Genomic DNA, 222500 nt, shown 5'->3' with positions numbered 1-222500 from the left:
GCTTTTTTTTTTGTGAGGCAGATTTTAGAAAGCCCTCTTTAGAGGCTGGACAGAGGCATACAATCAGCTTAATGCCTGCGTGCCGGCCCTTGATGAATGCCTCTGTGTGTGTCCAGCCCACAGAGGGAGCACAGAGGGTCCGAGCTAAGGGTCTCCATGACTGTCACTTTTAATTTAGAGTCAGATTTTTTTATTAAAGTTTTTGTGGGCCTCTGTCCTTTTTTTCTACATGGGAGCACGATGTTTATGTGAGAAGGTTGCACGTGTTTGTGTTGATGTTGATGTTGATGTGTTCAGCCCTAAGCGTGCCTCTCCTGCTGTTTCAGAGAAAGGACCTGGAGCCATAGTGTCCCGTGCAAGCACATGCCAGCGATGGACTATAGCCGGACAGACGCTACCCTGGGTTTCCCTGCAAAGCTGTCACCTTAAACCAGACCAGGTCCGCAGAATGCTGAGTCCCATTGTCCCATATAGTAAGTCCAAGCATGCTTCATACTTTAATGCCAATTCCATGTGCTGTGCACTGAGTAAACCTTTTAACCAGTGCTGCTGCTCCTCTGTCCATGTGGAAAACATCTCAACACTAGTAGTGTTACTGCTGTGCTGAATGTGAAAGTGAAGTAATTGACCTCTCCATGCTCTGCCCACAAATGCCTTCTTTCCTTGATACTGTCGTGAGGTTGGAAAAGCATTACAGAGTCGCAGGGCTATGTATGAGCAAGACCTTGACAATATGTATACAGGGGTTACGATTCACTGTACTGCGATATATTGCGATATTGTAAGCAAAGCGATACATTGCAATATTTTAAAATTACATTTTAGAAAAATTAAATAGTAAAAACACATTATTATCTGCATAAAAGACTGTTTATCCAATCAGAACAGTGAAATCTGAAGACTGAGTACAACACTGTCCTCTAGTGGTTGAGGTTTAAACACAACACAAAATGAACCACTGTCTCCCACCAATCTTAACCTTTAAATGATTAATAATAACAATAATGTGTTTTTGAGAATTGATACAGCATTGCAAAACATATCATGATACTTTGATATATCAATATTTTCTTACACCCCTACATAATATAGATAAACTGCTGTTCTAGTAACAGTTTACACTATCAACATATCAGTGTTCTTTCAACAAAGATAGCGTCATACTTAAACTAGAAGGTTGCTCCAGATGTATCACACTGTTACACGACTGTTACAAGGTAACAGCAGTAATCTTTAGTAATGTCTTATTAACTTTAATTCATTTTTTGCCACTTTTTGTACTCATGAGGTCAAAATTTCTACTGTTACGATTGAAAAACATACCCCTGCAATACCACAGTGAACCTGCAGGGTACAATGAATCCTTTGGTTGGCATATCCTAAGCTACAAAATAAAAGACATAGCTTGAGAGCACAGCATGTTAAACTGAGAACTCAACTTTACGCTTTACTTTCAAGCTAGTTTGATATTTTGATTAAGCTGGAAACTCAACTTTACACTTTACTTTACACAATGCTAGTTTAATAGCATAGCACAGTGTTTAGACCTGGAGACTGAACTTTACACTGTACTAGCAACAAGCAAGCTAACCTGATTGCATAGCATAGTGTTTTGAGCTGGAAACTCAACTTTACACTATACTAGCAAGCAAGTTCGATAGCCTGATAGCATGATGTTTAAACTGGAAACTCAACTTTACGCTTTACGTTGTTGCTAGTTTGATATTTTCATAGCATAGTGTTTGAGCTGGAAACTCAACTTCCAAGTTTAATAGTGAACTATAAGCCTATGATTTATTAAATTACTTCATAATTGATAAACTTTAAAATCATTCATTTAAACAACAAGCCTGCAGTTAAAGAGGCTGAACCCCTGAGTTGGCCGAGACCTCTGCGCCAAACTGTGCATGTTTCATGTCCGGGACGGAGGGAAAAAGGAAGGAGAGGGTGGGGAGTGAAGGGGGTTGATGGCTTTAGCAGTAGAATCCCTGTTGTTCTGACAGTGTCATCTCTGAAACCCTGCTCAGCTTAGCAGTACTCGACTCTCTACTCACTCACTACCCCCTCCACACACACACACATACTACTTCTTCTAGGTTGCCCTAATAACTGATGTGTCCAGTTTTAGCCCCCCTCCCAACTCCCCCCCCCTGCTAGGCTTCATTTGAGCCCTCTCCAAAACAGCATTGTTTGTCAGCCAGCATGGGGTTTTTCTCTCTGGCAGAGCGGCCTGAAGAGCTACTTTAGCCACTCTCTTCAGCTCGCCTCCTCTCCACATTATCGGCGTGACAGCTACATGAAAAGGGAGAAAAATCAAACCCCTCCGCCAAGTCTGATCAATTTGAGATGTAATTATATAATAATGAATGGCACGGAGGCCTTTTTTTCATGCTTGGCTGGAATGTGGTCCAGCATGTACACTAATGCTCAGAAGTCTGGAGGCACAGCCAGTAATAATGTAAAGCTAGTTTGGTTTCAGTGAAATTAGTTGGAGAAATTCAGGAGAGAAGAGTTGCAGAGATGTGTCCAGAAATGTAAAAACGACTGGCCGAAAGCTGTAGAATATCGAGAATGAAGTTCTAATAAAATGGAGATCTGGAATCTGAAAAGTGATGATCAAAGTTTTAAAAAGATTAATTTCATGGTTAAATTGTTTACATATCGTTGCTGTCGTGCAAAAACGCAATGGAAGTGAGGCGTCCAGGTTCAGCTGCAGCAAAGCATCCCCAAACCATCATTCTACCACCACCATGCTTCACAGTTGCCGTAAAGTTCTTACGATGAAAAGTAGTGTTAGGTTTTTGTCAGACATAACTGTACTTTTGGAATGACGAAGGCCCGACCTAAATGCTGCTACGTTCACACAAGGAGATTGGGTGTTGAATATTTTTTCTTAATAACGATGTAAAACCTCTATTGCATTGCTGTATAGTTGTTGCCCCTGTGTGCCTTATTTGAAGATTTTATACTATTTTATACTATAGATTTTATACTATACTACTATACTATTTAGATATATATACTATATACTTAGTCTCTGCTTTATATATATATATATATATATATATATATATATATATATATATATATATTATCATTGTTATGCAAATAATTCTATATTTGAAACAGCAACTTTACAGGAGAAGGAAAAAAAACCTTTCAAAGGAAGTCAATGTAAAATTATTTGATTTGATTATTTGAGTCATTTTGTAGTTTTGTTGTTCTGTTTGGACACAATATAAAAAACAACTGCCAGATTCACATTTTGTCAAAACATGATATACAGAAGACCTCATTTTTTATGGTTCTTTTTATAGTAGTTCAAAATTGTACAAAAAAGTGTGTGTTATGAGTCAGATGATCCCTTTTCAGTTCTATACAGAACGCTTTTTGCTTACAGTACAGGTGTAAATAACTGTATATAACTGATATACAATATTAAACAGCAGCTCTAAAATACTTCGGTTTTTAGTTCGTAATATTATTTCTTTTGCATTCATATAAAACAGATATGACTCATTTTCAACTTTTGGACTGTAAATTTACTGTAAAGTTACTTAAGGTACTGAATGCACTGGGTTACAGCTGGCTTCAGTTCAGTTTTAAAGGACTGGTTGAAAAAGAAATGTTTTTTTTTACCAGAACCAAAGGTGTAACACCACAGCGCTGGGACATGTTGCTAAAGCCTCTGTCTCCCCGAAAGCCCCTTAGCATTCTCGTGTTGTGTTGTGTTGTGTAATCCATCTAAACAAAAGATTCACTTTCTCTGTTTTTTATGAAGCTCAGCATTCTGGGCTGACGTGTAACTAGCCAGACTTTATCAGCGCCGGTGATCTGGCTGCTGTTAAACAGATAGCAGGACTGCAGTCGCTCAGAGCATCTTCTGCACTGGAATTCGCTCGGTGGCTTAAGTCTGGACATGTCAATTAGTCAGATCTTTGCCCAACAGTTCTTGACAAGCCGCATTTTTTTGTCTTACCTAAAGTGACATGAGCGTAAGGGAGGCTTAGCCTCATTTCACCCTGGATCTATATAATGAAGCTCACAACCCTGATAGTCAGCTATAAGATGATGCATACTGACCTGTATTTACAAGCAGAGTAACCCTTCCCTTTAGGTTCTTGAGACCCTCTCTGTGTGTGTTTCTGTTTTGTGCTATATTGGAGCATTTTAGCTGCCTGGCCGGAGAGTATGCAGAGGACAGACGCTGGACAGAGCCTGTTCGTCCAGTGTTACAGCACTGGGTGGCTTTGAAGGAACTGGTCTGGTGCCGGTTGGGGAGAGCTAGTGTGGTCTGATGAGAACAGGCTGTTTGTGTATGTGTGTATGTGTGTCTTCCTGAGTGTGTAGAGTTAGGTTAGGACTGCACACGCGGGTGTTAGATATCCCTCATGTTTACTCTCTAAGCACTTAAACACAGGCAAATTCCTCCCCCTCTCCGCCCCTCGCTAGCTCTCACCACTCCTAATATATTGACACTGTTGTAAGAAAACCTGCCAGATGGGAACTTTATAAGAGAAGGAACCCTCTAGAACCTTAACGCCTGTTGATGGAAGATGGAGGGTTTTACTCCACATCATTTTGGAACATTTTGTATTAGTCCGCTTGCTCCAACTGTGCAGCATTTCTATTGGTCCAACATAATTATTACAAATGAAACCCAAAACATTGAAGAAACTTGAGGGTCTTGAGGGGCATGATGAAGTTCTGCTCGCTCTCTGCTGCTCATGTTTCCTCAGGGTCTGAGTCATCTGAACATGGGCCTGTGTGGTATACATGTGAATAGTGTCACGTCCATGCTGGAATGTTCTTTGTGGAAAGAGCCAGCATTCCCAGCACTTGCATCCACCTCTGCCCATAGAGCTCAAGAACCGGTGTTTTCCATACAAACACACACACACACACACACACACACACACACACACATTCTCATAGAAGCTCGTACATATATTACAAGAAGATACACACTTTACTTACTCATAGGGTCTCATGCACACATTCTGGCAGATGCACACAGTTGTATAGTCTTACAGGGTTTCATGCACACTTCCATGTAGATACATGTATTGCCATAGGGTCTTGTACACCAGTGCATGGAGATACACCTTTTCTAATGGGGTCTTAGACACATTCAAGAGACATACACTTTCTAATAGGATTTCACACCCTTTCTAATAGGTCTTGCACGTCTTGCACGCTTTTATGCAAATACATGCTTTCTAATTGGATATCACATATATTCATCCAGATATACCTTTTTTTACAGGGTATCACGCACTTTTACACAGATACACACTTTCTCTCATAGGGGCTTGAGATACACACTTCCTTATGGGCTCTTATACACACATTCATGCAGATATACACTTTCTTATAGGGTGTCATACGCACGTTAACGCAGATTGATGGAATAGGGTCTTGTTTGCAAAGGTTTCTAGTATGGACTCACCTATTCACCTATTCTTATCAGGGTTCTTACATTCTGTACAGTCATCCAGATACATGTTTTGTCATAGTGGCTCGTCCACATATGCAGCTTCTAGGGCCTAGAAATAACAGCTACTGCTTTAAAGGGGCTAAAAGTTCGAAACTACCCCCACATTGTCCAGTGTTATCAGCCAACAGATATGTTGGTCAGGCCCCAGCAGATGCACATACACATATGCCCACACATACGTACACACTGCTCTGTCAGTTTACTCTCTTACACATACATTTATATAACAATCAGGCTGTCTTCTCGCACCTCCTACGTGCGTTACCTCTTCACAGACCTTTCAACCAGCGGTCCTAGGTGGACCTGGAGGAAATCTGAGAGAGATTCCTGGGGCCATGGATACTCCTGCAGGGATTTGGTGCAAAGAATCTGTAATCTGCACTTCAAACACACTCCTAAATCAGTCCCAGGCCAGCCGCCCACGAGTGCCCTAACTCTTGTTGCTCAGAGGCCCGCTCCGCTCCTCCTCATATATATATATATATATATATATATATATATATATATATATATATATATATATATACATACACACATAAAATCCTTCCTATTTTTTTTCTTTCTTTTTCCTTTTTATTATTATTTTTTGAAGAGTGAAACATATACAGCCAGGCCCTTCTTTCTCTCAATGACCTCATTCCTTCCCCGCCTCACCAAATAAAGAGAAGGGGGAAAAAAAGAAAAAGAAGCCCCGGCCTGCTGAAGCGCTCTGATTACATCTGTTAAGTCATTAAGGCTTTTGAGGGCGCTCTGAGGGAAAGGGGCATGCTGGGTGTTTCTGGAGCGGCGTAACGAAGAGCCTCCGACACATCCACCTTAATGAGAGTGGCGGGCTGAATGCAGCTCTGGAGGGGTGCGGGGGGCCCTTGAGTAAACAGGCAGTGTGCTGGAGTGTCTGTGTGAATGAGTGAGGGGGTCATTAGCGGCGGTGTGAATGGGCTTTAATTAGGCCTCGGTGTGCTGTGTGGGATGGAGGAATAACAGGGCCGTAGAAAAGAAGGGGTTAGAGATGCGCTCTCCTCTGTGTCCACAGCTCCCCCCTGCCTCATCCTCTGCGACTCATCGTCGTGGAGGCCGGCTCATTAGGCCCCCTGCAATTACACTCCCAATTAAAGTGCTAGTTTGGTCAGAAATCAAACGTACACGGCTTTCTCCTTAACCTGAATGTAGTCGATCAGCCAAGACATGCTATGAGGCTAATGCAGCTGACACAAAGTACAGTACTGTGCAAATTATTGAGGCACCTAAACACATTATTTAAACCATGTCTCTCAGTAATAAGAGTGTTTTTACTGTAAAAACTCCAGATCTCATTAGAACAGATGCAGGTAAACATAAATCCAGTGATAAGGAACAAGAACTTCTGAAGAACAAAGCTTGGTTCCTCCAGGTTTCTCCTGGACGCTCCCCAGTCCAGCCAGCACAGCGTGGATGTGCTCAGTTCCATCACCAGCAGCTCTCCTGATTGACCATCATTAAGCACTGATTTACCAAACCAGGTGTTGGAGGAGCTGGGGATGCTTTTGTGAACACAATGCCAGAAACAATTGATGGATAAATAGATAGATAAATGAGCTCTGTCCTGATTGGCTGCCATGTACTGTGCTACACTGAACTACTGTAAGCTGTTACTACTGTTTTGCATCGTGACCATTTAACAGTGTTTACCCAATCCATCATGCCTACAGTGCATACAGTGTCACACACAACATGAGCCAGTCTATCTGAAATGACGTAACGCTTAACTTGCTGAGGTTTGATGTATACTGTGTGCTGTGCTAGCTGGTGGGATGTAGAGTTCTATGTAGACTTGTTAGCTATATTAACCTCGCAGCTCTAATGCTAAACTAAAGCAGCAAACTTCAGGAACCAAACATGTCTGAGCTGTTGGGCTTCTCCAAACTATCACTTTAAGCCCCAAGCCTGTTCAGTCTTCACTCCTGCTCTTCGCTTGCTGCTCATCATGCAGCTGACTGGCTAAAAGGAATCTGAAAGCCGCGGGTCCCTCTGCGATGCTCTCCATAGCTCCCCTAATTAAGGCCTTGCTGAGGTGAATTATGAAAATAGACACAGCCCTTGTCTTGATCCACTTTTTTGCACAATGGCTGTGAAACACCTCACAGCTAACCACCTTCACTCCAGCCATGAGCCGCAGTTCGCACATTCACTCGTGAGTGCGCAAACAGAGAAATCCTGAGCTGCTTGTAGAGTCAATAAATAAACAAAGAGAGAGAGACAGAGGGAGAGAGAGAGAGAGAGAGAGAGAGAGAGAGAGAGAGAGAGAGAGAGAGAGAGAGGGGTTAGGGGATTTGGTGGAGGGGAATGCAGCACGCACGGTGAGACTGGGAGGGGGGGGCGGGGAGGGAAGGAAGGAGGGAAAGCGATATAGAGAGAGAGCGAGGGAGAGAGAAGGATAGGATGGAGGGGAAAAGGGGGAGATGAGCGAGAGAATTGGGTGAGGGAGACAGATGGAGGGGGTGATTGGTCATCACAGAGCCTTAGGACAGCTGTTCTTTGATATATTAGTGGACACAATGACCTAAACCCAGCCTGCAGCCACAGAAAATAGGGACCCTGTTTTTCTTAAAGGGGAGGGGGTGATTGTGTGTGTGTGTGTGTGTTTGGGGTGGGGGGGGGGGGGGATGAGCTTTCAGCCATTTGTGGACATGAATTAACAGACTGGAGGGGGGGTGTTGTTTCTAAAATTATGAGCATCTAGCCATGCATCTTGCCACATTCTGTGCAGCTGACCACTGTGACCACTGCAGGCCTTGCCTATAGAAGGGGTGCAGTGATGGAGGTGATGCACTGAAATGACTTGATTTAGAAGTGTGCATCTTTACACAGTAATAAAATAATAAACAATAATAAAAAGAATTATATTCATGCAGGTTCTGCCGAAAGGATATGCATTGAAAATTAGCTTGATGGACAATATATTAGCCTTCATTTTTGCAGTTTTTGGTATACTGTAAATCTGAAAGTTGCTCGTTACATTGTGTCCAAATTCTATGATGAATGAACCAATAGAAATGCTCCAAAATTGAATAAAATCCTCTTGCATTGACTTCTATTAAAAAAGTTAAGAAGGTTTTTTCCTCCTCCTGTAAAGCTGCAGTTGCAGAGATAGCTACAATATCTTGCTTGTGTGGAAATGATGCACTATTGATGCATCATTTGAATGAAGTACAGAGAGAGTACATCACTCACAGTCACCCAAACAAATGAGATTTGTTAAGACTATTATGTCCTTTTCCTGCAACTGACCACTCTTGGCTGTGGAAAGGCTTTTGGGGGCTTGTTAAAATGGTCTGTAATCACTAGTGAAAATGCTTCTATTGCATTCCTTTTATTCCTTTGCTTCTTCTAACCAGCATTTTCAATTTAAGTGAAAAGTGGACTCCACAAGTTGAGATAAATGCCTCTGATATGCAGATCAGATCCAGATTCAGAGCTGTCTGAACAGGCGTTCTAATGGAAGATGACCTGACCTTTCTGTACTATGGCCTGATGTACATGATCAATATCAGAAATCTGCTTAAACTGTAATGTTAACCTAAAAATGGTGCAGAATATTAATTCTTTGTTTTATTTTTTGAAAATTAAAAAAAAAAAATCTGCTGTTTATTTTCAGGGCTAAATTTAGTTGAAGGGGCTAAATGTGCGTTTAAAATGTATTGGAAGCTTTTTTGTTATTTTTATTTTTTTTTATTATGGGAGTAAACATTATATGATTATAAAAGAAAATGTATTTTTATTATTTATGTTTTTATATAATAGCATGAACAGAAAACAGCAGCACTATAAATATGTTAATGCTATAATATTTACTATTTATTATAAAAGTGTGATTCATACTAACATGCATTCTTTAAAAACTGATGTGCACACAGCAGTGATCCATATATACACAACACACACACACACACGCACCCTTTTCCTTCCTTTCCCACAGCTCACTTATCATTCTTTATTCCTCTCAGTGTAAACAGCGTACAGCCTGTAATCAGGACAGATCAGGACTGATCTAACACGGCTGGCTGCACTTACAGTGGGGAACGTGTGGAGGAGCATTAATGCCTTCAAAGCTTAAAGATTACAGAGAGCTGCGGAAAGAGAGAAAGAGATAGAAAGTAGAAGAGATCCTTCACTGCCACTCCAGTATCTTGCGTGGCCTGTGTGAATAGAGGCCACTGGGCAGCAGGTGTGAAAACTCGTAAGAGCCCTCCAACTCTTCTGTTATTACCTCTTTTTAGGGCCATGAAAGAGGGAGCAGATGAGCTCCAGAGAGTTGGGGAGCGAGCGCAGCACTGGGGTTGGGTTTCTTTTGATTGATCGCATCGCTGTGACTAATGCATAGATTTATAATAATTTTCTCAGCAAAGCCCCATTATGCACGGCTTATAAATAACAACAGCCCGTTGTCCGGTGCAGGGGCATTATCTGAGGCTAACGACAGCACAGTGCAGGGCTTCAGCTCTTCTGCTGGGACCTCACACCTGCTTGGAGAATTCTTTTTCTCCCGTACTTTCCTTTGCTCTGCTATCGCGGATACTCTGTTCAGGCAGCAAATACTGTGCATACTTTACACGTGTACTGGAGATAGTAGTGTTCACCATATGCCAAAGGATGTTGGCCCATACAGTCAGAATACCGTACCTGACACTGAAGCAACTGAAAGCTGCTTTCGGATCAGTACTGAGGCCCATAGTTCCCTCTTACACACTCCTTTAGACTGGAGAAGTGACTGTGTTTAGAATCCTCTGCTCAAGCTCTAGTTTGTACACTATTTGTCCAAATGTTTGTGGACACCCCTTCTAATGAATGCATTCAGCTACTTTAAGTTTCCTCTATTGCTGACGGAGATGTGCAAATGTTCATAAACACACAGCTTGTCTAGTCCCTGTAGAGAAGTACTGCCAAAAGAATAGGACTCTCTGGAGCAGATACACATGAACATTTTGGCACCATAGGTGTGGGTTAGATGTATATAAAGCCCTCCAGAATTGAGCTGTGGAGCAGTAGAACTGTGCTCTCTGGAATGATGGTTTGTGTTCCATCCAGTACTATGGTGGGTTAGGGAGTTGGGGATGAGGTGGGATGGTGATCATCTTGCAACATCCTGACCTCACTAAAGCTTTTCCCACTGAATGCAATCAAATCCTTACAGCAATGCTCCTAAATGTAGCAGAAAGCCTTCCCTAGAGAGTAGAGACAGTTACTCCAACAAAAGCAGGACAACGTTTTTTTAATACCCTTGAATTTAGCAGTGAAAGTGTCCCAATACTTTTGTCCATACAACATATGATTAACCTGGAAGTTGTTCCAAATACGTTATTATGTATTATTATAATACATTATTTGCCAAATGTTATGAGAGTCTCAGAGAGCACAATTGGCCTTGCTCTCTCTGAATGAGCAAGGTGGCCCTGTCCTTGTCTCCCCATCATTTAGCACGATGCTAGTCAACCCCAGTATCTGTTATTTGATGCAACAGGACTGGCAGTTAGTGTTCTCCTCCAAGCATCTTGAGCTGACCATAGTTTAAACAGATGCAGTTGTCTGGCTTCATGTTGTACCCTTCACCCTTCCAGCAGGGAGGGGGAGGGAGTCTTCATAAGTCGCTCTGAAATCAAAAAGGGTGTCGATCAAATGCCATATGAGCGAGCTTCAATCCTTAACAATCCTAGTCTTCTATGATGAAGGCTGTTGGTTTCAAGATGTTGTGTTTCAGCCAGGATACAGACTTGTGCTGTTGCTGACTGCACTCATTCCAGTCCACAAACCTGCTGAAAGTGTCTTCTACAGTTTTGTAAACCTTTCCTCCTAAATCATTGATCCACTGATGTTTGAGCTGAATACAAATCAGCTAATGATTGGAGCGCTGGGTCTTGTCTTATCTTCCGAGCAGTGACATGATTAATTCATGCAAACAAACCTCTTTCTCTTTCTTCCCCCCACTTTGTTTCCCTCTTTCTTTCCTTCTGTCTTTTTCTCCTGTTCCTCCTCTTTCTGTTTCCTTTTCCCTCCATTCTTCTCTTTGTCTCTTCCTGTGCCTGTGTCTGTATTCTCCCTGGAAAAGCTTTCCTTTTGTGGCATCACATGTCAGCACTCTGGCTTAACTTCGTTCTCTCATGTTCAGCTGTGCTCTTTTTCTTAAAGGGCCCAAATCATGGAAAATCATAGTAAATCATCATGGAAAAATCACTTTTTTTTTAAGAGTTAAATATACTGCCTCTAGGCTATACGTGTCCTATATGAGAACTGTGTGCAATCTAAACAACCCAATGAGAATGAACTGTTTATAACGTATATTTCCATATAAGCACATATTCATCCTACAGCATTCATCCTATAGCCCCATAGCCATTCACGTTTTAGCCCAGTATGCTGCTTTTTTGAACAGGACAGCCAATTAAAGGCACAGTACCAAAAAGAGCCTTTTTAATTTTGACGATTTAAGAGAGGCTGGAGCTTCCTTAGTTAAACAACAATGGTTATTTAATGGCAGCCCTCCAAAGAACCCCTTTTGGCACCATTATTAGTGCACGTTCAGACAGAATTTTAAGAAGACAAATTTGCTGACTTATATAACACTTATAATAAAGGATCCTAAATGATGTTCAGCTAAAACCCTCTAATTAGTGTAGAACCTTTACATTATGTGGTGGGTCTTCACACTTAACCATCTCATTATAAAAATGGCCCTTTAATGAACCATCCCTCGAGAGGTTCTTTAGGGCAACAACAGCAGTTCTTCCATGGCATCACTCCAAAGAACCCTTTTGGCACCTTTATTAGTGTATATTTGGCCTCGTCTTTCAAAGCAAAGCAAGAGAACTTTTTAAACTCAATTTAATGGTATGGGTGAGGGGTAAAGGCTCTCCATCTTTATTGTCTCCGTCTTTAGGCTAGTTTACAGGGCCGTGTGTGGAGGTAGGGGTCTGGGTGTTTGCTGGTCTGATTGGATTGATTCCTTCTGCTCGTGTTCAGCACCTCCCGCTTTCTCCACGCTCTATGCTTGGCCTGCGGTAATGGCCGCCTGTCCCAGAAGGCATGTTGCATCCGAGTGGGTTTTGTTTCTCAGGACAGGAAAACAAAAGTGGGGTGGATGGAGAGAGAGAGCGAAAGAGAGAAAGCTTGTGGACCCCAGGGGAGCTGTGAAACTGCAGTGGGTTCCAGTCTGTGCCTCTCATGTTACAGAAACTCTGGACTCCACAGCCCAGGCCTGACGCTCCTGCAGGAAAATGAACTGCACTAGTCAGATTTGTTTTCGTATCAGAAACCAGTAGCTTAGCTTACCATTAGATAATTACACCTCGTGTGTTGCCAGCTGTGCAGTTTTACACCCATAAAACGTGAGCTAGGAATATATTCCTATACTTCTATAAACCATTGTTAGCCTAGGTATGAGCTCCAACTTGGTGGAGGCACAGCAATAGCAAGTAAGGAAAGTAAAGAAAATTGCATTATGGTTAATTTCATTTGCATTGGGATTCTAGTTACCGTACTGGCACTTTTAGTGATGACAGCCCTTCCTTCTGGCAGGGACCCCTTCTGTTTAAATAAAAACGTTCTGGTGTTAACAAAATCTGAAGATGCCTAGCAGGTGGTTTGACCCTGATACACACATCCCCTCCCTGCCTTCTGTGCTAGATGAAGTCCTTTGTGAAGATCAGTGACCTGGTAAAAAATGATCTCTGGACTTAGCTTCATGGTAGATGTTTTCACAGCACACAGTATGTATCACAGTATTTTCTATTATATAATATTTTTGTAATTATTTGGATGTTGGAATAAAATGAATGTCCCGGCAAAACAGCAGTGCCACCTTCAATTACAAAAAAAATAAAAATAAAAAATCAACCAATCAACCAATAAAAGTTAATAAAATAGGAGTCATAATGGGCCAACATCCAATCAGCTGCTAGTTTCTGTTTTGCAGCACTGATTGATTTGCAGGTTATCCATCTTTGGTATAATTGTTTTTTGTCCTTTAGAGTGTTCTCAACCTGATATCACTGTTGATACACTTAGAAAAGTATACCATGACAGTTTATCGTGGTAATGATAACTTATCATCATATCACACACCCGTAGTCTATTGGTGTCAAACCCAAAACAAGCCTAAACACAGAAAAAAGAGAGTGAGAAAATAAAGGATGCAACACAAACAACACAGGCAAACTCCCTCCATAAATCCCAGGGTAGCACAAAAGCTGTCAGCGGACCACCGCTGAATAGATTAATAAGATTTCCATAATTAGGCAGGCCACTGACAATAGGATCCCTCTCCTTTGTCTCAGAACCAACAGGATTGTCAGACTAAAGGGACGTCTGCTGGACTGGCCGTCCCCAACAATAGCCGCAGAGACAGTAAGGCGGTCGGTGGAAACATCTGTCTCCCCTGCCATCCTTAAACCTGTGTGGAACTGCCTACCACAAGTCCGCTGCCTCACACAAAGCAGTGGCCAGGAGCCCCCGTGTGGATAATGGGCCGGCCTGGTGGAGAGCGGCCTTCTTTTCTTAATCCGGAGGCTGTGCCTCTGTTTACTTAACCGCCTTCCCATGTTGATTATGCCTGTGGAGTGGGCGACGTGTGACCCAGGCTGGTCTTGTGGCTATCTGGGAGTGTTTGGAGAGGCATATGTGGAGCTTAAGTCGAGAGAGTGATAGAGAGGGAGGTAAAGCCTGGTATATACGAGGCTTGCTTGATCTTTATGAGTCCAGCTTTTGTGCTGTCAGAGGGACTGCAGTATAAACGAACCTATCATTGCTTTCATGCTTAAAAACCTTGCATCTTTATTTTTGCTGTTTTTTACTTTTTGGCGTAATGTGAATGAAGCAGTTGCTCTTTACATTGTGTCCAGACGATGATGAATGGACCAATAGAAATGGTTTTAGTGTAGGTTCTGGTGGTTGACATTGAAAACGCTGTAATACTCTTTTAATAGTGCTACAGAAGAAATCCCATGTAATAGTAGAGCTCATATTTGCCATTGAATGGCTCACACTGTGTGCTAGGGATGAACTCATATGTCAGTTCTCAATATTGTCCTAATGGTATTTGCGCTCCCTTTTTGATTGAGCAATAATTCAGCGCTTTACAACCCACCCGCAATCCCCGTTCCTCTTCCTCTCCCCTTTCTAATCTCACTATTTGTTCCCCAGGGCTAGAATAAATGAATGTGTGGAAGGGCTGTGATTTAATCAGGAGTGTGGATTAAACCCTGGCCAGATTACTGTGAAATGCTGTTGCTGGGGTGTTTTAAAACCCCCGGTCTCAAAGAAAGGCCTGGACGTAACTGCACGTCCATAGTTTGTGTCCGGTCCATTTAATGCTGGACAGGAGAGCATTTAGCGAGGTTAGAGGACAAAAGGGAGCCGTGAGGTTCTGTAGATGAAGGTCAGAATGTGGAAAAAGGCCTGCTCTTCATCTTCATGTGGGCAAAGATATCTCCTCCCATCCCAAATGGCTCATCCATGCCGGTTAGAAATGGGAGGGGGGGAGAACAGCAGCCACTCTGTTTGTGTGTATGTGTGTGTGTATTGTTTCACGTAACACAAAAATGGGAATTTGGACAATTGGGACATAATGTGAATATGGCAGTTGCTCTTTACAGTGTGTCAAATATGTTTCCATTGACTTCCATGAAAAGTTAAGAAGGTTTTTCCTGCCTCCTGTGAAGTTGCCATTTTGGAGATACGAGTGTTTGTGTGACAGCAACCTAAATAAACCTGTGCGTGTGTGTCTGTGTGTGTGTGTGCTCACATGCACGTTCATGACTCCATGTATATTGACGGACTCTACAGCAGGCACTGTGTGCAAGGCTCCTTGTATATTGATGAAGTGGACAGCAGTTTGGCCGCCTGGCTGAGTTCCTTAATGTCAGGCCCTGTCCACACACACACACACACACACACACACATACGCATGTACATGCACACACTGGCCAGAGCGTCTGCTGTCCACTCTCTCCCCTCCCCTCCCTTCTGCAGGTTTTATGAGCTCCCCTGGGCTGCCATCCATCTCTGTCATGCACTGGCCCCATTATTGGGCTCCACAGCCCCTGCTCTGACCACAGCCTGCAGATGGGAATGGCCTGCAGGACGTCTACTGTTTCTGCAGCCTGGACAATGACCCACGACCCAAAGCTCAAATCTGCTGCAGCCATGCGCTTCATACACGCTTCTTTTAGAAGAATTTCAAATATTAAATATATTAATCCAACACTAATGCATATATATTTTTTTTTTATTTTATTAAATGATGTATTTTAACCTTGTGTTGTTTTTACACTCTTAAAAACAAAGGTTCTTTGACTTGGACTTGACGTTCTAGGGTGAAGCTTTAGTAGGTGTAGAACCTCCACTTCTTTGTGTAGGTTCCTTAAACTTCTTCCCTAAGCTTCTTTACAAACATCTCATTCAGAAAAAAATGATTATTTAAAGAACCATCCATTAAAAAGTGGCTCTTCTATGACACTGCTCCAAAGAACCCTAAAAAGGCTGGCTTTATTTCCATGAGATTTGTTTGGATATGGAAAATTTGGAGCCCTTGGTTTAAATAAGAAGGACATGTGTCCAGTGGCCATCTGGAGCGAGAGAGCAAGAGGGCTAGTGAGTAAGAGAGCGAGTGGGAGTGGGGGAGGGCAAAGTTTAGGGGGAAGATTGAAGGAGAACGCAGTATATAAGCCTGACTTTTGATTTAAATGGCAATAAAGCAGCAGCACCCCCCTCCCCCATCAACCCCACCCGCGCACACTAGCAGAAGTATGAATAATGAATCATCACTTTCTCCTCTAAAGGCAAAGATGTGCTGCCTGTAATGAAGACTTGAGGATTTTTTATTCCTTTACCTCTACATTTTCCCTCTCTCTCACCTCAGGCTGGATTGTGACAGTTCAATAATGCCAAGCTATGCCAGGAATTTCAAGCTAATGGCTCTGCAAAGAGGAACTCACACACCTTCAAGATATGTCTGCTTTTAGAGTCCTTTCCAACACAAAGGAGGCCTTCAGAAGAAGTTCTCCTCTCTAATTGGTAGAGGAAGATTCACCTTAGCATACACCCATTCAAATCCAGCCCCAGAGTAGGTCATAGTCATAGTATGTCCAGCACTGGTCCTAGTAAAATGGTTCAGTATGTGGAATTGGACCTCGCCCATGTTTTCTATCTCTGCATAGAAGAAGCTCTGCCCTTATTGTTGGATGCGCTGTGATGTGCGAGGAATTCCAAGCTAATGGCTTTGGGAAGAAAAAGCCAAACACTTTCATGATATGGCTGCTTTTAGTGTCCATCGCGAAAGAGGCCTTCAAAAGAAGTTCTCCTCTTTAATTGGTAGATGTTGATTCCCCCTAGCTTTTAACTGTTTAGCCCATCCAAACCAGCCCCAGACTAGGTAGACTGGGTAGCTTGTCCAGCATTGGTCATAGTAAAATGGGTCAGCATGTGCAGTTGGAGCTGGACTGTGTTTCCTATCACTGTATAGAAGACGCCCTTAAATATGCTGTCCTTACTGTTGGATCGGCTCAGTGAAGAAGAAGCCAAACCTTCGTGATGTGGCTGATTTTAGTGTCCTTCCCATCACAAAGGAGGCCTTCAGAAGAAGTTTTGCTCTGTAAATGACTACCCCCCAGAGTATGTCCACATTGGTCACAGTAAAATGGGTCAGCATGTGGAACTGGAGCTTTCTATGTGCTGCCATGTTTTCTATAACCGTAGAGAAGAACTGTAGATGCTGTCCTTATTGTTGGATGCACTGTGGTAGTTTTTGAGCGAGTAAGTGAGCATTTTCCTCAAGCCCCTGTAACGTTTCTCTCCAAGGAAACAGACCTGTTCTCACATGACTCTCCTGCGTCACTCCAGCCAAACGGAATTAAGCGAGAGGATTTGGGAGGAAGGAGGCAGGGAGAGAGATGTCTGTTTTGTTTTTTTCTGCTGGTCATTACTCAATTAGTCCCTCTTTCAACCCTTCAGCATTAAGCCAGCATAATGAATCACAGGGTATAAAGGCCCAGATAGCCAGAGGAAAAGAGTTTCATGAGAAGCAGCCAATGAGTAGCACAACTATTCTGTTCTACAAACCCATCCCCCTTTTTTCACTCCACCACTGACCCCCCCTTCTATCCCAACCCCACCCCACCCTTCTGTGCCCTGGCTGCAGAGGGCTTTAAGAGAATTGCTTTGTGGACAGGCTGAGGTGGTGGTGGGGAGGTGTTCAGTGAAACATGCGCTGGGTGATAACAATAGCTCCTCTGGGAAGGCTGCAGATGCTCGCACATGGCAGGGATGTGCTCTAACTGGGAAAGAACAAATCCACCCCTTTTTTACTCACAGGGGAATACACAGATACTCTTTTTGTGTGTGTGTGTGTGTGTGCTCCAGGAATTGTCAGTAAACAAGGGAGCTAGCAAGCAGTCTTCAGTCGGGCTGGGACGTGTACACATTCACCATGACTGTGTTTGCTGCTATAATATTAAAGAGGAAGTTGTTTTTTCACATAATTTGCATAATTAAATCATTAAGATGTAAACAAACTCAGTCCAAGAAGGTCTGGTGTAAAATGTCCCATTTAGGAGACACTAACTGAATTCAGAATTGTTCACAGTGGTGGTAAATGGAACCGGAAATCAGAGATTAAGGCCTCTAAAAATCTGAATTTAATTAAAATTCTAATTCAAGGTCCAGTTAGAGAAGATTTCCTCAAGCCAAAGTCTGGAACATCTTAACATCAAACTGGCATTCAGTGCCCATGTCCAGTATATTCAACAGCCTAGTAGTTTTATCAACAAATTACAGTATAGTATATTTCAGCAATATTGATTATCAGATTTCAGATTGTCAGAAATAAATGTACATCTCTTGTCAACTCGTCTCAGGGTGCTGCTTCACATTACCGCTTTTAATAATCGCCACAGTCTTGAGACATGTGAGACATACTGGTTTAGAACTGCCCGTGGGGAGAATCTGTTCTGAGTAGCATCACATGTGATATTTACAATACGTGCAATTGGTCTATGAGTTTCCTGGGCCGCAAACCATTGTCTGATTATTAATGCTGCACGGCAGTATACAGGCTTTAACCTACAAAATCACCTAAGTGAAATGAGTATAATTTAGATAATTGATGTAATTTCATAGAAAGGAAATAAGCGTTCTCAGAAATTACAGTATCCCCAAGATTTACCCCCACTCCATCCAACACGCTGAGTGTATTAGATCTAAATCTTTCCCCCCTCAGTGTTTCCTGTTGTAACATGACGTGTGTTTGTGTGTGTTTCCAGCAGGCCTGTTGAAGATGCACTGGAACCCGGAGCATGCCCAGCCCTTGAGCCAATGGCCGGAGCAACATTTGGACGTGTCCTCCACGACCTCCTCCCCGGCCCACAAGTCCGAGCTTTACCCTCACCGTGGCCGTGGCTCATACAGCTACGCCTGGGCCAATGACGACATTTCTGCCCTGACCGCCTCCAACCTGCTCAAACGGTACGCCGAGAAATACTCGGGTGTTTTGGACTCGCCCTACGAGCGCCCAGCTGTGGGCGCCTACCCTGAGCCTGGGGCCTTTGGAGCCCTCAACGGGAGCCAGAAGAGCGAACTAGAGCCCTGGCCTCTGACACACAGCACTGATGGAGCTTACCCTTTAGTACCTCCCTCGTCCCATGACACCCTGAGTGGCCCCAAGGTGGTGGCCACGTCTGCTGGACCGCCTGTCTCAGCGGTCAGCAGCAACTTGTCGGACTCAGGCTACAGCGGGAGCAGCTCCTGCAGTGGTCCAAACTCCAGCGAGTATCCCCCCAGCTATAATGGCACCTATCTCTCCTCAGGCTACTGCCCTCAAGCTGGCTCAGCACTTCCCACCGCCCCTCTGCATGCTCTGCAGCCCGCTCCTACCCTTGTGCCTAGCTATACACCCTCTGCTCCTGTGTACAACTACCCCCCTAGCACCTACCCACACCAGACCAGCCTCCCTCCAACCTACAGCCACCCCACAGCCCCTTACTTGCCGACGGGCATAGCCGCACCTACCCCTATCACTTCGAGACCTACAGTGGTGGGGGGCAGCTATGGCTACCAGAACAGTGGCCTGGGCAGCTCAGAGTCTGGCGGGTCCCTCAAAAGGAAAGCGTTTGAGATGAGCCTGGATGAGGAAGATGCGGACGCTTCGCGGTACAGAAAGTACAGTTATGACTCCTTGAAAAATGGTGGAGATTCAACATATGGTGTAGGTGACAAAGCAGAATGTCGTGGAAATGGCTTTGTAGACCCACAAGCCTTCAAGCCTAGCAAACCCTCGTCCCAGTCAGGCTTGGGGGGTGACGAGGTGGGCAAGTACAGCGGCCTGAAGCCCCTTCTTTCCCCACCTTACGGAGCAGCAGGTGATTACAGTCCCCCTGCGGCAATGACAGGAGAAAATGGAGGAGTGGAACACAACTTCCCCCACAAACGTCCTGAGCAACTGAAGAGCATAGACCAGCGCCTCCTGGAGGTGGTGAACACTGAGCTGCAGGACTGCACCCCTGCCCCGCTGTGGTCCGACCTGGCTGGCCACGATCGCGTCAAAGAGGCTCTGGAGGAGGACCTCCTTTGGCCTGTGCTGCGCCCCGATCCAGCTGTGCGCCCACCCAGAACCGTCCTGCTGTTCGGCCCACGCGGCGGTGGCAAGACCACGCTGGCCCGTTGTGTCGCATCCCAGCTGGGGGCCGCCTTCTACAGGCTCAGCGGTGCCACGCTAGTGTCCAAATGGAAGGGCGAGGCAGAGCAGCTGCTAGCAACCGTGTTCTCTGTCGCCGCAGCCCGTCAGCCGGCCGTGCTGCTGCTGAGCGAGGTGGAAGCCGTGGCGGAGGAGGAAGGGCTCAGGCAGCAGCTGCAGGCACACCTGGAGAAGACCCAGCGCGGCCAGGCCGGCCCGCTGCTGCTGGTGTGCTCCACGAGGCGGCCAGACCTGCTGAAGGAGTCGCTCCTGCGCTGCATGTCCAAACGCTACCACGTGGGCCTGCCGGACCTGGGAGCACGGCGGCAGGTGCTGCTGCAGGCGCTGGCGCCCCAGGGCTGCGGCCTGAGCGAGAGGGAGCTGGCCGTGGTGCTGCAGCGGGCAGAGAACTTCTCCATGTTGGAGCTGCAGCAGCTCTGCCAGCAGGCCCTGGCGTCAGCCGCCTCGGGCCCCGGCCAAATGCACGGCCTCGCCGGCCCCCTCTCCTCCTCGCCTGCCTTCAAAGACTTTGAGAACGCCTTCTGCAAGGTGCGGCCGCACGGCACCCCCAAAGAACCTGACACTTGTATGGAATGGAGCAAGGTATACAGCCACTGAGAGAGAGGTCAGCCACTGGATTGGGACTGCTAACATCTTGTTTTCGGTGTTGAGGCTTAAAAAAGCCTCATAAATGTTTCGTTTTGGGTTTTTTTTCCTTTTCCTTTTTTGTAGCTTCTTACTTGCAGCCAAAAAAGTGGGGGGTTTGTTGGGAGATCATGTTTTATTGGTGCGGAAGCATTTTGGATTGAATGCAATTTTTTTTGTTTTTCTTGGAAACATGCCGTGGTGTGTTATTTTTTCTATAAATATACATATACTTTATTTTTTTTCCCCAAAGAAATTAATATTAGGCATTTCTTGGAGAGGGGGCAATTGTTAGTTGCTTGCTTTCGTGATAGGAAATCTGAAATATATTCTGGAGTTTCACTAGAATTCCAACTAGCCTTGATCCTGGATCGAACCTGGATAGTTTTGTTGTTTATTTTGGAGAAATACCCCGTTAACTGCAATTGTCAAAATCATATTTATTGCCAGTCCACTCCAATGGCATTATAGTGTTTATTATTTTTGATTGACTCTAAAGTGATCATTTGGTGATAAAGGGCTCGGGGTATATCGGAGGAAATGTATTACGTTTTTGACCAAAAATGATCAAAGAAGCACCACAACACGTTTGGTTTTAAATAATCTGCCCTTTCAACTCTATCAACAGCGACTTACCAAAAGGCAACCACTGTTATGCAACCTGGTGGAAACAAACAGTATTCTGAGAAAGAATGAGAAGGTCAGCGTTAGACCACGGCCGTATCGTGTGCACTTTGTCCAAGCGCAGTCTTCTTAAGAACAGTGTATGCATTACTACCCAAATAGTATTAAGATATCGGAGGTAAGACGAGAGAGGGAGTGAGAGAAAGAGTTAGATAGAGAGAGAGAGAGAGAGAGAGAGAGAGAGGGACTGGCCCTTCCTGTCTGCACAATCTTCTCGGTACACTGTCCAAAAACAAGCAAACCAACAGGCTAATACACTACTTGCAGCAGAGAGCAGAGAGTGTGTTCTAGGGGTATTAAACCCATACGCTTCAGGCGCAAGTTCCTGCAGTTCATTTCACATTCCTCATCCAATTTTCAGACCTCCTGAAACAGTTGCTTCAGATAACACAACAACGAGAAGAATGGGTTCCTCAGACGTCTAGCGTTCTCTTCTGCTTACTCTTCTGTTTTGTTTTGTTTTGTTTCTTAGTAAATGTAGTCTTGTTTGAAATACTCAGGAAGAATTTCTTTACCTCAGAAATGATAAAGAATGTATGTAACCTTAGGGTCTTAGTAGTGCGAAATGAGGTGTTTTTCAGAGGTGAGAGACAAACCCGTCACAGACCTGTACACACACTGCAGCTGTGCTATTACCTCATAGGAGAAACTTGAAAATGCTACAAAGACTAACATTGAATGTAATTCAGGTATTTCAGAGGATATCTGATGCCATTAAATCCACATTGTTTTGTAATTCTATATAAATACATATTTCCCCTCATCCTTTCCCCTTTATTTCTGATGTAGACTTCGATGGAGTGATGATTGTCTTCATGAAATGTTATTGTAGATGAACAGACCATGATGCTGGGTTTTGTTGGACAAACTGTTTTATATCTTCACATGTTCACATCCTTCTTCTTCCCCGCTGTGAGCTGAATCTGTCTGCAATGAATACAGATGCTTTAGTGCACCTTTACAAACATGTGGATTGTGCACAAATCATAAGCCAGTACTGTCACTTTTGAGATAGAACAGTAATAGTAAACAACCCAAAGATGAATCAGAACACATTGTGATGCAACTGGCAGCTAATCATGTGTAATAATCGATTGTAAATGTGTCGCACGTACGCGTACTGCGGGTACGCTCAACATGTAGACAATCCAGAGGGAGCAGCTTCTACCAATGTTAAGGTTTCTCTGTATTCTGGCGTTTACTGCAGTGCCACAGATTCAGCATTTCAATTAGTTGCATAGACATATATATGGACAAAAATATTGGGACACCTGCTCATTTATCATTTCTTCCGAAATCAAGGGTGTTAAAAAAAAGGCTTTATCCTGCTTTTGTTGGAGTAACTGTCTCTACTGTACAGGGAAGAAGGCTTTCTACTAGATTTTGGAGGAGCATTGCTGTGAGGATTGTATTGTGTTCAACAACAAGAGCTTTAGTGAGGTCAGGATGTTGATAGATCACCACCCTGTCTCATCATTCCCTACTCCCTCAATCTCATCTCAAAAGTATTAGATAGAGCACCATCCATCATCCCAGACAACACAGTTCCACTGCTCCACTCTTCAATGCTGGGGGGTGCTTGATACCTCTCTAGCCCACGCCTGGCATTAGGGATGGTGCCAAAGAGTTCATGTCATTAGAAGGGGTGTCCACAAACATTTGGACATATAGTGTATATACACAGACTGAAAGTCAAAATCAACTACTATGTTTTTTGACGTTTTGTAATGATCACTGATACACACCTAAAAACAACACAACACTTTAATTTGACATCGGTTCATATATTTTACAGCTTTTTCAAATCTAGTGGCTCATTTGGACAATAGTATTGGGACACACCTATTAATTATTGACTTTGTGTGTTTTATTCAGTCACATTGCCAAATGTGGAAACGTTTAGGAACCACAGAGAGCAACTCAGCCACCAAGTGTCAGACCACGTAAAGTTACAGAGCAGGGTCAGGGCAGAGTGCTGAGCATAGCAAAGCATAGTGCAGAAAAGTCTCCAAGGCTCTGCTGACTCGATAAATACAGAGCTCCAAACCTGCCGCTGTTAGATCTGCAAAAGGGGAACCAGCTCCATATTAATGCCTATGGGTTTAGAATGGGGTGTCAGAAAAGATCCTTAAAAGCTTCTTACACATGTATAGGTGTCCCAATACTTTTGTCCATATGGTATATCTTACATATTCTCCTAATGAGAATTCAAGATATATAATATTGATAATATAATATTGATGTGGAAAACATCTGAATCCAGTAAATGAAACACAGGGTGTTGCCGTAGGGTGTGTATGGGCTTGTTTGGGTAAGGCTGTGTGTTGGCTTGTTTGAATGGCCAGTAGTGTGATGTAATAGCTCCCCACCCCCACCCCAGGCCTTGCCCCGTGTGGCCATGTGGCTAGCTGTGCTCCCTTCCCCCAACTCCTCCACATCACCACAGCCTTTTGGAGTAGCCGTATTCTCCCTGATGTCCAGTAACCCTATAGCACCATATGACCCTGGAAGCCCAGTTGGTGGCTTCTGTCATTACCGTAGAGGCGGGTCAATAGGACTGATCCTTGCAGAGTGTATTGATTGACTGTGCTGGAGTAAAGAAAAACTACAAAGCCCAGCAGACCTGTGCTCTCACCCTATACCTGTAAACACACTGACCTGGCACAACCACTAGGTAACACTAAATAAGGGTCTAACGCCTGCAGCGGACACTGGCAGTCAAAAAGAACTGTGCAAATGCTGTTAATGTCACTGATACACCCCAAAGGTGGTTTAATGGAAAGTAAATGTGTGCCCAAATATTGTAGGACCTCCTCTGGTCTTGATAATCTACGCCTCACATAGCTTTGTCGTTCTTGTGTTCTTAAAATTATCCGAATGTACTACTTTCCACACACCCTTCACTGCTGTCCTCACATATTACACTGGGTTGTGGGCAGATCAAGTCAAAAAAAAAAAAAAAGCGAGGCAGATCCTTTCAAACACCTCCAACACAGCTGCTAAACTCTGCGTATGGCCTGTGTACAGTTCTTTTTGACTGCTGGGGTATACAGGCCGAACTAATGAACAGTTTGCTCAACAAATCCGGCATTTCCTAGCTGTTTTTAATCCATTAGTACAGTAACTTTGTTCTTGGTTCTTGTTCTTGTACATTTTTCTGTAACCATTTCTACCTCATTTTTTGTGACATATTGTACATGAAAGTATTTATTTCATGTCTTTTTTGATGTCTGTTTTAAAAAAAATGATAATGTTCTTGAACTGTAATGGTCTACCTCAGAAAAGACTGTATTTTAAGAGAAAAGTATCAATATTAAAGAGAATATGTCAACATGTGGACTCGGCTTTACTTCTCACGCTCTTTGAGGCTGACTGTGCTCCTGTTGGCAGGCGACCAAGATAAACTGCCTAACCTCACTCTCCACTCATATCCTCTCCTGACCTTGGTGTATGGGGCAGCCAGGTCACCTAGATTCATTAGCAGATGATTAATTGAAGCAAAACTGGAACAGGATTCAGGACCTCCGGTGATCTAGTTGGGTTATTAGTAAAGGAAAAACAAACTTTGTAATGATGCTGATGGGAGGAACTATATTGTTATTTGCACAACCTTAAGGCTATATCACTTACTCTATGCTTAATGTGAATATGCCAATTAATTAATCATTAATTCAACATAATAAATATGTATTCCAGGTAGTTAGAGTCTTCACATCTTGGTGGATTTTTTACATCATTTTGCAGAGTTTTAAAGGACAATGTCAAGGAACATTCAAATCAAATTCGGTTATCGATAATAAGTTACTGTATTATTATATCACCCATCACCTCTTACGCATCCTTATATGGAAAAAAAAGTTTATTTGTGTCTCAAGAATCAACTCATTTACATACAGTATATCCACATATTGTAAAACTGTTAATATGAGGACTCCATATTGTAATTTGCTCAACCAGGTTATATCACTTACTCTATGATTAATGTGAATAGACCAATGATTTCATTATTTAGTAAATATGTATTCTGTTTAGTAGACTCTTATAAAAAGGTCACATCTTCGAGAAACATAATTTACATAATTTTACATAGTTTTAAAGGACTATGTCATGGAAAACTGAACATTCCAATGAAATTCCAGTTATTGTTACAGGTTATTGTAGTTATTATTATATTTCCCATTACCTTCTCAATCTCTACACATCCTTATATGGAAACAAAGCTGCAAATATTTATGTGATGTCACAAAAATCAACTCATTTACATACAATATATCCACCTACTGTAGTATTGCAAATGTAAGGACTCTATATTGCAATTTGAGCAACCATATGGCCATATCACTTACTCTATGCTTAACGTGACTAGGACCAATTCATTCTTAGTTTATGTATTAATAAATATGTATTCCTGTTAGTAGAGTCTTGTAAAATTGGTCACATGATTTTACATTATTTTGCATAGTTTTAAAAGGCCATTACACAAAAAACTGGTGTCACAAAAATGTACTCATTTACATACAGTCTACCCACCTCTTGTGGTACTGCTAATGGGAGGGCTCCATATTGTAGTTCAGGTACAACTGTATGGCTATATACTCAATCTTTGCTCACTGTAATTAGAGTCAATGAAATAATTAATCATTTGGTCACTAATATGCTTGTATTACTGTTAGTAGAGTCAGCAACAGTCAACAGTAAGAGAAGCAGTAGTGTTATACAGGTTATCAGAGCTTCTATCTATTTGTGTATCATTAAATCAGTCGTACACACAGGACTGTCCAACTTCTATCTGTGGACGAGCTTCCATGGTGTTTGGATCCGTAAAATACTGTATAATGCATTAATATCAAATGGTATCGCTAACAATGCTAACCTGGGGCATAAACATTGCCCATAAAACACTGGTAAAGGATTGTGAAATCAGTTGTGGTGAACTCTGAAGTCTTTAGCTAACTGAGATTGGTTTTGAAATGGTGCACAATTATAGGTTTTCAGGTTTTCCTGCAACTTGGTCAGCTCAGGCGTGAGCTCCTTTCCAGCTCCAACATCTAACTGCGGGGGTAAATGGATCCCAGCATTAGTGCTGGTGTTCTACATTCACATTTTCGGCATTTAGCAGATGCTCTTCTCCAGAACGACTCACAAACGTGCTTCATTGTTTACTCAGAAAAACAGCTTTAGCTAGTTTGTATAGACCAGGATCCAGAGATCTAAGCCTCTAAGCTTAGATACTACTACTAAACACAGAAGTCCACATGGAGACCACAATACTCAACACTACACTTCGCCCAAGTACTGTCAGAAGAGGAGGGTCTTCAGTTGGTGTTTGAAGACAGTGAGCAACTCTGTCGTTCGGACACCCAGGGAAGTTTGGTCAAAAAAAAAATGGACCAAAAAAAGCCTGGATGCTTGTCTTCTGTGGATCTTAAGGGATGGCCGGTCAAGTTGAGCCGTACTTGAAGCTGGAAGGGCTCTTGGTACTGACTGGCCTTTGACCACTGTCATCAAGTATGGAGGGGCTGGACCATTCTTGGCTTTGTAGGCCAGCGTCAGGGTTCTGAATCTGAAGCCAGATTTAGCCATCAGCCATTGGTTATACTGCTTTCCACCACAGCTGATTAGCCACAGTCTAAAACCTTAAACACTACTGTAAATAAACACAAATTAGTTTATAGATATAAAAATTAGATTTTATATGATTTATATTATGATATTTCTTTTATTTCACTGATATGTTGATTCACTGACATGTTTTTTTTTTTTTTACATTGGCACGGCAATAAAAATGCTATGTAACAGGGTGGTAAAACTAGAACTGTTAAAACTATTGTTTTACTTGTGAGACATTCAAGTTGAAATGAAATGAAATTATGTGGCAATTTAGGTTATCAAGCCTATTTATTAATGTTGGTACATAAGTAAATGTTCATGTATTAATGTTCATTATTATAACCGCATGATTTTAGAGATATTCAACTCCCTCGTACCCTTCGCACACACATCACCACAGTCCTACGACTTAGACTAAATTGAAGTACCCCAGCCACAACATCCCAACCACGTCAGACGTGTCCCCAACGTCCTCTTTTTTAATAAACAAAACATGGTCACCTGTAAAAGGAGAAAAGACTGAGACTAAAGCTGAGACTTTCCTTTCACACAGAGCTTGCAGAGAGGCAATGCTTAGAGAGGCGAGCTCTTACAGAGCTCAACCTAACCGCAGAACAGTGTGGTTTATAGATAGATAGACAGCTCTGCTGCTCTGTACAGTATTCTCTAAAAGACTATACAGCCTTTCAGGTTGGTGTGAAGTACAGTGCAGCCGTCTGAGCATCCTGTCTGTAACTGTAGTAAGTGATTACGCCCATGCTAAACCCTGGCTAGACACTGCCAAGCTATTTTCTCTTCGTGTCCAGTAGCTAGGCCTCTCACGGGTCAGAGATTTAGAGAGCATAGCTTCCAGTAGATTCAAGTATGTCGATGTCCATAAACGTATTTGGTGGATGGTTTTCAGTGACTTATGTTAGCTTAATGCTAGCAATACTGCTAAATCAGAGCTTGGCAAAATTGGAATACTTATACGCACATGAATGAACTGTGTTACAGAAATATTCGCCTCAGCTGGTTCCCAAAAAACATCTGGGTGAATGAGCACAATCAGAATCACTTAATCAGCTAAGTACATTTGCATGAACGTCTTAAGAGTCTGTCTTGGTAGAATTGGTGATGCATAAATGTACAACACATCACAGACATGTTGACAAAAGTATTGGGACACCTGCTCGTTCATTGTTTTTCCTGAGCTCAAGGGTATTAATATAGTCCTGCTTCTGTTGGAGTAACTGTCTCTACTGTGCAGGGAAGAAGGCTTTCTACTAGATTTTGGAGAAGTATTGCTGTTACGATTTGATTGCATTCAGGGACAAGAGCGTTAGTGAGGTCAGGATGTTGTCCAAAAGTATTGGATGGAGCACCAACCATCAGTTGAGTGTTCTCTGGAATGATGGATTTAGAAATTAGGCACGGTGCCAATAGGTTCATGTTCATCTGCTCTAGATAGTCTTATTCTACTGGAAATATGTCTTTCCAGGGACTAGACAATATGTGTGTGTATGTGTGTGTGTGTGTGCATTTGTACATCTGTGTATGCAATGGGTGCGACCTAACTGTAACGTAAAAGTAGCTGAATGCATTCAGTAGAAGAAGTGTCCACAAACATTTGGACATTGAGTGTATATATAAGGACATTTGAGATTCCACAGAATGGTCAGCTAATCCTGGGACATTTTCATGTCGACCTGAATGCAAAACACAGGCGGCTTTCTTGCAGTATCTCTCATAACGCTTAACCACTAACATTTGCATTCTTTGATCCTAGCGCTAGCTTTTGGCTAACACAGTATTTTCATTTTAAAGACTTCAGAGCTGTAGACAAGTTCTACCAGGGTAAAAAGAGCTCAGAAAGGCTCGAGTAAAGAAAGCCTTGAGTGTCCTAGAGGCCTTTTGCTATGATCCAAACCAGGGACGCCACATTCACTTCAACTCTGCCTTTAGCACCTACAGTCCTGCATAGCCAAGAACCGATCTTTGTCCGCACCTCTGCGTATAGGTGCTCTTGTCTCTGGCTCTCCATTGTCCTGTCCAGCCTTGATACTGACAAGGTTGACATCAGAGGAGAGCCCTGACACCGGGTGAGTTAGGGCTGCCAGCTGGTAGCAATCAAGTCTATTTTGAAGTCAGGGACACATGGACCCCCAGGGCCAAAGCCGTAACTAGCCCAACCTGTAGCCCCCTCTCCCCCAAAACCTCTAGTTACCCAGTCTTGTGGTATTGATTCCAGATGTGCAAAGCCCTCAGCAAAGGGACTTTACCTAAGAGGACCCTGAAATAATCACAGCCTCACAAGCTCTGATGAAGAGGCCAAAGAATGCAGTGGAACAAACTTCTGCAACATAAATAAGCTTACTTCTGCCCACTCCACCGGACGGATAGGGGATACTAAAGGGTCAGTTACCCTCGGTGCACAACGTTAAACCTAACGTTCATCTTAGTTTTCAGTAAAAACAATCTTTAATGTTAGGTCATAGAACTGATTTTTACTTATGTAAACTGTTCGTTTGTAAACAACTGAATTCTGTATTTTAGGATCAAACATTCAAATTTTAAAGCTAAAATATTTCATTTATTTATTTTGATTTATTTACTTTTCTGAAAACCAAAAAAATATCTTTCAGTATTATCAACAAGTAAGTGTACTTAAAACTTTGTTTTCAGTAAATTAACTTATTAGCTAATCACTAATACACATCTGTAAAATATCTTCTATAATAATATAAGTACCTATGTTATTATAATTTTTTCAGCATTATCAGCAAGTTAAAGTGCTGATTGTAAAGTGCTTAAAACTTTTTTTCTGTAATTAATCTGATTACTTAAATATGAGGTTGTAAAATATATGTGCTTCAAATTGTTTGTAATAAATTAACAATTAATAATAATAACAATTAATAATAAATTAAATAATAATTTCAATTTTAGGTAATAAAATTGATTAAATTTAACTTAAGTAAATTGTTCATTTGTAGTAACATTGTAAAACTTGAAAAATTCTGTACTTCAGACTAAATGTTCATTAAATATTTAAGAATGAAGAGCTACAAATTTGAGATTTAGTTCACTTATTTTCTGATAAAATACAAAATAAATGGAAAATAAGAAAACTATCATTATTGTTTACCGTGTAGCTATAAGTAGTAAAAAAAAACGTATATTGAGATTTATTACGTTATTTTAGGCCACTTTTATTGGTCCGTTCACGCTAATCACTTTCACTGCTCATGTGATAAAATATGAAGTTCAATATTTACATTAATGAGCATTCCTAGGTATATTTATCATCTAAGCTTGCCATTTTCCAACTGCCTACTGATGCCATAATTAATAATCAGCAGTAGGCCATGATATAAAAGCCTAAACTGAATACATGTTCTTATCTAGTCATTTAGTTCAAACTCGAAACATTGACCAACAGAATCATTTTATCTGGGGCTGCCTGTCAAACTCTATCAGTGGGAGATTGATCAGGTAAACCACTGGTTTTGTTTAGGTTTGAGTGGGACATGAAAACAATCCCTTGAAGCTCACACTGAATTCTGCTGACCTATCGCAACAGTCCATTCACGCAGTCCAAACTCATCACAGTGGTGTCAGGAAATGGGCTGTGATATGAGGAATGCCCTCACACGGACCCCTTCAACCTGCCACCCCTCACACCCTCCCCAGCCCGCCTGCACATGAAATGTTGCTCGCCCGGATTTCTGACAAGAAAGCTTGATTTTCTAAACATGACACCAGATGGCAAGACAGGCATCCATACATTTGACTCTATTTAACTAAGGCTTATGGCACAGCTGCTGACCTCTAGTGCTAGATATGTTCTCCGAGGTTCTCAGCTCATGCATAGGATGTGACTTATAGCGCTTAGTAGAAGCTGTGTTTACGCTGTGTTCTTATCTGTGAATGAAACAGACTGTCTCTGAGCCCACCCGACACCTTTAGATCACGACTGGATCAACTGCAGTACGAACATCTCCAGGGAGATCTTGCGTCCCACTGCTCATCCCTAAGACGTGGTTAGCTGTTGCCCTCTTTTGGCAATGCCAGATTATTGCAGCTCCTCCATGACACACCCAGCTGCCCTGTGTGAGTGAGCTTCCTTTGCACTGAGGGCTGAGGAAGGCAGTATACTGATGACCAGTGCCAGTTCTAATGTAACACACAGGGCCGTCTGAGCGTGCACTCTGTCAGAAGGGGCCTTTTTGCAGCCTTTTCTTTGCAAAGACCAGAGGTCTTCAAATCTGGACCTTGAATCCAGTTTCCAGTCCTGGGTTTTGTTCTAGCTGGAAGTTGGTGGAACAGTTAAGGTAAGCGATTGGCTACATAGTGTCACACCTACCAAGGATTGCAAAGTCCAGGACCTGTAACTGGATCACTGGGATCTTCTTATAAAGAGGAAGATGCTTTTAATACACTCCCTCCATCAAAAGGAAATGACTTTCAACTCCCTCCACCCACAAATATAGCCCCCAACACGTCCTCTAATAATTCACACAGAGAGAGAGAAAGAGAGACAGAGAGAGAGAGAGAGAACTTGAAAGAAAGTGCAGAAAAACAGGACGAGCGAGATCAAAAAAGACAGGGAGAAGGAGAGAGAGAGAAGGGGGAGGTGAGAGGTGAGAAAAAGGGAGTGAGTAAGAACATGAGTAAGAAAAGGGAAGGCCGGGGAAGAGAGGAAATGAAAAGGAGAGAGAGAGAGAGAGAGAGAGAGAGAGAGAGAGAGAGAGAGACCTAGAGAGACCCGGAAGAGTTTCGAAACCAGCCCTTTTACTGGAAATGGTGCCAGTGAGAGCCGAAATGACGCTCAGAGTCTCCACCCACTGAACACACACACACACACACTCAAACACACACACACATACACACACACACACACACTCAAACACACACACACATACACACACAGGTCAGCTCTGCACTGCACTCTTACACTACAGCATTAAACACAGCAGCAGCAGCAGCAGCAGCACTGCAAACTGTCCTCATCACATTTACTACAGCTTCAGACTGACCTGCCCCTCAGACAGAGCTTCACTCAGACATCTGAGGATCTCTTACTGAGTGACTCTGAGTGGAGCTTTACTACAAACATCAATCATCAAACCATCAGAATCTTCAACATTCAACATCAGTCCTCTGGACAGCTCCCCCCCCCCCCGTGGAACACCTCAGAAACACATCCATTCACCTTATTCACTACTAACATCGAACTGACCTTGCAGTAGCTTGGTGCTAAAGCACGCACGTTTTCTGAACGTTGCGACTTTGGTTTCTTGAACGTTTAATGAGTTTCCTGGACGTTTCTAGGAAATATAAGGACGTTCCTATGACTTTTAATTCCTGGGAGGTCCAACCTGTTAAGATGTCTGGACGTTCCTAAACGTTATTTAACGTTTTTTTGTGTGTGTGTATTATGATAACGTTTATTTTTTTATTCATGAAATTCATGAAAATCAATTATTATTTTTTATATCTGATTTTTCAGTGCCCCAGTTATCTCGTTTAGAAAAGATTGCTGTTGTTTATTGGTCAATATTAAAGAAATAGTTTAACATAAACGATAAATATTCCCAAAAACAAAACAATAAAATAAAAAATAAACTTTAAAAATGATATATTGATACACAACCACACAGATATCATGCATGATATTTTATAATTGTGGCATAAATATATTTTTATTTTCATTTTATTGTTTTATTTTTTAGAAACGTTAGCTATATTAAACGTTCCCATGACGTTAGTTGTGTGTATAACTGGGAAAGCTGTATGAGAGACGTTCTAATAACACTTAATGTTATTCATGTAGGATTACGGGTTAACCTTCCTGGAACCCATAAAAAAACGCAGCTGAACGTTTTTCTAACGTTCTCGGTTAAGATGGGTTAATAAACAGCTGAAGGTGCAGCCTGTAGGACCTGCGGGCTCCTCTGCTGAGCTTCACCACCACTGAACGCTTGAAGGTGCTGCTGATCGCTGCTCAGCTCAGAAAAGTGAAAGTACAGCCGTGTTGGGAAGGGGAAGAAAACACACTCAAAAACACACACACACACACACACACACACAGAATTACACGCACACGCACACGCACACCAACGCACACACGGAAGGCGGATAAGCTTATTTCTCCTTACATGTGTAAAAGAACTGGCGTCGACGAGAGGTAGGTCTTTCTAATGTCTTCTTCACACTTTTCCGCTCTTTTGCTCTCGTAATGGCCACCTAGCTGTTGCCAGTCGTTGTTTACGGCGTTAAAACTAGGCTTTGGCAGCGACAAGAGAAGAAGTTGGTGGACTAGGCCACTGAACTGACGTACTTATGCAACATGCGCTTTTAGCTCGCCAATATCCACGCGTAAAAGCGCACAGGGCTGGTCAAAGTGTGGCCAAAGTGTGCTCTGCTGTGTAAGGACAGTGTAATAGTCATTTTCCATTGTAGCAGGAGTTTTGTGAGGAGTGATTTACGCCAATGTCGACTGTTCCAACGACGTTTAAAGAAAGATAGGGCCTACCAGACTCGCCAGGACTAATCTAAACATCAGCCAAGAGTGAAACCCCCACTCAGACGTGTGTAGTTTAATGGCACGTTGTGTTGTAAATGCTGTAAAACTGTGGTCAGGCTACTCTGCTATAAATGTCATACTTCAAGGCCCAGTGTTGAACCAATATACTACTGGCATATATTTATTTACAAAGTCTAGGCCCTTCTTCACACTTCTTCACACCTTCACACACTAGGGGTTATGCTGTGTGATATCCTATTAGAGAAACAAATCATTTTTGAAGAAGCTGCTTTCCTAAACTCAGGCCATTGCTAGTTTCTGTTCCCCTTAGATATCTATGTGCTGCCTGTTTCTCTAGGCTATGGCTTTCTCGGCTAGGCCTACACCAGCTGCACCAGAGGCAGAAAAGCTGTAGGCCAGCAAGAAAGCAGCTAGTTTACATTTACAGTACTTACTAAACCACTACTGCTGACCGTATGATCTCGAACCATCTTGAATACGTAGATGTCAGTGTGGGAATCTGTAGTACGTCTTGTAAATGTGTTAGAGGAGAGTAGGATGTGAGCTAGTTTGAGGTCAAATGTACGTTTTGAAGTAGTTTCACAGTTTCGAGTGGACGTCACACTTCTGTTAGTTAAACCATCTTTATGATAACTGTAATACAGCATTATGTGGAAGCAGGTAAACAACTCATGGGGAAAGCTAGCCAGACTAAAGCTAAGGAGCCTCTAACAGCAGAGCCTCTAACTGACATTAGGAAGACGAGAGTGTAAAATAGACTGTAAATAATAACAAATAATATCCATTGAATTCAGGAGTAAAACATCTGGAAGCCTTAGTTTCACAAATCAGACTTATTTCCATGTATTTTTTATTCTGAATGAACAGGCCTGTCCGATTGTTGGCTACTGTTTCAGCTCTACTGTTACAGCTTGTCCATGTCTCTTGCATTTAACCCCACCTATAGGGTAGGTTGTAACATTTTGACTCACATCACTTTCAGTGCTTCACTTCTGAGAGCGTACTAGAGGGTTGCACGTCGCTTGTGTTCAGAAGTTATTAATAAACTGCTTTTTAACGATGTAGGGAAAAAATCCCCCAAATGTTGAGGTCGTGCCCAGCTCTGTCTCACATGACTGACTCACATGTGCTGTAATGAGTCCTTAGCTCTAAGTATGGGTAAAACAGGAGTCACTGGAGGTTTCTATGGCCTTTTGTGTGTTACTTTGTGTTCTGTCTGTCCTGGTTTTCTTCACCTGCAATGACACTTGAAAGTGTGTATGTTTTAGGGTGTTATGGTCATTTTGATTCCAACAAATATGTTATGGCTGGGAATTGGAATACAACAACTTAATGACTCTGATCAATACTACTAATACTAATTTCATTGAGTTCTACACTCAAAATCAAATTTGAATACCTGAGTAGTCAGCCTTAAGTCCTGTGTCACTAACCCAGTAATAAGAATCCTTGTTTCAAAATCTAGACAGCTGATAGGCTGTTGAAATGAAATTGTCAATGCACGTTATTAACGTCCAGGTCTGCGGTCTGCTGTGGTCAGTAAATATACTCACTTTCAGCACTACTCATTTCTGGCGTCTAGTCTTAGTGGCACCGTAAAATCATTTTACTGGTAGAACCTTCAATTCTACCACGGCAGCTACTACTACAGCTTTACCATCAGATCACTTCAGCTGTAGCTATAGATTATATTAACGCTGTGAAATTATTAAGATACATATGCCAAATAAGGCCTGGCCACGTCATTTTATCACCTATTTTTCTCTTCTGACTTGTTTTGTTAGCTTTTGCATAATTTTGAAGTAATTGAACTAAGATTCGGGCGTGTGTTTACTAAGAAGATAACGGTGACAGTTGAGGTCCAGTGTTTTCTAGCGTCGTTAGCCTAGCACTTCCTGTTGTAAAGTAAAGAATCGCACCTCAGATACCAAACACGTTTTGGTTGATCGACTGCATCTGGGGTCAGTGATAAATGATGTTATCTGATTTTTCACCAAACTAGTCCTTTAACGTACATTGGTAGAGTTGTTTTTTTTTTTATTTTGTAGTACACAGCTGTTTGAACCCTGTTTGAAGACCAAGACTGGACTTAATTACTTACTTTCAATGACAGACTGATGCACTAGGTAGCCGGGTAAGGTAGGGGCCTTTTTTTTTTTTTTCTTTGTTGAGCTATAAAATGGAAATGGTTAAATTTGACAGTTTTATTTCCTCATTTTCATGATTATATTTCAACTTTAATAAATGGTTCAGTTTCTGACTGGAAATGCTAGTTTCCCCTGCTGGTCAACGGGGGGGAGATCAAGTTCTTTTGCACTTGTTACATTTTGAGCTGTGAATCCCTTTTTGAGAAAGATTCAGAGAATTTGCTTGTTGTTTTCTTACATTCTTCATCAGTTTGTTTATTATTTGCTATATTTGGTAATTTTGGGGAAGCTCCTGGTCCATTAAGTGACTGTGGGTCTGAGGGAATTGTGTCCTGGACCAGTGACCTCAGAACTTCTCCTCTCTGTGTTTTTCTTATAGTACAGTCTACAACAAAGCAGGCCGGGTTTGTCACTTTCATTATTAGTACTTCTTTTGAACACAGACGATGTGTTGATGCTTGCTGGTGTCAAAATCAAGGATGTTTGCTGTGATTCATGTACAGTACAGACAGAAATGTAAAAAAAAGAAAGAAAAGGAAAGAAATAGAGATTACTGTACCTTCTCACTCTGAAGGTTGGAACTCCCCAGCCGAGTTGAGCCTGTTAAGGCTTTTCTTCGTGACTCACAGAGACACACCCTTTAGTGTTTTGGCTTTAATGGGCTGCAGGCATTAGTGCCGTGTCACAGAGCCGATGTAGATCAGAGCTATGTGCCAAACTAGAGCTTCCTGGCTTTAGACAAGTGTGTCTCTTTGATATTAAAGCTATTAAAGGGCTGATATTTCAGGTGCACAGGTGCTGTCTGATTGTATTTGCTTCTAGATTGTTCTGGAACACGGTTGTACCTACATCAAGCCTACACCAGCACTGTTGCAGTTAAAGGCCCATATTTTACACTTCCTTCTATATTCTTGTTTTGTCTGAGGTTCATTAACGTCAGTTCCATGTTTTTATGCATTAGGATTAGGATCCATAACCCTTAAGACTGATATATATAAATATATATATATATATATATATATATATATATATATACGCTACATGTCCAAGTTTTTTGACATCCCTTCAAATGCATGTGTTCAGTTAATTTAAGTCACACCCATTGCTGACACAGATGTGCAAATGCACACACACACACACACACACACACACACACAGCATGTCTAGTCAATGTAGAGAAGTATAGCCAATAAAGTAGCACCATCTGGAGCAGATAAACATGAACCTATTGGCTCCATGCTGTCTAATGCCAGGCGTGGACTAGAGGGGTATGAAGCACAAAGCATTGAGCTGTGGAGCAGTGGAAGAACTGTGTTCTCTGGAATAATGGTGGTTCTCCATCCAATACTTTTAAGAATAGGTCGGGCTCTTCTCTGAACAGTAGAGACCGTTACTCCAGCAAAAGCAGAATAAACTCTTTTTTAATCAGAAATTTTTAGAAATAATGAATGAGCAGGTGTCCCAACACTTTTGTCCAAAACAGTGAATTTAAAGCTTATTGTCCGTGTTTGGATTAAAATTGTTTCCCTGTTTTAGAACCACATCAATTTTTTTTAATTCCAAATTTTAGTTTTTCAGGTTTGGGTGAAGTTGGTCCTTTAAACGTTTGACGCTCTTTAGCTGAATCTTTCCTAAAGAAAATTTGACAGAAATTTCAGTTTCGCATTTTGCGACTCACTATCAAATGGTTAAATGATAACTCCAGTCCATCCTGCTGAAAAAATAAAATCCTGAGATATAAAAGAATAATATAAATAATGATATATAATCCTGTTTGAGATGTGTGTTTTTCAGCCCGGCAAGCCTAATCTCACACTAGCCAGTTAGCCAAGCGCGTTGCTGTTGCTGTGTGTTTGGCTCTTTACACCACAACTGCACGGTTCATTTAAAAACTGTCAAGATGCAGCATCTATTATATACTGTGTGCGCGGTCTCCTTATGTTAGCGGGAGATAAAGCTGACAGGATGTACTGGGTACTCTCTTTTCTCACCCCAAACAAAAGCCAGACCACCCCCTCACTTGTTCCTGTTCTTAAACAGCAAATGAAAGTGGAGAGACCACTCACTCTGCCGACTCAGCCCGAAACCCTGAACTTGTGTCTGAATTACTGTCAGCCTCCAAAAACTCCCTTTCTGAACAGGGACAAAGATATCAAGTGTAATATTAGTCCTGTTCTTTTTTTAGTCCAGTCTTTATATACGGCCAACACTTCTTGTAAATGTTGACGTTTTTATGCCCCTTTTATTGTCAAATGGCCACACAGTGTAAATGACAGCTGACCATTAAAAATCAATAAATAAAATCAATAAACATAAAATTATGAAGGTTGTTATCTAACAGCAAATACTGTTGCTAAGGTTCTGTAGTAGCAATAAAGCAATGAAAACATACATATATTATTATTAAGAATAATAATAATAATATTAATAATTATTATTATTATTATAAAATGTATATTCATTTATTTGCAGTAGTCGTTATGACAGAAAACTCTATCAACCTATCAAATCTATTTTTCTTCTTTTTCTTGCTCTCTCTCTCTTCTCTTTTCTCTGTCTCTCTATCTTTCCTCTTCCCCTCTCTGTCATTCTCTCGCTCTCTCTCTCTCTGTCTCTCTCTCGGTATTTTCATAATCATTTTCAAACACCTCTTAATCCATTACTGTAAAAACCTGCTGTTTTTGTTACCGTGCCTTTAAGGCTGGTATATGTAAATGAACTGATTCTGATTGGCTGCTCTGTGTTTTGTTTAAAAAGCATGGCTGAGGTGCTCCTTACAGCATGAATAGGTGGGCCTAAACTGCTGTAGGCCGAATAAGCGGACCTAAAAATACACTGGCTTTGTGAAATCACAACACTGTCAGTTTGTTTTTATAGCTAAGTTGCTGATTTAGGCTGTATGGATTAAGGATGTGTTTTGGAGATCATTTTTGCATGCTGCAGTCCCTTTAAAGCCTTACTCGGTTGGCCGGTACTCTTATGCAGAGCTCGGTTATTTTTTAATAAAACAGTCTGTGTGGACACTAAGATAAAAAAACAACTGCCACAAGAACCAACTATTTTACAGATCTCTGCCAATTCAGCCTTCCACAGTTTAGCCCCACCCATTTATATTGCTGCTCTGGTCACTGTTATCCATCTGAGGGCTTTTTGATTGAGGTGCAGTGCAGGACAGCCAATCAGAACCGAGCTCATTTATCTCCTATCCTTAACTCTTAAAGGCGCAGTTACAGAAACAGCTAGTTTAATAGATAGGTGGGAAAATGGTTATGTAAAATTGGATTCTGACTCTTATGACATTGATCAAATACATTTAAAAAAATGTAGGACATAAGTCCTTAACCATGGAAATAAGCAGTGGCCCCCATGACACACCCCTGTTAAACCTCAGTCTCTTTTTCAAGTACACACACCGCATTAGTGTGCAGGTTTGAGGCCTCTTTGTCTTACAGTAGGGTGTTGTGGGAAAGGCAGTACAGATTGTGGACATTACTCTTGGCTGTAAGTGCAGAATTTGCAGACGTCTGTGGGTCGGTAAAGCAGGGTTAGTGGCAGTCAGCTCTAGGGGTGTAAGGAAACATTGATACGCTTGAGTGTTGCAATACTGTTTTGCAATATTGTATCGATTCTCAGAAACGCAGTATTGATTTTTAATAGAGATGCACCCGTTACCATGTTTGTGGTTTATTCAACACAACATAAGCAATTAAGTCATTCAGCTTTCCTCCTTTTGACAGCAGCAGTGTTGATGTAGTACATTTAACTGTAATTAGTTTTAGAGCATATTCAGAGTTTTCACTTTTCACAGTACATTCTACTCGATGTAAAGCTTCTTTACCAATTTTAATGTTCTTTACACTCATATGACAGCATGTGCTTCTTGTATGGCATCGCTCAAAGAGCCATTTGTAGCACCTTTATTTTTAAGAGTGTAAGAAAGCTGTAGAACATCAAGAATGAGGACATAACTAAAACTAATTCATATTTACCAATAAAATGAATCCCCAGAATGTCTTTTGTTACCAAAATGTGGATCAAATCTAAAGGGAGAAATGGATTGAAAAGTTTTATTATGATTATGAGAGTATATTGTTTATTATAGATGGCCTGATCTGTGGTTTTGAGGCTGATGCTGATCGCTGATCCTTTTTTGGCATGCTTGCAATAGCTGATACGGACTGAGGGGGAGGCTGGATGCTACATTAACCTGTCCAGCCCAACTTGGTATTGCACCATCATGCAGGGCTTCTCTAATGTTTCTGCAATCATCTCTGAAGATGAAATGTTCTCTGCTTTTTGGAGTCAACCACATTTAAAATGCTGTCGAACTCCAGACACTCGCTGCAAATTCCTGTGACTCTGTGAATTCCTGTGCATGTAGAACTGCACTGTGTAGGTGTTTGCTAGCTCACCTGATACTCGCTGTAGTGGACCAGAGATGCTATAAATGGTTAAAATATGAATGTAACGCTCAACAAAAAGAGCAAATCAGCTTGCAGGTTCTTCCACAAGTGGAGGAGGGTCAATGATATTGTGCCCTCCCCCCAGTCGATGTGGCGATCTGCATTACAGTGCTGACAAACGCTATGAACTGTTAATGAGGTTTTTGTCAGTTTCCAGTATTTTGGTCTCTCTCCATTCATAGAAATGGGAGTCTGGTCTTGTGTGACTGGAAATAACTGTCTGGTGGCGTTGTAAGAATGGCCGCCAAGTGAATAGACTTCCATCTAAGGTCTTTGACTGGGGTCAGTGACATTGGGGCTCTATCTCACACCCTGCGCAAGGCTTGTGGTGATGCTCATTGCTGTCTTACACCCTGCCAACAGTCTATTTTCACACCTTCCGCCTGCCACCGTTGAAACAGCAACAGTGCTTGTGAATATATCTACGCTGATGGGTGTGGTGGTCTCGAAATGAGGTGTGTTCAGATCAGTTTTTGCCGTATTGCTATTTTGGAAATGGAAAACACAGGAGCTCCACTGACTGAAAACAACCTAGGCAGACGTCAGCAGTCAGACGTTCGATGCTATCTTGGCAGTGAATTGTTAACACAGGCGCATGCAGCCCGACACTCGTACGCCCCCTGCTTTACACCCCTGAATTAGCAATCCGGCAAAGTCAGACTGCACCTGGTTCTTAAAGGGAACGGCGAGCGACACGCTGACGGTTTATTGCACGTTACGCCCAAAACACACCCATGATTAATTAAGAGACTTAGTACATGACTTTTGTGCGCTTTGGGCCACACAGTGCGAACTTTTCCCGTTGTTACCATAGCAAAGACACACTGACACGCCCTAAATCAAGCTGCGCAGTCTGTGGTTGGCAGCTCGCTAAAATAGAGCCCCTACTCTCAGTGTGGTATTTGTTAGTGGTGCTAAAAGTCTTTAGTATTGACACCTTGTGGTTGAATGAGGAACTGCAGCAAATCACAAAATATGGATCAGATGATCTAACCAGCTCTAAAGATCGGCTAAATTCTCAGCCAATCACCGGTCACATATTTGGGCTGGAAATTGCCCGATACCGATACATGGCAGATTGATCATTCCATCCATGTTATTTATTATTTTATAAGTTTGTATGGTTTCCAGAATAGCTTCAGCTTTGTTTGATATATTGCAATCTGTAATGTATTATTAATCAACAGAAAATGATGTGTGATCATTTCTCTCAGTGCCTCCAGCCATGCCGGCAGGAGCTTGTTTCTCAGTGCAGCTCTGTAATCTGTATGTTTTTTTCTGTGGTCGTTTCAGCTTTGCCTTGCCATGGCGCTGTGGATGCAAATTTCCCAGCAGCTTCCAAATCTGTCCAACCAGACGCTGAACGAGCTCTACCCGGACGCGTTCCCCATTGACGTCAGGCACTACCTGGCCAACTGGATCGAGGATCAGAGATGGTACAGTAACATCAGTTATTATATAACCATAAACAGCCGTAGTAAATATGAACTGTTTTTAACCATGAGCATCAGACTCCCAAGTGGCACAGCCGTCTAAGCATCGGCTCTGTCATCGGGACATTGCAGGTTTGAACTGAACGGTGATGCCATGTCATAGTCTTTTATGGCTTGGAGTTCCAGAGATGGCACTCCCTTTATCCCACATCAGTCAGTGTGATGCTAGCCAGCTCTAATGTCTGTCAGCTGATGTAACTGTACTGGCATATAGTGTTCTCCTCAAAGTGTGTTCAGCTGTCCATTAGCTGCAGTTGATGGAGGAAACACATGTTAGCCTTCACCCTTCCAGTAATGGTAGTCCCAATGGAAGTCAATAAATTGGGCAGAACAGAAACCTGTAAGAGTCAAATATGGCTGAGTTCTGAAGTGGAATTCAACACTGGATTTAACGGGGTTCTGTAGCTGTGAGTGATGTCTGTATTGCCATCTTGTGGTTGAAGCACTGTCACTATGATCAGAGGATTGCTGGTTCGATTCCCGGTCATGCTGCTAGCCATCTGCAGCCGAGGCCCCAAGAGAGCACAATTGGCCTTGCTCTCTCCTGGGTGGGTAGATGGCACTCTCCCCCACATCGCTTTGCTGCAGTGCTGGCCGTCACTGGCGCCTGCAGGCTGGTGCGTTAGAGCCAGGTATGCGGCGATTCCCTCTGGGAGTACAGTTTGAAAATGTAAAAAAAAAAAATCTAAATTAATTGAACTGAATTTGGTGAATTATTATTGAATGTGTAGTTTTAGATCATGTTACTTTTGGTGGGTTTCTTGGTGCCATCCAATTTTTGCAAAATCAGAGAAACAAGATCTTATGAAATGTGTTGTGTATCGTGAAAAACGATCATGTCTTCAGGTACCAGGTATTGTATTTTTGTTATATCGCCCACCCCATATGTCATCCTCATTCTTTATCTTCTTTATAAGTACCGTTACTGTTCTCACAAAAGCTTGTATCTCTGAAATGATCATTTATAAGAGAAGAAAGAACACATTATTAACATTAAAAGGATAAGGTTAACAATTACGCATATTCATAACATATTAGTCTGTTGTAAAAATGTCTCAAAGTATAGTAGTATTGCACTGTGTTGCAGTCTGACTTAGAATGAGTGTGTCTGTATGTGTGTGTTTTGGTCTCAGGGAGGATTTTAATGTGGACAGTGTGGAGCAGGGCCCCATGGCCCAGCGGCTGCTGGAGCAGATGCTGGAGCTCCTACACGAAGTGGCCTTCCGCAACCCCAACGTGGTGGAGAGGGTCAAACTCCAGCACATTAGCAAGAAAATGGTACTCGTCCTGGACCTGCAGGAGAATTCCAACATTTCTGCGGGGTTCAATCACTGATATGGAAACATATGGAGTCATTCAGAGAGGGTTTGGTGTGAATCACTGTTAAGAAACTTACTGACACTGATTTATTTACAGTGGTGGTCATAGGAAGCAGGAGTCACCATGACCTCAGCGCAGATGTACTATGTAATGTCTATGGTGGTCAAGTAGTGGTAAATCTGAAAAGAAAAATGATGAGCCATAACATTATAACCACTCACAGTTAAAGTGGAATAACATTGGTTATATCTTTATAATGGCACCTGTTCAGCAGTAGGGTGTAGTGGGATGGTAGACAGCAAATGAACAGTCAGTTCTTGAAGTTATTGATGTGCTATCTATGTTATCTGAGTGGCTAGACGGCGAATCCAGCAAGCTCCAAAACAGCAGGTCTTGTGAGGCCTTCCCCGTATCCAAGAAAGAACAAATGGTGAACTGGCGACAGGGTCATGGGCACCTAAGGCTCACTGAAGCAAGTCATAACTTACAGGACTTTAAGGATCTGCTGCTAATGATTTGGTGCCAGATACCACAGGGCACCTTCAGAGGTGCTCTTTAGAGCTGTTTTGGTAGCTCTTAGGGGACCTACACCATATTAGGCAGGTGGTTTTAATGTTATGGCTGATTGCAGTCTTGAACTAGTGCGTGAACTGGTTTTAAAACATGTTTTAGGCCAAAAAACGTCTGAAAACTATCATGAATCTCTGTCTCAGGCAGCAGGTGGTGTGTTTCTGAACCGTTTTATGTAATAATGTTTTGTGAGGCAGCTTCTAGCTTTTAACTCTTTGGACTGTGAACGTCTCTGAATTGGTAAGTTTCTCTAGAACAGAGTATTTCTCACCAAACCCCTCTTGGACTTTACAGTGTGAACAGATTAGGGTACTGATGTGAATCATTTGCATTGCTTATGTTAATAAACAAACACATGCTGTTGAAAAAAGACATTTTTACTAAATGGACCTTAATAATAATATTATAATTATAATAAAATCCTTTGCTCATACACGGGCACTGTGCTATTGTAGACCTTTACACAATGTTTAGACATAAGAAGCAACCAGTGATTTCTACATTAGCCTGTAGTACACATAGGACCACTGTTGTGCTAAAGCGTAGCTAATTACTGTCATAAACCTATTCATTTTATTGCAAATACTTCTGATTGCTTACTGTTTAGTGCCTCATATGATATGTATTTTAATGACGTCTGAAGAGCTCCAAACCACTTGATGAATATCCATCGCTAAGTCCAACCAGGCTATGTTTACTGTGCCATTAAATATTGTACCAAAGGTGCAGGCTAACCTGCTGAACTGCTTTGCAGAACATGTTCCAGGCCCAGCCTATGCAACTGGTGAGGACAGTGCGTGATATTCTGAGGAGGGAGAGACTCCTGCTTAGTCAGGCGGTAAGCCAGTCACGTCTCCTTCAGGAAGCACCTGGAACGCTTATCAGTTTGTACCAGGTGTGTCTTTGTTCCACTTCTGACCTCACAGCAGATTCCCACGTTTTCTCCACAGCCAATGCAGCAATTCCAGCAGATGCCGGTCCCTATTAACGGCTCCATGCAGCCGACCAGAGAAGCTAGCAACCATGATGTGGACAATCTGGGAATGAAGGTGCTGGAGATTCAAACCTGCCGTCAACAAATTCACCAGCTCCAGGAGGAGCTTAACTGGGAGAAGCAGGAAGTCGAGCCCATGCAAGGTAAGCACCCACGCACTCAGCGCTCCACCTTTTACTATTATAGAGCAATTTGTGCCTATAAATAGTTTATAGGCAGTCATCAAGCAAACAGTAAAACTGTTTACTTCCACTTTACGTATGGAGGAGAACTCAAGACATTTGGGCTGGAGTTCTGGGGGGCTTCGAGCTGATAGGACCCGAAGCCAGACCCCCCTTGCCAGGTAGAGGTTGAGTATGATTGGATGATCAGGAGGAGCAGGGGAGGTGGTGGGGTGTAAGTTTTCATCATGAGAACGAGAAGGGAGAGGAGCGGTTTTATAGTGTGTAGAAATGGAGGGGAGGAGTTTAGGCGTGGTCCTTCTCCCAAACTTTCAGTTATTACATAACTCCATATAAATTCTGTATTGTGGGATGATGTTTTGTTTGTGGATGGATTCATCTGTAGAGGTTTAGAGATATCAGGTAGCTTGTTTTTAAATTAGTTACATAATTTTGCTGTTAATTCAATTCATATTTGATTTACATTCCAAATGGACAGAAAGTCAGAATCTGTAAGTTTGACCATTTTCATCATGTTTTTTTATTTTTTTAATCACAAAAACGTGGCGAAAATGTAAAGAAGGGCTGCACATCACCATACATAACAATTTGGGTCTGTTTTGGTATACATTAAACTGCCTTAAAAACTGCCTTAAACCTAGTAAAAACAGTAAGCCTATCTTTGTAGGGTATAAATGTCTTATTTTACTACAGATAAGCATATTGCCACTGTGACGCAAAAACCTTGTATCTCAATTTTTGCCATGTTTCACTTTTTGACATACTTTGAAAATGCCAGTTGTTCTTTGCACTGTGTCAGAATTTCATAAAGGACCAATAGAAATGCTCCAAAATTAAAGTATGTATGAAATATGTTTATTGTGCAAAATAGAAAAGCAAAACAATTATTAGGCAACCTTTTCCTACTGCCTTCTTTTTGAAAGTTTCTAAACACTGAACTGTAAAGAAGTTTCTAACCCCTTAACGAAGAAAGGCTTATTACACCCTAAGGTGTATTATTCACTATTATTACCACAGGGACTTCTGTACAAACTGGTGGGGGTTTTCTTTAGTAATAGAATTAGCCCACCAGCAGGGCAGAGCCTGTTTCAGGGGTTAAAGTTCCGTTTTATCCTCAGAAAGCCTTTGGCTTTTAAAGAGTATTGTAGCATGTTCATAAAATGTTTGGGGAACCCCACCCCGGGTTTGTGTGTGTGTATGTGGTGTGCATGTGCGTAAAGATTGAAAGTGAGACATGAGCATCTTGAGTTGTTAGAAAATCATGCAAAAACTGTTTGGGGTCCTTGTGTTGTGAGTGAGTGCGTGTGTGCTAGGTCGCTGTCACTAGCAGCACATTATGGCTAAGCATTTGAGCTGTTTGTGATGCATATTAATTTTCACAGCACTAAATTTACTTCTGCACTTTTTTGTTGCATGCAGGTATTACGGTAATGAAGAACCTCATTCTTTAGGGTGAATGTAAACTGATAAACCAGGTGCTAAATTTACTTCTGCACTTTTTTGTTGCAGACAGGTATTACCATAATTAAGACAATCATACTTTTAGGGCGAATTTAAACTGGTAAACCACTTTTTTGTTGCATACAGATGTAACGGTAATTAGGAATCTCATACCGGAGGAAGGTTTGAACCGGTATTCGTCCAGCACACTACTACTCTACACACAATAACATTTCATCTAAATGAAATCACAGTAAAAATGTATTTCTTCTACATATAAACACACATTTGCGGTTGATTGAAAGTGTCAGAATCAGCACTCCTAAAGAATTGTTACTGTGACCTTTGAGTGAATGATGCTGCGTAGGTGTTAGGTACATACTGAGTTACAGCTTTGGCCATCTGGAATGTTTTAAAATGGTTTGGATTACACAGTGTACAGTCAAGCTGGGTAGTGTTTGTTAGGTTGTAGAGTATTCTACAGTAGATTAAGTTCATTCATTGCCTCAAACGTCTACGAACATCTACACACAATCACCGAACTAAAAACAAGTATTTAGGAAATATGCAATTTCATTTTACTGACAAAAATAGGTTGCACACCCTTAGACTACAACTTGGTTGATGCACCTTTGGCAGCAGTTGCAACTTTAAGGTGTCTTGGGTAAGAAGCTATGTGCTTGGCACTCTTGTTTCTGGACATTTTTGCCCTTGCCTCTTGGCACATCCTTGCAAGCTTTGTTAGGTTGGTTGGGAAGCGTTGTTCCTGCTCACTTCCCTGGCCAAGGCCTGTCTTAGCTGATTGCTCAGTTTGGCCGGGCGACCAGGCCTGGGAAGATTCTTGGTATTTCCAGACGTCTTCCATTTACAAATGATGGTGGCCAGCAATTTTTCTGTATGCATCTCCAGATTTGTGCTTTGACACAGTCTGAGGTTCTGAGGTCTGCAGATCATTCTGGCTTGGAGTTTGCTCTGACATGCACTGTCAGCTGTGGGACCTGTATAGGCAGGTGTTGGCAATCCCCAGTCCTATCAGTTGAATTTACCACAGGTGGACTTCACTTAAATTGTAGAAAGATCTCATTTAGTATCAGTGGCAACAAAATGCACCTCAGCTCACTTTTGGGTGTCAAATGTCAAGTGTCGAAATATGTACACTTGTGTACATACAATATTTAACTCTTTGAGTGATAGGTGAAGGGGGTGTGCAGACTTTCCCGGCTTGACTGTACGTATTCTATGTCAGGACTTCAGTGCATTCTTAGCGTGTGGTATCAAAGTCTTGGATGCCAGGCCTCAGTGTTTTAGTGGACAGAGCAGTGCCCTCATTTCAGGCAGTGTCTGAAATACAAATGTACTTAGTAGACAGAATGTAGATAGCTCTGTGCTACACTGCATGTAGACACATGTGCATGGGGTTAGAACTGGGCATAGCTCTTACTTCTGAGTGTGTTGGTGATTCAGCACAAGTTTGCATATTGAATTGGTTAGCCTTCATCTTCAGTCTGATTCAGGGAGGTGCAACACATACATGCATATGTGTGTCTTACTTTATCAGTATTATCTGAATAAGGTGGACAGTTGTAGGGCAATGACACCCATGCTTTTGTGTAGTATTGCACGTCCCAGTGAGTCATCAGATTGTTTTGTCTGAACCATTTCTGGAAAGAAACAGAACATTAGAGCTTTTAAGAGACAAAGGAATAGCATCTGTTATAGTATTTGAGGTTGTCCGTTGCTGTATAAACAGTAAGTAAGTGACTTTAGTTTGTGCACAAATGTTCAGAAGCCTGTTTACAACCCTGTTATTTTACCTCAGAATGAAACACAGTTATTAAGATGAATGTTTTTGGGCATGTGTTGCTCTACATACTGCTGTAGACCTTTCAATATGGCTCTGTTGGCATTCTGTTGTGTACACTGATCAGCCATAACATTAGGACAGGTGCAGTGAAAAAACATTATGATTATCTTCATCTACAGTGGCATCATGCAGCTAGTGAACATTCAGGCGTTGAAGGTGATGGTGGTGTTAAAAGCAGGAAAAATGAATGGGCATAAGAATCTGAGCCACTTTGACAAGATCCAGATTGTCTAGACGGCTAGACGACTGGGTCAGAGCATCCCCAGGACTTACAGGATCTGCTGCTAATGTCTCGGTGCCAGATACCACAGGACAATCTTTGGTGGTCTGGTGGAGTTCATGCCTCAAATTATCAAAGCTGTTGTGGCAGCACAAAGGGCAGGCGGTGAATTCTGGTGCACTGAATTCATTCATTAGAACGGGTGTCTGAATACATTTGGACATGTACATAGTGCATAGTGTCAATATATGTATATCCGTACATATAATAACTAAACCCTGTTTTGGATGAGTTCCAGTAGTGAGGGTTTTCTGTGAGGGACTGTGGTTGTGATAACAGAAGTTAAGCTTGTACACTTTTGTCCTGAAACCATGTGGATTAACTGGGTGAGCGAGCTGTTCTCTGGAAGAGCGTAAGCACTGTAATAGACAGGGTAAACTGCTTCTTTAACAGCATGTTGTTCATTTACGGTGTACAGGATCTGAGCAAGGTCATGTTACTACGTGTCTGAGCACACACTAAAACCAAGGCTGAGCCTTTGTGGAAAATATGCAGAAGAGATCAGGCAATAAAACTGGTCTGAGAGTGTGGATTGCTCACCAACACAAGAATTCATTCAAGCCTCTGGAATTTCATGGCACTGGCATTTCTTAACAGGGCTGAACTTTACCTGAAGCTTCATATCGAAACTAGTAAAACATGCAAGAATTTGACTGAATGAAGTCATTTCTTTAGATTGAACAAACGAAATACGCACATCAGCCATAACATTAGTACCACCTAGTGCCTAATATGGAGTAGGTACCCCTTTTGTGCCTCCAAAACAAATCTGGCCAATTGAGTGGTATGGACTCCACAAGACCTCTGAAGGCATTTGTGGTATCTGGCCAAATGTTTGTGGACACCCTTTCTAATGAATGCATTCTTTGAGTTGCACTTATTGCTATAAAAGATGTGCAAATGCACACCTAGACATATTACAAATAAAATAGGACTCTCTGGAGCAGGTAAACATGAACCTGTTGGCACCATGCCTAATGCCAGGCGTGGGCTAGAGGGGTATAAAGCCCCCCATTGGAACCGTGTTCTATGGTGCATGGTTTTTTAATTCCCTTGGGTCGTCTAGTTGAATTTAACAGCCCTACTTGGGTGTTAACTCACAAACTTGGAGCTTGGGTCTCATTGGCACTTCCAACAGGAGGGTCAAATGATTTTACTTCACTTTAATTCCCAAGATTTTACTTCACTTAGTTTGTGTAAAGGTGTTTAGAGGTAGATTTTCGTTAGGCCAGTGTAAACAACAGTGTGTCTGATTTACATGAAATTTGTAAACATAGAGCCGTGTTGCGTTCCTGTCCGGTTCATGATTAATGCTGCTGTCTGCAGTGTTGATGTGGTTTGGCAGCCGATTCGCATTCTTCTCTCGCCATGTAGTGCTGCTGGTCTCATAAGCACTAAACCAGTCAATAACCACTTCTGTTGCCCTGGTTTGTTCATGGTTTGTATAGCGCTTTTTACAGCTGTTGTCATCACAAAGCAGCTTTACATTAATTAGTAATTAGTAAAAGACAGAGACAAAAAAGTAATAACGTAAGAAGACATAAGGATCCAAGACCCCCAGTGAGCAAGCCAACGGCGACATATAACATCTGAGATGATTGAAGAGATCTAACCATTGTTCTGCAATCTGGCTACAGCTCAGCTTAGAGAAATCTGGCAAAATGAAAGAAAATACTGTCTCAACTCAGGAGCTGGGTGATGTTTCTGTCTCTCGCCCTCCATCTCTCTCACACACTTAACGCCGGGTGTCGCATTACATAACATGTTTTTCCTTTGATTCCTCCACAGCACAGAACGAGATGGATACCAAACATCCGGATCCTGTGACCAAGCAGAATCGTATAGCACAGCTGGAGAACAACTATCAAGTCTGTGCGAAGGTAAGGGCCTGAAACCTTGGCTTGCCAGGCTCTTGTAGTTAACACTAATCAATAAATGACAATAAGAAATGAATAAATATATTGTATAATAAGATATTGTATAATAAGAAGATAAGAATATTTAGTATTTCACGTGTGTCTGAAAATATGGATGAGCTAGACGGCCAAGTGAGGTAGTGGGTTGCTAGCAATAAGAGGTATGCATTGGAACATAGCACAGACTGGTTATATAAAGCAGTGCTAGTTCTGGTATGTGAATAATGTGGTTTGGTTTGTTGAGACTTGTGTCTGCTGTCTCTATGGTCCCTAATTGGTTGAAATTATTCAGTAATAACTGTGTCACTTGGATCAGCGCTGTTGGATAAAAACGTTGTAACCTTTTTTGAAGAAAAGCACCTCATGGCCCTGGGCTGTAACTCACCTACTTTGAAATTAGGTTTATTAGCAAAAAGTAACCAGTCAAAGACAAGACCAATTGAAAAAGCTCAACACAACTAATAGAACAAGTGCTTTTCTCCAAATTCAACACCAAATACCCCTTTTAATGACAGTGCAGTCTCAGAATTACTTAACCCCTTCGTGATCTTCGGCATCTTTAGTACTTAGTACAGCCCCTTTCTGCTGTTATGACCTGCTGCAAACATGATGCACAGCCAGACACCAGCTTCTGGCAGCGTTCCTGAGCTGTCTTATCCCATTCCTCATGAGCAGTAGCCTCCAGTTCACTAAAATTCCTGGGTTTACTGCTGCGGCCGTCTTCTTCAAATCCCTCCATAGACTTCCTATGGGGTTCAAGTCAGGCGACTGTGACAGCCACTCCAGGACTTCTTTTGGAACCAAGCCTTGGTGGTTTTTGTGGTATGCTTGAGATCAAGAAAAGCAGGTTTTTTTTTTATCAGTGGTGTGTCTGTAACCAAGAAATCCAACTAATTCTTTTGGAATGGCCTGACCTCAAATATGTCACATATTTCAAATATTAAAACAACAAATTTAATTGAATGAATTCTGTCAAAAAAGAGTGATCAGACATCCAACCAGAATTCTGCCAGCTTATTGATGGCTAATAAAAGCATATTGTCGCTGTCCAATGAAAAACATGTATCTCCAAAATGGTGACTTTACAGGAGAAGACTGAAAAATGGTCTCAACTTTGAAAGAAGGTCAGTGTAAAACAGGAGTTTATTAAAAGCAATTTAGAGCATTTGTATTGGTCCATTCATTCAGAATTATTTACACACTGTACAGAGCAGCTACAGGGAGAAAACTAAAACGAGATGCATGAAAAATGGAGATACATGGTTTTCATTGGACAGCAGCACTGTATTATATATTTCATTCTAATGATTGCATTCAACGCTCAATGCTGACACACATGTGCCAATGCACACACATGCCAATGTCTAGTCTTTGTAGAGCAGTACTGCCAATAGAATAGTGAGAGCACATGAACATGACCCTGTCAGGCATGGGAACTTACAGAGGAGGGAGCGAGAGGAGATCCACAAGAGGACCACATTATTTTCAGTGGATGAAAACTTCAATCTTAATCGATTTCCTACATGTAGCTGCAGCTGTAACTAAATTTACAGCTGTACACAAAATCAAGCTTTATAATCTAGGCCATTTGAAGACCCCCTTTACCTAGGGGCCCTGGGAAGTTGTTGCCACAGTGTGTGACCTTTTTGTGTGTGTGTCTATGCAGATGCGTGTGCAGCTGCTGCAGGAGGCAGTGCGTAACCTGGAACAGTGCCAGACTGGACTCATCCAGCGTATCAAGTCTTGGCGGTGGGAGCAGCTCCGCTCCACCATCGGCCTCCCCTTCGATGACAACCTGGTGCCTCTGCAGACATGGTGAGCTTCTCGCACACTTCTTGCACACTGCTACCATCCTACACTTCCTTTACCTTTAGTGTGTCAACTCTCTTCAGGAAGAAGTCAGTTACAATGAAAACGTCTTAGTCACACAAATGATGACAGAACGCTGCAGACGTGCTGAGATAAGAGCAGTTAAAGGGCCCATCTCACGGAAAACCAGGTTTTTTACATTTCCTTTTTTAAAGAAGAGTTTAGCATGTAAACAATAATAAAGTTTACACTTTACTTTACCATTTTCTTCAACGTAAAAAGTACTGTTCACTTCCCAGACACTACGCAAAAACTACTGAATTCATTGTTTTTGTGACAACAAAACCTTTTATGACAGATGTACAAACATCCGCATATTCAACTTATATCAGTTTGGCCCCACCCACTGAGGGTGACATTATTGGGAGTGTTTCACCTGGGACTATTTTTTGAATAAGGCGTATATTATTTACATAAATCAGTCTTAAATGCACAGTAGGGTGACTTTAATTGAGGACTCTTTTTGACCATCTTAAGTTTTCAAAAAGTAAAATGAATAAAAAACAATAATTTAGTGTTAATAAAGTTGATAAATTGCTAAAGTAAACAGGATAAATCAGGAAAAGGGAGAGGAAAATAATAATAATTTTGTGTTAATAAATAAGTGAAAGATCATGGATTTCCTGACACTGTTCAACAGCGACTATATGATACACTTCAGATATATAAACTATATAAAAAATAAATAATGTTTTATTTCTTTAATAATATCTATATCGTCATGTCCAGAGAGGAACATGTATCTAAAAAATAGCAACTTTACAGGAAGAGAAAAAAAACATACCAACGTCGATGGAAGTCAACAGTGAATTTGGAGCATTTCTATTGCTCCATTCATCCAGATTTATTCACACAGGGTACAGGTGCAGCTACAGTGTTAAAAGGACAGAGAAAACTAAAAGGTGACAGAAATGAAGAGATATGTCTTTTCATATATCTGTAATGGTATTGGCATGTGGTAATGGCACTAAATAAATCTACACCATGATCAGAAGGAATACATGATTAAATCACTCACTTCTCTGCTCCTCTCTGAAGGCTTGCGGGCGTATGCTCCCCTATCAGTCTTCAGCAGCATTTCAAAGCCTAGCCTGCAGCTGAGGTAGGGCGGGTCTGTAGTAGAACTGTCCTATGAAGACTCCTCCTTAGTAGCCTATTGGTCACACAAGTGGAACAGCCTACTGAGGCTGCATGCTGACGTCACCAGAAAGGCTCCGCCTGTTGCAAGTGCAGCACAAAACTTTCCAGGAAATAATTATAATTATGAAATATGGCAGCATTACTTGCCAGACTGCACAGTACACACAAATGTTTGAGGGCAGACCAAAATTGCTAAAGAATGTTGTTTCTGCACGTCCTATAAGAGTAAACAGTAAACAGGTTAATTAGGGATAGGGAGGGAGAGGGAAAAATCTGATTATTTAAATGGACCGTGAGCATTGCTTTTTGTTTACTTGAGTGTTTGGTCATGTTGCACGAAGGCCCCCAACTGCCCCTTGACACAGAAAGAGCAGTTGCTGTAATTCTATAGTGCCATTATAGCGTTTATTATAAAGTCACACTCACTTTGGGCAGTAATTGTGTGTAAGTGTAATATTTGAGTTAGGGGTGGGCGATATTATATTTTATTGTATTGTGATAAATTGTTATTATGCATTTCCACATGAAGAACCCCAGCTGTGGGTCGGTTTAACGTAGAGTAGTGACTTGAGCTGACATTGATATTGTGTCCCTCTGGAGTCTGTGAATGTGACTGTGATGTTTCTATTAATAGATTTGTGATTATTACAGAGCAGAAATACAGTTTAGACTTTTCCAGACTCTGGATAGTTCACCCATTCCATTGCCAATTGTACATGACTCACACCTGCAGTTATGAGGCCATGGGGACGAGTTGTCTAACAGGTGGATTTGTGCATCCATCACCTGCTGCTCATCTGTAATTGCTGGATAGTATGTCTATTTGTGTTTTGTGAAACTGACCAGTGAACACTCAGAAACGGGTCTTCTGCCTCTCGCCATTTATACAATGTTATTCCGATATTCCACTGCTTTTGTGAAGCTGAGACTCTGGTGAACCCATTTCAAGCACCAGAGCAATTTGTCCACATGTTTAAAGACATTATTTCATAAGAAATATGAAGAATTTCTCAAATCAGGCTTCAATTTTACTGAGAATCTCTTCACACAGGGCTCTAGGTAATGCTATAGAGAGGGCTGAGCTTGTTTTGAACATTTTTTATATAAAGCATGTGGGAATTATCTTCTATTCAAGTGTCTTTAAATTGAAGAAGCTATGCAAACATTGAGAAAATGCCCTTCCAGAGGGTTAAGTAGCCAAAATCCAACGTCTTCCGAACGTCACATGCCAATGTCATATTGACATTAAATACATTTAGTTGGGATGAAAAATCCAACGTCTGCTTAACCTTATAATGTCATTGTCCACATAAAACGAGAAATTCTGAGGTTGTTAGATATGTTGTTGGTCGTGAGCCTGGGTGTTAAGTAACAGAACTTCAACATCTGTCTATGTTGGACCTTAATGTCAACTCAGTGTTGGTTTTTGATGGATGTGTGACTTTGATTAGCAACCTTTAAATTAACGTCTTTAGAATGTTGGGGTTTGACATCAACCAGATGTCTCAACATTTTTCAAACCTTCAGACAGTTTTCTCTTTGAGTCAGCTGACTCTGGGCAATAATTGTGTGTAAGTGTAATATTTGAGTTAGGGGTGGGCGATATGACAATTTTTTTTCGTATTGTGATAAACTGTTATCTTGATACACAATAAACTTAAAAGTATATCATGGAAATCCTCAGTGCTTAAAGAACACTGCACATTTGTGTGTGTAATTAGTGCTGTTTAATTGGATGATGTGCAGCATATTTTGAATACTAATCACTGTATTAAGTATAGAAGAATCTTTGAATAGCCGTTTTGCTGCTAATGCTGCATAAAGGCTACATGTCAACATATTGTGATTAATACTGTGTATCATGAAATTGTCTTTAACTATTGTAATATAATATTTTTGCTATTATCAATACTTTATAATTGGCTCTTATCCCTATATGACTACAAGTTCATCACTTTTTTCCAGTCTATAATTACATGGTTTAAAAATGTCTGTGTATTTATTTCTGCATTTAAATTTCAGATTTCTCTCCAATAGAATACAGATTGTTTAAGTAAATAAACGCTCAGTTGTAAATAGTTTTTTGCATATTATGCAACTGTGCAAATATGTGTATCTGCTGAGTTATGTGCTTTGCAGATGGTTGATGAATGAGTCATGGAATGATTAGACATGTGCTAATATGGAAACTCAGGGGTAGTATTTTTCATGCTTGTACAGCGTACAGAATTGGGACACCTGCTCGTGTATTGTTTACTCCTAAATCACGGGATTTAAAACAGGGAGTAACTGTCTCTACTATCCAGGGAATAAGGCTTTCTGCTAGATTTTGGAGCCTTGCTGTGAGGAATTGATTTCTTAACAAGAGCGTTAGTGAGGTCATCCCCAACTCCCCAGCTCATCCCAGAAGTACTGGATGGAGCACCAACCATCATTCCAGAGAACACAGTTCATTCCCACTGCTCCACAGCTCAATGCTGGGGGGTTTATACCCCTGACATTAGGCAGCATGGTGCCAATAGGTTCATGTTTATCTGCGCCAAAGAGTCTTATTCTATTGGAAGTACTTCTGTACAAGGTCCCCCATGTGCCACCATGACAGATCTGACCATTTAAAGCATGGACTCTACAAGACCTCTGAAGGTGTCCTGTGTAATCTGGCACCAATAGGTTTGCAACAGATCCTTTCCACAGTCCTGAAAATTGTGCAGCGGGGCCTCCACGGATCGTATCAATGAACCCTAGGTGCCCCATAGCTGATCCACCGTGTGTCCTTTGTTGGTTGGCTTTTGGTAGGTCATAGACAAGCTGAGATATACAGAACCAGGTTCTAAGGGTAAAGAAGCACATGTACCAAGGCGGTGTCAGCAATGGGTGCAGATTAAAGTATCTGAATGCATTTATTAGAAGGGGTGTCCACAAACATTTGGACATATGGTGTATCTGTCCATGCCAGTGATGATGCTGATACATGTGTACACAGTGTGGAAATGGGGACAAAATGTTAAAATTAAATTTACTAAGCCCACTTTCCAGTCTGACTCCGTGTCATAATTAATTAATACATTAATTAATTTTGCATTGACAGGTCATTATATTTGGGGGGGTTGTTTGGTGTTTTTTTTAGGTGTTGTTGTTAAATTGTACACAGTGCATCTGGTTCTGGTATATAACTATATCTTGCTGTATTGTTCATGACAAATAATTAAATAACAATAATAATAATGCAGTGTTTCAGCCTTGTCAAGCATTCTTTAGAATAATGTTCATTTTCTAAGATAACGTTAACAGTGTGTATTAATCACCCCTATTCTCTCGTGTTCCCTGTCTGTCTGCCAGGTGTGAGCAGTTACTGGGGGTGAACAGTAACTTGAGACAGGAGGTGATGCTGTTGAAGAGGGACCACGGAACTGCTGAGCAGTTCCACCAGCTGGAAGACAACCTTGATCATCTTCTGCAGACGCTCATCAAGAGGTAAAGCAATACCGCCACGCCTTTTTGACAGCCTAGAATGTATATGTTTCATCACTCTCTTCATTATTTTAATGTTTTTGTTTTAGAATTGTCCTTTTTGAAGTATTTTAGGAACAGAAAAGCCTTCTTTGTGTTGTGTTTGGTCTTTTTGTCCATCTGCCCACTGCAGACACAACCTTTCTCAAAAGAACAAATTGTTTAGGCACTACTGAGATACTTCTTTACCTTTCAGTACAGGATCTAGGTCAAAAGACCATGCTGCAGTTCCGCTCTGTTGAGAAATACCATACTGCAGTTACATTGCTACATATTGCGACAGGTTGCGACATGCCTTCGGATACAGTACATGTGCCATAGAAAGTCTTTATTATTGTCCAATGAGCAGTTCTCTCTGCACATTTCTTCAAGATGGTCTTTCAAATATCAGCTTGACCTCTGCTGATTCTGTAACCTGACACCATCATAGCCTTCTCCTGCTTTGTGGGTATTAATTGGAGCCCCCTGCTGCTGATTGGTGGAAGCAGGCAATGCATTGACATGACTTCAAATATGATTCAAATATGTGCATCTAGTGGGAGAGGAGACCGTATGTTATGGTTGAGCGTCTGGGAAGCCTCTACTTTATGCCATAAGGCAGAATATCCACCTGTTTGATGGAAAGATATAGGACTGAGAAACTGGAAGGTGACAGAGTGCAAGAGAACTTTGTCACAAGGAACAGGAGAACAGAAGGTGGGGTAGAATAATTATAGGAAGTAGGACTGGAGAAAGGAGAAGCTTCAGGCATGACGCTCCTCCCAACAATTGGTGTCATTTTTTCTTATTAACACAGTTACTGCCAAACGTAAGTAACCTGAATAAGGAAACCGTGTTGATGAAGCTCAGGACATGGGGATCAGAAAACACTTTGACAGCAGTGTGTTGAAATTTACAATCGCTGAATGTACTCCGCCCGAAACTGAAATGTGTACAGCAGTCACTGTTTCAAGCTAAAGAATGTCGCCAATTGTCTTTATGTTCCTACCAACTTTCCGCAGCTCACTGGTGGTGGAGAAGCAGCCCCCGCAGGTGATTAAGACCCAGTCCAAGTTTTCCAGTACTGTGCGCTACCTGCTGGGTGAGAAAATGGCTCCAGGGAAGCCAGTCGTCCTGAAGGCCCAGATCATCACTGAGTCACAGGCCAGGAATTTAGGACAAGGGGTTATACCCACGTAAGTAGCACGCAGCGGACAGCAGGGCACCAGCAAACACACACACACCACACACATTTGTTTTTAATATATATATATATATATATATATATATATATATATATATATACACACACACACATGGTATATGGACAAAAGTATTTGGACACAGGCTCATTTATTGTTTCTTATGAAATCAAGGGCATTAAAAACCTTGTCCTGCTTCTGTTGGAGTAACTGTCTCTACTGTCCAGAGAAGAAGGCTTTCTACTAGATTTTAGAGGAGCACTGCTGTGAGGATTTGATTGCATTCAGCAGCAATAAAAAGTGTCACATTCCTAATATGACTCAAGTATGGGCTGTTTTGGTGGTACACAGAGGATCAGCTGCCTATTAGTCAGGTGGTCACATCCTGTGAGCAACTAATGTTAGTGAGCTATGTGGATTATTTACTTTGCTGTGAGCAACAACTGATATTTTGTTGACTGAGCAGCAGTACTCACTGTCTTACTTTCTGCTGACTTACTCTTCCAAGGCTCTCAGATTTATGGAATTGCAGGTTTATTTAGATGGACTTGGCGGCATCACAGTAGACTGTTTATGGATGCAAATTCCATTCATTTTTTTGCTGGGCATTTTTTATTTTTATTATATATATATATATATATATATATATATATATATATATATATATATATATATATACACCTTAGGAAGATTAGCCTGTAAATTAATAAAACCAAACAGACAATCACAAACACTGTAACATGCTAAACAGATTCAGACGCTTGCAGAGATGAAGGGTAAAAGAGGCTTTACTAACAGAGTTGTTATCCAAGTTCGTAGTCACAACACAGGCAAGGATCAGTCCCAGAGCTCAGAGAAGTATAAACATCACAGCCAAATAAACCAAAAGGGGTGAGGCAAAAACGTGGTGAAAAACACAGACAGCAGGTCCAAATCCAAAATCCAAAATGCAGGTCAAAGCTTATACATGTGCATATAGATCAGGATAAACTCTCAGTAGAGATACAATACTTTGCAAAGACCTAAAGTTCTAAAGCCGGGGCTTATATACTAGTCTAATCAGTCATGATTTAAACAACACAGGTGAAAATGCTTAGAACTCTGGAGACTGTGAATGCGGATGGAGGCTTGTCATACCATTCATATGATCAGTCATGTGATCTCCCAGACCCTTATCTGCAATGGTATTACATAAAATACAACTCACCCATCCCCAAACTCTGAAACTTAGTCATGACCTGAAAGCTTTATAATGTAATTAAACTACTTACGTGCCAAACTTCCCCAGAATGTCCATAACCTGATTCATCACTGGCCTTGTGTTCTCACAGGACTAAATCATGTTTCACACACATACACTTTACTGTTCTTGTGCAATTGACAGGTTAGCTTGCAAACACAAACACACACCCACACAGATGGGCGCCTAAAGCCTGAGTGCACACTACACACACCTATACACAAGAACACTTCAATCTTGAACACACACACACACACAGACACACACAAACATAAACAGCTAAACTATAGGCTGTAGATGAACTAAAGATGCCATGAACACACAGAATTACACAACCCCCCCCCCCCCACACACACACACACACATACATGTTGTAATAACTCATTACTTTATCTGATTCCACACAGAAAAACCAGAAAGTCTCACCAGCCTACATGTACCCACATTTTCTGAATGCATGGCATACTTCTACAGTAGCGTGTTTGACCTTTCAACACATGACTGCTGTAAGCAAACAGCCTTGTAACACAGATAGACGAGGTACAGTGTGCTTACTAAAACAACCAAGGGTACTTGGATTAAAGATTAATAAAGATTATTTATGTATAAACTACAAACCTACATTGGATATTTAAATGTTGAGGTATTGTATGCCATAAATGATATACGTTACTTATTTTCGTTCACATTTAGTGAAGTTATCTGGTAAATATGAGGCATTCTATATATTATATGAATTATAGTTATATAGAAACTTCATTCTTAATATTATACATCTTTCTTAATCATTTTATCTTTAATTTTATACACTTACTTACCTTCACAATACAAAATTGATTCCCAATTTTTGAACAGCGATCTTAAGCGTACACAAGAACAGAAAACTAACAGAAATATGTACACAATAAAAAAACAACAACTTGCATTTCTATCCTGAATGTATGTCAAGCAGACAGAATGTGCTACTATGCCAACCTCAGAGGTCACATGACCGTTTTGTCATCACCGTGCTTCCTGTTGCAGTCTACCCACAAAAGCTGACACAGCTCAAAAGTGAATACCTCATAGGCTGGAGGGAGTCATTCCGGGAAACAGAGTTGCCGTGAAGGTGTGGATGCGCTGTTCCTGCCCTCATGCCCTGATTTGGAGCTCTGAGCATATTTCTCACAGGCAGCACTTTTACTTCTGATGGTACTGGAAACATTCATGGGTCTGCTGTGAAACGTTTCTGTTCATACTGAAACTGAAAACTCAGCCTGTAGCTGTTTGATGATTCATTGCGTCAAAGTGACGACTATATAAAGCCGACTGACGCGCTGCACCGACCCAGGGCCTGTAGGTGTTAGAATATTGCGCGCTGTATGTTGGTGTATTTTGGTCATTTTGAATTTGAGGAAATGTGAACATAGCTCTTCCTCGAACACTTCGGTTCAACCAAAATGTTGACATAACCATGCTATTAACGATGTCTTGTTACCGTTACCAGTAACTGCCAGGACAGCTTTTGTCTTATGTGCTGGTTTAAAGTGCTGAACATTAAAATATCTGTCATGACTGTAAAGACTGTTATCATGATACTGATGTTACTGGAAAGTTAGTCCTTACATGTTTAGGACATAGTTGTGTCGGTGTTATGTAGCCAGGTCCACATAAAGTGTTACCATCGTTTAAAATTTTGAATACAAATTGTGTGTGTATATATATATAAGAAAATATATAATTTTATTTATTTTATTTCTTACTCACCCTTATGTCATGTATCTCTGTTTTTGCTAAATTTGACTTTTTTACATAATTTGAATCTGCCAGTTTTAACACTCTAAGCCTTCTTACACACCAAGGTGTATTACTCAGTAATTACAGGGATGTCTGCACTGAACTGGTGGGACTATTCTCTGGTAATGGCAGTTTGTAATAACACCCCAAAATTAAATGGAATATTATTTTTATATATAATTTTAGTTGTAGAGTCTTTCTTTTGTCATTTTGGAGATACAAGGTTTTTGCATGACATCGACTGTATGTTATTTTGCGCATACTGACATAGAGCACTGTGCAAATGTCCTAGCAATTATTTCAACATAAACGATATGTTCGTAAAAGATGAACTAGGTGTTGGATGGAAACTGTACTAAGAGTAGGAAGAGTTTCCCTTTGGAAATAACAAACACACACACACACACACACATATGTACAGTACACAACACTGTACTGTATTGTTTATGGATTATTTATTTGTAAAATATTTTTTCTATTTATTTTTTTACTTACAATTATGAAATATTGCTCTTGGATGCTTAAAGCATGTCATATTTTGGATATAAGAAATTATGCACATATTTTCTTTACTTGGGAGTTTGGTGTTAGCACATTGCATATATTGACATTTTAAATGTGGAAAAAATATGTACATAAACTTAATTTTGAGTTTAAAGTTTAAGACAAAGTTTAATTTCTGTATTAAAAACTGGATCTAAATCTATTGACACTTTATATTGTATAATATGTAAATATTTTGGTGTTTGGTCATTGCTTATATTGACATTTTGTCCATATTTTGTGTATTTTTCTTTGTATGAGTCTATGGTGCTGACATTAGATATACTGATATGTACATCAGTACATTAAGTGTATTTAGAATTTGAGGAAAAATGCACATCTTTTTTTTTGTTTGTAATTTTATTGATTAAATATTACATTTATTGACATTACACAACCTTTAAATATAAGGAAATATATGTACATATATTTTTCTTCTTCTGTAAGGGCCTAGACAGGTCCCATAACAAAAAAAAAACACACTATCCACAACTTCCACTGCAGCTTTACCACTGTAGTACTCGCATAGATATCAGGAAAATCCTGCTGCAGATTTAAAGTGCATTCAAAAGTAAAACCTACAGTCTTTCCTATGTTTTTCCTTTCCTCAGTGAGAATGTGGGGGAGCTGATCAATAGCACGGCCATTTTAGAACACAACACTGCCAGCAAGAGCACGTGTGCGACTTTCAGGAACATGGTCTGTATGACTTTTTACCACCTGCTTGCAGTTTGTTTGACTTGGAAAATTGGACTCGTTTCTATCATGTTTTTACAGCATGTTGAAACACCTGTAATCAGTGTAATCAGTGTTTGTAATCAGCACTTATTTCTCTTCTGCAGTCCATCAGGAAAATCAAGCGAGCTGACAGGAAAGGCTCTGAGTCGGTAACAGAGGAGAAGTTTGCTCTCCTTTTCACAGCAGAGATAACCATCACAGGCTGCGAAAGCCCTTACAGTGTCCAGGTAGGGCTTCATTTTTCACTATTTGTCAATTCAGCTCTTCATTTTCAAATCAAATGTTTGGTGTGGTGCAAAAGATAACACCACTACCTTCCAGTGAGCTACCACACCATGTGGGAGGCTGGGGTTCGATTCCCGGTTTAGGTGACTATGCTGCACTACACCAATAAGACTCCTAACACTGACCCAACGCTGTAATATGAGGAACCTTGTAAGTTGCTTTGGATAAGAGCGTCAGCTAAATGCCATAATGTAAATCAGACTGCAGTACGTTTAGCTGGCCTCTTAAAAGCCTGTAGATTAGAAATGGCAGCTTTATAGGAGAAGGGGAAAATCTTAACGTTAATGTAGCGTTAATGTAGCCTCATCATAAATGCATTAATTTACAAAGATGTGTTTTCAAATATGTAAAATTTGACTTTTTGAGGCTTTTATATGTCTTTAATAGGCATATACATGCAAAATGTTCTGACCACAGCAGTGGTCTTTAACCCTGCTCCTGAAGAGCTTCCTCCCTGCAGGTCTCAACTCCAACCCAAAACCTAACACCCCATTCAGCTAATCAAGGAGGTCTGAAGGCAGTGATTAGTTGGGTCAGGAGCGGTGGATTAGGGTTGGATTTAAAGTCAGCAGAAAGGTAGCTAGCTCTCCACAAGCAGGGTTAGAGACCACTGCTCTACAGAGTACACACTACTGCACATCCTTAAGATGATATATATATTTTCTTGCTTAATTTAACCCCTTAAACCCTCTCAACTACTTACATGTCCCATTAAGCGTTACAAACTTCTATTAACGAAGAATAGCCCCACCAGTTTGTAACCAGAAGTTACTGAGTAGTTACTGAATATGGGGCAGCGGTTAGAGATCCGGGCTATTGATGACAGGGTTGTGGGTTCAATACCTGGGCTTGGCAAGCTGCCACTGTTGGGCCCTTGAGCAAGGCCCTTCACCCTCTTTACTCCCTGGGCGCTGCAGCAATGGCTGCCCACTGCTCTGGGCATGTGTGCTCACTGTCCACTGTGTGTGTTTCACTGGTGGGTATGTGTGTTTTCACAAATTCCATCTGTCACAAATGGTCAATGTGGTTGTTTAAAAAGAAAAAAAAAAGATTTACACCATACAGTGTAATATGCCTTGGAGTGTTAGGGAGTTAACAAACTGCAAAAAATAACAGTAAAATGTGGCATGTGCAAAATTCCTGGCACATTAAATTTTTTATGATTTTCAGAATGTAAAATTCAGAAAATAAAAAGCTGCTGTAAAAAAAGGATTTGTGCTGTAAAACAGGCAAAAACTGTTATATCTGTAGAGAATTTGTTAACTTATTTTCACTCCCTAGCCACTTGTCACTTGATCTAGCCATGTGTGTTTATGCGACCCGTGTAGATGCATGCTAATGATGAGGAAGCGTGTTTGTGTGTTTGCTACTGATGCTGCGTTCACCTCAAGCACCTCACGTTCAAGAGCTTTGTTGTCAAAACATCATGAAAAATGGCAGCTAATGTAAGGTTAATAACTTGTGCCGCACTAGCGGAGTAGCCACTTTGCTATGAATAAAAGGATAAATAGCATTGTTCTATATTAACTTTAATATACAAAGGTTCCAGATCAAAATAATGTGCACAAACAACCATCAACAGCAGCTATATGTACCATCCAGTACTTCTTCTTCGCCATCCCTCCGACTTCCAAGTCGGGAAGTATTTAGCATCAGTAAACTAAATAGTCTCTTAGTAAAAATAGTAGCACAACATTAATGAGGAAGTAGATTACTATTCTGTTGCAGCCTAAGTCTTTAAAACGCAATATCAGAGTGCAACCTATCAGAGTAAAGTGGGTGGGGTGGGGACGGGACTTATGTTGTGCACATGCTCACTCTCATAAAACCAACCATTTTTTAAGTTTAGTAGAAGGTGGACATTAATTTATCTGCGCCAAACTAGTTTGTGTAGAACATAATAAACTTTTCTGCAACATTTAAAATACTGAATCCTGACCTCAGAATGTCAAAACTTAACCCCCAGAACCTAATGTTTATTATTCAGTTCTTAATTCTAATGCAGAATTCATACAGATTTTTTTATTATTTCATTATTTGTAAATGTTAAACATAGCTTATGGAGTCCCACAGGGCTCTATTTTGGGTCCTATGAAATTGTTGTAAATTGTTGTTGTTTTACAGTAATGTTGTTATGAGAGTGATGAAGTGGGCCTACACAGAGGGTCTAAAGGGGTAAGGCCTAGTGTGCCTGCATGGTAGCTGCGCACATGGTGCAGTCATTATCATATTAACTGTACATTTCGGATATGAACATAAACCCCATATTAAGGCACGCTGTTCATTTTTGCTGCATAGATTTTGTATTGCTGTATTTGCTGTATTGAATCAAGACACCACCATATCACAGAATATGTTTCTGCACACTGCAAGGGTGTTTTTACTGTAGTTAGCACAAATATACATGCATGGTTGTCCATGTGTGGTATCCCAAATTGGGAGTCCCAAGTCCGTATGCAATAAGTGCTCTAAAGGTTGGGTCTATCAGTTTTCTCCATCAGAGAATAGAAGCACAAGTGTGTCAGTGTGGAGAGAACAGCTCTGCAAGGGATATCCCCAGCATGTGCCTTGTTGGCAGATTACTTTCAGCAATTCGTCTTTGCCTGACCGAACATCTAGAATGAAATCGCTTGCAGCCAGTCAGATTCTAGGCGAGCTAGAACAAGGAATGGGGAGTTGACTTGTACAATGATTTTGTAGATAGGACTGCCATGCTGTCTGGCAAAAGGTTGTCTGAGGTAAAAACAAATCTATTCAAATTGTGTGTCAGTTGTGTGGTTGCCTTGTGGTCAGCGTGCAAGACCAACCAATGTCCTGTAAAAAGCTCTCAGCGAAAGCCAGTGATGCAAGACTGTGTCGACAGCGCTTTGACTGCTGTGAATGCTAGGGAGAGGAATAATGCTGATGGAAAGAGCACAGTCATTATTAGCACAGAATGCATATTGCAGTTCAATTGCTTCGGCTTTCATATATCAGTTGTAGAACACCTTGTAATATATAATAAAATACACTGGGGAGGCTATAATATGGCATGAATACATATAGGTCTGCATTATTTTGACCAGAAAAATGATACACTGTACAGTGCAGCATCCAAACACCCACAAAAACACTGATGTGGAACTGTGATTTGTCACAGTGCAGTGGAGCACACAGCAAGCAACACTGGTTGCAGGGCATATTTGAATATTATAGGCTTCCAGTCGCCCCACCATAACAATTAACTAACAGAGCAATGGAGTTGTTTTACTAGGGGTGGAACAGTGCTTGGTGTGCTTGATGGTTGGTGAGGTACAGTGCCTTGTAGGAGACTGGGGTTCGATCCCTGGTATGGATGACTAGGCTGCACTACACCAGTAAGACTTTTCTGCAGATCCCTCCATTAATAATACACATTGTGGACAAAAGTATTAGGACACCTGCTCATTCACTGTTTTTTTTCTAAATGAAGGGTATTAAAAAGAATTCATCATGATTTTGTTGGAGGAACTGTCTCTACTGTGAAGGTTTTCTACTAGATTTTGGAGGAGCATTGCTGTGAGGATTTGATTGCATTCTGTAACAAGAGTGTTAGTAAGATCAGGATGTTGGATGATCACCACCCCACCTCAACCCCAACTCCGTCCCAAACGTATTGTATAGAGCACCATCCATCTTTCCAGACAACATAGTTCTTTGTGCCACTCTAGCCCAATTTAAGTCTTAACAGGTCGGTGTTTTAAAACCTAAAACATGGATTAGCAGCTAAAAACCTTGTCTTTCCTGCTTTGTTAAGCAAGTAATCTAGGAAAGATGAGGAGATTAGACCAACAGGAGACTTCAGTGACTACCTGTGCCAACTTGACAAGCATTCAGAGTGGCTTACGAAAGCAGTTTGGGTCCTGAGCCGTGGCAAACATTCTTTTCCTCATTAATGAGGTGAGGATGGATTAACACTCAAAACAGGCAGAAGCTCGTTGAGGTTGTACCACCTGGCGCCACCTGCAGGGGGGGTGGATCTAAACACAGTATAACACAGAGGTCTAAAGCTAACTTTACCTCCAATCCTAATCAACCCCACCTGATCCACCTAATTGGTGTTGCCTTGATTGTACACTAATTTGACAAAAGTATTGGGACATGTGTTCATTCATTGTTTCTTCTGAAATCAAAGGTATTACAGAGTTTCTAATGTCCAAAGTAGGCTTTCTGCTAGATTTTGGAGGAACATTGCTGTGAAGATTTGTTTGCATTTAGCGACTATAGCATTAGTGAGATCATGATGTTGGATGATCGCCACCCCACCTCATCATCCCTATCCCCCCATCTCATCCCAAAAGGATTGGATGGAGCACCAACCCTCATTCCAGAGAACACAGTCCCACTGCTCCACAGCTCAATGCTGGGGGGCTTTACACCCCTCTAGCCCATACCTGGCATTAAGCATGGTGCCAATAGGTTCATGATTATCTGCACCAGAGAGTTCTATTCTGTTTGGACTGTATTTTTTTACAGGGACTAGTAAGCTTGTGTGTGTGTGTGTGCATTTGCATGTTTGTGTGAGAAATGGGTGCAACTTAAAGTAGCTGAATGCATTCATTAGAAGGGGTGTCCACAAACATTTGCAAAAAAATGCAACATTTTGGCCACATTATTGTGCTATTAGAGCTGCTGTGTTAAATATTACCCTAATCGGTTATGATCTAATACATTCCCCTTAACCAGATACTTACTTACACTCTTCCAATCCAGTGGATAATCTTGCTGAATTGAGTTGTGTTATGAATGTACTTCTCTTCTTCTTCTTCTTCTTCTAGATGATCTCCCTTCCTGTGGTTGTAATTGTACATGGCAGTCAGGAGAACAACGCTATGGCTACAATCATATGGGACTGTGCATTCTCTGAACCTGTGAGTTGCATTAACTTTATACACTTTATTAAACAAAACATTAAGCATTTATTCTAATACAATTCTAATTGTGCTTTCTGCCTTGGTGACCTCAGAATAGGATCCCTTTTGTGGTGCCGGAGCGCGTGCCCTGGAGCCAGATGTGTGAAGCTTTGAGCAGTAAGTTTATGTCAGAGGTGCAGACCAACCGTGGTTTGGACAGATACAACCTACACTGCCTCGCTCAGAAAATCTTTGACAAAGATGTCTCGGGAGACTTCAGCAACATGCCAGTATCTTGGGCCCAGTTCAACAAGGTATGGTTTTTAATGTCGTGGTGCAGTCATATTCTGCAGCAAACACACTTACTCTATACTATATACTATAGCAGATTATTAAACCCTGGCGCTCAATTCAGGCCATAATTGTATGGCCTATAAATACATAAAACTTCAACAGTAATGCTGTTTTAGATAAAGCGTGTAAAAGATATTCCAAATTGTTTTGTTTGAAGTTTGTAACAAATGTTAACATATTCTCACCATCTCGCAAAAAATTAACATTTATTGGAAGAAAGTGCAAAAAATATTTTTACTTAAGAGTTACTTTGGAGCATTTCTATTGGTCCATTCATGATTTAATTTTGACACGACATAAAAAAACTATTTCCAGATTTTAATATTATCTCAAAAAGTCAAAAAGTGACCCTTTTTTAAAAAAGAGCCCCCATACAGAGCTGCCACTACTGTTCTCCATTTCTAGCAGCTGACTGAATCCTGGTAAGGCTACCACTGGGTTTCACAAACACAGTAGTAACTTCCAGAAAGCTGAGAGTGATGACTTTTTATAAAATAGGTCCCACCCTCTGCATGACTGGCTGATTTCACCATCAAATTCAATTTAAGACCCTCAGTGCAGCTTCTGAAGGCATAACCAATGGGAAAGCTTGCCTAGCTAAAATCTGACTGGACAGTTTTTAAGATTTTACCCGTTTTGTTTACGACCAAAACTTGGTGGTATTAACGCAATACTGGAATCATAGAATTAGTTTAAATGCACTATATGAGCAAAAGTATTGGGACACCTGCTCATTCATTATTTTTTCTGAAATCAAGGGCATTAACAAGCGTTTGTCTTGCTTTTCTTGGAGTAAATGTCCCTACAGTCCAGGGAAGAAAGCTTTCTACTAGATTTAGAATTTGATTGCATTTAGTGACAGGAGCATTAGTGTGGTCAGGATATTGGATGATTGCCATCCCATCTCATCCCCAACTCCCCAACTCTTCCCATCATTCATCATTTAAAAAAAACACTGTTCCACTGCTCCACAGCTCAATGCTCAAAGTAGCTGAATGCATTTATTAGAAGGGGCGTCCACAAACATTTGGACATACTGTGTACAACAAATACTATGATTATTTTCACTGTATCACTGTATATAATTTTTATATCTTTCTTTACTGAAAACTAACTATATTTTTCTATCACCACTCCAGAGATTATTTGAAGTCATTTTAATGTTTGTTTGTGGTACAGGAAGTTCTACCTGGACGGAATTTCACCTTCTGGCAGTGGTTTGAGGGAGTGATTGACCTGACCAAAAAGTGCCTGAAATCCTACTGGAGTGAAGGGTATGGAAGCCTCATTGGTCATATTAAGCATGGATTATCATATCATGTAAAAAACGAAATTCTTGCCCCCTCCTTTTATCCACTTCATTGGAAAAACTTCATAAAATGGGGGAAAATTATATTAACCAATGATATCACTCTTCACTTCCTCCTTCCACGTTCCCCACAGTACAGGCTAATGAGTTTGTGATTCATGTGACCAGTAGGTTTTGTGCTTTGGGGACTATAATGTTGTAGTAATGTAGTAACTGGGAATGTTTGCATTAATATAATAAGATAAAATTTTCAGTCATTTAGGCCACTTCTGTTAGTCTGTTCATCATGACATGTATCACACAGTGTAAACGGAAGCTGGTGTTCTCAGATGAGGGTTTTATATGACAGCGATGATATATGTTTAGAGTCCTGACTAAAGGCCTGAGGAAGAGCCATTCATCCATGTTTAATTGTCCACTGCAGGCTGATCTTTGGCTTTATCGGGAAGCAGCACCTCCATGTCATTTTGCAGAACAAACCCAACGGCACCTTCCTGTTGCGCTTCAGTGACTCAGAAATCGGAGGCATCACCATCGCCTATGTGGGCCCCAGTGAAAGTATGTGTTATAAAAAAAGCCATTTTATCCTTTTTGTGTTCTCCCATATGGACAGAAGTATTCATTTATTGTTTATTCTGAAGTCAAGGGTATTGAAAATAGATTATGCTGTTTTTGTTGGTGTAACTGTCTCTGTTCTAAAGGGGAAAAAGACTTGAGACTTCAGAGCATTGCTGTGAGAATTTGATTGCATTTAGCAGGTCAGGGTGTTTGATGATCACCATCCTATCTCATCCCCAACTCCCCAACTCATCTCAAAGGTATTGGCTGGAGCACAAACCATTACTCCAGAGAACAGTCCCACTGCTCCACAGCTCAATGCTGGGGGGCTTAATATCCCTCTAGCCCACACCTGGCATTAGACACAGTGCCAATAGGTTCATGTGTATCTGCTCCAGAGCGTCCTGTTCTATTAGAAACTTACACTGGGTCAGCAATGGGTGCAGCTTGAAGTAGCTGAAAGCATTCATTAGAAGGGATGTCCACAAATATTTGGACATATAGTGTATCTGACTTTATATGTATCAAGCGGTGCTGCAAGTTTCTGACCTCAGGTCAGCACCTTTGCTTTTAAAACTGATGTGCTCCGTCATGCTCTCTTTTTCTCTTTCTGAATGCCATGTCTGTCTCTCTCCAGGTGGAGGCAGGAAAATTCAGAACATCCAGCCTTTCACCAAGAAGGACCTGGACTCTTCTGGCCTTGGCGACCGAATCCGGGACATCAACTGCATCAGTCACGTGTATCCAGACATGCCAAAGGATGAAGTATTTAAGAAGTTTTATACAGGCAAGTACGCGCAGGGCTCAGCCTGGAACTCTTTCATGTAGGCATAGAACATGAGAGGCCAGGCAGTGTGTTAGCGAGATTTTGGAGCATTGCTCTGAGGATTTGATTGCATTCAGCATTAGTGAGGTCAGGATGTTGGATGATGATCAACATCCCACCTCATCATTCCCTACCCCCCAAGCCATCCCAGAGGTGTGGGATGGAGTATCATCATTCCAGAGAACACAGTTGCACTGGTCCATTGATCATTTTAAGGCTGAATATATATCTGATGTTCATGTTTTCCTAACTGTTTGCACATAATGGGCCTTTTTCACCAGTCGTTCTTAAGAGGAATTTCTTGCTGGTTTTTGCAAAGACTCTCACATTCGCCAGTGTTTTCTTATGTGGAATTTGTTCAATTTACGAGGACAGTGGGATCTGGGCTATTGATGACAGGGTTGTGGGTTCGATACCCGGGCCCTTGAGCAAACCCCTTTACCCTCTCTGCTCCCTGGGCATTGGAGTTGGCTGCCCACCACTCTGGGTGAATGTGTGCTTCCTGCCCCTAGTTCACTAGTGTGTGTGTGTGTGTGTGTGTGTGTGTGTGTGTGTGTACATGTGTTCACTACCACAGATGGGATGGAGGACACATTTCGCTGTACATAGTGCAGTGACAAATATGTGCACCTTTACTTTTGTGCTTTACAAACATGAAGGTGACGCAGACTTTTTTATTAGTACTTTCTTTAATTCTTATGGAGATATTGGTGAATCAGGCTCAGTATAATTTATCAGACCAATAAAGGAAATAGGACGCCCCTAAGTTGATAGCACTGCCTGCATTAGTGTGAATCAGAGTGCTATCAAATCTGACAATCTGATCCCCTACCAGGTTGTGCCAGTGGAACTGACTGTTGCAATTAAATATGTTTATCATGAGGCTTTCCAGTTTGTAAACTGATACCATGGTAGCCTCCTATTAGAAAAGCCTAAGGTTTAGTGTCAGTAATTGCTCTGAGGTTGACAGCGTACACTGAAAACCGTCAGTGGAGCGTTAGAACATTACCCTATCCACATTTATCTCAAACAGTCCGGCCAGTTTTCGCCTGGACCACATTTTCAACACACTAGGTCTGGGTTGAGAAAACCTGTGTTACACCCTGCTGTTTATCATATCTTGGTTAGACTAGCAGTCTTGGTTCTTGTTGAGCAAATGGTACGTTTAAACACCATAGCCGATGCGGCCTGATGTGGCCATCAGCGTGTTTTCAGTGCTGTTTCTGCTTCCCCATTTCTTTCGGACTTGTCTCTGCTGCTGTTGTGTTTATTCACCAGAGCAGCTGTCTTGTTTATTCACCCTATTTAACTTAAACTTTTCTTTGGAAGGGACAACAGCTGAGATTAACTTAGATGGAAATCTTCTTGCTTGGCCTTTCACTCTGATACCACTGGGGACACTATAGCAGTTAGCCAGAGAAGCAACGTAGCCATCTACGGCATAAACGCACCACTGTTTTGAGAGTGGGTTTCCTTTGCTACTGAAGGTTTTGCTTCCAGAATATGTTCCTCTTCCTGATAACACAGACTAAACATCTTAAAGGTTGATGTTTGAAACATCTGAAATTGCATGATGGATTTTTCCTGTTTAGTCTGTGTTTTTTGAATCTGTTCCAGCAGATCTGTTCCTTTCTGCTATTGTCCAATCTGATTTAGAGAGAACATTCAAGAACAGTGTGAGAACCGCATAAATGGTGCAGAAAATTCTAGAAGAGACCATTCAAGAACGGTGTATAGAGGCAGAATGTTCCAGAACAGTGTGGAGGAGGAGAACATTCTAGAATTGCGTGAACACATGAGCACCTTCTAGAACAGTAAAAGGTAGAACATTCTGGAACATTGTGAATGAAGGGGACATTCTAGAATGGTGTGAACGCATGAGCACTTTCTAGAACAGTGTGATTTAGAAGAACATTCTAGAAGAGTGGGAATGATAGCATTCTAGAACAGTGTAACTGGAGGGGAACATTCTAGCATTATATGCATTGTGAGAGCATTCTAGAACAGTGTAAATGGAGGGGAACATTCTAGCATTATATGCATTGTGAGAGCATTCTAGAACAGTGTAAATGGAGGGGAACATTCTAGCATTATATGCATTGTGAGAGCATTCTAGAACAGTGTAAATAGAGGGGAACGTTCTAGAATTATGTGCATTGTGAGAGCATTCTAGAACAGTGGATTTTGAGGAGGATGACCTAGCCAACATTGTGAATGGGAAGAAAATATTCTAGAACTGTATAAATGGGGGATGTACTAGGACAGGGTAAATAGAGGAGGATGTTCTAGAACACTGGGAGCAGGAGAACATTGTGAATGGGAGAACATTCTAGAACATTGTGAATGGGAAGAAAACCTTCTAGAACAGTCTAAATGAAGGGGAACATTCTAGAACATTGTGAATGGGAGGGAAATATTCTAGAACAGTATAAATTGAGGATGTACTAGAACAGTGTAAATAGAGGTTGTACTAGAACAGTGTATATTGAGGGAGACATTCTAGAAGAGTGTGAGTGGTGTTAGCATTCTAAAACAGTGTAGAGGAGGATGTTCTAGAACACTGGGAATGGGAGAACATTCTAGAACATTGTGGAAAGTGGAGAATGTTCTGGCACAATATGAATGAGAGACAATTCTAGAACGGTGTGAATAGGACAGTAACGTTGTAGAACAGAATAAATGGGGGAGAACACTGGGAATGGGAGCTCCTTATAGAGAAGTGTGAATGAGAGGAACATTGTGAAATGGTGTGAATGGGAGGAGAACATTCTAGAACATTAGGAAGTGGAGAACATTCTAGAACATTAGGAAGGGGAGAACATTCTAGAATATTATGAACTAAAAATCACACTCCACAGCAATGTGGCTAAGCGGGAAGATTCTAAATGGTGATGAATTGAGCTTGAGGTGAAGTGAATTGGCGAGGTTGTAAATTGGTGAGGCTGTAAATTGGCGAGGTTGTAAATTGGTGAGGCTGTGAGGAAGCTCAGAGGCTGATTTTGAGCTTTGTGGGTGGTTGTCTTATGAACACAATCACAGATCACTTCTGATCAATAAACAGAGCCAAACCTTGACTTCAGCCCTACTGAGCAAATAGGAAACTGTGCTTGGAAATGTGTGAAGACGTAAAATACAGCCACTATAGGAGCAGTGTGGACAGCAGTGAAGAATGTGAGATGTGTGGGAAGCATTTCATTCAGGTCAACATTATAGAAATATGACTAGGCTGTGTAAGGCCACCATCTAGACCAGAAAAGAACCTTTAGAGGACTTTTATTAGTGATCGTTACATAGAACAACAGCTAAGCAATAGAGGTTATGCATGTGACGTCACAGGTGGTGGGAGTCACTGCAGCCATGGACATGCGTGGCAAAAAGACTCAGTGGCAGCGTTAGTGTAAAGGCCACTAAAACACTGTAGATGCCAATTTGGGGACATGCTAAGTCCAAGTAAGAGGGAAACAAGCTAACCTGGATGAGTCAGTCTGCTAAATGAGCCTGAAAACAGTGGAAAACACTAACAGGAGCATTCACTCAACTTAACACTCTGATATGAGGCTTTATCCTCTAAATGGTGGGATGTGAGCCACAGTTAGCTGGACGTTCCTGGCTAGACATTGACGTCCATGGACCATTGGTTCTTTGGTATTTTGGATGGATCGTCGTGGAGTTCAGCTGCCTTTAACTTTCATTCTCGGTTTGGCCGTTTCACTAATTAACACTGCAGCTGTGTTGCAGAAGGTTTTGCCACTCAATCCGAATATACGTGTCATGTTCCAGCAGGAATGTGACGGCAGTGCATACCCTCTATTCTTGTTGACTGGCAGTGTATACAGCATTATTTTTATGTATACACATCAGTTACTTTACATCATCATACAATAACCCCCTTTTCTGTATGAAAACACAAACATGGTAGAATCTGCAGCACATCCCCCTGCTGGTTTCAGTGAGCTAGGCGTGAAAAATTATTCTGATAAAATCTATATAATGTGGAGCCTAAAACTGCTAAAGTTCTGATCAGTGGAATTTAATGAAGCTGTGTATTTTTCCACAGTTCTGTCTCCTCCACATGCAGATGGATACCTGCCATTCAAACTCACCATGGTTGTGGACCCGTAAGTAACATCCATACAGCACATTTTCTGTACAAAAGCAAATACAGCCATCAAATCAACCAAATGAACCATGGCTGGGGACCTTTTAGAATGTTTTAAATGAGAGAACACACTGGAGAACCCAGGTCTTCAAATCTGGACCTGGATTCCAGTTCACAGTCCTGGATTTTGTCATTCTTGCTGTAGAACATTGTGAACAGGGGAGAACATTCCAGGAGAGGGTTAGTATTTAAGAACAGTGTCTTTTAAAAAATGGAGGACGTTTTTGAACAATATGAATAGGGATGATGTTCTCCATTTTTCGTAATGTTCTAGAATGTTCTTACCTACTGACCTTCTTCCAGAATGTTCTCTCCCATTCGCAATGTTCTAGAGCATGTTTTCTCATTCACAACATTGTAGAATGTCCTCAACCATGGTTCATTTGGTTCTTTAGAGTTTTTAATTCATTGTGAAAGGGAAAGAACATCTTAGAAGAAAATTCTAGAACATTCTAGAACATTCTGACAAAAGGTAGAATGTTTACCATGTTTACAATGTTCTAGATGTTCTAGAATTTTCTTCTAAGATGTTCTTTGTACTGCCCGAGAACATTCTACCAGTGTAAATGCAGGAGAACACAGTGAATTGGTGAGGAAAGAGGTTGAATGTTCTAGACAAATTATAAATGAGAGAGAACCTCCTAGAACAGTATGGATAGAAGAATAACATCCAGACCAGTGTAAATGGGGGAGAACATTGTAGAATGGTGTTATAGAACGGATTAACGCCTACTAAAACAGTATGAATGAGAATGTTCTAGAACAGTGTACAAAGAGAATATTCTAGAAGAGTGTGAATGGGGAGAACATGCTAGAACAGTAACAATTAGCGAGCATGTTCTAGAACAGTGTAAATGAGGAGAACATTTTAGAACAGTATAAATGCGAGAGAATGTTCTAGAGTGGTGTGATTGGGAGGAGAACGTTTTAGAAGATTGTGAAGATGAGAGCATGTTGTAGAAAGCATTTTAGATAAAGGTGAATGAGTGAGAACATTTGATAGCATTGTGATGGGGGCAACAATTCTAGAACAGTGTAAATAGGGGAACCGTATTCTAGAACAGTTTAAATAGGTGAGAACCTTCCACAGTCTCCTAGCAATCATTAGGTATGTGAGAACCTAGTGTTTGGGTTTGTTGGTGTTTGTGGGGGCAGATCTGTCCTTTCCACAAATTTCCATTATATGTCCAAAAGTTTGTAGACACCTTCTCACTATTGTCACCAGTAGGTGCAATATATAATAAAGTAGCTAAATTCACAGATGAGAAGAGAAAAGGTGTCTGGATATATTCAAACATGTCTTGTGTTGTGCAGTTTGGATGCTCCTGCCTTTACATTAGGAACACACATTCATTTTTCGCAATACATTCCTAGGTTTTGCTAAAGCTGTTAATTCCCCAGTGTTTACGGAAAATGCAGATATTGAAAGCACGTCCCTGGTTTCACTGACTGTTGCTTCTGCAGCGCTGCATCTGTGAATTCAGCTCTGGTTTAGCACAGTTCAGTGATTTCCTGCCTAACCACCTGATCCAATTCAGACCCTTAACAGTTACTTATGAGGTCTAGAAGTGTGTGTTTGTGCAGGACTGCGCTGGAAACCAGCCCTCCGAAATTCAATCATGTAATTGTAGCATATAATGGAGTTGACATGGTGATGTGATCAGGCTCTGAGGCAGACGTGGCACGGATGTATTTGTTGTATTTACTGTGTTCTTGCGTGATTGGATTTGTGGCGTATATTACATTAGCGTTTGTGTGTTATTGACTCTGCTCTCTGGTGTGTTTCAGCACTTCCACCCCGAGCAGCACGCCACAGTCTGAACTACCAGTGGATTTCTGCCTGTGAATATCTTTCACACACACACACACTTCCACACAGATATGCCATACATATTGTCACTGTCATGCAAAAACCTTGTGTCTCCAAAATAGCAACTTTACAGGAGAAGGTAAAACCTTCTTAACTTTCAGTGAAAGTCAATGGCAAAACAAAATATTCATTCATAGTCATTTTAAAACGTTTCTATTGGTCCGTTCATCATGACACAATAGAAAGACCAAATACCAGAATCAAAGTATCCAGAAAAAGTGAAGAATTGGGATTCAGAAATTCAAATACATTTACTCACTCTAAAGGCATGGTCGTGCTGGTCATGTTCTGTTGACTAAACAGAAATCTCCACAAAACTCTGGAGAATTGTGACCAGCTGGAGAGCTGTAAACGCTTCTAATGCTGCCTCCATCAGGTCACATGGTTCAATGACTCACGAGGCAAATGTTAATTCTGCAGAATATACGGATGTACACTTTTGTTAGTGTATCCAGGCCACAAAAGCACACACACACATCTTCCTATAGTGTTTATAGCTACTGTACTGTTTTAAAATATATAAAAATGATATTTAAAAATATTTTACCTTTTCCCATCAGGCCCCAGGAACCAGCCTCAGCCCCACCATTCCAAATGTAAGCATTACTTTTTACTACAACTGCTACCAAGCCTAAAACTGGAAGGACAGCCTAAAGACAGCTAGTCTCTCGTTTCTGTGATTCTAAAGGCCGTTATAAAACAAGCATGATGACTTTAATAAACTAACCTCAAACACCAAGCTCTAGCTTATGGTCAGTTTCCACAGCACCATAAGCTCACTGGTCAAATCACAGCGGTCTCTGGTATTGAAATGGTGACACCAAGATGACCTGTCATTTGTGTCCCAGCAGCTACAATGCCTTTATTCACCTGACCCCACCTCAATTGATGACGAAATAGTGAGAATTTGCCCCTCTATCACATAGCAGCGAGCGGCACCATGGCGTCTCTGACTGGCTGCTTTCTACCCTGCCCACTTCTTTTTAAGCCCCTCCTGCTTGTTATTGACCCCTAAATGTGCATTTAAAAAAATAAAATAATTGTAGTACACCCTGCAATTACCCTGCTGATATACTCTTTAAACAACACAATGGTACAGTAGTAACCCAAATGTCGTTAGGGGGCCCCCTGGTGGCCGTAAGCAGCTGATCACCAGACAAACCCAGGTGTAATTCGAGCCGTGGTCATTACATATGTGCTTCTTTTTTGTACAGTCCTGCTTCTCTTCCTGGACCCTCGTTTTCGCCCTCATTTCCCGATCCCTCCGTGCCAGGAATCTACCCTCATTTCTACAATGAAACCATGTGAGTCTCCGCATGCCCACACACAACATGCACACAAGCTCTCACTATTAACCTAAACTTGATTTCTCTTTTGTTGCTACACTTTGCATGCTATCTTATCCCGTTCTATCTCATCTCATTCAGGGATTTTATTTACCATCAGTAAATAACAGCTGCAAATATCAGATTTGGTAAGTTAGCCCCCACCTGCCTTTGTGTTATCAGGAGACCAGATCCACAAGACCAAATGGAGCTGGAGGAGATTCTGTCAACATTCAGCACTTAATTATAATACTATCAGAGACTGCAGCCGCCTTCTGCTACAGGAGCCCCCTTCCCCGCCCAGAAACACAAAAGTACTATGTGGATCATACAGAAGCAAAGCATTACGCTCAACACACAGACGCTAACACTCGCCACTCTTTCTGTGGGGCGCATAACAATTCCGTAAGCTCTGTGTGGATCGGAAACCTCGGCTTTTCTTCATCGCATCAAGGATATCAAACGGCCAGGTACACTAAGGACACGCAGAACAGCACACATGCTTTTGCCTGAGCTATTGGATTGATTGGTCACAAGCGGGCATGCGGGCAGGACTTAAAAGTACACTAAGCTGATTGTTTCATTAAGACCTGATGAAACAGGGAGTGAGCGTCATTGTGAATATTACTCAACAGTACAGTAGGTGCGAAGCCTTGTGTTGGCTTCTTTTGTGTTGTGCAGCGATTCTGTGGAACTGGTTCTTGTGTCCAGTTTCTGTGTTATGCCCAAGTCATGTGAGCAAGTATTGTGTGACTTACAAATAATTAAAAAAAAGAGTGCTTAGTGTACCTTTAAGCCTGCAAAAGAGGTGGAGAAAGATATTCACAGTGTAATGGTAAAAGACAAGAAAGCTGAGAACACCATGTGAGTCATACACTATATGGCCAAAAGTTTGTAGAAACCTGCTCATTCAGTAAGGAGATTGTCTTCCTTTCGCTGCAGTAACAACCTCTACTATGGAACAGCTTTGCAGTAGATGTTGCAACAATTGTGTGAAAATTTGCTTGCTTACAGGCAAAGTCAAATACCAGTGTTGGGGAATGAGCCCATAGGTATCATCCCATAGGTATTCCCACTCCAGAGAATGCAGTTCCACCGCCCCCACCATTTATTCTACTGCAAGCAGATTTTACAAGCTGTATCAGCAATCGCTGACTGATTAGAAGGGGTGTCTGGATACTTTTGGACATATAATGTATTATGCTGTTCCTGCCTTTACATTTACATTATTACACATTCACATATGCTTAAAGGCCACTGTGAGGACTTTGTAATGCCATTATTTTGTTTACTTCACAATACATTACCGTCATGGGTTGCCAAAGCTGTTGCTCCAGTGTTTACAAATGATTAGAACATCTAGAATGCAGGTTCTTGATCTCGTCTGCCACGGGGTTTTCCAGTGCTGTATGTGGGAAGTGTGGAATTTCACTGTTCGTGGTGTAAAACAGGCATTTTTCATTCCTCTTCATGATAGTGTGGCTTGGATGTACCATATTGTACAAAACACAAAAATGTCAATATGTTGTCCTTGAAGGCCTTGAAAGATTATAAGATCAGCATCTACATTGTAGTGTTTATGTTAGAATATCCATAAAGAGATCTGTCTAGTGTGTTTGTAATTAAAAGAGTTCAAATTAGGGATGCACCAATATAAGAAATGGGGGCTCATTCCAGTGTGATCAGATTTTTTCATGTACATGAACTTACACTATCTAATATATAGGGACATATATCTGGATTAGCCTTACAGAGAAATCTTACATTTGTTTCTGTACGGTTACAAATGCAGGAAAACAAATAAAAAGGGGAGATTTTTAGTTCAGTTCAGTAAATAAATGCATTATCAGATTATCAGTTTAAAAATCGATCTAAAAATGATATAATCTGTTCAATGGCGATCATTTTTTGAAGTAATACCGATATGATTTCAGTACCGTTGTGCATCCCTAATTTCAATGATAGAGAGTTTCTTCCATCTTGCATTTACTCCTGTACCTCCTTGTACGCCTTGTTGCTTCTGTATATGCCCTAGCTTCACATTTAACGTTCCTGTGAGGACTAAAAGCACCGCAAATCTGGGACAAGCCCTCGTCCTTAGGAAATGCTATTTAAAATAGGATCCTGAGTGGCTAAAGCATATGAATGGTGCTCAGTTGTGATTCTCAGTTTGTAGATAGATGTCAACCCCGAGGTCTTAGTCTGGGATGCCTTCACGCTGTTTGAGTTCACCTGAACAAACCAGTCCGCTCACATAGCACTCCCATTTACTTGTACAATGAGATTGTATTGTTTCGAGATAGCCGTGTAGGACGTCTTTCGCCTTTCTTTCTGTGCATACTTTTACTTCTGTGAACATTTGCTTGATTCATTACTCTATAGAATTGATACTCAGTATTCACAGCCGAAAATGTGCTGCCCTGTGATTTGTCTTCATATAACGAACGCAACAGCTAAGTCTTTTTACTCGTATCTCTTTCCACATCTATAGTAAGCTGGTCTTTATGAAAGATTTTCTCTGGGAGGACTGTAAACTAGCTCGGAGGTTTACAGGTCAGTTCTTCTAAGGCTAGCCTCTTTACCAACTTGTATCTCTACGGTGCGTCTTTAAGTTTTACACATGCAAACACACATGCGCACAGATTTGTTTGGTTTCAGTGGAAATAAGGTTAACTCCGTATCATAATGCAGTGTTTTCTGTGTGGCCTTTAGTTTTCCAACCTTTTGTTTTCTTTATTCTTTGTAATATAAGTTCTTCGGTATGTTCCTCAAGCTATGGACAATGATGTTGCCTTGTAATAATACTGTTTTTTTATCTTGTAAAATACCTTTCTTTTGTGCTGTGAGTGCTTTGTTGGGGGAAATAGACAGTCAAATAAATAAAGAAACAAAGAAATGAACTGGACTCGAATTCTTCTCAGTGTCTGAAGATGGAGGTCATTTGTTTCAGTGAAGCAAGTGAACAAGTGGAGCACATAAACCACCAGCTTGATTAGAGGCCCTGGTTTGGAATGAACTCGTCCCATTTTATCAGCTCCACTTTCCATAAGTTCTGTAATTACCTACTCTGTTGACCTCCTTTCACCCAGTTCTTCAATGACCTGGACCCCACAGGACCACCGCAAAGCAGGTCGTATTTGGGTGGTGGGTCATTCTCAGCACAGCAGTGCTGCTGGAGTGTTTAAACGCTGTGTCCGCTCACTGTCCACTCTCTATTAGACACTCCCACCTAGTTGATCCACCTTGTAGATGTAAAGTCAGAGACAGAAGCTTGTATCTGTTGCTGCACAGTTTGTGATGGTCATCCTCTAGTCCTTCATCAGTGCTTACAGGACGCTAATGCCCACAGGACGCTGTTGGCTGGATATTTCTGGTTGGAGGACTATCTTCAGTCCAGTAGTGACACTGAGGTGTTTAAAAACTGTCTGATCCACTCGTACCACCACCACACACACACCCCACCACCATGTCAGTGGTACTGCAGTGCTGAGAATGACCCACCACCCGAATATTAAAGCTGATAGAATGGGACAAGTTCATTTCAAACCAGGGTTGCTCATGATATTCTGATATTCTGACTGAATAAGAAAGTATAATATTGCTGTAGTGCTTTTTAATATGTCTATAATAATAATACCTAAAGAAAGGTTGTACTGTCTTGCAGTAGCATACAGTACCTGTGTACTGTGCTGTTATTATCCCACACAAGTTTAATAAGCTATTTCATGACATTTTATTGACCTGCCTGTAACTAAAGCTATTGCTAGAACACTGGGGTCAGTCTTTGCTGTGAGATTACGGGCAAGGCTGTGTGGATGTTCTACCATTACATTATTATACACATATGCTTAAAGCCACTATCAGGACTTTGAAAAGCCACTGTTCACTTCATTATTCATAATAGATTCCCATCATGGGCTGCTGAAGCTGATTTTATTTTATATAAGTGATTGAACATCTAGAACAGGTCTGCCATTGGGTTTTCTAGTGCTGTATGTGTAAAGTGTGCAATTGTCAGTTTCAAATTCCTGATTGTGGCTTAAAACAGGTGTTTGTTTGTTTTTTTATTCCTCTTCATGATCGAGTGGCTTGGATGTACCATATTGTACAAAAATACAAAACAATAAAGATGTCCATGAAAGATTATAAGATCAACATCTACATCACATTTATGTTACCCATGATGGGACTGAATCTGGACGGTACTACCTAGTGCGATTGTAGAGACGCACCAATATAAAAAAACAAGGCTTTTACCATCTGATTTTTTTATGTACATATCTGACAATACTTGTGTGCTATTTTTGTTTTTCCATAAATAAAGCATATGTCTTTGCTGTGCCAGACAAGTTCACGACACCTCACCACAATACAATACAGTCCCTGGGCAAGACTCCAAACACTACATTCAGCTACTGAACATGACTGAATTGTAAGTTGCGGTAGATAAGAGCTTACACTCAGTGGCATGGATTGTGAATGAGTGGTCATCAACCCTGAAACTCCTGGATTAATAGCACTAGCTAGCTCATTAGGTGGAGCTGGTGTGGAGATTGGTTGGAGCTGGACTCCACTGAAAGTTGGATGTCCAGAGCCGGGGTTGACCACTGTGGTGAAATGAAATACAGACAGATTTCCAGTTGTCTGCAATGAAGAAAAATAGCATTTTACTAATGTTAGTCTAATAAGTTAGCACTAGCTAACCTAGCTAGCTGGCCAGCTAGCTACTGAAATGTGGTTTTTAGCTAATGTCGGTTGGCTAGCTGGTGTTATCTTAGTTTTTTAAGGATAATTTATACATTTTAGTCATCACAAAAATAGCAGCCGTTAGTTCTTGTCTAGTTCATTACCTTTACTTTCACATTTAGTGCTAGCTAGCTGGTAACAGTGTTTTCTAATGTGCTAGCTAGCTAGCAAAAATAGACTATGTTAGCTAACTGCTCAGCTAGCTACCAAAATGTAGCTGGCTATTTAATTTGGCTATTGAATAATTAATGTTCTACAATTAACTAGTTATTGCTTATTTTTTGGAGATAATTAATATATCTAAGTCATCAAAAATGAGTAACTGTGAATAAACGACAGACCCTACATTTGGCTTCAATATTTCTGCAGAAAATTAGGCGCCCATAATCCTGACTAAATTTTACAGGTTTTCTTTCTTGTATTTCTTGTTGATTTAGTTTAGGTTTATCTCAGATATCATAAAACAAACGTTTCTCCACCCAGGTCAGGACAAAAAAGAAAATGAGATGAAGGTCAGTGTTACAGAAAAGTCATGGAAAATTCATGGATGCAACTGAGGATCAAGTCTGGAAATGCTGCTGCTTTCCTCACTCTCATATTACCACAAAAGAGACATTCAGTGACTTGAAATGATCATTTATGTATATTTATCTAGTTTAAACAATCATTGAAATTTAAAAAAGGAAATCTTTACACTGTACATAACATCTTGAGCACAGAATGGTGTCTAGTTCTCATGTAAACATTGAAGAATCTATGTAGAAAGTCCAACTTTTTGATTGAGTGTCTTAGAAAAGGCTGTGGTGAGGAGGAATCTACTGCCCTACAGCACTGGCTGGGTTTCTGATCCTATTTGGGTGATTTTCTGTTCTCCCACATCGCTCCATCCCCTCCCGGGCCCATCTGCATTCAATGAGCTTAAATCAGAGCGGGGCCTGCTTTGAGGAAGAGGAAGAAGAGATGACGTGCCAGGATGAAACCACTCCTTCATATTTATAGCACTGAACTATGAGAACACAGATGCATGTGTACTACCCAGGACAACAGACAGCAAGGAAACCTCATCAGTGTTTCCTATCCCCTTAGCTTGGATAGGAAAAGCTGACGGTTACACACTCTCCAAGAGGGAAGTCCAAGAGGGAAAATACATTTAAAAAGTCCCTCTCTGATCATGTAAGAAGAAAAGAAGATAGAAATCACTGCATCTTCATGCACTCACATTTGCTCAACTTAAAATACTTAAAATAGTCATTTTATCACAATGAAAACAAACAGGCTGGTGTCCATAACAGAAAACTAAGGTTACCTAAAACTGCAACTTAACACAGGATATTGCCAATCCCAACTAATCTAAAGAACAAAGCTGTATGGCAATCAGTGTTTTAGAATCACTAGGAAATGTATGCCAGGAAAAAGCTCAATCGGAACAGTCTCAAACACTGGACATAATGTAAACCCTAAAACTTTGGAGTTACTCAACAAGTTGATTTCAGACAGAAACAGGATCATCAACATAATTTCAAAATGACAAAAGGAAAGAAATAACTTAGCAGATATAAAAGCTAGGATAAGAAAAGACCAGCTCTGTTTTGTATTTCTGTTTATTTAAGAAAATAATATGAAAAAGACTTCACTTTGAAATTTCCAAATGTTTCCAAAGGTTTATAGATTGCTATGGGTAAGTGGCGAGATTTCTTTTACTGCGAATCAAGACATGAAAATGAATGCTTCTTTCATTTTGGAAGAACAAGGTCTGATACAAACACAGTATGGTGGGAATAGAAAAGCCAAAATAAAAACTGTCACGCACACACACACACACACACAACTGAAAGTATTGCTGAATATGTTGCTGTGAAATGCCAATAATATTGTACATGTCTGAAATTTCAAGAGAAAAAACAAAATGAGAAGAGGAAAAAAACCCTAAAACAATAGTGAGAGCGCAAACTGAGTGAAATCTGGAAAAGCATGCAGAAGTCCACTGCCCTACTGTACCTCACTCCTAGCAGACTACAACTGAGAGAGATGCCCCTGTCCTGAGCAGTTTTAGCCACCCGGTCAGCCTGGACTGACCGACCCCCGCTCCCTCACCGCAGGATCCAGAGCGGTGTCCTTGGTGGCCAAGTCTTCTTCTAGCCCTCATTCTTAGTCCTGTGGTCCAAGAGGGGTGGGGTGGAGAAGGCTGTATGGTGTAGGATTTAGGATGTAGGGTGTAGGTTATAGGGGAGAATGGAATTTGAACGATGATGAGGGCTCTAGCTGCCCCTGATTGTCCAGGCTTGGGAGGCATGATGAGGTTGAAGGTGTACTTGTCGTGAAAACCTACGTAGATGTGGGGAATCTGGGAAAGGAGCAGTGGGTCGAGAGTGTAGGCAGTGAGGCATGTGAGATGTATACGCTTCTGGTGCAGTGTCGGGGATAACAATGCAAACCTTTCCTTGCCACATTTATAGGGCCTGTGTCTTCAGCTCGATGGGCTCGCCCCGGGTGTCTGGCTGGCCCTCAACCTCCGGGGGACGGTTGCCTTTGAGAACAGCCAGCCGCTCGGACAGGCCACGCATGCGTGGGAACAGCATAAAGTCGTACAGCAGGGCACCCATTGCGCCGCCGATGAAGGGGCCGACCCAGTACACCTGTCAGAGAGAGGGAGGAAGTTGGATATTGGAACCCTTTTAAGATAAGATTTCCAACATTTCAGACACTCATACAAGCATCTCCTCTCTCATTTGGAAACTTTATCATTCCACAAATTGGTTACACCATTTGAAAACTCCAATTGTCCTTTACATTATGTGAACATTTAATGATAGATTGACCAATAGACCAAAATGCTCTGAAGTACCTTAAAAAGCAAATGCCATTACATTAACGAGTGATTTTCCTTCTTTTGTAAAGGTATGGTAAGCATGAAAACCTTCTCACCCAGTGATTGACAAAGTTCCTGACAAGCACAGCAGGTGCGAAAGACCTGGCGGGGTTCATTCCAGCACCAGTGTAGTACATCTGCAACAGATTTCAACTTCATACTTGAGACTCGATTCACTTCTACTGTCTTTGAGCATATTAATACATCTCTTTATCTAACAATGTCTGGGGAAAGCCCCATAGGAGCAATGGAAGAGTCTCTCCAGCCCTGCTCTTACCCCAAGGAGATGTCCCATGAGCACAGAGAAGCCAATTGCCAGAGCAGCAGAGCCCAAACGTGAATTACGCCTTTCGTCGGTCACAGCGAAGATACAGACGACCAGCTGCAGAGTGAGGAACACCTCCATGGTGGTGGCCATGCCCAGGCTGATGCCTGGCTGCAGCTAGTGAGAAGAAGTCGCATGGATAGAGCAGGGTCAGCCTCAGTGTTTCTGCTCCCATAATGATAGCTCTGTGGTTCTATGAAACTAAAGCTGTAAAGAATGAGCAATTGATGCCATGATGTTTGGTCATCCACACCCACAACAGTCATGGCCAGTTCTCTCTTGGGATGGAACCATACTCATTCATACATTGGACATGATGCCAAATGCTCCAAAGATTTACATAATACACTGGTTTTAATGTGAAACAGTCTTGAACTAGTCCTAAAGATACAACATGTTTAAAGTCAGGAATACAGAGAATGCAGTAGCAGTCCCTTCACTTACTGTGTTAAGAGCCAGGTTGCCTCTCATGTTGCTTGGTGTTACCCCATACAGCACTGCGGCCCCAGCAAGAGCCCCCAAACACTGGGCACAGATGTAGAAGAAGGCGCGGAACAGGGACATCTGGGAGCCGATCAGGTAGGCAAATGTGACGGCCGGATTGATGTGGCCGCCGCTGATGTGGCCTATGGACTGGATGAGGGTGGCAGCTGCCAGCCCAAAGCAGAAGGCGACATGGAGCACGTTGTGAGAGCCGGTGGTCCAACGCAGAGCCGCACCCAGCCCAAAGAACACGAAGAACATGGTGCCATAGAACTCAGCAAACACTGCCCGCCAGAAAGACATGGACCGGAACTCCCACATGGCTGCAGAGGTTCAGAGGCGATCTCAAAATAACTGGAGGGATTTGAACTGAGAAGGAGAAACACCTCCAAGTAAAACCAAAATACCGAAAAGGGACACACTCCCCTAGAACGTTATGTTCTGGTGGAAGGACACAAAGGTAAATCTAAGATCAAGTAAATATCAAAGGAAATATAAGATCATAAATGCCTCTCTAAGCTACAGACGCATTCGCGTATGGAGCAACGCTATTTCACCAGATCGCAATCATCTGTCTCGTAAGCCCTCACAGCTACTGTTTGTTGTCATAAAGCTTGATGTGTGGAGCTGGCCGTTGTCTGCATCTATATGAGCGCAGGTTAATGTTGATAAAGGGACACGGATAGACAAAAGTTGAGCATGTCCTGCAGACATTCAGCCTCTCTGCTGGGGCAGGGGGTGCCTGTGGGGGTATTTATAATGCCCTTGGGCCACAGTGACGCCATAATCCCCCTGCAGGCCTGTGGGAGGGGTGTGGGGACAATACCCGCATCAAAACACAAATACTTAACCCCTTTCTCACCTGGACAGCCTAACCCCTGGTTCATGGTCAGGTGCTATGACCAAACCTGCAGACATGGTGGCAACCAAAGTCGTTGATGGCATGTGAAGGAAGGAAGTTCATTTCGCTTTCACTTCAGTTTTATAGGTACATTTTGTTTCTTACACTTCCACAATCAAATGACCTCAATTGAACCATTGTTGAGCTTCAGCTGACAGAAGCTAGAATATGAATGACTTGATATCTGCTTGTGTCCAGTAGGTCCCTCTTCCTTGTCCTGATTCCCAGAATAAATCTAGCTCTACATTTTTTGTGGAATGTCCACTCGGGCAGGATGAGGCTTTGTCTAGAAAAGAGGCCCTAAAATGCACAGAGGAGACAAAAAATAAAGAACACATGGCCCTAGAGGCCACTGTCCGAGCCTAGTTTGCGGCATAAGGCAGTGGTCTGTCTCCTCTGGCTCTAGCTGAACTAGTAATCTACATTTGGGCCCCTAAAAAGCTCCAGTGCCCTCACAGTGAGGATTAAGTGCTGACAAAAAGAAACCAGTGGACAATCCCTCTCACTGAGCAGGAGGGGCCCCAGACGGAATTGCTGTAACGCAAGCGTCCTGCTCGTGGACAAGAGAACTCAGAAAGACGCATCCTGTGCAAAAGTGACTGAAGGTAATTAGGGTTTTTATGGACGTTGGTCAGAGATGTTGGTCTTGAATTTCTTGTGTTTTGCATCTCACTTTTTCTGAGAAGATCTTTCCCCTGTGGTGTGTGAGGTATTGACTACATGGCATGCCAATACCTCACATCCATGGAAACAGGGTAAGATCTTTTCTAAAACAAAACATGGAATAGCATAGTAGTAATGGGGGAAGCTGTTTTCCTCAGAAAATGTGAACGTAATGCCCTTTATTTGTTTACTTGGCAACATCTGTGTTTGCACCCACCTCCCATCACCCATAATTTTCAACAGATTTAAATTAGACTGGATGTTTTTTTCTGCAGCAGCAGAACACATGGACACTGGGCTGTGCCAGTTGGTTCGGTGGAGAACTGATTAGACAGAGTTTTTACATTGTGTGTGCTGGCAGGACTGTCGGCCTGAAGCCCAATAAAGCTCTGGAAAATCCATGTTTGGTGAAGAGGAGGGGACAGGAGGGGCTAGTGTCGAGCCTCTATCGGAGAGAGCTAGCCAGCGCTGAAAGGATACTGCTGCGCTCATGCATTTGCCTTTTCATTGGGGTTGAGGACAAAATGCTGGCAGCAACAGTTTCTGTTACCTTCTTTGATTTTTGTTGCTCTTACTAGGCAACATATTTAATACAAACTACTGTCATCAGTTAAAACTGCTAGAAGGGGTTGAAGGTTCAATCACTGCACATGAAGGGCCCACTATATAGTTGCAGAATGCAGAGCATGGAATGGAAAGTGCAAGACTGTCTAAAGGAGCGTATTTCTTCATGGCTTTTTAACACCATTCCCTGCTCCATATTTCAGATGAAGTCAGCACCACAGATCTACACATGTAATCTAGCACCCAGAAGCTGAAGACCACTTTTCAGTCCATAAAGAACCATGCTTGTAAAAGAGAGGTGTGAGCGTGAAGGTGACTTTCACACTCCCACATTTCTATTCATGGAACCAAAAGTGGTTCTTCTATAGCAAAGGTCTTCCAATCTGGACCTTGAATCCAGTTCCCTGTGCTACACTTTGAAATCCTTGGTTGGTGTGATGCTATGTGTCCAATCAGTTACATTAACTGTTCCCTTAACTGGGTTCTGTGGCATCACTCAAAGCACTGTTTGAAGCACCTCTATGTTTTGAAGTGTGCTCTTCGTGTGGAAACAGGCACTTTGAAGGACTGACAGTTGCCGTGACTTTGCAATGGTAACCAGTTTGTGTCTCTATTGTGTACTGGATTACAGGTCTCTACTCCCTGCTCGTGTGTGGGTAAGCTACCTTTTGTGGGTGGTAAACCCCAAACACAGGGCAGGCGGTTTAAACCCGCTTGCGTGGGGATTTTTCTATTACCTCTTGCCTAGACTGCTGACACCAACACAAGCTTCACAACAGACATACATCATATCCCATAGCCCTCATACTGTCCCAGGTCCATCTTCAGCAAACTGCCAGCTCAGGCATCTCCGTTGCCCAAAACCAGAAGCCTTGAAGAGACACCTCTGTTTTGGTTTCAGCAAATGAACGATTGTGAAAAGTGATTCTACGATCATGAACTATCATCAGTGTGATTACAACTTCCGCCAATAACATAGACAGACTTTTTAGACCTCGTTTACACCTGGTCACTTAATGTGACTACTATCTGGATTGTATAAGATTTTAACCACATGCATTTACACTGGGTACAGGATATGCAAATTCACTTGTTGCGCTGTTGATCTAAGACTTCAGTATTTTTACTGCTGAATCATTTGTTGTTTGGTGAGCAGACAAAAGCTGTCCACCACCTCTACATCTTCACCATCAGTGGTCAAGTTAGTTCCTGTTAACTCAACCTTTGTTTTCTTCATATTGAGCTGAAGTCTCATCGTTTCACTCTACAGCAGCTCAGTGTAAAAGAGTGTTGAACTTGTGCAGTCCAGTCCAGTTCATACAGGGACTGCTGTACAATATGAGGCTACAAACACACCAAAAGGCTCCTAAATGCTTCTTGTCTCTGGGGGAAACAAGGCCTTTGGTACAATTTACATTATATGGCAGTTCTTTAAACTTGCCACAGCTTGTGAACTTAAAGGCTTCTCACACTTGCCCACCTCATTCACAAAATCAGTTCTTAAAAGAAGCAAAAGTGGATCTCCTGTGGCGGAGGTCACCAAGCCGAGTCATTTGCCGTCCCTCCTGCAGAGTTTAGTTCCAGAGCTTAGCCCTAATTGAATTAATCTAATCTAATTAATTGAATTGCCTTAATTGCCTTAAGACGAGGTGCTTTAGGTTTAAATTGGAGGTGAAACCAGTTGGTGATCACTGTTCTAAGACGACACACCACAGTTTGCATCATATGTTTCACCACCTTTGACAAACTTTTGAACATATTTTTGTATTCAGGCATTTATTACTGCAGCCTTAGATTTTGAGATCCCCCTCAAGGTAGAACAAAGGTGTCTGTAATGGATAACTGTATAAAAAATCATTTACTGCAAAAGTTGTCTAATTCATGAATACACTGTATGTCCAAAGTTTAACATGAACTTATTGGCACCGTGCCTAATACCAGGTGTGGGCTAGAGAGGTTTTAAACCCCCAGCATTGAGCTGTGGAGCAGTGACACTGTGTTTTTCTGAATGATGATGCTTCATCCAGTATGTTTGGGATGAGGTGGAGTGATTATCAACCAACATCCTGACCTCACTAACACTCTTATCACTAAATGCAATCAAATCTTTACAGCCAAGCTCCAAAATCCAGTAGAAATTATTTTGAATACCCTTTATTTCAGAAGAAACTGAAATGAATGAGGAGGTGTCTTAATACTTTTGCCCATATAGTGTATTTGGACGCTACCATTAAAGTGCAGATCTGAGTGTGTGCACATTATTCCTTATGTTAAAAACAGTCCTTACTACAGTCCAAATATTAATGAATTAGACAACTTTAGACATATTTAGACAAATTTGTTCTATTAGGCAAGGGGTTTGTCTATTTGTAGGAGCCTTTTTTTCCATACTATTCAAACCCACGCCCTCTGCAGGATGAAGGACTTAGCATGTGTTACACAGTACAGCACCTTGGCGACCTCTGGTGGCCACATCTATTAGAACTTACCACATCTATTAGGACAACCCTAGTCCAGGAACACCCCGGAACCTCCTACGTACCTCATCCTAATCAGCTAACAAGTCAAAGTGAGAAGGGTAAGGGGGTTTTACCTAGGTCTTCAAATCCAGACCCTGATTCTAGTGTCTGTAGATGTAACTGATTGGCTGTCTACTGAAATAATTTATAATAATAATAATAATAATAATAATTTAGGACAGGTTTGAAAACCTGGATTACATAGATACAGGGCTACACTACGAACAAGAATACAGGTTTTGAAGTTGAATACAGGTTTTGTTGCTGAATGCAATCAAATCCTCACAGCAACCTAAAATCTAGTGGAAGACTTTCATTGAAAAGTAGAGCATGTTACTTCAACAAAGGCAGGATTAACATTTTTTAATACCCTTGATTTTGGAAGAAAAAATGAATAAGCAGGTGTCCCAATAATTGTATATCATTGCCTTTTTAATTTAAAGTCAAAGTAACTATCATTTTGAACCACGTGAAAGTGGCAAAAATGGAGATTCAAGGTTTGTGTGTGAGTGACGAGATGGGGATTATCAATAGTGGACTAAGAAGTAAGGAATGCAGTTGGTCAGTTTCTGATTTGTCCTTTAAAAACGGTGGTGATCGGCCACAACCGTTCAGCACTTCTAAAAAGCTACGTCCCAGAAAGCATTTGTATAAAACGCCTTTTATGAGACACATTCGTTTTAGATTACAATAAATTCAGAAGACGTTCTTGTGGTTTTGAATAGTAAATAACATGCCTGTATTGGTAGTGTAGACATTGTGCTATTATTGCTTCCAATAAGTCACTACATCTGCTGCTTTCTCTACAATAAAGCATTTCATATTAAATCAGTTTAAACGACTTATTAGGCAACATTGAGAAATTGTTAAAAATCTACTTTAAATTCCAGAAGAAACTTTGATGAACAGCTTTATTGCATTTGCTGTTTTAACTCAGGTTAAACACTGGCTTTTCCTCCTCTTGACACAAATTAAATTCTTCACCATGTGAAGCATTTGTTTAGAGACAGTTTATTAGAAATATGTAGACAAAACCCCACTGCGTTTAACAAACTGAAGTTCCTCAACCTGCAGTTACAGGTTAGCACAACATAATTTTTTTTTTTTTAGTCACACTTGCATTGATATTAGGAGTGCAAACACAATTTGGTCAGCTATTCGTAAGTTACCCTTTTGTTCTGTACAGTGGTGAAGCTTACATTGTATCACTTCTTTTTACATATATGGAAGATATCAGTGTTCAGATGCCTGCTACACTTTCAAGTGTGACAAACAATGCATGGTAACTACTGAATTGAAATCATCTCGTAAAGCTATGTGTACAGACAGGACTATGTACTTTCAACATATTTGATTTACACGGCAGGCTATTTGATGGACAAAACCCCCTTCTAGAACGTCTATAAAAAGTGTTTATCAGTGAAGCAGAACGAGCCCATTCATCAACTTCCAATGCAGCTATGTTTAGATCCAGTAAATGTTTTGGCTAGTATTTGCAGCTGAAAAAAAGCACAAGCCTGAGGAGAATGCCTGTTGAACTCTCACACACAAAAAAATTAAATTAACATAAAAATCGAAATGAAATTTACAGTCTGAACCAGGTCTAATGTGAATACGGAAGGGCATCATATATTGTTTAATCACTGGGGGTTACAATGTGTATGCTTTATATAACGGACAACCTCACTGATACCAAGGGTAAAGGCGAAGATTGTTTCCTCTCTGCACTACCGACCTCCACACCCACTGCTGAGTAAATGGACGATAACTAGAATCCACAAAACATCATGGAGAACTTCAAATTGTCCATGCAGAATAAAAAGGTAAAGACAGCACTGCTGATGGCTGAAGACAGCCACCAACGCAAATGGTACCACTCTGGTGTAACACTTGAGTGGCACACAGAGCTTGGAAAACAGCTCAAAACGTAGGCCTTGTTTTGTGTTTTTTGTTTCTCCCCCCCAAATAATTATTACCCACTCATAACTAGCCTTTTTCTTCAAATAACAGTTATATGACGATCCTTGTTTCTGCCACATGACGTCCTTAGCGGATTCACTCGAGATCTGGCATCTCTGGAATTTAGAAAGTTACAGTTAGTTTTACTCAAACAAAGCAAAAAAAAAGATAAATATAAAAAAAAAAAAAAAAAATATATATATATATATATATATATATATATATATATATATATATATATATATATAAAATACAATTCAGACTTACTTTCATCATCGCTATCTGCAGAGTCTTCCTGCAATGCAAAACAAGAGAACCATTAGTTTTATCAAACTTTCATAATACTAGTTTTCATTAAAAACTCAAGGACAGTTCCTGTTACACAGATGACAAACAAGGAAAAGAATGAAGTGGTCCTTTATGCAGCAAGGAATCGATCTTACATCATCTGCACCATCCATTTCAGGCAGATCATCTTCTCCTCCCATGTTGTTCATCATCTGCATAGCAACACAACAGAACATGTAATACCATCTCTCGGAGTAAACCATCTTTCATAGTACTTCTTAGCATCGGTTATACACACCTCTGAGAAACGGTCATAGCTGGACAACTCTTCATCTGAATCGTCTTCCCAGTCTTTCCAGTTATTGAAGTCAACACTGAGCCAATTAAGCTTAAAAAGAAAGATAAGACAGACATGTGATTCAGCATCTTTTGGCCCAAGCAGGTTATGTACTAAAATCATTCAAACAATTGAAGGAGAGAAAAGAAAAAAAAAAAAAAAGTCATCTTACCTTTGTTTTGTCTTTTGTTAACCTAGGCCATGACTTGCCCGATTCTGCTTTTCTTAGACAACAAAACACAGATCTGTCGGTACGTTTGTGTTTAGAATCCTGCAAACGAAAGAAAACAGACTTCTTATCTTACACAGCTTCGCACATGAAGTATTGAAGTCACCAAGCAGACGCAAAACTGAAAACTGCTTTATACTTACATTTGGGTCAATGGCCTCAAAAAGGTCTACTTCATTATGATATTTGACGGTATCAACTCCACCTACACAACTGAATCAACAATAAAGAGGTGTAAAGCTAAAAGGCTCAAATAACAACAGAGTGAAAAACAAGGAACTTCATGTTTACATTTTGTAAATGAAATGAGAACATACCTGAAATCAAGCTTTGATTTCTCAAATTTCACTTCAACATCTCTGCTGTCTTCTACACAGAATTCGATGAAGACAGAGTCCCGTCTGTCATACCACTTAGCAGTTGCTGACTGCCTATGGAACAACAAAATGAGACATTTCGGCCTAAATTTGTCTGTTTACACAACGCAAATATGTGGCTTAAATACAAAGTGGAAATGTCGACATGTAGGTCAAGCAATGGCCTTAGTTTTGTCATCAGGCCACCAACCCAAGACCACCCAAGTAAGTCACCCTAAAGTTATCATCAAATTCCCCACCATATTAATACAGTGCCAGTTTAGTTAGACTTGACCACTTTACACAATTCAGAAATACACATTAAATTCTGCCTTTATTAAGCTAAAATGATGGGATGAATACTGGATTGTGAGCTGGACCAGGTGCTGGACATCGTTACCCTGGCAACACTAGCTAGCCAAACCTACAGGCTATCGCATATCCTCAGCAGCTAGCAAAGAGGTGCTGGTCAATTAGGCTAAGCCCAATGACAGAAACGTGGACAATATGAATGCACTGACCCCGAATGAACTGTAGCTGATCTTGACCTCAAGGTCGAGACAGGTCGCTAGTTTGATTAGGGCAGTAAAGCTAATCTCAAGGAGCTAGCTAGCTAGCAAGATGTGCTCATCTGATACTGCATCATCACAGCTAGCTAGCTAGCTAGCTAGTCAGCTACCTTTAGGAGAGGCTGACTAGTTAGCTAGCTAGCACTTATGCTGGGCACAAAAGGAAAAAGACTGGCTAGCCAGCAGGAGGAGTCATCGTGAGCTCAGGCTCGTAAACATGCATGTAAAAGCATAGCTAACTAGTGCTAGATTAGTTAGCTAGATTGCTAGCTAGCTAGCTGGCTGGCAGCAGGGAATCACGTTTGGAAGTCGACACGGAAAGGCCATCACTGTCTCGTGAATGCAGCCATCGCTAATTCGGTAAACTAGGCACCTAAGAGACTTCCCCGTGGCTTTATGAAGGGTGCATGCATGATGAAAAGCGGGCTAACTTTTAACTGCGGTTATAGCATGTATCATTACCCGCTGACCGGTCACTAAGGCGTGCACGGTTAGCTAGCAAGTCAGCTAAACCGAGGCCACCGTGACGGGCAGTTATTAACAGCATGCTAACGCTGCCCGTCAGCTTCTCACATCGCGGGAATAATTTGCAGCCGTTCAGAAATGTCCGTTTCCATCAGACTGTTGCAGAAATCGGACAACAGCTCACATGCAGCCCTCTTAAACGTAGCAGTACTCTCTCAGACCCACACTTCTGAATGGAAAGCTTGGCTTGGCCGGCTAAAACCCCTCCAGACGATTAGCTTAGCGTAGCGCAGGTTAGCTTAGCTACCCAGCTAGCTAACGAGTTAGCGCCCGTTTCACTAGTAGAAACTTACATGTCGGTATCAACTTTCAGCTTTCCCAAGATTACAGCTGTGAAGCCCAAGTGCCCTCGCGTTTCGGGGGAGGTGTGTTGCAGTGCGCTCTGCTAAACCCGTAAATAAGTACTCAGTAGTAAACAGCGCTGCTGCCGCTCCCGCCGCTGCTGCTGCTGCTGCTGCTGCTGCCTCCTCCTCGCGTGTCCTCGCTCTGCTCTGCGCGCGGTGACGCAGCTCGCACTTTTCTGGCGTCTTCTACGGCGCGTTCACGAAGCTGCCGCGTGTCCATGGAAACGTGTGTAGTAAAGTCAGCGCGACTGTGTAAAAGAGTCGCTTAAGAAGTTCAGCTGTTACCATTGCTTCAGACTAATAAATCATTCCCTCATTTAATAAACCATGCCCTCATTTAATAAATCATTCCCTCATTTAATAAACCATTCCCTCACTTAATAAATCATTCCCTCAATTTAATAAATCATTCCCTCATTTAATAAATCATTCCCTCAATTTAATAAACCATTCCCTCACTTAATAAATCATTCCCTCAATTTAATAAATCATTCCCTCATTTAATAAATCATTCCCTCAATTTAATAAACCATTCCCTCACTTAATAAATCATTCCCTCAATTTAATAAATCATTCCCTCATTTAATAAATCATTCCCTCAATTTAATAAACCATTCCCTCACTTAATAAATCATTCCCTCAATTTAATAAATCATTCCCTCACTTAATAAATCATTCCCTCATTTAATAAATCATTCCCTCAATTTAATAAACCATTCCATCATTTAATAAATCATTCCTTCAATTTAATACATCATTCCCTCAATTTAATAAATCATTCCCTCAATTTAATAAATCATTCCCTCAATTTAATAAATTGTTCCCTCAATTTAATAAATCATTCCCTCAATTTAATAAATCGTTCCCTCATTTAATAAATCATTCCCTCAATTTAATAAATCATTCCCTCAATTTAATAAATCATTCCCTCAATTTAATAAATTGTTCCCTCAATTTAATAAATCATTCCCTCAATTTAATAAATCGTTCCCTCATTTAATAAATCATTCCCTCAATTTAATAAATCATTCCCTCATTTAATAAACCATGCCCTCATTTAATAAATCATTCCCTCATTTAATAAACCATTCCCTCACTTAATAAATCATTCCCTCAATTTAATAAATCATTCCCTCATTTAATAAATCATTCCCTCAATTTAATAAACCATTCCCTCACTTAATAAATCATTCCCTCAATTTAATAAATCATTCCCTCATTTAATAAATCATTCCCTCAATTTAATAAATCATTCCCTCACTTAATAAATCATTCCCTCATTTAATAAATCATTCCCTCAATTTAATAAATCATTCCATCATTTAATAAATCATTCCTTCAATTTAATACATCATTCCCTCAATTTAATAAATCATTCCCTCAATTTAATAAATCATTCCCTCATTTAATAAATCATTCCCTCAATTTAATAAATCATTCCCTCACTTAATAAATCATTCCCTCATTTAATAAATCATTCCCTCAATTTAATAAATCATTCCATCATTTAATAAATCATTCCTTCAATTTAATACATCATTCCCTCAATTTAATAAATCATTCCCTCAATTTAATAAATTGTTCCCTCAATTTAATAAATCATTCCCTCAATTTAATAAATTGTTCCCTCAATTTAATAAATCATTCCCTCAATTTAATAAATCATTCCCTCAATTTAATAAATTGTTCCCTCAATTTAATAAATCATTCCCTCAATTTAATAAATCGTTCCCTCATTTAATAAATCATTCCCTCAATTTAATAAATCATTCCCTCATTTAATAAACCATTCCCTCATTTAATAAATAATTCCCTCATTTAATAAATCATTCCCTCAATTTAATAAATCATTCCCTCATTTAATAAATCATTCCCTCAATTTAATAAATCATTCCCTCAATTTAATAAACCATTCCATCATTTAATAAATCATTCCTTCAATTTAATACATCATTCAATTTAATACATCATTCCCTCAATTTAATAAATCGTTCCCTCATTTAATAAATCATTCCCTCAATTTAATAAATCATTCCCTCAATTTAATAAATTGTTCCCTCAATTTAATAAATCATTCCCTCATTTAATAAATCATTCCCTCATTTAATAAATCATTCCCTCAATTTAATAAATCATTCCCTCATTTAATAAATCATTCCTTCAATTTAATACATCATTCCCTCAATTTAATAAAGCGTTCCTTCAATTCAATAAATATTTAATAAGTATGTCTGTATTACAGAAATCAAATCCAATACAAATGAGTTAAATAAAACCAAATTATAATTATAAAAATAGAGGGATATATTCAATGAAATTATTAGCAGATAAGATGGAAAACACTATTTTAGAAGTAATAAATGCAGTTTTTGTTTTAGTGTTTTTGCAAGAGACTTATATGTGCATATAAGATCTACATAAAATCTGTAATCTGAGTTTTGCGTTTTATCACATACACTTACAGTGTGATCTCAACCCAAATCTCATCACTTTATTTAAAACATAGATCATGTTTCCTCCATGACAATCCCCTGTATGAAATTGTTAAATGAATAAAACTGTACTGATAAAATAGTGCCCCCCCCCCAGAACTCCATCCCTATACCTTACCATTGAATTACTAATTATTACTATTAATTAATTATATTATTATTACTGATGTTTCTTAGCTGAACATTTCAGTGCACATAGCTGAACTGGTACACTCTGCTACACTCCAGTAAGTCCTGCAAGCTGGGTTACCAGCTATGGTCCTGCAGGATGATAGTCTGGAGGTTTTGCCGATTAGCACCCATGTTGCTGGTACTGTCTATCCCAAACCAGTGTATCCAAAACAAACAGACAAAACTCACCACAGAAACTAGCATGTGCTGATGACAACTAGTATCACTGAAGATGTTTCCAGCAGGTTTTTCAGATTTGCTCTGCTCTTGAATCAGTCTTTGTAGCGTTATCTTGTGCTGGTGTGTTTGTTTCTAAACATTTCACACACTAGTCTAATTCACTTCATGCAAAAATGCCTTAAAGGAAGTTGCAGTTCTACATGGTAGCTATGAATGGCAGTGAATTATGACATGTCTGAGCTTAAGCTTTAATAGGCCTGGTCAAGTGCAGAAGCAGTCCACAAGGGTAAATCCTCCCAGTTCTCCCTTTCTATCCTGACAATACTGTGAAAGAAAGACTTCTACAGACAGTCCTGGTGCGGCCATCAAAACAAGACTCCTTGACCTTCTTTCAGTCCGTGATTTACAGTAATGTCGTACTTCTAATAATTACAGCAAATTTTGCAGTCCACATACATTACAAGTGATATTCATAACAAGTAAACATAAACAGTTATGAACATAGATATGCAGTAACTTGTTACCCAGTTCTGTGTATAATTCTGAGGGTAGGGAATGGATCAATAGTCCTGGATCAATTAAAAAAAACATTTACAAGGTGTGAATGTCCGTCAAATAATTTTAAATGAACCAAAAGCAGACGAACAAACCCAATAAAGCCAGAAAACTAAACAAAAATAAATAAATAAAATTTCTGCTATTGTATTTGCTCCTACTTATGTTGCTGCACAGTGTACAAATGACTGTTATCTAGATTTTATTCCATTAAACAAACTCATACAACTAGTCAGTGTGGTGTGGTTCATGTGTTTTAAAGATGACACTACTGAAACAATTTTGTCCATTAAATTGATTGAGTTTTTTTCTTTTTCATTTCTCATGATTTTTCAGTCATGAGGCGTAGATTGGTCATTCACACCTTCACACCATGTATACATACATATACATATTTATTTTTATATTGTCATCAGTGGAATAATGTGGAGTGTACATTGACATTTACATTTATGGCATTTAGCAGACGCTCTTATCCAGAGCGACTTACAAGGTAACTCGTATTACAGAGGTGGGTCAGTGTAGTGTTAGGAGTCTTGCCCAAGGACTCTTATTGGTGTGGCACAGCATAGTCACCCAGACTGGGAATCGAACCCCAGTCTCCTACATGGTGAGGTAGCCCACTAGCAGGTAGTGGTATTATCTGTCTGCTCCCAGCAGACCACACACACACACACACACACACACACACACACACACACACACACACACACACACACACACACACACACACACACACACACACACACACACACACTTAAACTACACACACATGTTCAGGGAACAGAGATCCCTCAATGCAAAAATACTATGTGCAATACAACCCCCCCCCCTACACACACACACACACATGTGCAATTAAGAGTCATTTGCAATAACCTGTAAATAATATTGTTATTGCTTTTTAAATTCTTGTTTATATTGTGTATATAGTGCAAATTATTTATCTTGCTATCCCTTTCTGCTGTGACACTGAGAATTTCCCCACTGTGGGACTAATAAAGGATTATCTTATCTTATCATATATATATATATATATATATATATATATATATATATATATATTCTGGGTTTTATGGTAAATATCTGGGTTTTTGTGATTTGTTTATAAACATAAGGCATAAATAATGCCAGTAATAACAGTACTTGATTATACGCTTGGAGGACTTTTATTTTGGAAAGCCTGTAGCCTGTTTAGCACGAAGGGCATTTGACAAACTGCACAGGTAAACCCGCTCGGTCTCCAGTTACTCGGACGGCAGATTAATTGAAAAGGCCTGTAAAGGGCTCCTCCGTGTTTGGGTGAGCAGAGCGCCCTGCAGTGGACAGAACAGCCTGGACTCTAATCCTGTCCGATCTGAGAGTGACGAACTTCCTGCTTACATTATCATGCGTCCTACGTGTGAAAGCAAAAGATGACACAGAAACATTCATGATGGCAGGACGGTAGAGAAAGGAGCGGAGTCGTCGTGACGGAGTGGCCCAAAACTGACGGAGCCATGACTGTGCTCAGTGTTTACACCCCCTCCGTGACCAAGGACAGGACGAGGCACCGGGAGAGCAGCAAAACGGGCTGAGCTGGAGCGTGGATGTGGGCAGATTTTGGCAGGCTTGAACCCATCCGGACTTGAGAGGGGCCTGCTCCAGTGACTCCAGTGACTCCAGTGTCTTTGCTTTAAAAGGTAAATCCAATGCAGCTTCGTTTCAGCGACTGGAAAAGTACTTTTAACAGCTGCTGATGTCTTTAAATGACCTGTGCGTGTTTCTTTTCTCAACAGGATAATAACCCGGCTGTTAAAGGGAATATATGGGATCACAAGGTAAATAAGTGTGTTTTTTTTATTAGGTGTGATAAAAGCTAAGCTCTCGGTTCGTTGCCATGCCGCCGTGAGCGGAGGCGGGGCTTGGAACACGGTCTCTTTGTTTATACAGCGAGGGGATTTTAGCGGTGGGTAGTTAGATTCAGTCTGACGAACCGATTCCCTGGAAGTGTCGTTTTAACAAGTCGAGCGCTCGGTTCAGTGATTCGCTTTCTTACCGAGCCCTTGTGCTTCAACAAGGTTCGTTTATTTTCACCTCCTCTGGCGTTCAGTTCAGCACAGAGGCCCTGAAGTGTCATAGAATATAGAAAATATTTAGCTAGAGGTTTCATAGAAATTCCCTCGATTGAATAAATCGCTTCCTCAGTTGAACTAAAGGCAACAGTTAATAAAACTGAGGGAAGCAGAGAGTAAAAAAGTAAAGTAAAGGTGCACGTGAACACACACACACACACACACACACACACACACACACTCTAGTGGACTAGGGGCAGTGAGTACAGACACATACACTCAGAGTGGTGGGCAGCCAACTCCACCCCCCGGGGAGCAGAGAGGGTAAAGGGCCTTGCTCAAGGGCCCAACAGTGGCAGCTTGCCGGGTATCGAACCCACAACCTTGTTATCGATAGCCCTTGATATCAGCGCTCTAACCGCTGAGCCACCACTGCCCCCAAGGGTGCTGATGGTTAAAGTCAGGGATCAGTTTATGAAATCGAGCGAATGGTTTATTAATATAAATTATTTATTTTTACCCTGTTTTTTTTTTACTCTGATATGATAGGGGTTGTTCTGCATCTGACATCCATTGCTGTAATTAATAAGTCATTAATAAGAGCAGATTGTGTGTAGAGACACATACATGAAAGGTCAGCCATGTCTCTCATCTTCACACATGGCCTGAACATGTTTTATGGTCTGATCATATATAAACACTATTTTGTTCTGGTGCTACTGGTGGAGTCCAGTGTGTCTCAGTCTCATTACTCAGATCACTTTTCGAGATGTTAAGGAACTCCTACGACTACATAACATTTACTGTGTTAACACGACAGCACCCGGCTTATCATCTGTCATCGCAGCAGAGCAGCATGGCCTTGATGGACATTTTTGACTGACAAGTGGATTCACTATACATGTCGCTGTCCACTTGTGACCACATTGCTCAGTGACCATTGCAGTACGTCACAATATGCTTTTCTGAGCATATCATGAGCATATCATCACTACGTCTGCAACTGCTACATTTACAAGTTTCATTACACAGACAGAGGTCATATTTATTTGGATTTAGTGCAGAACGTTGTTTTGATTGATAAGTAAAATTAAGGATTTAGTTTAACTTTACTTGATTATATGTTTAAATGTGCCACCACTCGTGATTTTTGTCTTTTCTAATTCATCAAGGCCATTCTTAAATGGTTGAATAAGAATCACACTGAACACTCTTGCTATTATTTAAGGAGCTTTTGGGAGTTTACATATTTGCAGTTTTTCATGTTTTCCATGCTTTATTTTAATCTTTTTTATCATGTCAAAATATCATAATGAATGGACCAGTAGAAAGCTAGGGAAGTTGTAATTGTTTTAAATATTTGCTAATAATAATTGTATTAATATTAATATGAAGTTAATATTCTTCCTAATATTATATTTGTAGCTAATATATAGTATTTTTATTTTGTGAGGTTTATTTATGAAAACATAGAAAATATAGAAAAGACTAACATAATCATTATTGGTGTTGCACACACATACACACACACACACACACACACACACACACTAGTGATCAAATTCCATAGTGAGCACATGTTTTGGTTCCCGGGGAGCAGAGAGGGTAACAGTGGCAGGTCGTCGAGCCGAGCCCGGGTATCGAACCCACAACACTGTCACCAATAGCCCGGTGCCCTAACCAGTGAGCCACCACTGACCCTAATATATTATTAGCACAATATTTTATGTGTTTATTATTATTATTATTATTGTTGTTACACTACAGATTATTATTATTATTATTATAATACTACAGATTATTATTATTATTATTATTATTATTATTGTTGTTGTTGTTGTTGTTGTTGTTGCTATTATTACTTCAGTAGTTCAGTTTATTACACATTCGTAAACAATGGGTAAAAGCTCCAAGGTAAAGTTAAGATTCAGTTGTGACTCGTGAATCGTTTTGACTTGACCGAAGAAACGGAAACGAGGCGGCTCAAAGGGAACCGATTCGCCACGATTCGGACACCGCTGATGGATTTAGGAGCAGCTGATTCGGTTTCGCGCCTGTTGATGTTTGACGTTTTCTCCTTCGCGTGACGGTAAAGTCCCCGCAGCTCCGGCAGCGTTTCGGCAAGTTCGAGAATATTCCGCGCTGTTCGGATGAGGTCTGCCGGTAAAGCGACTGGGAGAAGAGCGGTTTTCTGTCTCCGGCTCGGTGTAAGCGGCACAGAGGAGGTAACGCGGGCAGTGTTTGTCGTTTGTGGGCAGATAAAGACGTGTGTTGTTTTTTCGTGACTCTTCGCCTCTACGAGCAGCGCTGGCGCTGCGGTGCTAATGTCTCGGGTTCGGTTCAGAACAGGGCTTGTTCTGCGGGTTAGTCCGGGCCTGGAGGCTCTGACCGTGGACTGAAGGATGCTGTATTCACACTGTATCACTTTCAATTCATTTCTGCGTCCAAAATGTGTGTAAATGTGCTTATAGAGTCAGGGGATGTCACGTGGTCTGTCGCCATTAACCCCTTAAAGCCAGTTATGTCATGTTTAATACACAGAGACCTCAGCAACACCAGTGTGATAATTAAATCATCAATATATTAATAATATATAAATAATGATGACAGAATAGAATAAATCAAGCAAAAATCAGGTGAGTTATTCGTATGTCAGAAATAGACACACAGATATGAATGTACTTTTATTAATTTCTATTAATTTATTCAGATAATATAAATACAGTTTTTAATTATTTGAGTACAAAATGCAACTGTATATTAGAGGATACAAGATTTTTTGCGTTGCCTGTTTTAGTTATAAATTCTAAAAGTAAAAAGTAACAAATTCTGGGTGTATCAAATAATACAAAATAATAGTCCTATGTAAACAATATAATTTAATTTCTTTCTAAAAAGAAAAAGTCAGAAGTAAAAAATATTGGTAATTATTTTATGGGTATTCTGGGCTTTACTCCTCTAAAGCCTGTCCCTCATAACTGTAAGTAAAGGGTAGTTTGACAGCCTGCTAGTACAGTGAACGTAATGTGCAGTGTTTTGTGCCATATTTATTTTAACAGAATATCCACAGTTAGCATAATTTGCCGTGTTTTGAGCTGACACTGTAATACACAATAAGCCTGGGGAGTAAAATAAGCAGAATAAGCATCATGTGCTGTGTTTTCAACTGTAATCACATCTTCTTACTCTGGGATTTGTAAGAAATAATCATTTGTGGCTCTCCGGGGCTTTTCTTCTTTGTCTAGTTTCGTCTGATGAGATGAGCGTGCGTGCGGGGCAGGGCAGTGACGAGGTGCTGGTGTCTCAGGCTGTGTGGGATTACCTGGCGGCGGCCGGGCGGCCCTGGCTGCTTGACTTTGAGGATAAGCAGGGCCTAAGCGCCGGCATCGTTCGGCGCGGGGAGCGTGGCGGCTGCTGTGCAGTGAGGCTCTCTCCGGTGGAGGGCAGCAGCAGGGCCAAGACCGGCGTGATGGACGACCCGGTGTCCCCTGCCACACGCAAAGCCTTTATAGACCTATGCCGTTGTGCCCGCAAGGAAATGACCAAACAGGAGGCCGCGCCCAAGAGGAAGCGCTCCCTGCTGCCCTGTGTCGGGGTGATGGAGGTGGATGGGGAGGGGAGTTTACTTCCTCCTCCTCCTCCTCAGCCACGCCGCTCCCAGAGGCAGCAGCAGCAGAGGTACAGGAGAAGTGCTGACATGGAGGCCAGCGTGGTCCTGCCCATGCAGCACGAGGCCACCGCAAGGACAGAAGCTGAGCTGAATGTAGGCCAGCCAAGTGAGGAGGACAGCGCCAGCTGCTCCATCTGCATGGGCGAGATAGTGGAGAAGACGACTCTAGAGAAGTGCGGCCACTCCTTCTGCCGCTCTTGCTTGGATCAAGCTTTTCAGGTGAAGAAGGCCTGTCCCGTCTGCAGGTTGGTTTATGGGCAGCTCATTGGGAACCAGCCAGCCAATGGTAGCATGATGGTGGAGCGAGAGCCTGATCTGGAGCTGCCAGGACACGAAGGATATGGCTGCATATGCATTATCTATAGCTTCCCTCCTGGCTTCCAGGCGGTGAGTACATCAGCAAGGGTCACACAGTTGTTTGGTTCTTATCTTTGAAGTAGCTCCAAGGGTAGAGAAGCTAACGGTTAACTCACACTTGTAGGCTTTGTTCACTCTTCAGGGCAAATCACATTTGCTTTCTAAATCTGATTTAGACTAAGTGTTCAGGTTACAGATGGCCAAATCTGATTTGTATACAGTCTGTATCTAATCTGTAGTTGTAGTCGCTTGCAAACCCACTGTTGTTGCCATAGTAACAACACATGAATACGCTGATTTGAAAAGGGAAGTCAAAACAAAGCTAATAGCTTATATTAATGAGCGTAGATGCTGATGTGTACCTTGTAGCAAGTGATTTGTCCAACAGTTTGTATGTATTGTACGTCCCCCCAAAAGAGGCTCTTAATTCAGTTCTTCATCCATGATTCCGCTGATATTATGGCTGGATCTACTCTTCAACCACTATGACTAGCTATCAGCTAACAGGATGTGAAATTTCACAACAGGGCTGCACTTTTTTGCAACTGAAGCATGAGCAGAACAGGGCAATAGTGCAAGCTGATCTGGTCAGCGGATAACATTGGCTAACAGGTGCTTCCAGTAATATTCAGATTCAGGTTGCATGTTCAGATCTGTACTGTAGCAGTCACAGTTAAACACAGTGAGCTCCATCTCGCTATGTTTAAGCTAGGATAGGTGAACATGCTCCACTGTGACACATCCTGACGTCAGCAACCACTGTTCTCTGGATGAGGGAGAAAAACACACAAGATATGATCTGACTGGCCAAACTGAGTTGCATTTCCAGAAAGCCGCTTACAAATGTGGCTTTAATCAGATTAAAAAAAAGTCCTATTTCATGTGGCTTTTAGCCTGAGTCACTCACTTGCCTCAGACTAGGACAAGAAAAATAAGCACACGTCAGGCACTAAACATATCTAAGCCGATCAGCTTCATATGAATAACATTTTATGGCCCAACTATATCTTTAATTTTCCAGCAAAGCGACCACATGCTTCTCCTAATGCTACATCACCATGAACGTCAATGTTGTAGCTAGTCTCATGTTCTGTTTTGTGCATCTTCTCAACTTTTCCAGCAAGAGCACCCAAACCCTGGAGTGCGATACCCGGGCACAGACCGTGTAGCGTATCTACCGGACAGCCCAGAGGGGAACCGCGTGCTGCGCCTGCTGCGGCGGGCTTTTGAACAACGGCTCATCTTCACCATAGGAACCTCCATGACTACAGGCATGCATAACGTCATCACCTGGAATGATATCCACCACAAGACCTCTATATGGGGTGGACCACGATGGTATGCTGTCTTATATGAGTAGGTGAAACTGTGCAATAAATAGACACTACATGGTGTCCCACAAGGCCTGGTGCTAGGGTCCAGCTGTGCTTTGTGCTACATGTGGTTAGATTCCAGGATTCTGCTTTCCCCCTTTTCTAACGAAGATTCAGCCTGGCATCTGCATAGTCCTGTGGGAGAGCCATGCAATTAGCGTTCTCCTCCAAGCGTGATGAGGTGCATCCAAAGTTCTGTATGGCCAGCCACATAATTATATACATTGGCAGGCTTCATACACACTGGGGGAAAGGCTTGTTCGATCAGCATCTGCCTTGGTACACTGAACGCCAGTTCGATTTTTTTTTTTTTTTTTTTTTTTGGACCGTCTTTCATCTGTGCCACTAGCACAAGCCATTATATCACATAAGCAAGGCGGCAGCAGTTTTCTGAGCCAGGAACTGCATTTGCTCTCTATGGGTTGCAGAAGCTGAGAGATGGCTGGATGACAACAGACGTTTGTCCTCATTGGCTAGAGCAGTGGTTTCCAACCCTGATCCTCATTTACCTTCCCAACACCTCTGATCCAGCTAATCAGCTAATTACAAGCCTTCCTAAGATGAAGGTAGTGTGCTAGAGAGGGAAACCATTAAAATGTGCAGGGCAGGGAGTCCTACTGAACTTGATGTTCTGCAGACGACCATGTGGACACAAACTCACAGTGTGAGAATACAGTGTGGTAAAATGTGGGGACATGGGCTACCTCCCATCCGTCCGTCCGACTGTGTCCTTTTTTTTTTTGCTTCTTCCTGGTCAGGATCGCTTCGAACATACTGGAAACGCATTAAGGAACCTTGGATGTGATGTGGTTTCTAATTGGCCTGCTTTATTCTTGACCAAAACCACTTAAATTTGTTGGACCAAGTGATCCCACTCAACCAACATCTGTGATTAATCAGGGTGCTCACAGCACACAATAAAATACTTAGTAAATTATTAGGAGATTTGCATATCGCACACTCCTGTGATATCAGCATGGCAAAGGCTGATAACAATTCATTTAAGAACATTGATTTAGAAAGATAACATGCTTGTGTCCTGTTTTTCAGCTTTGGCTACCCAGATCCGACATACCTCGTGCGAGTGACGGAGGAGCTGCGGGAAAAAGGAATAACCGCCGACTGATTATTTGATACACAGCACTTTTGGTATACGACGAACAGGCAAATGGGCGTACTTGACCACAAACTCTCCACAGATTCAGTGTGTTAATGCAAGTCACAGCCATGTCCTGCAGCGGATTCTGTGTACACTAAGATTGTTCGAATTTGGTTCTTTTTGTTTAAACTTGCTCTTGGAGTGATATGTTATGAGTGCAGTGCATTCCACACATACCTTTAGTCTTTCTTTTTTATATATCTATATAAATTTGTTTTGGATGGGAGCACTTTGGAGGAGAGAAGAGAAGAGTACTGTGGTATGCCGATCTCTGAAGTAGCCAGTGCATTGCCGGTTTGTGAGCGTCTCGGAAACGTCGGACTTCCTTCTGCTTTGGTACTGGAGATGTCAACCGTTTCTCTGTTCCAGGCTGGAATTACTGGCTTGCTCTTTTATTCTCCCTGTTTCTTCTATACAACCACATTTAGTGGCCTGGCTCTACAAATTGAAAGTTCTAAAAAGAGTTATTTAAAGCGATGCCGTAGAAGAACCACTTTTAGTCCTCCAAAGCAGCGGTTCTCAGGTCAAACACTCCACATTTGTTTGTTATGTGTTGCAAGTTGGGTTGGAGCAAAATCCTTGAATGTCTGGGAATCCCTAATGACTGGGTTGAGAACCGCTGACCTGAAGAACCTTTCAATGAATGGTGATGAGTGGAAGACCACAGTTGAAAAAACATGGTCCAGAGGATCTTCAGGGCAGGGGTTCTCAAACTGTCTGCAACCAGGGACAACTTTCTGTGTGGGGAAAAAAAACAAAAAAACGTCTGGAGTGTCAGATTAATTGACATTAAATGTTCTTCTGTTCATTGCATTTTTCTGAGATGTCCTTGGTATAGGTCATGGATTGAGAACCATAACTTCAGGACACCAAATGTGGTTCTTCTGTGGCATTGCTTCAATTTTCATTTTTAAATGCCACCTTTATGTTTTTCTAAGAATGTCAGAAACAAATGGTCTACCACAGCTTTACTGGTACTGTTGGGACAATCCCACCAAGCAGGTACTTCAGCTTGTTTGTTTTTCTTTAAGCAGCACTTTAAGGCACTTTGCAGTGATGGAAGTGGGCTGATAATGGAGATCTGGAGCTGACTCGTCTTCCTGGTCTTCTGGAAGGAAGGCAGGACAGTGATCTTTGCAGGCTTTTGCGGTCATGAGGAATCAATCTTTTAACAGCTGCAGTCTGATGTCAGTCCCTCTGAGCTTTTTATCTTCCTATCAGCTTCCTCTTTGTCTCATTCTGAGAGAAGGTTACAGTCTTACATTTCAAGACCAGGAGAAAAAAAGCCTTGTTTGTTGCCTTGTTTTAATGTTTACCAATCGACTTCTTCTCCGTTCGCGCTCTGTTAATGTTCAGACAACCCCACTAAAGAATCGGAACTGCTCCTGGCTTAGCTCTGATTTCTTTGGCAAGAGAAAATGTCAAGTAAAGACCTCCCGCTCCCACTGAAGCATTCAGGGGGGTTTCTTTAGCGTGCGCACACTTGGAAGGTTTCTTCACTGATTGTACGTTAGTTGATGCAGTGTTGCTGCAGTTGCTGGTTGAGGCTTTAATGTTTAAACTTCTGTCAGATTTATAAAATGATGTCATTATGAAAGGTCCTGTAGACCACCCCGAGGAAAAAAAAACAAAACACAAAAAGGCACAATCATTCCAAGATGTAACGATCATAACTTTAAACCTCAGCTCCAGAGAAGGCCCAGAGCACTGTCGTTATGTGTGTTTCAGTAGGCTAGCGTGGTCTATAGTAACACACGCAATGTTTTCCAACGACTGAGTGAACGTCTGAAGTGTAAGCAGCAGTTTATACCTTTCTGATGGAGAAATATGCTGTAACGTCTAATTTTCTCATTCAAAAGAGTTGCTGTACTTTCAAGTCAAGGTCACAGCATGGTGTGTACTACTGCAAACCATTTTCAATATAGTAGGGGTTGAGCTATTGGCAGGTTAGAAGCCAGAAGCCTTCACTTGTTTAGGTGCTCTGGATCCAAGTGGAGTTTGTTGTACGTTGAGGTTTGGCTCACGGCTCATTTCGGGCAAAGAGAAGCTTTGCATCATCAAATGGAAAGGAGTCGTGTTGATGGTTTCTAAAGCCGGTAAACATTTCCTTTCCTTTGTTTGCACCCCCCTCCCCCTCTTCATTTTCTTTTAAGGGACCAATTCAAAGGTACATTTGGATGATGTGTGTGCGTTTGTGTGTGTGTGCGTGTGTGTGTGTATAGGTGTACTTATCATGCAAAATTCTATGCAGTTCAAGTCAAATGGGAAGAAAAAAGACCTCTTCAGAGAAGTGATTGTTGATCAAGTGAATGATTTGCCTTTATGATTGTGTTGATTTGTACATGACAAAACTGTCTGCTACAATTTAAAATGTGTGCTTTACATTTTCATACTTGAATAAAGAGTTCTGTTCAGTTGCTCTGAGTTGTGAGAGTTTTCTTGTGGATAATTTAGAGAAGTGTAATGCATTGCTCAACAATACATATTGGAAATGAACAGATGTATGATTTGGTGATGTGTAGGTGCATGTTTTTGCAGGATCTGTTAGGAGAAATTAGAATTTTTCATCGCCACGGACGGTGTTATATGCTTAATGCTTCTTAATTTTATTAAGTATTTTATTTAACTCACACATGCATTGTGTGTATATATCAGTGCATAGATCATGACAAAAACCTTGTATCTTCATTTTTGACAGTTTTCACATAATGTGAATCTGGCAGTTGTTCTTTACATTGTATCAAATGTTTTGATGAATGGACCAATAGAAATGCTCTAAAAGGGCTTTTTCTACATTCACTTCCACTGAAAGTTAGGAAAGAAGGTTCTTCCCTCTTCCTGTAAAGTATATATAAAATATATATAAATATATATATATATATATATATGTATGACACCCCATCTAATATATGCATTCTGCTACTTTAGGTTGCACCCATTGCCAACACAGTTGTGCGGATGCACAAGTTCCTGTACATGTATAGTTCCTGTAGAGACGTATTCCCAATAAAATATAGTATAATCAGGAACCTATTGGCACCATGCCTAATGCCAGGCATTGGCCAGAGGGCTATAACAGCCCCCCGGCAACAAGCTGTGGAGCAGTGGCACTGGGGAGTTGAGGAATGAGGTAGGGTGGTGACTGTCTGACATCCTGACCTCACTAACGCTCTTGTTGCTGAATGCAAACAAAAACTCGCAGCAATGGTTCGAAATCTAGTAGAAAGCCTTCCTCCCTGGACAGAAGCTCTTTTTAATGCCATTGAATTGGGAAGAAACTATGAATGAGCAGGTGTCCCAATACCTTTGTCCTAATAGTGTTTATAAGTATTAATAAGAATATAAGATTAGTGAGCTGGCTGAATCTTTTTGAAAAATCTAACTTTTAATTGAAGCAGATTTTACTGCATGTGCCACAGTTATAGACACCCCTGCATTTAATCCTTTGTTCAACCTCCCTATTGGCAATAAAACAGCACTTAGTCTTCTCCTATAACGTCTAATAGGACTGGAGATAACAGAGCAGAAATCTGAGAGCATTCCTCTTTACTGAATCTCTCCAGAACATCCAGGATCCTCCACTTATAGAAATGTAAGTGCTGCAAAGGGATCTTTGAGCGATGCCATAGAAAGCCGGAGTGTGTAGAACCTTTAAATGAGTAAAGAACCTTTACATCAAGCTTTAAACCTTTAAAATGTTCTTTTATAAACATTATTTTTTTCATTGAACCAAACATGGTTCCTCTATGACATTGTTCAAAGAACCATCTGAGGCACCTTCATTTTTTAGGAGTGTGGCTGGAGTTCACAGAGAAGTCAGCAACCAGGCCTGAGTTCTTCTAACCAGCATATCAATGCCTCTGACCAGCCGCATGTTCTGATTACTGACTGTGTTTATGTACAGTTGTATAGTTATCCTGTTATGCAGTGTTTACAGGCACAGACACATTTATTGATCTGAAATTAGTCTGAAACATTAGTTATGATGGCCCAAGACGTTTGCACTGTTCTATATGCAGCTCTGTTTATTGGGCCTCCTTGAAGCCCTCATGGATGAATACTGAGGGGTGTTAACCCTGCTCCTATTTAGTGCTACATATATTTTCTATGTATGGCTCAACTACTTTCATGAATATATAAATAAGGCCAGCAGGGGGCACCACCTCTCCACTCCCTCTTGATAGGCCTGTAAATCCTTCTATAAAGTTCCTGTAAAGGGTAATACAGATTTTACATTCTGGTTTTAATGTCATGTCATGTATTATTTATTACTTATTAAATTCTAAAGTGAAGTTGAAAGGAGTCACTGACCGTATTATGTCAGAAAAAATGGCACAGCTTTGACTCTGTACGTCACCTGGTTTTCAACATACATGGACAAAGCTTAGCTAAAACCATAATAGCAGAAGCCAGCCTCTGTAGTGTTGTCTATTTACAACAACAGCAGTACTACTAATACTAATAAACATACACTATGTTGACAAAAGTATTGGGACACCAGTTCATTCATAGTTCATTCTAATATCCAGGGTATTAAAAGAAAGTTTATCCTGCTTTTGTTGGAGTAACTGTCTTTACTGTCCGGAGTAGATTTTATAGGATTGCTGTGAAGATTTAAATGCAAATTTGAGTGTTAGTGAGGTCAGGATGTTGGAGATGATCACCATCCCACCTCATCCCCAACTCCCCAAATCATACCAAATATATTGGATGGAGCACCAACCATTGTTCCAGCATGCATAGGTCTACTGCATAGGTCTACTGCATAGGTCTACTGCTCCACAGTTTCATGCTGAGGGGCTTTATATGCCTCTAGTCCAGGCCTGGCAATAGACATGGTGCCAGTAGGTTCATGTTTATCTGCTCCAGAGAGTCCTATTCTATTGGCATGACTTCTCTACAGGGACAAGACAAGCTGTGTCTGCTTTCCACTTTCAAGACACTATATCAGAGCAACACAGCCGCAGAAAGGCTGGAGGGAAGCTCAACAGACACTAACTCAGTAGACACTAAGGAAAAAGACAGTGACTCTGCAGCAGATACTGCTGCTGACCCGATTGCAGGACTCTTTGTGTCCACTAGAGTGTGGAAGAGAATGGTTCACATGTTGCGAAAGTGTGATGCTGTTGCCAAGAGCGCCTCTCCAGTTCACCATATGTTAGGAGTATTAAGCAGGTCCATTAAAACATGCAGCATTAGTGTGGGATATGAAGCAATGGGTCTGTGTAGAGTAGTGGATGCTATTTACCATCTGCATTTGGAGCTTTATCCTGCTTTTGCCATACATGTGTTGAAATCAGCACACTGGTCAGATCCCACATTCAGTCAAATGCTTAGCAAGGACCAATACTTTAAACCACACCAGTCAGGGTGATGGCTGATGAATCCAGCAGTAATCCAGGGCACTAAGAGAGCTGCGGACTGGTTGAGTGCTGTAAAAGTGGGTCATAGCAGTAGTAGTAGTAAGGATAGGGGTTAGCTGAGGGTTCTGTAGTACTTGAGGAGGAGATATGGGGAGAGGTTAGCAGTGGTTAGTGATAATGCAGAGAGGTTAGCAGTGATGAGGAGTGGATGTGGAGAACTGGCTTAGATACACTGTCCCACAGTGCTGGCCCTCAGTGTGTTTGCTAAGCCATGTGGGGCTCATGAACAACACTAGCTGTGGTTAGTGATAATTTAGAGAGGTTAGCAGTGGTTAGCGATAATGTAGAGAAGTTAAAAGTGGTTAATGATAATGTAGAGAGGTTAAAAGTGGTTAGTGATAATGTAGAGGGGTTAACAGTGATAATTAATAATGTAGAGAGGTTAAAAGTGGTTAGTGATAATGTAGAGGGGTTAACAGTGATAATTAATAATGCAGAGGTTAAAAGTGGTTAGTGATAATGAAGAGAGGTTAAAAGTGGTTAGTGATAATGTAGAGGGGTTAACAGTGGTAATTAATAATGTAGAGAGGTTAAAAGTGGTTAGTGATAATGTAGAGGGGTTAACAGTGGTAATTAATAATGTAGAGAGGTTTAAAGTGGTTAGTGATAATGTAGAGGGGTTAACAGTGGTAATTAATAATGTAGAGAGGTTAAAAGTGGTTAGTGATAATGTAGAGGGGTTAACAGTGGTAATTAATAATGTAGAGAGGTTAAAAGTGGTTAGTGATAATGTAGAGGGGTTAACAGTGATAATTAATAATGCAGAGGCTAAAAGTGGTTAGTGATAATGCAGAGAGGTTAAAAGTGGTTAGTGATAATGTAGAGAGGTTAACAGTGGTAATTAATAATGTAGAGAGGTTAAAAGTGGTTAGTGATAATGTAGAGGGGTTAACAGTGATAATTAATAATGTAGAGAGGTTAAAAGTGGTTAGTGATAATGTAGAGGGGTTAACAGTGATAATTAATAATGCAGAGGTTAAAAGTGGTTAGTGATAATGAAGAGAGGTTAAAAGTGGTTAGTGATAATGTAGAGGGGTTAACAGTGGTAATTAATAATGTAGAGAGGTTAAAAGTGGTTAGTGATAATGTAGAGGGGTTAACAGTGGTAATTAATAATGTAGAGAGGTTTAAAGTGGTTAGTGATAATGTAGAGGGGTTAACAGTGGTAATTAATAATGTAGAGAGGTTAAAAGTGGTTAGTGATAATGTAGAGGGGTTAACAGTGGTAATTAATAATGTAGAGAGGTTAAAAGTGGTTAGTGATAATGTAGAGGGGTTAACAGTGATAATTAATAATGCAGAGGCTAAAAGTGGTTAGTGATAATGCAGAGAGGTTAAAAGTGGTTAGTGATAATGTAGAGAGGTTAACAGTGGTAATTAATAATGTAGAGAGGTTAAAAGTGGTTAGTGATAATGTAGAGGGGTTAACAGTGATAATTAATAATGTAGAGAGGTTAAAAGTGGTTAGTGATAATGAAGAGAGGTTAAAAGTGGTTAGTGATAATGTAGAGGGGTTAACAGTGATAATTAATAATGCAGAGGTTAAAAGTGGTTAGTGATAATGCAGAGAGGTTAAAAGTGGTTAGTGATAATGAAGAGAGGTTAAAAGTGGTTAGTGATAATGTAGAGGGGTTAACAGTGGTAATTAATAATGTAGAGAGGTTAAAAGTGGTTAGTGATAATGTAGAGGGGTTAACAGTGGTAATTAATAATGTAGAGAGGTTAAAAGTGGTTAGTGATAATGAAGAGAGGTTAAAAGTGGTTAGTCATAATGTAGAGGGGTTAACAGTGGTAATTAATAATGTAGAGAGGTTTAAAGTGGATAGTGATAATGTAGAGGGGTTAACAGTGGTAATTAATAATGTAGAGAGGTTTAAAGTGGTTAGTGATAATGTAGAGGGGTTAACAGTGGTAATTAATAATGTAGAGAGGTTAAAAGTGGTTAGTGATAATGTAGAGGGGTTAACAGTGGTAATTAATAATGTAGAGAGGTTAAAAGTGGTTAGTGATAATGTAGAGGGGTTAACAGTGGTAATTAATAATGTAGAGAGGTAAATGATGATGTGGAAAGGTTCGCAGTGGTATGTGGAGAAGTTAGCAGTGGTTAGAGCTAATATGAAGAGGTTATGCAGTGGTTGAGTGCTAGTGTGGAAGGATCAGCAGTGGTTAAGAGCTAATGTGGAGAGGTCAGCAGTGGTCAGGAGGTTATTCTGAAAGGTTTTGCAGTGGTTAAGAGCAGATGTGGAGAACTGGCTCAGACGCTATGGACCTGGGCTCAGGTACACTGGCCCACAGTGCTGGCTTTCAGAGTGTGTGCTAAGCCCTGTTAGGCTCAAGGGCAACAACAGAGTGCTCAGACTTCTCTGGACATCTGCTGCTCTATCACTGCGTGGCCTGGCCCATCTGGTCAAGCATGCCTTTCTTCTGTCCACTTTCGTCCTGCTTCATACCAACATGCTCTTGCTTTTGTTTCCTTTTTCTGCTCTTCTAGTTGTGGGAATTCGCAAGGAGCCTTTGGGGTTTGGCAGATTTCATGGTGTTAAGCTAAGTGGACCGTTTTTGGAACACAACGCTGCCCAAAATTTGACTCTGCTAAATGAAGCTGGAGCTTTTACAGCATATTCCAAAATGTATTGAGACATAAAATGACACCAAATACTGTGTAATGTACTCATCTGATGGTGGTCATTTTTAAATGGTATGTAAAGCAAATACAGTGAGGCATCCTACACCTCGCCATCCTGTGCAAATAGGCTCTGTTTGTTTTTTAGAAATTGCTTGAGAAATGAACAGTCCACAGGCTTATGGATACTGTGGATGCATTAAAATTGCATGGCTTGTGATTTGGTCGCTTTTTCCCCAGGCATTCTCACTCATGTCATTATCCAGCTGGCTATACGAGAGGACAGGAGCGGGGAGTTATTGAAATGCAGCCAGAATGCAAATACGGAGGGAAATGATTGTCCTGAGCATCCCTGTGCATGTGTTCGGAATTAAGCAGCAGAATTGGCTAAAATCGAAAATGAGGGGAGGGAATGGTGAGACGCAGCCACAGAACATCACAGCAATGTTATTATTAATAGATCTCTATAGTTTAATATGAGGCTTTTACTGTCCATATAAAAAGGACAGAAAACAGTGGTGCATTGCATTGAGTCAGTTTAGATGTGTGCATCATTTGCACATGAATGAAAACCATCACATCACTACAATTACTGACCGGAATAGATCAAATTGACAGAATACTGACAGAACTGTAGGGTTTTCATATGAAAATGCTGTGCACATTTGCTTGTTACTCTGCAGTGGGTTTTCATCAGGCTTCAGACACTGTATTGAATTTTTAGCCCAGTGCAAATCGTCTTCCAGCCTCCCAGCACTGACTCTCGTTTTTTTTGTTGTTGTTGTTGGATGAGCTGCTTTCTACCATTTTCAGTGTCTCTCTGCTGCCGTCTCCTTCTGAGCCGAGACAGTGTGTGCATGTCTGTGTCTGAGAGAGTTCTCTGTGTTTTATGAGTGTGTGACATTGACATTTGTGTGCTGTTTCGCTGGCGCATTCGTCTGCCTTGTGCCCCCTCCCCATTGTGCTCTTTAATTACACAGGATCTGCGCTCCAGGGACAGCCTTGGCATGGCACCTCCTTTCCCCTCTCTCTGTCTCATTCTCTCTCTGGCTTTGTCTGCAGTTACTTTCCATCATCCCTGGTGTGATACTCTGAACTTGATAAAGCTACACTGACAAAAGTGATGCATTGAATTGTGCTCATCATCTTTCCATGAATAAAACACACTGATCAGTCATGACATTAAGACCATCTGGCTTATGATGTGTAGGTCCCCCCTTGTGCCGCCACAACAGATCTGACCATCCGAGGCATGGATTCCACAAGACTTTTGAAGGTGTCCTGTGGTATATGACACCAAGATACTGACAACAGATTCTTTTAAGACCTATAAGTTGTGAAGTGAGGCCTCCACAGAGCACATCAATGAGTCCTTGGAGTTTCCAAGAAATTAGTTCACAGGAGGTTCTTTCTTGAACCACTTTTGGTAGGTACTGACCACTGCAAATCCAGAACACCTCACAAGACCTGCCTGATGTTTTTGGAGATGTTCTGGCCCAGTCATCTAGACATCACAATTTGACACTTGTCTAAGTCTGTCACATCCTTACACTTGAGCATTTTTACTGCTTAATATATTGTAATAAGATATCCAACCCTTAACACATGTCACAGGTAATACCCTTAATCTATCAATGGTATTAATGGTGTGGCCGATCTGTGTATTTTTGTGGATCTTACATTTGGCAGTAGTCTGTTTTAATGTAATGTTTGTATGTGATCCAACATGCAAATCTACAATGCCAAAAAATGACTGCCCCCTGCATTTCAGAGTGGGAACACCATACAGAACTTTCAAACATGGTGGTGGTAGTGTGACGACTGGAGAACTTTTTTAATTTAAACAACCCACGAATTCTGTTCTGTATTACAGAATTTTTAAGTAGACTCTGATTAATCTCTCCACGACCTGAGGCTGCAGCATGATTGGGTTACGCAGCAAGACAATGATCCAAAGCAGAAAGGGAAATCCACATCTGAAAAGCTGAGAATCTGTTTTGGAGAGGCCTAGTAAAGTCCTGCCTGGAAACCCAATAGATCTGCTGGACAGATTGCAGGACCACAAACATGCAGTCATCATGCAGTTTTCAATCATGATAAAAAAAACAACAACTAACAATTATACCTTAATCCATTTTGGCAGTTATAAAATTGGCTTTCTCTACCACAGTGTTTTTGCTGTTATAAATCCTGCAACACTTCAAGTTAAAATGGATAATTACGTTTTCAAACAGATGATTGAATGTCGTGTTTTGGGCTGAGTGATAAGGCTCTCCTTTCTAGTATGACATTTTGTTCAACCATTTAAACCATAGGTTAATGATTCAGTTCTTAATCCTAAAGTGAAGGCTATTGTACAGCCTTTAGCTTAATAGATTTTGTGGAGTGCCACAAGGTTCTATTCTGGGGCCTATGAAACTGATGTAAATTATGAAAGTATTGATGTGTGGGCTTAAACCCTTAACTCTCCAAGGTTTATTACACACTAAGGCACATTATTCAGTAGCTACAGGCACTTGTGTAGAAACTGGTGGAGCTGTTCTTTGGTAATAGTGGTCTGTAATAACACTGTCGGCCTGCTGGCGGACCAATTGCTATTTAAGGGGTTAAAGATCTAAAAGCAATCACTTCATACGCACACTTTATACACCACATGCTGTGGCACTCAGAATGTCTGTGATATTTTTAGATCCAGACAATACATTAATGAAATTCTATAGGTTTACATATCAGTAAGCAGAATGCAGGAAGCTAATAAAGAATACTGCAGTCCTCCTGTGTGTGTGTGTGTGTGTGTATTTCAATTCAAACACAACGGGGGACATCAATACAACTTCAATACAATTACCTTGTGTTTGTGTGTGTGCATGTTTCAGTGCGATACACTGGGGGTAGTTGTGTGTATTATTCAAGAGTGTATATTTCCCATATTGCTTGCTTCAAAACAATTACAATGTGTGTGTGTGTGTGTATGTGTGTGTGTTTGTGTGTGTGTTCATCCTCTCACGTTCCATGCTCTGATTCATAGCTGTGTGTGGCTTTTCTCGGCCTGATTTAGCTGAGCACACCCTCGGCCTCTTTCTCTGCACACTGCTGACAGATTTACACAGGCACAAACACACACACACACACACTTCAGCATTGGGCCGCAGGAACAGCACTGGGCCTTGGCTTCCATTTCCAGCAGACAGATTGAAGGCTCTGCCCAAGCTGTTCTTCATTAGTGAAAGCCAGTGCTTCCACTTGTGAGAGTTACAGCAGTATCATGGTTCCTCTGAGCCTGTGTGTATGTGTGTATCTGTAAGAGATAGATAGAGAGAGAGAGAGAGAGAGAGAGAGAGAGAGAGAGAGAGAGAGGGTGAGATAAAGGGAGATTAAAACAGCAGCCTATAATTACTGCTTAAAATCACTCGAACATAAATAAGTGTGGGAGGCTATTGTTGGCACAGGCTGTTTATTACAATGTGGGAAGGAAGCGTTTAAGACGACTCCATTTGGATGCAGGTGTGACAGACCACTTCTCACTGGGACTTTGCTGCAGCTAGAACATATTAGTGATGCGCTAATGAGATTAGATTATATCTTTATGTGTGAGAGTGTGTGTGTGTATTGTAAGTGTGGGTTGTATATATATACATGTATCTCCATTTTTGTCTGTTTTTTTGTCAGTTTTCTCCATGGTTCTGTACACTGCGTAAATAATTCTGGATGAATGGACCAATAGAGATGCTCTAAATGACTTAGAATAAGCTCTCATTTTACATTGACTTCCATTCAAAGTTAAGACCATTTTTGTCTTCTCCTGTAAAGTCACCATTTTAGAGATTTTGGAGGTTTTTCATTGGACAGTGACAATAACTGTTGTCTTCAGGGCCAGGTTCACTCCAAGAACCAGTATTTTAGTATTTCTGCTCCCATGTTCCAACCCCAATGTTCCTAATCCAGTTAGAATAAAGCGGAAAAACAGCCAACTTGATTCTTTCCGACATGCTGTATGTGGTACAGTGGCAGTTTGGGCATACCAGCTCAAAATATCTATTACTGTGAATAGTTAGGTGAATGGGCTGATCTCCAAAAAGCCGAACAGTCAACATCTCTAAGCAGGATTAGTGTATTACTTTGTACACTTCTATAAAAAAAAAAATGGCTTCCCAGCCCAAGGGGTTCAGAGTGGTCCAATGGACTATGGTACTGCCACTATGATCCGATGATTCAAGTGCCAGGTCAGTCTAAGATTGCCTTGGCCTTGCTCTCTCTGAAGTATTGTAGTTGGACATCCTGACCTTGCGTACACTCTTGTCGCTTTCTTACAGCAGGAACCCACTAAAATGTGCAGAGCAGAGGATCGTTCAGGACCATGGTTAAGAACCAGAGCTCTATACAATTCTCAACGTAGCTCTGAGACCACCAGTTCCACACCGCCATGTCGGGTGCTGAGAATGGTCCACCAACCAAATACTACCTGGTCCAAGCAATGGCCCTGTGGTCAGAAACTGACCAATGCTGAGTGGATGAGAAAGAAAATTGAGAGAGTCAAGGGTGTTATAAGGTGGTTGCTATGGTCTCATGGTTGTTAGGACCTGGTGTTGCTGAGGGACCTGCTATGGTACTTTTGGTGATCGCTAGGATGTTGTTCCTAAGTAGTTTTTAAAAATTAGCAAGGTGGCTGCCAGGGTGTTGCCAATAGGTTATTTTGGTATTTCAGGTATATCAGGTGGTTGCTTGGGTATTGCTTAGCTGTTTCTATTGTTGTCTAAGAGGATTTTCGGGGTATTACTAGGTGGTGGGTCTGGGTGATTACCACAGTGTTGCTAGGTGGTTGCTAGGGCATCCCAGGTGATTACAAGGATGTTAGCAGTCAAATCTAGCAGCCATTAAGAAAAACAATGAGAATATTTAATGAATAATAATAGCGTTGGTTATTGCTAACACACTTTATGTTTCTATAATTAGTCATCCATCCTAGCCTAGAATTAGAAGTCAGACATCCTGTTCTAGAAATCCTAAAAGCTCAAACCCTAATTCAGTAATATAGAGATGGTGTACATGTTTGAATCAAGCTAATTCGATGCATCAATGAATTATTTCAGTGTAGCAATTAACAGCCTGGCAGCAAGTCAAGCAAGCTGGGCCACTATATCTGGCAACCATACTCTACAGCAGCTTTGAAAGAGCATGTCATACCTGTCACTACATCCTCTTTTTTTATATTCAGCCTTGAGAGAGAGAGAGAGAGAGAGAGAGAGAGAGAGAGAGAGAGAGAGAGACGTGTATTGGTGTTGTGTAGTCTGTGATGTCGGCACTCATTGAACGAGGTGAAAAATCTCTGCTCAGGAAACCACAATGCCAGGCATGACTGTCTCCCAGCTTCTGTGTTGCATAGTAACAGGGATTTATATCGTCCTACCTGGCTGTGCCGTTGATTAAACACGTCTCTTTTATCTGCCACTGGCATTCCTTTTGTGGTGCAGTGATGGAGGTTCAGAGGAGATCGCCTTATTTATGGCACTAATTACTGGGCCACCATTAGAAAGGCCTTCAGCCTAATGAGCAATGCAGTGGATGGGAGATATGACTCTCGTTGCTTGATAGATAACTGTGACCATACTGTCTGCTGGACAGCAGGGAATGATCAACTGTCTTGTTACTGTTAGTGCTTTGAAGATGCTATAAAAACGATGGAATACAATATAACGAGATGCCTTTTCAGACAGGGATTGAAGGAAAAGCAAACAGCCCAATCTTTTGTAACCCTTTATGTCTATAATTCATAAGCTCAGATTTGTAAGGACAAGGACATGCACTGTATGGACAAAAGTATTGGGACACCTCCTCATTCATTCATTCATTCTTCCCAAAATCAAGGGTATAAAAAGTGTATCCTGCTTGTTGGCGTAACTGTCTCTACTGTCCATGGAAGGTGGCTTTCTACTAGATTTTAAAGGAGCATTGCTGTGATGATTGGATTGCATCGAGATGACAAAAGCATCAGTGAGTTCAGGATGTTGGATAATGATCACCACCCAACTCCATCCTCAACCTGCCAACTTATCCCAAAAGTACTGGAGGAGCACCAACCTTCATTCCAGAGAACACAGTTCCACTGCTGGAGGGCAGTGGAGACACTTGGCATTATGCTTGGTGCCAATAGGTTCATGTTTATCCACTCCAGAGTGTCCTATTCTATTGGTAGTAATTCTCTACAGAGACTAGACAAGCTGTGTGGGTGCATTTATACATCTGTGTCAGCAATATGTGCAAAGTAGCTGAATGCATTAATTTAAAGGGGTGTCCACAAACATTTGGACATATAGCGTATTTTGTTATATAATGTATTACATAGATACATTTTGTCATTATTTAGCATTGAGTTATTAAAAGCGCTGACTCCAACCTGCCGACCCACAGTAATTTATCACATAATTAAATATGTAATTAATTATACAATTACATTTAAATAAAATACTCCATACAGTTGATTTCTATTCCGAAACTGAAACACAGAACATTCAGTTCTTGGCTGACTAACACAACCAGATGTGGTGTTTTCTCCATTGTGCTCAGCTACAATGTGTGTGTGTGTGTGTTTTTGTCTTAACCCACATTCTCAGCACCTGCTGGGTCTATTCTTGTATTCTGGATACGCAGCCGTTTTGAGGCGTAGCAGAGTGAGGTCAAGCTGCAGGACTTGCCTGAAAGGATTACAACCACCAGCAATTCAAATGCCATGACCCACGCAGCCTGTACAAAGCAGAGGCCATATAAATGTCACTAGCGGTTGTCCAGTTAGAAGGGTCTGTGGAATCTGGGCCCAGCAGGTCAAGCCCTTGGCTCCTGGTCCCAGGTTCCAACTGAGGGTGGTGTTTTAAAGATAGTGGGAAACCAGAATATTGTATGTTTTTTGTGTGTGAGTTTGATGGTTATTGGTCTATCAGCATGACTAACATGACCAAGCTGTTGCATAAGGGGCATGGCCAAGGTGGTTTGACCATCATGACCATACTCAAGACAACTTGTTGCACAAACTGCATGACCATAGTGGTTCATCAGCATGACCAAGGTGGTTGACCAACCTGACAACTAGCATTACCATCATTGTGCTGGTTGACAAGCACTACCACACTGATCCACCAATGATACCAGTTTGACCAAACCAGTATGACCAACTTGTTGCACAAACGGCATGACCATAGTGGTTGATCAGCATGACCAAGGTGGTTGACCAACCTGACAACTAGCATTACCATCATCGTACTGGTTGACCATGCGGATCCACCAGTGAGACCAGTTGAACCAAACAAGTATGACCAGCTTGTTGCACAAACTGCATGACCCAATGCTGGTTGACCATTATAACAAAGTTGGAATTAATGAATGAGCAGGTGTCCCATTACTTTCGTCAATATAGCGTTTGTGGATAAAGCTGGCAGGTCACTTGTTAGTGCTGTAGAAGTGCATCTACCACTGCTCTCTGCACAAGCATATTCACAAAAAAGAACATCATGGTGGAATGGAAGCATCACAGCAGATAGCATCTGAGATAGCACGGCTAAGTGTTTGCACTCTGTGCTCAGGATGAATTGATGTGCTGTTCAGTTTCACATTGACTGAAGATGTTTGAGAAAAAGGAGGGGGAAAGATTCTCATTTCTTAGTTCATGTTCCCATGACAACAGGCTTAGAGCAGGGAGAGATGGAGAGCGTGTTTGTTCCTAGGCGAAAGAATCCAGTTCTGGTTATTTGCTCCATATCCCAATATTGAACAAAGAAAACAGGATGCGTGCAAATAGAGAGCTTCTGACTCTGGAGAGTGGTAGTTCCCCTAAGCGTGATCATATAGAGCCTGTTTTGCTCCTTGCCTGTGCATTAAAACCAGCTTCTGGACCAGAATTCATCAGTCCAACCCTGGTCCAAGCCCTATTTCCTCTGTATCCAGACCATCCAGTTAGCACTATTGTCCTCTGTCCCGATGCATTTCTTACATAACCCACATTAAGAGTGCTTTACATCTCACAACTCATGGCTCTACTGAGTACACCGAGGAGCCTTGAGGAAGCCCCAACAGATATGACAAAGGCTCTTGGATAGTCCAACGGGTCACACCTCAGACTGGTCTGTCCCTGGAACATTATCCCAAAAGGCTTAGACCGTCCAGATACTTTTCTGCTTCTTATGGTTAGTAGTGTTTTCCACCAGCTTCCACCAGCATCCCTTGCTGTATGACCTGCACGTCCTTCTGTGTTCTCCTGGAACCTTTGATGCCTTCCTGGATGAGCTAGCACTCATTGCAACACAAATATGTGGCCAATGTAACTGTGTGCGGTATTTGGGAATGTCCAGAATTCACACTGTTCTGGAATGATGTCCTCTATTCACACTCTTCCTGAAGGTTCTTCTGATCCACACTGCTTAAGAATGTTCTCTCAATTGAAACTATTCTAAAAGGTTCTGCCCATTCACACTGTCACCTAGACGGTTAACCCCATTCACACTTTTCTAGATGGTTCTCCTTATTCTATTATAAGTGTTATTTTCAATGACATTGTTCCTGAAGGTTCTTCCTTATCCTTATTCGACAATCTGTTCACACTGTTCTAGAATGTTTCCCATTTCACACTGTTGTGTTAATGGAGCTAACACAATGTTATCTCCATTAACATGGTTCTAGTCGGTTCTCCCTATTTACACTGGCTTATTAATTCTTTTTCTAAACGTTCTAAAAGGACTGATCAGACTATTGGTGTTTAGAATGTTGGCGTGTGCCGGTCAGTGTCGGGGTCCTGTCTGGGTCTGGCATCCTGCTTAGACTGATGGGCTTGGGCACATAGCAGTGGGTCTGACTGGGGGTTTGCAGTGCACCTTGTGGCTCACAAAAACACATGAAAGTGCAAGACCAGCAGGCTGAAGGCTCATCTCATGCTTCTCCACACCGCAAAGGCACTTCCTTTGTCCTGTAGACACGGTATTCCATAGCAGTGAGGGGGGAAAATGAATCTGTGCAGAAATAAGCCTGCTTCTGCCTATAGTGCACCCCCACTCTCCTTCCCCCCATCCCATGCTCATTACTGGTGTAGCCTGAGGGCCTTCAGCACATATCAGGTCAATAACTGAGTGTGACATGCCGTGTCTGAGTCTGTGGCGTCGGTGTGTGTGACAGTACAGTGTGGAAAATCACACACCGCAGTGCTGTTTGCATCGCTCTTATGAGGACTGTTGATCTACCGAGCATCTCCTGAACACAAGCAGACAAGCAGAGGGGTCTACTTCCGAATCACAAAATCAGATCTTCCTCAGCGCCTGAAGAAAGACCACTGATCCAGTCAGGCTCCTCACTCGCATCAACTGAGACTGATTTGGGATTTCGTGATGTTTTGTAAAAGGAGGCTGACTTGCAGTGGAAAGTCATTTACACAATTTCCCCCTTACCCCAAATCTTGCTGATCAGCCAAGCCACAAGCACCGGAGCTACAAGGCCGTTAAACTGAATGAAAGCTCCTAGCATTTAGCTCCACCAGTTAGCCGTGCAGACTGTGTACCTAATCCATCACACACTCACCTCAAACCATGTTGAGTCGCCAAGTATTCTCAAATAGGCAAAAGTACAGACGGTTAAGGGTTCATGGTGCCTGCCTTTAGTGCTTTTGTCCATGTTTATAGAAACCAGTATATCATACAGCATCATACAATCAGTATACAGTGCTGGAAGTGCACCAATCAGCCATAACATTAATACCACCGACAGGTGAAGTAAAGGGGTGGATATATGAGGCAGTAGGTGAACGGTCAGTTCTTGAAGGTGATGTTGGTTTTAAATGCAGGTAAAACGGCCAAGCATAAGAAACTGAGCCACTTTAATAATACCCAAACTGTAATGGCTGGACATCTGGGTCAGGAAGGACAACCAGTGAACCAGCAACAGGGCACCTAAGGTTCGTTGAAGTGATCCACGGAGGTCCAACCTCACAACTTACAGGACTTAAAGGATCTTCTGCTAATGTCTTGGTGCCAGATGCCACAGAATACCTTCCGAGGTCTTATGGAGTCCATGCTTCGAATGGTCAGATCTCAGATCTCAGATCTGGTCTGGGTGGCTATGCTGCGCTACACCAATAAGAGTCCTTGGGCAAGATTCCTAACACTAGGTTGGCTCACCTCTGTAATACGACTAACCTTATAAGTCGCTCTGGAGAAGAGCATCAGCTAAATGACATAAATGTAAATGTAATAATATGGCTGATGGGTGTATATCATACAGGGTCAGAAATCACATAATTGTCATGGCTGTTCTGGTCCATTGCTGACTTTTTAATGGCCCCGTCCCAGTGGTAGTGTTTCATCCTAGTCCCATATGCTCTTGTTCTTCTGGAATTTTGTACCAATACAAATATTTGATACAAACATATGACGCTTTTCCGAAGTTCTCAGTGTGCTGAGCCATATTTAAGTAAATTCTTTGGGTTAAAAATCACATTTTTATAAAAAAAAATCACAAGAATTCACACTCCTACAGCATGTTGTTGTTATCCTGGAAAAAAACCTTGTATGTCTATTTTTGCAGATTTTCACTGTGACAGCGATGATGTAATGCTTGAGTTAGTATTTTAGAGCAAGCAGCATTTGTGTTGTACCGGCCTCTCCATGCAGCAGAGAGCCCGGGATGAATGAGTGTGTGTGTGTGTGTGCGTTTGTGTGTAGGGACAAGTTGGACACAGGTTGTTTTATCCCTGTTCAGCACACACAGTCCAGCTTCCCTGCGTGTTTGGCTGGTGCTGCAGTAAGAGGTGGCGGGAGGCCAACAGTGTGGAGCCGTGTGTGTGTGTGTGTGAATTCACAGCCACACACTTGTGCCCTAAACATCTCAGCCACACACACCTCCATCAATGCCTTTGTGTGTGCCCTGTTGCCTGGTGATGGCAAGAGCAGAGACACAATGTGTGTGTGTGTGTGTGTTTTCATACGTGTTCAGGACATTTATGGAAACCCAGAACAGACCAGGGTTGACCAACAGGGCCTGTATGACTTTTATAAGAGCTGTCCAGTGTATATCCAATGTGAATAGTAGGATTAATACACTATATGGACAGAAGTATTGGGACATCTGCTCATCAACTGTTTCTTCTGAAATCAAGGGCATTAAAAAAGGATGTATCCTGATTTTGTTGGAATAACTGTCTCTACTGGCCTTCTACTGAATTGTGAAACATTGCTGTGAGTGAGGATTTGATTGCATTCAGCAACACGATCCCCACCTACCACATCCCCAACTCCCCATCTTATCCCAGTGCATTGGATGAAGCACCATCCATCATTCTAGAGAACGTAGTTCCACTCCTCCACAATGCTGGGGGGCTTTATACCCCTCTTTATACCCACACCTGGCATTAGGCATGGTGCCAATATGTTTATCTGCTCCAGGAAGTCATTTTCTCTTAGCAATACTTCTCTACAGGGACTAGACAAGCTGTGTGTGTGTGTGTGTGTGCATTTTCACATCTTTGTTAACAATAGGTGCAACTTAAAGTAGCTGTTTTCAGATCTGATGCGAGAGTGGAGCTTGGTGTTTTTCTTCTTTCTTTAGACTCAAGGTTTTTTACGGATATTATTTAGATGAGGGTCGCAGTCTTGCATGATTGTTAGAGATCTTATTCCTGTGGTTTCCACTTATTTTCCTTAGTTTTTTTCGCTTTCTTCTGCAAGTGGATTATCTTCCATTAAATCTGCTCAGAAACATCTCCTGTACTTGAACTGACCAATGCAGCAGTTATCATCACTCGATTAGTTACATTAGTCTCACTCAGGCAGGGAAAAGGAGCTGCTGTCCTCACTGAGAGTCATGCCTAATGTTTAAGAAGCTTGTATAGACCTCATCGTGAAGAATAACACATATAAACACACACCGATGGGAAACGCATTTGCCAAGGCCTCACGATTACTCATCCAGGTCAGGGTGGAAGGCAGAAGAGCTCAACTTGCACAACTGATTTCACAGACATGCGTTTGTGCTTCCGTTTGAAAAGGTTTGGACGTGTCCCAGAAACACAGAGGTAAATTATTTTGGACTGCTGTTTCTAAACAAAACAGGTACAAGTGGTCCTGTCAGTGCTATGAGGGAACACTGAACAATTGCTCATGTCCGTTTGCGTCTGGCACTGACCCTGCACTCTGACCTCAGCTGTCCACGCTTAGACATGTGAAGAGAAGAACACCTTTGTACTTGTACAGGTAGAAATGACAATAAAGGAAAACTGCATTACACCAGTACAGCTGATAGCTGTTTACACGGACCACAGGTTCAGACCACATTCAAACTATGGGTAATGTAAAAGGCCAATATTTAAATAACATAAGCCCTTTATATGATGCCTTTGACTAAGTTAATTGCATTATAAATGCAGTGCACTTACTAATAAACTATAAGCTCGGCTACACTCTTCATTTTTTTTAACAGGCCATAGTTTACTGCACTTTATATCATTAGCTACAGCGTCTCCACTGAGGCGCATTAGTTATTCTTCAGCAGTAATGATTAGTCATTGCTTTGTGAATGTGATTAATATTCATATCTATCAGGGTAAAACGAGGGCACATGTTAGCCCGAGAGCTGTGTACGCTTCATTAGCCTGCCCACAGCACACAGGCCTGCACGAGGCACCACAAATGGGGTGCCATATCAAATATGTCATATTACTATTTGGAACGGAGCAAAAAACGGAAAAACCGAGTGTGTTAAAAACTGCAGTAATAGAGCGCAGAGAGACAACAGAGCGAGCCTGGGAACATTTCTTGGAGATTTTCAGCCTCGTAAACAAGCAGCGAACACAAACACACTCAGACAAACAGTCTAACCTGAACTGAGCCAAAGAGCATGGTTTGTTCTTCTGTTTACATGGTGTGTGTGTGTTTGAGCTGTTGTACAGCATTATAGTGCTGCAGCACTGCCATCACATGCCAATCCAGAGAGAGAGAGAGAGAGAGAATAACAGAGAAGGAGAGAGAGAGAGAGAGAGAGCGAGAGCGAGAGATAGTGGTCTGGGGGAAGCTGATCGTTGTGGATGTGCTGGCTGGGCCCTGCACTGCGGCAGAGGCTGTGTGTGTGTGTGTGTCTGTGGGCATGCTGCAGAGGTAGACAGCTCATCAGTAATCAGAGAGCGACGCTCGCTTCTCCACCACAGGCGGTATACACACCCCAAAAACCACACAGACACACACTTACATAGCCACACTTACACACACTTACATGTGTGCACACACTCACACACACACAGACGAATGTAAAACTCCAACTAGCACTGTGAGCTGCTAACTGAGTGTGCTGATCCCCGGCACCTTCACACACACACACACACACATGCACGCACACGCACAACAATAAAGTGTATAATTAGTTGAATGTATTCTTTAGTACAAGCTTCTTCATTTAGCACAAACAGGTATCAGACAATACATTCAGCAGACTGGGGCCAACACAGCACTTACTGTAGTACTGATTATACTGTATGGAGTGAAGTAATTAAAGGGCACATATGATTACAACCCAAATTCTCCACGATTTTCTGTCAAATGAGTTTGAGGAAAAAAAGCTGATTTCAGTTTTTGTGATGTCATAAAAACATTTTACTTTAATATTTAGGCAATAGCCATTTAGCTCTGTCCAATCACCTGGAGATATGAGGATTATTTCAGCCTGGACTGCTCTTTGAAAGAAGCTTATTACAGAATAGCCAATCAGATCATATATACATATCAGTGTTAAAGTCACAGCAAAAAAATAGGGACAAAGCAAGGTTTGGAAATGGTTATGTAGAAATAAGTTTGTTTCTTGGACCAAAAATTCACTCAAAAATACAATACGAGAGAAATGTAGAATCGGCTCCCTTGAATCCCTTAAACGTTATGTTTTTTATTCAGCTGTTAATCCTCAGGCAGAAACTATGGTGAATTATTTGCCAGCTCTTTGGTTTTGCATGTCTTCTGGAGTCCCACAGGGTTCTATTTTAGGGCCTATGAAACTTCTGTTAATTATAACAGTACTTCTTACAGTAGTTCTAAGAGTAAAAACTTAAGTGTGCATTTACATACAGGGTCTGAAGGGTTAAACAACTCTTCCACAATAAAAACATTGACTTAGTATATAGTCCTGTATATTACAGTATTATAATAGCTACATATTACTATTATAAAATAGTGTCTTTATTATAATCAGTGCAGCAGTACACACCCACAACAGCCACATTTCAAATCCTAAACAAGACAGTGATCAGACAGACAGTGTGTTTTTAATCTGTTTGAGATGCACATATATACACACACATACACACACACACACACGCAACTGGCTACAAGAACCGACTGTTTACTTTCATGACGTTTTTTTTTTACTGAACTACACACAGCTAATGTGTCCACCATAGAATTCTTTCAGCAAAGAATCATTATTTCATTTCCATTCAGCTTGTGATGCTGGTGCCCCTCTTGCATTAACCATTCATGCTCGTCCCTTTGTCCTCTTTGGGGTTAGACAAATTAAATCCATTAGTTTAATATAATATTTGTAACTTTTTATGAAGCCTAAAAGATAGCAGAGCTACTGAATATATTAGTCAGATTTTCTCCTCTGGGGTCTTTAGTAATGGCCTGTAAATTGGTCATAAAAGCTGAATGCATTGATTTTCTTCAGTAGTTATGGATGTAGTGAGGATTATACAATGGATCATACTAGCATGTCACACTAAATGTTAATAAATTTTGGTGTATTGCTGTGAGGATTTGATTGCATTCAGCAACATGATCACCACGCCACCTCATTCCCAACTTCTCAACTTATCCCACGCATATTGGATAGAGCACCAGCCATCATTCCAGAAAACACAGTAGCCCATACCTGGCTTTATATCATTATCTGTTCCAGTAAGTCCTATTCTATTGGCAGTACTTCTTTACAGCCACTAGACCAGCTGTGTGTGCATTTGCACATCTGTGTCAGCAGTGGGTGCAACCTAAAGTAGCTGAATGCATTCATTAGAATTGTGTGATTATAGGGTATTAGCGTATGGGCAGAGCATTAGACTGGGGCACTATAAAGCACAGCTTCTGCTTCCAATATTGTACATTTATAAAGCTGAATGTTGTAATAAACCTAAAATAAAAACCCGTAGTCATTTCTTTTGTATGTTTCCCCCCTAGAACCCAGGTGTGCTACCTCTATAGTAAAGCACAGTGTGCTAAACAAAGCAAACCCCTACCCATGCAATCTTAGTGGCCATCCTGGACTGTGGCACTTTGCCAATGCCCCTTAACCGTACCCTCGAGGTACCATCCATGGCTGAGCGAGCAATTCCTCTCCCTGTGCCCGTCCAGATGTTGGCCTAATTTGCCCTGACTGCTGGCGTATGTGCTCCATTGCTTACCCCTCACCCTGCGCTTGAGGAAGTAGGCCTACGTGAGCTTGTCCAGTTTAGGGGTGGCCACCTTTGTGCTGGGCCACCTAGCTGAGTTGACATAAAGCTAAACATGCTCCAAAGTCATGCTCCAGGCTTCAGGGTCCTGGTGGTCATCAAAATTAATGTGCTAAGCACATTTCTAATCTGACCAATGTGTCAGTACCATTAAGCTGGCATGTTGTTTACCCAGACACCGCTGCTGTGGATCCAGGCCACTGGAGGTGCTCTAGAGGTCAGAGACCCGGTGAACTCATTCATGTGGGCCCATGAGCTCAGTGCATTTTAGCCAGTCCTGCTGAAAACGTGTACTAACAGCACTTTAGCGTGTCATTGGTGCTCTCCCGACTCATCTAGGGCATTGGCTGGCATCTGTTTGCTTGTTTTGGGAGATTAATCCTCTGAGAAATGCTTGGCTCGGCTCTTGTGCCAAATGACGCTGGATTAAAATGTTCCTAACAATGTGCGATGGTTTCACAGATGGCCAGTGAGTTCGAGTTTGTGATGATCTGTAAACTAACATTCTTTCCTTCAGATGAACTCTCTCACTCAGCGAATTAGAGATGCTTGTTAGATGGCACCAGAGGGAATGGGTTGACCTTTCCTGATTCATGTGGTGGAGGTCACTCTATCGCTGTGTCTGATGTAAATCTAGCACTCAATTTAACTGTGGTGTGCTAGGCTCTTGGGCTAGGCAGTGCATACACTGTTGGACTGTGTGTTTGCACGCAACTGATGTCACATTAAATCCAGTCAAAATATAGAATATCTCTCATTGACAAATGTTTGTGGACACCCCTCCTAATAAATGCATTCAGCTACTTTAAGATGGACACAGATGGACAAAGGCCTACACACAGCTTGTCTAGTCCCTGTAGAAAAGTACTGCCAGTAGAACAGGACCCTCTGGAGCAGATAAACACAAACCTGTTGGCATCATGCCTAATGCCAGACGTGGACTAGAGGGGTAAAAAGCCCCCAGCATTGAGCTGTCTTCTCTGATGGTGCTGATGGTGCTCCGTCCATTACTTTTGGGATGCAATCATCCAACATCCTTATGTCACTGACGCTTTTGTCATTGATTGCAATCAAATCTTCACAGCATTGATCCAAAATCTAGTAGAAAGCATTCTTCCCTGGACATTAGAGATGGTCACTCTTTAGTAAACCCTTTTTAATGCCCTTGATTTCAGAAGAAACAATAAATAATGGGTGCAACTTAAAGTAGCTGAATGCATTTATTAAAAGGGGTGTCCGCAAACATTTGGCCTATTGTACAGAGGCTATTTGTGAGGTAGGCCTAGTGCATGCTGTGCCTTAATCCTATTAAATGCTAAAAATAATTATCATAAGACAATGCCATTCTATACAAACCCAGGCCCTAGACAGTGAAGTACAGAGTGTAGAGTGTAAGACCACAGTGCATAGCGCACGAATTGAGACACAGCACATCTCTCATAAGCTGGAAACGCTTTTACTGCAAACATCACGCACAGCGTTTGATCTGTGTTTGTTAAGGTCTCTTTTAGTTAGAGCTATGTAGCTATGTATGTGTTCTTGTAGCTAGTTAGGGTATCACCCTCCTGGCTGGCGGATTCTGGGTCCTCACCTGAGCCACATGTTCCCTGGCAGCACTTGTGTCTTGGCCACCATCAACAGCTTGTGGCCCCCGCCTCTCCCAGATGTCGCGTCTTGAGACAGATGTGCATGCTGTCCCAGAGTGTGTGAAGAACCCTGGAGAGTGTAAGATTGAGACGGGGAGGAGATGTCTCCTGCTGGCCGCTGAGCTGGCTCAGAGTGCCAAGGTCATAGCCCGCCTGGCACTGCAGGGACTGGCCCACCACCCCAACTCTCTGCAGTCTCTGACTGATAGCGTTATAAATACAGTATGTGCAGCAATGGGCCCATGGATATCCTGTGTTAACACATACCCTGTGTGATTTGAGTTATTGAAGAGCTACAGGATCTAAATGTTAGGCCTAGCATGATTACATCCAGAGCTAGCTTGTAGCGAATGGCTTGGGATAGATAGAAATGAGCAGTGATTAACTGAGAAGGTTATATCAGTTCAAATGAGCATTCTAAAAGGCATTCAAATATTGTTATGAATATAATAATATAATGTCTGGAAGCATTTGCTCACATTTACACTAATACAGTGTGCACATATCTATGAATATACATTAATATGTAAATTAAAAAATGCACCATTTCCCCCTCATGCCTTTCCAACCTCATCTCATCCCCTAAACTGGTTAAGTCAAGCGAGTGACATCTGGCCTCAGCCTTTCAACTAGCTAGGTACTAGCTACTTACATTAGCTTGCTAGCAGGAAACTCCTGCGTTGTTGAGGTCAAAGGTGAAAGTTGGCCTCATCTGCACAGAGTCCGAGCAATTAAAACCATTTTGGTGTGTCTAAGCTAGCTATAGCTACCATGCCTGAAGTTGTGCTTATCCCTAATCCTAAACCCGAACTCTAACAGTCACTGGAATTAATTTGGGGAACTCCCTGACAAAAATCTGACCAAGCAGGGGCTTCTAAAATAGGGTAATCAGGGTCTTCATATGCTGCGAAATTTCCAAGACACAACAAAAATGCCTAGGAGCATTTGTATATCACATGCACATATCTATGAATATACATTATTATGCGAATAATTAATGCACTAATGTTTCCCTTCCCCCACGACACTGGCTAAAAGTTATGTGAGTGACATCTAGCTTCAGCCCTGCGGACTGTGCCCCAGGCTGAGTTTGCTAACGTGTGTGTTAGTGAGGTCACATTGTAAGGTGAAAGTCAAATATGTTAAAACTACTTTTTATATTATATAATATTGTAACCTATTGCATTATTTAGGCTGGCTGCTGCTTTTCAGGCCTGTTGGCTGGTCTTTGAAATGCATGCGGTAGGGTAATCAGAGTTTCATGGTGGTGGTGTTCTGGTAGCATGCAAACCACCCCCCCACCCCCCAAAAAAACCCTGTATTTATTTCTTTTGTTTGCTCACTCGCTCGCTGAGTAGTCATATGCTAAGTCTTTGTCGTGTGTGTCACAACCACAACCAAACTGGGGGATTTTCTGGAAGAGTGAAGAGTTTTAAATCCGATACAGCAAGGCTCTAACCTAAAGTTCCCCAATTTTCCGTTCCACATTAAACAACGCAACAGTTACGCTCTGCTGCTGAAATGTACACAGTGCAACTGCGGCCCTATTTAAGGTGGAATTAGGAGTTGGAAGTAGAAGCCAGCTTTAGCTGTTGTTCTGGCTGTTAACTGGAACCTGGACTGCACTTATCAATTACAGTAAAGCTCTTTTCTGTTTTGTTCACTGAAATAATGTCACAGATGAGCTCTGTCTCGGGTAGTTTTTCGAAAAATGCTCTGCAGCAGCTGAGGATCTTGTCTGTTATGTCCTATGTGGTCTTTTTTGTCTGCTGCATGTTACACTCTAGATCCAGACCAGTCCATCAATTCCCCTTCTCCTGGATCCAGCTGAACTACTCTATGGTTTGGTTCCCTCCCATGAAGGCTAAAAGGGCTCACCATCAGCACTCTGGGAGAGAGAGCGAGGCCTTGTGTTGCCCTCTTGCTGTTGTTTGTGTTAATTCTATTGTTACCTGTTTGCTTGGCCTTTGACCCTGTTTTGTTACCTGACTACGATTTAGCCTGTCCCCTGTTTATAGTTTGTAATATATTGTAAATATCTGTGTACACCGGCGGTGAAGGGTTTGGGAGTGGGTTTGTCTGTTCCGGTATTGTGTGTTTCCATAATATACATAATTGCCCATAATTCTGATGTGTTTTATTTCCCCCATATTCATTACTGTTGGATTCTCATTCTACCCCTTTGAACCTCTGTGTTGCGGCCTGACCTAGACCGGCCCATAACATGTCTGTTAACGGTGCCTAGAGGACCTTGGGTGGCGCTCTTTTACAACGAACCTAGCTAAGCGTCAAAAGTGGATCAGAACCTTACAAGCCGAAAGCAGATACCCGCTCCATTACAAATGCCCATATCGGCCCCCCATCCCGAGTCACCAGATCAAATCAGGACACCTACTAATATCTCAGCTCAAATATTTCGAAGACTATTGAAAAAATAAGCCCAAATATCAATATGAGACAATGCTGTATGATTTTAGCATGCTGTGGAATTTAGAATATCAAACTGATGCCATAATACAGTTCAAACTGTGGACTGCTGGGATATGTAGTTTTACTGACATTTAGTCAGAAGTGATGCTTCTGACTCTTCAAACTAAAGAATGTTTGTGTTCTGATGGTTAGGAGCATATTTCAGTGCCTGCAGGTCTCAATAGGTGTATGTACAGATGTTCGTCACTGAAGGGATCGGCCTCGTTTAGGGAATTCAGCAGCGTAGCGCAGCTGGCCTGCTAGTGCCACTCACCAAATAATCCCGTTTGCTACATCTACAGGTTCTATCCACAGGTGACTTAGAGCAATGAAAAGCATGACTGCCCTCCAGTCCCTCTTACTCACTCACTCTCTCTCTCTCTCTCTCTCTCTGAGGTGAATGTGCTTCATCATCAGCTGCAGCTGCTTCACACATTCGCCTCACGGACGCATGTTCTATAGCAGTCTTTAAGGCTGCCGGCTGCGATTAATGTCCACATCAGGAGAAGCGAAACTCCAGACAGGAGAAATGGAGGACCATTTGTCTTGTCACTTCCCGAAATGCAGCTCGCACGTCTCCCGGGTTTGCTGGATTCCAGTGGAAGTGGGAAGTGACCTACATAAATGTTGTGCGCAGCTGTACCATGAACAAACCAAAACGAAGCCCAGTGTCATGGGTGCCACATGAGGCAAGCTTTATTACTGGAAAGACAAAAGGAAGAAAGGACGTTCGTCATGTTGAAAAGAATAATTCTGTGAAAAACAAAAGTACATGTGAAACACGAGAACCCAAACATACCCAAAAAGTCTTCAATGTGGTATTTAAATAAATAGGACTGAATTATTACTATTATTATTGTTATAATACATCAACCACAACAGCTTTGTCAACCCACGACAAGAACAAATAGTCACACCTCATGGCATTCTTTTTCGGTGTCTTACAAAGATTAGAAAAGAAGATATGTACAACTTGGATCATTGTTAGAAGACATGCTTAGAAGTACAACTGTGCCCACTGGTACACGACGGCAGCATCATGGTGGAATGTCAGGAACCTATATACTGTCTCATGGCAAAGCCTTGGTGTTTGTGTGTTTTGTCTGAGAATAGAGAGGAAAATGGAAAGAGGTCCAGAAAGTCAAAATGAAGAACATTTAGAGGTCCAGAAAATCAAAATGAGGAACATTAGAGGTCCAGAAAGTCAAAATAAGGAACATAAGAGGTCCAGAAAGGTCCTCAAATGTTGTTGATTTTGACTTTCTGGACCTCTAATGTTCCTCATTTTGCATTTCTGGACCTCTAATGTTCAACCTCTAAGGTCCAGAACTGCTGCCCAGGCAGTTGGAACAAAATCATGGGGTGGATATTTTGACTTTTTGGACCTCTAATATTCCATCTCTACATGAGACAGAAAGTACCATCTCGACAACCCAAAGCTCAGACCATTAAAACAAATAAAAATACATAAAAATAAAGGAGAGAGAAAAACGACCAATTCTTTTGTATCTCCAGGCAGGAAACCGGCGGCACTGCATACGTACACCTGTAACTGCTAATGGTCTGAGGGTCCCTCCTTTTCTCATGGTCTCCAACCCCAAAGAGGCATTCTCTCACTTTCTGTACTTTCGGAACTGTTGCTAGGCAATGGTGAGAAATTCAGCGTGTGACCGGAGAGAGTCCGGAGCTCGCAAATCACCACCTGAAGCCGCAGATAACAGTGGTTTAAACCAAATGAGATAAATATCGATTTCAGGTCAACACAAATAAAGATAAACAACAACAACAACAACAGCAACAAGGCAAAAAAAAAACCAAACAAACAGCACAATGGTTCAATCCCCAAAATGGAAAAATAGCTTTCTCTAAACAGGACCAGCCTGTTGGTTTGTTTTTTTGATGTTGGATTTTTAAAATCCCACAAGTCCTTTTAACCCCCCCCCCTCCTCCTTCTCCCATTATCCATTTCACCAGGATGCACATCACCCACCCCCCTCCAAGCCATTGTCATGAGTCGATTGTTCCATACGTTAAAGCGGCCTTGTCTGAATGCAGAGACCCATGAAAGGTCTCGCATGCCTTTGGCTCCTCTCGTCTCCCCGCTACAGACCTCAAAGCCTTTACCACCCCGTGATGCCAACAGAGCCCATATGCCTAAACGCGCCTGGTCACATTACACTGTGTTGCACTTAAATGGTGAGTTAACTCCTCGCCAAGTCCCCCCGCGCTAGATCAGTGACACAAAGACGTCACGGTTTACTCACTCCACGACGACCCTGGCTACAAGAAGGGCTTGACAAAATTACAGTTAAACTGGTTCGTAATTTTTTTCCGTTTTTCTGTTCATTTCATTTTTTTAACACAGCAGTAATGATAGAGGCACGGCCACACACGTCCACAAAGCTGTCGCATGAAGTTAAATCACAAAGCGGTATTTTGAACATTTATTTTTTTTATTGCCACTCTAAATACTCTGCGACACAAGCACGTCAATTGTTATTGCTTTGTGGTCAAAAGCAGGTTTTGCTGTCAGCACTTTGCACTCAAAAAACCGAGAAGCTCAAGAATTTAGTCAGAAGGGACCACGTTTAGATACACACTGAACCGCCTGCGAAAGTGTCTGCCGCGAAAAAACATCAACAGAGGAGTCGTAAACCCTTGCGCTTGCAGGGCATTGAAGGTGACGGAAACCTGTACACAGGAGAAAAAGTGAGAGAGAGAGCTACTGGTGGAAGATGGAGTGCTACATCAGGATCGAGTCGGAGGAGAAATGCATATAAAATCTTCAGAAGTGACGTGTGGCGATGGTCTGATTTCAAGCTGAGGTCTAAGGAACGTCGATCGAAGAGGATATATTCGCTGCATACACTTAGTTGGTTTTTTTCAGGCCATGTTGGTCCGACAAACGGCATCAACATGGTGCTACAAGAGCTTTCCGAAGGCCGAGAAAATACATACAGAAAAAAAAGGTTTACGCTCGGCGCCTGGCCTGTCGCTAGCTCACGGATGCGTGGTTCTCTACACTACAGAAGAGCAGGAGGCCCAACGGTCCACCGCTTACGGTTCTCCCCTCTCACCTCCTCTGACAGTTATTGCTTCTGTAAAAATAGAAGCACTTCCATCATGTTGGTGTTTAATCATTAGAGCCCTGGAGGAGATAGAAACGTAGAAACGTGTCTTTGGTAGCCTTTAGATTTCACTGTCCACAAATTTGTTGTCTAGTAGTTTTGTCCCTCCCCTGCTCCCCCCCCCCTTTTCTAACTAATCAAAAGCCTGGCACAACAGGCAAGCTCCAATAGAAATTACATTACAGTATCCAGTCTGCACAGCAGCCAATTCCATCCAGCATTATAATGCCTGCTAAAGTCTTGCAAAAACATGCTAACAGTGCCTACAACAGCCCCTTTCCTCCCACACCTCTACACGCCCAGGGCCTTGCACTGCTTCCCGAAGCTCTGACCAAAAGAGCCAACCTCTCACCTACACTTCAGTGCATATTCCACATATGTTTGAAGTCTTCTGTTTTTTGCCCCAGATATGTCTGAAACTAGAGAGCCAATGATATGCCGAGCAGTTCCAAAGGCATCTATCACATTACCGAAGCCCATTTTCTGACCGTTTGATTCTCATCTACTAAGCAGAATCATTGTGAGCCCTAAACGTCACAATAACACGGAGGCGAAAGAGCGATTCTCTTGACGCGGTGAAGAAGAATGATGTGATGGCACGGCTGAATGATCAAACCTTGGTTTGAGAAAAGCAAGATACAGTACTGGGTACGACGGATATGCACTGTTGCAGAGATCAGGACAAGGTGGACAGCGAGGTGTCCACTTGTTCTGAGACGTATTTCTGTTGGGGGGTGAGGAAGGATTCCGCAGCGAAGCCTTCGTTGATGAGGAACATCAGAACCCACCCCCCTTCCCCAAACCAAAGCGCAGGGGAGGGAGAAGCTTTTATTTTTTTAGGTGGGGAGTTGAAGCCCCCCTCCTCCGCTCACATGACGGAGCAGCTCTTGGCCTTCTCCTTCTTAAAGGTGGAGGAGAGCAGCTCGGACCGGCTGGGCAGGTGCAGCAGGCGCTTGGAGAGGCGGCGGCTGGGGCTGGGCTTGGCCAGGGGCTGCAGCTTGTTGATGCAGGCCAGTGCGGCCGTGCGGAACACGCTGTGGATGCTCTTCTCAGAGGTGAAGGCCGAGCACTCCAGGTAGGTTTCGGCCCCTAGCTGCTTGGCCATGGCAGACCCCTGGGATAAAAGGGAGAGGACAGGAGAAATTCATCTTTCTGGTCTTCATTCTGAACTGCTGTCAGATGTACAGTCAAAAATATTGGGACACCTGCTCATTCATTGATTAATTTATCTGAAATCAAGGGTATTAAAAGGAGTTTATCCTGCTTTTGTTGGAGTGATTTTCTCTACTGTTGAGCAAAGGCTCTTTACTAGATTACAGCATTGCTGTGAGGATTTGATTGTATTTAGCAACAAGAGTGTTAGTGAAGTCAGGATGGTGGAGGATCACCACCCTACCTCATCCACAATTTCCCAAACCAAAACATACATAGATAGAGCACTATCATTCCAGAGAACGATAGTTCCGCTGCTACACAGCTCAATGCTGGGGGGCTTTATATCCTTCTAGCCCACATCTGGCATGTTTTTATGTTTAACATGGCAGGACTTCTCTACAGGGACATATAGTGTCTATGCATTGAAAATCACAGATGTGTTTTTTGATTATCAGTCTAGGGTTTCAGTGGTTAAGGAGTTAAACTGTGTTATTTAGAATTAGTGTGTAGAACTTGAAAAGCATACCTGCTCATGGGTAATCGGTGTCTGTTTCTGATTGGAGAGCTCCATCAGTGTACAGACATCTGTGCGTAGGTCCGTTTTGCAGCCTATGAGGAGTATGCGGGTGTTAGGGCAGAAGTCCATGATCTCAGTCCTCCACTGCACAGAAACAAAGAAAGAAACAAGCAAGTTAGATGAAATACAGAACCTCAACAGCATTCAGAACCACAGAGAACATAAGAGTTGCATAAGCAGCAGCATCATAACTGTTATTCTTGAGAACTGAGGACTTCAGCCAAGTAGTATTGGGGGAGTAGAGTACTATTACTAAGTTTAGGCGAGTGTTGTTAAGCCCGCATCGACGCTAAATCTTAAAACAATCTCTTAAACATCTATGTTCAATGTTTTAGGTGACCTTTCAAAGATTTTTGACATTCCAAAATATTGAGGAAATCACTGACTATGAAGTAAAGCCACATGGGGGATGGGATAAAGGTGTAAAAATGCACTGATGTGATTCACCTTATTTGAGAAGAATTAATTACAATGCTGTTCAATGTATAATAATCTCTACTTTTGACAAAAACAACATTTTCAGGCTATTTTCAGACATAAAATGTACAGTGGAGGCATTAAGCAGACACTTTTATCCAGAATGACTGTTCTAAGAAAATATCTTAGCTAGTTTGTATTGGCTAGAATCAAAAAGATATCTTATGCTAGATGCTCGCAAATACACAAAGTCAATATGGATACCTAGATACAAGTACTACAAGTACTCTTGGAAGAGATGGGTCTTCAGTGGGCGTTTAAAGACAGCAAGCACAGACAGACAGCAACACAGACATACTCTGATTGTAGTTTTTGGGGTGTGTGGTGATGGGCTTATATTCCACTACTTCTTCAATTGTTTCTCTAGGCCCAGTGTAGATTTAGAGTACTGTTAAACATAAACCCTGAATTTTGCCAAGATTATTTAATTGTGGTGAAATGTGAACTTTCAAGCAAACTAGAACTGGACTGAATCGCTGAGTAGTTTTGAGATGTCTAGCCCTAGCAGGGGAGCATTAACACACTGGAGACAGCGATGGATTTTCACAGTGATGCCTCAGTACCTTCTTAAGTCCACTCTCCACAGTGTCCGGACGGCTGATGTCAAAGCACAGCAGCACGGCATCGGAGTCGCTGTAGCAAAGTGGTCGCACGTTGTCATAGTAGGGAGACCCTGGAACGAAAGACATGTGGCTTTAAGTGAAGCAGCGAAGGAAGAAGACAGATTGAAACCCATGAGCTATGAAGTATGGTGGTTGGAAGGAGAACAAAGGATGGAAACCAGGTAGAGATTAGAGCTGCAGTTAATCATAGTTTAAGTGTGATCAGTGATGTTTGGCTTCCTAGACTAATTAAACATCTAGGATTGGTTAATTGACTGATATGAGTATTGCATTTGACTACTGACTCTGGGACACTTGTATTACTTGCAATACTTGCATTTATACTGTAGTCAAAACACCTGTAATCATGATAACTGTTCCTACCTATAAGTACTGTGTATACTTTTTACATTTTTTTAGCATCTGAAACACTGACTTTAGGCCAGTATTAAGGACTAGTGTTATTTACGCTATGCTACTCACATATCTATACATTATTAGGATTGTGTTTTTTTTCTGGCTTAAAAACTGTAACCGTAATCGTGATTCCAATATTAAGCATAAGAACGGTTCTCATCAGTTTAACCACAGTCATACAGCCCTAGTTGGGGCTCGCTCTCCTGCTGAGCTTCACTTCACACACAGCTCAGCACATCCTGCTGAAAAGCACACTCTTCCACTTTCCTGTTTGTACTATTGGCATTTTAAAGGAGAAGAAAATGACAATTGAGCCCTAAATCCTCATCGATCTATTGCTCTCTTTTCTCTCCAGCATTTTCTTCCCTATGGCTTATGCAACGGGAACAGTGGGGCTGGGGGCAGAAAGGCGCTCCCACTCTCGCTCAGAATCCTTAAGTAAGCCACCCACCGCCCTGCGTCCGCCCCACGCGCGCAATACCTCTGGTCCCCCTGTTTCCACAGCAACAGCCTCGGAATCTACCATCTGCGGAGCGCCTTCCGCCCACCCCTCCATAAAGACTTCCCTTAACTGCCAATCATTAGACACAGATACGTGCCCACCCACTTGGTGCTGAAGAAATGCCTGGGTTGAACAGTATTTGCACACCAGAAACCTCCCTGGCCTTACTGTGAGTGTGTGTGCGTGTGTGTGAGAGCCTTTTGTTTAGCAGGAGTTCAGCTTTAGTCCTATTAGATTTGGTTAAAAAAAGATCAATGAGTGAAGCAAAGGCTTGTGGGTACTGACTTTGACTTTGGTAACATACCACTGCTAATTTTGGAGCATTTCTATTGGCGGATTCATCATAAAATTGAACATGAAGAACAGCTGCCAGATTCATATTAAGTAAAAAAAAAAAAAAAAAAAAGAGTATTGCTGTGTCCACAGTTTCATTGTTAACAAGCTGTAACTAAAAAAAAGACAAGTGTAGTAGTGGAAGTAGTGTATTGCCCACATAGTTTTGGTGGTATTGCCAAAAAACAGGCAGAAAATATATAAACAGCTGCAAAACAGCTATACACTCACATTTTACATGCACATAACAAAAGGGAAGATGGCTCAAGCATGTCAAAACACTACAACTACAAATTAAAGCAAATTAGCAAATTATAGCAGATTTATGTGAGAATTGGTGAATGTTTTAGTGCTACTGGGCTCCCCCTACAGTCGGAGAATGCAATTTACTTTTTCTCCACTGCCATAAATACAAATCACACTTTGAGCGTCCCCTCACAAACAACTGTACACGTGCATTTGTTGATAATCTGAGAGCCGCAGAGGCAGCATCTGAATGTAAAGAAGCATGTGGACTGAGACGGTAGAGTAAAATTACAGGATTTACACAAATATGATTCGGGTAACACAGCGACACGCAGCCTTGGTAAATGATCTTGTGCAAATTCACCAAAGTTACATAGTGCAGGAGCAGCGTTCCAGCGGCCTGGAGTGCCGACGACAAAAATGCCACTCCCTGTTACAGTCAGTGGAGGATCAGCGTGATTCTGAAGCTGGCAAGCATCTGTGCACTGTGATGATTACAAGATTACAACAACTAGAAAGTGAATAACATTACAAAATGTACAGCTCTGGACCAAAAACAACCTAGAGAAGGACTGGCGGCCTGTCTAAGGAGGTATTCAGGGATTCTGGGTGGGCTATGGACCCACCACGGCCTTGACCAGAAGATGGATGGATGGATGGACCGAAAACATACTGAACTGCCATGTTATCCTTTCACATGGTATAATACTTATCTATGTAAATTGAAAAAAAGAAGAAAGAAAACAGTACAGCCTGAGGAGGAGACGGCCATAGCAATTTTTTCCCAGACGTTTTAAATCAATGGGATCAGATGCTGCAGGCATTCCAGCTCCTAATTGGATGACTGGCCTCCGAAGGACCACTCACCGCCTCTCACCGTCTCCCTGATAAAGTCATGGACACGCAGGCCCGGGTGTGAGGATGCATCCAATTGCCCCCAGTCTAAAGGCAGCAATCGATGGACATGCACACCAGGGTAACCACGGAGCCATTTTCAATTAAAGCAGACAAATTGCGACATCCTGCGAGTCAGAGAGAGAAAGAGAGAGAGAGACGGACGTACGGACGGATGGAGGACACGGCTGACCCGTTTGCGCAGTGTGTAATTACCCAAACCCTCTAAAGCCACCGATAATGTACTATATAGGCTCTTCAAGGGCTGTAGGAATATAAAAAGCGGCATAGGGAGATAGCATTACGCTAGGCTAAGGCGGTAAGCGCTCTCCAAGTATTAATCCTCCACTTCCCGCAGTCTAGGATCATAGGGCAGATCTATCTAACACGGTGTTCTAACTAAGTGTATCTAAGTATCTAAGTATTCGCATGCTGGCACTATGCTGCCTGGGACATATGCTTCTTCGCCCTTCCCAAGTACAGCTACTCCAACAAAAGCAGGACACACACCTTTTAAAATCTTGATTTCAGAAAAAAACTACAAATGAGCAGGTGTCCCAATACTTTTGTCCACAGTGTCCATTAAACACAAATTTCATCACAAGCTCACACACATCTTATTTACATGCTGTGTTCTTGGGGCTGAAGCTTTAGCATGGCTGAAATACAGTTACTAGCCTCTTTAATTAGCCTTAATCAACCAACACACATAATATACAGGGCTGGAGCTTTAACATAGCTAAGGCTTTAACATTCGCCAGGTTAGCCAAGGACGTTTAGTTAGCCTTAGCTCATGGCTGACAGTGCTGCATACTGTGTTCCTGGGGCTGAAGCTTTAGCATGGCTAAAACCAAAACGAGCTGCTAAGCTATTTAGTTAACCTCAACCAACATTAGCCTAGCCCAACAGGCTTAAGCTTTAGCGTAGCTAGAAAGCAGTGACCAGGTTAGCTTAGTAGGCCATCCCCTCTGACGTCATCTTACAGAAGGACCAACTAGGATCCAATACGTTGTAGCTAGCATGCTACTTGTTAGCCAGCCGATTTAGCCATCATGCTACTCATTAGCCAGACGAGCTGGTCCACCCCCTCGACTGTATTAGCCATCATGCTACTAGTTAGCCAGACGAGCTGGTCCACCCCCTCGACTGTATTAGCTATCATGCTACTCGTTAGCCAGCCGAGCTGGTCCACCCCCTCGACTGTATTAGCTATCATGCTACTAGTTAGCCAGTCGAGCTGGTCCACCCCCTCGACTGTATTAGCTAGCATGCTACTAGTTAGCCAGCCGATTTAGCTATCATGCTACTAGTTAGCCAGCCCAGCTGGTCCACCCCCTCGACTGTATTAGCTAGCATGCTACTAGTTAGCCAGCCGATTTAGCTATCATGCTACTAGTTAGCCAGACGAGCTGGTCCACCCCCTCGACTGTATTAGCTATCATGCTACTAGTTAGCCAGCCGATTTAGCTATCATGCTACTAGTTAGCCAGCCGAGCTGGTCCACCCCCTCGACTGTATTAGCTAGCATGCTACTTGTTAGCCAGCCGATTTAGCTATCATGCTACTAGTTAGCCAGCCGAGCTGGTCCACCCCCTCGACTGTATTAGCTATCATGCTACTAGTTAGCCAGCCGATTTAGCTATCATGCTACTAGTTAGCCAGCCGAGCTGGTCCACCCCCTCGACTGTATTAGCTAGCATGCTACTTGTTAGCCAGCCGATTTAGCTATCATGCTACTAGTTAGCCAGTCGAGCTGGTCCACCCCCTCGACTGTATTAGCTATCATGCTACTAGTTAGCCAGTCGAGCTGGTCCACCCCCTCGACTGTATTAGCTATCATGCTACTAGTTAGCCAGCCGAGCTGGTCCACTCCCTCGACTGTATTAGCTATCATGCTACTCGTTTGTTTTAGATGTTTTATCTAGTGGTAGTTGCTTTTTTATCGCTTTATTGTGTAATTTAAATCCCAATTATCTGCTAATCTTGAGGTTAGCTTGATAGCGGATAGCAAGTGAACGATAACTAGCTTTAACTGTTGGTATCAGCTGTAAATGCCAGTGTAGCAACAACATTAACATATCGTTGAACTTGCTAATACGTGTTTAACATTTAATAAATAAAGCTAAATGGCAAACCTTTATCTAGATAGAAACATTTCAGTAATGATCAGTAAATATCTGGCATATAAGTATGGGCAATTAATCACGTACGCGATTTTAACCAATGGAACAGTCGAGGACACAGGACGTGTACGACTACGGCTCAGTAAAAGCAGTGTGTCATTAGGCTACAGCTTGTGAAGTTCCTCTACAAACATTCAAAATGTGACGATAGACTCTTAAAGACAATGTAAGGAATATAATTAATGATAAAAAAGCCCTCTGCCCTCCAGGCTTTACTCCAAACCTAGCACCACATGTTCCTCGGCTAAACAAGATGCTGCTCTTTCAGCGTCCCTTGCGCGAGCAGATGGAGGGTTTGTGAAGCATGAAAAACACATCGGAGGGGAAAATACAAGCAGGGCTGAATTCCTCCAACCTATCTAAAGCCTGTTTCGGTGCTAATGCGGCGGCTGAGAGAGGTGTAAAGGTGAAAAGTGGGCCAGGGTACGGCATGGTGTACACATGTGATTAATACGCAAGGCCTTTCTCCTAGGACACAGGAAGAGCCTCGCGAGGAACAGATGGAGGTGGAGTGGGTTGCTTTTGTGTGCTGCGTAGATAAACACCGTGCCTTATCACAGCGCTCTCCATCTGCTTAACCCTTTCATCCACCACCATTCCTCAGGCTAATGAGGTCGGCCATGGTAAAGATTTTGGGACGTTGTAGATCTACCACTTCCACCACTTCCACCGCCGCCTCCGTCATTGATCGATACAGTATGTATGTGTCATTAAATGCACTGCGGAAAGTTTAAATGTCATCACATCATTTCCACAATATCTTTATCAATTCACTTGTTTGGCTTTTATTGTTTTGATGTAGTATACAATGTATAGACAAAAGTATTGGGACACCTGCTCATTCATTGTTTTCTTACTAAATCAAGGGGATTAAAAAGAGTTGGTCCTGCTTTTGTTGGAGTAACTGTCTCTACTGTCCAGGGAAGATGGCTTGGAGGAGCACTGCTGTGAAAATTTGATTGCATTCAGCGACAAGAGTGTTAGTGAGGTCAGGATGTTGCATGATTACCACCCCTCACCATCTCACCCCCAACTCCTCCTAAAAGTATGGGACGGAGCACCATCCATCATTGCAGAGAACACAGTTCCACTGCTCCACAATGCATACATGTATATTTTATTATATAGAATGATGCAAATATATTGAAACGCCATGTTTTACTGTAATACACTAATTTCATTGTTAGGTTTTATTTGGAAGCAAAAGGGCTTAATATTTTACATTGATCTGTAAAATATCCAATTATTTTTACCCAGTAATATCCAGACAAATGTAGCTAAATGGGCTCTCTTATTGGTCTGGCCTTGATTTAACTACAAGAAAAATTAGGAACTGAGAAATGTACTAACCACAGGTTTTCAGTGGACAATTTAATAGAAATGTATTATTACTTATTTAGACTAGGCCTTCTGGACATTTTACACATCAGTGACTGTGAATATGATTGACACTACAAATGGAAAACAATACAAAATAAAAATTGCATTTTTTACTCTTAGACAGATTGAGTGAATCTGTCAGTTGATCTTTGCATTGTGTCAAAAAATCATGATGAACAGACCAATAAATAGAAGAATAAAATCTTACATTGACTTCCAAAGTGAAGAAGGTCTTTCCTTCTTCTGTAAAGTTACTAATTTATTCAGCAGCGAAATGTCAATATCTTCACAAACTTATAATAAATGATTGTCTTACAGAGCGGTCTGAAATGTCCCCGTCCCATAGGGAGGCTAGCAGGAATTAGGCCAAACTAAAGACCTATCTTTAATAGTCATGATTCACCACTGCATATTTCAATACTCAAAATAGTCTCATCAGTATCAGGGAGTTATTTGAATAGAAATCTCATTATTTGCTAGCTACCATGACACAAATATGTACGTTATGAGAGTTAGGAGCTGAAGTAGGTCCACATATACACCCCTTAAAGTTTAAGAGGGTTTAAGAGGCATGATGAAAAGACGCCCAAGAGTCAGACACCACCCAGTGCTGAAATCTCTTGGAATTAATCAGCACTCCAGAGCTCATCTAAATGCAAGCGAAGAGGGCTGGGAGAGGTCAGTGCTTACAAAGGAGCTGAGTATCAGGGTTAAGGAACAAAATGGTGAGCACAGCCCACCCTCCTCCCCATAGCCATTAAAGATCGATGGGAACAAGTCCTGACACATTCCCCAACGAGCTCCTCCTCAGTCAAGCCCCCCTGCCTTAACCAAGATGCACGGCAAAGATTCCACCACGGCCCCAAGTGGGAATTGAACAAAGAATGCCCCCTCTTGCTGTGAAGGGGCTAGTCGTGACCTTTTGGGGATTCCCCCTTCACAGGGGTCATCTGTGAGATGCTCACACGTTCCCTCTTCTCATCCCATCAACACCTCCATTAGAAAAGCACTCATTAATCTACTCTCTGTGCTAATGTGCTAATGGGGTGCTATACACCTCCGCTCAGTCATCACTCATAATCCTCACATGCTGCAGCTGTGGCCGTCACATTTACAGGAATGTATTGCCATTAACATAATAACAGCCAGTCTAGTGCCAATACCTTGCTGCAAGTGATCTACAGGCTCCAGATTTGGACTACTACAGCCGCCCATATTCCTGCAGCCTTGCGGCAGGTCTAGTTGGCCGCCCTGATTTAGTGAGGGAATTGATTTTCGCCCATAAATCCAAGCTGAGCCTCAAAGAGGGCCGCTTGGAAACATGATGATGAGGTCGGTCCAATCAATCTGAAGAAGCCTAATAACGAGGCCTCGTTCGGGCGTCTTAACACCCCGGCACAGTGCGCAAAGCCGGTGGGAAAAAAAATAATCGCATAAAGCAACTCCAAATCACAACCCACGTGCCAGCCCACTGTGGGTCCCATTATGATGTGAAGTGGACTCCAGTTAATCAAATGAATCCAATCAAACCCTTAGAAATTAGAAATTTAAAAGTGACAACTTCTATGAAGTAAAACCAACAAAAAAAAACCCAAATATATAAATATCTTTATAATATATATTATCTTTAAGGTATTAATATCTCTAATAAAATCCATTATCACACATAATCCACTGAACTCAGTGTAGACTCATTTTCTGCTACAGCCGTTCCCCAAAGCCCCTGTGATCTTTCTAAATTTCCCTTCTTGTAAAGCCAGTAAGCCAAAAATGGTTCTCAGGCAATGAGAGTGTCTGTTTCTGAAGCCTGCAGGCCTCATTTGTTAATATGTATAAATCTCTCAGACGCTCCCTAATGCACAATAACCTGAAGCACAATATTGATTTTAATCAATAGTTTTAAGCAAATTCATTTTACAGGTGACCAAGTGCTCATCCATGCTCTGCGCACCTGACGCCTGGGCTGTTCTATCGACCCTTTATGGTCAGTTATTTTTGAAACTACTGCAAAGTGCAGCTGTGATGCTTCAAAATCGTGATCTGAAAATCGAACACAAGGCCTATAAAAAGTCACTGTTAAAGCACACTGCACTGTTTAATATACGCCTCCCAATTCAATTTACTCTTCAATTAACTTTTAATACTGATTACCCTGCATGAAGCCTGAACAATGATACATAATCAAGCCCATAATGAGCACAGACCATCCCTCCACTCAGAAACTCACCTCAAAATCAACAGCAGAAAGGAAAGGAGCAATCCACATAAGAGTACAGTAGCTTGTGGCTATCTTATTAGCTTGTGGCTAGCACATTTATATACAATATTGGCCATATTATGAAAATAATAAAATAACATGTTAACATGACACATACTGTCAGGCACAGTTTTTCACTTGTATGTAAAAATGTATCTTATCAAATTATGAATTTTGTGAATCTTTACATTTTTTTAATTTTTTAAAAATATACTTTTCTATGTCTGTGACTGAAACGGATCCCTACTTCCTCATTAGGGTTCCGCTATATAGAGAGGAGCCCTTTACTAACGAGCAGTAAAAGCACACATAAATTCAGACGCTTCTTCACCTTTCACGGTTGCGCTGAACCACGTTTAAAGCTCCACACACACACACACACACACACACACACACACACACACACACACACATCTGTATTGATTATATTGCTGAGCAACCTAGGCCTACTGTTAATAAACTACATGGGAAAATATCTCAAATTCTGGGCATCCAGTGGTTTGTAACTATCACATGCTTATATGAGCAAATGTTGGCTCCATTTCGTTTTACAGTCTCTTGCTTAGTAACAGAGAGACTTGCAATGCATTTTGGTCCACATTCAGCTAATGTAGTGAGCTACGCTGTTTGTAGTAGATTGTAGAGATTGTAGTCTTCCACTATTCCACTATTCCGTGATTATGATGCTGAGAGAAAAATGGCAATAGTGCCCTAAAATGTAAATAGGGACCCATTTCGGTCGTAGCTGTAAATAACTACTGCATACTAGCTGATTAGATGACTGGATGTCAGCCAATGATGGCATCATCTATACCAATATGACATAAGCCCATTATGACAATGTTTGAATTAATTGTTAACAGTTTTTCCTTTAAATAAATAAATATATCATAAATAAATCCTAAAGTTTGCCATGGGCTTTTATAAAATTTCCCTTAGTTTTGCAATTTCTGAATTTCAACTTCAAAAACTACAAAACACTGTAATACAAATAAGCTTATTTTGCCGTATTGTGCCATATTAAATCATAAAATGATCCATTTTAAAGACCTTTCCCTGACACACTGTCTAAAAAGTAGGTCTAGAGAGTCTAGCTTTAACAACTATCAGTGGAAACAAAAAGCCAGTCAGGAAAAGTGCTCTAATTCTGCGCTCGCAGGCCGGGGCGAGCGGCTGAAAGCTGTCTGGATCCCGGCTCTGCCCTCTCATCCCCTCCCAAACCTCGCGCTCATCCCTTAAAGCACCCTCTGCCCCTGGGCTGGCGCGTCTCCAAACACACCAATCAGATCAGAAAGCGAGGGCTGAGATTAAAGACAGGAGGTGTCCCAGCGGCCTGCGTTTCCTTTAGCCTCTCTGATACTGGCGCATGTGCGCTGAATTAGTAGGAGACACACGCAGACTCGCAGACATATTGCGCATACAGACGACTTCGTTTAGACCTAGGACTCATCAAACACACTGCACTGTCTGCAGATACCCAGACAACACCCCGGTGCTAAAGAAAGGAATGCTGTTGTTGAGTTTACGGCTGGGGGATGAGACGATGTGCCCTAGTTATCACGATAAACTGCGTCACAATGAGTATAGTGTGGGTTTAATCCGAGGGTGAATGCTATGACATCATTATCAGATAAACTGCGTCACAATGAGCTTTTATTACAGCATATTGTGGCCATCATCTAAGGGTGGATGCTATGACATCATTATCAGATACTCTACATCACAATGAGCTTTTATTACAGCATATTGTGGCCATCATCTAAGGGTGGATGCTATGACATCATTATCAGAATATCTGCGTCACAATGAGCTTTTATTACAGCATATTGTGGCCATCATCTAAGGGTGGATGCTATGACATAATTATCAGATCCTCTACGTCACAATGAGCTTTTATTACAGCATATTGTGGCCATCATCTAAGGGTGGATGCTATGACATCATTATCAAATAAACTGCGCCACAATGAGCTTTTCAGAGTATAGTGTGTGTTTCATACAAGGGTGGATGATATGGCCACAGCACTGTGTCTCTGTACCTTCAGTACTGGCCCACAGCAGACTCCATTAATAAAAGGGGCTTTCATGGGTGGTGTAGCTGTCTAAGTGTTAACAGAACCACTAGCAAAGTTCCACTCAGAAATCTTAAACTGTAAACTGTTAGCAAGTAAAGTTTGAATTTGCAGGGTATTGTGGGAATTGTAGTGGATTTCACTATGTAGTAGTATCACTATGTACGGATTTAGGAGTATAACTATCTCGCAGAGAGAATAACAGGAATGTGAACCAATCCCTGATCTTGAGTACCGCTACAGCCCTAGTTAACTCACACTGATAATACTAATCCATATTTCGTAGGACACCATTTCTGTGGCCTTCCTGGTTCTCTGTTGATGTCTGTTGTTTAACTAAACAAAATATTAAAATATTCAAACATTGAACGATTACACTTCCTTACACACATTCCAGTCTGTGTTTCCACTCAACGTTCCAGATGTGTCAGCTGCCAGCACTAGGGATGCGGACACAAGCGCCACAGACTAACACGGTTCACTATAATCAGGTCAACAGGCTACAACAGGATGCCCTCGGGACATCCAAACTGACTCAATGCCCATGTGCTCTCTCAGCTCCTGACCGCATTCAACAGCTGATAGCAAAGCAAACACACACACACAAATACACACACCGAAAACAGAGCACAACCATTCAGAGTTTTCTCATGATGGAACAATAGTAAAAATATTTCATCACCATAAATACATGCAATTATTGCTATTCATATTTTGCAGCACTACGTCCAGGACTCATTATAAACAGGACTCATTATTAACATTTATGACATTTTTATCCAGGGAGATTTGCAAGGTTACAAGGTATTACAGAGGTGGGCCACTGTAGTGTTAGGAGTATTGCCCAAGGCTTCTTACTGGTGTAGTGCAACATAGTCGTCCAGCATGGAAATCAAACCCTAGTTTTCCACATTGTGTGGTGTCCCAATGGCCAGTAGTGCTGTTACCTGGTGTTAGCTTACTGTCTACTAGGCTAATGATGGGGCAGTGGTGGCAGCTCAGTGGTTGGCACACTGGGATATTGATCACTAGGTTGTGGGTTTGTATCCCCACCAAGCTGCCACTGTTGGGCACTTAACTCTTACACTGAACTGTACAAGCATAATACACATAAAGGTACCTCACTTAAAATATTACCCACCTCTAAGTAGAACACTGTACACTTGCTTTTGCTGGGATTACAAAAACACTGACAATAGCCAGAGAAACTCATTGTAAATTCTGATTGGTCAGGATGCTCAGAGCGTTCAGTAAAATAGTGTGTAATTTGTTAGAGGGCTCATTTTCCATATGTGATTTCAGCACTGCCAGTATTGCAATAACTACTCACAAAGTTTACTACACCCTAGTTTACTCCTGACCAGTTTGACCAGAATGATGGGCCTTGATGACTCAAGACTCCACCCAACATGTGAGCTTTTCTTAAAAAAAAAAGCTTTCACTGCACAAAGAGCATCTGTTGCATTTACGTGTGCCTCTCTCCAGCAGCAGGAGTCTAGCATTAGCATAGATAATGAGCGTTAGTGTTACTGTTCAGGCTTGCAGTGTGAACTGGTTTGTGCAGTTTGCCTAATGAAATCAAGACGACTGGGGCGGCCTCACCTAATTTGAATACAGTACTTGATTTAAGCCTGGAGGAGCCATTTGCATTTGTAATTAAGAGAAACATGCATGTAATTAATGAGGGGAAAAACATTGTAAACTGTTGAAAACGGATGGATTTATTTAGCTTAAGTAGATATACGTTAATGTTTTAGTACATGAGTAGCATATCTGCCCATGCCCATACACAGACACTTATAAAACATAGAAATATTCTAATGCATTGATATACGTTAAAATTAGTGCACTAAATATTTTTTTTCTTATTAATTTTCATTTTTACCGCCAATTAAATTACCCAACCCGTACGTACTCTCTCCCGACACTACTGAGGACGGACCAACACACCCCCCCCTCCAACAAAAGACGCAGTCAAGCCTCTCATTTTCCAAACTGCCGCCGATGCAACATTACCGGGCAACCAACGCACCTGGAGGGAAGCGCTGTATACCCAGCTTCGACGCACCACCTCACAGGTGGCAGTGACGGCCAGCACCGCAACGAAGCGATGTGGGAGGAGAGTGCCATGTACCCACCCTGGAGAGAGCAAGCCCAATTGTGCTCTCTCGGGGCCTCGGCTGCAGATGGCCAGCAGCATGACCGGGACTTGAACCAGCGATCCAGTAAACTTTTTCTTTAATGCAGATATTTTTTATGAATACATCATTATACAATAATAATAATATGAAAGATTCTGAGCGTTTGTCAGATGCTAATTATTACTAAAAACTAATGAGTTGATATTGATATGAATCCAATATCACTGTGCATCTCTACTCTACTCAACTATCCATTGAACTGGTCTCTATAAGCCATATTTTGTGATTGAACTATTCTTTTGAGATCATCTTGTGGTCATCTTTGGTTCTGTTTGAGTCCACGGGCATAGATTTCAAGTTTTTACAGCCCAGTTGGCTCATGGGTAATTTGTATTGGCTGTTCTACTTAAATAAAAAAAACTTTAACAAGCCAGTGATTCACACTAACCCATTTCCAGTAGTTTCTATTAGCCATGTGAATAGCCTTAGCTGCTCTTTAATGGGCCAAACAGGCATTTTAAATTATTAAATGAAAAAACGGTTTATTCTATTTAAATGAAATGTAATCAAATAAAGATCTACACTGAAATACACAACGGCAGCACACATCTGCCAAAATCAAAAGGGTCCAATTCTGATCTTGTCCGATTACGACACCCCTATTGGCAATCACCCATTTTTACACTGCTGCATCTTTTTGGTATAAATCAATAAGATGCTCAGAGAAGCTCAAACACACCGCTTTAAGTCACCTCAAATGCTGGATCAATCGCTCGTGTGCAAATACGCACCCACAAATCACCCACAGACTGAGGTGAAGCTGCAACATGCCCAAATCGGCATTCTCACCACGGTGTACTAGCTCACTTCAAAGGTCACTTGAGCTGATAACACGCTTACAGATGAGGGACGCTCACTGAAAACCATCACTCAGACCTAATGCTTGTGTTCCTTTCTACAGTGCAGCGTGACATCCCAACTGAGCCTGCATGTTAGTTGCCTTCACCTCATGTTACCTGACTGTCTAGGGCGAGATGACTGATGTTATGTTGCATGCAGTGCAGGTCTATGCTATGATGGTTCGGATAAGACTCTAAATCCTGCTGATCGTCCACAACATGCACCATGCACAGGATCACGTCGATATATAGAAAAACCCCTGGAACCCTTGTAATGCTCTCCCACTTGCATGACCAATGGTGAAGGGATGACAGTATTATAGCATGTTCATTTGTCCATTTTTCATACTATCAGGATGGCAGGTTAGGTCTTACCTGATGTGTCCCACAAGCTTAACTCCACACGCTGGTCATCGAGCTCCAGACATGCTGTGTAATTCTCGAACACAGTGGGGACATACGTCTGTGGAACACAACATCACAACACCCTTATCAGTGCAAGCCACACTGCCCAGAAACCCCAAACACAAAGCTTATGCTGTGGACAGATAGAGGGAATGGGCAAAGGGCACTGTATGAGCCTCCATCTCTAATGCATTCTTCTTATTACTGAGAAAAAGCAAATATAGGGTAATGCAGAACCATGGAGAGTGATAGAACATACCCTCAGATACCCTTTTATTAATATACCATTTCTCACCATGCAATAGGCAGTACAAGCATGCATATGTAAAAACAGCAAACCAACCATTCCTTTAAATCCTTATAGCTAAAGACTGGGATAAGGAATTTCTGCACAAGGCACCATCAGTGAGAACCCAGATGCACTCAATAGACAAGACCCCCCTAAAACAACAGGTTAGCTGGGGGATGCATGTTAGTGCATGCACCATTCATTACAAGGCATTACAAGTTGGCTTCTTAGTCTAATTATCCCGTTCCACCTTAAATGGTGCAGCACGTACATTCGCCAGAACGCAGAATTAAGGTGGAATGGGAATTTGGGGAAAGAGGCTCTTGGAAGAACTTCAGCCTTGTCAATTCATTGGCAAACGCATGCAGCACTAACCTCTGGATAGCAGTCCTTGGCCAAAACTTGCAGCATGGCGGTTTTCCCACACTGTACATCTCCAACCAGGACCAGTTTACATCTGACCACCAAGGGCTGCGTGTTCCTTCTTTCCTTCATGCTCGCTTTCGACGGTTTAAGACCAAAACGAAAAAGATCCGAAAACAGCAGGTCCGAGCTTTCTCGCTCGTTGCCCGCAGCTGATTTGTCTGGACTGAGACGCTGCGCCCTTTTATACCGGACATGTTCGACTCGCGGACGAATCGGTTCTTTCTCCAGGGAAGAGCGAACCGACTCTTTCCCACGAATCAGTGGAATTGATTTTTGAGTCTCAAACGTGTATCAGACTTTTTTGTAGGTATGTTAGCCTCCTTTTAATAATATTATTAATAATGTTGATATTTCACAATTTAACCTTATACAAATCTAAGGTAGCAAATTGACGGGGTACGCTGAATCAATTCCAGAAGCAAGTTTGATTCAGTGATCAGTTGTTTCCTGATGTTTATTTCATGTTGAATCAACGTCGTTTTGTCATCTGGGCTTTCTACGTAGGGAGGCTAGTCAGACACCAATAGTACGAACGGCAGCTTCGCATAGCATCATTTTACAGAGTACGAAAACAACTCGATCCTTTGGAAGGAATCGGTTCAGTACACTGATTCAGGCTCTTTCTGATGGAAACGCTTGGGAAAGTTCCGGTTTTACGCAGCAAGGTGTAATGAGTCACTACATTGTTTGGGGTCTGGAGGGACCTGGACAGCTAATAAATGAATGTCTATATTTAGGAGTGATTTATAAGAATGCTGGTGACTGATAGTCCATTTCCAGTGCATTTTTAACGCTTGGAAGCACTGTTAGATACACAGTCGTGACCATTTTCAGTGCAGATTTACAGAATCGTTGCTAAATATCTGCTGAGATGTGTCCTCTTACTTTTGTACCCTGCTGAAGAAAAGACTTCCTAGCTGGTTGATCAGTTTGGCTCTTGATGGTTTAGCATGACCAATTTGACTTGGCTAGTCAGCCAGTATGACCAGCATGACCACACCTGTCCACACCTGTCCACTAGTATGACCAACTTGGCCACGATGGTCAAGGTGATCATTCTGATTACCCACCAGACCATCAAACTCAAATGACAAAACAAATGCTAAGCTGGTCAGCTGCCACTGTTGGGCCCTTGAGCAAGGCCCTTCGCCCTGCGCTGCATACCGCTCTGGGCATGTGTGCTCACTGTCACTGTGTATGTTTGATTACTAGTGTGTGTATGTGTGTGTTGACTGCACGGATGGCTGATCATGACCTTGATCATCGTCAAAGGCCAGCTTAGACCATCTAAAACCAGCTACCAGCATAGCATATGTGTTTATGTGAGTTTCATGGACTGTCTGGTCTATCAGCATCACCAACTTGACCAAGCTGGTCATGAACCACGTCATACTGGTTGACTAGTTTGGTCAAGCTGGTCATATTGGTGGACCAGTGTGGTCAGACTGGTCATGCCAGTCAACTAGCATATCCTGGTCAGCCAGCTTGATCATACTGGTTGACTACTTGGTCAGGTTGGACATGCTGGTAGACCATCTAAAGCCTCAAACTCAAATAAAAAACATCAACTCGAAAGCTAAGCTGGTCAATCAGCTTCACCAGTCTGACCAGCTTGGACTGGCAAGTACTGCTAGAATTGCACCTCATATTCACAAGATGTTGATTTGTCTTCCACCAGTTTAACTACAGTATGTTCTCCATTCATTTCTGTGGATTGGGCCTGCCCCCCACCTTTCCTACAGGATGTGACTGGGCAATTCCACAATTATGAAACGCTTTAAAAGTCCTTTGACTCATCATGCAATGAAAGCTGGGTCCGTCATGTGCCTCGCTGGCTGGAATAAGTCACACTCTGCTCCTGTCTGTCTTTGCATTAGATATACTATTGTTAGTCTGGTGACGTTTGCGAGGTCGTTAGAGTGGTTGACTCCCACCGAGCTGTCTAGACTGCTCTCCCCCATGAGAGGAGGACAATAACCCCACCACCACCACCCCCATGATGAACGAACTCTTACAGTGAATTGAATTAACACTAATTAACCACTGCAGTGTTAATATGGGCTAACAGTTCACTTTAGCCGACCTTTGCGTTGTTTATTAGACTCTAGTTCATGTGAGTGTGGATTATGATCAAGTCTGGTTCATCCTCACAGTGCTTACCTGTATCCTGCGATAGACAAGAATCAGATCAGAAGAACCTTTTCTCAAAAACTACACTATATGCACAGGACAGAAGTATTGGGACATCTGCTTATTCACTGTTTCTTACGAAACCAAGGCTATTAAAAATAGTTTATCCTGCTTTTGTTGGAGTAACTGTCTCTACTGTCCAAGGAGGAAGGCTTTCTACTAGATTTTGGAGCTGGAGCATTGCTGTAGAATTGCTGTGGAATTGTGTGATTGCATTCAGCGACAAGAGCTTTTAGTAAGATCAGGATTTTGGAAGATCACCAACCCACCCCATCCCAAACGTATTCATGGAGCATCAGCCATCATTCCAGAGAACATTGTTCTCTATGTAAAGTGTGGGCTAGAGGCGTTTAAAGCCCCCCAGCATTGAGCTGTGGAGCTTTATACCCCTCTAGCCCGCACTTTGCATTAGGCATGGTGCCAAAAGGTTCATGTTTATCTGCTCCACAGAGTCCTATTCCATTGGCAGTACTTATCCACAGGGACTAGACAAGCTGTCAGCAATGGCTGCAACTTTAAAAGTGTCTGAATGCATTCAATACAATATGTGTCCACAAACATTTGGACATGTAGTGAATGTGTGTGTCCAGAAATGAAAGTCGGATGATTTGTCTTTTGTGTTCTTGTTCATTAAGTGCTCCGTTTGCACAAGGATGTCACACGCATGTCTATTCCCACCTTTCATGTGCACTGTGGATAGCAGTGCTTTCAGTTGATTGCACCAGTGTTCACATTATAATCAGCAGTGTTTGTGGATTCAGTGGGGTTGTGTATGTTGATGTTCTGTGCAGGCTGTGAATGAGGTGGGGTGATGATCATCCAACATCCTGACCTCGCTAACCCTTTTGTCGCTGCATTCAATCAAATCCTCACAGCAATGCTCCTCCAAAATGGAGTAGAAAGCCTTCCTCCCTGGACAATAGAGACTCCAGAGTTACTCCAACAAAAGCAGGACCAACTCTTTTTAATCCCCTTGAATTTAGAAGAAACCCAATACTTGTGTTTCTCGGTTGCACATGAATTAAATGTGTTACATCAACACGGCTCTAGCCAGAAGAAGTAAACATGCAGACAACAGAGAGCACTTCCATTAACAACACATTGGATTTGTGTGTAAGAACCGACTGACACACTCAATTCCGGGAAGTTCAAAGCACAGTGTTTTCATGGTGTTTAAGGTAGAAGAGGGCCGAGGTTGAGGGACAAGCCCCTCAGGTAAAGAGCTCCTGAAAGTCTGCAGAGAGACCCCCTCCCCGCTGCCCCGAAAAAGAGAGCAACATACAACAGAACAGGTGCAGCTGAATAATCAACAGCCTCGAGTGTCACTACACAATCTGGCACAGCAAGAAAGGGAGGGGGGGGTACTCCATAATTCATCTCTCATTCAATAATAATAATAATAATAATAATAATAATAGCAACAGCTATAATATTTGTAAATATATTGACCGCATTATGATTTTGAGATCTATGTTAACCTGGGGCAAACAATAAGCAAAGAAAAGGTTGCATAAGGATTTTGCGAATCATGGGCGGAGCCAGACACACGCAGTGTACCAGCAGGGTTGTGCAGAGTTGCAATGCTACACTTAGTATAAACCAAATTAAATATACATATATAAGCAGAATGATGATTTACAATTAGGCTTTAATTTCTTCCATTTCTTTATTATTACATAATGTAAATTTCAATAAAACCTATAACATAACTTTTTGTAACTTTTTTCCAGTAAATTTTTGCTAACGGTAACTAACTTAATGCACCACAAGATTAGGCAGGTGGTTTTAATGTTATGGCTAATTATGGCTAAATTATAATAATTTGTTTCAGACTTTTGAACCAACATTTTATTTTCCTGGAATGTGAGCTTAATACAGTCTATACTGCCGGTTTTAACATATATTCACTAATTAGCTCCGCCCATTCCCACTGAAGTTATGTGGAGTGTTTCAGCCTGGAGTACTTCTTTTGAATTAGGAACAATCAAGGGCATCATTAGACCCAGTCCACTGAGGCACATGTATGTATCCTGTATTACTGAGCAGAACTACAGGACGTGCAATCAAATTTACCACAGGCACAACATTTCCCATAATGCCCCAGAGTCTTTCCAAAATCTTGAGCAGCTAACACTTTAGTCAGAGCCGGCTTATTTTGTGTTTTTTTGCACATAGTAATGAACATTCAGAAATATTTATTAAAGAAAGTCGCCACGCAATAGGAAATGTAATGATAGCTATATGTTTTGGTTTTAGCCATGTATCACCATCTAACCTACGAAAGCTACCAATTACACCACTGAAAGGCTAGCTAGTAAAGGGACATTGAAAACACAAGCTTGCGTGATGAGCATCATAATATCGCCAATTTAACTATAATTTCTAGCTATAGTTCACATATAGTAGAGGAAATGCACACATTGTGTAATAATAATATTAATAATATGTAAAAATAGCTATGATTATTATTATTATTATTATTGTTATTATTATTATTATATTAACAATAATAATAACTAGCATTATTTTAAGCAAAGAGAAGTGTACAGCTGTGCCTCTCTTAATTCTAGACGTGCCCCAGTACAACATGTAGTCTAGAAACACCTCTGAAAACAATGCAGGGCAGCCAATCAAAACAGAAGTAATTTACATATTATATATGGTGTTAAAGTCACAGTAATAAAAATCGAACTGTTTTTGGAACATAACCCCCCCACACACAGGGAAAGAAGAATGTAAGTGGACTATGGGCCCTTTATAGGTTACTGAGGAGGAACAGCATATTAGACATGTCAGACAGTCCTTCTTATTATAAGCTGTCTCCCAGTCCTTATGGACAGCAGTGCTGAAGATAAAGAATAAATATCTCTGTCCTGCGTGTGACAGATGGTTCTGTCATTCGGATGTGAATAGTAAGCATTCTGGCTGTCGCCTGGAGTAAGACAACGCAACATTAACGAATGCAGGATGGAAATAAGGCATATGGGCAGTGGCAGTGATCAGATGGTATAGAGCATGTGAAGCTATGGAGAAGGACATTGTGCAATAAGGGTTGATGTTTATGTCCTTCGCCCATCTTCTCTCTCTCTCTCTCTCTCTCGGCCTTCTGCTTTCTGGTGACTAAGTCCCACTGTCCGCCTGTGTGCTCTGCCACAGGCTCAGCTGTAGCTGTGGACTTTATTTGGGGTCCAAAGATACAGAGTGCATTTCAGGCAACAACTGATAAACAGTTTCTCCTGCATACAGCACATCAGCAGAGGGAGAGAGAGAGAGAGGGAGAGAGAGAGAGAGAGAGAGAGAGAGAGAGAGAGAGATGGAGAAGAAGGGCCAGTAAAATAAGAGAGAGAAAGAGAGAATGATCCCTTGATCAATATTCACTACAATAAATATTTCCCATTATTGTGGGGATCTCTGTTCCCAACTACGGAAAAACAGGAGTACTATATAGGGAACAGTAATGTCCCCTAATCACTAGTCTCTACACTGGAGCGCTATACAGAACACTATTACAGGGAACAGTAATGTCCCATTAATCACTATTCCCTACTATGGAGTGCTATATAAAACACTATTATAGGGAACAGTGATGTCCCCTAATTACTATTCCCCACTATGGAGCGCTATACAGAACACTATTACAGGGAACAGTAATGTCCCCTAACTATTCCCTACATTGGAGTGCTATATAAAACACTATTATAGGGAACAGTGATGTCCCCTAATCACCATTCCCTACACTGGAGCGCTATATAGAACACTATTATAGAGAACAGTAATGTCCCCTAATCACTAGTCCCTACACTGGAGCGCTATATAAAACACTATTATAGGGAACAGTAATGTCCCCTAATCACCATTCCCTACACTGGAGCGCTATATAGAACACTATTATAGGGAACAGTAATGTCCCCTAATCACCATTCCCTACACTGGAGCGCTATATAGAACACTATTATAGGGAACAGTAATGTCCCCTAGTTACTATTCCCTACACTGGAGCGCTATATAGAACACTATTATAGGGAACAGTAATGTCCCCTAATCACCATTCCCTACACTGGAGCGCTATATAGAACACTATTATAGGGAACAGTAATGTCCCCTAATCACCATTCCCTACACTGGAGCGCTATATAGAACACTATTATAGGGAACAGTAATGTCCCCTAGTTACTATTCCCTACACTGGAGCGCTATATAGAACACTATTATAGGGAACAGTAATGTCCCCTAATCACCATTCCCTACACTGGAGCGCTATATAGAACACTATTATAGGGAACAGTAATGTCCCCTAGTTACTATTCCCTACACTGGAGCGCTATATAGAACACTATTATAGGGAACAGTAATGTCCCCTAATCACTATTCCCTACACTGGAGCGCTATATAGAACACTATTATAGGGAACAGTAATGTCCCCTAATCACTAGTCCCTACACTGGAGCGCTATATAAAACACTATTATAGGGAACAGTAATGTCCCCTAATCACTAGTCCCTACACTGGAGCGCTATATAAAACACTATTATAGGGAACAGTAATGTCCCCTAATCACCATTCCCTACACTGGAGCGCTATATAGAACACTATTATAGGGAACAGTAATGTCCCCTAATCACCATTCCCTACACTGGAGCGCTATATAAAACACTATTATAGGGAACAGTAATGTCCCCTAATCACCATTCCCTACACTGGAGCGCTATATAGAACACTATTATAGGGAACAGTAATGTCCCCTAATCAACATTCCCTACACTGGAGCGCTATATAGAACACTATTATAGGGAACAGTAATGTCCCCTAATCACCATTCCCTACACTGGAGCGCTATATAGAACACTATTATAGGGAACAGTAATGTCCCCTAATCACCATTCCCTACACTGGAGTGCTATATAGAACATTATTATAGGGAACAGTAATGTCCCCTAATCACCATTCCCTACACTGGAGTGCTATATAGAACCCTGTTATAGGGAACAGTAATGTCCCCTAGTTACTATTCCCTACACTGGAGAACTGCAAAGAACACTTTTCTCCATTCTTCGAGGGAACAGAAAGAGACAAGAGAGAGAGAGAGAGAGAGAGAGAGAGAGAGAGAAAGGTGTGCGTGTGTGTGCCTGAGAGGGAGAAAGCCCACCACCAGCCCCCCCTGACCTGGCTGTAACCTCCCACCTGCTCCAGCAGAAACACAGTGGGGAGCTAATTAGCATGCTAATGAGATCTGGGCCGGGGTGACCTGCTGTACAGCGCAGGAGAGGAGTGCAGGTACCTCACTCTGCTTCACACATGTAAACCCAATGGCAAACACGGTGAAGCAAACCTTCTCACTGAAAGGGCAAATCTGAAACACACATCACATGTCTCATAACATGCTAAGCTAAGCTAGTGGTCTAAGGAAACTCTAATGCTGTGTTCAGAATAGTCCCCTAATCGCCGTTCCCTACAATGGAGAACCAGGAGCACGATATAGAACACTCTTATAGGCAACAGAAATGGTTCCCTAGTTATTATTGGAGCACTACACAGAACACTAGTATAGGGAACTGAAATGATCCCCTAATCTTAGTTCCTACAGGGGAAAACCAGGAGCACTATATAAGCAACAGGTAAGGTATATGATTACTATCATCAAGGACTGAAATGGTCCTCTAATCACTATTCCCTGTGTTGGAGCAGTACATAGAACACTGTAGGGAACAGAAATGACCCATATGCTGGAAAAGCAGGAACACTATACAGAACACTATTATCTGACACTGAAAGGGTTCTCTTATCACCATTCATTACATATATAGCACTACATAGAACACTTCAGAGAACAAATATGATCCCTGATCACTCTTCCCTATTTCCCTACATTAGAACACTATGCAGAACACTATTATGGAGAACTGGAATGATCCCCTTATTAATATTTCCTATGTTGGAGCACTATATACAACACAATAGGAAACAGAACGAATGCCATAATCACTATTCCCTAACATCCTATACATAGGACCACTATATAGAACACTATTATAAGGAATAGAACTGGCAATTAAAGTGGCCTAAGTTATTTTATATGTTAACATTACCCTAATAGCAATGATGGCACATCTGGCATTTCCTAGTGGCCCACTTCTAACCTGGACAGATTTGGTTGCTGGAATTTTAAAAACTAGATCTAGTTGTTAAACTAGTGGTTGAGTGACAGGTCAGTTCTGACACTGTTGATTTAAAGGCGGATGAGATGCTGCCCTATCTGTAACGTACAACTACAGTATTAAATACTGTGCAGTCAGGTATTAATTACTATTATTATCATCATAATTTAAATATCATTATTTTCATTTCAATTATTAAGCTTAATGGTAATAGTATATAAAGAATAGTATATTCACTCAGCAGGTGTAAATCAAAGGGATAAATGAATAAATAAATACATATGGGTTTAAAAAATGCAGCGGGCCCACTTTTGTGATGTGGCTCAGGTTCACCACATTACTGCTGCTGTCAGAGGACACAGGTTTGCTTATCCATCTAAGACAGCCACATCCTGTCGCATTCGCCACCACAACCGTGACCACGACAGTACATTAGACCTGTCCCAACTGCCACACTTGCAGTGCTGTGGTGAGGGATGCAATGCTGTAAGGTGTCCCATTTCTCATCTAACAAGTGCCCTCTGTGTGTCCTTACAGCGGCCTTTAGTGAGGACTGCATCAATGCAGCTTCAGCAGTGGACTCTTACCCAAAGTTTCTTGAGAAAAACTGAGGACCAATCCAAGAGGATGCTTTGTTTACCACAGTCTGACCAACATGATGGGCAAGACAATATTCAGCTGAAAGTAAAAATGCATTCCTTGATCATTTTAACTAGTCATTGATGTAGTTAAAATAGGACGGACAGCACAGTTAGGTATATTACATGCATGCTGATTTCACTAATGTACTGACTTGAAGGAGGACCACAGGGTGCCATTTGGCTCAGGTGAATTGTTCAGGACTGTAGGGGATATAAATTGTCCCTAATCACTATTCCCTACATTGAGACACTATATAACACAATTATATAACTAAGGAAAGCCATGCCATCTTTTGTGTCTATGTCAACATGTTATTCACCCAGAACCAATCCCCTGAAGATCTGATAAGAGCCCTCCTATAATACTGTATAGAAATTAATAGTACTTCTTACCAGGGGCATTGCCAGGGATTTTGGGCCCCACAGCTTTAATTAAATGAGTATTCTCAAAATATTTAATTCAATTATTATTATTTTTAGGCCCCTGTCAGTCACATACTCTTAAGATTGCTCTGAATCCCCAAATATCCCCCCTCATGGTGCCCCTGGACCTTATTACTACAGCTCTGCTGCATAAGTGTTGTGGGGCTTCTCTGAAGATGCAGGACAACATGAAAGAAAGCTGCTCACACATTGCCCTCTAGCTAACAGATGTAGAATTGCATGTTTGGTATTGTATTTTTAAGGGGCCCACATCCCACTCAATAATTTGTTTGTGTGTTACTGTGTTCGGATGCTATCTCTGTAACAGTAAGATGTTGGGAGCATAACATGGGGGCTATAACATGGAAAATTAATTGATTAATTGATTCTACATTTTAGGCAGTAAGACATGTGGGGGTGTCCTAACTTTCCCTATTACATTTATATTAACACCATTATATAAGACATCTCTTTAGTTCTATTACCCCCAGCTCTCTATATCATTCAAATGAAGATCAAATGTCCATAGTTTTAGTTAAATAATTTTATGCACTTGTCCCTAATCACTATTCCCTACATCAGGACACTATATAGACGACGATTATAGGGACTAGTGTTGTTCTAAGACTTTCTGGAAAGACAAACTGGTAGGGCATGCCATCTTTTTGTCTATGATGACATGTTATTCACTCATGAACAACCTCCCAAAAATCTCTAAGACTGGAGCCTTCCTAAGCCACAGGGAAGTCATAGGCTCTCTGTCAATCACAGGCCCTCAAAGGCCCCGGCCAGTCACCGGCTCTTAGAATGTTCCTAATCCACCACCCACCTGAGTATCTGTTAAATGCTGTTAATTTGTAGTAAAAGTTTGCTAATGAGGACCACACCCTAAGGTGGAACGGGAGGGCAGACTCACAAGTGTTGGCTAGTGGCTAGAAGTCCGGGTCGGCTTTTCTGTGGTCTGTGTGTGAAGCCTGGCCCCTTTGTTAGAGTGCTGGTCCGAAGACCATGGGTATATAAAGGCGGATGAAGACCTGGAGAAGGAGGGGGTTAGGGTGTGGTCCTTCTCCCAAAATAAAGGTAAATGAGGTTTTCCACAGTATGGACACCATCAAAACCTTAAGGAAAGAGGGACATGAGGTGGGAAGAGAGCTAATGAGTAAAACGAGTGAAACACTGATCTTACTGTAACTCTTTATTGTGTTTTTTTCCCTTCCAGAGCAGAGGATCATTGGATACAGTGCAGGGTGTTGGGTAGTATCGTTTTTTTGTTGTTGTTGAAAACGTGTTCTTTTATTTCTGTTTTGGAGAAGTGGATACAGAGTGAATGCCTTTTTCTTTCAGACATCATATAAAGGAGATACACACTTACATAGTGCATTTATTGCATTATAAAGCAGAAGTTAAAAAAAAACAAAAACAAAAAAACATAGTGCAATTGTATTGATTTCCATCATCTCGTTAGAGGAGATTCACACGATACTCAAAGTATCCATCTCTCTGCCTCAGCTTGACTTCGTATTGCATACAGAATTTAGTCGTGTCACGTGACGGATTGATAAAATAAACCTACTCTGCGTCTCAAGAGACATCAGCCTTTATTGTATTTAGCTCTAGAAGTGCTCTAGTAGGAAGTCAGTCAGGTCTTTGAGCAGGAAGAACAGATTTTCACTGTGCTTAGAGTGTCGCTTGAATGTTGCTTTTCAAACCACATCCAGTGCCTCACCGAGTGATTTCATAGGAAGAATTCGCAGTTGCAATAGATTCTGCATGGTCCCGAACAACATTAGTGCCAAACATAAGTAAAGATACAGTTAATATGTACAGCTTGCACTAGGAAGAAGTCCATTAGTTGCTATTTTTGAGGCGCTTCTAAGCATGGATACACGTGCAATGAATATTAAAGGAATATTTCACTCCATGCTAATTTGGCTAAATAATGAATAAAGGTTACTGTAAAAATAAGTCAACTTAAATGATAAGGTAACTAATTACAGGCCTTCCTGTTTTCAGACTCCTGACCATAGAGGGCTGTGCTGTGTATGGGGTTTGGACTTATGACCTCCTGGCTCTTCCCAAGCTGGCAGTTAGACAGCTGCACCACCCTAGACTTGTGAAACCATGTACATTTGTGTCCAGGAAGGAGCAGAAAGGTAAATGTACTCAGAACCGTGCTTTAATGCAGTGTAATTTTACAACTCTAGAGTGGCCCTACAGTCTAACTGCCTGCTTACCAAGTGTGAAGGCATCATAAGCTGATATTCCAGCAATGGATGCTTATCCTCCCAGTCTAAGTAACACAGTTCTGAGTAAACGTACCCTTCTGTTCTCATTTGGACAAAGACATGTACAAGGTTCACAGGTCTAGACTGGTGCAACCGTCTAACTGCCAGCTTGGGAGGAACCAGGAAAGTCTGAATACTGTTAAGACCACAGCTTTACTATAGTCGGTCAGTAGTCCGACTGTAGGAAGGCCCATCCCTCAAATCCTAACCCTGCAAAACAGTCAAATCTCACACATGTACTGTTGTTTTTGAGGTTCTTCTTAACAAGTATTGTTGACCAAACTGAGATGCAGAAGTAGAAAATGAGAGTTAGGAGAGCTGTTGGCTAAACTAAGTTGAGTTAAATCAGTTACTGCATCATTTTAAGAACCTTTTTTTTTACAGAACCCTTTAGCTTCCAGCTACAGTTTTAGGTGAAATATCCCTTCAATGTTGAACTCGTAAATACACAAGCAGCTTGCAATGACTTAGCTCAGATGATAGCTCTGGCAGGCTCTTTCTATTCCTTCGGGGCTCAGAGTAAACCTACAAAACCCCTCTAGTGACTGGAAATACAGTTGCCATGCAAGCTCTTAATTATCTATACTATACAGGATGATCTGATGCGTGTATACAGTGGCTTTCAGTAGTGGTAGATTAACTGAGAGTTTGTCTAGCAAATAAGATATGATTTATCCAGTTATCTTATCCCCCTAAAAACGCCTTGTCGTTGTGCCGGTACTTTGTGCGGAAACAGCAGGCAAAACAACGTACAAACATGAGCATCATCATATATGCATATATGAGTGAGGTGGCCAGATGTCATGCAACACTGTGTGAAGATAGAACCATAGATATACATATTATGAGGCCTAGATAGCTGATAACATCATTCAGTACATTTATATACATAGTGACCTGAAGCCTTGTGACCTCCATAGTGGTGCTACTGTCATAATGGCCGTCTATGGACGAAATGTAAACACTGCAAACGTAAAAAGAACAGGGGTGCTCCAGTGTGCTGTGCTCGAGTCATATCATGTGCAAACATGTGTGTAAAAATGAATCGCATGGTTTAAAAAAAAAAAAAAAAAAATGCGATTCTGTGTGCTAGCATGGCGGTTCTTAGATCGGTCCTCTGCGACCCCCAGGCAGTCCAATTTACTCAATTTGGCTCCAACCCATCCAACCAAACTCACAACACACATAGATAGATGATAAATGAGGCTGTGAGGACCGCTTTGAGAACAACTGGTCTAGCGTTACCTTCGCTAGCTAGCTAATTTAGCTATTCCTGTCCCTCTGCTAACATAAGCTAGCTACTTTAGCCTGCCCAAACTAGATGTTTAATTGATGAATCCTAAAGAAGAACATCTAAATATCTGCAAAACTCAAATCAACGCAAGTTTACTGAGCAACGTTTATTTCTGAGAAACATGTTCCTCAGCTTTAGCTTTAGCAGTGTGCTTTAGCCGCTATCTAGCTTCCTAATATGAATATCTATGGCTAAAACCAGACTCTCTGAATCTGGTAAGGTTGAAAGTAATGATATATCTCATTATTTTAGATCATCAAAATAACTTTTTAAATACTTTCATATTAAATTATCATGCGTTATTACGGACGGCAGCATAGCAAACTATAAGTAGAGATCAGTGTGCAGGTGTGAGGTACGAGTGTCATGGTGTAAGGAAAGTCCTTACATCCGTGTTAAAGTTTATCTCTGTGGTTCATTAGAAAACCAACTAGACGCTAGTGTTTGGAACAGCGTTGTGTGAAACAGCATGAAGTAAAAAGAAAAAAAAGGCTAGTGTAACTCTCGCACTGGGAACATGTTCGGTCACATTGTCTCAGTATTACCAGAGCCACAGTGATGTGTAACCACTAGAGGTCACTGTCATCCTAGAATCCAGATATTTCACAGGCATTAAGGCTGTACTCCAGGGTCCTAATTCCCCACATAACAGAAGAAAAGCAGGAATCCAGCCTCAATTCCCAGTGTACTGGTTGAAATTGACTGGATAAGAAAAAGCAAACTGGATGACCAATTAGAATGGGACTGTTTTAGAAGGCTTTAATAATAATAATAAAAAAATAATAATAAAAAAAACTCTAATCACCTACTAGTCTCTCTAGAGACTACTGAACTCAAAGAGCTGGAGACTTTTATTTTTCCCATTTATAAAAGGAAACAACTTCGGAAAAAAAAAAAAAAAACATTTTTGGAGTGCTTGAGGTTGTTGTAAACACTGGTCGGCTGTGTCCGATATTTGCGGGTTGATGTATTAGTGAAGAGCTTACACACAATAAATGCACTGAATTTAACTGATATGATTTTCTGCATAAATATATTTACACTAAAACAGTTCATCAGTTGTTGCATCTCAAAAATCTCAAACTGACAGTTTATTTCCTTTTGTTAATTGTTGTAATGCAATATTTCATGAATGCAGACACGTCCACATTCTAATCAGGTCAATTCAATGCATTTATTAAAGGTGTATTAAGTGTACGCATGGTGAACTGCAGTGCTTACTCTAATACGACTCATTTTCTACACAATTAACTCTAGTTAAGATGTAAGCAAAGACATTCAGAGTGGTTCAGGGAAGAGAATTACCTTATTCTAGAGAAACTTACAAAGTCACAATTGATTTTGCAGCAGTAGTGAACGGAAACAGACCTAAGAAGCGTTTTATTGCCTCTAAAATCAATGTCACGGAAAGCTGTTTAACAAAACCAGTAAGATTTCGCTGCCTGATGCAAGATTTTCTCTAGACAAACCAACAACTATTTTACCATTATCCGTGTTGCATGTAACTTGTGTAATGCTGTCATTTCATTGGTGGTTCTGGAGAGTGGATAAATGGCTATATTTGTGATGCAGACATTGTGAATCAGTAAGTTTCTCTATAAAGCACAACTTCTCCTCGAAGCGCTCTGAATTGTTTTAAATCAGTGGAATTCTTCTCTATGGTTTGGCTATTTTAGCACATAACTGAAATAAGGTGAATTTAGCTGCAGGAGTAGCAACAGCAAACTTAGATAGTCAGCGCAATAGGTGTGCAGGACATGGCGTGTGTGTTATGGAGTGGCAGTAGGGTAAGAGGATGTGTGTTGTTTTTTTTTCTTCTTCTCAAGGGGTGGCTTTCTCTGTGGGGTTGCGTGGTACTGACGCTCTGATGCCAGTGCCAACTTCAACCCAGAGAGCAGCAATAGGTTGGCAGAGCCTTTCTGACAGAAGGCTTCACCCAGGAAGTGGGGGAAACCACTGTGGGTCTCAATCCAGGTCTCAGTGGGGCAGCTAAGACCAGGTGTGCTGACTATGTGTGTGTGTGTGTGTGTGTTGTACACTGTATGTCCAAAAGTGTCCAGACACCTTCTCGTCCAACTATTCTATCAAAATCAAGTGCATCAAAGTGAGATTATTGCAAAAATCTAATTTGCATCTCATCACTCCAAATCATCTAAAAGGTCTTCAATGGAGCTTCATTATGCTAACGCATCTGAAAGGTCTTCAATGTAGCTTCAATGCGTCTCCACAATCCAGTGGTACTTCACGTTGATGCTGTTCATTGCCCATGGTGATCTTAGGCTTGTGTGCTGCCATTCCAGAGTGTCCCTATTGGCAATGCTGTTCTGTAGATATTGCACGGCTGTGCATGCAATTTTACACCTGTGTCAGCAATGCGAACGCTTTAAATAGTCTACTTGTCTTCTAATTAGAAGGACTGTCTGGACACGTTTGGACATAGACTCCATGTCTGTGAATGTGTGCTGGCAGGTACTGTGTCAGTTTGTGTCAGTGTGTGCGTGTGTGTGTGTGTGTGCGCGCGTGTTGTGCTGCAGCGGAGCGGTCCTGAGACATAGCGGCTGGCACACGTGGCTGTGCTGGGTGGGCTTGAAGCTACACCTCCTGTGTGCTCAGGATGGTGGGGTTGGTCCCCTTCCTCATTTATTCTCATCCATTCTTCTTCTTCTTATACCCAACCTTCTACCTCCTCCACCTCCACCTCAGGGGGCAGCTGCTCTGAGCTCCTCAGACTCAGGGGCAGAGAGTGGCTGGCCTCTGAGAGATGGACTGAGGGAGGCTTCAGAACAATCCGCGCCTCTCTGATAAACCTTAGAACAAGCTGAGAAAGGACTGGAGTTAGCATGAGCTCAGCAGGGCTACATGATACCACATGCTCAGCATTTCTCTGTATTAGACAGGGCAGGTGCTCACCCAGATCTGTGGTAGCAGCACTCATTCAATCAACTCTTGAGTCTCAGAGAACTGTGGAAAAAGCATTAGAATAAGACACTGGGAGGCAGCACTATGAATACACCTATGCTCTATTCGGTTCTCATGTACGCACCTGTTGGCTGGAGTTGGCTGAGGGAGGGGTTACCACGTTTTGCTCCAAAAGAGGGTTCACAGGAGCCGAACCTGGTAGGTGGGTAGCACGCCAGTAAATGTCCAGATACTCGGCCAGATGTTCACATGCATCCTCCAGCTGATTCTCATCCAGGATGACATCAAACATTTCCTGATGCAGGACAAAAATGGAATGAGGATGATGGTTACCAACCAACCAAGTGTGCAGTTCACACACAGTGCTGTTCTAACCAGACTGACCGGTGGGCACTGGGCGAGCTTATCTCCTGCCATCATCTGCACATTCAGGTGTTTGCTTTGAGACTTCCCTCTTGACTTGATGAGTCTTTGGAGGACCTGGGAAAGAACATTCAGAAGGAAATGGGACCACAAAACGCAGTTCTTCACAATTCCATCATAATTACCATCAGTAATCAGACCCTAAACCTTAACCAAACCAAACACAATACCTTGGGCGATGACACCTTCACATAGACGATGATGGGGGCGAGGGACGTCTTGGCCAGTTGTGCTGGATGGTTAATTGTGTCTGCATCTAAAACCACCAACTGCAGAGACTTTGCCAATTCAAATATCCTCTCTATCTCACTCTGAACCTCCGCTAAAACAAAGAAAAGCGTAGTTACATTTCATTACTGACAAACCAAACAAAATCAGAACAATTAATAACATTAATAACATGATATTAATATTCAGCTTTTAGTAACCTAGAGTAATATCATAACCTCTTATAAAGAAGGTATAGAGAAGGTATAGAGAAGTGGGCTTGGGGCCAGAAAATTGCCTGGACCAGCAGGAAGGGTGGGTAGGGGGAGTGAAGAGGCAGCACTCCCTCAATATTCATGGCTGAGGTGCCTGTAAGAAAGGAACCTAACCCTCAGTCCCTCCCTGGGCGCTGAGGGTGCATGTTCTCACTGTTTGTGTTCACTTACGATTGCAGGACTAGCGATTAATAAAAGATTTAAACAAGCAGGTCACTGAACAGACATCCCTACAGGTATAGAAAGGCACCGACATCATGATGATGCCATGGATAGGCTGAAATCCAATGTACTGCTGTGTACTGGCTGTGACTCCACACTTCCTGTGGGCCGTTTTACATTTACGGCATTTAGCAGACGCTCTTATCCAGAGCGACTTACAAAGTGCTTTGCTATTTACCCAAGAAAACCTCAGCTAGTTAGAATAGACTAATACAAAAGATACCTCCAAGCTTAGACATTACTAAACACAATACAATAAGGCGACCATAGAACTATTCGTCCAAGTACTCTCTGAAGAGGTGGGTCTTCAGTCTGCGTTTGAAGACAGCGAGTGACTCGGCCGTTCGGACACCCAGGGGCAGCTCGTTCCACCACTTTGGTGCCAGGACAGAAAAAAGCCTGGGCGCTTGTCTTCCGCGGATTTTGAGGGATGGCGGGTCAAGCCGAGCCGTACTTGAAGCTCGAAGGGCTCTTGGTGCGGATCGGCTTTTGACCATTGCCATCAGATACGGAGGGGCTGGTCCGTTCTTGGCTTTGTAGGCCAGCGTCAGGGTTTTAAATCTGATGCGGGCAGCTACAGGAAGCCAGTGGAGAGAAGGTTGAGGTAGGTTGTCTCGGTTACCTCACTTACCTAGGCTTGAGCGTGTGTTGGACCTTTCCATGATGGCCTTCTTGTTTAGCACAGATCTCTTGGCTAGAGACAGATCCGCAGTCACTCGTGTGATAGAGATTCTGCCAAAACAGGGTAAGAAGTATTAGGGCTGTATAATATAAACAAAATACCTAAATCATTATTACTTTGTTACATATAGACCTACAAAATGTACCAACATCTTCCTACAAATTCTCTTACATTTGTTCTTTAGAAAAGTCTTAACAAAGAGTCTACATCAGACTGATGATGAGTTTCTGAACTGTAGGACTGCTGACAGCTGTGCTCTTATGGCGATGTATCCCACTGTCCTTGTAAACTGAGCAAATCCTATATAAGAAAACACTGAAGAACATCAGACTCTGTGAAAACAGAGTAAGTGGGTTTTAAGAACGGACCAATACATAGGTACCATTCATTTTTCTCATTAGAGGGGTTTCCAATCCACCAGGTTTTTGTGAAGTTTGAAAATGTGATTCTCTTCTCAGTTAGTATGAGTGGCCAGTGAATGGATAAACGACTGGCTCTACAGATTCACCAGCTTTTCAAAGGCTGCTTTTCACATTCTGAGAAGCCAAATCTAGAGCTGGTCTGAAAAATGGCTCAGAACTGGCTGTAGCATTTGTCCTCCCAGTGGCACACAGATTTCAGCCTTCATTAGGTGGGCCAATGCTCGTCCTGCCCGGCTTCTCTGAACTGCAAACAACACACGTATTTTCCATTTGTTTCTGTCAAAATTTCAGAATTGAGCTCAACATTTGTGAAACGTTTGAAAGAAAACCAGACTATTGAGAAAACCTGCTCATATCTGGAGTTACGGGATTGCAGAATGAAGCACTACAGAATGATGTATATTACCAACTACACAATGATGCATATTATGCAAAAAGCCCCATCATCACCATAACAGTGACCAAACAGCACAGCACTTACCTTCCATCAAACCTGTGCTTGAGGAAGTCAAACAGTGCTTTCTGCATCATATCCGTCACCTGAACCGGAGGAGAGAAAAGAGAACATGTCCAATAAAGCCGCCACAAACCTGCTGACTCCGATCCCCGGCTTTACTACTGGCATGTACAGCTGGTGTGGGACAACAGAGAGCATAATGTGTTGGAGCAGATATGAGCAAGAGGATAAAGAGCAGCAGCAGTGGGGCTTTGGAGAAGAAGCCATGTGAAAGTTTAATGTGGTCTGGGTGAGGTGATGTGCTTTAATTTAGATTCAGGCTAAAAAATGGATGGCTCCTGAAATAGAGGGGCAGCAGCAGACGCTGCAGAACAGCCTCGACTCCCTGCTGTCTCAGAGCAAGAGCGGCCTAGGCCTCCAGAGTCTTTCTGAGGCACAGAGCTACAGACAAGAATCAATATTTCACACAGAAGCACGAGGCACAGGCTCACACACAGCACACACTCATCCTCAGATTAAGCACATGCAAATACAAGTGTTTATGCCCTAAGGTCCTAAAGTAAGGGGCCTGTGATCAGTTGCATACTGTATATCATCTACAAAAAAAAGTGTACAATTGATCTTAATGAGATGTAAACTTAATGTAAGAGTTTTTCCCCCTGTAATTTTGGGCCATTTTTATTGGCCATTTGTCATGAAATGCTTACTTGATGAAAAGGCCAACTGGAATTTTCAAATATTATATAAAAGTGGTTTGAAAATTATATTATATTTTATATATCATATTGTGGCATTTATAAACCGTAAAGTTTTTTTTGCATGCCCATAATACTGTACTGACGTTCACTTTAAATGTACCTATTGCTGACATTTATAATGGAAATATACGTAATATATTCACTGCTCATACACTATATGGACAAATGTTTTGGGACACCTGCTCATTCATTGTTTCTACTAAAATCAGTAACTGTCTGTACTGTCCAAGAAAGACTTTCAACTAAATTGTGGTGCACTGCTATAAGAATCCCCAACTCATCCCAAGTATTAGATGGAGCAGCAGCATTTCCACGGCTCCACAGCTCAATGCTGGCGGCTTTATGCTCGAGTATTATGTTTATCTGCTTCAGAGAGTCCTATTTTATTGGCAGCACCTCTTTACAGAGACTAGACAAGCTGTGTGTATGTATGTATCTGTGTCAGCAATGGGTGTGACCTAAAGTAGCTGCATATATTCATTACAAGGGATGTTCTTAAACATGCGGACATATAGTGCATCATTGTGAAGTGCACATTATTATGTAGTATGTAAATGTATGCTAATACCTGCACCAAGAGCAGGACCAGCGATTAATAAAAGATTTAAACAAGCAGGTCACTGAACAGACATCCCTACGGATATAGAAATGCACGATGAGACCATGATGAACTGTAATCCACTATATTAATATCATATGTGATATTACCATGCGTGTTTGGCCTAAATACAATTTTAAACATTAAATTCCAATAAAGAACTTCCAGTAAAAAGTTTGTCCTTGCCACTGTTGTCTTTGACTTTTCTCACATGGGGTTTCTATGGGCTTTTTATGTTTATATTTTATGATTTGTTGATCTCCTGTCCTATTAATGAATTCCTGTACAGTTGTTTTGTGATGTTTTGTGATTTGTTGATCTCATGTCCTATTAATGAATCCCTGGTGATGTCAGTTGTAAAAAGACCTAGGCAAATCAAATTTGAACTGAATTTCCCCACTGTTAGGGTTTCCTAAAAATGCATGACCTAAAACGTCAAAAAAAAAAATTAAAAAACTACTGTAAAACACTGTGTCAGGCATATGACAGCTTATAGAGGCAATAAACTCTTCTGATGTCTTGTTCCATTCAACACCACAGTCAAATATTCCTACTTAAGGAAAGTAAGTTGGAATTTTAGGAAGGTAAGTTTCTCTAGAAAAGAGCATTTCACATCAGACCACTCTGAATAAATGAACATCAGAAGCACTGAATGTAACTGAATGGGACTGAATCCACTGCACCTCATATCCTTTCAGCGAAGGCCCAACCAGCACAACTGGCCTCATGGATGGTACGACATCATAGGGTGGAACATGTTCCGTCTGAAATAATCAAACACACACAAACGAACTCTTTGAAGCTTTACATCTTAGTGTACGCTCTGAATCTTAACTAACATCCTCCAACAGCTAATGAGTAGCCTCTGGGCTTCCAGCTTCCAGCTTCAGTAATGATATACAGTGGCATCACTAGTACAGTGCGGCGGCCTGGTGTGCAAAAGACGCAGAGAGCAACAAGAACAACCTACCTGCTTTTGCTTCTGTTTAGCTTTTAGAGAGCAAGAGACAAAAAGTATTAAAGGACAGTCTGTGGGAGAGTTTGCAGAGAGTAAACACCGATCAGCCATAACATTAACACCACTGTCTAATACGGAGTAGGTCCCGCTTGTGCCGCCACAACAGGTCTGAGCATTTGAGGCATGGACTCCACAACACCTCTGAAGGTGGTATCTGTGTATTTGGCACCATGATGTTATCAGCAGGTTCTTAAAGTGCTGTAAGCTGTGAGGTGGCATCAGTGAACCTCAGGTGCCCATGAACCTGCTGCTGGTTCACTGCTTTGAACCACTTTTGGTAGGTACTGATCACTGCATACTGGGAACACCCCACAAGACCAGCCTGATGTTTTAGGCTCAAATTCTTATGCTGACCCATTTTTCCTGCTTTTAGCAGATCACCTTCAAGAACTGACTGTTCACTTGCTGCCTAATATATCAAACACTATGTCAAACACTTCCCTCTGCGGCTGTGCTAGAGTGGTTAGAGAGGTTGCTTTTTGAATTAGATCTCAACGCATATTTATTTCCAGTCTCTGTAGCCGTCCCTGAAGCCATCCTAAACATGGGACAGATGACAGTGGTATTTATTTTTTACCTGACGATGGAGGTGTAGGTCTTCCTCCTGCTTTTCTGTAGGATATCAAGCACAGTTAAGACAAAGAATATGAGAGAAGCCAAGCAAGACGCCCTACACTTGCTCTGAACTCAAACCCTCATGCTAATTCTGAGCTTGTGTAGTAAATCACAGACTGTGAAATGTGTTTTTGACAAGTGCGGTAAGCAGCCGCTGTTCACTGAAAACACTGATGTAGAAATATAGAGAAAAAAAGCTGCCAGATTGAAGCAAAGGTCAGGTAAAGTTTATTTTAAGACACTAGTAGGTGTCCCAATAGGTACATTACCTATATTTGTGCAGAATCAGGGATGGACTGGCCAGGGAAGGACCAGGAGGACTCTCAGTGGGAAGCTATGTTTGTGAGCCGTTTATAGAACAAATCTCTAAACTCTTAAACTAATTATAGTACCCGTGTGACCCAGGTCTCATGTGCGATTGATGCTTCTGATGTAGCCTCATATAAAATGAATGGAGACCACCTGGGACAAGCAGCATGTAGTGGAGTGCACATATGTTAGTGGTCCTCAGTTCATGGTTGTTGGCCAATCACGCAAATGCTGCCACCCCCAGGACAAAGCATAATGAGAAATTGGGGGGTGTGTGTGTGTGTGTGGGGGGGGGGGGTCTAGAACAAGATGCAGGGAAACTGGAATTAGGAAAACTACACAATTTGTTATGATATTAGAGTGAAGAAGCACAAGGCCAAAGTGCAGAAGGGGAATGTTCCTAGTTAAGAGCAGCCAATGAGAGCTTAGCTAGTTAGCTAGCCAAACTCCTTAGGAGAGCATCATAAACTGATCTGAGATCAGTCTTCTAGCTCAGGACAGTTTTGAATGCCAGCCAATGGTTGCCAGTTCATTCAGATTACCTGTAATAAGGCTGCCCTGCTACAGAAAACAGTACAGATCAACTCTGAAAATTTGAGAAGGTGGTACCCAAGTCCATCCCCGAAGGTTCTTTGACTCGTGGACAAAAATAAACCGGGTCATAGCCTGGGTGACCCATCATCTGGACAGTCTTTCTTATTGAATCTTTCCAGAGAGGGCTTTGCTAAACCACTCTCCATTCATTCAGAACTGTCCTCTACTGCAAGTTACAAAGATGTAGAAGCTGCTTTCTTGAAGGTCCTGTAGAAAAAGCTGATGTACCTCTGTGCAGCTTTCAGTTCCTGTTTGAGGCGCATGGCCTCCAGTTTAACTGGACTGGGGATGAAGCTGATATCAGCCCCCTCTTTCACCAGCCGCCCGATCCACCAGTCATTGCTGTACTTCTACAACAAGAGGAAACACTGCAGTCACGCACTCGAGCCTAAACACCACAGTCCCCGATCACAGAAAACCAAACTTCCCTTACTTTTTTAAATAAATATGGAGAGTCTATAAAAACAGTACTTTTGAATTCATTTCTGTGCCATCACAAGAAACAGCTCATTTACATACAGTACATCCAGTTCAGTTCAGCCTACCACAGTTTAGTCCCACCCACTTATACCACAGATCTAAAAGGAGCCCTGCTTTTTACAAGAGGCACAACACAGGGCAGTCAATCAGAACAGAGCTGATTTCTCTTATATCCATATCCATATATTTTACTTGGGATCATACCAACTTAAGGCCCTTAACATTGAAACCGCTGGAGTGACCGTCACAGACGCCTGCATCTGAACCTTAAGCTCACCTCCTTTATGTGTAGAAAGTCTTTGGTTTCGAAATTGATGGCAGCGCCCTGCACAGGACAGTCCTCATCTAAGGCCCCACAGTAGCTGACATTGGTTTTCACGGCAAAAGCCACAGGTTTGGTCTGCAAAGAAGAGGGGAGGAAACCATCTGAGTGGAGTGTGACTGAAAACGAGTGTGTGTGCGTGTGTATGAGTGTAAAAGATGAGTAAAGCCAACCTTGGCTCTCTCGAGCTGCAGCAGGGCCTGGCGCTCGGCTTCCCGCCGAGACGCCTCCTTATCCTCCTCCAGGGACAGGTCGGAATCCGAGGGTCTACTAGTGTAGGAATCAGCCGAACCCTGCCAGACAGAGAAAGAGACAGAGACAGAGAAAGAGAGAGTACATCACACAGCTAATAACATCAGCAGCATGTGGCCCCTTTCGAGCCTGAGTATGAGTAAGTTAGAAGCTAGCCAGATTGTAAGTAAATATGTCATACAGCCTATGAAACCACATAAACACGTTTGATAGCATCTCAACACAGTTTGCATGATGCTAATTGGTAGACTTAGCCTTGCATGTGCCTTGTCGCGCCAGTGCAAAACTAAAGAGGCCAACGTCATAAAATATGTCTTGGCTGGTCAGTTGAGAAAAAAAAACCTGGAAAAAATAATTCGAAACTTTGATTTGATTTTATAGAAATAAAAACAAGACTACTGACTTTGAATTCTACTGAGGAGCCAGTGTAAACATGAGCAGATTTATAACTTTAATAATGTCTGTAATATCTGTAGATTTTTATTGTACATTCTACATTTTATCATACCAAGATCTTTCTTTTTTTTTTTCACATAAAAACAGGCAGACCATAGTCAGAAGGCCTGGCTCACCTGTGGATATACAAACCTCATATACAATACTGCACAAAAACTTGAGTACCCTGTGAAAAATAGAATTAGAAGCTGCTTATCTGGGCAGTGAGAGTTTATTTCCTCAGTAAAATATTGATAAACGAATAAATACCTAAAACAGTCCTACAGAAAGTGGTGGTGGTTCTCAATCACTGTGTTCTTTAAACATCTCTAAAGTTCTTCTCATGGAGTCTAGTATTATTTATAGTCATCATCCAACACCTGGTTTGGTAAATCAGAGCTAAATGATGGTAAATCAGGTGAGCTGATGCTGCTGCTGCTGCTGCTGCTGATGGAGTTGAACACATCCACGCTGTGCTGGCTGGACTGGAACCGAGCTCTGTTCTTCATACTAGCTCACAAGATCAACTACTTCTTTCAAATGAGAAATTCTTGCTCATTTTCACTGCATTCATTTTACCTGCATCTGTTTCAATGGGATCTGGAGTTTTTACAGTAAAAAACAAAACAAAACCCCAAAGAGAAATGGTTATAAATAATGTGGTAAACCTTGACAGTACTGGTGAGTGACAAAATAAGTGTAAAAATGGCAATTCCTCATCAATACAACACTAGCAAGTATAGCTAATCACATCTAATTGAATCAGTGGTCTACACATAGCAGTTTTACTTAGTTTCTCTCTGCAAAGTTCAGCTTAATGATTTCCCCTGAATCTGACTCACGACACGCTTCATAATTAGCTGATGAATCGAGTCTGCTGGGTTAAAGCAGCAGCAAAACTGAGCACCAGAGGGCCACCACGACCAAAGCTGGAGGAACTCTTCAGAGTGTGTGAGTGTTACCAACTTAGATTGCTGAAGTGCTTTATATAAGCATGACGGAGTAGAAACGCTAACCAGTCATGGAGGCTAAGTACTCAATTGTAATGTATTATTGATGGCATGTGCCAGTGAGGACGGCAAAGTAGCTGGATAAGCACATTCTCTCTCTCTCTCTCTCTCTCTCTCTCTCTCTCTCTCTCTGTGTGTCTGCAATGACACAGCACATTTCTCCATTTCTCTGTCTTCTTCACTCCTGTCTGCAGGTACGACCCCACTCAAGAGATGTGTTAATTAGGTATTATCTTTTTAAATAGAGTGTGATGATGGTGGGAGGTCTCGGGTGAGGTACAGAAGGCAGAGACAGACTGAGGCACTAGAGAAAAATTCATTTAAAAAGTCATCAGTGGAGCCAAACTCTTCCCTGTACCCCAGATGCAGTCGTTTTTTTAGCTTTGCAGAGCAGCTAAAAGACTAATGTAGCTAACAAGTTAAGACAACTTTTAGGGTGGAGCTCCAGCCCTCTGGAGAAGTCCCACCTCAAACTCAACCCCAGCAAGACAAAGCTGCTGTGCATCCCGGGAACTGCTGGACTTCCCAATGATCTTGCCATCTCCTTGGAGAACTCACTGGTCATAAGCTCGAAGCCTTGGTGTGGTCATGGATGATCAGTTATCCTTCTCAAGTCATGTTGCAGATTTCTCCTTTACAACATCTGGAGAATTCGACGCTTCTTCTCTAGAGAGGCCGCCCAGGTGCTCGTTCAGTGTCTCGTCACTTTAAGACTTGATAACTGCAACTCTCTTCTGGCTGGTCTTCCTTTACGCACCATCAGGCCCCTGCGACTTATCCAGAACGCAGCGGCACAGGTCGTCTTCAATGTTTCTAAGCTCAGCCATGTGACTCCAATGCTGCATTCTCTTCACTGGCTTCCTGTAGCTGCTGCCAGCATCAGATTCAGAACCCTGACACTGGCCTACAAAGCCAAGAACGGATCAGCCCCTCCGTACTTGATGGCAATGGTCAAAAGCCGATCTGCAGCAAGAGCCCTACGAGCTACAAGTACGACTCGGCTTGACTGTAGTGTTGAGTATTATGGTCTCCATGTTGACTTGTGTTTAGTAGTGTCCAAGTGTCTAATCTTTGAATTCTAGTCTATTCAGACTAGCTGAGGTTATTGGTTATTATTCTTGAGTAAACAGCAAAGCACTTTCGGAAGTCTCTCTGGAAAAGAGGGTCTGATAAATGGCGTAAATGTAAACGTAATGTAAATGAGAAGTCCGCTCCACTGCTCCACAACCCGGTGCTGCATGGCTTTATACCCCTCTATCTTCCAGGTGGCACTGGGCATGGTGTGGGCATGGTGTCCCGTTATACTGGCAATGCTGTTCCCGGGTGATTAGGCAAGCTGTAAGCTTCAGTATCAGTGATGGGTGCACCGCCAAGCAGCTGAACTCACTTATTAAAAGGAGTGTCTGGATACTTTTGTACATACAGTATAGGTGTATAATTCCCCCAGCGTGTCTCATGGATGCAGACCGATCTGCCGGAGCACCCTGTCAAAACTCTGTCACACCAAATCCTGCTCTACCTGGGTGCGTCCAGCAGAGTCACTCAGCCCGGCCAAGAGGCTTCCTGTAGGGTCAGTGTAACGGTTATCAGGTTTCTGATCGCTTGAGGCTTAATTTAAAAATTAAAAACTGGGTGTAAAACCTTATTAATTAAGTTTTTCCATTTGTTTTAGTAAAAAATAAATAAATCTAGGCATCACTGGTATCCCCATCATCCCCAATCAGATGGCCTGGTTGAATGGTTCAACCAAACCCTCATGCCTCTACTACCCTCACTGCAAAGTGCGCCAAATCGACAGTTTAGTCGAAATATCATAATAGTGGTGTGTTGCAGTCCAGCTTTATCATTTTCCCCCTCTGTCTTTCTTCCTTTCTCCCGCTCTCCTCATCCTCTCTTTCTATTCTTTCTGCCGCTCTCACTTCTCTTTCCCACCTTCCTAGATCCCTCCTGTTACCTCTGCCCTTCTTCTCCGTTCTCCCTCTTTTTACTCTTCTCTTTCTACCGTTCTAACTGTTCCTTCACCTGCTTCTACTCCTTCTCTCCGTTCTCGCACTGGTCTTCTCTCTTTTTCCCCTCCCTGTTCTATACCTCTCTCTCTCTTTCTCTCTCTCTCTTTTTTCCTCTCTTTTTTCCTTCCTATCTCTCCCCATCCATCTTGTTCCCTCTCTCCATCTCTGTTCAGTCTTCCTCTCTTCTTTTCACTCTCTAACTTTTTTTCCATCCTCCCTTTTCTCCGTCTAGGCATGCTCCCTCGTCCTCCCCCCTCTTTCACGCCCTCTTCACCGTGAGCAGGCTGATATCATTTAAATATCAAAGACGGCCTCAGGCCTCGCTGCTTCCACCACCGGAAGAGACAAAGGATAATTAGGCAACCGCGAACACGAGATGGAAGATTCTTATGTATGATTAAAATATATCCCCTCTCTAAATGAACGGCTTAATTTAAGAAGCGCTGCCCCTGCAAAACAGAGCAGCCCTGATCCACGCAGCAGAATGAGAGAATAACAAGAATAGTGCTGAATTTCACCAGCGAACAGCGAGCGCCGCTCCTTTGTCCCTGACTCTCCACTGGAGGGGAAGAAAACACAGATGAAAGATGGTGAGGAATATTTAAGCATCCTTGATTCTCTGACATGCTCACAACAACCACACACACACACACACACACACACACAAACACAAACACACATACACACACACAGGGGTACAGTGGATTATGTAAGTAATTGGACAGTGACACAGTAGTTGTTGTTTTGGCTCTGTGCTCCAGTACAGCAGATCAGTGGATAAAGAAGAATGGAGGAGTATGACGTAAAAAATGCAGTTCGTCAGCTTTCACTCGGATGCACATCTACATCACATGAACAGTGTGTGAAATAGCTGAATAATGAGAGTTCGGTACACGGAACTGACACTACCTCAAACACTTCTGTTTCTTCCTTGCACAGAAAATCCAGCATAACCAAAAACAGAGCTGTAAAACAGGCCAATTCCAAAACCCCAGAACTATTATATAACAGTCCAGACTCATTATATCTATGCCCTCAAAATCTACATGAACCCAGCCCACTAGAGCAAGCCCTGCAAGCCCTAGTCGAAGCTGGTGGTGTGGTGAAACGCAACAGCTGCTTTAGACAAATATGGTGTTTTCTTTTTATTGAAGACCAAACGACATGATCATGGCTTAGCCTGAGGCCTGATCAGGGAGGGTTGGGTCAAAACCAGGATAGATATATGGAAATCAGATAGAAATTAGGATAGATATAAGGAAATTTAGCAGCCAGTGGCAACTGCACAATGCAGCAGTTACACATTACAATGATTACAATAATAACAATAAATAGAATAAATGTAAAAAATATGCATGTAAAACCAACCGGAGGTGAAGGGCAGTGCAGTTATGAAGATAAATGTGCAGGAGGAGTGAGTATCAGCACATAGATGACAATACTGAATAAGTACTGTATGTGCATCTAGTGGTATTTAAGTAAAGTGGCAGGAGTGTCCAGGAGTGCAGATGTACAGGATGTACAGTAAAGTGTTAACAGTGCAGATTAAATCTATGATAACACATAAGAGACTCAGTCCTCATCCTTCCTCCTCCCTCTTCTGCCCCACTGGGAAGAGCTGAAGAGCCTGATTAGAGTATCTAATTCAACAATGGTATCGGATTGGTATTAGGTATCGGCCCATATGTAAAGCGTACATATTGGTATCGTTATCGGAAGAGAAAAAGTCGGATCGGTGCATCCCTGGTAAAAATGCTACATAATGTTGCTTTAAGTGTGAAGAGTCACATTAAGTATTAAAAGTGGACTTCAGGGGAAAAACCTAAATCCAAGAAAAGTGCCGACCATGGACCTTTAACGCACTCCACGGTCTGCTGAAGTCACCAGCCAAGCTACTAATAAAAGCTGAGGAAACTCAGAGATTAGTTGTAACAGTCATGATCAGCAGTGAAAAGGGCGGCCATGTCGTTTACAAGAACCCATCGTCCATAACCTCATTAAAGAGCAGAGTAATTCCGGTAAGCCATGCAAAGCGAGCAGAAGCCATGCCAAGCACAAACTGAAGTCGGCTCGAGACCACTCACCCATACACTCGCATTATGTATTCCATACACACACTGTGCATTAACGTCCGGCCTTTTTTAGATGACCCCACAGCCGCGGCAGTTAGCCGCGCGAGAGCGCGATCAATAGAGTAATGCAATCCCTTAAAAGACACACGGCACAGCAACTTCATCCGCTAAGAGCGTTTCCATAACTCTCGCGCGAGTCTCCGCTTCTGCACATTACTCACCCTCAACCTCCAGATAACTGCATGCGCCATGTGTCCAAAAGTTTGTAGACACCTGCTAATCCGAGAGTATTAAAAGTTGTTCATCCTTTGCTGCAGCAGTAACAGCCTTTACTCTTCTGGGGAGGCCTTCCACTAGCTGTTGGAACATTGCTGTGAGGATTTGACTGCATTCAGTTCCAAAAGTTTGTAGACACCTGCTAATCCGAGAGTATTAAAGGTTGTTCATCCTTTGCTGCAGCAGTAACCGCCTTTACTCTTCTGGGGAGGCCTTCCACTAGATGTTGGAACATTGCTGTGAGGATTTGACTGCATTCAGTTACAAGAGACTAAGTTGAAGTTGAAATTATACTGCTAGGAAGACAAATCACATTAGTATTTAGTAGATTCTACGTGGCTATGCTAACAGTTAAATTAACACTATTAGTGTTATATTTAATACTCATATTTTGCTGTGTGTATGACGGATTTGTGTAATGCATGCTGGGTATTGTAGTGAAAGGACACAGATGGACCAAAACACAAAATCACAAATTCTTGAATTCTATCAGTGCTGCGTTACAGAATGTTACACATCAAGACAAATCACCTATTAAAAGCTTATTTCAGATCGGACTGCCCCTCGTCTATTACCAGTATAATTATAATAGTCACAGCCTTAAAGCAAACCAATTCCATATTTCAGTTTTACAATTTTAAATAAGCACTAATGCATTTTTTCACCCCTAGTTTAGAGAATAACACGACGGCTAGGACCAAATGAGCCGTTTACCCCTCTACTCGTTCTGTCCCTCGCCGTTCTTTCTCCCTGAGCGAGATGGCTGTTTGTGAGCGCAGTGAGCTAATGGAAACTGTAATGAACCTTAAAGTCCAACAAACCCAGACGCCACATTCCAATACACAGCCAGCAGAGGGAGCAGCACACACAAACGGCCCGACCTTGCCTTTCATACACGGCTTGTTAGATAACACAAACATTCATTCATCAGCACTTCAAACACTTTCATGCCCTATTTTGATTCAGACGCTCAGAATCTGATTCCCAGAGCCATGACCACATGCTGTTCAGCTTCTATGTAGTACGTGGAGATGACAGTTAGAGGTTTCATGCTCATAACACAGAGGATCGGCCTACACACGGATATTCACTGTTCTGAGGAACAACGGTATACAGCATTCACACATTCACATGCGATTACGGTCATACTTGAGTAAAACTGAGGAGAAATAGAAAACGTTATTAATCCGAATGCAAAAACTATCATATGGCTGTTTACCTTATCGAGTCTGTGGAGTGCCTCAAGGTTCTATTCTAGGGCCTATGAAACTGATGCTAATTATGACAGTAGTGAAGTGTGGGTTAAAGAGTTTAATGAGGAGTGTATATTTTAAATTCTCCTACTGCTCTGATCTTCCGGAGCATTCCTGGAATCAACGGACACAAGACAGGCCGGCACTCCATCACAAGGTACCACACACTTTAGCATGGCCAATTCACCCAGCTTGTGTGTGATTTTTAAGGAGGAGGGAGGAATCTCACACCAAACACAGACAGTAACCAGAGCAAGGGTTGAATTCACAACCCCAGGCCCCACCCCTGGAGCTGTGTGACTGACACACACACACACACACACTACCAGCGGCGCTACTTTGCCGCCCTAGAAAAGGCCCCAAACAACTAAGCCAAGTGGGTACTCTCCTTCTCCTAAAGTTAGTCTTTTTCAGACAGTGACATTACTCTGTGTACTGTTTTTGTGTCTATGTGTTTCTGTGCTATTCAGGCGTATGCAAACAGCCTTTGTTCTGATTGGCTTGATTGCCCTGCATTGTGCCTCATTCAAAAAGCAGCCTGGGCATTCGTGAAAGGTCGGGGCTAAAGCCGCTGTAGGCTAAATAAGCTGGTATATGCAAATGAATGTTCATGACATCACAAAAACATCACTGTTTTTCGCAGCTTAGTTTCCATATATGAACTGCTAAAGATGTAGTACATGGCAAATCAAATGATTTAAATCCTCCATTACCTTATTTTTACCCTCGTAAAGTAATTTAGGCTATCCAAATGTCCTGCTTTAGGCCAATCAGAATATCCTTCCTGCTGTTTTTTAGGCAGCTTGACCTATGAACATACACTAGGTAGCACACTTTGACAACTGTCCACGCTAAGTGACCTAAACTGGCGCTATCCTGAGACTTTGTTCTCAGATTCGCTGCCAATCAGACAGTATTTATGTGTAAAGTCATATAGTCATTTTCAGTGATTTCACTGGTGTTGCTCTTTCATAGAGGATCTGCCTCCTCACTGCTGCAGTAACAGCCTTAATCTTCTATAAAGGCCTTACACTAGATGTTGGTGCACTGTGTGGAGCACTGCTGTAAGGATATGCACTGATGTTGGATGATCAGTTCTGGATCACAAACACCACTTCAGCTCATCTCAGAGGTAATGACTGGAGCTCCATCAGTCCAGACAACACAGTTCCACTGCTCCACGGCCTGCTCCAAGCCTGGTGGCTTTGTACCCAGACACTTGAGCTGACACTTGTCACCATCATGCATGGTGATCTTAAGCTCATGTGTGGCTGTTCCAGAGCGTCCCAGTCTGTTGCCAGGGTTTTTCTATGGAGCTACACAAGCTATTCAACAAGATATGCAACACAACTGAAGCGTGTGCTGATCACTCAAGGACTTAAACCTGGCAATGGTGCTGCCTCGTCTCACACGCAGAAGAAGGCTTGTGTGCAAATGCTGAGGATAAACAACCTGTAGCCCAAAGCAGTGGCATGTGTTCTCTTTAAGCATCGCAAAGCCCACCGCCCACCACCCACCCCCTGTTGCCGCAGTAACAGCTTCTACCCTTTAGGGAAGGCTTTACACTAGGAGTTTAAACATTGCTATGAGTGAATTCTGGTCATGCTGTTGGCCATAGGCAGCCAGGGCCCCGAGAGAGCACAATTGGCCTTGCTCTTTCCAGGGTGGGTAGATGTCCCTACATCACTTCAGTGCAATGCTGGCTATCACTGGAGTCCGCTGGCCAAAGCATCAGAGCTGGGTACACGGCACTTTCTTTCGAGCTCATTGGCTGACCATTGACGCTGTATCGGCAGTAGTTCGGAGAAAGAGGTGGCGGCTGGCTACACACATGTCAGAGGAGGTGCGTTTTGGCCTTCACCCTCCCAGTGTTGCGAGCATTGCATATGACTGGGACAGTACCTATTGTTGGGCAACTGGTGATCCAAACTAGGGAGAAAATGGGTAAAACCAGAAATAACATAAAAAAACAACAACATTGCCATGAGAATTTGATTGTATTCAGCCACAAGAGCATTAGTGAGGTCAGGTACTGATATCGGATGCTTAGTTTCAGATCACACACACACTCCTCTTCATCCCAAAAGGTATTGAATGGTGCTCCATCACTCCAGAGTTCACCCTGGGGGACTTCACAAGCTGGCAGTTCTTGTTGGGCATGGCAAACTTACCCTCAAGCGCGGATACTCCAGAACGTCCCATTCTGTTGCACATGTTTTTCAATGAATCTACACAAGCTCAACAACAGAACTGACTTGAACCTGGCAATGGCGCTGCCTCGTCTTACACGCAGAAGACTTGTGTGCAAATGCTGAGGATAAACAACCTGTAGCCCAAAGCAGTGGCATGTGTTCTCTTTAAGCATCGGCAAGCCCAAACTGGAGCCACCTGAGCTTCCTTTTCACCAGAAAGGCAATAGAACCAGGACGGAACCGACAGAAGATGAGCAGAACAGAGGAAAAAAAAAAAATTCTCAATGAAGGCACACATTTGCTGTCAATGGCACAACCATGAATCAGATGTATCCGCATGGCTCTGGCGCTCTGGCATAGGCTTATATAAGAGCCTGTTATGCACAAATTTGGGGCGGTCATAACTTGTAAAAAATAAGATGTACAGTTATTATTAGACTCCAACCCAAGCTGAACGCATGCAAAATTCATTCGCTTCAGCATGGAGGCACTGGGAATGATGGATTAGACAATAGCAGAGAGAGAGAGAGATGGGGAAGTGTGTATGGTAGGGCAGAAATGTGGAGAGAAAGTGTGTGAGAGAGAGGGAGAGAGAAAGAAAGGGGGGAAACAGAGTGAGAGAGCGAGCGAGCGAGAGATGGGTAGAGAATGGTGGATTGTGTGGATGCATGTAAGAGAGAAAGAGTGAGATAGCGGGCTAGAGAGCAAGTAAGGGACAGAGATACAGCTAGGTAGAAACGAAGAAAGACAGCACAGAAGAGAGCGAGTCTGCATACGTATGAAAGAGAGAGAGAGAGAGTGTACAATACAGACAGAAAAGGGGGACCCACTGACAGAGATGGAGACAGATACAGAGCGAGAAAGAGTGAGCGGTAGACAGAAAGAGTGAGAGTGCACGCGAGTGAGAGAAGAGAGAGTGAAAGAGTGAGCGAGAGAGAGGAGAGAGAGAGAGGTGCTCTTACCTTGCCGCTAAGAAGCGCTGCACTAGAATCAGACGCAGACATGCTGCATGTACACACAGACTGGGCTGCGGCTCCATGGCTCAGAGGCTGATGGAGCCGCTCTCCATGGCCAGCAGCAGCAGCAGCAGCAGCAGGCTGGCAGACAGAGCGGAGTGGAGAGCAGTGGAGGGGGATGGAGGGAACGGAGCAGAAGAGCAGGGCCTAGTGCTAGCGAGCGCTCCTGCTCAGCGCCTATACAAAATTGATGCCTTGACTGCAGCAGTGGAGCCGCGCCGAGTCGAGCGAGAGTGCACACATACATACACACGCACACACACAGAGGCGCACACACACACACACACACACACACACACACACACACACACCCTCCCACTGCTTCAGCAGCTTTCTGCTGCCTCTGCTCTGAATCTTGCACAGGCTCCAGCGTCCGAAGCCGCTCGAGATGTCCTCCCCACGGCTCAGCGAGGTTCAGAGGTGGGTTTCTTAGAGCAGAAGATGGAGACAGGCTTTACACGGGGGTGAGGTACACATGAGACATGAGTTAATTGTACAGAGGCATCCAAAACAGTCAAAAACACACCGGCTGTGTGTGTGGACTACTGTAGATGAACAGGTTCTGCTCATATAAAAGCACTGTGAGTGCTATAAAGCACTATGGAAGGTTCTTTGGAGGTTCTCCGGAGGTTCTTCACTGCATGGACTATTGAGCAGAGCACAACCTGCCACATTTTTCATTTCTAAGTATTGGAGCAAGATTAAGAATATCTGACACAAGCAACCTTCACATCTCTGCTACGACTGGACAACGCAGACCTTGCCTCCAGAACCTACTGTTCAGAGTTAGTGGAAACCGTACGCCTTGGCCCGCTCGGCCCATGTAGCTTCAGTTCAGGAAGACACATCAGCGTTTGCCTTTTAGCGTCTTTAGTCACCGTCACACTACAAAACACTCTAAAACTCAGACGTGTGTCTGACATCACACTCACTGGTGAGCAGACAGATCTGACACGCCACGGGAGACGACCACGCCACAGGTTTCTCTCTGGGCAGTTAATGCTGTTCAGCTTTTGCATTTCATGCTAACGGGACCGCAGCATGAACGAGAGCCTTAGGCCTGATCCCATGGAGAACTAAAGCTGGAGTGAGAATTAATTTCAGGTTTGCTTCTCCTTGAGAAATAGGTGTGATCAAGGCAGGACTGCAGGACTAGAGACAAAAAAAGAAATCCTCATGTTGGTGAAGCCAGCAATTTAGCAGTGATGTAGCGGTTTACCTTTGGCTACTTATAAATTGAAGGAAATGCTGAACTCGCAACTGACTACATACCAAGTTGTCTATCTTTAGTGTGTTAATTTACGTTATAGTGGGGCTGGGAAGCTCAAAATCGGGATAAAATGAGCATTTCCTCTATTTTGGATCTTCAGAGCTCCTTGAGAGATTAACATAGTTGTGCTATTGCTGTGGGCATACATAGACAGATGCCACATTGGGTCCTGCCAGGCAACGTCAACTGCGCCGCCCTGTTAGGGTGGTCATCTTGAACTTCTAAATCTCCACAAAATTGGGAAAAGGACATTTTTAATTACACATGTAAATTTAGACTGGCTTAGTGTAATATGAGGAGGAGGAGTACTGTAATTAATACCATAATTCCTGTCCAAATGATCCATGTCAGTCATTTTTAGGGACTGCGCGCTCCCGCGTCAGTTCCCGAGGCCTCTTACCTTCTGTAAACCGAGCCATAAAAATACCCTCAGGTTATATTAATCCTGTGTGAATTGATGTGTAAATATTATAGATGTAAATGCAGATTTTTGTGAGAAGTAGTTGGAGAAGTACTACGGAGAGGTTTGCAGATGGTTTGCAGGTTTTTTGTAAAGACATTCAGATGGAATTAGTCTAACATGGGGAAGTGGGGTAATGTAATTATTATTACCAGAGTTTCACAGGGATTTCAGTCCTGTCCAAACGCTCCATTTCGGTCATTTTTACGGACAGTGCCTTCCCGCGTCAGTAAAGATTCCAGCACCTTTTACCACCTGTAGACTTTTTTCAAGTATGGCGGCGCTTGAGGTGGCATTTAGTTTTGTCACACATGGCACAGATAAGTCAGGTCGTTCAAGCCAAAGGACTCCATAGGACGGCAGTGCGTAAATCGAGTAGCCACTCCCATCTCAGTCATTTATGCTGAGATTTCTTATCCTGTGCGAATCTGTCATAAATTTTACAGACCACCTCCCCATGTAAAACCCTCCATAAAACCCACACAGAAAATCACAGGATGCTGGCCCTTTAACTCGCACAATGAAGGCATTCTGAGAAGCGGGCAGGTTCCACTGGGACAGATGCCTTTGCAGTGTAACTCTGACAAGAGGGTGATGCACAACGCTCCAGAAACACAAGGTGAGTCAGCAGCCAGGCCGGTCCACCTCTCAGCGGGCCTGCATGGGCTCCCGCAGCGCCACATTTCTGCCCTCTCCTTCTCCAGACTCTGTTCAATCTGTGTGGCTGCCCAGGCCCGCTGCCCGCCGCCAGCTATAAGGGTCCTACTTTGGAGTCCATTATCCTGGCAGCATGCTCTCCTGCTCATTCGGCTCGGCCTGCCTGAGAATTAAGTGCACTCCAACGCAGCTCTTGGCCCGTAATGTCCTGGAGCCATGCTTTCTTTCTGCATTTAAGGCGTGCGCTCGTGAGCATGCTCAAAGCTTGGAGAAAAAACACAAACTTGCCAGTGGATTCACTGCATACACACACAAACACACACACACACACTAAAGCTGGAGGCAACTGTGAGACCAGAAAGCCCTTTTTATAGCAGAATAACTGCATACTTCATTACAGCTCCACATTTACCTCATATAGGGATTATTACTAGATCATTTAGTCCTGTCCTCAGTGGGACATTGCCTTCATTACCTTAACACAGCTTTACTGGCTTTACTTTACTTACTTTTGGCTGTAACAGTGTAAATGTGTTGATGTAATGCGTTTCAGTCATGTGTAAATTATGTCACTAGTCCCTGTAGAGAAGTACTGCCAATAGAATAGGACTCCCTTAAGCAGATAAACATCAACCTATAGCCTGGCACCATGACTTATGCCCAGCGTGGTCTAGAGGGGTGTAAAGCCCCCCCAAGTATTGAGCCATGGAGCAATGAAACTGTGTTCTCTGGAATGATGGATGGTGCTCAGTCCAATATTTCTGGGATTAGTTGAGGATGAGGTGGGGTGGTAATCTTACTGTGACACAAGCGGATTCTTTAATACCCTAGATTATTTATAGATATTTATAGAGCAGGTGTCCCTATACTTTTGTCCATATAGTGTAGCTAACATATAAAACTGCTGATGCACTCACTGCACTTATTGCTCTGTCTCCTTCTGGACCAACTTTATGGAAATGAGCTGAGCAGTGACCAATCAGATTGCTGATCTATGGCTATTAAAGTAACTGTGTCAAGCACACACTCAAGCTACAGGCTGCAGATTCAACATCTGAGTAGGAGATAGTGGCTAATGCGTCTGATTTCACTAATTTCACCGCCACTATTGGTCTACATGTGGTTGCATCTTCATTAACCATTTGTTAAACTGCAAGGATCCTGGGTCATTCTGCTTGCCATCACCAGCGGAAGTCAGAGAGAGCACAATCAACCTTGCTGTCTCAGGGGTGGGTTGATGGCACTTCTTCCCCACATTACTCCCAGTGTGATGTTGGTCAGCACAGGCGTCTGTAAGCTGTTGTTTCGGAGCTGGAGAGCTGCACTTTCCTCCGAGCACACTGGCTGCCTAGCGATGCTGCATCAGCGGCAGTAAAAAAAAAAAAAAAAAAAAAAAAAAAAGAGGTGGCGGCTGGCTTTACATGTTTCAGAGGAGATGTGCAGGTCTTCACCCTCCTAGTGTTGGAAGCATTGCAAGTGATAGGTGGAGGAGTTTTTATGACCAGGGATTAGGTAATTGGCCTTCCAAATTGGGTAGTAAAATGGGGTAAAACCAGCATAAATCAATAAAAAAAATTATATATGTTGATTGATGGAGATACAGTTACATGTAGACCAATAGTGGTGGTGTAAAGGCCACCGTTGGTCTTTAAATATAGTTCCTGCAACTTAAGCCTACTTGAAGCCCCCCAGCCACAACAGCCTAACTACACCTGTGTGTCCTTGGTGTCCTAATTTTTAAAAACCAAAATACAGTCACCCTTTATTACAGGGTGAAATACTCAAAGACACAGAGAGAGAGAGAGAGAGAGAGAGAGTGTAAATGTACAGAAACGAAAACCTCACTCTTCCTCTCTCATAGCCTTCGGACTTGACAGGAAGAAGACTGTGTGTTTTTCGCTCAGTCTCTAAATATAGCTGTTCTTCCATTCTGTGCTCTCTCTCCTCCTCTGGCTGATGTGGCCAATCGGGCCGCCTGGGTGCAGGCTGATGAAGCGTTCTAATGTGGAGGGTGGGCCGGGGCAGGGTGGAAGGTGCTTGCGGGAGGAATCTGGCGAACAATGCTAATTTTCTCCTTGAAACAGCAAAGAACAAATGACTGAACTTTCCTGATATAACCTGGACCTACTAATTGGTCTTCACATGGTGTCTGATATTCATGACCAATAGAAAAGCTCCAAAATGACATGCATTGACATGTAACGACAAGGGGGGGGACACCCAAATTAATGCATACAGCTTTTTGTTGTACCCATTGCTGACACAGATGTGCAAATACATAAAACAGCTTGTCTAGTCCCTAAAGAGAAACACTGCCAATAGAATAGGACTATCTTGAGCCAATCTTCCCCATACCTAATGCCAGGCGTGAGCTAGAGGGGTATAAAACCAATACGTTTGAGAAAGAGTCAGTGAGTTTGCAGAGGAGGTGGGGTGATGATCATCCAACATTCTGACCTTACTAATGCTTTTGTCACTGAATGCAGTCAAATCCTCACAGAAATGGTCCTCCAAAATCTAGTAATCTAGTAGCCTTGGGCAGTAGAGACAGTTACCCCAACAAAAGCAGGATACCTTCTTTACAATCCTTGATTTTGGATGAAACAATGAGTGAGCAGGTGTCCCAATAGTTTCGTCCAAATGTGTATATTGGTACAGTCTGTTATTCCTCGTTAATGTCGGATTAGACTGCAGAAATTCACCCTATTTCAGTTCAGACGTTCAAGGTGTTCTCCATTACTGTTGCCTAGTCCCCATCACCCTAAAATAGGCCCATACACTGTTCCGCTCTTCAAACACCCACCACAAGAGCTCAGAAGAAGCCATAGGTGAGATCACATGACTGCATGGTACATGTGAGGCCAAAGCCTGGAGATATTTCACTGAGGAGCTGAAAGCCAATCCAGCAGAAACATCATGAACTTTAATAACCTTCCATCTCGATTGCAGAGCAGGTTCAGCTAGCCCCCGCTAGCCCCGGAGTCAATCAATATAGCAGCAATGCACACGCCGAACGCTCATCCTGTCCCGGAGAGCAATTCCTCTCCTTCTTTCCTCTTATGTTACCTCACTGTTTGTCTTCCATAAGCAGCTAGCGCTACCTCTTCATTCTAAAATTAGCCCTACGGTGTTAGCCTCTGCTGCAGTTATACAATACTTAGCATAGGCCAAGCACACTTCTGATCATCCGGTCACTGGAGATGCACCAAAGACTCTCCATCATTGCTGTCTGCGTAAAGTACAATGGTAAAAATAGGAGGAGCATCTTACATTTCCACCATGAACGACGAGGACGCAACAAAGGCAATGGAATAATGCACATCTTCCTGAATTAATGGACACTGATATGCTAGAGAGGGCGCTAATGGCTACACAATGACTCCACAAAACTGAGTGCAGAGTCCAGCGTTCTTACGGTCTTGATCAGTCTTAGTCTATGGAGGTCAATATGAAGCGATAATGGCACTGTTCTTAGAGATTTTCTTCATATCAGTTTGGACAGTTTCATAAAAGACAGCATCAGATTTAAGCCAATAGAAACATCATAGTGTGTGTGTGTGTGTGTGCGCGCGCATACACACACACACACACACAAACACACACACACACACACATACATATATATATTTGTTATAATATAATATGAAATTATGTTCATTCAAGTTTTGCAATGTTACATCTTTGCCATGTCGCCCACGCTGATAAAGGCTGATTATAGCTGTACAGTTGAAATCAGTGCAATCTGCCAACACACATACATCACAAAACAAGCACAAGAACCACACACACACACACACACACACACACACACACAGAGACAGAGACAGACAGACAGAGACAGACAGACATACACAGACACAGACTGAGGGACACACACAATCATACACCCACTTTCTACAGCAGTTTCCACTTTCACTAAACGAGACTGGAGCTGCCATAAAGGAGTGTGTGTGGATACGAGGCGGTGTCTTTGCTGTCTTGTTAAGGCGAAGAAAACCAGATCCTATACTTCACAAAAACTCTGCTGCTTCATCAAATTTAATCAAAGCACTGGGCACTGATGCTTCACCACACACACACACACACACACACACACACACAAAGCACTCCTCTCCTCACGGGACAGGCTTTTAGTGCTCTGTCTCATGAAGTATTTAATTGACCCCACACTCAGAAAGCCCAGTGGTTCCAAATGCACTGCTTCCCTCAGCACACCAGAAAAGCCCTGAGTGCCCGAGAGCAAGTCTGCTGCTGTCACAAACACACACTCTCCTCTTCACACAATTCGACTCTTCTAATGGCAGATTTGGCTTTTCACTCTAACTGATCAGAACTAAAGTGACTTAAATCCACATCCATTATTACTAGTTTTTACTTTGAGATAATAAACATTCACTGTTGTACAGAACCTTGTTTTTAGAGTATAGACATCAATATCCATTCATACTATATGGACAAAAGTATTGGGACACCTGCTCATTCACAGTTTCTTCTGAAATCAAGGGCATTAAAAAAAGCTTATACTGCTTTTGTGCAGAGTAACTGTCTCTACTGTCCAGAGAAGAAGGCTTTCTACTTGATTTTATGAGAGCATTGCTATTAGGATTTGATTGCATTCAGCGGCAAGCGCGTTAGTGAGGTCAGAATGTTGGAATGACGGTCACCACCACACCTCGTCATTAGAAGGCGTGTCCACAAACATTTGAATCTGGGAGTTGCTCTTTACGTGGGGTAAGAATTTTGTCAATAATGGTCCAATAGAAATGCTCCTAAATGACTCTTGCAGTAAAAAGTCCCTCTGATTACACTGGGAACTTCGGAATACAGTCACCCTATAAATCCAGCAGATTTTCCTTATAAAATAAGGATATAATAAATACTAGAATAGAAAATTATCATAATAAAAATAAATATATAAATAAATAAATATTAGGAATGTATGTGGAAGAAAGCTGTATAATATTTAAATACATTGCGCTAGGAAATACACACCCCTACACAGGATGACTGAGAGGGTTCCTACAGTTTCAGGATGGCATCTTTCTGACCGGCCTAAGATGGCTTATATAAAATACGGAAAGCTTCCCTGGAATACTGATACTGAGACTGTAAACAGATCTGCCATCATGAGCAGAGCATTCCTATAAAGGGTCGAGTGATAAATGTAAAACTACACAATACTGCCCTAATGCATTATTTATTTGACTGTAATGATCAAATTACAATCATCTATTAGACAAGCAGAGAACCTTTGTGTCTATGGAGCTGGTTTTTTTTAATAACTTCAGTTATTTATTTATTTTTGTATCTTTTCTTTTTAAAAGTAGACATATGACCACGTTATGTCCAATGTCTAATGCCACTGCTGTCTTTTTCTTTAATGTTAAAGCCAATAAAGGAAAGAAATAAGAGCTTTCTCAGTATAGTTTATGTCAGTGACTACAGCCCCATTCCTAATCTGTATAGCTGTGCAGCTATGATTACCGTCAGTCCCAGCATGTGTCGTTGTTGAAGTGAGCATGCTGTTCAAATTTCATATTGCATTAAATCCTGTTTCCTAATTAAATCATGGTTATTATTATTATTATAGTAAAAAAGTGTTTGTATTAGAAAATTACCAGTATGAATTATTCCACACATTCCCATTCACTCCAGTAGAGCAAAGTCAGCACATCGCACAAAGCAACCGCAATTAATAGTGACTTACTTTCATTCCCTAAGTAAAACAGCCCTCCTGCTTCATATTGCAGCACAAATGCAGCTCTTCTCATGACAGAAGTAGCATTTCACATTCCCACACACTGAAAAAAGCGCAAGTGTGAAGTCTCTCTGTCTCTGTCCGACACAAACCAGTGCAGAAAACAGCAGAATACTGCAGCCATGCCCTGGTTTAGATTCCAGATTACAGAAACTAACACCTAAAGACGAAGCGCTCAGCGTCCCGTGCGCTTCTCTTTGGTGCGCTCCATTCAGAATGTACTGTGATGAATATTTCATAGACCACTGAAATGACTTTAGAACAGCTCACACACACACACACACACAGCACAGGACCACTAAAGCCCAGTAAACAGCCGGGTAAACTCCGTCCTGCTGGAGGAAAGTGAGGTGAGTGTTGGGATACTCACTCATTTGGAGGTACGGAGAGCGCTCTCTCCCTCTCTCGCTCCCTCTCTCTCTCTTCCTCTGCTAGTCGGTCATGGTGCGCTCACTCTCCAGGGTAGAAGTGAAGTGCACTGTAGCATGCACACAGGGTAAGTCTCTCCCTCTCTCTCTCTCGCTCGCTCACTCTTTCTCTCTGTCTCTCCCCTTCACTGCCCTCCCCTCCCTCTCTCTACCTACCTACTAAGCCTGTGGTATGCCATTAGCAGGCTCCATTTCTATGTATAGTCTCTCTCTCTCTCTCTCTCTCTCTCTCACACACACACACACACACACACACACACACACACACACACACCCCAACTATTCTCATTTCATTCTCTTAGAAACAGCAGAGCACTGGCAATCACATACAGCCTCATACTCTCTCTCACTCAGCTAATATAATGGAAGGACCTAATGTCACCCACGCACTGTATGTCCAAATATTTGTAGACACCCACAAATTAATGCATTCAGCTACTTTAAGCTGCACCCATTGCTGAAACAGAGATACAAATGCACACACACACACACACACACACACACACACACACACACAGCTTGTCTAGTCCCTTTAGAGAAGTACTGCCAATAGAATAGGACTCCCTTAAGCAGATAAACATCAACCTGTTGGCACCATGCTCCCTAATGCCAGGCGTGAGCTAGAGCTATAAAGCCCCCAAAGCATTGAGCTGTGGAGCAGTGGAACTGTGTTCTCTGGACTGATGATTGGTGCTCCATCCAATGCTTCTGGAATGAAGTGGGGTGATGATCATCCAACATCCTGAGCTGAATGCAATCAAATCCTCACAGCAATGTACCTCCAAAATCCAGAAGAAAGCCTTCTCTGGACAGTAGAGACAGTTACGCCCACAAAATCAGGATAAACTCTTTTTTAATACCTTTTTTAATGGTGTCCCAATACTTTTGTCCATATAGTGTACCATCATATTACAGTGCTAATACACATTCAAAATCAGCTGATAAAACTCGCAGGTAAATGCAGGTAAAATCCTCTCCCTCACACTCTTCCTCGACAGCTTCAGAGAAGATGGCAGCGGATTTGCGCTTTCATGTGCCAGCTTGCAGGGCAGTAGTGTGTGAGCTGTATTGGCAGGGTTGTGGTTTGGGAGCCGCTGGGTTGCCAGGTGTGTCGTTTTTGCTGTGTTTTTGTCAGGCATGCGGAGGAGTCCCGTGTGTGTGCGCTGTCAGGACTGCCTCTTTACACCCGCAGTGCTGACAAAACTGAGCTGAGCCGAGCCGAGCAAAAAAACTCCACACCACACCACGAAAACCTCCAGCATGCACAGAAGCGTTCAGGGCTGGGCGTTCACTTGTGTCCACCTGGGCTTCAGTCAACACTTTTAAAGGTACATGGGGTCCTGGGGTAATTATCTCTGTTATAGGAGCGAGGTTCAGGAGTGGGTTTTCCATCCCCCAAGTTTCTTCCAATTTTGAAAATGCACACAAAAAAAGCGTTTAATGGAAAATGAACAAAATTGGAAAAGGAAATATTGCAAAAAAAAAAAAAAAAGGAAGAAAAAGCTATCCATACACAAGTAAAAATATAGAAATGCTTCAAAATAAAAATCGAAGTTAATAAAATGTGTTTGTAGGCATTTACATCTAAAAAACAAACAAACAAAAAAAAACATCATCATGTAGTGCGACCGTCCATAATTAAACCATATAAAATTCAAAATAAAATAGTTTGGCATGATTTTAATGTTTTAGCTTTAAAAAGTGTCACCTTTGGATTTCCTCAATCCTGTGACTGGTTCGTGGTGCAACTCCAGAAAACAGAGAAAATTATATGTATTAATTTATTTATTTATGTATTTAATGCATTAACCTAACATTCACATTGGGACTATATAGATGCAGATTGTTTAAAAAAAAAGAAAAGTTTAAAATTGGACATTTCTACAATTATTCTGAAATTTTACATTGTATTTTTTGTGGAAGGAAATGTGACCCATAAACAATTCCTATTCACTCCTCTGGTAATTTTGATTTTTGATTTTGATTGATCATGATCAATGTTCCCCTGATAAACGAATATGTCTGTGCTAATTCTAAGACACTGTGACCACGAGGCAGAAAGATGAACAGCAGTTATTTCTGTGGTTAATGCTAACTTCAGCTAGGTTAGCATACTTGCTATCCAAACTACAGTCTAACTGACCGTTTCAGGTTGTTCTGCCCATTGATTAGAAACCCCACCTATACTGCATGTAGCTCTTCCGCTCTGTCCAATTCCTGCAGCTAATCAGGAGGCTAAGCTAAAAGCTTGATGGCCTAAGGTACACTCGGACTCAGACTCACTCTCTCTCTCATGTTAAGCAACCTGGTGACCTGGGGTCAGAAACCACATAAGCAAGTCTATTAGACTGCTCGAATGCAAGGGTGAGATGATTTGGGAATGCAGTTTGCACAGTGCTAACTGTCCATAATAAAGAGTCCATTACCGTCTAACTTAGTCTAGTCGTACTGGTGCAAAACTGAAGAAGCGAAACACCAAACATGTCCTGACTGATCATTTGCAACAGAAAAACACACCGTCTATATTACAGTAGCTGATTACGCAGACTGTAGATGACTGAAGTGAAGCACTGCGGATGAGAGAGGTGTAATAGATGGAGAACCACGGCAGTTAGCATGGTCCATTCTCAATCTCCACTCAATCTATGATCTATAATAGATGAGGATATGTTGCTGAGAAAAGTCAGGGAAGGAGAGGAGCAGAGGGGGCCATCAATTCAGATTCCATGAGTGCACAGTGCATGTGAATAAAACATGAACGGAGGGGCTTGAAAGCTAAAAAATCCACAATGTTATCAGAGCAGAGAGGGAGAGAGATGCTCCTCTCCTCTGAAGCATTCAGTACCAGTGTCTGTCAGTCTGTCCAAGGGTTCTGCTCACTGGGCTGACTGACTCCTTCACATGCATTATGCATTAGAGCACAGTTTTAAGGGGTTCTGGAGTTAAAGAGAGGGGGTGACACCTACTTAGTCAAAAAAGCCACAGTTTCAGAGCCTGAATAAAGAGGGATCTCTGTCAGAAACAAGGCCTTTATCAAACAGCAGCCACGCAAGAGTGGTCGCCACATCCTTAAACACAGCTAGGAGACTTCAAAGATCAAGAAAACACCCCCCCCCCTCTGAGGACGTCTGTGGATGATATGATCTGCTGTATATCGGGATATCCTGATGTCAAGGTTTCTTTTTTGCTCCCGATCTGATCCGAGTACGATGCTGTTAATGCAATCCGATCTTTGAGGTTCTACAAATAATACAGCCACTGCAGTCAATCACCATGTGTGTGGCCATGTTGCATTTTACCCCCGGTGTGTGTGTGTGTTTTTTTTCTTCTAGCCAACATGGCAGACCAGTTTTGATTTGTCCTCTTTCGTCCCCCTACTAAGTGTTTCAACCACCACTGTAACGTAAGAATGCACGTTGTGTGTTGTTGCACGTTGTGCGTTGGCCGGATGTTGTCGGTTGAGTTTGGTGATGGAGTCTGGTCATGTTCTCTTGCTGATGTGCTGTCACGTCGGTGTTTTCTGGCTTAGGAAGGTAGGTACATCCCAATGAACAGTGGGCTGTTCTTCTTCAGAAACCCCAAAGGAGCATGGAATAAGGAGGCAGAGCTACAGGCAGTTAGAATTGCTCTTCAAGATGAGTAAAGTTTACTAGTAAACTGTGTTTCTACCCCCTAAACTGCAAAGTCAATTGATTGATTACGGAAACGTCCACACACTTCTCCCAAAACTGCATCCAGGTCTTTAAGCTATTAAGCTCGAGCAGACTTGTTAACATGGTTTATGGCACACAATGACTTACTGTGAACTATAAAAATGACTAAAACTTCAACATTAAAGTGGCTATGCTTTGGTAGCACTTCAACAACAGTTTGATTTGATTTTATTCTGCGATTCTGGAAAAGTTTTTCCAAAGTTTTCTTGCATTTCAGAAAAGTATTTAATATTCACTAGATCTTGAACATGTGCAGTAGGGAAATAAGGCCTGGAATACGGACGTCCTTGGGACTTATACTGTCGCAAATCATGATGTCTGGCATGAAATCGAGGTCAATACACAGTGTGAGTCAGGTGCTGCGTAATGTGTGTTTGTTTTCTTCTACAGTCTCCCACAGGAGCACACACACACCGGAGAGGAAAGTGGAGCACAACACACGCATGAACCTCCACACATCAAACACAGCACAGCTGATTTCACGCAGGAAAGCAGGGAAGAAAACCTTAGCTTTGCTAATTACACACTTACTTTGTGATGAAGCAGTTAAGAGATTTCCCATCCAGCCTTATTATGTGAATTCTGGAAATGTCCATTACACCAATCTGGACAGGAAAACGTCCTATCACGCTGCCCAACGTCTCTGAATGGTTGGCTCTACAGCCATGTGCAGCTGACAGAGGGTCAAGAAAACAAAACCCTCCACCAATGGTGAGGGAGACTCCATAAATAACTTTGCATGGGACATCGCCTGGGCCTTGTCTACTATATAAATGTATGAAGAATGTGTGAGGGACAGACCTGGATTTCACACAGCAATAAGTTAGTAGTTTTAATAAAGATGTTTTTTTGGCAACAGTGGAGGCAAACAAGAAAGTGCTTGTATCCCAGACAAATTCTTGAGCAGCAAACACTCATCTGCAATTAATCCAGAATGCAGCCATGTGTTCTCTTCCCTGCAGCTGCTGCCCACATCAGGTCCAACACTCCGACGCTGGCCTGCAAATGCCAAGAATGGTCCAGCCAGCCCCTTGATGTAGTTGATGGCAATGGTCAAAAGCCGATCAGTACCAAGAGCCCTTTGAGCTTTAGGGTACGGCTTAACTTGAACCGTCATCCTTTAAGATTCACGGAAGACAAACATCCAGGCTTTGTTCTCTATCCTGGCACCGAAGTGGTGGAACGAACTTCCCCTGGGTGTCCGAACAGCAGAGTCGCTCGCTGCTTTCAAACGCAGACTGAAGACCCTCCTCTTCCGAGAGTACTTGGGCGAAGTGTAGTGTTGAGTATTGTGGTCTCCATACTGACTTTTTTATTTAGTAGTATCAAAGCTAAGAGGGATCTTTGGGATCCTTGCCTTTACAAACTAGCTAAGGATCGTTTCTGAGTAAACAGTGAAGCACTTTTGTGAGTCGCTCTGGAGAAGAGTATCTGCTAAATGCCTTCCATGTAAATATGATGTTTCAGTCGCTCGCTGTTTTCAAACGCAGACTGAAGACCCTCCTCTTCCGAGAGTACTTGGGTGAAGTGTAGTGTTGAGTATTGTGTCTCCATACTGGCTTCTGTGTTTAGTAGCGTCTAAGCTTAAAGGTATCTTTTGGATCCTAGCTGATGTAAACTAGATAAGGAGATGGAAATGGAAATGCAGAATTTGGAGCACTTTAGCTGTTCAGTATGAAACAAACCAAACCAAATGAAAAGGGGGGAAAAACAAACCCTGGTACAGACTTCAGCAAACTAGGTGTTAAATAAGCCTCACTGCTGAATGCCTTTTTTTTGATGGATTTTGTAAACCAAGCCATAGAACTCTAGTTTCATCCAGTTTCAGGTTCAGAATCGTCCAAAACACCCTCAAGCACAAAAACAGTCAATTTCTCCAGTTCAAAACGCATCACTATCTGAAACATTCACAAGATCATACAGCATCACACTGGCTCTTTGACAGCTCAGATGTTAGACAACGTCATGCCACTGCTTTGACAACTGACAAGTGAAGTTATGACATAACTGAATTTTCGGAGATGGAACACACCCCAAACTCCTCCTCCTGGCCCTCAAGACCCTTATATAACTCCCTTTCTGCCAACCCCCACCACACCAACTGAGGGGTCTGGCTTCACACCACAGAAAAGCCAACTCAGACTCCAAGCCCACCCTCCCCTTCCATCTCAGGGTATGGTCCGTGCTAGCAAATTGCCAGTTGACAACCTGGACGATTCATTAAAAGACTAAATGGTGTATTTGACCTTATTCAGGAAGGCCTTTTGGGGTCTTCACCACACCATACCATACCAATCATGGTATAGTGCACTACTACAGGGTTCCGCTATTTTGTAGGGGTGTCCGAAAACGTAGTGCTGAATTGCTAGTAAACTATAAGAGTGAACAAGCGAGGTGCACTAAACGGACATAGGATTACCCATAATCCAATGTGTCTGAGGAAGGCTGACGTTCAGATTGTTAATGCAATATAATGCAATAGGAATTCTGTTCCCTATAATAGTGCCCTATATTGTGATCTGGAGTGTTACATGTAGGGGACAGTGAATAGGGCACAGTTTCGTGGTTTTGTGGTTACTGTGGCGCAACAGATAACACCACTACCTGCCACTGAGTAACAACACCATGTGGGAGACTGGGGTTTGATTGCCGGTCTGGGTGACTATGCTGTGCTACACCAATAAGAGCCCTTGGGCAAGACTCCTAACACTACATTGGTCCACCTGTGTAATACGAGTAAGCTTGTAAGTCGCTCTGGATAAGAGCGTCAGCTAAATGCCAGAAATGTCAATGTAAGTTTTGGACTCAGCTATTGTTTGCTGGTTGCTATAAGCTCTGTGCCTTTCATTAAACACCATCCATGGCTGACAGATCCATAAAACAGATGCAGAAGGTTTTGCTAAAGCTGCAAAATTGATGTTACTGTTGTTGCTCTTCTATCAAACTTTAAATACATTAATAACCCAAGATGTTTGGCTTCATCCCTCAGCCTTTCCAGCACATCTCATTTCCTCGGCCCAGCATCATCCACAATCAAATCAAAACAAATGATTTTAAAGACAATTAATTTGCACATTTGCTAATTCATTACATTTACATTTACATTTACATTTACATTTACGGCATTTAGCAGACGCTCTTATCCAGAGCGACTTGGTTACCTATATTACAGAGGAGGGCCAATGCAGTGTTAGGAGTCTTGCCCAAGGACTCTTATTGATGTAGCGCAGCACAATCACCCAGACCGGGAATCAAACCCCAGTCTCCCACATAGTGTGGTAGCTTAGTGGCAGGTAGTGGTGTTATCTGTTGCGCCACACCAACCACAAACTCCATTGAGGACGCGGCCACTTGCTACTCATTAGTGTAAGATACTGGCAATCACTGAATGCATCCTAGCCAATCACACAGCAAGGTTGAATGCTTCTGTGGAGCAATGAACAATAACCCTTAGAATATAATAGATCTGGGAACTGGTTAGCAATGCTAATGTCTGATATTGTACACCAGTCCTCAACTATATAAAACCACCTGCCTTAAATCGTGTCGACCCCTCTCCTGCTGCCAGAACAGGTCTGATCCGTCGAGGCATGGACTCCACAAGACCTCGCAAGGTGTCCTGTGGTATCTGGCATCAAAATGTTCACAGCAGAGGCTTTGAGCAGAAGATTGCCCGAGTGAACCTTGCACATCCATGACCCTGTCGCTAGTTCACCGGTTGTCGTTTCTTACCAACCACTTTTGGTAGGTATTGACCACTGCATACCCCACAAGCACCCCGCAAGACCTGCCTTATGTTTTGTAGATGTTCAGACCCATCGTCTAGTAGTCATCTCAGTTTGGCCCTTGAACACTTACCTGTTTTCTCTGCTTTCAGCACAATATCTTTAAGAACGGACCGTTCCCTTGCTGCCTAACGCATCTCCACCCTTAACAGGTGCCATTGGACCCAGATCAAAATCACAGATTTGTTCAATGTCCCATACCAGTGACCCCCCTCCCCCCCTCTTTATCTGCAGATACTCTAATGATGATGCATTATAGGGCATCCCTCTTTTACACAAGTGCGAGGCAGCCCCAACTTTGGTCATACAGGTGGTCCTGGTCTGCACTGAAAGGTCTGAGAGTCTTAGCACTTTGAGAAAGGTGCTTCCCTGGTCCTTGAAGGTGCAGTTATTAGGAACAAGCCCCTGCCTCAACAACAACCACCATATACACCAAGCTGTGGGTGAACTGCCTCGTTTTAAGGCAGTTGGTTCAGAGTGGAGGAAAATCACAGCTCAAACCGATGGAAGTCCTTTGCTTGTTGCAGCAAACCCCCAGCTGACACACACACACACACACACACACACACACACACACACACACACTCCTCCTCTGACGTGTAGCCCCTCTGTACTCATCCTCAGCTCCCACACAGACCCACAATAAACGGAAAACACACCAACTAACCTCTTTCAGCAAAAAGACGCTGGAATTGGAAAGGGACATCCGAGGTTTACCAGCTGTCGGTCAGCACAGCCCAACTCCACGGAGGAGCTACAGCTCAGGAGAAGCTACGAGCAGCTAGCCGCTTTCTCCTCCGAACCATGCTGTGTGGAATGGCTCGGAGTTGGCGATGCTACGCTAACCTGCATCTTACACTCGCTTCCCCCCAAACCCACCCACACACACACACACACCACCTCACCTCACCCCCGCCCCCCTCTCAGCGCCCGGGGTGAAGTGCTGCAGGTTTGCGTCTGGGGCAGTTTAGTGATCTTTTTGCCCCTTTTTTAATCGAGGGCGAGCAGTGTGTGTGTGTGTGTGTGTGTGTGTGTGTGTATGACAGCAGTGCTAGGCTGTTGCCTCTGGGTTTGAGGGACCAGATGAGCCTTTGTGGTCATTTTTTTTAGCAGTGTTCCTACAGAAGGCAGCAGCAGGTCCAGTTTTCCAGAACCTCCAGATAGCGACTGTTTCTCGAGATGTTGAGTTAATATGTCGAAAAAAACCCTACTATCTCATCTAATCTGGAACGCATGATCTCGACTTATTCAAACGAAATTCTTTACTAGTTACTGAGTCAATTTCTTAATACATTTAAAGAAAGTAACTCTTAATAATATTTTAAGATCATTTAAACTTTGAGTAACTGAAGCCTAATTATTTAAAAATAAGTGATATTCAGAAAATAAAAAGAATATTTATAGAAAATATATTAAATAAGTAGCTAAAATTGTAAGAAAGTCTACATTTCAATTTATACACAATATATGCAATTCCATTTTCTCAAGATCTATAACGTATTATCTCAAGCACAATTAGGACATCGGCTACTGTCAATATCTTAATAAGTTTTAAGAAAGTCATTTCTAAGGTGTAATAGGTCACAATGTGGAGGAAAATACAGCCTAATTTCAATTTTACAAAAATATTGTTTCCACATATATTCAGAATTTCTAGGAAATATATTTTTAAATACATTTTAATTTAGATATAAATTAATCTAAATTATATATTTGAGAATATATAATTTTGAGAAAGTATGAATTTAAAGTTATACACAATATATTTTTATATACAAAAATAAGTTATGAAAATTAAACTTTAGGAAAATAAATTGAGACATATTTACAATGGAAGAAAAAGAGTCTACTTTTTAGGAACATTTAGGATTTTTAAAAAAGTCTTTATTTAAAAAAGTCTTTAATTTCACTCGAGAACATGTAAATGTTACCATAAGCTTTATTAACTGGCATTTTTAATGTTTTGCTAGCACGGGTATCTCAAGGGTTTATTAACAGCTTAGAGGTTGTTCTTATTCTGAAGTCCAGTTGTGTTCAGTTGTGGCTGCTCTCTATGACTTATTTCTTTCTTTATTTTATTTGATTTATTTTACACTTTGATTTTTCCATGTATTTATTATTATTATATAGATGTATTATATAATAATTGTTAATAATATATTTTTTATTATATAGAGATACTATAAATATAATATTTATACAGATAAAGTAAACGTGTTAGCATAGGAAAAGCAACAGGACAGGATTAGAGAAGCAGAATAAGCCGATGATCTTGACTCATTTACATTCGCTTGTTTTTGCCGGTACCAGGCCGGATGGGCTTCCACAGGATTCTTCTTTATTTCTCCTGCAGTAGTGACTCACAGACTCACATCCAGCAGAGATGAGATTTGGCATCATGCTGAACTGTTTTTGTGTCAGGCATGAATATTCAGAAGCAGTACACAAATACTTAAAGTGTCATTGAACTGTCATAAAAGGCCTAACTGGATATACCACAGCCTGTGAAAACAGCAAACCTATCCAGGAAAGTTAAAGTCTTGTATTTATCCACACATCTGCCTGTTAAATGCTCGTGGTGAGGCTCTAGTTGTCTAACCATGTAAATAATGAATGTACTTATGTAGCTTAGCACAAAATCTGAGCCTTTAATGCTTGTGTAGGCGAGTCCCGAGCAGAGAGGTGAACTGAACCATGTGCTCTTCTCATTTTTCACTGATATGGCACTTTTCAAGTGAACTTGCAACTCTGTCCTTTTTTTTTTTACTGTGCTATTGAACTGCAAGGGCAAGTTACATCAATATATCAATATCAAAAAGACATTCAGCCCACACACACACACACACATATACACACAGGACATTCATGTTAAGGTCACAGTTCAAGAATAGCAGCCTACTGTTACAGTAAAGCTATAGAGTGATCCTAAACAGCCTGAAGATTAAGGGAATATCCTATCAAAATATCTTGGTATCAGCTGTAGCATTAAGACATTGATTATCTAGTTATCTGGTTAATTATCTGGTCAAAGGGGGTGGGATGTACTTATTAGGCAGCAAGTGAACAGTCACTTCTTAAGGGTGATGTGTGGAACCATGAAAATGGGCAAGTATGAGAATCTGAGACACTGGGTCAGAACATCTCCAAAACACCTGGCAGGTCCTTTTGGGTATTAGGTCAGTACCTACCAACAGTGCTCCAAGGAAAAATAACGGATGAACCAGCGACAGAGTCATGGGCACCCAAGGCTCACTGATGTGATCCATGTAGGCCTCACCTCACAACTTATAGGACTCACAGGAAGGATCTGCTAAAGTCTTGGTTCAAGATACAACAGGACACCTTCAGAGGTCTTCTGGAGTCCCAGCCTTGATGGGTCAGGGCTGGTTGGCAGCAAGAAGAGGACCTACACCATATTAGGCAGATGGTTTTAATGTTATGGCTGATCAGTGTACATACATGAGTTTAAAGTATTTCAGGATAGGAAACCATTGGCAGATAGGTTTGCTAGTTTTAGACTCAATTGCTGTTTTAATTATTCATCAACACCGTAAATATGGTTTAGTCTCGGCTCAGGCTTAGTATAAGTCTGGGAAACCAACCGATAATATTCATACACCAATCTGAGAAATATGAAATATTTAGACCATGTCTAGAAATGAAACAGTTAACAGCAGAGTGAGAAATATGGGGTTGGTGTGAGATCAGGTTTAAGCTGTACCTTCCCTGTGCTTCTAAATCCTCACCACTAGATGGCAGAAATAGGTAAAAATACACCAAGTTGTAATACACTATATGTCCAAATGTTTGTGGACACCCCTTCAAATGAATGCATTTAGCTCATTTAAGTTGCAACCATATATGCACATACACACAACTTATCTAGTCACTCTAGAGAAGTACAGCCAATAGAATAGGACTAAACATAAACTGTTGGCACCTTGTCTAATGCCAGGCGCGGGCTAGAGGGGTATAAAGCCCCCCAGCATTGAGCTGTGGAGTAGTGGAACTGTGCTCTCTGCAATGATGGTTGCTGCTCCAGCCAATACTTTTGGGATGAGGTGGGGTGGTGATCACTCCAACACTCTGACATCACTTATGCTCTTGTCGCTGAATGCAATCAAATCCTCACAGCAATTCTTGCTCCAAAATTTAGTAGAAAGCCCTTTTCCCCGGACAGTAGAGACAGCTAGTCCAACAACGTTGCCTTAATACTCTTGATTTTAAATAAAACAGTGAAGGAGTGAACAGTGTCCCAATACTTTTGTCCTAATAGTGTATGGCATGATCAAAGGTTGGCTCGCCTTCATTCATTAAACAACCACAGAGCCCAGCACACAATGCAAAGTGCCGTGATTTCCTAGACAGCTTGTTTGCATATCAAGGCCGGTGTTGCCATAAGCATTAGCTGCACCCCAAGCGATTTGTCTAGCAAGAGAGAGAGAGAGAGAGATGGCTTTTGAACATGTGCATGGCAGGCCACACCAGCCAGACACAACACAGTCCAGTAATTCTGTACACACCACTATGGGCCGAAAAGTAGATACAGACCATAGGTTGGGGCTACAAACTGTGTTCAGAGGGCGCGCAACGTAAGCAAAGCAAACACAGGCCTATTTGCATGGCGGGGCCTGTTGCCTGACACACACACACACACACACACACACACACACACTGTTTACAGTGAAAATTGGCAGAATATTCAAAACAGCCACCATAACACAAAGCAGACAGGAAAAATCAGACAGGGTTTCGAAGAATTGTTTGGAATTGTTTGTCCAGTGTCTTTGTTGTTTTACTCTCGCGCTCTGGGTTTTGTCATTTGCTTCTCAATACTTCCATCCAATATTCTTTCCTGGAAGAACGCTGGCAATGAATCAGGCCCTGGTCTGTAATATTTTTATTTGTATGCCTTAATTGCTGATTAATCCCACAGCATTTACATGTCATATCTAATATCTCAATATTTTATTTCCATTTACTTTCTGCATTAAAGCAGCATTATGAAGCATTTGACCCTAAAACAGGTGGAGGCCAGTTAATGCTTCATCACCTCCTCTTAGTACAAAACGGTTAGTTAGTGTATCACTATTTGGTGTACTAACCTGCCAAACCCACACTAAAGAATAGTACATAGCCTGTACCATATAGTGTGTAGTATGCAATTGAGACGCAGCCCAATTTTCACACATTGCAGCATTGCATGGTATTTTTTGAACTTGCCATGTTTTGCTTCTGGGCTCCCCCTACAGTTGGGGAGAGTAATTCACTTGCACACCCCTACCATAAATACACATTAGGCTTTGAGCGTCCCCTAGTGGACAGCTATAAACATGCATTTGTTGACAAGCTGAAATGAAAGAAGCATGTTCTGTACACATTTACATGTCATATCTAATATCTCAATATTGCATTAAAACAGCAGCTTCAGAATCATGCTGATGCTCCACTGGGAGAACGCCGTCGCTGTCATTGCCACTCCAGGCCGAAACGCTGCTACTGCACTGTGGAACTTTGATGGAGGTGCAGGAGACCTGGGTAACCTGAGTCATATTTATGTAAAATCCTGTACTACCACTCTACCACCTCTGCTGACATACTGGAGATGCATCCATCTACTGAGCCAGAGAGCCAACCGGAGAGTTCTAGACCAGCAGTTTCAGACCAGCAGTTTAAAGGCATGCCGTAGTTTCAGACATGCGCCACCTAGTGGCGTGCTGCAGGAGCACTATTTACATTAAACATTAAAAGGGACTCCTGCAAGGGCTTAGTGAAGATGCCATTGTTTTATATGTAATCCAACTGGGCAGTGGTGGCTCACTGCTTAGAGCACCGGGCTCTTGATGACAGGGTTGTGGGTTTGATACCCAGGCTCGACAAGCTGCCACTGTTAGGCCCTTGAGCAAGGCCCTTAACCCTCTCGGCTTGCTGGACGTTGCTGCAATGGGCAAGTGTGCTCACTGTCACTATGTGGGTCAAAGGTAGAGGCCAGTCAATGCTTCATCACCTCCTCTTAGTACAAAACGGTTAGTTAGTGTATCACTATTTGGTGTACTAACCTGCCAAACCCACACTATAAAGAATTGTACATAGCCTGTACCATATAGTGTGTAGTATGCAATTGGGACGCTGCCCATTTTTCACACATTGCAGCATTGCATGGTGTTTTTGAACTTGCCATGTTTTCTGCCCATGCTTCTGGGCTCCCCCTACAGTTAGGGAGCGTAATTCACTTGCACTTGCCCTACCATCAATACACATTAGGCATTAGGCCCCCTAGTGGACAGCTATAAACATGCATTTGTTGACAAGCTGAAGTGAAAGAAGCATGTGTTCTGTGGCGGTAAGATTAAGTTGCAGGGTCTTACACAAGTGTGACGCTGGGGGTTACACAGCATTATGCAGTTCTCGTGAGAGATCCTTTACCCTGTTTCCAGTCATTGTAATATTTCTTTCTTATTACGTGTCACTTGCTGGTGTGTAAATTGCAAGCAGGATCTTGCTGTTTAACATACAGGGTAATCTTTCTTTATGGAGTTCCTTCATCTTCTGTCCTTGGATGAGCGACTGCCAAGCATTACCACGCCATAAGTCACCTTTAGGCCTGCTTTCACACTTCAAATACTTCTCTGTCACTCATCACTACAGGCTAAGGTGTGTAAGAATGCCCCCGTGGTCATCTCTTTCACAATAAGTAAAAATGAGTCCCACTCCTCCGTCATATGCGTGAGATCTTTCAGCAGTGAAGCTCTGTAGGTGAGCAGACATGTTGGTGCACATTAATCCTTCCTCTGTTATCTCCATGCTGGATTTTCATTTCAGTGCAAAGCCACGTTTCTCCCATCCAGCTCAGCGAGGATCCCTCTGAACTGTCTGTACTTGGTTATAGAGGTTTATGGTTTGGAGATTTCCGTGACTATCCTCTATCTGTCCTCGTGTCTGGAGGCTTTTTCCCCCAGTTTAAGGCAGAAATTGCAGGCTTATGCAGTTTTCCTTACATTTGCTGTCAACTTGTGGTAACATGACGGTAAGCTGACAGCAAATATAAGGAAAAGTGAGAAGAGCTGAAGTTTCCTACCTGATTCTGCGTTCCTAACATCCTAACATGCTCTGAGGCCTTTCTCAGCTTGTGTAGTCTCTAGAGAGAAAGACTGCCATCATGCCTAAATCCAGGTGTGGGTTAGAGGGGAATAAAGCCCCCAGCATTGATGGTTGGGGAGGTGGATGATGGAATGATGGAGCTGGGAATGAGACAGGGTGGTGATCATCCAACATCCTGACCTCACTAAGCAGGATGGACCAAAAGCAGGATAAGATTTTTTTACTCTTGATTTCTGAAGAAACAATGCATGAGCAGGTGTCCCAATACTTTTGTGTATATAGTGTACCTCAGGAGTACATATTTGACCTGCTAGTCAATGAGTGACTCTTTAAGGCTGGTTTGGTAGGTCAGAGTATAATAAATTCTTGTGACTCTTCAAACCTTGTCCCAACACTCAACAACCCTGAGCTCCTCTCGGCAGCTGGCTGGGGGTCAGACAATCAAGCCAGTTGATGCCTACACAACAGGGGAAGGCGATGTTCACAGGTTCCACCTTTTAAAATGCAATTAAGAGATTATGCTTAAGGGGAATTGTGCAAACCAAGGCAAGGTTTAAAAGTAAATTGCTCATGGCAGGAAAGACAAAGACATGACAGCAAAGACATCCAACAAATGCGTAGCTGACACAGCAGTGTCGGAGCACTGTTCTACTGTGCAGTGTTGCTTGCACAAACATGATCTGCATGGGAAGTCAGCAGAAGGAAATGCCAATGTCTGAAGTTTGGACAACAACATCTAGATCAGCCACATTTTGGAAATGTAGAAACATTCAGGAGAAAAAGGAGCAGCAGCGTTTGATGAAAAGAAACTCTTGCCAATTGTTAAACATAGAGGCTGGATCTGTTATTCTTTGGGGTTGTGTAGCAGCCAGTGGCTCACAAAGCATTGTACAGAGAGATGTGAGGAAGGATTTCTCTACATATCAACAAATTTTGGAAGTAAATGCAAAATAAAAACAAAAAAAAAAACAGTCTTGGAGGGCTGAAGCTGTAGAAACAAACTGGCTGCTACAACATGAGCAACACCTCAAAATCCACCATGAACCATATATGGCAAGAAACGCAAACGGAAACTTTTGAAATGGCCCTCATAGTCCCTTTGACCTGAACATCGTTTACAATCTGTAGGTAGATCTTAAACATGCAGTACAGCGAGACATCCAATAATACAACAGGATTAGAAGCATTCCACAGAGCTGGAAACTCCTAAAATGAGAGTAGAAAGAGTCCTGACTGTCTACAGACAGCATTTATATCTGCCAAAGGGCGAGTTAGTAAGTACTGACTTTACAAGACCTTGAAGGTGTCCTGTGGTATCTGGCACCAGATTAGCAGCAGATCCTTTAAATGTGAGGTGGGGTCTCTATGGATCACATCAATGAGTCTTGGGTGCCCATGACTCTGTCGCTGATTCCGGACCACCGATTGTCCTTCCTAGTGACCACTGCATGCCGAGAACACCCCACAAGACCTGCCTGAAGGGTGTCTAAACTTTTGTACATGTCACAACTACTAGTTTCCTTTGTTTTCCAGTTCAGCACATCACATCAGCTTCATTCAAAACAAAGACACAGACTAACCTTCTTCCTTTTTTAGGTATAGATGAAATGAAAAAGTAATTTATACAAGATTCACAGAAATAAATAAATAAATAAATATGTTACTGCAGGCATTGTGTTATCCACATATTACTGATTTAGGAGCTTTGTGCCTCCTCTCACTATATCAACCAGGAATAGGCAGGTAGATGTTCTAGGCACCTGTGAGAATTAGAAGTATGAAGCTCCTTATCTGGACAGTAAGTGTTTATGTCCTCAGTAAATCACTAATATTAGAATAAACACTAAAAACATTCGTATGGAATAATGATGGTTGGTGCTTCAACCAATACTTTTGGGGTGAGTTAGGGAGTTGGGGATGGAGTTGGGGTGGTGGTCATCCAACATCCTGACCTCACATGTGCTACTGTCACAGAATGCAATCAAATCCTCACAGCAAAGGTCCAGTTTTTAGTAGAAAGCCTTTTTTTCCTGGACAGTAGAGAGAGTTTCTCTGCAAAACGTTTTTTTTTTTTTAAATAAATGAGCAGGTGTCCCAATACTTTTGTCCAAGTAGTGTCCATCATTTCCACATAAATAAACTCATGAATAAAATACATACATTTACACGGCAAGATAAACAATATATATATTTTTATTTAGCTTTATATATATATATATATAGTTTGTCTTGCTGTGTAAATGTAGCTATGTATTTTATTCATGTGTTTATTCATGTATGAAAAATGATGACCACTACATTGACAGGTTTTGGGACACACACACACACACACACACACACACATATATAGTTTATATATATATAAACTATAAACACTAGTCTGTGATCGTCTCTGGGCTCTGATCGTCCATCACATACAGACGTCCGCCTGTAGGTGGCCTCCCGGGTCTGGTCCATGTTTTAGAGAGAGAGAGAGCGAGAGAGAGAGAGAGAGAGAGAGAGAGAGAGGAGAGAGAGAGAGAGAGAGAGAGAGAGAGCGAGAGAGAGCGAGAGAGAGAGACGGGACTGCACACTGCAAAATCACAACCAGAGGATATCGCTCTCTCTCTTTTTCTCTGTTGATTTGTGTACGTGTGTGTATGTGTGTGTGTGTGTGTGTGTGTGTGTGTCCTGCGGAGAAAACACACACTGTGAATGTGTGTAAAACAGGCATGAACCCGCTGAGCTGCTGAAGAGAACTGCTACTCGGTGAGTACTACAGCATTTACCCTCGACAGAGCTTACACTCCTACTGTAGTAATGTAGATGTATGTGCATGTATGTGTGTGTGTGTGTGTGTGTGTGTCTGTGTAGGCAGTGTGTGCGCGCGCTTGGTTTGCAGTAGGCTACAGCGTGTTATTGGTAAGCAGCCCAGGGCAGCGCTGTCAGAAACCTTAGCCAGCCTATCACATTACCCTTATTACATGTTAACAAAGGCTCAGCAGCCCCAAACACACCGTAGAGCTGAACACACCGGGAAGACGTGCTTTCTGAGGGCACACACTGCTGCAGAGCTTTCAGGATGGTTCACTTCAAGTCGAGGCATCTCGATTTTGCAGGTCACAGCAGTGTCCGCTGGTTTCTGGAGGTGTTAAGCTGAAGACTAAGATGGATAGGGAGCAAGGGTGTAAGTGCATTGGCTCCAAGTTTGGAGTTTGGAGCACAGGGAGCACAGGGAGCCTATCTAGTGTAGTGTGTGTCATCTCGTTTTAGTGTCCTTTAAAACTTAAGCTTACTCCAAAGACTGGTTTCAGTCTGTGCTAAACTATAGACCCTCAGTCTACTCAGTCTGTTCAGGCTGAAGTCCACTTAGTCAAGGCTGCGTTGTGTATGGGACAGCAGCCTTGGACTGTAGCGACTGAATGGAGGCTACTAATCGCTACTGTGCTCCTCTTGTACTTTCCTCGCTCTCTGTAAAGTCTCCCAAGTTATCCCCATGTGTGTTTTGGCGTAGACTTTCGGTCCATCATGGTCGCCTGTGTTATGGTGCTGTGTAATTTGAGCTGCAGGGCGTGTGTGTGTGTGTGTGTGTGTGTGTGTGTGTGTGTGTGTGTGTGTGTGTGTGTGTGTGTATCTTCACATTGAGAGGAGTACTAACTGGCTCTGCTACACTTCAGGACTGTAGGCTATACAGCTGTACATAATAGGGCTGATGGCTTTTTTTTTTAAAGGAATAGTTCAACGACATATCAAATATGCACCATTTCCTCCTCATCACAAACACAGTCGACTGGCCGGACAATTTTTAGTGTCCAAAGTTGTCCAAAGTTTGCTTCTGTACTTTTTGGAGTGATGCTAAGAAGCTAATGTCATAGAACTCTATGTAACCGAATGGTTTTACGGTCACAGGCTTCTATATCCTTTTAGCTACATAAGCAGGGTAGCTTCTCTAATGTAAATCATGTAACTTTACATGATTTAAATGTGACCGGTTTTTGGAAATGGACATAAATGCTATTTGAACATTAGAAGTTATTGTCAAAAGAAGTCACATTTTTGTCTGGGTACAGTTCAACTTTTCAACAAACATTATATGCACAAATATGCAAATATGTACAATGTCTCCAAGTAAATAGAACATATTTCCTTAACACAAGATTATTTACTTTAGGCAGTGACTGTGTAAATGTATTTTATTTATGTGGACAAAAGTATTGGGACACCTGCACATCCATCATTACTCCTGAAATCAGGGGTATTAATAAAGAGTTTATTCTCCTTTTGTTGGAGTGACTGTCTCTACTGTCCAGGGAGGAAGGCTTTCTACTAGATTTTGGAGTATTGCCCAGAGGCTTTCATTGCATTCAGCAACACAATCATCATCCCACCTCATCCCAAATTCCCTAACTCATCCCAAAAGTACTGGATGGAGCACCAACCATCATTCCAGAGAACACAGTTCCACTGCTCCACAGCTCCAATGCTGGGGGGCTTTATACTCCTCTAGCTCACACCTGGCATTAGGCAGCATGGTGCCAATAGGTTCATCAGGGTTAACTGCTCCAGAGAGTCCTATTCTATTGGCAGTACTTCTCTACAGGGACTACACAAGTTTAGCTGCATGTGTTCTGCATGTGTTCGTTAGAAGGGGTGTCCACAAACTTTTGGACATACAGTGTATTTTAATAAATAAATTCAGCGCACTGCGTTGATATGGGTGAAATTAGACTGGACAGCATCTTTGCCTCTCTGTGGCTGAAAGGCATGTAGGCATGTGTTGATCCCTCTTGTGCCGCCACAACAGCTTTGACCTGTCGAGGCACTGACTCTACAAGACCTCTGAAGGTGTACTGTGGTATCTGGCACCAGGAGATTAGCAGCAGATCCTTTAGGTCCTGGAAGTTGTGAGGTGGGGCCTCTAAGGATCTCATCAATGAGCCTAGGGTGCCCATGACTCGGTCGCTGATTCTGGACCACCGGTTGTCCTTGGTAGGTACTGAACACTGCACACTGGGAACACTCCACAAGACCTGCTTGAGGTTTTTCTGGAGATGCTGTGACCCAGTTCTGAACTGTGTCTAGCCATCACAGTTTGACCTCTTGACCCTCTCAGATCCTTGAACCTACCCATTTTTTCTGCTTCCAGCACATCAGCTTCAGGAACTGTCTGTTCACTTGCTGCCTAATGTGTGTGCATCCCACCCCCTTGACAGGTGCCATTAGGTATTAATGTTATGGCTGATCTGTTAAAAAATAAGAAAATCTTCAAGGGCACGCAGGGCTTTGTTTCCATGCTGGCTCCAAAGGGCAAAAAAATCTGTGCTTTGAGATGCACTGATACTCACTCAGGTCTTTGGATGTCAAAGCCACTGCAAGTGATCTGTGTCCTTCTGCTGACTGTGTGCAATTCATTGGTGTGTTAAGGCTAGGGGAGCATTTTTTTACCCTCCTGCTTGAGTCTAGCCTTGCAGTGATAGTGACTTGCAGTGTTTACTCATAACACACACCAGATCTAATCATGTGTTCTTGTACTGTGTCTCGGTGTCGCTCTGTTTGTACGAACAGATTCGGACTGCTCAGGGATGCAGACGTCTTGGTGCTCGTCAAGATCGTGTGACTGAAAGTGTGCTGAAGTGGGTGTCGTGGACCTCTCAGTCACACCCAGTGTGTGTGTTCAGGGCAATTGCTGCTGCTGTTAGCTCTGCACACTGGTTTAAATGCTGGGCCTGGCTGTGGAGAGCAGCACTGCAACACCAGGAGGAAGCCACACAGGTAACGTGACCTCGATGTGTGAGAACACAAATGCGAGTACCAGTGGTTATTAGATCATTTTGGACTTGTTCTAATGTTCTAACTCTTAGAACGTGTTGCTGGTTCTCCTTTTGGTCTTTTGTTGACTCACAGGGCTTGTTAATATGTATTCTTCACTATTACTGCATGAATTATTAGTAGTATTTATAGTATTATTAGTATTTATAGCTGCATGTGTATTGGTTCCAGAAATTCAATGACTCCTGAGTGGCACAGCTGTCTAAGTGCTGGCTCTCTCATTGGTTAGATCACCAGGTCAAGGTTCTAAACTTAAATTCATACCGTATTTTGCATTTGCATCTTTTGCATGTTTCTAATTTTACCCCACTTTCTGACCCAATTTGGTTAATTGGGTTAATTACCCAATCCCCGTCCGTGTGAATTCTCCCTGTCACTAGCAATGCCCCCAACAATAGTGGTGAAGACTAGCACATGTCTCCTCCGGTACATGTGTAGCTCCCCAAGTTCCGATACAACAGCTAACAGACGCCTGTGCTGACCAACATCGCACTAGGAGTGATGTGGGGAGGAAGGGAAGTGCCGTCAACCAACATGACCTGGGATGACTGCATGATTATTTTCTGGGAGACTACAAACGCCGAGTGGCACAGCTGTCTATGCGCTGGCCATATATTGGCCTCCCTCTCTATGAATAGGAATGATGGCCCTCCCTCTCCCCTCATCATTCAGTGCGGTGGTAGCCAGTAAGAGTGTTAGCTCCCTTAAAAGTATTGGCAGTTAGTGAGGAGAGGATGCGGTTGGCTGGCTTCAACTAAATGAACTAGTATCCTGCATCATCACCTTGTTCTGATAGGATTAAACTGGACCATGAGTCAATAAAAAACACACTCTAAAATTATCATTAATAACTATCTACGAAAACATGAAGCTGGGGTCGGTAACATTGCCGTGATCTCCATATTGCCATCCTCACCTCCTCCATTTCTTGCAGGATGTCTTGGGTCAGTGGCTTTTTAGTCGCCAGAGCGGATGACCACAAAACGGCGTGGGGTGAACGCAATGGCCGCAAGTGGCGGCGCAAGAGGGGCTCGTCACTCTGGAGCCCTCGCTACATGAGCTGCCTGCGCGACCCAGAGGGCGCTGACGGTCCGTCCCAAGCCGTCCAGCCGCACTCGCACGGAGGGACCGGGGCCGGTGGCAGCAACTTCAGCACTCGGTGCGTGTGGCAGGAGGACCACTATGTCGGTTCCAGGGCGGTCGACCTGGCCTTTGAGGACGGCGAGTCCAAGAGGATGAAGGAGGAAGAGGAGGACGGTGAAGGTGAGGAAGAGGAGAAGCGAGGGTTGGCGGCCAGGGCTGTTTTAGGGTGCCTGCGACAACTGGCCCACGTTTTCCAGTCCAAACAGTTCCGCTCGGCCAAACTAGAGAGGCTCTATCAGCGCTACTTCTTTAGACTGAACCAAAGCTCCTTGACCATGCTGATGGGGGTGCTGGTGCTTGTGTGTGGGGTCATGCTGGCCTTTCACTGTGTCCATGGCCACCCAGATGTGGCCTACGTCTCGGTGCTCTCGGTGGCCATGGCCCTTTTCCTGGCCATGATGGTGGTGTGCAACCGCAACGGCTTCCACCAGGACTACATGTGGATTGTGAGTTACCTGGTGATGTCCGTGCTGGTGGTAGTGCAGGTGTTCGGGGTGCTCATGGTGAACCCCCGTAGCGCCTCTGAGGGAGTATGGTGGTCCATCTTCTTCGTCTACATCATCTACACGCTGCTGCCGGTGCGCATGAGGGCGGCAGTGCTGAGCGGAGTTGTGCTCTCCTCCATCCACCTCATCACGTCCTGGAGACTCAACCAGGAAGACGACTTCCTCTGGAAGCAGGTAAGGAATGGGTTGTGGGGAGTGTGTGTATGTGTGTGTGTGTAAGAGAGAGAGTAAGAATGTGATATAAATCGAATCAGTCATGTATAGTTAAAGGCTAGGGGTGTGTACGATATTTTACAGGAGGCACAGCCATCTTTCCTGTCTGTCAGGCAATGGCTTATTATCATTAGGTCATATTAATGGTTATTGAGGTCTGCTACAAGTACTTGCCAGACTTTTCCAGACATGCTTCCAACCTGCTTTCTTCTCTGAACATATTAAAATGAGCCTTAACATGAGCCAATGTTAATGCTACCAACTATCAGTTAAAGGGCCCATACCCACATTTTCCTGGTATTTTATTCTTTTCCATGTAACATTTGTCAGGGTTTCATATTCCAAATATAGTCATAATTCATGTACAGTGTTTAGCCCTTGACTATTCCTAACCTTTCTTTTTCACTTAGAACACAGGGATTCACACTGAGGGATGTAAGAGTTGTGATGAAAACAGTAGCTCGTAGTTTGGCAGTGTTGGTTTAGTTTCAAATATGCTTGAACATGAGACCACCATTCCAAAAAGAAACCCCCTTAATTATAAAAGAAGAGGGTTTATGGATGTGTACATATTTATATATATATATCTATATATATAAAAGTCACTTTAACTAACAAGGCTAACTTAGTGACTGGTTTTCTATCTGTACTAAAGCCTCAGTTTTTGGTTTAACACCATAGGCTACTTAAAGGGCAGTATTATCTATCCCATCAAGCTTTTTATTTAAAAATATAAATAAAGTGAGTCACTTTTTTTCCTGATCTGGGGGCTATAAGGGGTCTATAACTACTAAGACTAACTAACTGACTGTTTTTCTAGGTGTGCAAAAATGTCATAGGCTCTTATATCATCAAACTCTTTATCATGATCTGGGGCCTATATAAGTATGCTATGATATGCTAACTAAGTGACTGGTTTGTAGCTGTGCTAGATTATTGGGGGGGAGGGGGGGTTCTGCCACATCACACTCCTATTTTGTGAGGAGAATCTGGTTTTCCATGCTATGAGCCTTTAAAGTTACTTTAACTAACAAGGCTAACTTAGTGACTGTTTTTCTAGCAGTACTAAAACGTCAGTCTAAAGGTCAAGGCCTTTGGCTACCTAAATGGGGGTTACTCTGGCATTGGTGTGTGTGGGGGGGTGTTACTCTGACCTTTTGGGTTCCATAATTTATTAGAACTACATATCTGGCATTATTTTGTCCATCATACAGTCTCAGTAACCGCATGAGCCTGAGTCTATTTGAGATTGCGTAACAGCACAGCAAGCTGATTTTAGCTCGGGAGAAGTAAGATGTCTACAGTACGTACTCTGTCCAGTCTTGAGTTCGGTGTTGCAGCCGGTTTAATTGTGTTGATTGCGTTATCCTTAATGTACAGGAATGCTTTGACGTCCAGCAGTTATTTGGAACGTTAGTGTTACATAATCTTATCACAGTGAAAGTTCAGTGACCTCGAGTCGTGCAAGTCAATGTTATGTCGGTGTATGGAAGTCAGCGATGTGACACACTTTACATTCTTTCCCATTTTCATGGTTAAAATTAATGTAGCTCCTCTTTCAGAGCTTAGCGGCAGCGGTGGGGTAGAGTCCGCCGGCCTGTTGAGCAGACGTCATGGTGACAGATAACATAATGCTGCTCGCAGTCTGCCTACACAATGCAGCTAGTGCATTCACTAGCAGACAGTGAGCTTAAAACTGCTGAGAAATGGAGACGTCCTACTAAATAAAGAGTAATAAAGAGTCCTGGCACAGAGGAACGTCTGTTCTGGTAACGTGTTTAATTTACGTGACGCATTAGTGCAAAAAATCTGCTGTAAATCAGCTGCATGTCAGCTGTTGACCAAGTTGCTAACGTACAGAAACTAGAGGAATGCTACAATGGTGAATACTTGAGTCCCATAAGGACCAGTTCACTGGCACCTCCAGATCTTGCAAAAAGCAAAATAAGCACACCTCACTTTGGACTTAGTTCTGTATTAAAGGGCCTATATCATGACCTTTATTTATTTATTTATTTATTTATTTATTTATTTATTTGTATTAATTAATTAATTTATTTGTAAGAGTTTTGTGTAGCAAGTAAACATTGTTAACGGTTTACCCCACTCTCCAGTTCATAGTGTCCATAAATGAAAATTAAACTTTAATAAATGTATTATTTTTGTGATTTCACAAAACCAACACATTTGTATACCAGCCTGTTTAGCCTGGTTGGGGCATAAAATGCTCAGATTTGGTTTACAGCCCTATTATTTTATTTTATTCCATACAATCCACTGACTTCC

The 222500-nt window shown here is 42.1% G+C and overlaps 8 protein-coding genes across 11 annotated transcripts in view; 4 read left to right on the top strand and 4 right to left on the bottom strand.

Moving 5' to 3' along the window:
• fignl2 (fidgetin like 2) overlaps positions 1 to 20810 on the top strand; it is a 22748-nt gene extending 1938 nt beyond the window's left edge. Inside the window, exons 2-3 of the mRNA XM_072697283.1 lie at positions 327 to 473; positions 18784 to 20810. Coding sequence (XP_072553384.1) covers positions 449 to 473; positions 18784 to 20810 — 2052 coding nt within the window. The 5' untranslated portion in view covers positions 327 to 448. The remainder of the gene's footprint in view (positions 1 to 326; positions 474 to 18783) is intronic.
• A 12300-nt stretch (positions 20811 to 33110) lies between these two features.
• On the top strand, positions 33111 to 80783 carry stat6 (signal transducer and activator of transcription 6, interleukin-4 induced). Its single transcript, XM_072656524.1, has 21 exons — positions 33111 to 33300; positions 41564 to 41706; positions 42897 to 43041; positions 44408 to 44491; positions 44604 to 44790; positions 50202 to 50293; positions 51996 to 52144; positions 56678 to 56812; positions 57850 to 58023; positions 62200 to 62287; positions 62431 to 62553; positions 67408 to 67500; positions 67596 to 67796; positions 69016 to 69110; positions 69570 to 69703; positions 70341 to 70490; positions 74587 to 74647; positions 76477 to 76530; positions 77119 to 77154; positions 77773 to 77862; positions 78067 to 80783. Exons 2-21 carry the CDS (start codon positions 41576 to 41578, stop codon positions 78125 to 78127), a joined length of 2283 nt encoding a protein of 760 aa, XP_072512625.1. The 5' UTR covers positions 33111 to 33300; positions 41564 to 41575; the 3' UTR covers positions 78128 to 80783.
• A 4069-nt stretch (positions 80784 to 84852) lies between these two features.
• On the bottom strand, positions 84853 to 86628 carry mipa (major intrinsic protein of lens fiber a). Its single transcript, XM_072696348.1, has 4 exons — positions 86268 to 86628; positions 85776 to 85940; positions 85555 to 85635; positions 84853 to 85265 (listed from the first exon to the last, which is right to left on the bottom strand). The coding sequence occupies exons 1-4, from the start codon at positions 86625 to 86627 to the stop codon at positions 85080 to 85082; spliced, it is 792 nt and encodes a 263-aa protein (XP_072552449.1). The 5' UTR covers position 86628; the 3' UTR covers positions 84853 to 85079.
• A 5320-nt stretch (positions 86629 to 91948) lies between these two features.
• ptges3a (prostaglandin E synthase 3a (cytosolic)) lies at positions 91949 to 95713 on the bottom strand. Its single transcript, XM_072697502.1, has 8 exons — positions 95510 to 95713; positions 94084 to 94197; positions 93910 to 93979; positions 93710 to 93808; positions 93499 to 93588; positions 93356 to 93412; positions 93180 to 93207; positions 91949 to 93028 (listed from the first exon to the last, which is right to left on the bottom strand). Coding segments are annotated over exons 1-8 (480 nt in total). The 5' UTR covers positions 95512 to 95713; the 3' UTR covers positions 91949 to 93008.
• A 4512-nt stretch (positions 95714 to 100225) lies between these two features.
• dtx3 (deltex E3 ubiquitin ligase 3) lies at positions 100226 to 109988 on the top strand. 3 transcript variants are annotated; one of them, XM_072697427.1, is made up of 5 exons: positions 100226 to 100640; positions 100737 to 100778; positions 104258 to 105069; positions 106160 to 106377; positions 107463 to 109988. In XM_072697427.1, exons 2-5 carry the CDS (start codon positions 100766 to 100768, stop codon positions 107536 to 107538), a joined length of 1119 nt encoding a protein of 372 aa, XP_072553528.1. In that variant the 5' UTR covers positions 100226 to 100640; positions 100737 to 100765; the 3' UTR covers positions 107539 to 109988. The 3 variants fall into 3 exon arrangements, with proteins under 3 accessions (XP_072553528.1, XP_072553527.1, XP_072553529.1); XM_072697426.1 differs by having other exon boundaries at positions 106160 to 106395; XM_072697428.1 differs by lacking the exons at positions 100226 to 100640; positions 100737 to 100778 and adding an exon at positions 103049 to 103237 and having other exon boundaries at positions 106160 to 106395.
• Positions 109989 to 135857: 25869 nt separating this feature from the next.
• Positions 135858 to 155743, bottom strand: rnd1b (Rho family GTPase 1b). The gene is made up of 5 exons (XM_072697403.1): positions 155518 to 155743; positions 154824 to 154911; positions 141087 to 141196; positions 139996 to 140130; positions 135858 to 139428 (listed from the first exon to the last, which is right to left on the bottom strand). Exons 1-5 carry the CDS (start codon positions 155635 to 155637, stop codon positions 139183 to 139185), a joined length of 699 nt encoding a protein of 232 aa, XP_072553504.1. The 5' UTR covers positions 155638 to 155743; the 3' UTR covers positions 135858 to 139182.
• A 10436-nt stretch (positions 155744 to 166179) lies between these two features.
• Positions 166180 to 206166, bottom strand: cacnb3b (calcium channel, voltage-dependent, beta 3b). 2 transcript variants are annotated; one of them, XM_072696611.1, is made up of 14 exons: positions 206111 to 206166; positions 179031 to 179150; positions 178813 to 178935; positions 178284 to 178405; positions 177115 to 177149; positions 176490 to 176509; positions 176203 to 176283; positions 174188 to 174246; positions 173234 to 173334; positions 172069 to 172220; positions 171860 to 171955; positions 171600 to 171770; positions 171467 to 171517; positions 166180 to 171374 (listed from the first exon to the last, which is right to left on the bottom strand). In XM_072696611.1, exons 1-13 carry the CDS (start codon positions 206147 to 206149, stop codon positions 171488 to 171490), a joined length of 1149 nt encoding a protein of 382 aa, XP_072552712.1. In that variant the 5' UTR covers positions 206150 to 206166; the 3' UTR covers positions 166180 to 171374; positions 171467 to 171487. The 2 variants fall into 2 exon arrangements, with proteins under 2 accessions (XP_072552712.1, XP_072552711.1); XM_072696610.1 differs by lacking the exon at positions 206111 to 206166 and adding an exon at positions 189319 to 189580.
• An 8942-nt stretch (positions 206167 to 215108) lies between these two features.
• adcy6b (adenylate cyclase 6b) overlaps positions 215109 to 222500 on the top strand; it is a 69042-nt gene continuing 61650 nt past the window's right edge. Inside the window, exons 1-3 of the mRNA XM_072697498.1 lie at positions 215109 to 215292; positions 218089 to 218295; positions 219287 to 220175. Coding sequence (XP_072553599.1) covers positions 219288 to 220175 — 888 coding nt within the window. The 5' untranslated portion in view covers positions 215109 to 215292; positions 218089 to 218295; position 219287. The remainder of the gene's footprint in view (positions 215293 to 218088; positions 218296 to 219286; positions 220176 to 222500) is intronic.

This window comes from Salminus brasiliensis, chromosome 14 (assembly GCF_030463535.1).
Source record: "Salminus brasiliensis chromosome 14, fSalBra1.hap2, whole genome shotgun sequence".
In the NCBI taxonomy this organism is placed as follows: domain Eukaryota; kingdom Metazoa; phylum Chordata; class Actinopteri; order Characiformes; family Bryconidae; genus Salminus; species Salminus brasiliensis.
Note: the sequence above shows the minus strand (reverse complement) of the source record. Positions and strands in the feature narration are given on the sequence as shown.

Excerpts from the sequence above, each read along its gene's own strand:
- stat6 (XM_072656524.1), top strand. The coding sequence starts at position 41,576 with ATGGCGCTGTGGATGCAAATTTCCCAGCAGCTTCCAAATCTGTCCAAC. Across the intron at positions 43,042-44,407 it reads AGCACATTAGCAAGAAAATG|AACATGTTCCAGGCCCAGCC; the intron begins GTACTCGTCCTG and ends ACTGCTTTGCAG. Across the intron at positions 58,024-62,199 it reads GGACAAGGGGTTATACCCAC|TGAGAATGTGGGGGAGCTGA; the intron begins GTAAGTAGCACG and ends TCCTTTCCTCAG.
- mipa (XM_072696348.1), bottom strand. The coding sequence starts at position 86,627 with ATGTGGGAGTTCCGGTCCATGTCTTTCTGGCGGGCAGTGTTTGCTGAG. Across the intron at positions 85,636-85,775 it reads TCATGGGACATCTCCTTGGG|ATGTACTACACTGGTGCTGG; the intron begins GTAAGAGCAGGG and ends AATCTGTTGCAG. Across the intron at positions 85,266-85,554 it reads GGAACTTTGTCAATCACTGG|GTGTACTGGGTCGGCCCCTT; the intron begins GTGAGAAGGTTT and ends TCTCTCTGACAG.
- ptges3a (XM_072697502.1), bottom strand. Across the intron at positions 93,589-93,709 it reads TAACAAAAGACAAAACAAAG|CTTAATTGGCTCAGTGTTGA; the intron begins GTAAGATGACTT and ends TTTCTTTTTAAG. Across the intron at positions 93,029-93,179 it reads TGCAGATAGCGATGATGAAA|AGATGCCAGATCTCGAGTGA; the intron begins GTAAGTCTGAAT and ends TCTAAATTCCAG.
- dtx3 (XM_072697426.1), top strand. Across the intron at positions 105,070-106,159 it reads TCCCTCCTGGCTTCCAGGCG|CAAGAGCACCCAAACCCTGG; the intron begins GTGAGTACATCA and ends CAACTTTTCCAG. Across the intron at positions 106,396-107,462 it reads TGGTATGCTGTCTTATATGA|CTTTGGCTACCCAGATCCGA; the intron begins GTAGGTGAAACT and ends CCTGTTTTTCAG.
- rnd1b (XM_072697403.1), bottom strand. The coding sequence starts at position 155,637 with ATGAAGGAAAGAAGGAACACGCAGCCCTTGGTGGTCAGATGTAAACTG. Across the intron at positions 154,912-155,517 it reads CCAAGGACTGCTATCCAGAG|ACGTATGTCCCCACTGTGTT; the intron begins GTTAGTGCTGCA and ends TGTGTTCCACAG. Across the intron at positions 139,429-139,995 it reads CACCGATTACCCATGAGCAG|GGGTCTGCCATGGCCAAGCA; the intron begins GTATGCTTTTCA and ends CTTTTATCCCAG.
- cacnb3b (XM_072696610.1), bottom strand. The coding sequence starts at position 189,360 with ATGTCTGCGTCTGATTCTAGTGCAGCGCTTCTTAGCGGCAAG. Across the intron at positions 179,151-189,318 it reads CAGCGCTTCTTAGCGGCAAG|GGTTCGGCTGATTCCTACAC; the intron begins GTAAGAGCACCT and ends TCTGTCTGGCAG. Across the intron at positions 172,221-173,233 it reads CAACACACGCTCAAGCCTAG|CGGAGGTTCAGAGTGAGATA; the intron begins GTAAGTGAGGTA and ends TCTTTGTTTTAG.